Consider the following 288,358-nt stretch of genomic DNA (forward strand, 5'->3'; position numbering starts at 1 on the left):
ATTTGTGTATATTGAAGCAAGTAAACTGTATTTGTTTATTACAGTTTCACACCTGCCATATAAAAAACGGGTCCAAACTCATCCTGGTCGTCTGTGACTTGTTGTGTGGAGGTGTTTATCTAACTAACTGGATAGCAGGAAAGGTTTCTACGAGGCCATTACATATACACTGTATATAATATACTATATACTGTGATATAATTCTCCTCCATAATTGGCTTTTTAAAATTATGTTCCTGCTCAAAAAATTACATTAGTGATTCAAGTAATCTACTTTTTAATTTATTTATTTATATTTGGTCATTACATTTCAATATTGTTCAGTGTTCTCACACTGATACACCTTACAAAATGGACTCATTTTTATACAATTTATTTTCACAGCTAAACTTAGCCTGGTCAAGAATAATTAATTACATAAGTCTTCAAGCATCAGGTTAGCCTTGAAGGGCCAAAGTAAAAGGTATGAGGGCTATACATATAAAGTATAGTAGTATAAAGTAGTTTAAAGCCCTGTGATGATTGCTTTATATCTAGTCTATCTATATCAATTAATACCCTGTATTTTCATTCAAATATAAAAATCTTTTATATTTCTAATATAAACAGTATTACGTAGGACTGATTTATTGTTTTCATATCAGAATCATGGTTCAAATGTGTACAGTTTTCAAAACACAAGAGCTGCAATTTTAATTCTAACCTAGGCTAAATTATGAAGAAAAGTTTTAGATGGGGACGTTCAGCTTTATTATAAATAAGTTAGGCATATTAGAGGCAACCAAACACTGAGTTGTGTACATACATCAACTAAATGACAATATGGTTCTAAATTAAAACCAGAGTGTTTTTTAAAAATACATAAAATAAAAAATAAATAAATAATAAAATAAAGACATGGAATTTTATTTCAGAAAATAATTGCAGCAAATCTACCCCCCCCCCCCAATTCAGATTCAGTCCATCTCATAATCAAAATGCTGAATTTTGTTTAGGTGATAAAAATAATTTTTTCAGCCATATAGCATTTTAAAAACGTTTTCAGAAATATATATTTGGACCCCAGACAGAATATCAGAACATCAGAGAAGGAGAATAGCTCACAAGAAATTAAAAACCTCATGACAGATGCTTAAGCTTTTTTTTTTTTTTTTTTTTTTTTTTGACATAATATTGTCAAGATTTATTTTTTATTATTATTTTTAAAAAGGTATTTGAACAATTTCCTTGAAGTAACTTTACCTGGGACTAGTCTACCCACTTCCGACACATATACAACAATAAAGCATGTTCTTTTTAAAAATAATTTTTTTTGCTTTGATTGTTTTATTTTTAAAATAAGGTCATACATATATTACATGTGTAATCTGGCATGCTTTATTCTCAAGTGCTTTACGTCCATCTGTGAAAAATAATTTACTGTACACCAAGTCACAGTAAGTATAGATGTGAAGTCTTTGAAATTCCGTATTTAAGTAGATATTTTTGGTCTTGATTATAAAACCAGTCTGGGATTTTGCACAAGGCCAGGCTTTCAGAGTGTAACTGTGTGTATAAATAGAGACAAAAGAGGTTTCTCAGTTATTTGAGACGTTGACACCACACTGAAAGTGATAAAATACCCATAAAAAAGATTACCTTTTTAACAGGGCAAAGAGGTTTAATATTACATCAGCATGGATGGTGGGGACGGTGATCATCATTGGAAAATAAAAAAGGTTTCCCCTCAGCATAAAGTACAGACCATAGTTTTGTGATAATATTTATATACTCCCATAGCTTTATGTACTCCTATAGTTACTGACAACACTGGTACTTTCCCACTGCTCTTCTTCTTTAATGACTAACATTCCATAAAGATGTGAGACCCAAGTAACACCTCCCAAGTAATTCATCATCAGAGTCTACTAGTAAAGACTCTATGACACTGAAATAGACACTAAAATATACATAAAAAAAAAAGACATTCAAGTAATCCCATATTTTAAAAGATTAGAAAAAAGAAAAATTGAATAAGTATATTTGATAAGTTATGCTTCTTTTCTTAAAAAAAAAAAAGAAAGAGTAAGGAATATTGAGAAATAATGCCATTTCCTAACATCATTGAGGGGTGAAAATATCCAGAGAGGTAACAAAATCTCATGCACGGTAAAGCTTTAAAATCACAAATAATACAAAAGAAAAACCACACAGCAGATCAATAATATATAAATCACCCTCACAGCAGGTTCAGCAAGTTTCCATCATGGCCATTTTCATGCAAATTCATTTTTTTTCTCTCTTGGTTTTTCATGAGAAAGGACACGGCCACTGTTATAAGTGCAGGGCTAAGATATCAAAATGATCACTAAAAAGCTACTGTGTAATGTCTACTGCTTACATTCCTCTCACAATCCAAGAAAGCGCACATGTAGCTTTTGCCTCTTAGGTACCCTCTTGTGTTCACACATTCAAAACCTCAACAATACACAGGAGAGGGCTGCCAAATTAAACTAAAGAAAGTTCCTGAAGTCGTGTGGAGACAGTCAAATCATCATCATCATCCATCACTTCTATAAACAGATCACATATGCCATCACTTAGCTTGTAGGTGCCTTAGACAACCATTCATCTATTAACATTAATGTAATGTAGAAATAAGGAAATAAATGCACAAATGTCATCCATTCATATTGCATTGAATATGGCTCAGATTATTCTATTTTTGTTTCACAAGATAAATAATTGGACTATCACACCACTGTTACCGCACACAAAAACAATAAAAAAGAACAGATGCTCATATTACAGATATACTGTATGTACACTGATAATAGTTTTGACCAATTCAGAATTTCCTCACTGAGTTCTTTCAGATGTCTTCACATCAGCTCCTGATATGGGAAAAGGTGGACACCCATTCTCTCAACTGGCCCAAACAAAAAACTAAAACTTCTAGATTGACAGGCACATAATGTCAGCTCCCGGAGTGGAAAGAAAAGAGTTTCAGTTGTAGATGTTAATTACACAACATTAAGATAACAAAGTTCACTCTTGCTGTGTGTTGGACCAACCAGATAAACTTCCTCAGGAAAGGGATGCATTGAAGTGAGGTTTCCAAAAAGTCAAAAGGAGCTGTATTCCAAGTGTATTTCGCCTCAGTAGCAGTGTTGCACGGCTGGTGATACGAATGCCAGAAAGAAAAAAAAAATTTGAAAAAAGGCAAATCTCATGTCTCAGAGGATAGCCTTTGCCAACTCATCTTAGTTGTAATATGTATAATCATGTAATACTGCCAGACACTACAGTTAAATATTGTGGATCACTACATTTGGTTGAAAGCAAACAGTAGTATTTCTCTTGTGTTTTGAAAATGTATTTGAATAGTGGGTTGATTTAGGCAACAGGATAACATTCTCTACTCCTGTTTCTTTAAGTGTCTTTGTCAAACATCTGATAAGATTCCACCTTCATGTCCACTGTTTTGGAAAAAGCCATTGTCCAAAATTCTGTTTATATCACACCTTACTTCACCCAATAAAGCGTGTGCTACACCAGTAAACAGGCCATGTGAGTGCAGAAGTCTTTTAAAAGAAATTACAATCAGTCTTTCAATAAATAAATCAATAAATAAAACCAATAAATAAATCCAAAAACCAAAATCTGCTAAAACATTCTAAACCCACAGTGATTCCAAGGAAGTAAGACTGAGTTTTTCCTTTTCAGTGTGGTTCTTCTCCAGAAAGGAGGCCAATACCTGTATGAAGCTTCTTTTGGTCACTTCTATGACCTTCTCAGTTTTCCATCGCTTTTCCTGTGTTTCTCTGTCTCTGTGTCTCTCTCTCTCTCTCTGAATCTGAGCAAGTGAACTCTGACACTTCCATGAGTGGTGAAAGCAGTTGTATACAGGGGACCAATCTCTTCACACTCTTCCCTCACACGGCTGTCTCCAGGTCCTCACGGCCGACGGTCTGTTCTGTTGGCTGGCTTTCTAGATAAGAGACCAGTTCAGCATCACCAGCTTCCTGAGCACAGACCTTGGGAGTTTTGCCCTAAAAAAGGTAAAACACAAATTTGAAATGTATGGCCAGTGTATGTTCTTCATTTATGAAGATCAGGCAAACAAAAAAAGAGTCAAACTACATTCTTTTCCGTTTTAAAGCAAGTTATAAAAAACAATAATAGTTTTGGGTGCTCTACCAGGTTTTTCTTATCAGATGCTCTACTTTGATTTTCCTCTTAAGCTGGTAGTATCTTAAATCCCATCAGATGTAATAAAACTTGGAAGATGGCATTCTTTGGGATTGTGTGTGATTGATAACTATTGGGCAATACTGACAATGACTACTGCTTGGGGAAAATACTTGAGTACAATGTTTTCAGTGAAGGAATATATGATTGAATGAAGCATGGTGTCCTTTAGTGCTGTACTGAATAGCAGTTTTAGGAATACAACCAAGCCTTCAATATTTTAAATATATCTGAACATTAAAGGGAACTCTGAAAATATCCATAAAAACACTGAATAATATCATCTGGCTTATATACTTAAATACTTTTGAAAATAAAAGCAATCACTAAGGAATAATGAATGAAATAAACATTTATGTTAGTTGGTATGGACAACTGTCTTCGCTTAGTTCAGCAGTTTCAGTTTTACTTGCTGACTCACTGCCGATATGCTTCAGTGACAAAGAGTCACAAGTTGAGAGGATTTACCAGGAAGTTCACTTTGTCAGGGGAAGCCCCTGCCTCCACTAGGAGTCGACACACATCATGATGTCGCTGTAGGCAAGCTTTATGCAGAGCAGTGTCCCCGCTAAAAGAAATAAATAACATTATGTTATGTCACTTTTAGTAAGATGTAAAAAAATGTGGTATCTGTGGAATAGTGATCTTGTGAGAGAGGGAAGAAATGTATTTAAAACAGAGCTGGCGCTAATCCAATAGCAGTATCAGTACTTGACGCCAATTCCTCAGAACTATGTACTTTCCAGAACCTGTTGCTTATTTGACTGAGCCAAGGTAAAGTACATTAAAATGCAATTTCTTTGTCTTTCAGGGACACATACTTAGTCTTTTGAGAATATTAACCATAATACTGTACTGTATTGTACTGTATTTTCTCTCACGTCTCACGTCTGATAACAAGTACGTTTAATTAAGGAAATAATTATCTAATGTAGATCAATCATACCACAACACAATGTAAATACATACAAAATAAAGATATTTTTTACCCCAATTAATACAATAACAAAATAGAATAGCGTACAAAATACTAAACATGCCTAACAAGATTCAGCATCAGTATAAGAATAAAAAACAAGCCTCATCTAACTCACATATACACACACAGAGTTAGCCTGAAATTCTCCAAAAGATCAAAAGCACCACTTGCACACAATTAGGAGTGCTGTTCAGTGTTTTGCATCCAAACTAAATTTGTATTCTTTTTATTACAAAAACATAAAGCAAAACCTCTATTGGAACTTACGTTTCCTTCTCAGTTAGATCCAGGATCAGTTTTGAAGCTAAACAGAAAAACAGGAAGGCCAAAATGAAAGCAGAACATGAGGGCCAAGCACGTACACACAGCAAAAGATATAATTATTTTTATGTGGGTTAGGAGTGTTTTGAATCTGCTATATTTCTTCCTCCTGGTAACATGATTTGGATTATGGTTTGGCAATAAAGTGCACAGGGCAACACTAATGGCTTTCACACCCAGCACCCAGCACAAAATATTACATTTCATTTAGGATCCACCTCTTCAGTGTGGCTCTCACCATGCTGCAGGATGAAGCTCACTACCTCTGTGTGGCCATTCTGAGAGGCCAGGTGCAAAGCAGAGTGACCTCCCGAGTCCCTGACCAACAAACTGAGCCCACTAACGCAGGAGCCGGACAACTGGCAAAAAGAAAGAACCAAATGAAAAAGAGGTTGATATAGTCAACAATTTGTTGTTTTGAGTTTCTTGTTGATAATGTTATTGGAACACACTCAAATGAAAGGTACTAAAGATATGACAAATAGGTAAAGCTGTTATACACAGGGAAAAAAGCATGTGCTGAATTTAAACTATAATTTAAAATGTAACTGTACACAGTTTGGGTAATACCACGTAAATAATCTTAAAAGTCATATTGAAGAAATGCTTTCCTGAATGTGCATTGCATATACAGGTGTAAAATATTAATCTGGAATTTCTGATCATAGAAGGCATAAGTAAACTATTTTAGTTTCAGTTTCTATTTCAAAGAAGTCATACCGTTCTCAGATCACCTGAGCTGGCTGCAGTCAACAAACCTGCAAAACAAAACGAAGGAGCTTAGTCATCCCCTATTCATCATGAGTCAGAATAAACATACATCTTCTGAATCCTACCATTTCATTTGAAATTCAATTGCACTGTAAAAAATACCGGGTAAACATAGCTTTGCCAGACTGCCATTAGCTCTCACACAAAGTATCTCAAACAAAACCTTTAATGATACATCAGTGATGAGTAGCTAGTCATTCCCATGTCTCCAAAATACACACCATTGTTGTATACTGTCTTATATTAAACTTTGATTTTGTCACTCACAAATGTACCTAAATTATTTAACAAGAAACAGATGTATACACCTCAAATATGTCACTAAAACGTTTAGTTTAACCAAACTTTTAAATAGATTTAACTTTAATAGTCCAGGCAAATATCTGTCCCAAAAAAAAAGGTTTAGTTCACAAATCAAGTATTAGCAGTTAGTGTTCCATACATTAGCTTCCAGAAGTATCACACTGTACAGTTTCCCCAACATTTAATTCTAAATATATTAATGGATTATTTAAAACATGATTTTTATTGATTTTATTGTTTCAAATTAGCATAAATTTATTTTACTGCCACAGACAATTCCTGTCATTTGAGAGGGGTGTGGAAGGTGAAGCTGAAGCAGGCTAATACAGTAACTGAATTAACATTTATTGTCTGTAACCACTTACTCAGTTCAGGGTCACGGTGGGTCTGGAGCATACTTGCATACTTTACTACAATATGAAATATATTGTTCCTATGTATAATATCCACCAAATGGCATCTATAATGTTTAACTGTGGTAAAAAAAAAAAAAAAACTTGAAAGACTTTGCCTAATTCATATAATAGTGCTTCCCTGAATGCCATTTATTGGCTGTGCTGGGAGACACTTCCAAATCCAATGGGTTTGATATCCAAACACATTATAGATGGTCTGCAATGATCGCTGAGGCGATTAAAAGGCTCTGTGAGCTACTAAGGTAGTATTATACTATTATAGGGGCAGATGTGGTCGAATGGTTAGAAATGTGGGCTTGAGACTGAAAGGTAACTGGTTTGATCCCCACAGGCATCAAACCCTTAAAAATGCTCCCCAGGCCCATGATGGCTGTTCCGGGTGTAAGTTTAATGCCCCAGATCATTAGTCTGTGTGTGTGTGTTCACTGCCAAAGGTGCTTTAAATTAAGAGGTCAAGTACTGTTGTACAATGGGGGCGCAGCAGGTAGGGACCTGGAGGTTGTGGGTTCGATTCCTGCTCTGGGTGACTGTGAGTTGGTGTGTTCTCCCCGTGTCCGCGTGGGTTTCCTCCGGGTGCTCCGGTTTCCTCCCACAATCCAAAAACACACGTTGGTAGGTGGATTGGCGACTCAAAAAGTGTCCGTAGGTGTGAGTGAATGTGTGTGTGTCTGTGTTGCCCTGTGAAGGACTGGCATCCCCTCCAGGGTGTATTCCCGCCTTGTGCCCAATTCCAAGTAAGCGGTTACAGATAATGAATGAATGTTGTACAAAGACTGAAAAGCACAATGTCACATAATACTTTTTATTTTGCTCAGTCTGTGACTCCTGACACACTGCGAGATTCTACGGGTGAAATCATAAGGAATGACTAAATGTGCAGTTACAGCAAAACAGCTTTCTTACAGTTCTCTCCTCTTGCATGTGTAAGTTTTCTACTGTGACTAATATCTCTCCACATAGATGATCAAGAAATATTGCACCTAAACTTTACCTTGTTCCTCCGTTGTCAAGGGAACCCTACAAAAAAAGACACAGACACATTTTATTTCTACTTTAGAGCAGACATAATAACTTAACAATACCTTCACAATAACTTTGTCTTACAACAATCTTTGAGCAATATTTGTATCCTGCATCATGCAGCACACTCTGTGAAAATGAACAGACAAACCTCACCTCTAATGAATAAACACAGATATATTAAGATGGGCTCATTGCTTGACAGGGGTTTAACTGCACACAAAAATTTAATAATCTACCTCTGCTGTAGCCAAACCTGACATACATATTTTGATATGTAGTGCATGGCTTACATTCCAGGAAAAAAGAAAAAAAGCCACATTCTCTTTGAAGCTGAACAACTCTGTTGTTAAGGACCTAAAGAACTGATGAAAACTATTAGAGTAATTCTCACCCAGAGCTCTGTTCTACTACCACATCAGGCATTTCTGGGACTCTGCCCTGATTCACCGCTGGCAACTCATGATCCAGGATGAATACTTCTTCCTGACAAATCTCTGTCACAAAGTGCAGATGCTCCTTTAAAAACACAAACACATACCATATGCTATTATTCAAAAGAAAGCAACCACTATGGGTAAAAAAATACCAAACTAATTCAATGCGAGTTTACTCATGTGCAGTCTCAACTTTTCAAATAAGTATGTACATTGGTCTAAAATGATGAACAGAACTGCAGATGTGTACATTAAACATGAAATTAGAACATGAGTTTCTTGTTTTTTTAGTAATAGAAATCAAATCACAGCAGAATCTTAAATGGTTGAATACAACATCAAAACTACAATGTAAACCAATATCCGTTTGTTTGTTTTTTAATATGGAAAATGAAGTACACATTTGTACTGAGCAAACTGCATGTATTTATTTTTTCAGGGAACACACACTTCACTTACCTGAGCCTTGTCAATACGGTAAAAGCGGTCTGCTGACGTGGCTGTGAAGAAAAGCAGCAAAATTTTGCTCTAATAACTATCTTAATTCTGAACCATGCATTACATGCAATGCATTAGAATGAACAAATATAACTCACAGTCAAGGAAGCTCCAGTTAGGAGACAGCCTGTGTGCAGAGGCAGGTCGGGGCAGAACTCGGCTCTCGTCCTGATAAAGAGGTTAAGAGCTCTCTTAATTACAAAATGAAAAAAATAAGAATGCAGGGGAATTGCAGGAGTCACAGAAAAATAAAGCGATGCTTTAGATCAGCCATTTGGCAGAAAAACTGAAAAAAAAAACACTTTTTGCTTGGCCATGTGTTTTCAAACAGTGTCTGGGACTGTTTTGGCCTGGGAGATCCCTTCGTAGTCGTATTTTTTTGATGAACACAGCTTGCTTTGCCTGTTAACTCCAATCAAGGTGAAGAAACATCTCAAACATGATTAAGAGAAATGTAAGGTCCACAGATCTAAATTTCAAGTGCCACAGTGAAGGGTCTGAATACTTACTGTATGTCCATGAGAAACATTATTTTCCTTTTTATAAAAAATGTGTAAAAAGTTTTTAATTTCTGTTTTCACATTCTTATTATGAGTTACTGAGTGCAAAGGTAAAGGGGTCTGAAGTATTTCTGAATGAATTGTACTTACATATATAAGATAAGATAAGCATATAATTACACAGACAGAACAATCTAAAACCCTTCACTTATAAAATGTGGTGTAATATTTCTAGTAAAAGCAGTAGACATAGAGAACTGCTTACATTTAACCTTTTCTGCTGTCACAATATAAAACACCACAATTTAATAATAATAATTTAATATATGTTCAATGGGAGAACAAAAAACTACATACCATATTTGGCACAGTAAGTGTTTGGTATAGTCAGTCATGTGTTTTACATATTACAGCAGTGGGAAATTCCAGCACATTTACCTGATAGTGCACTCTATGCCCAGCAGAGGGAGCCTGATGCAGGTCCTATAACAATAGTGGAGAAACCACACCAGTTAATGCATAAACATAAGCAAAACAATTGACCTTTAGTTATTTTTGCTGATTGCCAAGATGAAAAACAGATTTGATTTTCAGCTGAACACCATTAAAGTGTTTCAGCATGTGTACACCATTAATCACATTTCTTCTGTTTTTCTATGTGTGCAGATAGAGAAGAAGCCTGGGAAACAATACATCTAAAATACATTTGAAAGTACAATTTGACAATTTGGAGCCCTATGTAAATATCCACAGGACACATGCTACTTTTCCTTGTTGTGTTTAATGGCAAGTGGCTAAGCAAATGCAGAGCTGCACTTACAGTCATGTAAAAAGGTTAGGACACATGATAATCTTTGTCTTTTTAAACATATTTAAAAATATAAACAGTGGAGCTTCATTTGAACAGTACTGAGAGATGGAGCTTATATAACTAAAGAAATAACACTGAAGAAAGTATTTATAAACATAAGTTGTAAAATCTAATGAACAAAAATGTACATTTCTTGTGAGGAAAAAGTTAGGACACCCTGTTACCTAATAGCTGGTATTTCCCCCTTTGGCTGAAATAACCTCAATTAGATGTTTCCTGTAACCATCTACCAGTCTCTGACATCAACCGGGAGGTGGTTTTTCCCATTCCTCCATGCAGAATTCTTTCAGTTGTGTGATATTTGAGGGGTTTCTTGAATGCACAGATCACCCCACAGCATCTCAGTAGGATTAAGATCCGGGCTCTGATTTGGCCGTTCCAGAACTCTCCATTTCTTACTTTTGAGCCATTCCTTGTGAATGTACTGGAATGTTTTGGCTCATGGCCATGTTGCATGGTCAGCTTCAGTTTTTGGAAAGATAGTTTTTCCAAACACATTTTCCTCAAGCACCCTCTGATACAGTGAAGAATTCATAGTAGATTCTACGATGGAGAGCTTGCTAGGCCCTGCTGCAGCAAAGCAGCCCCACACCATGACATTTTAACATCCATGCCCAGACTCATATACATCTATAACCTTCGTTCTAAAGGCTGCAGAAATCTCTTTAGATCTCAGCATGGTGATACCACTCACTTCAGCAACCAAGGGCAAATCAAACTAATGTCTAATCATTTGCAGCTGATGCATCTGATTCTCTATATAGACATTTTAAACAGTAATAACTGTAGGGATGTCCAAACTTTTTCCTCACAAGAAATGTACAATTTTGTTCATTAAATTTTACAACTTGTGTTTTTAAGTAATTTCTTCAGTTTTATTTGTTTAGTTATTTAAGCTCTATCTCTCAGTACTGTTCAAATGAAGCTCATATGTCCATATGTTTAAAAATGTTCATAAAGACAAGGGTTTTCATGGGGTGTCCTAACTTTTTCACATTACTGTATGTGTTTTCTCTATGAAGAAATTGACTCTCTTCAAGTGACTCACTCATGCCATTTACTGAACTAAAAGCAAGTACCTGTTGTAGGTACCACACCTCATGACATTCCTTAACTTAGCCCAAGTATACTTGCTGATAACATTCCTGCCCTGTCTTGTCCTGTTGTGTGTCCATTGTCTCTATTTTTACATTAATTCTCACACTTGTCTCTGGTTCTTATTTTTGTTTTGGTTCTACTTTTTCCCACATCATTGTTTTTAATATGTTTCAAAATGCATCATGCATCAATGCCATGGCTGACCATTCCGGTCTTGAAACAAGAAAGAGTTCCAAATACAGCTTCAAACAGGTGAATTCAGACAGCCAGTGTTTCATAAGTCATAAACCTATGAAACAAATCCTATCAACTTTGCCAGGTGGACCATTCCATGTCAGCTCAAATAGCATGTGAGGAGGGGATGGAGACAGAGCCAGGGACAACTATGGAGAAGAGATTAGTCTCAAAATACTTTACAAATGTGTAAATGTTAATCCACAAATTAAACACAAGTCACAAATATGTTTCACTGTTCACAAATGGATACATCCCAATCTGTGTCTCACAGTCTGCAATTTGTACAAATACAGTTACATTCATAAATACATGTTTTGTTTTTCATAAATATATCATAATTTTATGCGAAAAAAAAAACATTTGTTTAATTTACATTGCAAATATTTGCAAAGTCGAAGTCTCAAATTTAGAATGTATTTGTAAATTGTAGGATCTGCATTTGTGAATCAAGTCAATCCCGTGTTTTTTGTGACGTGCATTTTTCATTTCCTCTCACGGGTTTTTGGAATTCCTTTCACATTTCACCCGATCCAAATACAAATACAGCCTGATCCATAAATGTGGCGAACAAACGTAACCTCAAACGTAAATCTTATAACTTGCAAACAAAAGATCCAGCTCTGACGTTTGTGCTCTGTGACGTTTGTGCGTGAGCTCTAAGTTCTGCGCGTGCTCTCTGAGTTTTGTGCGCCAGCTGCACGAGTTCTGTACGTGAGTTCTCAGAGTTTTGCGCGCCTGATCCCTGAGTTTTGCAAGCGGTTTTGGCATATCGCAAGGGCGGGTCTTCTCAGGGTTTTGTTCCCATTGGCTAATAAGTTTTTGAGTGACATCTTAGTGCTCTGGACGGTGTTCACGACTCTGAGTGCTGTAAGCGTGTGTATTACGGCTTTGGGACTCCGCATGTGCCAAACCTCACGCATATAAACACTTACATTGCCGAATAGCTCTAATATTATGCATTTGTAAAGTATTTTGAGACTAATCTCTCTCCATAGACAACTTGCAAATTTATAAATATGTGTGTATAAAATGAAGGTGTAAAAAAGTGTTTTTCCCCTAGTATATAATTGTTAAACATGTATTTTGATGAACAGAGATTAATTTTTAGGGTTTTAAGCAATGACCAAAGGGGAACATCAGTAATGCCTATTTCCTTATTAAGTTTTCATTTAGAATGACACTTTTTTAAAGGGTCTCCGGTTAAAAGAAATCTGTTTTGTTAGATATAACCTATAATGGGGATGTTTTGCTAGTTTAATGTCAGTGTAAAAACAAACAGCTTAACTGCACCCAAAATCAAAATGAAATCATTCTATTTCCTGTCATGTAGTTAATTAGCCACATTTCTTTTTTTCGTACAAAACTATGAAGCTAATGTAACTAAAATATAATTGAAGTTTATCTCCACAAACTATAGCTAAAAACCATAGTAGCAGCCAAATGAAGCCTAAATTGTGTGCCAGGAGACTGGAGGCATATCTTTGCTGGTGGTGAGTTTGACTTAAAATAAAAGGAGCTTTAGAGTGCCTGAGAGGATGCTCTGCCCCAGTATTCAGCAGCAGTTCTGTACTGATGGCAGAGCAGCTGGTCTGGTGGAGGAAAAACACTCAGGGGGCGCCTCACCTCCTGCAGTCTGTCAATGTAGAGTCGACATGTTTCTAGGTCACAGTCTCCTCTTACCACCACGATGCCAACAGGGGTGGCTACAAATGCACACACAAACACATAATTAATATCTGGCATTGGGTAACTTCATACACTGAAGCACTGTCATTGTTATATTCATCCTTGAAGGTAATACTTTGTCACACTAGGCATTAGAATTGTATAAAAATTGAACATGCGATTCCCTCTATTCATTCATTCATTGTCTGTAACCACTTATCCAGTTTAGGGTTGTGGTGGGTCCGTAGCCAACCCGGAATCAGTGGGCGCTAGGCAGGAACACACCCTGGAGGGGGGTGCCAGTTCCCTGTATATTTATTGTAATTTTCTTAGAACACAAGGAAGGGCATGCAATGTAACTGATACAAAGCACCACTCTTGAGAATCATCATCATCATCATCTTCATAATCTTTTCAGATTTGTCCATATTTAGGCGTACTGTGGAATTAGAATGAATATAGAAGCCCAGTCACTGTCCCTGCTGAGCTTTCCAACATTCTTAGGGACTTCAGCAAAAAGTCCTAGCTTCTGCCTAAAAGGCATGTTTGTTAATTTAGGAGATATTCTCATTCACCACCCTTGTTGAGTACAGCCTTGACAATGTCCCTCCTTCCCCTAATATGCCATCAGTGTTTTCCAAAACCTTGAAGATGTACAAATGTCATTTTTCATGACTTCACCAAACTTATCCCACAATTTTGCTCCTTCAACTGTGAAAGCTGCAATATTTTTCATCTACCAGCACAAAAAACAAAATATTCATTTCCTATGTGATGTTCTGTCACAGCTAAGCCAACTTATGGGAGGGGAAAGAAGCTGGTTAATATGAGTGGTAATTCCTTGCAGTCTAGCATGCATTAGGACACATTATTGTTCACACAACAGATGGGAAGTGGCCTGATGTGTCCCACACCAGCTTCAAAAGGGATCACAACATAGCTCTATGACACATGCTACTCCGTTCATAAATGTACTGACTGTTGACCGTGTATGATTCAATCACACGCATGCAAATGCTAGGTCGAAAAAGGGTTTCTATTTCTCATCTTAATCTCTAGTTCGATTGGATTAGTTTAACCTGGTGTGGCACTGCAATCGGAATTATTTCTGATGACATCTATCACTGAAATCCAAAACAAATGACATCACAGTGTTAAAAAATAAATCTGAAGCAAAATACCATTGCTGTCTTTAAATTACCAAAAGGTGAATCAACATCATATTAAGGTAACAACACACCCTGGTAAAGGACAAGGATGCTACTATTTTATCTGATGACTAGAAACAAAGGCTAACTTCAAAAATGAAGTTCAAATTTTCTCTAGTCAGGCAGAGCCAATTCTATCCTGTTGTGTGGCATTTAGATTTCTTTGAAGTAAGATCCCACTTGAAATACACAAAGAGGTTCTTTCTGGCAAGTTGTTTGTTTGTTTGTCTTTCCCTTTTGGTCTTAACAGTTTTATAATGATCTAATATTCCCGCTTCCCACACATTCTTCACTGCTGTCCACAGATTGTTGACTTATCAGTCCATTTTTAATTTATTGAAAGTGCTTGGATTTTTTTAAAGTTCCACACATTCTGAAATTTAAATCTGGCGATTGTACAGCCGTGAAACCAGATGAAAGTCCTTCTTCTCAACTAACTTCCGTACTGCACAGGCAGAATGGAATTTATCATGTAATATTCAGTCATTCAAGTTTCAGATATTTGGATAAAGGTAGATTTAAAAATCTCTTTGTGTAAACAGTGTCACTCATTTAAATATTGGACTGCATTCATTTGACCAATTTTATGTTTACGCAATAATACACAAGAGGCAGAACTTTGCACGTATTATTGCGATTATACCACAGATTGTTATCGCCATTTATTATAAGGTTTTAAGATAACCCAGTAAACAAGGAACGTCCCTGGACGTTCAAAATAGGTCTAAAAGTAGTCTGTCCGTCAAGGACATATTTTAAACGTCAATGGACGTCCAAATTCCATCTTAATAAGTCAGTTAAGTGGTGACTAATCGATAACGTCACAACGCGTTTTATACAAGTAATTTATTTCGGGACCAATTAATAACGTTAATGGACGTCCAAAATACGTCTAATAGTCGTCTTTTCAATGTCTGTGTTTGGACGTCTTTTCAACTTTCATTTTCAACCTTAAGAGAACGTTGATTAGACGGCAGTCATTACGTTATTTCAACATTGAATCAACGGCTAATTGTTTACTGGGAAAGAAGTCCGTGCAAAATGATTTTTTTTTAATCGACCTTCAGCGAGGTAAAATAGTTCCATTCCGTCACACATTCTTTTTTGCTCTTTTCAACGAACTTTAACTTGTGTGATGTTAAACCCATCCAGGATTTCTGAACTTTGGTTCTCTCCAGGAGCCAGTTCATGTTCATACCAGATTTGTTGTTAAACAAGGCTGCATTATTCAGAGCTGCCCTCTGTCCAAATCAGGATAGAAGCAGAGATAAATGCTTCAATCAGTAAAATGTCATGTTTAACAATTGTTCACAGAGGATTTAGATCATAGTGATATATAAAATATGCTGAACGATTCCAAGTTCTCTCTGATTAAGTTAAAAATGAGTGTTTTTGAGTAACGTTCCAAAGCCGTGCTGCTGAGCTGGTGAGCGAGAGCAGTGGAAAAAAAAGACGTGTCTTGACTCGAGTTAAACAATCACTGAAACCACATAGACACAGCCAATTACTTTTTATTTATGTCCGATTTTTCTGACGGTCCACTGCGCCACAACCCTTTACTCTGTTCAAAATTATGAGTGCGAAAGGAAAATGAACCAGATGACCGTTGGGTAAAAAAGTTCAGGCACAGCTCTGTTTTGTAAGCACTGGGATTGTTGCTAGGTTACATGTATTTTGCAGAGTGATACCTGAAGAGCTTCGGTCAGAGTGCCATTATTATGTAATACTGGAACTCCTGGAAGGTCTCTCAGCCAATCACATTGCAGAGACAGAACTAACTTTGGTATAATTAATGGTTGACACCAGGGCTTCTTAAACTTGGGTTTTATTAAAGAGGACTGCTGCCCTCTTGGGGTCTCACTGCAAATTGCCCGCCAGGAGCAGTGGCAGATGGAAGTGTCATTTGATGTCATGAGTCACATCATGATTTATCCTGAGCAAAACCAACAACCATTCATCGTTCCTCATTACACTTACTATTTACACAAGCTTCTATATCATTAAGAGTTTGGAATCAAAGCAAAAATACACTGTGTGCACACTGTTAGTTTCCATTGCCACGTGCACTCTGTATTTTTTTTTCTTAACACAGAAGGGTTTGTGTATTCCTTCATGATGTACAAGTTGCATTTTAGAAATTAATGCACATTACAGGAAGATTATTCAGCAGTAGACATTTTCTACATTGTTTGATATTTGCTGTTAATATTTATTCACTGCTGATTCTCTCATGAACATGTGACTCCTTTGGACAGACCTACCATATACCTGCTTCCTCATAATTATCTTCTCTTTTTCTGCTCTGTCAGAATGGGTCATATGTGAATGACATTTTTTAATATATTGTTGGTAATTTCCTTCTCCTGTAAAGTTAATATTTTGGGAGATACATGTTTTTAACTGGACAGCAATGATATCTTGAATCATCAAAACTGGAAATACTGGAATGTCTTCATTTCCACAGTAAAAATCTGTGTTTTATAGTTTAGAGGGTCATTTTAACTCTATTGCCAAATTTTGCAAATAAGTATAAATTTAAATTGTATATTAAGCAATCCTTTAAAAATAACACACACAAAAACAGCAAATATAAGTCAGTTGTATTTGAATGCTGATGTTATGACTCACAGACATCCCGAAGGCGCTCTTTGTCGAACTGCAGACTCTCATATTCCTGTAGACATATGCGGTTGACCCGCAGTCGCAGCCGCTCAGGTACCGCATGCGGGCTGCAGAGAAAAGAGACACACACAGGGGTACATATTTCAGCACACAGACAACTCCCTGCTGAATAGATGCTTCATCATAGATGAAGGCAGTGACAGATCACCCATTTGCTTCATGGTTTCTCCATTTTCTTTATTCACATGGAGGGCACTTTTATTAGACGACACAGTTTGGTCACAGGGTAACAAGTCAGCCAGCAGCTATGAGAAAATGTGGTAAAATGTTTTCCCATCTTAACTTTGAAAGAACTGAAAATATACTTTTCCAATGTCTCATAGAACCAGACAGGATAACTCTGGTGCTAAAAAAAGGGTATGATCACTCTAATTTGGGCTTTTTACATCAGCACTTAAAAATAGCACAAGCAAAATGAACAAGAACTGTTTTTGCTTGAGGTAATATCTATTTTACAAAACATAATCTGTTCTTTGCACACAAGAAATAGAGCTATATGCTAATTTGGGTTTTTTGAGGCCTTTCGGTAATGCTGCTTTAATGACAGACTTGATGACTGCATCAATACTGCTACTTTGATTACCAAGATGCATTGGTTTGGCACCCATATTTAGCCCAATATTCCTTAAAGTTGTCCTCAAACATTTCTTCACTATTACATCACTTCTTGCCCATAGAGCGCACTTCCTCGTACACAGACTCCTCTGTAGTAACATAATAAATAAAAAATGCCCACTGTGTGAACAGAAAGAAAAGCTGAAAAGAACCACACATTCTCCAAGCAAGAGAAGATTGAAGACTGTGAAGACTGTTCAGCTCTAAAACTGGTTTAAAAGGTACAATAAGTAGAATGTGTCATTTTTTCAATGCTGTATTTTAGACAGAAATGAATGTCTGTGAACAATACATGTGTATGTAGCAGAGAGACAGCAATGTAAAAAAATGACTACTTAGTGTACCTTTACATAAAATAACCCTTAGATAGTCTAAAGTTTGCTGTGATGTACTTGAATGCAAATAAGTAATAAATCATTATTTTCATCATCGTTTACTTTAATCAATTTCAGGCTGCAGTGTAAGTAATAAATCATAAGATAAACATAATGTATTTGCATAAATTATTACATAATGAATTTAATTTTCATTCAGTAATCTGTTTTACCACTTGACTGTCTCCAACTTTAAAATAAGTTTTTTTTTGTTCTGAAAACTGACTGGACAATAAGGAACAAACTGTAATGAACCATCTGGACAGAATTCTCTGCTTATTTCACTGAGCTATGACTCAGAAGTAATGAACACTGAGTTACACTATATTTTTGTGATGTTTAGCCATAACTGTGACTTCTAAGGGTTACTGCACATAAGGGGAGGAAAAGGGTTATGAAAAATGATGCTGAAGTTTTCCAAGGGTGTTTAATGTTGGTAATGTCAGATGTTCATGTGAGACTCTGTGTGATATGAACCCGCATCCATCAGGAGTAAAGTAAAAAAACCTGGGCCAAGCCATGTTTAATTGTGAACTGATGAACCACCAAAACACTGGCCACTACAACACGCTGGACATGGGAGTGGAGTACACAAGCATACACATATAAATACAAACAGAGAAACAGAACATGTGTGCCAAACGCACAGACACACGGACCCTCCTTCCACACTCACACACACACACATGCACACACACAAACACACACACTCGCCCGGCATGGCAGAGGAGTGTGAGGTGGGTGTGCAGGAGCGTGTGGCAAGAGTGAGAGAGATATACTTACACAGAGAAGGAGTCTGGGGGAGCAGAGAGGCGGCGCAAATCTGCTGCGCACACTTTCTGAATGCTGAATGCCAGCACAGGCAACACAGGAGCACAGGCAAGCCAGAGGGAAAGAGAGAAAGATAGAGAGAGAGAGAGAGAGAGAGAGAGAGAGAGAGAGAGAGAGAGTGAGAGAGAGAGGCAGAGGGCAGATGAGAGACAAACATGGATAAGGGATTTAGTTGTTAGCATGGAGAAGGTGGAAAATTATTTAAAGGAATAGTTTGGCAAAAATTAACTTTTTTTTTTTTCCTTTTCACCCAGGTGGAAACAAGCAGTCAAAACATATTTGGTACCTGAAGTTAATTTCTTTCATTTTGCACTGGAGCCATGAAGCTAATGTAGCTAAGAAATTAGAGCCTTATATTTGTTTACTTGCCCATAGCTAACAATGCATTTAAACTTATTGCTTGCTATGACACCATTATGGACAATATTTAAGTTCAGTTCAGCTTCTACATGCCCTATATGCTAACGGTTAAAGCCTAAGCTTAATACTTGTTAGCTACATTATCCTTCTAGCTTCAGTGCAAAGCTAATGAAACTTTAGGCCTCAAACACATCCTGACTATTATAATTTTGAGAAATTAGTTTTGTTTTGTTTTTTTTTATTTTTGCCAATCTGCCCCTTTAACAAAAGAAAAAGAAAATGCAAGAGGCACTGCTGAGCACAACACACAGGAATGAAGAGGGGTGCATTGATTAGTGCTATTTAGAGGGCTCTTTAGACGGGAAACAGTGATGCGAGGTGGGACTGGGAGCTTAAACAGAGAAAGACTTACAGCAGGCAGAATCAGACAAGTTAGTTACACAACCTTACAGCCACACTTTCAAAATTCGGTGTATTTCTGTATGTGTGTATTATTTTTTCACTTCAAACTAGAGCTATGTCTAATTTGTGGAACAATATATGTATGTGTATTTTATATGAAAAGCAGCTTAGGCTTATTATTCGGCTAACTACCCAAGCATCTAACCTGTAACTCACAAATGCACATTTTGCAGCTGGAAAGTTATTCACAAAATTGTCAACTGTTTATGCAATTTCCAGCCAAAAGAGACCTACAGGCCAATTATCAATCAAAACTTCAGGCTTCAGACTTACATTTTGTGAGTGTGTGTGTGTATGTGTGTGTGTGTGTGTGTGTGTGTGTCTGTGTGTCTCACTCATTGAGCAATGGAACGGAGGTGCGTCTCTTGCTTTTCTGCACCATATTGGCCTGATTGCGGAGAGAGATGCGGAGTGTGCATGGTGCCAAACGGCAAGGCTCTCCATCAACCTGCACAGGAATGGTTTTGTAGGTTGTGAGGGTCACTTCCCTGCACTGGTGCAGCCGCTCACCATGGCCTCCAACCTGTAGTGCCGCCTGGCAGCAAGAAGCAGAAGAAATGATGTGACCAGGACAGATACAAATAATATGAGCACAGGCAAATTTCATTGACCATAATGAAAGAAGCTAATTTCATAATTGTCATATCTCTATGACCAAACACACTTCTGGCACAACTGTGTAAATCTGGGCATAACAGATTAACAATGTAAAAGAAATGCTTCATTTGCAGCTACAAAACATAAAATTATAACACAGCAATCCTGTGCAAAAGTGCATGTGGATAGTTTTACATGTACACCCATGTAAACATATGCTGCACCTACTCCATGTCCAGGATAAAGTCAAATTATACAGTGCTTTCATTTAATACATTGATAACACCCAAAAAATAAAACCATAAACACAACCAGCGCAGTAAACACACCTAATAGACCACAATAATACACTGTTCAAATGTATCACTTTAGAAAAACGTCAAGTCAAATGTTGTTTAAACAAATCTAAATTTTGTTTATGTCACATTTCACAGTCCTTATAATTTTAACACTATAAATTTTGGTCAGCAGGATGAGTAGTGCACTCACTCCTCAACCTCAGATTCCACCTATGAACACAGCCACTGGCTTTGAATACCTTTTTTGGCTCACTACCATAATATCTGCATGAATAAAAGTTTGGTTCCTGTAAATGGAATGTAAATTAACCCTAGTAGGTGCCACTTGATTTTCTTGCACTGAATTTTATTCATAAACTCTGCTGCAATCTCAGTTATATTCCAAGTAATATGAATGTTTATTGAACCAGACAATGAATGTTTCAAACTAGTGGTTGTTTTTATGTAACTTTGATGAATATGGGCCAGTTTCTTGTTAAATGTTCAAAGAAACTTAGCTACTTAGCTGTAAAAGAAAAAAATACTGACAATAAATAAATCATAATTTATTTGGCAAAAACTGAATAAAAGCTAACAAATACCCTACCTTTGGAATAACTTATCTTCACTTAACTTTGTTACAGTGCCAGTATTTTCAAAATATAAGTTGGATTTAGCAAAACCTGCTCCTAAACATGAAGCTGATTATTACATTGTGTATGCAAAGTATTAACAAACAGTCATTTTATGTAAAAACTAAACAGGGTTTGTAAGTATTATGTATTATTACACTAACATAAAGCATTACATGTATCTATAGTGAAGTTGCGTACCAGTGAAGCCATTGTGAATCCGATGACCTCAATGTATCCGTCATCATGCCTCTGAGGTTCAAAGTCTCTGTGGTCACCTGTGTTGCCCCAAGGCATGGTCCCTGCACAGTACCTGAGAAAGAGGAGTAATGTGCGTGTGAGAAAGTGTGACAAGACAACAAGTCACAGTGATGACCATAAAATTGTCAAGGGACATCAATTTGTGATTTCTTTCTAAATTGGTTAATTTAAAATTAACTACATATACATATACAAATAACAATTGTAGATTATAGATATATGTCCTGTACCCTTCGTACAACCATAGAATCTGCTCATAAGCTGTCTCATGCAAATGCCCTCAGTCACCAGTCAACAGATAATACAATAATCAAAGTGAAAATGTAGTTTCCAGAAATGTATTATATAATTGGAATAAAATTAAAAAGACTCAAAAAAATAACGTTTTACAACATTTACTTTATTCTCAGGCCCACCAGGAAGGCAATCAACAAAAAAGAGATTACTAGTGCCTCTCCACTTGTCTACTGTCAGATGATCAAAATAAAGAAATTGACAGCAGAAATAATAGAAGAAGAGCTAAATAAGCCAAAACCAAGACTCAAAGCAAATAAGTTACCTGACCCTGGTTTCTTATCTCACTGGTATAAGATTTTCTGATCTAAATTACTGCCAAACATACAGAGGATACTACGTCTTTTATTACAGATGAAGGAAAAGAAAAACAAAGCGTGGGCCATATAGGCTGATTTTACTACTAAACATAGACAGTAATTTATATGCAACTGGAAGACGAACTGAAAAGTTCTTCCTCAGCTAATACACAGCAATCAGACAGGATTTAGCAAACCCATGATAACATAAGAAACAAAGTCTTATTCAACATAATTTGTAGGCATTCATAGTATGCAGAAAATATGATATTACTGAGCTGGAACTTGTAAGTTCTGGGTATTACAATCATTGTATTACAAATTTGTAGTTAATACTATAGTCCAATAGCATGGATAACTATAAATGAGTATTTGTCAGGCACTATTATATTGGAATGTGGTACTAGACCATGCACAGTGGAAAAGACAAACAGAAATCATTAAAGGTGTCTTCATGCATCGGGAGCAACACATATGTACTGAATACTGCTCTATTTGAATGACTCAGGCAATTCAGTTCCTAAACTAATTGAGCTATTTATTATTATTTAAGGTTCAAAAAAACTGAAATATTAACTTTTAACCATACAAGTCAAAAACCCATTAGATAGATTCAGTTAGTGAGATGTATAAAATGCATAGTTTAGAATGATAAAATGGTGTGCTTATGCAGATTTTACACCTAATGAGGTCAAAGGTTTAAAACAAAGATCACTAAAGAAGTGATAACATTCATTTTGTTACCAGAAAAAGGACAACTCAAAGATATTCAATTCTTGAGGGAAATGTTTACATTGTATAATCAAATTTTATATACACCTTCAAACATATCACTGTTTTAATCACACAAAATTAAAAGAATAATCACTACATATTAGTGACACAAAAACACTCAAACAATCCCCCTTATAGGCTGAAATAACTTTCCAATATTATGAAATACAATTAGGAGAATACATTCTGGTGAATTAGACAAATATATCTATGTGGATTTGAGTTCAGGTTAATAAGAAATCAACTACCAGGCCCTGGCTTCATACTGACTCTCCAACAGGAGAATATTGGATAGATTGAATAAATAAAAAATATATTATATAATGGAAAAATTACGTTTCTACTAAGGCTTCAAATGAACAAATTTGTCATGTCCTGATCAAAATGGGTTGCTTTCTTACAGACTTACAACCCGATTTCTTTCTAGTCTAATGATTAACCATCAGCTCTTGGTCTATCTCAATATAATTGTAACACTAAGTCAAAAATATCTAAACCTTGGTCCTCAACATATCAATATTCCACCAACAAACTGCAGTCAAACCCTCCCAGGTACTTTTTCTTTTTTCACCTGATACTGAGCGATTTGGAAAAGGTTCACCCTTCGTTGTATGCCTACCATTGCTTGTTTATAATTTTTGACATGTACTTCATAAATTACTAAGTGAAGAGGAATGTGAAAGGGTTTGGTTGAGGGCTACTTTTTCTGTTATTATTAACATTGTTATTATTATTATTATTATTATTATTACTAATATTAAAATTGTTAAATTCTCTGTATATTTATTTTCCATTTGTCTCTTTAAATAAAGAACAAAATGTGTGCTGTAAACTGCTGTCCACTTATGATAAGATCACTTCAGACAGATGATAATACAGAGTGTGAACAGGGCTGGTGACAGGCACAAAGACCCAGCAGTAACATTACATCTATTGAGAATTTATGTCATTCATGACAATTTTACACATTGTCAATGTCTCCAAACTGTTAAGATTATAGGAAAAAACTTTCTAAATTAAATACAGTTCCATGTTTTGATTATTTTCATCAGTCCATTCATCAAAAATATTGACCAGTGAGAGCTACTCTCAAAACACTTTGGTTGCAATGATGGCTTGGGTTATTTTTTCAATAGCCATCTAAACAACTGCTCACCTCCCTGAACCAACAGAGATCACACTGCAGCCTCTACATATGACAGTCTAACAGACCAATCCAATTTTCCCCCCATACTGAAATCAGCTAAAAGAGGCGGTACTATACAGAAACACACTTGACACTGCATAGACTATGATATTCACAGGCAGGACAAACTCTCTTGACACCTAGAATAGGGGATTTTCCTCCCTTCCCTTTTGGTGGTTTATTGATCGTCCTAATGAATAAACTGTCCACGATACTGACCCAATGTAAAGGACCACTGGCATTTTCAAAGTATGATAGGAAAAAAAATAAAGCTAAATAGAGATACTATAAAATAATGAAAACAAACAGAGAGATACTATAAAAGAGAAGGTTAACATATTGTTAAAGTTCTAAATTATATCAGTGTAAAGAGAAACTAAATAATTTGCACCACTTCCAATATAATGTTAAACACACCTTGGAATATTTAAGAAGACTATGCACTGGAACTTCAGTTCCTGGATCTTGGCAGTGAGATCTGTCCCATCACACTTCACAGTCCCACCAGAAGGATGCAGAAAGAAGAAGAGAACCAGGACAAAAAAGCAGAGAAAGAGTCTACATTTTTGAGGAGCATTCTTGCAGGGGAAATGTCACACTTGGGTAAGATTAGCAGTGTATTTGGAGGCACTGATGGTGCCCTTCATTACTGCAAGTGCTAATGGAATGGACAGGGCACGTCAAAAATCAGCGCCCTTGCCCACTCAGACCAGTAGCTCCGGGCGGGCCTGGACCACTCACCACCACTTTGACGTGCTTGGACAGGTCCCTGGAGCTCCTCTGCAGGAAGTCGGAGAAGGCAGCCTGAGGGGACAGCAAAACAGACACACACACATACACAGTCATTTTCTTTCTCTACTTGTCTCTAACAAACTCTCCCTTTCTATAGAGTTTCTCAGGCTGTCACTCAAGACTGCAGTTCTACTCACCCCTGCATAGAACATCTTGTTGCGGAAGCGGCTGTTGAATTTCTCGGGGTTAGCCTCTGCACAGTAACAGAAATGCAGACAGAAACTGAGCTGCAGTAGAATACACCTTAGACAGAGCCACTTAATATTGTTCCAAATTCTGACCAAATTTAGGCTTCACAATGGCTGTTGTAGTTAAGCACCATACATTTATCTATTTTGAATATAAGTAAGGCTTAATTCATGTTGGAAGAAGTCAGATAAATGTCAGATTGGGAGCACCTCCCAGACTGAATTCAGATCAGACCCCCACACTTAGATAAATAAATAAATTGATGCAACAATCCTGCGAACATCTGACAGAGGCTGCAATCTGTGACAAGTTCAACTTCCACCTGCATATTTAACAACAGGGCAGAAATATTGAGTCCAAAGAGAATCAAACCTTAATCAAAAAAGCAGCTAATAAAATCTTTTCCCTAGCCCTTGCTGTTGAAGGCTGCTCCAGATTGATCTGAAAGTTATCGACAGGCCAGAAGAACTGTTGCACAAGCTAAAGCTTAAACATGAATGAAATTTGGAGAGGTCATGGAAAAAGACTTCTGGACATGCTCAAAGATGTTCTGGCAAACTATTCCACAGCTCAAGGGGAGGAGCTGGGGTCTTGTTCATGTTTTTTTAAGCAAACAGGAGAAGGAAAGTATTGACCTCTTCTGGGGATATAGATGACTGGTGGAAGAGGCACTGTGCTTTCGATCAGGAACCTCTTCCTGAAGGTTCTAGCTGTTTTGAGCCCATCACAGAGACATAAGTCACTGAGGTGATCAAAAATCTTCGTAGTGGCAAGGCTGCCGTGGTTGGTGAGTTGCGGGCAGAGACATGGAAGCGATGGAGAGGGTGTATCACTCACCTCTTAGGTGTTTCATGGGAAACAAGCTTAAAGCCTAGAAACTGGTGACCTGTGTCAGTGATCCCCAATTGTAGAAAAGGAGACCACAGGGTGTGTACCAATTATGGAAAAATTATGCTCCTCAACCTCCAAGGAAATTCCTAGAAAGCCTGGGTGCTGAAGAGGAGATTTGATCCTGTAGCTGAACCTCAGATTCAGAAGGAGCAAAATGGGTTGTTGCCTAAGGAGCAACATACCAACTTCCACGCACAGCTGCTGACTCCACCTTTACTCATGACCTAATCGTTCACAAATAAAGCCTTGCCTATAAGCTTCCATAACTAAAATGTCAATTGCAATGTACCACTATAATATTAAATAAATTACATCTTACAACTGACCTCTGGATTCATGGAACTCGAGTGTGACATGTGCATCAAAGCCAAGGCTGAAGTAGTTATTGAACACATTCAGAGGAAGCTGTAAGAAGAAGGGTAAAACACCTGTATTTCAATAATGAGCTTAACATTTCCACTTAGGTTTAATCTATATGGTTTTAAGATTTTATGACCCCTGAATAACTGTCCTCACCTTTTGTGTGCCCTCTTCGGGCTCTGCAGGTGACCACTCCACTTGCAGATTCCAACGGTCCAGCTGGACCACTGTCCCGTCCTCTACATGGCACAAGATCTTAGACACTGGCTCATCTGTATAACCCTGGGAGAGAAAGGTAGAAAAAAAGCAGGAGAGAAGGTATGTATTGAGTGGAATCCCTCTTTAAAGCCTTAATAGTCATTACATGCAATTACATTGACCCACAAGGGCTTATTTCTCAAGGGATAAAAAAGAGCTCTTGAATGAATGAATTGAGATGATTACAGCATCTATTCTAATATACAACAAGGGATAGACTGAAAACAAGTTGCAGCCATTACTTTGCCAATAACAGCATTTAACTCATTAATTCTTTCATTGTCTGTAACCGCTTGTCCAGTTCAGGGTCGCGGTGTGTCAGGAGCCTACTCAGAATCACAGGGCGCAAGACAGGAACACACCCTGGAGGGGGGCTAACAACGTTTCAACTGTAGCGTAAAGGATTCAGTGAGATCGAAAGAGAGATTGAGGGAGGAAGAAGGATGGAGTGTGAGACTCCGGATCTGCAAGGTCATAGCTAGTTCCCCGAAGTAAGCTGCAGTGAAAGCGTGTGTTGAGAATAAAATAACCATGGATGTTATTTTTATTTTATTTACCCACTTACTTAGCATTCAACCCAAAAACCAAGTCTTACAAATAATGCTACCCTCTTCAAATCCCATAAATCACACTAAACCATAAGCTGAGTGGTATTTGTTTTCATATATAACCAACATGCAAACTAGTAAACAAACCAATCCTGTCCCAGCAGCTGCTCCTCATGTCTCTGCGTCCCATTTACAATATTCAGAAAGAAACAAATGTTCTTTTATTCATCACACCCCCCTGAACAACATCAGAATGCAATTTCCACACGGATTTAACGCAGCATTCATTAGCGAACATAATCATCGTTAATAACAACACCCCCTCCCCCCAGCTCGTGCTGCAAGACTTAGCACCCCTCCCCCACCTTCCCTTTACCTCCTCTATCTACTTCTTCTTCCCTCTCTCAACCCCAGTCTGCTTTTTAAATAATCTGCCACTACGGAGGTTTGGGAAAATCTACGTGGAATATTTTTATCTCCACACAAAATAAAAGGCTTGCTAATAAGCATTAGCAACACATTGTCATTATATTCTAGCTCAGAGTCTCAGTGTGCAAGAAACAGGTGCAGACGTCTGTGCTCAGGAGGTAAAAATCTGTATGCAGTGATGTAGATAAATAGTACCATATGAGTGCCTCTGTGATTTGATATACAAATTATATTACAGCAGTGTTAATAATAATATACTGCATATCATGGAAGGAAATGTAGTATGTTGTTTTTGAAATAGAGAATAAAAGGAAGCACATTGTCCATGTTTCACCTACCCAAACTCTACAGTCTGTATAAGGAAACTAAATAAGCTGCAAATATAATGAATACGCTGAATTTGGTTAATGTGATGTCACAAAATATACATAGTGTGTTAATGTGTTTATTACTAGAAGCCAAACATGTTAAAAATGTAAAAATATATAACAATGACATGCAAACATTATATGTAAATGTAAAATTGGAAACTCCAGGCTAAATTGTGTGCATATTAAATAATGGAGTAGTTTGCAATCAATACCATTGTACTAAACTGTGTGATGTCTGTATGTCTCCCCTTTTAAAAATAATTAATAGCAAGAAAGAGAATTATTAATGTCTTGTACTTCCTATGATGTGAGGGTAGAATAAAGATGACTCACTCCACCCCAGTTTAGTGTCCTGGCGAGGTCATTTCCTGTGCCAAGAGGAAGCACTGCCACAGGAGGCTGTGGGTTCATCTGAAGTTCATCCAGAGCAGAAAGGATCCAGCCCACCTAGAGAAAGAAACACAAACACATGCTGAGCTGCATGGTACACAGTGGTAACATCAAACTTCAGCAATGGAAGCATCACTTTTTTTTAAGGCACTGCTCCAAAATTTAACAAAAGCCTTCTTCAACAGCATACCCCAACATATCTAAAAATATCCCAAAGTTTAAAATATAGCTCAACATGTCCCAACATCTTAGACACTTGGCATTACCTTGCATTCTGGGTGATCTAATGACAAGGGACTGCCAAAACATAACGCCATGTACCCACTAACTATTTTTAGATACTGGTTTCTGTCACAACAAAATATTCAGTCAAGACCACATCAGAACACTTCATGGCTTACACTACAAATATGCTGTTGCCCAATACATCCCTGAAGGTGGGTTTAAGTAAAAGGATTGTAATGCATTTCCAAGATGTATTTTACCCAGTTCCAACCTCTACTGGCCACTTATGATTCAGTCACTTAGGACATATATTAACGCCATGTGTGAAAAAGGGTCTCCATGTAACCTACATATCCCAGCATATGTCTGCATGTCTCTAGACCTTCACAAATGGCCATATCCCTGTGTATCAGTACATACCAGCATATTTAAAAATATACTAAATTGCCTCCACACATATAAACATATACCAGTTTAACACATATTAGCATATGCAACGTATCTCAAAAATGATCAACATAATCCAATGTATGTCATCATAAATACAAATATGTCATTATATTTCAAAATATCAGAACGTATCTTACCGCACATATTTTAACTTATCTCAAAATAGCTCAACGTAAATGAAACCATTTAAACAAATTACCATCACAATTTTAAATTCCGTGCTTGCTATTCGTTACATATCACAAGATGGGGAGGTGTATTCCAGACATTTAAACGGCAAAATGCAGAGACACACAGCTGTATTTTGACTTACCGTCCCATCACCTCCACAGGCAAGGATCCGAAGATTTGGCACTTTCCTGTACAACTCCAACCTGGTAGGGAAGAGGAGGAGCAAAATAAGATCTTGATGCTTGCATACCAACTAATCATCTATGAAAGCCTGTTTTGAGTTTATAGAAGCATTACACACTCACCCAGTCACTCACACACTCAAGCGTGGGCCATTTTACATAGCCAATCAACCTACAGACATGTTTTTTTATTCTTGGAGGAAGTCAGAGTGCTTGGAGGAATCCCACGCAGACATGGAGAGAAAACACCAAAAAACCTCACAGACTTTCATTATACAAATTTAAAAAAGTAAGCTTCCTTTAACATTTGTAAATTAAAACTGTTTCAAGTCTAGCAAAGGTTGTTTCAGTCTAGCAAATATTCTGCAAATCTAAACCACCCTTGAGCCAAAGGTATTTTATTATTGGCTGCTGACCAAAAAAAATCATTACACAATACGCTGAAGCTAAATACAACCAAAGGTATATTAAACAGATGGTTTATTTAAACAAAATCTTTATGTGTCAAATCATTATTTTCTATATTAAAGAATTATTCAAGTTATAACAGAGAAGTGTAGAGAGAAATGCAGAGAAATGGACAGGTCTGAACTTCTTTACAGTGGTGGTGATGGGAAGCAGAGGTTGCAATATCTACATTCATCTATTGTTCGTTCATTCCTTCATATATGCATTCAAATAAATAAACAAATAAATTAATGAATGAAAGTTGAATGTTAATTAATGAATTAGTGTGAATTAGTTAATTAATTAATGAATGTCCAAAATGACAGGAAATCCTTTGTTATTATTCATTAGTTATAATTGTGATATTTGGTTTAATTATAAAATGTTTTCTTTCAAATGTTGACTTACAAAACTGTGCAGTTACTATTACAGAATAAATGGATTTTAAAATATTGTATAAGGGTGGCACGGTGGCGCAGCAGGTAGTTTCGCAGTCACACAGCTCCAGGGTCCTGGGGTTGAGGATTCGAGCCCCACTCTGGGTGACTGAGTTTGGTTTGTTTACCCCATGTCCCCTCCAGGATGTATTCCTGCCTTGCGCACAATGATTTTGGGTACCTATTATCCACAACATTAAAACCACTGACAAGTAAATAACATTGATTATCTCATTACAAAGGTCATTATCAAAAGTTAGGATATATCAGGCAGTGTGTTTGAAGTCAGGTCTGGAAGTTGATGTGTTCAAAGCAGGAACAATATCCATGCATGAAGATATGCGTGAATTTGACAAGGTTTGACAAATTGTGATGGCTTGATAAATGGGTAAACACATTTCCAAATCAGTTTTGGTCTTGTGGGGTGTTCACAGCATGCGTTCGTTAGTACCTGCCAAAAGAGGATATTATTCATCCTCTTTTTCCCAGACATGTCCTCTTTTCAGGACCAAAACAATGTGTCCATGGATTTATAAATGGCCAAAAAGAGATTCAGGATAGTTCTCTGCAGTCGCCATTCTTTGTGTGTGTTTTAACTTTGAAAGCCATTGAACTGGCAACAGTGGAGGTGAAGGCTAGTCCATCTCATCCAATTTCACAGAAGAGCTACTGTAGCACCAACTGCTGAAAATGTTAATGCCATAAAGAATACATAATGCCTCAGTCTGTTGTATATGGAGCTACGTAACTACATAACTAAAGAAGAGGCTCTGATACCAACATCCAATACCTTGTGCTTAGTACACGTTGCGGCGCTAATGAACAGACTGCTCAAAATGTCTGTGATCTGGAAATATTTAACAATCAATCTGTGATGTCAACCCAAGTAAAGCGGACTGCAGGGAGAACCCGAGAGAAGTGAGTATACCAGTCTTGACTGTCCCCGAACAAGGTGGATTTTTTACTTAAAGTGTATTATTATTAAAGTGTATCTTACCAGGAAATATTTTCCCGTTTGCGAGAGCACTATTCGTTGCTTGACTTGTTTTTTTCCTCAAACAAAATTATATTCTCCGCTCGCTAATTTAGAATTGGATCTGACACCATAGATCAGGCTGCTGCTCTTAAATCAACACTGCCAATACATAAACAATCCCAACTGTGGAAGTTCCCAGCCATTATCGTATAATGGAAACAGTCTTCACAACACTGTACATATCAAGAGCTTGTTGCATCTAATGTCACTAATTTGTAGATAGATACTTTACTGATCCCAGAGGGACATTCTTATTATTGGGGGTGTAATGGGGGAAAAGTTAAATAAAATAGGGCCAGTTCCAGAAATGAACAATAAAGATTTTAATTAAAACAAAAATGTTTTCATTAATAACTACATTATTACACAATGCTCCTGATTGCTTAATGGCATCCCTACACTTAACAATCAACAATCCTTTATAATGCTTTGGCAAATAGATTCTGGTTCCTATCAGCACCACTGTGAACAATTCTGAATGGACAGTTTCAATAGAACCGACCACTATATTATTTAACTGTGCAGAATTTCAGTTGAATTCCATTTTAATTCAAAGCATACCCACTGTGAAAGGGCAAGGTATAAAGTGTATATTTGATATATTTGATAACAGATTATTCTGGAAGACTCTAGGCTTCTTCTTTACACAGAAGCCAGAGGATGATCAGTGTGTTGCTCTCTGCTACTGCATAAAGCCCATTGTGTGTATGTGTGTGTGTGTGTGTGTGTGTGTGTGTGTGTTTGTAGGCAGAGGGACTTTAATCACAGTTCTGTCAGACACAGCTCAGCGGTAACCCTGCAACCACCCAGCTGCGTTCTGCCCTTCTTGACTCCTCGCTTTTTATCACTTTCTCTCTTTTATCCTCAATTTCCCTTACTCTGTCTCTCTCCATTTTCTTATAATGTTGCACTACCTCTCTCTTCTCACTCCTTCCTTTGCTCCCTCTCTCTATGGCTCTTTTGTCTTTTTCTCTGTCAAAACTTAGATCTATCCTCATTTCCTTGTCTATTATTCTCATTCTACTTACTTTAATTCTGTACTTCTCTCTTACTACTAGCTTCTTTCTCAATCTATTTCACTTACCTTTTTCTCTTCTTCCTCCATTGTTTCCCTCCCTCTCATTCTTTTCCCTTACTTTGCTGTGTTTTTCTGTTCTACTCCTCTTGCTCTTTCTATATCTCTTTCCATCTCATGTTGTTTCTCTACTTCTCTCTATTCTTTGATCTTTTTGATCACTCCTATTTCTTGTTCTTTCTCTGCCTTTCTTTCACTCCTTTGATCTCTCTCACTCTCCTACACTTATCCTCTATATCTATCACTCTCTCTCACACACACTCTCTCTGTCTCTCCCACCCTTAATCTTCCACCCTCTCTTTATATCTTCCCACTCTATTTCTGCTTTCTCTGGACTACTTCACTCTCTCTCATTCCCTTGCTCTCTCGCTCTTTCTCTCTCCTTAAGCTCCACTGTCAGCTCTGAACAAACAGCACAGTCCATGTGAGCAGCTCAAACAGCTCAATTAAGCCTTAGAGAAGAGCAGGAGACTGGAGCGATCTGAGAGCAGACAACAAAGCACAGAAGCTTCTGGAAGACTGAACTAAGCTGCATAGTTACAGTTGCTACCTAATTAATGTCTTAACAACAGAGGAATGGTGAGTTAAAGGAACAAATAAGCAAGACACTGATTTAAACAGTGAAACAGAGAAAAGTGTTTGTGTGTGTGTGTGTGTGTGTTTGTGAGAGAGAGAGAGAGAGAGAGAGAGAGAGAGAATTTCTCTTTTTATTTATTGTTATGTATGTTTATGTTGCTTGTATTCAATGCTGTGGTATTGGAAAATGGAAGAAGCATAAGATATAAAACAAAAGAAAGTGATAGAGAAGGATGTGGGAGAGAGATTGTCTAATGAATGAGACAAGATTGAGTGAGACAGCTAGAGATAGAATGAATGAAGCAAGCATGATCAATAAGACAGGGTATGAAGAAAAAGAGAACAAGGAACACAGAGAACAGAGTAAGAAAACTGAAACCGAGAATTGAGAGTAAGCGTAAGAAAGAAAGAAAGACTGAGAAAAGGACCAAAACATAAACCAAGACATAAGCAACTGATAGAAAGAAAGACAGACACAGAGAGAGAGAGAGAGAGAGAGAGAGAGAGAGAGAGAGAGAGAGAGAGAGAGAGTGTGAGAGATTATTGAGAGACTTACGCTTCCCTTGGCCCTCCCTGGGAGAGATCAAACACCTGCCGTGGATTCAAAATCCACATGAACATCTGCAGCAGCTTGGTCCCCTGAATGGATATGGGGGAAAGGGGAGAGAGAGAGAGAGAGAGAGAGAGAGAGAGAGTTTAAGATCAAGAGACAATAAAAGAAATAGGAAACCCCCATCAGCTCGCTCTCCTCCGCTCTCATTAATGTATGGAGGGTAAATGTCTGTACTCTGTACCCACCTGATTTCCCCCACTCTTAGGGTTCACAAACACCAGTACAGGCTTCATTAAAGGTGAAGGGAGGGGCTTCAGCATAAACGGACGCCATTTTAACTCCTGCAGAAGAATACACATTACGTACAAACACACATTAAGATACACACACACGCACACTCACACAGATACACACACAGCTGCTGTAAGCCGTTTCAACACATGTCAGAGAGTAGGAGTTAGGGGAAGGGATCCATAAAGAAAAGGCAACTGTATTTCACAAGAACCAATCACATCAACCTGTGCCAACTGACATGTCTCAAGCAGAGTATTTCTGTAGCTGCACTTAGTGCAAGTAGTGTGTTTTCACTAAAAAGCACAATAATATGTAGTGTACTGTTAATACCAGGACCATTTGGTGTTGAATGTGGGCAAGGATGTGTAGGGAGGGTCTGATATTCTAGAAAATGTTAAGCCAACACAAAGTTTACTTGTATTTCAGTCATCTCTGACTTGCATTTGCCATCTACATCTAACAAATTGGTCACACAAGTGGCCACTAACAGAAAGCAGATTCATAAATTGGAAAAACTCCCCCATGCTAATCACAGTGAGATAATCAGCTGCATAAACTCAATAATGTTTAGGTTTTTAGACATGTCTGAACATAACACATTTTGTGAAACTGTTTTGTGTGGCTATAAACTTTGCTACAGAAAAGAGATTATCAGAAACAGTATTAGAACAGGTGGTTTAAATAGTCCTAAAACCACAAGTAAAAATTGGTGCTGGCTAAGCCTTAACATTAGATAGAAGCAATAGTGAGTATATCTAGCTAGAACTAGCAAATATTTGGACTCATTAGCAACCTGTTAACAAGACGGTAGCTATCAGTCTTTAAGTTGTTTCTGATCTGGAAATACCTATTAACCACTACAGTTACTAAATTTGTTATTTCATTGCAAAAGTAACCATTAACAGAACATTCCTTTATACATTTTCAGGCACTAGAAAGTGACGTATGCAGTGGATAATGGTTAGTGTGCAGTTCTTGAATTGAGGAAATAAAGAATTTGTAGTCGTTGTACAAGAGACACAGTGGCTACTCACGTCTGTGCCCTTTTTGCTGGTTCTCCGTTTGAATGATGTCCGTTTTTTCCTTCGAGTGGAGTTTTTAAATGAACTCTGAGAGACAGGAGAGAGACAGATGGCAGCTAGACTTCAGCTAAACCTAAAACCAACATTATTGACAGGGGACTTAACACATATGACCTCTGCTTCAGTACTGTTTAGCAGCTAAATAAAGAAACCACATAAAAAGATATATTAGTTGAACTTGCTCTTTTGTACCAGGATTTACAGGATTTCCTTTGTATAATTTCCCAAACAATTTAAGATAAACTACACATGGGTCTGCTACAATGAATCAGTCTTTACCGATCATGCATCAAGAATAGAAACCTTTTCCTTATGTCTGAGTCACTACTGCTACCATGTGATTTATTTTTTATTTTTTTGCCAGGTTGAGAGACACTTCCCTTCATATAACCCCTGAATTGAAAGTGACAGTGGCATGTCACTCATCAAAACACTGCTCCACCCCCTCAAACATCTTCCGTTTATAGCTCCGGATGTGAAAGACCAGAAGAGTTAAAACTTGGATGTGGAAATGAGGGTGTGACTCAGTTTTTGATCAATTCTATTGTCTTGAATGGAACAGATATATATTCATGTAAAAAGTGGGGGCAATGAGCAACAAGCCTTTTTTTTAACAGGAAAGCAAGAATGGTAAAGACTGTGGTACAGATAAACTCTGATGATTTGGCTAAATCAAACAGCAGCACACTGAGGCCAGTGGAGCAGATAACAGCCAGCAAGGCCATGCAGCCCATCTCTAAACACAGATCAAAGTCACTTCTCATTAGAGTCCCCTACATGACATATAACACACGCACACACACATAGACATCAAGAAATCTTCTGAACATCCCAAACAATACTAGTCTGGATATATTTTACACAATGCACAATTTATGATACTCAAAGTATAGCATAAGGATAAGCTGAGAAAAAATGAAGCAGGGGAAATGCTATTTAATGGCTATGCACTTCCATTATATGTTTGTGCCAGTGTAAACCTACAATCTAAGCCACCAAACACAACTTGGCTAATGGACTATATTTGGGGAATAAGGAAAAAGGTGTAAATTTGATTTGTCGCCAAACTATTCCCTAGGCTCAGAATACAATTAAAGGGAGTGGCTTTTACACACAGCCTAAAGGCTAAGAAACAACATTAGTATAGGGGTTGACAAAACAACAGAAATACCATTTGAATTACTCACACTCATTTGCCATTACATCTGAAACAGCTACCTTACAGCAGTAAATGTAATTCACTTTTTTTCCATTCTGATCGACTTTTTACTTTTACTCCACTACATTTCAAAATCAAAAATCTTACTTTTACTCCACTACATTATGAAAATCTGCCGTTACTTTTTGGTTTATATGTGAATAAAACGTAACGTGTCTGAATAAATCCCTCCCCCAAGCTCTGCGGTACCGTTGCTAGGAGACGAACAAACACAGTCGTGCTAAAACAAGTGAAAATATTTCTTCGCTTAAAACCAAAAAACCAAGGGCAGACTTTGTTTTTATCAAGTGTTGATCGAATTTGAGACTGCAAGTATTCACTTTCAGTTCATAGAACTGTTATGAATTAATAAAATGTTTTGTACTGTTTAGTATTTGGCTGCATTTGAGTCATTAGTAACTACTATTCATTCATATACATTGTTTACGGATCTGTAGATGTCACAAATCACTCAGAGGGGGTGAGAGTCAGTTGGAGGTTTATTGAACACAATATGCGAAGTGAGGTCAAAACCAGAAGAAATATTCCAAAACCCAAAAATCAGTATAGAGAGATAAACAAGTCCAAAAGACAAAAACGAGTATCAGACAAGAAGTCAGGAAAACAAAACCGCAGCCTGTCACTTGTGCATTTGTTATGCACAAGTGTCCTATGCCATTGTGAAAGTTTATACTTGTGTGTTGGCGTCTGCGTCACTCTACAATTACACCACCAAATCACCAGGGCTGAATTTCAAACATCTTCTTCAACCCTGTGGTACGCACTGTAGTGGTGTGGTGGTATTAGTTTTACAAATCTTAAAAGTACACCATTTAGGGAGTGTAGTGTAGAGGAGTTAATATTTCTGGACTTCTTGATTTAAGCAAGTTGAACCACATTCATCAATTTGAGCAACTTGAACCACAGTCATTGTGGTCTGCATAGACTTGAGTTACATTTCTGGAGAGGTGCACATCAGGCCTCACTGCCTACAGCATAGGTTCAACACAGAAGCATAAACTTTATTGTATTTAATCTTTGGCCATTTCTGCTGTGTTATGTGTCAGACTAATTAATGATATTCTATTAAAAGAACCAAGAATGGGGAACCAAGAATGACACCTATAATGTGTTAAATACACGAGTCTTGTTACAAAAATTATAATAGGCCATTAGTGCCATAATACGTCATGGTACTTTTACTTTCAGAATTTAAGTACATTTGAAGGTAAATACTTTTGTACTTTTACTCAAATAGAGATCTACAACGAGGCCTTTTACTTTTACTAGAGTAATATTTTACCTTGAGTATCTGTACTTTTACTCAAGTACATGATTTGTGTACTTTGTCCACCACTGCCTTACAGGTACACTATGGAAGTTTAACTTTAGTGGCTTTAGCTTAAACCATATCATAGCATCAAATCATATGATTAATAATAACACATTTGACTAATCCACAGGGAGAGAAAAAAATTATTTAAAAACATTTGTCCCTATTTTGATGCCAAATGTGCTAAGTTCCTGCCACACAATATGTCAGCCTCCTCTGTCCCATTCAAAAGTGGAAATGGACCACCTCTGACAAGATATTATTTTGATAGTTGAACTCTATCAGAAAATTAGAGACACTACAAAATTAGGACTGTGTTTGTGTGTGCAAGTGTGTATGTGTGACACTGAAATGCAAGTATCGGCACAGCAGTGTTTTCACAAGTATCACAACTGGTGCTTCCATTCTATAAAAAACTCTTTATACTTCAAAACCTTACATGTTCAAACACACACACAACATAGTAGGCTGACTGACCCATAGTCTGTTCTGTACCTGTGGTTTTCTGACTTTGATGATCCACGAGGGGGGCACGATGACCCCTGCGTGGGCACCCAGCGAACACGGCTCCTCGATCTGATGCAGCATGAAGCATGTCACCTTGTTGTGGAACTGAAAGCAAGATGGACAAAGCAATGTCAGCAGCCCTTCTACACACAAGCCTCTGAGTAACACTCCAGAAGTGACACTATGCTGAAATAACACTCACAGCCTGCTTGCACCAGGAGCAGCTAATGGCAATGATCTCCTTACTGTGGAAGAACTTCTGCTGGAAACTCTGAAAGTGGAAGAGAAAAACAGGGAAATAAACTTTCATCATGATGCAATCTGGAATTCAGTATTGAAAGAGCTGGCAGTGTTAATGGGGATCTTAGAATTGACCGATCTGGTAATCTTGACCATGTTGATGCTGTTTATTAACTGGTGTCTGGGGTATTGCATTTGTTGAGTCTATGATGTTTATAATGTCAAAGGTCTCGATAGAAGTGATGCTGTTGAACATCAGTTAAATATGTTAGCATTAGCATAGTTAAGGTATTAAAGTCGACATTCATGATTTTAATCAAAAAACACTTTTTTATATAAAATTCAGAAGATGGTTCCTGAAGACTTGCTAGAGCACAGCAGTTTCCCACAATAGTAGACATTGCCTTTAAATGTGTTGATGTTACGAGTGCTGATGATATTGAATGTGTTAGAGACGTTGACAGTGATAGCCATGATGTTAAAGGGTGCTGACAGAATCAATGCTAACATGGTAGTGGAGGGGATCAGTGAAACTGATGAAGCTGATGGTGAGAACTTTAGTTTTGAAGATGCTGATAATGATTGATTTGTTCACATCAAAGCTGTTGCTTGTGAAGTTGGATGTTGTTGGTGTTGAAATAGTGGAGAAGCAATGTTAATGTTGCATTCATTAGTAGAGAGAGTTCAAGAGTGTTAGTGGAACTGAAGTTGTTGATGGTGTTGGCAACGTTTATGGTTTTAAACAAACTTTTGATTGTTGTTGGGTATGCTGATGCACAACAAAGGTTGTGGTTGAGATTTATGTTGCTGAGACTGTGGATAGTGCTGGTGAGATCATGGTTGACTGTACTGAGGCAGATATGATGTTTGTGGTGATGTTTTGGTGTCTTGTGAGTCCCTGATGTTGATGATAAGTTGATGATATAACCTACCTTGCCACACTGACGGCACTTTCCCTCTTGCCGCCGTCGGTGGACCCAGTGATGTCTTAACACATTCTGTAGGACAAACACACAGAGACAGTGGGTCATGTCATGTCATGACAGTCTTCTTAGAGAAGCCCTCATTGTGTCAAAATAAAATACAACATATAACTGAAGTATATCACAAAGTATATGTGCTGTTTGAACAGGAAGCACTGCACATACATCTCGAAGACATCGGGAGCTGCCCTCTCTAAAGGTTGGTTTACAACGGAAGTTGATCTGCACACAAGAGAAAGGCAGACAAGAAGGAGAAAGGAGGAAGGTGAAATAGAGAGTGTAGAGAACAAATAAAGGTTACTAAATATTTATTTATCCAATAGTTATTAATATGGACATATTTTAATTGGGAAAAACTTAAATATAAGTATCTTCTTTTATCATTAAATAGGCTCGGCATCATCATACGTCTCATAGCTTGGAAAGTTCTTCAGGGCCCCAAAAGTGGGTCTTCTATGTCTATGCTACCCTTTCTTTGAAGTTTGATCCCTGTAGAGGCTGTGCTAATTTTTTATATCAGCAAATTATACAAAATTTAACATATAACACTTCATCAGTATTCACCTTGTCCAGCTGCTCGATGCAGGCGGTGTGGACGACAATCTTACACGCTGCACATTTCCTCCTGGGAGCTGACTTCTTAAGAGAACCAAATCACACATCACATTCGAGAGAGGAAAAAACACACATACTTTACTTACATTAGTGCATTATCCATTTGTCTCAACCACTGCTTGCTTCCCTGTATTTGTACCTTCACCCACAATGTCTATTGTACTACAAAAAGCCTCTTTTCCCCACCTGCCGCTTGCTCTAAAAAGCTTGTTACTTCCTAGGCTAAAGATTTGCCAACTTGCCTGGAGTGGTAATAAAAGACTTCTTTAACACATCAGAGTGGCGTACTCAGCTCCAACAAAAGCCTGCCAGAGAATGAGCCAGCATTAAGTCCCCTTTTCACCTGCCTGCCTTTATGCCTTTATCCTCTTCAGACTAATAGCAATCTCCGGCTTTCAGTACAAGCTGCCTGCATATTACCTCATGAAAGGCAATGTCATTGCCCAGGCACAGTAATGACACCTCTGCGTAACTCCTGCTCATCTCTAGTCTTGAAACACAGGGCCCAAAGATGTGTCCTAACTAAAGGCTGTAATCGCTGCTATTTAATCGACTAAGAATGTAACAATGCTAGAATAAAGTAAATATTAACTGCAATAATATACAGCATCTAAAGGTAAAGTGTTTAGTATAGTCTTTTTATTTTTTTTTAATGCCTATTTAAATTTTGATCCAGTCACATCTGTGTATTCGACATCTAAATTGTAACAAAATAATGAAATCTAATTGTGACACTGATATATAATCATGCACTGAATCTCCCGGAGATTTTAGAGATTTATATTCCTGCTTTTCTTCACTACTGGACATGATTTCTGTTTTAGAATCTGCCTTTTGTAAACATTTAATTTATTACAGAGCATGATGGACATGCTGAACACTACAGCAATTCTCTCATATTGCAAATTATAGGTTATCTGTGCAGGCTCACGGTTTTGCTGTTCACTGCCAAGTAGGAAAACAATCTTGCATGAACAGTGATACACCAATAGGGTGTAGTATTCATCTGAATCTTTGCATATGTTTGGTTTACTCACTGCAAACTTCACCATGCATGTCTCTTCGCCCAGATAACACAGGTCTCCAGAACAGTTGGTCTCCAGCCACAGGTGGTCCCCATTCACTGCATTCTCCTGTAGAAAGCAAACATTTTCAGCCGTTTACACATACTCAGCCAGTTGTACGATATAAAATAGACATTCAAATATAAAACATATACCCGAGTAATGTAAAAGTTATATAACATAAAAAGGTAACCTAAGAGGCAATATCACACCACCCAATTATCATAATTTGTGGGTTTTGGCTGAAAAGTGTGTAGATTTTACCATATATTCACAAAACAAATACACAATCTCTCAAAGAAAAATGCATACTCCTTCACATACTCTCAACAACACACCAGATCGATCTGTTCAGTGAGATCAGCAGCAATAACATGCAGATGCTCATGATGTCCCCAGAGTTGAATTAACACCTACAGTGCTGATTTAGCATCTAGAGGGTTCATTTACAACACTCTGCAAAAGTGCTCAGCACATTTTCTCATATGAGGGCTTTTCATGTATAATGACAGGTAGAATATGAATACTATGAAACAGAAAAGCACAAAACTACCTAGTATTGAACTCTTTAAAAAATGTGAGTAGAGACTATTGTCTACTTTAACCCAACTATTTAAAGTAAGATGTATTTTTGACCAAATTAGCCTGTTTTCTTGAAACTGTGTAAACAGTTTCTTTCCAGCAGCTTGGTGAGGTGCCACCTAGGGTGCTTTCTAACAGGCTTTTGGATTTTTACCAAATATTTCTCTAAATTTAGCCATGGCCAATTACCACCATCTAGCTAACAAGTTCCCACATATGCTGAGCACCCAATAACTGCTGAAAAACTTGTCTGAGAAAAATATCAAACTAATTATGGCCATAAATCATACATAAGGAACAGCCTAACTTTACAATAGTTCTATATTTCAACAAAGCGACACATAATATTTGCAAACATACAAGAACACAGTAGTAGTTAGTTTGCAAATAAAAACAGAATGTTATAATTGGTGTATTCACTTTGACCTGTATTATAAATAAACTTCATATTTACTAATATTACCAACTTTATTGGTAAATAGTAACTTATTTTCTATTAAATCCAAATATAACATGCCCCCAAAGAAGGACAAAGGGTGATTTTAGACTAGAAACATTGTGAAATCCTCCACAAACATCTTAAATAGGTGATGTTACCAGGCCTGTGCCTAAAAGCAGCATCAAGGAAAGGCCCAGTCCAAAGATATGCCAATGAATAATGTAGTTTAAATGCAGTGAGTGTTTGCATGGATTTAAAGTGTTCAACACTTCCACACAGTATATATAATGCAGCTTTTTTGTAATTAAAGAGATTTTAATCATCACTGCGTTCTGGTTTACTAGCATTTCACGTAAATGCTTCAAAACATTTTGGGGTTTGCACAAATAAACATAGCATATTTTTTTGTTTTTAAATTCACATACATACTGAAGCGTTTAAGTTAGGACTGGCCCTGGACATATTTGGAGTGTTTTTGAGAGAAAGGGCATCAGTGACGTTCAGGAAATGCCCCACTGGGCCCCACCCCTCTCCACATGCCCCACCTGCATTAATGAGCCAATCCGCTGCTGTGCCAGCAGTCTTTAGGAGATGAGCCAACAGATTTGTGCTCATCCTCTAAACATATGCAAAAGCAAACACAAACATACCAACACTGCCATAAGAAAACCTTGTAATACCATTTGAAAACACCAGCTGGCCTTAACTGTGTCTGAACATTTCTTGATAAATGGACTAATGGAAAATTTGAAATGCTTGCTTGTTGAGCTGTTTTTTAAAATAACATTAACCCTTCATGGTTTGATGCAAAAACATGTTCCCTATTAATCACATAATTCCTCAAGTCATATTTAAAATATGTAAAAATGCACTCCAAATAATGAAAATACATTTGTGTTTTTTTGTCACAAACAAACAAGCATTTGAAAATGATGATATGTCACACACATTTTAATATATTAGTGATACTCTCTGAGCACATTATTATTCTAAGACTAATAGCACACACTCACTTTGATAAAATCACTGTGCTTCCAACAATAACGCATCTTTTATACTAAGAAAAATTGCAGAAGCTCATATTGTGCCCATGTGTTTCCCCCTAGACAACATGGGCATGCAGATTCTGTAACTCCTCTGGGGCCACATTTAAATGAGTTTACGGGGCTGTTACCAAAATTTCAGACTGCTCATTTTGATTGTTATCAGGGGTTATTTCAAGAATTCTAATCAGCTTTGTTCCCAATTTCTCTGTACACATATTAAGAATCTGTACAAATACATAATGGTTGGCAAGGCATGACAAGACCAGTACTGCTTTGATAGATAAAGGTTCATCTCTTGGCTCAAGCAAGCAGCAAGAGCACCAGTGAGAGTCATTGGGCAAGACTCCTAATACCACATTTGCTTACATCAGTAACATGTTTAGAGTTTTGGTTTGAAGAGTTGAACATTTTTCCTTCTTCTATAAATGAACACATATACAAGTTATCTTATTACAGCAATTATAAAGCACTTCCATTACTTTGGTATATTATATAATGGATATAATATTAAAAACGTATATATCTTACATAGGCAGTCATTCATTTTATTAAGCCACTTTTATAAAGGAAGACACATTTTAAATCACCCAAATTAAAAAAATGTAATCCCAGAATATATGTAAGCAAAATGTATTGATAAACGCTTTGCAACATGAGTTTTTCTACTTCTACTGTTGTGTAAGCAACTGTAAGCAAGCTGGGAAATTTGATGTAGAGGTAATCCATTTTATATTTACTGGAATGATGTATCTGAATGAAGTAAATTCACTCTGTCAGTGGTTGTTAGTGTGTAGATGAGTGTACTGAGTACTGTAAGAATTGTGTTAGTGAGGGCAAGCTCTTCGCTGAATCAGTGTGCTAGTACTGAGTGTGTGGGATGTGGAGGTGTAAAAAAAGTGAAGTGGAGTGTGCTTGTACATGTGTGTGGGTGTGTCTGTGTGTTTGTGACTCACAGTCCAGTCGACGGTGGCATGCAGCTCTTTGCCCGGTCCGTTGGTCAGGGCGGGTGAGGTGGGCTGGACTGGGGCCAGGTGCTGCAGGCCTGAGCGGGAGATGGCTTTCCTACAAGCACACACACACACACACACACAAACACACACACACACACACACACACACACACACACACACACATGCAAAGAACTTTCAGTACAGAAACTTTTATTAGACAATCTTCTGGAAATCCTCTAAATCAATCATCCCTGTTCTGCTTTACACCTGGCAAATGAATGAAGAAATATCAAGTACCAATAATTCAAATATTAGACCACAGCAACAGACCTCAGATCTTTATATGATATGCATATATTAACTCCATGTAGTGCTGGCACTGGGTAATTAAAATCAGAGATGTTGAAGACTTAGTTAAAATATATAAAGGCTCTGTGGCAAAATGTATAATGAATAAGAAGATATTAAGAGGTTAAAGAGATTACTTGTGTAGCCATTCATTCACTATCTATAACCGCTTATCCAATTCAGGTTTGCGGTGGGTCCAGAGCCTACTTGGAATCATTAGGCGCAAGGTGAGAATACACCCTGGAGGGGGCGCCAGTCCTTCACAGGGCAACACACACACTCACACACTCACACCTACGGACACTTTTAAGTCGCCAATCCACCTACCAATGTGTGTTTTTGGACCGTGGGAGGAAACCAGAGCACCCAGAGGAAACCCACGCGGACACAGGGAGAACACTTGTGTAATCATGAGAAACACAATCCAAACACAAAAAGAAAATTATGTTTTTACACGAGACTAGTGTTGCCATTTTTGACCGTAGAAATGGACCACATTTCCATTTCCATACAAAGCCTCAGAATAAGCCCCCGAATATTGTGGATAAGTGGATAAAGAAGAGCATAAACCTTTTCAAACCAGCACACATGCACGCGCAAGGAGCTCCTTCAGCTTCTGCCAAAAACAAACTGATCCACACCAATCTGTTGACCAGTCTGCTTGGCCAGGAAACTCCCATCATTCCCTGCGTGTGAGAGAGACTCTGCCTCATATGGTATTGAACAGCAGACACGAGCAGCACTGTTTCTGCTCTAGGTCAGTGTGTGTGTGTTTGTGTGTGTGTGTGTGTGTGTGTGTGTGCATGTTTCGCAGTCGGTGCCTGTATGAGTCAGCATCGTGTGTTCTCTCCAGCTTTCTCTTCACAAAGCTGGCTGCCATCCCACAGCTCCATCACTGTACAGTCTCTTCTATAAATCTACTACAAACTTTAAAGACATGTAGAAGTAAGGTTAAGTGCACACAAATATCCTCTATTACCCCAAATGTCATCAGTCAAAACATGTCTGATGCCCAAAGACAGGTTCTTTCACTGGAACTACAAGGCTATTATTATAGACTTGTTTTGTTTTGTATAGTGTAGTGGGTAAATCTACTGCCTTCCTCCGAGCAGGAGTCCCAGATTAAGCAGAAACACCATGCTGCACCAATATACAATGATGCAATGAGCAATATTCCTTAATTGACCTAACCCTGAAACATAATTGATAAGAGGGTTTAAGTCCTGCCTGAAAAAGCAAATATTTTTACAGACGATGTACCTCATGAATGTATGGAAATACACTCTTTTATAAATTCCCACTCAAGTTACTAAGCTTATAAATCTTTGTATCAAAAACGCAAATCTAACTCATCACAGCAGTTTAGTATTGGATTTAGCTCCATCACTACAGAGAACACGTGCTTCACAACTCTGCTTTGTTCTTCTTGCTGACACTTGACACTGAGACAGGTGACACTTAGGCTCACGTGCAGGTGTTCCAGAACATCCCAATTTATTTCAAGTTTAACTGGAGTTTATATAAGTTGAGAGCTCACAACTGAGCATCTGTGAGGGCACATAAAATAGCCCATTCTGGTTTCTACAAACCTTTGGACACGTAGTGTATATTGCCTGATCATTTCACAAAAAGAGCTTTCTTCCAGTGGAAATGTACACATGGAATTGATTCAGGGTGGTCATTTCAGACAGTCACCCGATAAGCCACTCTTTCAGACCGGTCCAGTGCTAATTGTATGAGCCTCTTGATGCTATGTCGTCAGCGCTGCTGCAGCAGGAGCCTAAACTGACCCCTCGCTTTGCATGGTGGAACAATGGCAGGAGCGGCAGTGAGAGAGGGCAGAAAGACAGGGAGACGTATCCTGGACACATGACACCCATCTGAAAACTTCAACACTCAGTTAAAATTATCCCTCACAAAGGAACAGAGGAGGGTCTGGTTACAGGCCTGTCAGTAAACTGAGACACACACACACATGCACCTTCAGCCTCTGAGCTAAAAATAGCCATACAAGGGCTGACAGACATGCTGGAAAAATGCCATGATGACAGCAAAGAGTTATTATCAGAGCCTACACACACAGATACACACACACATAAAGTGGACTAGCACTATGACCAAAATTCTTTTGACACAGGACACCAATCATATCATATCAACATTTAAGCTGAGCAAAACTGCTAACGTGTGAGCAGAAACTGACCAAAATATGATTTTTATCTGTGTTGAAATTCTAGGACATTAATATCAGGATCCAGGTTATATGACCTTGTTCACACTATAGTGCAAATCACATATGTATTTTAAATCGGATTATCAGACTGAGTGTACAAATTTCATACACGTTTCAGCTGACAGAATCCAGTCTGTATACTAGTTGCTTTTGCTTGTGTAGCCACAATGGGTGTCAAGGTAATGAGGCAGGTGGGGGGGAGCAAGCACATAATAAAAAGATAGCTCTCTGTGTATTAGGCTAAGATTGATTTAAGGGCAATTTCCATTCATGGTTCTAAACTAATTAGGCACAGACACAACGACAGAAACGGAAGTAGGTGATGGGCCATTTCTGGCACTTTAGTAATTGTGAGCAATACAGGAAAACAGTATTACAGGATTACAGTAAGTTGACGGATTTGAACCCCTGAGTAGAGCAATAACCAGTGTACGGTGGTTAAAAAACACCATGAAATACATTTTCCCAGGTCAGTCTTATCACGCTTTCAAACAAATGATCCTCAAATCTGTTGGGTAAAAGACATATTTAATGTGGCTTTTTACAGTTCAGACTACAGAAAAATTTGTTATTCAAATCATATACTGTGAAAAATATGATTTGTGAAAGATTCCTGTGACTGTGTCTGAATTCCTTGTGAGTTGCCTTATTAGCCACTGCTTAAATAGGCAGCTGTCTCAGGAGTCAGCATTCCAACCCATATCCAGTCTCATAAGAGAGACTATTGAGAAAATCTGATTAGACAGCAATGACGTCACTGGCCATTCCCCTCATTGTACACAACTTGACTTTACTTCCCTCCGCTCTCAATCACATCAGCAGGCAAAAACACCACAGAATTTACCCTCCTCACCTCTCACAATCACTTTAGAGTTTACACTCCACAGCTCTCACAATTGCATCAGAGTTTACACACCTTAGCTTTCACAATTACCTGTGAGTTTACAATCCCCACCAACCCACAATCACCTCAGTTTACACTCCTCCGCTCGAGCAATGACCTTAGAGTTTGCTCTCCTCACCTCTCACAATCACCTCAGAGTTCATTTCAATTAACTTTTTTTTTATTGCTATTTAGTCATATTCACTCTGGAGGGACTTGTGTACAGGAGTTTCAATATGCTGCAGTCAGAGGTTGACCATAAAAAGATGAGTGGTACAGAGCTTCTCTGTTTAAAACTGTTCACTAAAAACAGTGAAAAAAAAAGAAAAAAAAAACAGTGAATATCTTCAATCTGAGTAATCGTCCTGGCAATTTTAAAATTAAATCCAAGTGTGGAGTCCCATAGCATTGAGATGTGTAAAAAGCTTTTACTGCAGATGTTTACAAACATCAGGTCATTAAGTTTGTTTGCATTCGCACTGTGGTCAAATATTTCAGTTATACTACAAATCCCATTTCAGAAAACAGAAAAGTTGGGATATGCAAAAATTCTCTGACAAATGCATAAAGAAAACGCTTCCATGTTTTGATGGATTTTGATGTAACTTGATTGTATTTTGTATTAGAAACACACTTCAAATGTTTACCACAGTATTACATCACCCTTCCTTTGAAATATATTGTTAAGTCATTTGAGAATGGAAGATACTAATCGTTAAAATTTGGCAAGTGGAATATTAGTTGATTCTAGCTTGATACAAGGTCTTAGCTGCTCAGACGTCTATGGTCGGTGTTGCCTGATTCTCCTCTTCAAGATGTGCCATAGAAGACACATAGGGCATCAACTTGATGGCAGCATATGTCTTTCTAAAACTCAATGTTTGTCACCACATCAATGGTAATGCAAATCACCCATGCTGTGGTCGGTGTTGCACACCTCCTCCCCCATACCATGAGAGATGCTGGCCTTTGTACCTGTCACTGATAACAGTCGGAATGGTCCCTTTCATCAACAGCATTTTTCATAATAACAAGTTGAAACATGGACTTCTCTGACCATCTCTCTGAGATGAGCCTGGGTCCAGAGAACTCCCAGAAGACGTTCCGCTTCCAATTTATGTATGGCTTTTTCTTTGCAAAACAGAGTTTCAAGCTGCATTTCTCAATGCAGTGGCAGACTCTGCTAAATGACAACAGTTTTTGAAGTACTCTGAATCCTATGTGGCTATATTTATCATGGTAGCATAACGGTTCATTATGCAGTGCCATCTGAGGGTTTGGAGGTCACTGTCATTCAACATTCGTGTCCAGCCTTACCCTATAAGGACGGGTATTTCTCCAGATTTCCTGAATCATTTCACAGTGTAATGTACCACAGATGATAAAAGACTTATAGAACAAAATGTTCTGTTTGAACAGTTTGACAATTTTCTCATGAGCAATGACCTATTTTTGTTTGCAAAAGCTAAGCCTTCTGTGAATTTAAAACTTTTTATATTCACTTGCTTATAGTGTGACATAATTTTCAATAAAATCTTTATTCTTATTTTGCCCCTATCCCAAGTTTTTGGAGTGTGTTACACGTATCAAAATAAAAATGTGTTTTTATTTACAAAACACAAACAAGTCGATCATTGAAAACTTGTCCCAAATTTAAAAAAATGGGGTTTTTCATACCACATATATCATAATATAAATGACTCATCAAACTAAAATAAACAGTTGCCTCTTACGTTTGATGTAGCACTTCATACTAAAATAGGCCATTTTTTTGTTTCATTGTTCTCTTGTTTTTTGTGGAAAATCAATTTCTTTATTTTATTTGCAGATTTGCTAACAATTAATTTAGTCTACACAGGTTTCCGAGTCTTAAAAACTGGTCAATATGGCTATAATGAAGCAGGAAGTAAAAATTGATGGCAAATAATGAAAACATTTTTATGACAATGTAACACATCTCTACAAGCTATGGGTCTGGTAATGAGCAGATGTCAAATCAAAAACATTTAAACTAATGAACAAAAATGCAAAACAAAACATACCCACACACACACACATTTTTCATGTGTTGAAAGGATTAGATTACACTACACTGATTACAAGTTGTGAGATATATGCTGACATGGGGTGGGTTAATGTATGTGTATGTGTGAGTGTTTTGGAGGGATGGAGAAACCCAACAGGCATGAGATTCTGAAAAGGCAAAACATTTTTCTAGGACTGCAAGATGTTGACAGTGGTGGATAATGATATTACATCGCCTGAGGACATGTCCTTCACCAGGTTCTCTTAAGAACTTCGAATAAGTTCACTATTGTCAGATTTATATGCTCAACATAGGGGTCCAGAGCAAGTGTAATGATGGTATTTCACATGTTGCATGTGTAATTACACGTTCATTAAAGAAGTGCCCAAATCCATGTATATATATATATATATATTTTTTTTTTTTTTTTTGTTATAGTTTACTGCTGAGATACTTCAGAAAAATTATATCTATTAATTTATATCATACATTGAGAAAATATGGAATTTTGCTGTATCACCCATCTTTATTTCAAAATTAGGGCCACCAAGTTTTCTTGCCATTTCCCAGTTACAGTCCTATTCAGTGAGCTGCAGAACACTTCACCACAAATAACAATCAACCAAGTGCAAGGCAAAAGGGCAAATAGAGCAATTTTAGATGAGAGATATGCCACATGTCTAGCAGGTAATGGAGAGAATGAGAGAGAGTGTGAGAGAGAGAGAGAGAGAGAGAGAGAGAGAGAGAGAGAGAGAGAGAAACAGAGGGAGGGATGGAGAGAAAAAGAGTGTGAAAGAGAGAGCAATCAGCGAAAGCTCTTTTAACAAAATTAGTTCCAGTAACATCAGCACTGACAGCGCTTTGGTTTCCCAGATGGATATTACAATGAAAATGTGTCTGTGCTACATTTATCCACAGCCAACCCGAGTTCAGCAAGCTGAAGCCTTAGCAAGATTTGTGTGTATGTGTCAGAGATATATATATATATATGGAGAGAGGATAGAGAAAAGAAGAGGAACGCAAATGAACACATAAAAATGTGTTCAATTTAGACATGATTGTTCTCATCCGTTGCACCTTCCCCCTCCGCCTCCCACTATACCTTGCAGTAATGTCACCCCTCCTACATTACCATGGCAACGGCATCTACACACAGTTCCAGTGGTGTATTTAAGGCCATCTTTCTTTAAGCATGGTAATCTGTCTTTGTCTTGGGCAATTAGGGCACGTTCTTCTGCGTGGGCTAAGAAATTGTCCCATTCTTTAAGTCGAGTGCAAGCACACGTACCAGGATATGATCTTATCCCCTCTTACTTACACTGCAGTCCTCTTTTGCTACAAAAAAGAGCTTATTAACATCACTACACTATGAAAAACAATGGAGCTACAAGAATTTTTCTGATAAATAATGAAATTTGCAGGAGAGTATCCATAAATACAGCTAGTAATGCACCAGAACTCAATCATTCATTGACTGTAGCCACTTATCCAGTTCACGATCGCAGTGGGTACGGAGCGTACACAGAATAATTGGGCACAAGGCAGGAACACACCCAGGAGGGGGCAGCAGTCCTTCACAGGGCGATACACACACACCTATGGTCACCAATCCATCTACCAACATGTGTTTTTGGACTGTGGGAGGAAACTGGAGCTCCCAGAAGAAACCCACGCGGACACAGGGAGAACACACCAAACTTCTCACAGACAGTCACCTGGAGCGGGACTCAAACCCACAACCTCCAGGTCCCTGGAGCTGTGTGACAGCGACATTACCTGCTGCTGCACCACTGTGCTGCCCTTTGCACAAGAACTGCAATAATATAATTACATTATAATTTAACATACTTTACAGCACTATAAAATGTGGGTGTGTGTGATGTCTTTGTGTTGTGTGTTCATTCATGTGTCTCAAGATTCTATTTTAAGACTCACAGGCTGACACTTGTGCTTTTGCTGTGCTGCATTTCAATTATATATTTTTTACAACTACACAAGAAAGCTAAAGTGGCATCAAATCTAAAGTGCAAAAGTACAGAACCAACATGTAAACATTAAAAATTCCGATTATGTATTTTTATTTGGTTGTAGGGTCAATCTATGACTGCGATAAATAAATCAAACTATGTACAGTAGCCTGTAGCCAGTGTGACCCACCTGTAGGCCAGAAGTCTGTTGTACCAGGTGTCTTTGTGCCTCCTTCCTCTCCCTCGCTCACGAGATTGCTTTCGTCCTGAAGGTCCGTCAATGGCCATTTTCCCATTCTTGCTTCCTATTGTACATGCTATCACTCCATTTTTTAACACAGCAGCATTTCCGCTCTCTTCACCTTCTCCATGAATAGACGGAACAGCCATGACATGGAGCAAAGAGCAAAACCAATATAAGAACCCTTCCTCAGCAACACTAAAGAGCTTTACATTGTTGTTCTAGAGAGAAGCAAGCGTCTGTGCATGTTTAACACACACACACATACATACACTCACACACACACACATACACACACACACACACACACACACAAACCAGTCAGAGTTCATTGGTCAGACTGGCAGTGAGACCTGATGCCGGATACCTGAGAGTGTGAGGGCGAGGACAAGTGTCAGATAGGTCTTGTCACCTGAGCTCCAGGAGAATCTCTCGGCACCATCAACACTTCATCACTTGCTGAAAAGCGAACTGCAGGGTCAGCCCCAGTCTAACAGTGAGTCTATTTTAAGATGCTTTAAGCAACCCATTTGACCTTCTGCAAGATAATCTGAGGGAGCTCATTACAAAAAGACATCTTATACAGACAGTTATCAGTCAATGAATCAAAAGACTCTCTGTCCCAAACTAGACTCAAATTCCAGTGTTCACAGTTTGGCGTGGAGTCATGAAAACGCCAGTGAATGAGTCCTTTTTTTGCAGAACAGCCACAAATATGTTCAATACAATCAGAAGACTAGAAAAGTAAAATATGAATTTACTACTTCATTGTGAGAGCATAAGATGGCTACATTACACGTTTTTACTTTACACCCTGTCAAGAAGAACTCAGTGGAATAAGACCTTAAAGGAACACTAGGTAAGAGTTTGTATTTTTGTCCCTGTGCTCCCCCTGTAGTTGCAGAGTGTAATTCACTTTTACTACTGTTCTGAAATTAAGGGGGAGTGGGAGGGAGGAGGTAGTTTCCTACCCTACTCCAAAGCTTACACACTTCAGAGGCTCTATTCTCCCTCCCTATTACATGTTAAGTGGAACAGCACAAAGATTTTGAAGCTGTAATTTTAAGGTAAAAACACTCAATCACTCAATGTCTTTAACTGCTTTTCCAGTTCAGGAGCCTACCCGGAATTATTAGGTGCAAGGCAGGAACACACCCTGGAGGGGGTGTCAGTCATTCATAGGGCGACACACACTCACGCCTACGGACACTTTTGAGTAGCCAATACACCCACCAACATGTGTTTTTGGATTGGACCGTGGGAGGAAACCCACGTGGACCCTTGGAGAACACACCAAACTCCACACAGCCAGTCACCCGGAACAGGACTTGAACCCACAACCTCCAGGTCCCTGGAGTCCCTGTGTGACTGCGACACTACCTGCTGCACCACCATGCCGCCAAGGCAAATTTGCCAGTATTAAATCAACAATTTTACTATTACATGAACACTGTGAGTAATAAAATTTAACACCCTTTAACACCCTCTGTGTTAATTTAACACTGTTGAATTTGCCGTGTACCTACAGTTTCTTTAAACAAAGTAGTTGAATCCCAGAAAAGATTCAGAAATGCCTCTGTTAGGTTTAAAAGTAATGAAAAAAGTTTGTTGTGTTCTCAAAGTGTCTGCATGGATTTCCTCCAGGTGCTCGGGTTTCTACTCATGATACAAAAACATACGTTGGTAGTTGGATTGTCAACTGTCCATAGATGTTAGTGTGTGTGTGTGTGTTTGTGTGTGTGTGTGTGTGTGTGTGTGTGTGTGTGTGTGTGTGTCACCCTGTGAAGGACTGGCGCCCCCTCCAGGGTGTGTTCCTGCCTCACGCCCAATGATTCCAGGTGGGCTCCGGACCAAACATGACCCTGAACTGGATAAGCGGTTATAGACAACAAATGAATTAATGAAGTTCCATACTGTTGAAAGATTTCTTAAGTTTATATAAACAAATCCACTCACTCCTGCACTAAAAAGATACTGCAACACATCAAAATTACTTTGGTTTTCAAATGTATGAAAAGTCTGAATAATTGCATTATCTTTTTTTTTTGTTTTTAGATTTGTATACACTTGCCTCAACCCATAGATCAGTTCACATTCTGTTCCTATGTTTCTTCATAAACATAATTGTGAAAAAGAACTTTGATCTGCTTAAATTACTTGCTTTAGCTACAAAGGAATTATGTAATAATTGTGACAGAGTTAATGAAGGCAACAAGGGCTTTCACCATTACATGCAATTCCAATGTACATTTTTCCAGTAACGATATATCACTGTGAAAGGGCATCTGAAACCAAGACTAGACTTAGAGTATCCAGTTGTGGAATAACTTGTTGGGGTATAATGAGGTAACTTGCAGTCAAATATAGTTGACAAATACTTACATAGCAGCAATGGGGGCTTCAAATCACCTTATCAATGTCAGGCTCAGTAGATGTATATGTATGACACAAACATTGCTTAACAAAGAGCATGACCTGACTGGCATTCGCAAGAAACATTTCACGCTGGCAGCGGCCTTTATGAAATAATCGCTACTGACAAAGCCAGAGGGAATTTTCCCTGTACACAGCTTGTTTCTTGTGATGTCACCACAGCAGTACACTCAGAAAATAAGGGCTTAACAAGGCCTCTGTCGGCATTGTCATCCTGAAGTAGCTCTTCTATCTGCCAAGGACTTGAGTTTTTCTGCTTTTGCTGCGCATCTCCTTCTTTAGAGTGCCTCTAATGTGGGTCAGTGTTCACAGTTACATGGTTTGCCTGGAGCGGCCCGATCAGCAGCTGCTTCAGGACACTCTCATCTCTGTCCTGTGCAACACATGCACTGATCAGCCTTAAGATTAGGACCACCTCCTGGTTTCTACACTCACCGTCCATTCTTTCAGCTCTGGCGCCACACCAATCTCAACAATAGAGGCCGCAAAAACACCATGTGCAAAATTATTAACAGTTTGCCTGTGTACAGTGAGAACATGTGGGATACAAAGTAAAAGTAGCTAATGAACAGGAGTCAACTCCCGAACAAACTGATTCTTTAAGCATCTGTAAATAGGGATCAACTCTTGGTAAATTATTCAGAGTCAAATCTAAGAGTCGACTCAGTCCTTGTTTTCTAATTCCTTCTTGCAGTTAACATAATTTCCCCATGTATATCACATATTTCTATCATCTGAACCCACTCTAAACAGTGGATTATGACCGTATCCCGACTCTGTTTTGTCTATGGCTCTTTATCCTGGGGAAAATAACAGCTCTATGAACCGTGAAGGCTTCTCCCAGCAGGCGGGCCATATACAGTGTATGAGGTAGGAAAGCATTTACTGAGAGAAACAGCCCTGACCCCACCCCCAAACTGTCAAGATCCCTCCCATTTCAAAACACAACCACAGAAAATCCTTTCGAGTGCAGAAAAAGCCTGAAGGACAAGAGTTGGTGTTAGGAAAACTTTAAAATCGAGATGGTAACAACCATTTGAGAAGTGCGCATGCAATTCCTCTCTCTGTGCTCGCGAGTTTCACATTCGTGTTAGCAAAAGGGCTGCACCCAGGGGAAATGTTAAAACTTACAGGTTTATATTTGCAACCTGTATTTTTTGCTCCCTCTACTTTTGGCATTGATGTGGCACCATACTCAGCTCCACTGGCCATACAGAAACACTTTGTAGTTCCACAATTACACACTGTAGTCCATCTGTTTGTCTACACACTATCTTACCCCCTTTTCACCCTGTTCTTCAGTGGTCAGGACCCACCCTGGACCGACACAGAGCCGTGATTATTTGGATGGTGAATCATTCTCACTGCTAGTGTTACTGACATGTTGGTAAAATACTGCTGTGTATTGAGCCAGTATGAGTCAGACAAATCAGTTTTGCTGTAATTCTAAACACTAAATCCTGTCCACACACTGTCTACTCTATCAGACAGACCCAACTTGTTGGTCCCCTTTGTAGATGTAAAGTCAGAGATAGTAGCTCAACTGTTGCTGCACAGTTTGTGCTGGCCGTCTTCTAGACCTTTATCATTGGACACTGGACGCTGCCCCATGAGGTGCTCTTGGCTGGATGTTTTTGGTTGGTAATTGGTGAACTACAAAGTGCTATTGTGTGGCCAGTAAAGCTGAGAGAATGGACAGTGCATGTAGAAACAAAGTGGCGATCATAATGTCATAAATGATTGGTATAGATACAAACTATAAAAAATATTGTGGCACACCATTGTGTGGTTACAGTTCTTTCCCTAGGACAGACCAAATATGTGGATCACCTTGGGGTCCCTGCAGATTGAGTTGGGAAGGACTGTCCTAGCCCCAATAGTGCCGATGTCCTAAAAAACCTCACACTTTTTTAGGCTACAGGCACTTCTTCATATCTTTCTCACACTCTTCACCCTTTCAGCACATGACAATTCTTTAGAGGCAGAACTTTAAATGTTTGTACTGGAGGCAAGAAGAAAGAGAGAGATATGCTACAGGTAATGAGTATAACAGCAGCAGCAAGGCAGCATCACACACAATCCCGTGAGACGCCATACACAGAGGAGCCAGGGGCATATTTGTGATTAGCATTAATTCAATCAGTGCTCTTTTATCTAATGCTGGTAGCCTAAATTTATACACAGTGCTACAAAAGAACCAAGCAGGAGTGTAACACTCTATAAATGGGTCTATCAGGAAAGGTCTACAATGCATTCTATCATTATTTTAGCTACAATAAAGCAAAAAAGCCTGACGTAAACAAGTGTAGTCCACAAAGAAGCACTTTTTGAGCTGGTTTTCCTGCTCAACTAGTCCAAATTATAATTTCGTTTAGCTGGCTACTTAGAAATTGTAGTAGACACTGGCCATCCAGGACTGTAACTGATGACAGACCAGATCTTCCAGCTGGGTATATGTATCCTAGCATATACACCGAAAAGTTCCCTAATGTGAAATTAAGGCATAATTGTTTGAAATCTGTCAGGTTCTAATTATTTTTTGTAGTTAACACAACGTGTTATGAATATCATAGAAACGATCGAGCACATTGAGCATTAGCACATTCAAATTCCATACAGAGACCTTTCCTACTGCTATAAGAACACTGATCTACCTCTGGCAATTGAATCTAAACCTTCATCCCGTTTTCGTTATTTTAATTATGTCAATATTTACTGGTTATGTCATGTAAGAACAGTGTCTTGAGAGTTGTGGTTCAGGCTATACTTAATGTATTGCAGAGTCAAGATTACACTACTTTTTTGCTGGTGATTTCTCACTGGAAAACCTACAAAATTGAGGACTTCAAGCTGTGGCAAAAAAGAAAAAACTGTCCCCAAGAGACTTAAAATCACAGAATGTCCTGGAAAAAGTGGTAGAAGTAAAAGAGTGGTTCCCCCTCCGCCCCGCTGAGAAAGAAAGAGCAAGCAGCAGGAAGATCAGCGCTGATGTGGAGTGCATTACTGAAATCACTCTCCCACACACAGGCTGTCTGAGAGAGAGAGAGAGATCTGCAGCTGACATCAGCACTGTCACAGCTGGCACAGTCACCTTTCTAAAAGCATGGTGGATCTACTGGCATTTACCTACTCTCTCTCTCTCTCTCTCTCTCTCTCTCTCTTTCTGAGCAGCGTCACTCTGTAAACTTTACTCTGTCACTGTTGGAGTGCAGTAATAAGAGCTCAGAGTGAGCTGCTGCACCTCACAGAATTATATGAATCTGAGTTGAACTTCTGTTATTCAGAGGAGAAATGGCAGAAATATAATTGTTTTGCAGCATTATAGGCAGTTTCTATAGTTACATGTAGATATTTAGTAGAGATTGCTGGTCAAATTTATGTACATTTAACACCAACTGCACCAGTCACACTGAGATCAAATCCTACCTTTGAATGAATACCATAATATACATAAAAATGCATTTCTCATACAGTACTCAATGCTCAATGTTCACTGGGACTCCAGATTACCAGACTCCTGGTAATATTCCAGATATGGCATAAATCATAAATAAAGTTATATTTATTTATAACTGTATGCAGTGTGTGTGTGTGTGTGTGTATGCCTGTATGTTTTTCTGTCTGTCAGTGTTTGTCCATGTCAGTGACAGTGTTCCTACAGGTCAGGGATATGTGTGTGTGCCTGTTCAGATTTGTGTGTGTACAGGATGGAGACATATTTCTTTCTCTCTCTTTTACCCCTGACTTCTCCCACTGGAGTCTCACACTCCCACTCACAATTGCAGGAAAACACACACATGCACATAGACACACACAACCTACACTTGCACACACTCACTCACTCACATATTTATACACCACCGCTCCTGTGACCAGGTCATGGAAGAAGAATGGAGAAACTGAGTGTGTGTTTATGTATATGTGTAAGTGTATGATGTATAGTAGGGGAACATGAGGACAAAGCAGTCATTCAAATGACCCTCCACTTCTATTCGAGAACTAGCAAATCTCAATCTCTCCTCTATTCCTTCTTCATCTCCACAACTCCTGACAGCATGGGGGCGGTGATGAGAACAGCCGCATAAACAACTAAAACACTGCCACACACATGCATGTAATTATTTACTGGCATTTATCCCCAATATTCAGCATACTATTAAAGCCAACTCCTTAATTCTACACTAATGGTCCATGCAAACAACTCCACTCACATACTTACTTTTAGCCTCTTTTGATCCTGTCCTTAAATGGTCATGACCCAAACAGAGCAGATATTATTTGGCAGTGCTGCAGTGACACTGAGTGGTGGTGGTGGTGGTGTTAGTGTGTATTGCACTGGTATGAGTGGATCAGACATAGCAGTGCTGCTGGAGCTTTAAAAATTATGCAACTTCTCTGGCCATTGTATATGACACGTCCAACTTGTAGAGTCAAATAACACACTCACCACAGTGCAACAGAGGGCACTTATATGGTAAATGGAAATTAACACAGACAAAAAGGACATGGCCTATCTGTGTATGTCATATATTATACTAGGTGGATATTGCTATCTTTAACATGATCTGTTTAAATTTAGAACAAAAATCAACAGTTAAATACAGATGTGTTTTTACAAAGAATCCTGCTTCACATTTAAAGCAGCCAAGGTGCCACACACGTATAAATGTGTTCTTTTCCCAGGTCAAATAGTATTACATATATTACATATGACATTTATACAGTATATGACCCTACGTTCTGACAGGGTATGAAAACAAAGTAATGCTGTGTGTGTGTGTGTGTGTGTGTGTGTGTGTGTGCGCGCGCATGTGTGTGTTTGTGAACAGAGTAAATCAAAGCCACTCACAATCAATCAATCAATCTCTCTCTCTCTCTCACACACACACACACACACACACACACACACACACAAACACACACACACACACACGCACATACAATCCAATTTACAACACTTATAGCTCTCTGCATTCAAGATAGCATCTGCAGTAAAGTGGTAGACCACTGCATGAGCAACTAAATGGCAATCACATCTTTCCTGTTTGTCATTATTTGTGCTGAATGATGTTTGCTGCGTGTGCCTGCACTACACAGTGATGGAGAGTGATATTGTAGAAACAAGGAGGTAACTTCTAAAGTCAGGGAGGGCAGTAATAATGTGACATATTTATGGGTTTTCTGAAATCAGGGTTATTATTACAGGGTCTTTTTTGTTTTTAAGTGTATATGTTGTATGCTATTGCGCAGAGTCTGGACAGAAAAGACAACTGAATCCTGTCCAGCATTGTGTTTGTGTGTGTGTGTGTGTGTGTGTGTGTGTGAGTGTGTGTGTGTGAGTGAGTGCTCCCATCCTGCTGGTATGGTATTCAGACAGGAAGTCTGGGCCTGTCCCCTCAGTCTTCCAAAACACCACATTCACTTATTTATATCCATCAGACCGCACCTCACAATGCCATACATTCATTCTCATTCTCCCTGCTCTTTTCTCTCTCTCTATTTGCCATTTATCAATTTCCTCTATAAATCTTCCATTATCTGTCTGTATCTGCCTCTATCTTCTCAATTCTTTCTCTACAGTGTACACACACACAGAGACACATACACAGGGTAGCAGGAGAAAGATAGTGAGGGTTATATATCCTGTACTCTATTATTTCTCTCTAATCAATGCTCTTCCTCCTGCATAGCCTATCTTTCTGTAATTCCCTATCTCTTCAATTCCTTATTTTCCTCAATTCTCTCTCTCCCTTAAATTTCACTTTCCCTCTTCCTGCCCCCAAGTCTGTCCTCCTACTCTCGCTATCTCAATAATTCTCTCTCTTTCTCCACTCAATTATCTCTTTATCTCTCCCTCCTCTTCTTTTTATCTCTCCCCTCACCCCAGCACCCTCTCTCTCTCTCTCTCTCTCTCTCTCTCTCTCTCTCTCTCTCTCACTTCATGAGTGTGAGAGTGGGTGTGTTTGCATGTCCTTCCCCTACGGCTCTGTGACAGCCTGTTCATGAACACTCTCTTTTTTTGGTCTTTATCTCCATCTCTCCCTCTGTTTCTCCCTCTCTTTCTCACTCTTCCTTTTCCCTGTCCATTTCCTCTCTTCTGAGAGACTGCTAATCTCTTTTTCTTGTCACGTCACTGCAGCGCTCAACATATCCAACACGTCCTTCGTAACAGACAAAAAGCTTCTGAATCGAGCAACCTATTACAAGTGCACACATTTCAACATCACAGGGCAGTACATACAGATATTAGCATGTATATATTTTGTAATTACATGGTTAAGTACATTCTGACATATTTCATTAGATTTACATTTACTTTCAGTTTATATTTTTCTTACAGCCTACTCTCTCTCTCTTTCTTTTTAATGTCAATTTAGTACATGCCATGGTGAATCTGGGAGGTGCTTCTTGGTGCTTCTTGCTTCTTTAATCTCCCGGATTGAATTTTAGCCCAATGTCCCAAATTATTTGATCACAGCTGCAGAATAACCCTTCTAATAAGGACATCACAATCTCCATTTTGACAGAAATTCAGCCCAGAACGACCCATATCCAGACAAATCCTGATACCAGTGAGCTAAAGATATGTAGGGTCTTCTCAACAGCTGCTCTGCACTGAACCATGGAAGTCAGCTGAAATATTATCTCCGTAAAAGTGTATATTTCATACAAGAAAATATGTATGTTCAGTATATTTTGAGAAAAACAAAGACACAAAGAGAGGGAGATGGCCAAAAACAATGTGACAGTGAGTTTGTTGTTAAAATGTAACTACCTTTGTACCCTTTTAGGCCAGTTATAAAAAAACGAAGAAAAAAAAAATACTCAAACTCATTAAGTACATCTCCCTCACACACGCAGGCAGAGGCATGGAGGCATGAGTAAAGATTTGATGGTGGGTGTTGTGTGGAGGTTAATGATTAAAAAGGTGACAGGCTGAGAGAATTCTCTTTATCTCCATTTCTCTCAGGAGCGTCTCACGTCCGTGGCCTCTCACCCTCCGCCTCCTTTACTCTTTTTCCACTGCTTTCTCTCTCCTTTTATTGGGCCAAATTTAACTCAACCTTCTTTTTTATTTCACTTTGATTGCATAAGAAACAGCATTCGTTTCTTTCCTGAGCTACTGAAAGCAAGAACGACTTTGGGAATGCCTTCCCTTTCTATCAACAACAATACTTATATTTTCATTATTTTTGGGGGGGATTTCTTTTCAATTTTTTTCCTCAATCTAGTGAGTGAACTGTACAATCACGAAGCAGTTCTAGCACATGCTTCCCCTGAGAAATGTGAAGCCAGCTGTTAAACTGTCACTATCAGCTGGACACAACGTCACTGGATGGCTTGGCACGCTTGAGAGGGCGGGCCAAACTCTGGTTCGATTTCACCCTTGGTGCGGTTTGTTTGGACAGATGTGAAAGAAGTAATCACACTTGGATGTGAACCAAAAACAACCATACCAAGACCCTCAAAAGGAGGTGGTCTAGTTTCTGGTGAGAATGTGATCCAACCTCAATCTGACCCCAATATAAAGTGCATGTAGCAGAGATCAGAGGCTGTGACCCACAAGGTTTTACATTTCTGTTCTTTTACAAAACAGAAAATAACATTGTCTCTCCCTATAACCTGCTAATACCTGTTAATTCTTTTTCATGGTGAATTCACCACAGCTTTTCTTTTTAACTTAACACAAAATATTTGCACTATAAAAAACACTCAGTTAGATTTGACCAATAGGCCTCAAGATGATCCTCATGTGGTCTGCAGTGACGTAGTGTGCCTGGCTTTTTCCCTGTGTGAAAACAAACCAAACCAAGGGCAAAACCCTCTTAAGATTATGAACTAATCAACTGATTCAGAGCAAATGAACTACATGTGTGAGAATGCCCTGAGATTCCTGGCCTGACTATTTAAAATTTTCGTGCACATTTCCCTCACAGTATGACTGTTTGATATTGCATGAGTAGAGCAATATCCTCATCTCCGTTCAGGCTTTTCAACGTTTGGAGTTCTCTCTGTTTTTTTAAAAACTTTAGACCTTTACGCTGCCATGTGCAGGGAGGGAGAGAGAGACAGAGAGAGAGAGAGAAAGCCTTGAATACTGGACAGAGACACTTTGTATTTTTTACCCATTTACTGACACCAGGGCTTTGTAAACCATTAGACAGGTTTCAAGCAAGCATGCAAACAGACTGGAGAGCTAGCAAAAGATGAGGAAACATCCTCAGAGAGTTTTTTGATTAAAATCATGGATATTGCCTCTCTCTCTCTCTCTCTCTCTCTCTCTCTATCTATCTATCTATCTATCTATCTATCTCTCTCTCTTTCTTTCTCTCTCGCTCTCTCCTTTTCTAGGAATAAATGCAGCTGTATCTTAATTTCTAAGTGGGTCTGATACTGTTGCTTGTCCTTCAATGAAAGGACATCACTTTATACCCATTCCCCCACTGTCCTACATTCCTCTCCTCTAGTGGGCTGGAGCTGTGGGCGTTTTTGGCTCTGAAAAATGGCTGCTCCAATTGCTCTGAGGCCTCCCTCCATTTCTCCATCACTCCATTTCCCGACCTTTAGTACTCTGCTGCTGCATCTCTGCATGTGTAAGAACACCAGCTTTCACTGAAGTCACCCTGCTTTATCCAATAATTAATCAAATTGATGGCTTGACAAATTAGCAATAGACCAGCCAAGTCATGTCTGGTGTCCACATTTGCTTATGTAGTTCTGGACTGGACCTACTTTGAGCTCATGTGGCTAAAAATTAATTGAAGGTTATGTTTAGCAATTAGCCCTGTGAATACTACATGAATACTGTCTGAGAGTGCAGCCTAGCTGCAGTGCTGCTGTTTCCAATGTTAATTCCAAATGTGTTGTTTCATGCAGTCTGTGGAGGACAAAACAGCTGCGCTTTGTTTCCTTGTGTTCTGAAGGAGAGGTACAGTCCCCCGCAGTCCTTGTGTCCTTCCCGTGACTGGTTATGACCTCACGCGCAAACACACACACACACAAACACACACACACACACACATATATATATATATATATATATATATATATATATATATATACATACACACACACACACACACGCGCACATGGCAACAAAAAATAACAATTAAAGGAAGTCAGCAGTCCTCTCACAGGTCATTCCCTCAGAGCTTAGTCACAACACAACACTAACACAGCAGACAAATACAAACACACACACACGCACACACACACACACACACGCACACACACACACACACACACACACACACACATATAGTATATTGAGTAGGATGTTACATTTGCATAAGAAAGAGGATATTCAAGAAAAAAAAAACACAGGAGATGTTAAAAGTGGAGTTCAAAAATCATTAAATTATACGGAGAAAACAGGTCTCCTAACCAACCATGAAAGGCATATGCCACACTTCAAACGTCCACATCTGACAAGAAAACAATAATTTCATTTCATTTTTGTAAAATAAAAGAACATTCTAGCTCCACTCTGATCTGATAAAAAACATCATAAATATTATTGTTCATTCTTTTATTGTGAGAATACTATTCAGGGCTAAAGGTCATAAAAGATGTGGCCCAGTCAAGCAGCATTTACTGAGAAAAGTGTAAAGACATAAACATGAAAAAAACATAAGAAGAAGAGTACCTGATACCAGACATGAGAGAAGGATTTACAGACTGAGCCTATTGAATGTGAAGAAGGATTTCTTGGACGATGAATAAACAAATTTAATAGATAGATGATGGGTATTTTCTAACTTTGGTACAAATGTCTTTGGTATAATAATGTGCTCCTAGACACAAAGAGATACACACACCCCCACACACATATATATGAACATCAGCTATGCCTTTAATCCATACTGCAAGAGGATATATGTTAATCTATGTGTTCATAGATCTGATTGAATGTGTGTGTAGGACAGTGTGTTAGTATCTTGTTAATCCTGTGTGTGACAGTACCCTGTGGTGTGTGTGTGTGTGCGTGTGTTCTCTGCGATGCCGCTGCCTGTCAGCGAGTGCAACGTCGAGCGAGTGGGAGAGTGTGGGAACGGAGTGTATAATTACATCTATCTGTGACGGCCTGTGCTTTTGTGCCACTGAGTGTGTGTGTGTGTGTGTGTGTGGGAGAGAGAGAGAGAGAGAGAGAGAGAGAGAGAGAAAGATTAGGAGCATCTTTCGCAGTGTAGGAGGCCCACGCCAGCCTCATCTCCCTCTCTCTCATTCTCTCTCTCTCTCCTCTCCCTTTCTCTCGCCTTCTTTCTTGCTTTTCTCTCTCTCTGCCTCTCTCCTGTTCTCTGACCTCGTCCACGCATATCCCATTTATTTTATTTTTTATAGTTTTCTTTTGGGTTTCAAAAGAATCTTTTTCCACACCAATAACTTTCTGAAAATCTCTCCAAATCAAATTTTTCTGAAAATCTCTCCAAATCAAGAATATTAAAAACATGAATGTCATCGCTTTAGTGGGTTATAAGCATAATGGTTGCTGTCATACATCTCAAGCAACATATTGTGAACATGTGTAACACTGGAGACTGGAGAAAAACAGAAGCATTAACCATGCAGATATAAAGTCTGATAAGATTTCAGAAAATAAAAGCTTTAGAAAAGTGAAAGAAGGCTCTAAATGATATGGGGTTGTTTACATGGGGTTGTGCCACTGACCCTGAAAAGATCAACACGATTCTGATCAGGCAAGGAAACAGGATTCTGAACTTTTAATTCCATTTGAACTGTAAAGTTAGGATTTTCTTTACTAATTTGACATTGGCTTTGATATTTACTATTATTGGGGTACAGCATAATTCAGTGGTATATACAAATTGTCATCTGTATTTCACTGTATAAACCTAAAGAAAGTTACAAAAATTTCCACCCTAGAGGGGGTTTCAGAAAACTCTGTAATGAGATACAAAATATGCTGTTTCCACTCATGGAGTAAAAAATAATTAAATACATATATAAATATATATCTGGATACATGTTGATGGGGCCTGTGTCTTTCCTTCTCTGCATGGTACTAACACCTCCATAATTAACCTCAGCTTTGGGTGGTGTGTGTGTGTGTGTGTGTGTGTGTGTGTGTGTGTGTTTGCTCGTGTGTGTAGGAGGCATCGGAAGCACGCATCTCTCCCATATCTGACCTCTCCATCTGCTCAAAATAGCCCCGTCATCATGACGAGAGTGGACTATGATCTGCACTGAATAGTCCTTTCTGATGCTGACCTGCACACCTACACAAGCAGGAGACACATGCTCTGATCAGACAAACTGCTCACAGTGCGCAACACTAAATACAGCCAAGCTCCGTGACTGAGTAGTATGACTAAATATGGTCCAGGAATTGTCTTACTTCTTTTTTTGCTTTTTTTTTGCTTTTGCTGTTGTTCTTCTGATGAACATTTTCCTCATTAATAGGGGAGGGCAAAGTTCAATCACCATTTACTCCAGTGGGTTTAATGCCTAATATTGCATGAAATAAAAATATAGACAGGCCTGTCCATTATTATACTACTATCAGCGGGAAATTGTAAGCGGAATTTTTTCAGAGCACATGGAAGAGGGCAACTGTATGATCCGATGCAGCACCATCTCATACCTTTGGAGTGTCATTTCTACAAAACATATCATTTAAGTACCTCACAAATGTCTATGAGCCTGAATGCAGTCAAATACTCAAATTCTCAAATAAACGTTTCAACATCTAGAGTAAAAGAGAAAGGCAGAAATTCACAGAGACAGTGATTTGATTCATTTTGCTTACAGTCCAGTGTGCTTCAGCAAAGTCCTCTCTGGCCAGGTGAACCATCAGGACAAAACTTTTTGAACAATGAGACTTTAGAATCCTAAAGCGTACACTGTTAGAAAAAAATACCACCACAGTGACAACAACAACTACTACTACTACTACTACTACTTTTTCTTCTTCTTCTTCTTCTTCTTCTTCGTCTTCTCCTTCTTCTTATTCTTCTTTTTCGGCTGCTCCCTCCCTTCAGTGATCAACTGTGAACTGCACCATCGATCTGGCACACTTTTTATGCCAGATGCCCTTCCTGATGTAACCCTCCCTATTTATCCGGGCTTTGGGATGCACCCCTTTTTTTCCGAGCACACAATGCATTCCAGTGGCTAGGTACACATTCACACCTATGAAAAATCTTCCGAGTCACCAATCCACCGATCAACGTGTTTTTGGACCGTGGGAGGAAACCCACACGGACACAGGGAGAACACACCAAACTCCTCACAGACAGTCACCCAGAGCGGGGCTCGAACCCACAACCTCCAGGTCCCTGGAGCTGTGTGACAGCGACACTTCCTGCTGCACCACTAGAACTGAGCAATTAATTGAAAATTAACCAAAATCAACATGCAGTACTTCTAATCAAAATAATCTTGTCTATAACGATTATACTGATGAATATTAGCCTGCTATGTCCCCACTGTGTGTTCATGTACGGTCCCTTTTAAAACCACGCTACCAAGCTGTAGTGATTTGATTCTACGCCTAACTGCCACATAGAAGCAACCTAACACAAAGGCCGACCAAACGACTCGAGTAGCTCGTGCTAAAGAAAAACACAGCGTCTGTGGTTTGGATGTGTTTTGCTTTGACTTTAATTTAGACGACACTAAACAAAAAGAAGTCAAATGTAAACAGTGAGAAAAAACGGTTTCAGCGACCAAAGCACAATCACACACCAAATATAAACAGTGCTCAGAAAACAAGAGAGGAACAAGCTCCCAAGAACATTAGAAAAAATATCCCAGCTTTAATACTGTAGCAGATTTACAGTACAAGCCTCGTCACTGAACTATGAGGGTAAAATATACAAAGGCAAAATAATGGTTTATTAATCATAATCGTGGTACAAACGTACAAATCGTGATATTGATTTGTGCTCATATCGCCCAGCACTATGTACCATGGTGTTAACCTCAAGGGTACATATTCACACTTTTAATTAGGAAACATTATTGTGCCTTATTCAATTATAATGGTAGATTTTAAAATTTTGTTGACTTCATATGGCCCATTTCATCTCCAGGACTCCAGATAACAGTAAACAAACATGTAAAATCAAAAGATTGTTATTGTGCAGATGTGTTAAGGTTCCCAGCAGTGCTGCATGGCTACTGGAGTGAACAGGAATATTAAACACAGAAATAGAGGTACAAATATATACCCCCATGCAGGGAGGTGAAATATGTGTAGAGACATATTTCTGTGAACAACACTGGAAGGAAATTTTAATAATAATAATTTGTTGTACAATATTTACATCATAAAAGAAGTGAGATTAAAAAATAATAATAATAATTAATTAACGTTTTACATCACCAACAAAGGCGTCTATGGCAGTCTATGCCCATGAGAGTTCTACAGGTCTGATGACAAAAGGAAATGCACCCTACTCACAAACTGGGACTTGCTTGTTAGCCCAGTGTCTCTAGTTTCAATGGTGGAAAACTATGTCACTTTTACTCAAAGAACTGAGAAGCTGTGCTGCCCTAAAGATAACAGGAAATTTCATCCATGGGGACGAGCAGTCTGATTATTTGACTTATTATTCTGTTCCTAATCTTAAGGCTTATTTATCATTAACCACAAATAATTATTCAGTAACTACTATGAAACTGATATGTAAGTAAAGTGGAATTCAGGTTTGGGCCTACATGTGGGCCTCAGTAGAAAAGGGGGAATATCCAGCATATTTTAAAACACTTCTCCATAGATAACTAGTATGAGTAATGTGTAGCTATCTTTCAAAATGTTTTGATTTGCAAGGTGCTATTCTAAAAGAAATCAGCCAGAACCATTGACAGTGGTGAAAGAAACCAGGCATCCATGGTGTTTCATGATACTCATGACACATTGTGCAATAGTTTGCCAGATTTCTGGGATATTTTAGGATCATTTATTTTGAGACCAAAGTAATCATTGAAATAATCTCTTGAAATCTTTTATCACAATGTTTTTATGACTGAAAATAACAACAAAGACAATCTACACATATTTAAGCCAAATGATCTTAACTTTATATTTAGATTTTTCACTGTTTTCCCACTAACAGTATTTGGATAGTAAATAAAATGACTATATCTGTGCTGTTAATGTTGACACACCTCACCACCACTATAAAGCAATCAAGCCATTATAAATCCTGAATTATACAAAGCATTATGAAGTCTGAATTGTGCATACATTGGGAAATATTTGTGGAACCTTTTAACAGGGGGACATCTACGATGTTAGGGAAATGCTGTTCTCTGGTTTGTTTACGTTCAGAAGCTATACATGGAGGTGGTATGTCTGAGGTAAGAAATTATTGTTTTTTCATATGTGGCTGACATTTAACTTGTCTGTAAGTTTATATTAACTGTTTGAATTACCACAGAAACTCATTTGTAACTCAAAATCTTTAGTTTTGTAGCACTTTCAGTAATGCTGTCTCACAATTGGGGGACATACCACATTAAGAAATACGAAAGAGCAAAAATAAATCCATATTATCCACCATTGCTTTTCAACATTTGGAGTTCTCTTCCTTGAGGAGAGAGAGAGAGAGAGAGAGAGAGAGAGAGAGAGAGAGAGAGAGAGAGAGAGAGAGAGAGAGAAGCCCAGCATACCAGAATCAGACAGCTTGTTTTTTATCCATTTACTGACACCGGGGATTCAAAAAAAACATCAGAGCAGTTTCAAGCATGCAAACAGAATGGAGAGCTAGCAAATGATGAAGAAGTTTATAAAAATGGTATATGATTAAAACTGTGAATGTTACCTTTAATTCTAATAAAGACAAATTAAAATATGAGCTAATGTCAAGTACACCTGGGATTTACAGCAGCACAAGACATGTTCTTCTTGCCATGGTAAAGTGGAATGTAAGTGTGGATCTTAACAGGGATCACACATACTGTAGTCCACATTTCAAAATGGAGAAACTCCCTTCAGTCTATGCTCAGAGACAGAGAAGCTGGTGATGGTGTTCAGTTGAATGTTTTGTGTGTTTAAACAGCTCTCTGAATGGACTGATAATGTGGATCAGGACCTGAGCTCAGGAGCCTCCATTAGCGAAGCTGCTGCAGGTCTCTGAGCTCTGTGCTCTGCCCACGCCGTGACACCCTCCTCACTCAGCTTTTCCACCTCAGCTCCTGCCTGCCTAATTGAATTAATCATTTGCTAAATGAGGCTGCCATAACCCTGTGCTATCACCGGAGAAGCCCATGAATGCGCGCACACACACACACACAGACACACACAGAGACACACACAATCACATGCTTGCATGACCTCTCAGACCACAGCTGGAGAACAAGAGGGACATGCTATAATTAGTGATGAGAGAGAGAGAGAGAGAGAGAGAGAGAGAGAGAGAGAGAGAGACATGAAGGGGGAATGACAGTGAGATGATGTGTGTGGATGGAAACACACACAGAAGCAAGATGTGTTTGTAGTCAGGCTGCTTCCGGCCATCATAAACACTCATCACTATTTTAATTCACAGCAGGTACAGGAAAAATAACTCTTAGGATTAATAACTAAATAACAAGCCTCATTAAACTGAATAATAAGCATACTTAATCCTTAAAATTCACAGACAATAGAAGAAGCTTGTTCTTGCAATATGGTAAAAGAATTGATCAGTAGGTCATAGCAAAAAGCGACCAGAAATATTTATAATTTACCGTGAATGTGATTTTAATGTCACCTTTCGTACAAAAATCGATTTACCTCAGATTCAAACCTTTCTGCATTAATCTTACTTTCTATCATTTTGGCAGGAAAATACATTTTATAATAATGTAATAATTGCCTAATATTTCATTTACAAAGACAGATTAATGACAATCCCTCCATGTTTTACAGTACTTTAGGCAGAACCAAAAACCTTCTGGCTGAGTCGGACGACTGTACCTCTAGGGGCCCCTATAAGAGCCACTGCACAAGACGAACTTAAACACAAAGGTGATTTTAAACACAAAACAGCATCTTAACTAACACTGATATGTTAAATGCTTAACTAAACACACTTCTCCTAAAGAAAAACTAATAAAACTAAGAAAAATCAGAAATAAGATATCAATAAGAGAACAGAAATCAAAATGTCAAAGGCATCTGAGTAGTCCTGTCCATAGCGTTATAATGTTTATGCTACATACTGTTAAATTCCCTTCTGTATCTTTGTATTATTTTGTATATTTTCCCCTTTCTTTTTTGCCACTAGACTGCACTATTATCTCAGTCAGAAGGCTGTGGTGTCTCATCAGGGCCATATATGATGTACATAATGAAGCGGCTATTTTACTACAAAAAACTGTTACAATAATGCAAAATTTAAGACTGGTGTCGCCCTGTAAAATGAACACTGCTTTGGCTCTCCACTGCACTAAATCATTTACCATTGTGATTCAAAAGATAGCTTGGAGGTTATTAAAAATTTCTCCAAGAGCTTTTAATTGGATCTTTGAAAGTGGACATTAGCAAAGACATTTTTACAAGATGCCTTCAGAATTAATGTGTTATATAAATGTAAAGAGAGTGCAGAGAATTTTAAAGTTGGATTAATAAGCAGTGAGGCTTGAAGCTACAGTTCCCTTTTAGCAGGTAGGATTACACCAGGCCCTACTGCTCCTCCAGCAATCAGTTAAATTACGGCCCACTCTGGGCTAATGCTCGGCCTCAGCATTCAAATCATGAATAAAACTCAGACCCTCTGTCACGTCATCTACTAAAGATAGCATCCCATTAATCCAAACACATTGCGTATTCAAGAGGGCTTGTGTGTGTTGCGTTTGTGTCTGAGTGTGTCTCTGTGTGGACAGCAGGTCCAGGTACTGTCAGTTCATGAATAGTCAAACCTTGTGTGTTTATGTGAGTTTAAGAAAGTGTTTGTACTAGGCTTATGCTGAGAACTGAGAAATGTTCTCAGAACAGTTCACAAAAATGCATATGTTCGGAAAAAAAAAATAATGAAAACAGCAACAAAATAATAATTAAACAAATGCTATATCTGCATGCAGAACCAATCATGTTCAACCAGTGAAGCTCAACAGCTGTTTGTACAACAATCTCGCATATTTTATGTGAAAACACTCTGGTATTAGCGTGGGAATATTTGTGTCTCTCCCAATTTGAACACACTTGCCATTTCTATCCACCTTTATCTCTCACTTTACCTTTTCATCTCCTGCCAATTTTTCCACTGTTTTCACAGTATGTATCTATTTCTCTCTCTCTCTCTCTCTCTCTCTCTCTCTCTCTCTCTCTCTCTCTCTCTCACACACACACACATGCACACACACACACGCACACAAACACACACACAACCACACTACATCTCGCTTTCTCTCTCTCTGCCTCCGACATTCCCTTATTCTTTCCCTCTCAGGGACAGTAAAAGAAATAACAGGGGTTTTGCACGCACTGGTTTAGTCAATTTGCAGTACGATTAGCAGCAGAAGCTACTCTCATCTCTCCTCTGACCTCAAGGCAACACAGTCAGGTCACTTAAGCCCTCCTGTTTGTTACAGCCAAAGAAACAGGCTTTACTTTGAACACTGTTGGCTTTCTTTTATATAACAAAGAAAAAGAAAAAGCAAAAACCTGATCTCATGTTTCACCCCTTAATATTGAAGAATGTGTGTGGGGATCCATACAATTCCCCACATTCATAATGTGTTTTATTTATTCATTCATTCATTATCTGTAACCGCTTATCCAGTTCAGGGTCGCGGTGGGTACAGAGCCTACCTGGAATCATTGGGAGTAAGGCGGGAATACACCCTGGAGGGGGCGCCAGTCCTTCACAGGGCAACACACACACACACACACACACACAGTCACTTACACACTCATACCTACGGACACTTTTGAGTCGCCAATCCACCTACCAACGTGAGTTTTTGGACTGTGGGAGGAAACCGGAGCACCCAGAGGAAACCCACACGGACACAGAGAGAACACACCACACTCCTCACAGACAGTCACCCGGACCAGGAATTGAACCCACAACCTCCAGGCCCCTGGAGCTGTGTGACTGCGACACTACCTGCTGCACCACCGTGCCACCCCATGTGGGTACCAAATATTTTATAGTGACTTTTTTAACTGAATATAAAATATAAATAGTATCAGACATTCACACATTGATTCACTCATTTGGTGTAAGGGCTTTATCCAATTTAGAGTCGCAGAGCCTACCCGGAATCATTAGACACAAGGCAGGAACATCAGTCCATCACAGGGCACCACAAAATCACACATTCAGATATAGGGACACACTTTGAATAGCACTCCACCTACCAGCATGTATTTTTGGACTGTGGGAAGAAACCAAAGCTTCCAGAAGAAACCCACTAAGACACAGAGAGAACGCACCAAACTCCTCACAGATCATAGGTGGGGTTTGAAATCACAAATCCCTAAACCCTGAAGCTGTGTGACAACAACATTTCTTGCAGGGCCATCATGCAGACATTTTGGAAGCACAATTATACGTTTTTGAAATGCTACAACAGATTAACCAGAGCTATTCATATACCAGAGCTATTCAAAAAGGGTTACTTCCTGTTTGTTTTTATTTTCATTCTCCGGCATGATTTTATTGTTTACAATATATAGTCAAATTGGTTTATTTTATTTTTAAAACAACAAATATTCAAAATGGACCCATGGATGACAAGAAAAAGCCTTCCAAAGCAAGATGATGTGTTCTGGTCATACAGTATGTGGAGAAAAGAGGAAAGGCTATCATTTTTTTGTGCTGCTTTTAATTTAATTTTATTTCATTTCATTTTGTAAGCCAGTTATTAATAGATCAAATATTTTCTGGACAAATGGGATGATTGGACCTGATGGTTGGAACTGATACTCAATATGCATTTTGATACATTTCTGAGTACATTCATTTAACAATCCAAAATCATGTGAGTGAACCAATTCTAAACATTCTAATTGTAATGGTTTAAAAAGCAAAGAAGCAGAACAAATGGAGTCCAAGCACTGATTTTAGCCTGCAACAGCATGTCTCAACCAATAAAACAACACGATAAACATGCTCTTTCAACTTTGCCTGGCTGATGAAACAGGACAGTAAAAGCCGGATGGAGCCATCTTGGTTGCTTTATCAGCAGCAGCAACAGAGCTTTTCCAAAGGTTCCATGTGACCCAAAACTGCAGGCTAGATGAGCTTTACAGGCAGATAGAGAATGATCTCAGTGCAGACAGAGGGAGTGAATGAGGGAGAAAGAGATTGATATACTGAAAGAGATTGAGAGAGTGAGAGGTGAAGATGGAGTCACTTGCACCTCCAGCAGGGTTGCTGTCTGCAGGTGCTCCTCTGCCAGAGCACCAGGTGCAGGATTGTGTCTTTGCAATGGAGCCAGAGGGGGATTTGCCTAGGCAAACAGAGAGAGAGATCAAGAGAGAGAGAGAGAGAGAGAGAGAGAGAGAGAGAGAGAGAGAGAGAGAGAGAGAGAGATGTAGAAGGAGACAGCAAGATGGGGACATTCAGAGTGAAAAACAAAGATATAATAATAAAGAAAGAGAGACAGGACAGCAGAACAGAGACAGAAACAAGGAGGATGCTTATAAAGAGCAGCACATGGGGGGATGACATACTGAAATATAGGGGGATTACATTACTGAGATTTAGAAAAAGCTGGATACAGTGAGGAAGACATGTCAGCGAGACTGGAACATCCTGAATCTACAGAACAGCTCTACCCCCACTATTCCCAGTGACTTTCCACCAGAAACTGCCCTCTCTAGCAGCTGTTCCTCACTGACTCTACCCCCAGTGCCTATTCCCTCAGTGGCTGTTTCTTTACTGTCTGTGCGTCATACAGTCTGTTCCCCCTGTAGTAGTTTCTTCAATTTCTCCTACTTGCTTATTCCTCATTTACGGTTCCCCTGAGTGTCTGTTCTCCATTCGGTGGCAGTTCACCCACCAAATGTCCCTGCAGCAGCTGTTCCCAAGTGGTTGCCCCATTCTCCTCTGAGTGATGCAGTTCCAGTTGCTGTGCGGCGGACGTGAGTGCTGGTAAAACCTCTTAAACTTATAAGCCTAATAAGGAAAGGCCCAACAAGCCTTGTGTATTAATGCGTCTCATCAGAGTGCGCAACAAAGCCATGGCTCTGACGCGAAAGGGAAGATGCAGTGTGAGCCGTACAGCTTTATCAACCCTGAGATTTACCACTCTCCAAACAAGACCATCTTCGAGAGAGATTATGGCCATTTATGTAAAAGCCTTTGTGTGCAGCATCAGGAGGCACTGTGCTGACTTTTCCTTCCTTCAGTGTGCAACAAATGAACACAGCTCCATACCACAACATCAAAAGAAACGCCTCGTTCATCTGCCTCGCACAAACATCCACACGCATCAAAATTCTAAAGCTGGGGCGTCCAGTTTTAGGCAAGAGGTTCAGCACACAAAACCTAACAACTAGGTTAATACATAGGCATCCAAATTAATATTTGTGTCTGTTTATGTAATTAAGTAATTAATTAAGTCATGTATTATCTGATATGATCATAAAATTAGTTTTAACTCCAGGTACAGAACGGCAGGGAATGTAAGCAAAAAAAGCAGATGATACTTTATATTATGATAAATGTGTTAGTCAGTATACAGAAATGAGATCTGGGTCCTGTGATGTTGTAAAAGCTATGGTCTCAAATGAAAAATATCAAAAGAGAAATAATCCACATTGGGAGAAGATCGGAAGAGTAAAGACAGGATTATGAGCTATAGCTACATGACTCTTCTCACTCTGTTCTGGCCCTGAGTAAATCTTGGTGCAAAATCAGTGACTAAGGAGTGCCAATGGGTATAAATGTATAAGGAATGTTAGGGACAGGAAGAGAAAAAAGTAAGTAAGGCTAGAGTTGTGTTCAAAATGGACCCCCTACTCACTATTCCATACATTACACATTATATAGTGCACTATTATAGGGAACTGAGTTCAGAAGAGTAGTGAATGATTTTGGACACTACCTCACACAGGTTTGCATATTACTGTGCAACGGCAGATTTTGTTGCATATACACCATAACCACTGAGGTAAACTCTACATGAGAAGAGCTGAGAAGAGCTTGCACATAATGTTTCACAAAATACCTAAATATATTGCATTAAAAATATCTTTCTGAAAGCTTACATAATTTGTTAACTAATTATTGAGTCATTAACTTAATTAATGACTAAAAATAAGTGTGACTGAGCAGGGAAATCACCAAACTGTATGGGCAAACATTCCTCATACATAACCTAATGCTACATAAAGCCTATGAATCCAACCAGCAAACCGAAGGTGTTCACAGAGAAGAATACATGAGAGTGAAGATGTTGCATTTACAAGGTTTTGGGTGGAATTATTTGAGCTAAGTGTATGCATGCGTGGAACTAGCACGTGATCAACACCTCCTCGTTATCTCACTTACTGCACACACACATGCACACACACAAAAAATGTAGTTAAAGTCAGTTATTCACAGTAACTTGCTGCCAATACTAAAATAAAAGCCCCCAGAGCCTCAGGCAACAAATATTCACAAACTACGACTGACAAACAAATTGAAGTGACACACTTCCCCTCTTCTGGAGTAGCCTCAGACTGGGCAGCGCGCCCACAGGAAGGCGCTGCACACACTTCTCACAAAGCACATGGGTCACAGTGGCCAAGCAGCAGAAAGCCTGTGCCAAACAGGACCCGCATTGGCTCTGCTTTTGTAAATGACAAAATGCACTGGGGGCCTCATTAAACCTGAACTGATCAGAGACAACACTTGTAAGTAATGAACTGGTAAAGCCGCTCTCTTGAGCTGTCGGGCAAAATCACCTCGCTGCCTTCCACACGCCAACGTCATTACACAAGCTTCTGGATCAAAGGCAAGGAGACAATGGAGGGCTATTAATGTCTCTATTCCAAAAACACATCACGCAATAACAAATGATGAAACACATTACACATATGGCAGCTTAGAAAAGAATTCTATTCAGCATTACATAGAACAAATGAGAAATTCTCTTAGCAAAAATTCTATTTCTAATTCTATTCATACAAGTATAGACTTGTTTAATGTTTTAGACTGCCGCTTTAACTTTGCACTAATGTAGCAAGTACTAGAAGATAACGTGTAACGATTAGCATTGCGCAAACTCACATTTGATTTGGTTAAATCACTTCTAGTTATTAGTAATCTTAAACTGTAGGTTGACTAATATTATGCGGTGCATATGATAGTTCGATTTTTTTAGATCAAGGTGTAAAGACTCGTAACGTTTCTTATTTTTGTAACAACATAATGTTCTACTTACATTATAGAATATCATCTTGTTTTCATACTAAATAATACTCTGTTACATACAGTAGTTACTGAATAATGCTTGAACTGTTTGTCGGTTTCTTTAGATAACAGTATGTCATACATTGAGCTCTAGTCTATTTGAGACTTACAAACTCAACACAACGTGAGGCTAGTGAAGTGAGATCTTAAGAATTCTATAAAAACTAGTAATTATTAATTTATATATTTAAATGAAATTGAAACACAAATCTGTGATTTGTTAATTTTCTTGAATCTTAATTTATTGACAACAGATTTCCAAAAGCTGAACAGCTTGTTTATATATTCATTCATTTATTCATTCATTGTCTGTAACCGCTTATCCATTTCAGGGCCGCGGTGTGTTATGAGTTGGTCAGTGAAAAAACTGGAAATCTATTATTCACACATTTGTTAGTTCAATAAATTTTCAAAAGGATTAACAAATCACAAATTACTGGGCTTTTTGCTACAAGCTATCCAGTCCCTGTACAAACAGAGCAGGAGTCTGGTTCGTATGGCTGGCAGTAAGTCCGACTGCCCGTTGTCACCGGTTCTGTTCATAATTTTTATGGACAGAATTTCTCGGCGTAGCCAAGTGGCGGAGAGTGTCCGGTTAGGTGGTCTCAGGATTCCATGTCTGCTTTTTGCGGATGATGTGGTCTTGTTGGCTTCATCGAGCCGGGACCTCCAGCTCTTGCTGGGCCAGTTTGCAGAGTGTGAAGCGGTAGGGATGAGGATCAGCACCTCCAAATCCGAGTCCATGGTACTCAGTCGGAAAAGGGTTGCGTGCTCTCTCCAGGTTGGAAGTGAGATCCTGCCTCAAGTGGAGGAGTTTAAATACCTCGGGGTCTTGTTCACGAGTGAGGGAAAGATGGAGCATGAGATTGACAGGCAGATTGGTGCAGCGTCAGCAGTAATGCGGGCTCTGTACCGGTCCGTTGTGGTGAAGAGAGAGCTGAGCAGAAAAGCAAAGCTCTCGATTTACCATTCAATCTACGTCCCAACCCTCACCTATGGTCACGAGCTTTGGGTAGTGACCGAAAGAACGAGATCGCGGGTACAAGCGGCTGAAATGAGTTTTCTCCACAGGGTGTCTGGACTCTCCCTAGGAGACAAGATTAGGAGCTTGGACATCCGGGAGAGACTCGGAGTGGTGCCGCTGCTCCTCCACGTCGAGAGGAGCCAGTTGAGGTGGTTCGGGCATCTGGTTCAGATGCCTCCTGGACGCCTTCCTGGAGAGGTGTTCCGGGCATGTCCAACGGGGAGGGGGCCCCGGGGCAGACCAAGAACACGCTGGAGAGACTACATGTCTCGACTGGCCTGGGAACGCCTCGGTATACCCCCGGAGAGCTGGAGGCGGTGGCTGGGGAGAGGGAGGTCTGGGTTTCTTTGCTCCGACTGCTTACCCGGACCCGGATAAGCGGTGGATAATGGAAGGATGGATGGAAATTCTTGATTTTATTATAAAACAAATATATTAAAGTGCTTAGTAGGTTTAGAGTTTGCTCAGCCATTGCATACAAGCCTCCAGTACTTGATAACTACACTGCAGCAAACTTTGGCAATGAACATTTCACATTCAGTTACTTTTAGAATGTTTCAGGATATACTTAAATGTCTTTTAAAAATGAATGCACAATTAATGCACTCATCTTTCCAGTGCACCACTTCCCTTGATAGTGTGATCAAAAGTGAACAGTGAGTGTGTAAATTTCTTAGCATCATTTATTCATGGTGCGAAATCAGTAGTTGTGGTGTCTGTTGGGGTTTAGCCGAGAAAGCAACAAGTGCTCAGCCTGCGAGTAGGCTAGCTTCACAGCAAGTCTTTTCCCTAGTGTAAACACGGCACAAATAAACACAGTGAATACTCTGTGCATGTCTAACTTCTCATCACCTTGGCAGGCGAAGAGAGAGAAAACTTGCCAGCGATGTAAAAACCCACTATCAAGACTGCGGTCAGCTTCTTAATAATGTATGAGGCCTTTTCATGCCACAACGTCTCCTTGTTTGCTCTGGGTTTCTGGGTCTGTGCATGGTACACATCCTCCTTCGTCAACTAAAAACACATCTGTCCACAAGGGCCTCTTTATACTCAAACCACAATTCTGAGAATTATAAGAACTGAAGTTAAGCACGCTCTTTGAAGACTGTCGGGAAAGAGGAACATTTCTCTGTCTTTTGGGGAAGTTCAAAGCCTCCTCTGCTCCACTTTAGTACTCTGTTACTAAAAGGAAAGATACATTGTTATTTTAAATGTAGCATGTATAAAGCCAGTATAAAACCTGTTTGATTTGTTTGTTTTTGCTATAGTTCAGTTCCATGGGTCATCGGGCATATTATCTGAATTGAAAATTGGGAATGGCTTTAATCATTTGCTGCAGTTTTGAACATGCAGAAATACTGCATGAGCTGATCTGGTCAAAAACAAGGGCTAGAAGGACAAGGGGAGGGGTGATGACTGCTCATGTCTTTTAACAGTTATTAAACAGAGGTGGGTGGGTCTCTGAGAAAGGCATGTCTAAAAATAGAAAAAAGGACATCTGGTCTTTGGAAGAGGCGTCTTGGATTTTAATGCACACAATTCATCATACATAGTATAACTTATATCCCAGGCCAAAAAAACTCCTTTATGAACATGTTCTACCTACCACGTTATCCCCTGCACAATCTAGCTTAATAGATTTTAATATTGCCAACAATGTAATTTTTTTCTGTTTATTCTACGGAGAGTGTCCTTGAGTTTGAGAAAGATGACATTCAATCACTCATTCATTCATTGTCTGTAACCGCTTATCAAGTTCAGGGTCACGGTGGGTCCGGAGCCTACCCTGAATCATTGGGCGCAAGGCAGATACACACTGTGCAGGGGAGCCAGTCCTCACACCTATGGACATTTTTGAGTAGCAAGTCCACCTACCAACATGTGCTTTTGGACCCAAAGGAAACCCACGCATGCACGGAAAGAACACACCAAACTCCTCACAGACAGTCATACGGAGCAGAACTTGAACCCCTAACCCCAGATCCCACTATTTATTATTATTAGAAAATTTGTAATTGAATTTAATAATAGTTAGCTAATATTGTACAGTGCTGCTCAGTAGTGTAGAATTTAAAACTCAACATGATGAGGGGTGTTCAATGAATTCTCTGTATCAATATAATCTGTGAATCCTGCATTTAATTTTATAGTGGTTCTGGGAAGTGACACTTTCTCATCATCAACATCAGCTCATTTCAATTATTTTGCAAGTAGACTTAATGTATTTTTTCAGGGAACTGAAAAGCTAATTGCTAGAGCTACCAAATGTACTGGAGCTCAATGTGAGTGCATATAATAATAAAAATATAATACATTTCATATGTGTCTTACTTCATACCTATCCCGACTCGAGGACTTGAAAGCCCTTTGTATGTTGTGACTCTGAATGGAGTTTTTGCTGAGGTTCGGTAAAGCTTGTTCAAGCGTTGCTGTTTTAAAACACATTTGTGGGCAGATATGTCCAAAGGAACTTTGTATATCATATTATATATCAATGTATATATTTTACTTTTTTAACTCATTCATTCATCTTCTGTAAGCACTTTGCCATTTTCAGATCAGGACTGGAGCTTACCTGGACTTTAATGGATGCAAGGCAGAACCGCACCTTGTGGTACCTATCCATACTAGGGCACCACACACTCACCCAGACACTCACACACTCAGAACTCTGAACACTTTGCACAACCTATCCACCTATCACCATGTGTTTTTGGATTGTCTGAAGAAACCTGAGCACCGGGAGGAAAGACATGTGGACACAAACAAATATGATTCGATTCGATTTGATTTGATTTACTGAAATATATGCAGAAACCTATACCAAGAGAACGTGAATGTATCTTCAGTACTTGATTCTCTGTTTTTCCCCAAAGGGAGTTCTCTAGTGTGTGCCTGAATCATACCACAGCCTCACACCTCAAAACCACTTTTAGTATTCCACTCTTGTTGTAGACAGCTTTTACTGGCTGGATGCAGTCAGACAGGCTCGATTAAACGTGCCAAAGCTCCTCTTCGCACTTACTTTCCATGGGCGACCTAGTTCATTCTGATGAGAAGGCCTAGTACGCATAGTCACAGATTGTAATAGCGTTTAATCCTGAAGGACTGCAAGTGGTTGAGTCTCATCACGAATATTACACTGCATACGGACAAAACTAATAGTCACTCAGACTGAATTTGAGGATTAGCCAGGCGGTGCACAGAGAAAAGCGATGCACTGAAACTCGATTCAGATTTGTACAGCGTTTACAGATTAATAAAATAGATTACATCAACGCAAATTCTGGCTAAAAGAAATAAGCTGAAATACGAAAAACTATAAGGATGTAATATATGAAAATGAGGTACACATTCTGAACCAAGCGAATGTAAACACCTTGCTTTTTTCAGTTTACCTCCTCTGAGGCTAATGTATTCACATCAAGTAAGTGCACAAGCTTACTGGGTAACACCTGCAAGCGTGGGAGAGAGTAGCAAATGGGCACGTGTCCGTGTAGGTGGATATAGACTTGTCAATATGGTCTAAGCTCTGCAATCCTTCCAAAACACTGGAATCACTAAATCCCATCATTTACATCAACATGAATATGCACCATTTGGTCTGTGTGGTACCCTATCTACAACTGAGAAAAACAATAATACACAACTGCACAAACATATTTAAACATGTTTTTTTAAATAATGTTATGTTGACACTGTGCACTAATTGACAAATTGAAAATCTTCGCACTGTGCTGGAACGACTTTAATGAGTCCACATCAGGCATAGGGCTAAATAATTAGATGTTATTATATCAAATTCACAAATTGAAGGACTGCCAGTTTCAAAACTGTAGTGTTGGTTATAAATTACTACATTATTCAACATTGACTTAACAAATGGACACATTAAAACTTGTAATGCTGAAAGCCCTGGAGTGTATTGACTGAAGGAAATGGCATTAATTTGCAATTTCAATAGTTGTCAGAAATATTTAAATTATTCTCCCAAAATGTTCAGCCCTAGTAGAAGCAAACTGCTTGAGAATGTATTCTTAAAATGTCTGATTAAAACCTATCGTTGCAGTCCAAATAAAACATGTATCTCCATGTTTTTTGATATTTAGTTTACTAAATTACTTGAACACAGCAGCAATCCAAAATTTCATGATGAATGGACCAACAGAAATGCTCTAAAATGACTTGCAACCGGTAGGGTCACTGTCACACAGCTCCAGGGTCCTGGGGTTGTGGGTTTGAGCCCTGCTCAGGGTCACTGCCTGTGAGAAGTTTGGTGTGTTCTCCTGTGTCCACATGGGTTTCCTCCAGGTGCTCCAATTTCCTCTCACAATCCAAAAACACATGTTGATAGGTGGACTGAATATTAACTGAATTTGTAGTCTTACAGAAAATAAATACTTATAATCAGCATTTGCATCGGCCACAGTTCCCATATTACTGCATCCCTGTTGTGGACAATGTATTGCACTGTACATATTTTTGTTTATTAAAATTAAACTACACAGTAACAGCATATTCACCCAACATAAGATATACACTCAACCACAATAACCACTAAGGTTCATTCCAAAGTGCCCATCTGTATAAATTCACTGCTGTCTCCTAATGTCAGACCGGCTCTACAACAATTAAACCCATACAAGCTGCGCAGCTACAGAAGTGGGCTGACGTTCAAAAGAAAATCCTCACACAGACAGGATGAAATCAATATCGAGGCTAACTCATACACCCCCACCACTCATCACTCCCCCACATCAAACACATACACATCATCTTTGTGTAAATTACAAACACATTCACAATACAACAACAAAAATGCTACAATCACACTCACGGACACTCACGCATTCCCAACTGTCTACAAAGCCCAAACTGTATATTTCCTGTTGTGTTAAAGTCCCACAGGCTACATTTTCTATATGCACATGCCTGTGTTTACAATCATCCAGGTCAGGTAAAAACGTAGAAATCTAAATCCTACCCAGAAGAATAATTATTGCTTAAATGTCGCTATAAAATTCTCAAAAAAAGATATAGAACAGATGACAGAGAAATTAAGATGAGTATTTTTATCCTGGCACAATCTGAACACAATGTGGGACTTGTATTATGTGTCTTGAGATACTAAAACTCTAGAGGAGGCAACTTGAGATTACTGGGCTCTTTTCTCAGGATAAAATTCTGAGCAGCAGGAGACTTAAGCTTAAGCATCCTTTGTTTTTTGTTTTTTTGTTTTTTATCCCCATCTCATTCCATGTTGTGTTAAAGAAACTAGAGATTTTTCTTTCCAATATGTTGACATGCAAAGCAGCATTCAGGTCACCTATAACAACATAGAGATCCACACAGTAGTCTGTATTATGGGTTTTTGTTCTCCCCTCACCAATGTATTTCCATTTTAGCTGTAATCTGCTTGTCATCTGCAAACACATATAGGAGGTTCCCTATGAACGTCTCATCATGCGCACCCTGCATATACTGGACTGAGCAAAGCAATGACAATAAATTTGAATCTATCATCATGCAGCCTGAATTCTGTCTTATTTTCATGGCTCACACACAGTAAGCTATGGTCGTGCCTTGCAACACAAATACCCTGTAATCCAAATTTGAATTAGTCTGCTCCATTTTCTTTGCTTTATACAATAAAAATAATTGCGTAGGATTTACTTTATTCATAGACTTTGCTTTGACATCTATTAAATACATATATCAACCCAGCAGTGTTGCTTTTAGCAGAAACTGCATTCATGAAATATATCAAATCAAATGAATAAAGACATTTAAATAAGGAAAATTCAAAACAGCACTTTTCTCAGTGCACACAACAAAGACTGGTGTTCTTATTAAAACCACTGGCAGGCTTTCTAGCCACGGTGATCTTCTGGGATTTACATGCTTGATTCTGTAGTCTGCACTGTGCTCCATTTTTGTAGAACAAAACAGACAGGCTTCACTTGTGTTATGTTTGACCCTGTAATCTGATTTTGAATCAGTCTGCTCCATTTAGATCTGTTTTCTCTGACATGGTAGTCCCCAAAGTTTGACATGCTTTAGTTTGTGAATTGTCCATTTTTGCAAATGTCTCTGATCCACTCACCAAATCCCGGTGGTCATTTAAAAACACAGACATGCTTCCTCACCACAGTGATCCCCTGAGCTTTTTTTTTGTGGAACAAAGCCTGCTCATCTCAACTATAAGGCTCTGGGCATCTACTAACACTGACAGGCGTCCCTGGTGCCATCATGACCCTGTAATCTGAATTTGAATCAAACTGCTCCATTTTTAATGACCATCAAAGCCTGGAATCATGTAAAGCTCCTCTGATGCTTTTTTTTGTGGAACAAAACCTGCTCATCTTGCCAGTAAAACCCTGGCACGTTCACATTTTTTGTGGATGTCTCAAAACATTAAAGCCTAATGGTCATTTCAAAACCAAATGAAAATGCTTTCCTAGCCCTTGTGGCCCCGAGCTTTATGACTCCACTGCAGAACAAAGCCTGCTCATGACGCCTAAAAGATACTGGTCATTTCCCAACACAAATCCCGAGAAGAGGCTTCCCCTGGTGCCTTGCTTGGCGCTGTGGTCTGAATGAGAATACGCGTGTTTTTCTGTCCCCCTCACCTGTACGAGGTCTGTTTTCTGAAGGCCATGGTTCGGAGCTTGTCCTCCAGCTGCTCGTCTCCGTGCTCCGCTGTTGCGGCGTTGATCTCGGCCCTCTCTCCGCCCGCAGCTCCGCGGCTCCAGCGCGGTGGGCTGCTGTCCTCCCGCTGGCCGGTCAGGGGCTCCATACTCCAAGTGTGGCGGCGGCGGACCCCCGTGCTGTTCCCCGGGTCCGGAGAGGCGTCTACACCGCGGTGAGAGCCGCTCACACACACCGACCCTCAGCTCCAGCAATGCGGCCGGAGACTGGAAGCGGCGTCGCGGCGAAAACAGCAGCGAGAGCCCGCATGACTAACACAGAGACCGTCCTCCTGATCTCTCGTCGGTTCTCAGTGGTGCAGCAGCAGCATCTCTCTCTCTCTCTCTCTCTCTCTCTCTCTCTCTCTGTATGTGTGGTGTGTGTGTGTGCGTGTAGAAAAAAGTAGGGCATAGAGTGCAGGACTGAACACATTTATTTACACAAACGTATTCTCTCACACAAATTCACACACATTTCTAAAGCGTCGTGCAGTTGAAGGGGAATTCTAAAGAAACCTTCTCCACAGTTTTATTTGATATTAATGATAATGATGGAACCGTGTCTGATACATGTACCTAACGGTTATTATCCAACTTTAGAGAATTCTCAAATTACCCCCACAATTAAATTTCGGAGGTGTAATCAAAGTCGTTCGGAGTGGTTCGATGTGAAACGGAACTATCCACATATACTACACTGATCTAACGCAAAAAAAGTGCTATTTTATACATTATACCAAGCCCATGTCTGCATTTAAAACAATGACAGATAAATCCAAATATTCACAGTTAACGTTTAAATAAAATCCTACATCCCCACTCCACCATCATTTTTAAAAAGCAGTATAAATACCATAACACAGAGCAGATACATGCCAGATTTGTGGTATCAATTAATAATGAAATTCAACACAATATCTCATAATTTAACAAAACTATCAGACAATACATGGGGCTACTGCAAACTGAACAAATACTTTTTGGATAAAATTTCCTTACACTTCTGGAAACAGCAACTAAAAAAATACTACATGTTGTGAATTTCTGAAGCGTGGAAATACTAATGGAAATACATTAAAGGCTTAAATTACACAGCACTGACCTAAATATGTTGCTTATACAGATCAAATCTCTCAGAAAACCAAGTTTAAAAGTTAGCCGGCTCTAGCACTTGTGTAACTTATGTGCCTGTTAGCAAGGACATAGAGGATGAAAGGATTTTATGACTCTGAGGCCTATAAAATACAGAAATAAAGAAAAATAAATCGTTAATAAATTAGAATGTATTAAACAAATTCTGGTCAACGGTTTTCCTTGGTTCACTAGCTAGCAAAAATAACTTAGCATCTAAATAACCTTCCAGTGTTTTGTCTTACTGATAAAATCAACTCATATGTTTTTGTTTTTCTTAGATATAGCCTCCTTATCTGCAGAGTTCTGTACCTCAGCATACAGCCATTTTAGTTACTGGATATTTCATGTAAATTTTAATATAAAATATAATACTTCTTAACATTTGAGGTCCATAGAAGGGCAGAAGTACAGTTGGCCTGTTTCGTGTACTTTCTGGATGAGTAAGTTGGCCCTGTTCCCCCTTCCCTTCTCATGCACAATTACGTTACCAGCTATAGGCATCGACTGGCTGAAATAACATTTCTTGACCCAGTTTACTAAAGCCATCTTCAGACTGTTTTAACTGGAAGGTGTTCTGACTCTACAATTTAGTAATCGTCCTTGTGCTAATATGTTTTGTGGTACTCATGCCCTCAGCTGATTGTGTTCTCCTCCAGGCGTGTTGATCGGTCCAGTGTCACTGAGTTGGCAGCAGTTTAAAAAAGAAGGGGTAGTTGACGTCATGTCTCAGAGAATCATGCATGCTCTCACCTTCTCAGTTTGGTTGGATGGTGTGATGTGTCTTATCCAATGGATAGTGACAACAAATTGGGGGAGATTTTTAATTAACTTTTTTAAGATATATTAATAATAATTTCTTAATTAGGTGTGTGATATATTAAATTATATATTCAATTTTACCCTGTACTCAGATGTGCTCAGTAAATATGCAGACGACATAAAACAGTCCTGCAAGAACTGAATAATACTGTTTTGTGAAAAATACTTATATATACAACATATGAACTATGAAAGGACATAAGTTGTTGTACTATAGGCCTTAATCAACATCAAACACTTCAGTACTACTTTAGCATACTTTAGAACTGCACATCACTTTAGAAAACATAATGGTTTATAATAAACAATGGGTTCTGTAATGTAGAATTATAATTTAATAATGCTACACTGTACTACAGTAAACCTTGTATGCTAGCAAATGTATAGTAGTGTCTATAATGTTAGCATATAACAACTGCAATATCATTGTAAGCCTTCAATTTTACTTCTCTTATTAAAAAAACTATATAACTTAATCTATTAATTATGGAATATACAGCATCTCTAATAGGATTAAATTAATAAAATGTCAATTTTGGCTCTGTGAGTAGACCTAGAATGTTCCCTGAGCTGTAATGAAGTTAGAAATTTCTGTCAAGCAACAAAATGGTTCCTCCTGAGACATTTCTCCTAATACAATTTGGCTAATTTAATTTAAAATAAGCAGAAAATATTCAGTGGTCTTAGAACATCTTTGGTATATTTGCCCCTTTACCATCATCAGCACCCTACAGCTGTTGCTGGCCAAATGATCTAGGAGAGGTGACTGATACTTGACAGATAAGGAAATGCATGTTGAATCATTATTGACTGCTTGTAGAAATTATGTATAATGCTAGTAAATGACAGTGAATACACATTAGCCAAATGGTAGTCAATTTTCACCTCAGTGCTTGCTTTCTCTTTTTAGACTTATATATTATATATCACTGAGAAGTGAGCTTGTGTGCCTGCCCCTTTTTATGTTAGAGCAGAAGGAGAGACAGGAGAAACAGAGATAAGTTGACACGGATTTAATAAAATGTAACCTTGCTTTATGACTTCAGTGAATAGCTTTGGCCAAAAGCAACACTAGTGGCTGGAATTGAATTGTGAGTCACTCCAGCCCTAGCAGTAATATCATTAAGAGGTGCTTGAGACATACTGCAGGCGACAGCTCACAAGAGCGAGAAAATCAACACATCATTCGTAATTTATGACACAGCAAATATGGAAAAATGTGCTCATGCAGGCTGCCTTGTTTTCAACACAGTCCTGCCTACTGCTATCAGACACATCACAGAGGACATGTCTACAATATGCCCTTTTGGCAAGAGACTAGAAATGTCACAAGCATGATAATAATAATAATATTAATAATAATAATAATAATAATAATAATAATAATAATAAACAGAATCAATGCTTTGAGAATACAGTGCATCTGAGGACAACTCGTTGGATGCTAGTATGGTCAGTGTAGATTGTGCTGGACTCTCGTTGTCACAGCCATTAATATATAAAGCAATGGAGAAAGCATGGCCTGTCACAAAACATCCTTTACCCACAACAGTGCAGACAGAGCTTGGATGGTGGCCAACTCAGGACAAAAAGGGGCCATCTGTCCATTAAAGACACAAACCAGACAAAAAATGGTAGCATTATTCAGGGTTATTATGGACAGCTTGTTCCAGCCTTGAATATGATTCTTTCATCATAGTCCAGTTGTCATAATTATTTTGATATGTCTGACTTCAATTAATGTTTTATCAATACCAACCGATAAATTCACTGTAACATACTACTGTGTTTTTACAGTAACATTACAATATTATATGGTTGTTCACTTATGGTGCATTATCATGTTTGTTATGAGTTTATGTCCACTGCATACCATTTGCTGTATAATTTACAGTATGCTACTTAAAAAATAAGTCACAGAATCCCTGAATTTACCAAATGCAATGTTATGTTAATGCTATGTAATTATAGTGAAATTACTAACACACTGCAAATATACAATACTTTACTGTAAACAGGGCTAAATTTACTTTTTTTTAATAAATCCAGGTGTTTTTTGTTTGTTTGTTTGCTTGTTTTTTTACAGTACATTGAAGTGAGTGATGCTGTAGAAATTTTCTTTAACATATAATATAGATTGGATGTAATAACAATTTATGGTTATTTGTAAAGTCATTCTGAAAATCTGAAACAGGAAGTACAGTGAATATACAAATACTTAATACAAAATGCACTTACAAACATAAACTACACCTTTTAGTTCTGCTAAAATATTCCTTTGTAGGGGAGCAATAAACTTTTCATATAGGTGACATTTTTCTCTACAGAAATGAAAATAATATAATTCATTCATTCATTATCTGTAACCACTTATCCAGTTCAGGGTCACGGTGGGTCCAGAGCCTACCTGGAATCATTGGGCGCAAGGCGGGAACACACCCTGGAGGGGGCGCCAGTCCTTCACAGACACACACACTCACACATTCACTCACACCTACGGACACTTTTGAGTCACCAGTCCACCTACCAACGTGTGTTTTTGGACTGTGGGAGGAAACCGGAGCACCTGGAGGAAACCCTTGCGGACACGAGGAGAACACACCAACTCCTCACAGACAGTCACCCGGAGCGGGCCTCGAACCCACAACCTCCAGGTCCCTGGAGCTGTGTGACTGCGACACTACCTGCTGTGGCACCGTAATATATTTCAAAATGATTCATTTTAAACAATAAAGCACTTATTGGTCAGAAAGTATTTACAAAAAAATTTAAAAATCTGTTCTCCTAATGTTTCCTCTGGGAGCTCCAGTTTCCTCCTATGGTGCAAAAACACACGTTGGAAGGTGGATTGGTGGCTCAAAAGTGTCCATAAGTGTGAGTGTGTGTTGCCCTGTGAAGGATTGGCACCCCTCCAGGGTGTGTTTCTGCCTTGCCCAAGTGATTCTGGGTAGGCTCCATACCCTGAACTGATTTTTTTACAGTGTACTGTTTCAATTTCTTGAAAAAAGCCTGCAAGTTTTTTGTTGTCATGTAAGGCAGCAGACTTTTTTTTTCACTGGTATACACACAATAGAGAAAAAAACATAAAACAAAAGGAGCATTTTAATGAAAATGAGGAGAAAAAGTTTATAAGGAAAGATATAATTATAGAAAATATAAATATTACACACTTTTCCTTCAAAAAAATATTTTTAATAACCTGCCCCACTGGTGTTCTATACAAAAACAACTGTACACCAAATACATAAAAACACTGTGTCTATTCCAGTCTGTATGATCTTATCACAATATCAGCATCAGTCACTGTTCCATTCAGGAAATTCATTGGCCTGCCTCACAGGGCGGTGCTCAATAACACCCCCACCCCACCCCCACCCTCTCTGCTCTTTAAAGGCCAACAGCTTCCTGAACTTCACTTCCACACTCAATTCAGTAGAGTACGTCAACTAGTTTCCCACTCACAGCACTAACAACACATCGTTAAAAATCAGACACATGATACTACACTATTGCTTATCACACAGAATAGCAGAGTTTAACAATACAGCCTTAATAGCAAATGCATTTGGGCCATGCAGCTGTGTTCTGAGAGAGTGTGTGCGTAGGTGGGGCATGAGATGGAAATTGGAGGTCAGTGATGATTAAATAATTCCAATGCTTTTATAGCCTCGATAATGACTGGCCCTCTCAATGACTGATAATGAATCTCAAGTGCCCACGCTCAAGTGGCATGGGCTCCCAACTGCAGTCTGTTATAGATACCAATATAGCTCTGCAATCAATGTAAGGGAAAAGAGATTAGCAAATATGAAGATTAATGAAGATCATAAGTGGAGAACAATAACATAGGATGAGGTTGGAGTGTGTTTGTGTGTGCATGAGATTGTGTATGTGTCTGTAGCAATCACTAAAATGTTTTAATATCATTATTTATTTTCTATAAATAATTGCCTTTTCGACATGTCTAACTAACGTGTACACAATACACATCTAAAACTGCAGCCGCTCTGATAAAGGCTTTCTGCCAAAGCACCAGTTCTTCTTTTGCCTTTACAATGACTCAATGAATTATTTAATCACAAGCAAACAACAGAGCTTTCCTATCCTCGGCTCAGGGAAAGTCATTTCTGAAGGTGAGAATCATATCTTGCATAAACAGCAGCACTCGTAAAATACATACAGTTGAAACCAGAAGTTTACATACACTATATAAAAAGACACATATGCATGTTTTTCTCACTATCTGACATGAAATCAGAATAATCATTCATTCATTATCTTTAACCGTTTATCCAGTTCAGGGTCGCGGTGGGTCCAGAGCCTACCTGGAATCATTGGGCTCAAGGCTGGAATACACCCTGGAGGGGGTGCCAGTCCTTCACAGGGCAACACACACACACCTACGGACACTTTTGAGTCGCCAATCCACCTACCGACATGTGTTTTTGGACTGTGGGAGGAAACTGAAGCACCCAGAGGAAACCCACGCGGATACGGGGAGAACACACAAACTCCTCACAGACAGTCACCTGGAGCGGGAATCGAACCCACAACCTCCAGGTCCCTGGAGCTCTGTGACTGCGACACTACATGCTGCACCACCGTGCCACCCTCAGAATAATCAGGATTACCAAAATTATTTAGATTTGCCAAATGCCAGAATAATGAGAGAGAGAGAATTTTTAAGGCATTTGTATTACTTTCTGCAAAGTCAGATATTTACATACAATTCATTAGTATGTTCATTGGTACCATTGCCCTTAAGCTGTATGACTTGGATATCCTTCCACAAGCTTTTCACAATAGTTGGTAGGAATTTCAGCCCATTCCTCCTGATAGAACTGGTGTAACTGAGCCATGTTTGTAGGCTGCCTTGCTCGCACCTGCCTTTTCAGCTTTGCCCATAGATTTTCAATAGGAATGAGATTGGGGCCACTCCAAAACATTGACTTTGTTATCCTTAAGCCACTTTGTAACCAGTTTGGCAGTATGCTTCGGGTCATTGTCTGTTTGGAAGACCCATTTGCGCCCAAGCTTTAATTTCCTGTATGATGTCTTGAGATGTTGCTGTATTGCCATATAATGTTCTTTCCTCATGATGCCATCTACTTTGTGAAGTGCACCAGTCCCTCCAGCAGCAAAACAGGACAGGACATTCCCATCTTGTTTGCACTTGCATATAATTGTTTGTCCAGATGAACAAGGGACCTTCAGGCATCTGGAAATTGCACCCAAGGATGAACCAGACTTGGGCAAGTCTACAATTCTCTTCCTGATACCTTGGCTGATTTCTATAGACTTTTCCATGATATACAAAGAAGAAGTGTATTTCAGATATGCCTTAAGATACATACACAGGTAAGTGTCTAATTAACTCAGATGTTGCCAATAAACCAGAAGCGTCCAAAGACATGACATCATCATATGGGCTGTCACAAATTGTTTAACGGCATTATAATCTTAGTGTGTGTAAACTTTTGACTTTAAGTAATAAAAATGCCTTAAAAGATGTAACCATATATATATATATATATCACGAACAGTAGTGCACTTACATATTATCACTGTCCAATTAAAAAATTTGTTTGTCTATATTTGTCGATTTTTAGTTACAACATTTGCAACATTTGAACACAAGCTGTTGAACACAAGTTATTATTTTGGGAGATACACACACACACACACACACACACACACACACACATATCGATTGATGATGATATGGGTTTTTAAGTCCACCCCAGATGCATGAGAGGAGAAGGGTGAGCTAAAGTTTTTCTCTAGGAGGATGTGGGGGTCCACAGGTCCCAACAGGAACCAGAGACATTTTCTTCCTCCACCTCCTAGAGAGACGGCAGCTGCTGAACACACACTGGGGGGTGAAGAGGAATGCAAATTGAACGAGTTAAGCTAAAGAGTGTAAGGCTTATACATTGATCAGTGATAACATTATGACCGTTTTCTTGTTTTTACACTCACTATCCATTCTCCCAGCTCCATTGTAATCCATCTGTTGCTCTGCATATTTTCTTTGCCTCCTTTCGTTTTGATCTTCAATCATCAGGACCACTTCCGTGCAGGTATAATCTGGGTGGTGGATCATTCTCAATGTTGCTGTGACACTGACGTGGTGGTGCTGTATTAATGTGTGTTGTGGTGAAATGAGTGGATCAGACACAGCAGTTCTGCTGGAATTGTATTGGAATTGTATGAAATCCATCAGTGTCACTGATGGACTGATAATTGTGCATTATTAAAAATATCCAGGCTGATCCATTATACATGTCAATTTTAATTTTGCCATCAGTAGTGTATGGCTGGGTGTTTAACATATTGCGCAGCATGACCAATGTGCAATTATATGGTATTAAGATCACAATGAAGGATTATGTTGATATTACACAGTTTGAAAGAGCATTAGCAGATACAGTTGTTATATGACAATATCACTAAAACCTAGAATATCACTATGACTTATGTCCCAATATCATTAAGCCCTGAATTTCACATTGAATGTGCATTTGCACTAGCTTTATTGTGCAAGGGTTTTAGTGGATTACGTCTCCCCCTATGGATAGACAGTGAATTGCATATGGCCATATAGGCCTTACTGATTTCTTGCAACACTACATGTCCAAAAATATACAGACATTTGCTCTGTTTTCCTCTTAAACACAGGGTATTAATAGGCAGTCTACCCCTTCTGCTATAATAACATCTACTTTTCTAAACTCTACATGTTGTACTATTTCTTTGAGGGTTTAATGGTGATTGGTAACAACATAGTTACAGAAGTCAATTACTGATTTATGTTTGAAGGTCTAAATCTTAACTGAATAGAGCTCATATTGAATTGAGGTCCATCCCTCAAGAAAATGCAGTTCTGCTGCTCCACAGCCCAATGACGTGAGGTTTTTATATGTTGAGCATAGGTTAGCTTAGATGAGCAGGTGCTCAAGCGCATACCATTCTGTTGGCAGGGTTTTTCGATGGCCTACAATTAAAAATCTGTGTCCCCTGAATACTAATTCTAATTATAATGAGTCAGCAAAATTAGAGAGACTATGAGTGATTCCTGCACAATATGAGAGCAAAATGCTCAAAGACTATTCCGACAAAGACACTCTTCGCTATCTTTCTCTGATATTCTGAGTTTGACTCATGTATGCTGGGTCCTGAGACCTGATGCAAGTCATAGGCAACAGAAGCAAGAATATTCCCCACAGTAGAAATGATATTCTATTGTCTATTTCAACAAAATATTTTCCAAAATTTAATGAATATGTTTCTGAGTGAATAATTTAATGCAAAAGTGTAGCATAGTGTCACAGTTGTTGCACCAGAGCCACACACCTCCAAAGTCCTTGGGTTTGTAGTGTGATAAAGCTCACCCCTACACCATCGCAAAGTGAAATGGTGGGAGGTGTTCTCTATGGGTAGAGTCGGGCGAGAGGCCTGAGATGTTATAAGGTCGACTTGAAATGACACCGAGAGGTTCGATTTTTGGTTCCCTTCCACCTTTATTTACACACCAGACTTTAAATTACTATTTACAATATATATACACGCGCGCTCCTTGTGAACAAAAAAATTAACAAAAGAAAATTCTCTATAAGCAGAGACAAAAAGGATAAAGACAACTAAATCAATTGAGTCTTATTATGCCCTTAGGTTATGCTCCTCTCGCTACGGTCTAGCAGAGTCCCTCTCTTTTACCCTTGTGTGGTATATATATAGGTAGCCCCGCCCCTTAGAATATACCATTCCCTTAAGAGGTATAAGTTAAAGTATCTTGGACACAAGTTTCATACACAATAAAAATTAACAATGAACTAACAACTGTACCAAGATTCAGTTACAGCCATGGCATGTTTAACGTTCATTCATAATATCAATATTTATTAGATAATATATTTTCCCTCTTCTAGATGCTAGTTCCCCCTTCCCTCTGTGGAGAATGGATTCAACCAGGTAAGTAAAACTCAGCATCAAGAGATAGTACTCTTTTCCCTCTCACATGACCCGTATGCAGGTGAGTAAGTACAGGTAAGTATACATAATGGTTTCTCTTGGTGATGTGTCACAGGTACTGTACATCATCACACACCCCCCTCCTTAAGCTCAACGCCTTCCCAGCGGCGGGACAGGTAGTCAGCTGTTACATTATGGGTACCTTTTCTATACCTTATAGTAAAACGATAGGGCTGTAATGACAAGTACCATCGTGTGATTCTAGCATTAGAGTCTTTCATTCTTTGGATCCACTGCAAAGCTTTGTGATCTGTCTCTAGAACAAAGTCATGTCCAAGCAAGTAATACTTTAAAGAGTCAAGCGCCCATTTGATAGCGAGAGCCTCCTTCTCGATGGTAGAGTAGTTAGACTCACGTGGAAACAGTTTCCTGCTAATATACAGGATAGGTTTTCTCTCATCGTCCTCCCCCTGTAATAAGACAGCACCCAACCCTGTACCTGATGCATCAGTCTGCACAATAAAAGGTTTCGAAAAATCAGGGCTGGCTAAAACTGGTTCCTGGCATAATGCATTTTTGAGGTCTTTAAAAGCATACTCACAGGTCTCTGTCCATTTAACCCTTTGAGGCATGTCCTTCTTGGTTAAATCCGTCAGTGCTGCTGCTTTAGTTGAAAAATTAGGGATGAACCTGCGGTACCATCCCACAAGACCTAAAAATGAACGTACCCTCCTCTTTGTATTAGGTTGGGGTGTTGCCCTCACGGCCTCAACTTTGTCCACTTGAGGTCTTATTTGACCCCCGCCCAGGATGTAACCTAGATATGAGACCTCCTCGCGAGCGAGATGACATTTGCTGGGGTTTGCTGTCAGACCTGCATCTGCGATCTTCCTCAGGACAATGCCTAGATGTTGTAGATGTTCTTCCCATGATGAACTGTAGATCACCACATCATCTATATAAGCTGCCGCGAAGTCCTCCGTACCTCTGAGAACGTCGTTCATTAACCTCTGGAAGGTTGCAGCCGCACCGTGTAATCCGAATGGCATTGTACGGAAATGGTATAGTCCTGATGGTGTTCTAAATGCAGTCAGCTCTTTAGCGGACTGGCTGAGTGGAACTTGCCAGTATCCCTTGCATAAATCCACCGTGGACAGAACTTTAGCCTTCCCTAGCCTCTCTATTAGGTCATCTGCTCTTGGCATGGGATATGGGTCAAAAGCAGACACAGCGTTTAGCTTTGAAAAGTCAATGCAAAACCGTAAGCCTCCATCTTTCTTGGGAACCAAGACGACAGGGCTGCACCATTCGCTCTTTGACGGTTCTATTACTCCCATTTTGATCATAGCCTCAACTTCTTTTTTCAACTCAGGGACAAGTCGTGCTGGAACTCTGCAGTTGAACTGCCTAATCGGTTCATCTTTGATGAGTCTGACGTTATGCTGGGTCACGTCTGTTAATCCTGGTTCATCTGAGAAAAGCTTAGGTGGGACCACGTGCAGTAGTTCTTGTTGTTGCTGTGATGTTAAGTGGGGCACCTTTGGAAGAACGAAACCTTCGTTTCTTGTGGGGAAATACTGTTCGGCCACCTCGTCTTCATCATGAACGGCCCTTATCCATAGCTGCTCCGAACTCTTATTCTCAGGCTCCTTCCAGGGTCTCAACATGTTAATGTGGAAGCTCTGAAATTTCTTCCGTCTGTCAGGCAGGTGGAGTTCATATGTAGTTTCTCCGACTTGTCTTTGCACTTTATATGGCCCCTGCCATTTGGCTAAAAGCCCAGTGTCACTGGTGGGTAGTAGAATAAGTACTTTCTGCCCGATTTGCAGAACTCTCTTCCTTGCCACTTTATCATACCAGTGTTTTTGCTGTACTTGAGCTTTCTCCATGTTTTCATGGACAGTACTTGTCAATTGACTCAACTTGTCTCTGATCTTCAAGACATACGTTAAAATGTTCAGTTTCTGTTCACTCTTCTCACCTTCCCAAGCTTCTTTCAGGACATCCATCGGACCTCTCACCTGTCTTCCATAAAGGAGTTCAAACGGGGAAAAGCCGGTGGAAGCTTGAGGTACTTCACGATATGCGAACAGCACATAGGGTAACCACATGTCCCAGTCTGTACCGTTGTTGTTCGTCACCTTCTGTAAAGCTTGTTTCAGAGTCTTATTGAAACGTTCTGTTAGCCCATCAGTCTGAGGGTGATATGGTGTGGTGTGAATACTTTTAATGCCTAATAGATCGTACACTTGCTTTATCTGTTTTGAAGTGAAGTTAGTGCCCCTGTCTGTCAATATCTCTTTCGGGATCCCTACTCTTGAAATAAGTTGTATCAGAGCATTGACAATTTGACGAGTTTTAATGTTTTTGAGGGCAAAAGCCTCTGGATATTTTGTCGCATAGTCACATATTACTAAAATGTAACGGTTTCCGTTTTTTGTTCTAGGTAACGGCCCTACTACGTCCATTGCTATGCGAGAGAATGGTATGTCTATTATAGGCATGCTCACCATAGGCACCTTGTCTGACTTTTTTAGAGTTGCAGTGAGTTGACATTCCGGGCAATTATTGCAGTATTTAATCACATCTGCATACTGACCTGGCCAGTAAAATCTGTATGCTATGCGGCTGAATGTTTTAGCTTGCCCGAAGTGGCCTGCCCAGGGATCTGAATGTCCCATTTTAAGCACTTTCTCCCTAAGGCTTACCGGGAGTACTAGTTGCTCACCTTTATCAGTGATTCTATATAGCTTGTTATCTTTAATCGCTAAGTGGCAACCTTTATCAGTGTTGTCACTATATTGTCTGCTTTTTTCAAATAGTGGTTTTAAAGTTTCATCTAAATTTTGGAGTTGTTCAAAGTTAAAGGGTAAACTAATGTTATCTGTATCTGGCAGTTCTATTTTCTCCAGACATTTGGTTCCCATAACTTTAGCTTTCCTTACATCTCTCCTTGTCTTTTTTTTAGTTTCTGCAGCATATGGCAATTCCTTAAAAAGTTCTGTGGTATCTTTGGCTAAATTTTTTTTGCTTTGCCTGGTCACTACCATAGCCTCTGCCGTTTTTACATTTTTATAGTTCAATAAATCAATCAAAATAGGGATGTCTCTGCCTAGTATGATGGGATATGGAGAGTTTTGTACCACTCCTACGCGTACCAGGTAGGATTGCCCTTTAATTGATATATTAATCTCAGTTGTAGGATAAATCTGCTCATCACCATGTATGCATTTGACCTTTAACGTACATGTAAGGCTATATTGAGAGTTTTCAAGACATGCTTGTGTGACTAAAGTTTGGCTTGCCCCAGTATCTAATAAAGCCCTAAACTGTTTGCCATTCAATTTAACTGTTACTGTGGTTTCATCATTACATTCCTGTGTACTAAAAGGATTTTCTTTTCTAGGGGTGTAGCACAGTTGGTTAGAGCTAGTGGGAGGATATTGACATTCAGAGCTTTTGTGTCCTATTTGGTTACAGCTAAAACATCTTATTTTTGGTTTTTCAGCTGAGCTTTTAATGGACTTATGCCACTGCATTTTAAAGGCTGGCTTTGAACGTTCAACACCACTACCATAGTCACGTCTCTCAAGCTTACTGGTCTGTTTGGTGAAGGTTGACTTTCGGAGCTGGAACTCTCCCTCGGCTTGTCGTGCCGCGATGAAAGCTTCTGCCATTTCAACCGCTTGCTCCGCAGAAGTCGGGCTGCGTTCCAATATCCAGCTCTTCAATTCTGGATTGATTACGCTCAGGAACTGTTCCAGAACGATGGTTTGTCCAATGTCCTCTTTTGTCTTGTCTTTTGGACGTATCCATCTCTCATAAAGTCCCGTGAGCCGCGTGAATAGTTCCCTCGGCGTCTCGTTGTTTAATACGTGCCCTTTACGGAAACGCTGTCTGTAAGTCTCAGGGTTAATCTCAAACTTTCTGAGAATAGCCTCTTTTACTGCTTCAAAGTCATTTATTTTTTCAACGCTCATGGCGACGTAGGCTGCTCTTGCCTTTCCTTCCAGCAAGGGGACCAGATGAAAAGCCCAGTCCGTTTTCGGCCATCTAGCCGCTAGCGCTAACCGCTCAAACATTATGAAGTAATGTTCGATGTCATCATCATCTTTAAGTTGCGGGAGTCTCGGCCACGCTACCTGTGTTGTCCTTAATTGTTCTCCCATCGCGTCGTATGCACTTACTGCCGGAGTCGCGGGTCTGTATATTGTGTGCGATGCTGTTGTGGAATGCTCCGTTTCCCTGTGTTGTTGTACTCCACTTTGGCCCCTCCGTACTTCTTCCTGTAGAAGGCCGAACTGGTGTTGTAGGGAACGCCACCTCTGCTCTTGCTTCGTCGCTTCTCTCCGCAGTTCTTCATCTCTCTGCTGTTGAGAGCTGAAAAAGCTTTCGAGCATCTGCTGTAAGTTAGTGATCTCCGATGTATTCCCTTTGACGGTGGTTGACTCGCATTCCTCTTCTTCGCTCCGTGTCTGGGTGACTGGTGGTTTCTTGGAAGCCATCTTCTCCTAGTGGTAATTGTTGGAGTTACACAACGCTCCTCTGCTTTTCGGCGTCGTACCTCTCTCTCGTTTCTTGTCGTAGACTATAGGTGGTTGCTGTCATCAGGTTCGTAGTCACTGCCACCATTTGTGATAAAGCTCACCCCTACACCATCGCAAAGTGAAATGGTGGGAGGTGTTCTCTATGGGTAGAGTCGGGCGAGAGGCCCGAGATGTTATAAGGTCGACTTGAAATGACACCGAGAGGTTCGATTTTTGGTTCCCTTCCACCTTTATTTACACACCAGACTTTAAATTACTATTTACAATATATATACACGCGCGCTCCTTGTGAACAAAAAAATTAACAAAAGAAAATTCTCTATAAGCAGAGACAAAAAGGATAAAGACAACTAAATCAATTGAGTCTTATTATGCCCTTAGGTTATGCTCCTCTCGCTACGGTCTAGCAGAGTCCCTCTCTTTTACCCTTGTGTGGTATATATATAGGTAGCCCCGCCCCTTAGAATATACCATTCCCTTAAGAGGTATAAGTTAAAGTATCTTGGACACAAGTTTCATACACAATAAAAATTAACAATGAACTAACAACTGTACCAAGATTCAGTTACAGCCATGGCATGTTTAACGTTCATTCATAATATCAATATTTATTAGATAATATATTTTCCCTCTTCTAGATGCTAGTTCCCCCTTCCCTCTGTGGAGAATGGATTCAACCAGGTAAGTAAAACTCAGCATCAAGAGATAGTACTCTTTTCCCTCTCACATGACCCGTATGCAGGTGAGTAAGTACAGGTAAGTATACATAATGGTTTCTCTTGGTGATGTGTCACAGGTACTGTACATCATCACAGTAGCTTCAGTCCCCACATCCAGTCACTGTATGTGTGTTGTCCCTGTGTCTGTGTGGGTTTCCTCCGGGTATTCCAGTTTCATCCCTTAGTCCAGAAACACGTTGTTAGGTGAATTAGCTCTGTGAAACTGTCCATAGATGTGATTGACTTATTCCTGCTTTCCACCCAATGATTCTGTGTTGGCTCCAGATCCAGAACAGGATTACAGAAGTCGAATGAATGAATTATTAGATAATAGCTGGGGGCTCCAAGACTCAACCTAGCACGTGTGGAAGTCTGGACTAATGGACCTGCATCCCCACAGCAATGTTTCAACCTCTAGTCTAAAGCTGTTTCAGTAGAGTAAACGCTGTTTTGGTGTTGTGTGTGGTATATGTCATTAATTGAATAGATTATCTGTATTGTACCATTTAAAAAAATCAGTTTATTCTAAAATACTACTCATAACTTTAAAGTGAAGGGAAGGAGCTAAACGTCTGTATGTTTAATAGTCAAAGACATGTAAATGCATTGGTCTTCGGACCACTTCTGCCACAATTTTTGCATTTTTTACTAATTTATACACTGTCTAAGACTGGTATTGTTCTCTCCTTTTTATATATTTATATATATGCTATTATTCATGCCATGGGTCTTTTAAAACATTTAAATTTAAATTCACCACAAACATAAACTGTCCTCAATATCCATCGATTCTTGCTTATCTCAAATAACAGAAGGACTTTAGTGATGCAGGTTTGATTTTAATTTGAAATCATTCAGAGATGCTTCTTGATGCCAGAGAGCACAAAATATTTAGGTGACTTTTTTGTTTTTGGGATCAGCTTTGGGCTTAGCAAAGCCCACCCGATCCTGACCTCTGTCATAAACACTGTAAAACTGAGTGAGGAAAATGTCCCCCAGAATCCACAGTGGCCCAGTGGGAGAGGAGATATCTACTGCCTGGAAACCACTCAAACAGATCACTTTGCCACCTACTAACTCCTAAAGAGAGAGAAAGAAAAAGAGCAGCACAGACCATCATTTTGACAACATTCCCTGCGTTAAATAAAGACATCAGAGTGCATTGATATGAAACACATAAAAAATTGAAAATAGTGGGCAGTTGCTTCCCAAGAAATGTAATGCATGAATTATTGTAAGTTAATTCTGAAGTCTACAAATGTTATTGACTTAATAAGAAGATTTAATTGAATATTCTTAGAGACTAGTAAAGTATTTAAAGATTTTACATTTACATTTACAATATAGATTTTGTTTTCATGCTTATACTTACTTTCTTGACATAGGCTTCGGAAGGAAGGGAATACTCGACGCCATTAAGTACAAAAGATACCACTGGCAAACTGCTGATCCTAGAACAGTCTACCAGAAACTGTAACCCAGAAGAGTGCTCATATGATTAATATTCATTCATATGATTTTAATGTAATATACAATCTTGATTGTTCGCCCATTCCACCCTGAGATAGCTAATGCTCATATTCATTCATTATCTGTAACCGCTGATTCAGTTCAGGGTCGCAGTGGGTCCAGAGACTACCTGGAATCATTGGGCACAAGGCGGGAATACACCCTGGAGGGGGCGACACACACTCACACATTTACTCACACACTCACACCTATGGACACTTTTGAGTTGCCAATCCACCTACCAACATGTGTTTTTGGACTGTGGGAGGAAACTGGAGCACCCAGAGGAAACCCACGCAGACACAGAGAGAACATGCCACACTCCTCACAGACAGTCACCCGGAGCAGGACTCGAACCCTGTGTGACTGTGACACTACCTGCTGTGCCACCGTGCTGCTAATACTCATATATAATACTTACATATTTCATATTGCATTACATATCCCTTTCAGAACAACTGACATAAATAAATATAAAGGCTTATGTCAACAAGCACCAGCTGTCATAAAACCTGCTTTAATCAATTGAACAGTAGAATGTGTCATGACAAATGATGCTTGTTGGAATAAGCTTAATAAATATTAATGGGGGATTATGTCAGTAGTCTTGAAAGTCTTATGTACGTGTCATGTAGCCATATAAATTTGCAGTGTAGTGTTATCTCCCTATTCTTAGATACAATATATGAGCAAATTTAATTACTTGCATCCCATTTTCAGTGTAGGATGTTATTGTAAACATAATTTATGTAAATATCATAATGCTTGAATAAAAGCAGTTTTACAAGTCCAGTAACTCTGATTGGCAGATGGGCTTTTAGTTTTTTTAAGCTCAGGCTGGTCTCACCTCTCCAATGGGAGTAGGTGTAGCTCCAATCAGCTGCTGAAGGATCATGATGTCCACAGTTGGCCCAGTGATCAGAGATGTTCCAGTGTCAACAATTGCTTGGCAACTGTATACATCATCCTGACAGAAGGAATCGGTCCCCTGAACCCTCACTCTGAAAAAGAATGAGATAATGTTAATAATGTTAAAGTTATAGTATACTGTAGATGCAAGCTGATTCTGTTTACTATTATATCATGTATATCATATATATATATCATATATATTGTATATATTTCAAATATATATAATGTTTCATATATATATATATATATATATATATATATATATATATATATATATATGATCAGTGGTCTATAGAATGATAAATGATTTCAACTGACAACCCAACAAAATGGTTTATAAGTAAAAGGTATGTATCTAGTACCAAACAAGGCAATATATGTTTTCCAGCATAAATTTTAAAGTTGTGTTGTGGTATACAATTATGCCAATATTGATCAAATATCCACTAAATACTCCAGAATCATCAGTCACAATTATCACAGTCTGTGTTTGCAAAAGAAAGGATACTGGGAAAAAGCTTTAATGATTCTGTAATTTCTTATGTTCTTAGGGAACCTGTTAGTACCTTTTGTATTATTCAGGGTAATGTTGTTTAATGTCCATTGTGAGGCTGAGTGTCACCTCTGTGGTCAGCGTCCACATAGTGCTTGTTAGTGCTACAAATATGGTTACATCATTAAAGAGCCAGTGAAATAGAAATTCTGCTGTCTGCATCAACAGCTTATGTGGGAATGTCACAATACTGTCACAGTACTAATATAAATAATGTAAGGGAGCCAACCCAGTCAACTCACACATCTATTTTAATCTGCCAGTAGCTTTTTACAGTGACTGGGACCCAGTTAATGGGAGGATCAAAGAGATCTTCATCCACACCGCCCAGCAGCAGCTCTCCTTCAATACCTGGACCTCTGAGAAACAACAGCAGTCATGATCAGAAATGGCAAAACATGTAACTTCAGAATTTGTCCACCAGTTTTTATTTTAAGTGCCTGTTATATCAACAGGTTTCTGCTCTTTTGCCTGGAAAAGAAATAAATGAGTGGTTGCAGAGTAGTGTGGTCTATTACCACTTTACAGTGAATTGCATCACTACCCATGCAGTCATGATCTGACTGCACTGTGCTCCAGTCAATTCTCCTCATGTCTGCATTTCTTTTCCTGACAAGCTTTGAATGAATTCATACAGGCTTGCCTTTAATCACTTTTTATCGTATGTTAAGAGATTCAAAATCTTATCAAAAAGAAGTGAGTCATCCTTGTATTCACTTCCTCAATATGCCACAGAATAAATCATATTCTCACTGGAACCCCAGGAAGTGTGATATTTAGCCCCCCATTCTTAAGCATTTAAAATAAGTTACATAAATAGATAATGGACTCCTGAGTTCAATAAATCGTTTTACAATTCAGTTTTTAATAAATTGTGAGATGTATTTAATCTGGACCGCAACCCTGAAATGGAGAAGCGGAGAAGAAAATGATGATGATGATGAATTAATCTGGGCGGCACAGTGGCGCAGCAGGTAGTGTCGCAGTCACACAGCTCCAGGGACCTGGAGGTTGTGGGTTCGATTCCTGCTCCGGGTGACTGTCTATGAGGTGTTCTCCTCGTGTCGGCGTGGGTTTCCTCCGGGTACTATGGTTTCCTCTCACAGTCCAAAAACACATGTTGGTAGGTGGACTGGCAACTCAAAAGTGTCCATAGGTGTGAATGTGTCTGTGTTGCCCTGTGAAGGACCCACCGCGACCCTGAACTGGATCGGTTACAGATAATGAATTAATTAATGTATTTAATAATAAAATACAAAATCATTCTCACTTGCTGAGGTAGAAAGAGAACATCGGCTTCTCCAATTTGTCCTGGCTTATCATGTTGTCAAATACAGGTACTCCCATCTCATCTGCCAGAACAGGGTAACTTAACCCCAAAACTCCATCAAACTTGGTCTTGACGAACGACATCCCTGGCTCATACACAGATTCACCAAAGACCTGATTATCTACAGACACAGAGCCCACCTGCACAACACAGCAGTACACACAACACACACTCAGTACAGGTACACAACAGGGTTGAGGCTGAAACATTAATTTAGGTACAGTGTTCACAGTATTTTTCTCTATGGGCAATTGAATGGGTTCCAGACTGTTATCATTATACTTCAGAGCATATACACAAGAACAAGTTTTTTAATTCTTCCAGAGACCCTCTATTAGCTTATATTAATTCCACTTTACAACTGTGAAATCGTCATGCTGCTAGCTGCTTTAAAACAGAAGTCTAATTTTCATTATTGTTCATGTCTACTTCCCTTTTTTTAAAGGGTGGCCACAGATTATAGACATAAATAGGACTCTACCACAATAGGCTTAATAATATTAATTCCTGTTTCATAACAAAGTGAGTATACCCAAGGTAAAACAGCATAGTGACAAGAAATAAATTCTCTAGAGCAGTGTTTGCTAAGTCACCTTTGATAGAAATGTGTGTTTTGCATGCTCCAAAATGACCTGATGCAAAATTTCAGCTTAATTATTATTTCTTCTTGGGGTAAAGAAGTGGTATTAAGCTCTTTATGTATCTGTTTCTTATCAGACTCAGACAAATGTTGCAAACCAGTCTAAATCACTTTGTTTAAAGTTATGCAGCGAAGTATAAAAGTTGGTGGAACACCCCACTATAGAACGGCTGAAGAGTCTAAAAAAATGTCATGAGGAACCATTGAGCCAATGATCAGCTTGCTCCGTATGGAAGCAGGTAAAACACTAAAGAGTGCAAGGCAGTGGAGCTGCCATGAACAGACTTGTGAAACATTGCTTTGTTGGACAGTTTCTGAGTCATTACCCTCAGCAGGTCTTTGGCCATAATGCCCATCAGGTGTCCAGAGCCGTAATGGATGCCAAAGACTCGTCCATCATGAAGGTAGGTGCTGGACTCGAAAGCCTTGAACTTATGATGTGAACCTGTGTCATGAAAGGAACACTGTGACCCGTCGAACCAGAAGATTCAGACACAAACATGAGCCGAGAGACCTAAACTAAACAATGAGCTGTACACGGTTGCATGACTTACTGTAATTGCCTTTACATTTTAAATGAGAGTTTAAAACAACTTTAAATGACTCATTTAAGAATTTAAAAATAAATACTTTTAAAATGCTACTAACCACAGGATTATAACTACAGGCATAGGCCAGTTATTAACACACTTAACGCATATGAATGATTAACAACTCCTGAAAACTAATGCACAGAGAAGCTGTGAAACAGTGGGAATGAATAAATGTCAGATGAGTGAAAAATGTTAATGGCCTTAGCTTGGATAGTGAGTGTGTCCATTACCGCATGCAGCACTGACGCAGTAGTAGGAGGGCACCCAAAGGTCAGCTGAACCCGTGTCAAACACCACTGTAAAGTTCTGCTCAGGAGTTCCCAAACTGATCAGACCAAAGTACTGTGCCTTTACAAAACACAGCACATATACTTACTTATTATAATCAAAAATTCAAACAGGCTTGATTGTATCATTTTACTGAAAGCAGCATGAATAAATAATGGAAGTAGTAATAATTATAATGTTGGAATAGACTTCCACACATTCGCTTAGGTAAGAACACTGTCCTTATACCAGGGTCCTTGAGCAAAACACCATAGTCTTCATATATATCCTGCTTTACAAACCATTTTCTAAAAAGTTGGATTTTTGTGTAAAATGAAATTTAAAAAAAGAATCTGTGATTTGTTAATTCTGTTGAACTTTTATTTAACTAAATGATTAAATGATTTCCAATGTTTTCACTGACCAACTTGATTTTATTTTGTAAATATAAACAAATATTTCATTTGAACACTACAACACTCTCCAAAGAAAAAACCTAGAAAGGGCAGCACAGCAGCACAACAGGTCTTTGGCGTTGTGGGTTTGAGCCTTGCTTCAGGTCACTGTCTGTGAGGAGTTTGGTGTGTTTTCCCTCTATCTGGGTGGGTTTCCTCTGGGTGCTCCAGTTTCTGTCCACAGTCCAAAAACACACATCGATAAGTAGATTGACTACTCAAGGATTGTCTATATGTGTAGGTGCTGTTCTGGGAAGGACAGAGTGCATTCCTGCCTTTAGTCCAGTGATTCCACGTAGAATCTAAACCCACCATTACCCTGAACTGGATAAGTTCAGGATGTAATTAATTGAAATATTATTAGTGGAATTTTGGCTCATTCTCTTTAGATACAAGACTTCAGGTTCTCAACAGTCCATGGTCCATGTTGTCTGATATTTTTCTTCAAGATGCAACATAAGAAACAGATCTGGACTGCAGGCCAGTCAAGCAGACATGTTGCATTAAGGAATGTCTTGTAGAAATAACCTTCACAGAAAAAGACATCATTTTGGACCATTTGAGAAGAGCTTATGCCCCGATAATTCTGCTCCATAGAAGAAGGTCTTTCTCTTAGCATTATACACTTTAAGATTTTATTTCTTGATGTGGTGTTGAACTCCAGGAGTACTCCCTGGCCCATTGTGGCTACATTTATTACAGTAGCATGAAGATTTCTCATGCAGTGCTGTCTGAGTGCTGCTGGAAAGCCAAGTTTTCACAGCCCATTGTAGGTGTACGGCAAGACTTGTGAGATGTGTTCACAAGTAGCATTGTAAATGTCATGGCATGCTTCTCTTTTCATTAGGGTTTGGTTGTCTGTAAAATGAGAGATCTGAATTTTTGCTGAATTCATTTGTAAAGACAAAAAAAAAAAAACATTGAAATGAGACTGCAACTTATTTTGGCACCTATTAAAAAGCTAAATGTGACTCCTTGTTTGTACATCCAAAGGATTGAGTTCAGAAACATTCATTCATTAATTGTCTGTAACCACTTATCCAGTTCAGCGTTGCGGTGAGTCCGCAGCCTACCCGGGATCATTGGGCGCAAGGCAGGGACACATCCTGGAGGGGGCGACAGTCCTTCACAGGGCGACACACACTCACTCATTCACTCAAAAACTTAAGACACTTTTCAGTTGCCAATCCACTTACCACCATGTGTTTTTGGACTGTGGGAGGAAACTGGAGCTCCCGGTGGAAACCCATGCAGACACGGGGAGAACACACCAAACTCCTCACAGACAGTCACCCGGAGCGGGACTCAAACCCCAAAACCCCACACCCCTGGAGCTGTGTGACAGCAACACTACCTGTTGCCCCACCGTGCCACCCAGTTCAGAAACAGAAAGGGGGGAAATTAATTTTGAATGGGAGTTGAAGGTGCAGAGGTTTTTGTAGATTGTGTTAAGTAGAATTTCAAAGTGGTGCCACTTACATCCATGAAATTGTAGAGTTTCTCTGCAGTTTTTCCTGGTTTGAGGGAAACTAATGAGGAAGGGTAACACTGGGCAAAACGCCGGGAGAACATATCCACGTGGTGATTCTTTAAAAAGTCCTCCAACTCATTATTGGCTCTTAAATGGCTCCTCAGAGAAGGCTTCTTAGTCAGAGGGACCCTTGAGTTCAAAGAGTAGTCATACAAAGTGCTTGACAATACTAAAAAAACTAAAATACACTATATGGCTGAAAGTTTGTGTACATTTGCTCAACCGATATTTCTTCATAACAAAAGTCCACCACTCGATGCAGTCACACTGCTACAAAGTCTAACGCTGAGGGTTCACACCAGCAACTGTATATTCAGACACCCACACAAGCCTAAGAAAGCACTATAAAATCCTGAACTCTATTAAACTTGGCTTTTTACATTTTCTTACCTTATCAGGCCTCGAACAAAGCACTGAATACCCAGCAGCAGTAATATCCACTTCATTCTGTCTAGTGGACAGTTAGTCTGTCATACAAAAGAAGTGAGTGACCCAATGGGTCATTTATTAAGGTCATGGTCACTCTGCTGAGCCAATCATGACCAGGGTGAGTGTTGGTGTGGGTCAGGTCATGGAAAAAGGTGAAGGGTCCAAAGTCTCTATTCTTTGTACCTGAAGCATATGAATTCTGATGTTCCCACACGGGCTGAAGTTTATACCTTAATGCCAAGAACGTATAAACTCACTATAATTGCATATACAGATAAATACAAGGGCAAGAAAAACTATGTGAACCTTTTGGAATTTCATGGTTTTCTGCATACATTTGTCATAATATGTGATCTGATTCTCATCCAAGTCAAGTGTATTGACAAATATAATGTGCCTTAAAAAAATAACAAAATAAACAATTCTGATAATTCAGGTCTTCATTGAGAACAACCATAAAGACATCATAGTGCTAGTGGATAAAATATGTGAACCCTTGTGTTAATGACCTCATAAATGCTTATTGGAGTCAGATGTTAGCATACCTGGAGTTTTGTTATGAAAATGAGTTTGGAGGTGTGGACTAGAGCTGCTGATAATAACCACTCAAACCTTTTGAGTTTGCTCTCCACAAGGAGGACATGCGTATGTGAGCCATGCCTCACCAAAAGAGCTTTCAGAGGATCTATGAAAACTATCAAAAATGGTTAATTTACAAAAAGCTGAAAAGGGTTACAAAGTGATTTCAAATAATGTAGAAATACACCAGTCTACAGCAAGGCAAACAATCCACAATTGAAGACAATTGACAATTGGACCATGGCTACTCTGCTAAGAAGTGGGTGCCCAGTCAGAATGACCCCAAGAGCACAACAGAGACTCATCAATGATGTAAAGAAACAACCCAGAGTGAAAGCCAAAGATTTGAAGGCATCATTGGTACAGACTAACATCTGTGTTCATGGGTCTACAGTCCCTAAAACCTTGAACAAGCAAGGTGTGTATGGCAGGACACAATGAAGGAAGACACTGCTTACACACTAATTCATGTGGCTGAAGTGTGTCCTCCTGCTTGATGAAAGCATTTATGCTATGGACTGGCCCTGTTCCCCAGACCTGAATCCAATCAAGCACATCTGGGACATCATGTCTCGTTCCATCCCATCCACCAATGTCACGTTGCACCACAGACATCCCTCAGGAGAACATCCGCCTCCTCATCAGGAGAATGCCTGTTGTAGGGAGGTCATACAGCACATAGAGGCCACACACACACAACTGAGGAGTTTCCACTGAAGTTGGATCAGCCTGTAATTTGATTTTCCCCTTTTATTTTGAGTATGATTCTAAATCCAGACCTCCATGGGATAATTTTGATTTACATTGATCATTTTTATGTTATTTTGATCTCAACGCATGAATAAAGATTTTCAACTGGAAAATTTCATTCATTGAGGTCTAGGATGTATTATTTTAGTGTTCCCTTTATTTTTTGAGCAGTGTATTTGGAAAGAACACACAGTGCTACATCTGGTAGGCACAGCACATTTCTATGAAAATACCCCAACCATAAAATATGGAGAAGGGAACATCATGATTTGGGCCTGTTTTGCTGCATCAGCGCCTGGCCAGCTTACAGTCATTGAGTGGATGATGAACTCCCAAGTGTATCTAAAAAATTCTACAAGATAATGTGTGTTTGTACATCATCTAAAACTCTGTAGAAGTTGGATGATGAAACAGGACAATTACCCAAAACACGGAAGCAAGTTCACAACAGAACGACTAAAGAAAAACTAAATCCACCTTTTGGAGTGGCCAAGTCAAAGCCCAGATCTCAACCCTATAGAGATGCTATGGATTGACTTGGAGAGCCGAACACAAGGCGTCCATGGAATATGACAGACCTAAAAGAGTTGTGTCAGGAAGAATGGGCTAAAATTCCTCCTGGATGTGCAGGTCTGAACCACAGCTATAAATTCAGTGGGTTCACTTAATTTTTTCTACTACCACTTTAAATGCGGAAAGAGTGTGTTCAAAAAAGACCTGCAAGATCATATTTTTACTTCGGGTTATTATTCTAGGCACATAATATTTGTCAATACCCTTGACTTGGATGAAGATAATTTGAAGATAATTTAGACTTGGATAAAGTTTATGCAGCAAACCATAAAAATACAAAAGGTTTAATACCCTTTTTTTTTTTTTTTTTTATACGTGTGTCTTTGTGTGCGCGCACACACACGCACACACACACACACACAGTGGATGGAGACAGACTTATTGCAGGCTGTTGCAGAATAATACAGACTTTGTTTTTGGTTCAATATGTATCTTATAAATGCCTTCTGAACAGAAAAGTTAAAAACGATTTAACTACAGTTTACATATGCATATAAAAACTAAGAAAAATATAGGTCTATATAACGTGTGCGAGTATGTTTCTCTACTATGAAGTTTCTCATAAAACCTCTCTGAAATAATGATTTCACTAGGCAGATAAAAACTTCAAAAAGATTAAAGAAATAAGGGGAAAAGGCATATTGAGTTCTAAAGTTTTATTACTGAGTAAACAAAAACTCCACAGTCATTTTGTTTGAATAAGGGCATGACAACACAGACAACCTCTGCAGCACTAACACTGTAATAGCAGTGACTGAAAGAAGGAGGATAATAAATACACAAGATATTCCCCACAATTTCTCTTGCTGTTCTCCTTCAGACTTTGCCTTAACATGGGTGGTGGTCTGGTACTCGTTTCCTAGGGGGGAAAAAAAGAAACAAATGGACAACAAGAAATGAGTCATCATAACACATGGTCTCACACAGTGATCAGCATTTTTCCCCTCACACCAAACTCTCATACTTTCCCCATCCGGTTCAGGAGCTAAAACTCACACAGAAGTTAAATGTATAGCTACTATATGGTAATCTAGAAGGCCCTCTACTGGTGGTGCGACTAAAGGTAAGCAAGCATCCAATCTCACCTGGGTGCTGCCTTGATTATGTCATCCACACGGAGGATCATTTCTGCAGCTTCAGCAGCGCTCAGCAGGACCTGCCTCTTCACCTGGAAACTTTCTGTGATGCCCAACTCCGCCATGTCTCCAACTGTTCCCTGTGACATGTCTGAAACAGTTTGAGGAACAAGGATTAGAGCCAATCACAAAACTTGCAAGTAAAAGAATGGTTTCATAAATTCTTAAAGGTAGAATTATTTATTTATTTAAAGAATTAAAGAACCGGCCATTTTGATTGATTCATCTATTTGAAAAAAAAAAAAAAAAAAAACCAAAAAGGCATTAGGAGTCTGTAAGTGCGTGTGCTCCCAGAGGTGAACTCACCCAAGCCGAAAGTGGATTTGTTCTCTTGGTGAGCTGCTCTCAGCTGGGCCACGAGGTCTGCGCTGTCATAACCAGCATTATCTGCAATAATGGTTGGCAACTAAAAAAAAAAAGAAAACAAAAAATAGCATTAAAAAAAATGTTTGTTAGGCTAACCTCAACTAATTAATGTGTATTCATCAGAAACTTAAACTTGATTAAGTTGGCACTATCCAAAAAAAGAAGTGGAAGCAAGAGGCACAAATGTTTCAGAGATGGATTCCCTGTGATGCTAAAATGAGCACAATTAGCCTGCAGATAACCGTAGTAAACATACACCAGGTTATCCTGTAAAATTATTCAACAATAATTATAAAAAATAATCAGCTTCCAAATTATTTTATCAAGGCTCTAAGAAACGTATGCATATAACAGATTAGCACACGATATAAACATCACTTACCATTCTCAGAGCTTTGGCAAAGGACTCCATAGCTACAGCTTCTTTGCCTGGAGTTCTGTTAGCCAAGTCTGTAACAGCTTTAGCCATCAACATCTCTGAACAACCTGGAGGAGACAAAAAAGACATTGCCTTATTAAATCCCTGAAAACTTGAAGTAAAAACGGAAAAAAAAAAAGAAAGTGAGTGTGTGTGAGAATGCTCACCACCACCGTAGACAGTACGAGTTTCTTTAACAGTCTGAGCCAACACACACAGAGCATCATGGAGAGAACGCTCAGCCTCATCCAAAATCTGCTGAGTTGCTCCACGGAGAACAACAGTGCAAGCCTCACCTGGACGCAAGCAAAAAATAATCTTTTGAGACCGAGTCAATATTAAAGCTTTTAGCCTCAAACACTGAGGGCACTCATGCTTTCACAATTCATTAATACAATACATAATTTCTATGGATCTTACTAAAGAATATATTACTAAGTCATTACTCAAATTAGTATAAGGCTATGTCAAAAGAGATGCTTCCTACTGAATTATACTAATAGCATTCTATATATTTATTGTATAGTAATACATCCCAGAACTAATCTAGATATGTCTTATTCATGTTCTAGACATTCTTCAATCAGCATCAGCAAGTAGGCAGAGCTGTTTCAACACTCACCCATGGCCACTCCAGAGAAATGAATAAGAGTGTCCTCTCCAATCATGACTTCCTCAATGAGTTTACAGTGGCCTAGCTTCACAAGCTCAGGGTGGTCAAAAGTAGATGCAATCTCTCCCCCTGTGCAATGATGTAATGTTACAATGTTACTATTTAAAAACAACCAATAAAAGCTATTATTGCAACAGACACACATTAAAAACATACCGGTGACCAGCGCCAGTCTCTCTACTCCAACAAAGTCTGCATGCTCAATGGCCATAACACCAGCAGCAGCAAAGAGCTGCTCGGGGTAGTTATAGATCAGCTGTCTAATGAAGGAAGAAACACAGTAAAATTTAATAACCTCCCAGTAACCAGAATCTTTATAAACAAACAAACAAACAACCACACATCACAAGACATCAAAAGAAATACCTATTTTAGATTTTCCCTACTGTCAGGGACAAGCCTCTTGGAGTAATTTTTACCCTTGGAATGCATTTGAATGCACCATTTCTACCCTTCATTGGAATGCACATTGCAATGAAACTTTCACATGCCCATAGGCAGCATTTATTGTATTAATGTACAGGTAACTAATTGTACAGGTTTTTCCCCTCTTTACACAATTTAAGTGGCCATGAGCACCCTTCCTGTACTTAAAATCCAAATGTAAACACTGAGTACTGATTTAAGATTAAACTTGTACCTGTTGATGAAGCAGTTAATGCCGTGCTTCAGAATACGCTCTACTTTCTCTTTCATTTTTTCTTTCTCTGCAAGTTCAATCTCAGCAACTTTTGCTGTGGAGTCCACACGCACCCTGGAGCCAAAGATCTACACAAGAAGTGACACACATTACCAAACAATGACTTTGTCCTCAATCGTTGGATGTTTTTCCTAAATAAATGCTTATAGCAGTGGAAAAATTCAAGATATACCTTGATCTTATCCGTGTCCATGCCAGTGTTAGCAATGAGGATGTTTGCATTTTCAAGTCTCTTAGGTTGGTTGACACCAATTTTCTTGTCAAGCAGGAATCCTTTGAGAACAAAATAAAAAAATTAATAAAAATAAGACTTATCTTTAAAGACCAGATCACCACAAAACTCTACATAAAGAATTGCACTATAAACGGCATAATTAAAACACAATTAAGACGAACGCCTAATTTATTTTCCCGTAGAAGCAAAGAGAACATTAATATGAATATGTCAGATAATAAACCAAATAAAAGTCTGTCAATTTTCAGACCTTCATCCAGGTAAGAGTCTGTAAGGCTTCCTCCGAGCTTCTTGATGACATGTATGGCCTCCAGGTTGCCAGATCCTTTCAGTCTGAGTACGGCCTCCACAGCCAGTTTGGAAAAGTGGTCTTTATGATGAGTGAGCAGCTTTGATGACAGAGTGGTGCGGGCAATGTTCAACAAATCCTCCTGAAACTTCACCTGATCGTTACTGTAAACATAAACAGGACAAGTGTGAATGCACATGGTTTTTAAAAGCTGTGTTCACTCGTATGGATGGAATGGTGTAAAATCCCCTACAGGGTAAATATGAAAGGGTTCTGGGGCATAATTAGCTTTGCTTCTAAAGTTATGGCAGTTTCAGTGTCTGACAACAAGCCTCATGATATAACCCAGTATGTCTCTGCAATGACAGCAGTTATATTAAAAGTAGCAGTAACAGTTTAGAAATGACATATCTACAGAAATGTACAGTTCAATGAGGAGAGATATTATATTACAGACCTTCTACAAAACTATACCAGCTCAAATGTTATGACAACCAATAGAAAAAACATGGGGGGAAATGTATATATGTTAACAAGCCATTTTTTTAAATGCTGACATTTACCCATGATCAACTGCTGCCCCCTTCAGAGCCTCACGAGCAGCCTGGGTTGCTTTTCTCCAACCTGCGATAATGATCTGGGGATGGATTTTCTTGGCAATCAGCAACTCTGCTTCCTAGTGCACAAAAAAATAAATTTTAAGGCATTTTAGCCAATATGTTTTTATCCAAATATGACTTTGCAGTGCACTCTTTGCTGACTTCGGCCTTCAGTTACATAAACTCACACACAGATAGAAAACTACTGTCAGCAGATTGGGACGCTCTCAAGCAATTTTAGGTGATGGTTTGTTACGTCACTGAGCAACATTTAAACAGTGTATTTATGAAGCCATTTAACACAAGAAATTAAGACCACGCTGCCTCACCCTGAGCAGCTCAGCTGCCAGCACAGTCACAGAAGTTGTTCCATCTCCAACCTCATCATCCTGGACCTTGGACATATCTGCATAAATACAGAGAAATTCTCAGATTACCAGTGCAAGTTTCTGAAGGTGGCTTGTCATGTACGTTGTACTGAATCAGTCTAGATTAAATTTAATATTACATCACACTCACCAACCAAGACTTTGGCAGCAGGGTTGTCGACACCAATGGCTTTCAGGATTGTTGCTCCATCATTGGTCACTGTAACAGAGCATTCACGCCCACCACCCAAGAGAATTTTGTCCTGCATAGAACATAAGAAACACAAGACTTAAACACACAAGATCATCTTAAAAACATATAACAAATACCTGGGTATTTAAACAGAAATTTGCCCATACCATTCCTTTTGGTCCAAGTGTGCTTTTCACCAGATCACCAATAGCAATGGCACCAATAAAGGAAGACTAAATGAAAAGAAACACATGACACAAACTGCTTAAACGCACATGAATGACTTGAGCTTACCTACCACTGTAATGTTAATATATCATAGAATATTTAAAGCAGAACAAGGAGGGTTTGCTATGGTTGGAACACTCACCAATCGAGCAGTTTCTGCTTTCTCTTCATCAGCTCCATGTTTGAAGATGTTCACTGGGGCCATTGATATGGAGGCCTGCCAAATCACAAGAGAAAGGGCATAACATTAAATCATAAGCACCTACTACAATACACCATTCATTACAACTCCATATAACAGTCAGAGAAAAAGAAAACAAAAAGCAAAATCTTCATTAAAGTTCACATTTCTTAATTACAAAAGACACTAGAGCAATAATGCTTTTGCAATGTTTTATATCCTCTATTATAATCTCTAAATTTTCACCTGTTTTCTGCAGTGTTGCTACAAATATTTTACAATAAAGCAGATGACCATAAGATGCTTGGACACTTTCAATCTTAAGTAAATTTGGTTATTTATTCAGTGTACTTTCTACAATACTTATCAAACTGATAGGCTCTCTGTGTCAGAGAAAAACACCTGCAGCACAGATTAAAGCTGGTGGTAATGTATTTGTGTAAAGAAATCCTGTTTTTTTTTCCTGAAAATGGTGTCGGTGAGTTTGTGTTCAATAATGAAATCAAATTCAGAAGTGTACAAAAACCATGTTTGGAAGTAAAAATGCTTAAATCTGCACAGAAACGTCCGAGGTAATCTTAAAAACACCAGCTGCCTGTTGAAAATAATTTGTCAAAATAAATTATAATCTTGGTGTTGTCTTAATAAAATATCTGAATCACAATTTGTTTGTTGATGTTTAAATGTTAAAATACTTTTGTGGATGCTAAACACACACACATACACATGTATGTGTGTGTGCATATATATATATATATATATATATATAAAATGGCCATATAAATAAAATGTATTATTATTATAGTATACCGTATAATATTAAGTAGACTCCGTATAGGGCTTTTGTAGAAGTCAGTGAAGTGGGGACTATGAGTTATTCTCTTTAAAAAAAGATGCACATATAAGCATATGTTATTTAAAAATTAGGAGTATGGTCTACAGAGACAGGTTTTAGGTATAAAGCTTCATGTGCAGTATTCTCTTTTTAATACTGGAGTATATTTCAGACTGAGTAAAAGTGTTGGTGGCTGGTTTAAGGAAACGGCTCCTCCCTTTTCTCTCAGAAAGCACTAGAAAGTCCGTTAGGCGCGTTAGCTCACATGCATAAATCATAGAGATGCTATTTAAATCAACACGAGTACTACGTCTCTGCCCATTTAACCACAAATTAAATATATGCTTTAATAACTTGAAATCAATACTACTGTCGAATTTGTACTAAAAAATATGGATATTCATCACGAGCGGCTGACACATGGACTGAATCTCAAATCTCACCCAATCCACTCCCTACATAGTGCACTCCGAGTTACCAAATTTAATTTTCTACACCGAAGCAGTTCACTCCATATTCGGGAGGGAATGTAATACACTTGAGTTCCAAACGGCTCTTTACTAGACATAGTATGCTGTGCTTTTGTCCAAATGTCATTGTTTTCTGATCTGAAAAGTGTACTACGAAGTGTGTAGGGCGTGATTTGGGATTCGGCCGTGGTGTTAACCGTGGCTCGCTAACAGCCGCATATCAAACAAAGGACACTGGCCGAAAACGTCAACCGAATTTAGCTGTTATTAATTTATTCACAGAGAGAATTAGGGCACTTCACATCAACCCACCGACGAGCAATTGTAATGTACACAAATGTTCACATGTTTAAGGTTAGCACGTTTACTAAAGCAAAGCCGGGGCAGTCCATGAAACTGGAGGCTGCTTCTTGTACGACTTTTCCAATCTCACATAAATAGTGCAACAGTTTCATTCTGAAACCTTAACATGCTAAGACCTTTCAAGTCTTTAAAGTTCATTAGATATAACACAGCCAGTCCAAGCCATGAGGCTGAAATTTGAATGGCCTGTTCCACCTTAAAAGTTGCAGCGTGAACCTAGCTTGGGCACTATTTAAGGTAGAACGGGTAAATCGCAGCTCGGTAGCCGGCCCAACATGTGCACTCCGAAACTGAATGACTGAAGGCTGATAACGGCCTTTTGATTTCAAACTATAAGCTCATGGCCTTAGTAGCATGTTTCAATCACCTCAAATATGTCGTTTGTTTTACTCCGGACTAATTTCACAGTGAAAATAAAATTATTTTACTGAAAAAACTCACCATGGCTGCTCGGGGTTTGAGTTAAAGCCGCACACAGGAACCTCGCAACGAGCGGTGACACAGGGAATATGGGCGGGAGCCGTCGGCAAACCTTTCAAATTAAAAGCTCCACAGCGTTTGATTTACGTTTCAGAAATTGAACATTTCACTCATATTTAATTTTACAGTATATATATATACAAATTTCAGCTTTACTCTAGATACATTGTGTGCCCAATTTCACCTGGCTTTTCAATGGTCAGGACTGTCAAAGTACCACCATTGAGCAGGTGTTATTTGGGACGGGGATCATTCTCTGCACTGCAGCCTCAGCATGACACCTCTTGACACAGTTGTGTAGCTGGAGTTTTTGAAACCCTCAGTGTCACTGTTGGATTGAGAATAGTCCACCAACCAAAAATATCGAGCCAACAGAGTTCTGTCCAGTGGTCACTGATGAATTATTATAAACTGTACAGCAACAGATGAGCTACTGTCACTGATTTTACCAACAAGGTGAACCAACAAGTTTTTTTTGTGTGTGTGAGACACAGAACACTGTATAAAAACTCCTGCAGCACTGCTGTGTCTTGTCAATTTGTACGAGTGCAACCCATGCACATATTAGCACCCCATCCAACAGCCAAATTGTGGTCCTGAACATTGAAGAACAAAGTGAAAGGGGACAGAAAAAGTATGTAGAGTCACATATGGAGTACTATAAAGTCAGTGGAGATGTGTGAATGGACCGCAGTGGAAGCATGCAAGTTAGCAGGGTTTGTTCCTTGGGTATATGATTGGTACTGACTGCTTATTTCAGGGTTGTGTTTCCATTATTTACATAAAATAGATGTATTCGTCAACCTTAAAAATCGTTTAGTAAACTTTGACAATATTTAGCCATGACATAATGGATGGTTTAATTTCCAGTGTGGCATGTTGCAAGGAAATGCAATTTTTAACCATTGTCTACTTTCCAGAGAAGACTTACATTCAAAAACAGGTGTGAAAAATACTTCTGTTCCTGTTACCATACTAATTACGGGTATTATAAATATTTCTGGGACAAATTATAAACAAATTTAAAGTATCAAAATATTGCTGATAGAGTAAACTATGCTCTGCCGATGTTTTGTGTGAGGTACTGGAGTACAGTCTCTTGAGTGTAGGTGAGCAGGTGAAGGGTGGGGCTCTGTCTGCAGGAGGGGGCCGGACAAGAACTGACTCAGATAAAGAGTGAGAACGCTGGAGTGGAAGATGGGTGGAGTGAAAGCAAGGAAGAGAAAACAGAGACTGAGAGCGTGAGTCTGTCTGGAAGAACAGGTACGTGGAGGAGGATATGAATAGGATAAGCAGAAATGTATTTAAAATAATCAGCAATGACTTGTGCTTGTTGCGCTCACTGGATCGCCATGGGAGATGGAAAGAGAGGACGCTTGAGAATGTGCTGAGGCAATGAGAATCTACAAGTGGATTTCTTTGTTGCTGCATACACCTGTGTGAAACAGACTAGAAGGGGGCCTTTACAAAGTTACAAAGGCACTATTTTGGAAGGACGTCACTAAAGAAGGCCTCAAACACTATTACAATATAAACACACTACATGAAGCTGGAAGAAGATCATTTGTAATGCTGAATTCCTCCCAAAAGCTGCTCTAAAGTTACACTGACCAAACTGACCATGCAGCCATCTGGACTAGAACAGGACGACAGCTTTGATTTCTTGTTCAAAATCATCCTGATTGGAGACACAAATGTAGGAAAAACCTGTGTGGTTCATAGCTTTAAGACAGGAATCTTCTCAGAGAGACAACAGAACACCATTGGGGTGGACTTCACTGTGCGAACTCTCAACATAGAGGGCAAAAAAGTAAAGGTAAGTCGAATTTTCATTTACAAGCTCTGTGCTAAAATGTGGTCCATGTGAATCTTGTGTCATGAGTTTAGGAAGTGAACGTCAAATTAAAATTGTCTTCCAATAATCTTTAAAAAAAATGTAATGACTTTTTGATGACCTGGCACTACTCATCTGATTGCGGGTGACATCACCATGCACCAGTGGTTAGGGACAAATAATGTTATGCTGTAATACCCCCAAAACCCACCACCACCCCCTCACTCCCAAAAGCTAGCTTCAGTAGATGCCTCTTCATAAAACAGGGTTTCACTCTGTAGGAAAATACATTCATACTGACTTGTAGGGAATATGCCATTTTTTTTCTTGCTTCCAGAGCAGAAGCAACTGCCATTTTCTTACATTATGTTTTTTGAAGAACAGCAGGAAGTGTTTAAAACTGTCTGTGTCAAATCCCCTTATGGAACTAATATAAAGCTCTGGAATATTTTTTTCTAAGGGACAGTTTCTTCCTGAAGCAACTAGCTGAGCATCGTTAGATCCTTATCAGTATTTAGGTGTATATTTGCCACACACTCAGGTCTTTGAAACTTTGCTGAAAAAAACTAGTCAGACCGGCAGAGGCCCTGGGGGACAGGCTCTACAGGTTTACTTTAACACAGGTCCTGCATTGTTGTCCAATACTCTCCTTAAGCCGCTTTAACTGACCATTTTTCAGGTGGGTACTTTCAAAACACAGCAAGTCAAACAGTGTTTCACAGTCCTTTGAATTGGTAAAGGCCCCTTGTGTGGGTAATGGGCAGTGAAATTGTTGGGATAAGTAATGGATGACTTGGACCACATCCTTGACTGTGCTGTTGAAGAGCCAGTTAAACCTCAGAGACAGTAAGATTGGAATGTGTGGTATCCTCAGTCTAATACCACGTGTGTCATTGTTGGATTGTGACAGAAAACTGTATAAAAGTTCATGCTATTTCTGTACAAGGCTGGTGAATTTATTTTGAGCTGAATATAAATTTCTGACATGTTACTGATGGAAATGTACATTTGTTTCCTGAATAATACACCTGAGAAATAACACTTAAAACATTGAGGGAAGCAATAATCCATGAAAATATTACCAAAATAAAGAGAACTCAGTTTATGACATAAGATACTCCTCAAATCTTTGGCCATATATGGTAAATGGCATTATGGAACACTTAAGGTATTTGCCTTTAAAAGACTTTTATTGTATCTTAAATCATTATTATTGTGCCCTGCGAAGGACTCCAGGGTGTGTTCCTGCCATGTGCCTTGCGCCCAGTGATTCGGAGTAGGCTCTGAACCCACCGCAACCCTAAATTCGATAAGCACTTAAAGAAAATGAATGAATGAACAAATAATTATTACTGTAGAAATAAGTTGAAACTTGAATCCCACTGGGGTCTTGCCTATTACCGGATGTCCCATAATACCTGGGAAATCTCCCATTAATACAAGGGAAACTGCTCCCATTGCTAAACACATCCAGCTCCAAACACTGCCTCTACATACTGCTGTAATGTCTGATTTTCCAGATTATTTCAAGTGACAGATATCTACCTTTATGGCAAATGGAGGAACGTCTTTAGCACACACTCAGTCTCCTATAAAAATATATGTATTATAGCAAAGTCATATATAAGTCATAAAGTTATACTGTTTTATACGTGTTATGTGTTTAAAATACGGATGGAATGGTTCATAATAGTGAGGGCCTCTGTCACAGCTCCCAGGTCTGTGGTTCTGGAATCAACTTCCACTTCAGGCCAACCTTATTTTCCCCAGTGTCTGCATGGGTTTCCACCCATGATTCAAAAACACAAGTAGGTGGACTGCCTGTAGGAAACAGGTCAACAGGTGAAAGTGTGAATGACTGGGTGAGCGTGTGATGCACTGTGAAGGACTGGCATCATGCCCAGGTTGTATTCTTGCCTTGTGCCCAATGATTCTGGATACTGGGGACCTGCCATATCCCTGACCAGGATAAAGGGGTTACAGAAGGTGAAATATCGAATATGACAAAAAAAAAGACAAAAAACAAAACAAAAACCTGGGTTCTAACATCTCCAAAGTTGAACAGTGGAAGTAGAGATTTAAGATAATTGCACAGCATCATAGCAATGTCCATGTACCCAAAAGCCATCACACATTTCCTTGAACAACCACACCAGTTACTGTACATTTTGGTCACTGCAAAGCACCACCAAGAAAGAATCTGAAAATGAAAATAAGTGGAATAATTTCATTAATAAATTCGTGATGTATAAATTGTCCAAAAAAGCTTCTCTGGCATTTGCATTGCTAATGTTTAGATAAAGAATGCTAACTCTTAAGATCTCAGGATTGAAGCACAGATTAAAGCTGGAGAGGAGTGTGCAGGCTGCAGGTGTGTTAGGTTGCCATGGCACTGCATCATCTCTAATGAGCAGAGATGTTAGGAGTCTCAGTGAATCTCAGTGGGATCCAGCACTGAGGCAGTGTCTTCACAAAGAGTAACAATGTTCAAAGTAAATACAATTCACAGTCTAAATGACTCTTTTCATACACAGATTTTTCTTTTTTAAAATATATATATTTATTTTAAACATCATTAATTATTTCCATAGTTTCCCCAAACAATTACTAATGTAAAATATGCTAATGTATGCATATGCTAATATTAGCCTTTTCCCCCCTAGTTTTTTCAGTGTTATGTGACATTAGGAAAACTAACTAGTGGATGAAAACTGTCAAGGAATAAAACTGTCAAGAGACTGTGAAGAAGTAAAGAATATTATAAATCTTGTGTTTCCCTATAAATATTTCACATGACTTTGTTTTTTTTTTTAGCAGCAGAACTATTCAGAATATTTTTTCTGTGTACACACAGTCTTTGTGAAAGACCAACCTATATGTCCTGTCACAGATGCAGGTGTGGGACACTGCGGGTCAGGAGCGTTTCCGCACCATCACTCAGAGTTACTATCGCAGTGCCCATGGAGCCATGATCGCCTACGATATCACACGAAAGACCACATTTGATTCCATTCCACACTGGATCAACGAAGTGGAGCAGTATGGAGCTGCCAATGTTCTGCTAGCCCTGATAGGTAAACAACAAGCACAGCTCAGCCTCACTCTTTCAACATCTGCTTCTGCTGTCGGACCCAATCATTTACTGTTTGCACAGCAGACAGAGGTTCAATTTCCAATTACACATTCTTTTTGAAAAGCACTCTAGGTCAGGTTTTGCACAGTTGTTAGCCCTAGTGTCTGTGTATATTTACTTAACTCTTTTTGCTTTTACTTCAAAAGTGATTATCTTTTGTCTGCACCTATTGGTTTCTGACTTGGGGCGGCATGGTGGCGCAGCAGGTAGTGTTGCAATCACACAGCTCCAAGGACCTGGAGGCTGTGGGTTCAAGTCCCACTCTGGGTGACTGTCTGTGAGAAGTTTGGTGTGTTCTCCCTGTGTCAGTGTGGGTTTCCTCCCACTGTCCAAAAACATACAATGGTATGTGGATTGGCAAATCAAAAAATGTCCATAGGTGTGAGTATATGTGTCACCTTGTGAAGGACTGATGCACACTCTGTGTGTTCCTGCCGTGCACACAATGTTTCCGCGTAGGCTCCGGACCCACCACAACCCTGAATTGAACAAGCGGTTACAAACAATGAATGGACGGACTCTGACTTTTTCAAAGTATTATTCTACTTACACTGGCCAGATAGCAGTTGGTGCAGTGAGGTGGCTTATTGTTAAAAATGTTCGAGGAATGAACTGTGGAACATTTATTTGATTAATACATTAGTTTGTAGGAGTCTTGGTTTTCAGTTACTTGTGTAGTATACAAACTCATTTTTAGGAGATATATATTATGTGGTAGTGTTTCTTGATAAAACTAACTAACAGCTTTACTTTAAACATTTTATTTTGCAGGTAACAAGTGTGATCTGGGATCTGAGAGACAGGTTGAGTTCACTGAAGCGTGCTCAATTGCAAAGGAGAGAGGCATTTTAGTGGCTCTAGAAACCTCTGCGAAGGAGAACCAGAATGTAGAAAAGGCTTTTATGATGATGGCCCAAGAGCTAATGGTGCAAAATGGACTGGCTGTGAAAGATGATGCATGGGTCAATTCACCTGGAATCTTACTGCGCTCCAACTCTAGGCCCATTACTTGCCCAACATCTACACCTGAAAAAAAGGGGTGCGATTGCTAACACATGGGAAAACTTTTAAAATCAGAGATTACAAGTGTTTGGAAATTGGAGTGTATCCTCTAACTTTAAAAGCTGCATTCTTTTAATATCAAAGATTCATGGACTGGTTGGTCTGATAGCATTAAATCAAAACAGACAAAATGAAATCATAACTGATTTAAACCAGGGTGTGATCTTTACAAACGGCCGCTAAAGAACATTACTAAACCGCAGGGGTGTATCAAGCTTCTGGGATGGGGAAGTAAAATCCCTCCTGAAATTATCATAGCCACATTACAATTACAGTTGTGGTGCAACTGTAACATTATAACTTCCGTAATTTCTATATTTTATGTACATCTAGGCCCACAGTATGGAAATACTGTGGTTTCTGCAGACATATTGAAATTACACGAGGATAGTTAATATTCCTTCTCTCCCCATAATAGCATTACCCATGAATATCAACCTATGCTGCCCTGCGTGGAGTCCCTACTTTTTATTGTTTGTGCCAGGCGATCAAAACTGCTGCATGGTTTTATTTCACACTTTAATTTACACATAGCAAGCCTGTGGTAAAAATGATCAACTCAACTTAATTGGGTTTGATTGAAAATGAAGTCTATCTTTCCTTGCCTTCTCCTTTTTTTGTGCATCCTAATATTGATTGACAAAAAGAGAACAACTTTTTCAAAATACAGTCCCAGGGCCATCACTAGAGATTAATAATTAGGGGGGCTAAGTTTAACCAAGGGGGTCTGGGGTAATTGCCTCATAGCAGCAAATTTCTTTGATGAGGCACTGACTAAGCAAAGCCTCAAGTAACTGTGATTATCCTTCTACAGGTAGAAAAACAAAACTGAGTTTTGAACAACTATCTGTAAAATATACAGTCATAACATCAGGAAAGAACATATACATTAAATCAGTCTACCCTATATACTGCACTGTTTAATGCATGAACATTTTAATTGGCTCTTTCAGTAGGTTTACTTTACCTTCATCAATAATCAGGTTTCCTCTGATAGCACAATGCTATTTGAACTAGTGCATCAGTGGCTTTTCAATTTGTTTATTTAAAGATGGTTTTTTTTATTCTTTATATTTTAAATGACACTCACTGTCAGCTTCTCGTGTGCATAGGGTTGCCAACTTATGAAATCAAAATAAGGAATGCAGAGGTCCAGAATTCACTTGTAAATCCTTTTCGACTGTAGTCAATCAGATATAACATTTTTGTTTTCAGACATTCATTAAGCCAACTGCCATCAGGACTGTCAGTAGCCTTTTTGAACAATGGCAAAGCAGAATCTGTCCATGTATTTTGCAAATACTGTATTACCAGTTTAAAATAACTGTATTATTTTTAAATTGTTCATTAATTACAGAAAGATCTGAAGTGAAAGAATCTTATTGGTCTAACAGCCTAAAAAAAACAGGCTAATCTCCTTTACATTATCAGATGTCCACTGAAAATATCATACAATGCATTGTTTTGTGTTACGAAAAATTAATGTTAATCAATATGAAAATATCTAATGTGATTTTAATGTATAAATAATTACTTTGACTATAAATATTATCTGTGATTTGTTGAGGGAGAATGAAATGTAGTTTCTCCATTATTTCTATCTAAAATCAGAGCTGTAGTTCTCAGTGTTTCAGCGTTGACCCGCCGCTTACAGGAGGGACTGTGACGCCATTGGCTGCTGAACTGAATGGTGGACAGATAACTCTGGCTGCTGATTGGATAAATAAAGGCCGCGACCTATGACCTATGTTCTCTGTTTAGGAGCCGTGGAGAATCTGCCCCACGCTACGGCTAGGAGAGAGCTACGTGTTTCTGTCTATCGCCATAACATTGTGACCCCTTAAAACGGGGCTTTTATATATACACATTATATGTATATAATACATATTTATATTAGTCTATCTAGAAAATACTGACGTTGTGACTTTGAATTTTGCTTCATTAATTTAGCGTGATGCAGTGTCTGATATCACTTCATTTTACCTCTTGAGTGTCTTCCAAAATCCTGCAGGACAGGAGGACGTTCCTGTACTTTTCTCGCTCACATACCTCGTTTGCTCGATTTGAAATTTGTAGCTCTCGTTCCCTTGTCCCTGACGCTGATATATTTGCTGTGATTGGCTGAAAAGTCGTGTGCGTGCGTGCGGCCCTAGGTTTGCCGACCTCTGCGAAGCATATTTTAGTACCGTTTTAATCTGACAAACGTACGTGGGGGTAGGGGGAATAACCATATTCCCCCGTTTGCTACGCCCCTGCTAAACAGGTCAACTTGCTTGCAGGAGAACATCACTGTTGGCTGGTATGGTGCTGAATGAATGGGAAAGACAAAGCCACCATACACCTAGAGAGATACTCCTGGCCACGGATTGCTTTGACATCAAATGCCCATGCTAAGATGGTTGGGAGTTTGTGCTTTTGAGACATTTTAAAGTCTTCAATTGTGTTTGAATAGACACAAAAAGTGTTATCAATCCTGACATACACATCCAGTTTACTGTGACAAACAGCAAAATTAAAGTATCTTTAAGCAATGGCCTATGTTGTTTTTAATGTCCTCATTTACAGGATCTCAAATCAAACTATAACTTACTTAAACTATAACTTATTCTAATTTAGACTAATGAATAAATCTACCCCACACATTCTCAAAAAAGCCATAGATACAATGTGTAAAAACTGAAAAATATTTTATCAAAAAAAACTTGCTTTGCCTGCACTTCACTCACTACCTACCACCACCACATTCTGAATGTTATTAAATTAGTTTGGGTAAACACTAATATAGTTTTCCTTCATTTATTACTGCTAATACCTTGTTAAAAATAGCAATTAAACTACATTAAAAATTAGGGCTGGACAATTATTCAATATATAATCGCCATATAAAATATTTCAATAACAATATGATTTATAAACACATTTTCAATATTTTAAATATACATTATTTACAAAATCTATCACTGACTATTTATTACAGGGCACTGTCATCAGTTCAGCACACTCGGTTTTAGTGGTTTGTATTTGCAGACACATTGCTTAAGATGACATGAAAAAAATGTCACATGGATAAATCTCATTAATGAAACCATTAATATACAATCATTCATTCACTGCACAGCATTTTTCAGGTGGTCCACTCTGACAGGGTAATTTAAAAAAATTTAATTAAAAACCTCAGCACAAAAATAAATAAGTTATAATGCAAATGAAACCAAACATTTATTTAAGGTATATGCTGTGTTGGCTTGAGGTCACATTTCCGTCACAGTGTAACAAAGTACAACAAAAATAATTTGCTTTACAGCATACATTATTTACTTTAACTGAATGTTGTATTAGAGAAAAATATCTGAACAGTCCATCAAGGGAAAATAATTTTTTAACTCTGTATAAAAATATTCACATATTTTCAGATATATCTGGTTAAATTATGCAGGGCAGGGAACTCTGCTCTGAGCCCAGAAACTATAGACTTAGACAATATTCAGCTTTTTCATTGTGCGCCAACGGTCTTTGATATTGACTGCTGTACGGCCTTTGAAAGGGTATAAAGTCTTGATTTTCTCCCATCTGCCTTCTCCATATAAAGCCACTCCTTTCCTCACCCACTCTGATTCTTCCTCTGTCCACTTCTGCAACAGAAAGACCGCCAAAAGTTTTAACAAGTCTCAAAGCAAACAAAGCAGCCATAAACTTGTTATATATTAGCTACTAAACCTGCACTAGCAAATTATACTGAAGTATGTCCCTCAAACTCAGGACATTTATGAGGTTTAAAGAAAGCTTTAAGCCAGCAGTGATAGCAATGTCTAACTGAGATATATCTGTTCTGAGTGTTTATTCAAAATGTCTTACCTTTCTTTTGCCGTGGCTTTCAAGGCTCGATGAGCCTTTTCCTTAAAAAATAAATAAAAAATTTGCCACATGAAACTGACAGGTCTAGTGTAATATGTCTGCATTATATTATCATATATAGTAAAAGAAAGCATATATAGCAGTATAAAATTTTGTGTTGTCAGGATTCTCATATCAAAACATGATGTACTCCAAGTACATTTAATATCTGTAATATCAAAAAGGCACCCCCCAACTGAGTTTATTATATCCCCCATTACTGATTAACTGTATTAAGTCACAGCTGTGTTTAATATTAATAGCTTCTTGCCCCACCACAATTTAAAGTCTGGTCATCAGAAAATGATAAACACTGAATCAAGGAAGATGTGATAAAAATAAAATAAGAAAGTCAAAACACCTCTAGATGTGGAGGCACTAAATAGCGATTCTTCATCACTCCACTCCTCCTGAACTCCAGACATATTCATCCACCTGTTCCATTAAAGACAAAAGTGTACAGTAGTCCCTTTTCATTACCACATGCATTTATATGTGAGGACAACTTACTAGAGTTAAACTTACTAGAATTAAAATACTCTTCCAAAGCTATAATTTTTACTTACTACCACTATTTTTATGATAAATAAATGGCATTACACTGTGGGCTGGCATTACTATAAAATTATAAATTAGTGGTTATAATTCCAGGGCAAATAAATACCTTTTGAAGGTGGACTGATGTCGTTTATCTGTGTGTGGAGAGTTCATCACACTTCCCTCGTCACTTCTGTGCCTGGAGAACACATCCAGTTAACAAATACAGAGTAACTAAATTGACCAAAAAATGTTATTGATATTAAAATATGTGACATTTAAGGGTGGGAGAAAACAGACGCAGAGCAATAATTAGCAAAGATGCCCCCATTGAACATTTTACATTCAGTGTTATATTAACAGATTAGATATTTCATAATCCATAAAATAATGCAGTTTCTTTCTGGGGAAACAATATTTGTCAGTGAATCAAGAGCCTTTTTTCTGACAAATAAAAAATGATGTAAGTTTCAAATAACATTCTATTTCCCTGCTCGTGTAAACTGCTCTAGATGAATTAATTTGTTAAAAATGTAGAATAAAGACATTTCTTAATATTTTACAATTCTTTCGCATTTCAGTGCGTGAAAAGAAAATTTTAAATTTTCTTAGAACTTAAAAAAACTTTTCTTGCCATGTCACAGCACAGTATACTTATATCACAAATTTGTAAATACCTCAATAAATGAGTGTCAAGGCTCAAGTGTTACAGTAGTTTATATTGAGAACTACACTGATTTCTATCCCTACGGCAACTGTGCCCCCAGTGATTTCTAAACATACCAAAAAAAAAGCAGCTCATAAATCTGTGGAATACCTCACCTTTTTGTTTTCTGTTTTTGGGGTTTATCAGGCGTGCAATCAGAGGAAGAAGGTTTGGGAGATGCCCCTCTGCTGGGTGTGGAACAGTGCTCTGGTTCAGTGGGTTGCTCGGGGGACGCAGGCTCTGGTTCACAAGGAATACTCTTTCTGGGGGAAAATACACCCAGCTTCTATTATTTTCAGAACTGAACTTATCACAGTACAAACTCATTTACATGTGTTCACCACATCAGCATGGAAGTTATGTAAGTTTCAATGCAAGGCACTCAATCAAGAAAGCTCAGTTATATCTGTTTGATAGCAGAGTATAATACAGAAATGTATACAATATATACAGCCCATTAAAGGGATAGTAGAGGGTGATATTATGAATGACTCTGTTCTTCAGAGCTTGTGCACAGATATTTGGGTATGTGGAGTGCAAACCAACACACAATCTTTGAAATAAGACAGTCAGGTGTTTTGTGGGCTTTCTAGGCCAGAAAACATGGGTTTCGACATGTGATTAAAATTTAGATCCTCTTATTACATCAAATGCACACTCATTTCCACGTGTTGCTTGAAAACCATCTTTGCAAAGGGCACACCAATTTTTTCCTTGTAAATCCCAGACCCATTAGCATTATAGTGAAGTGAAGAGTTAAGCACTGGAATTGCTCTTTTACTGACTGTACAGACCAGCACCAATTTCTACATTGTTTCCCAGCCTCAGAAAACTGACTTCTTAATATTTAACATACACAAAAAGAAAAAGATTTGAATAATATCTTTAAAATATAAACACTAATCACAATCCTTGCTACACTGACAGCCAGTAGTCATGGAGTTGAGATAAAAAAAGAATTATGACTGATTTTGTACATATATTCAAAAGGCCTAAAAATTAAATTAAATTTAAAAGGTAGGACAGGAGCCCTTGAATTGAACACAGTTTAATTCAGTATTTTTAGAGCATTTCTTTTCATTCAAGGGTCACAAAATGTTCATTACATGAAGAAAACAATGTTGATATGACTGGAGCAATATGCCAAAACACATCTCTTCACTGGAATAGAGAACAAAGTTAGATTACCTGTTGGCAGCTGGCCTGCGGGTTCTCCTGACTGGCGTGGAGTTTGTAGGCAGTGAGCTGAGTGGATTATCTTCACTACATCCTGCTTTCACTGGACTGATATTCTGTGAACAATCTGTGGTTTCCATTTCGCTGGGCTGACTATCATCCTCCATCACTAACTGTGCTACTGTGACAGCGGATACAGCTGCTCCTGGGCTATTCTCATTATTTTCATGAGATGAATTTGGCACATGTGGATTTGTGCTTTCTGAAGCAGCTGAATTAAAATCACTGCTTTGGTATGAAGCTACAACAGAGGCACTACTTGATGTTTGTGCAACGATACCTGTTAATGCATCTAAGCTTACTGCACATACTTGTTCCTGTTCCACTGCCTGTTGTGTGATTTGGTTTTGTCGTAATGGATCTTCACTGAGAATCACAGTGCTAGACTGTCTACTAGAGGTCAGCTCAGCTCTATTGGACTCTGCCTCCAAGGTCCTTTCATTAACCTCTATGCCATTCAACTCGTCCTCGTTGAAACAGTGTTCTCTCGGCGTTTCAGAAAGTGTAAGGTTAAAATCTTGTGCGACAAGGTGCATTTCATCATTCTGTTCTGCCTCCTCCTCCACTTCTTGCTTCAGCTGAGAGAAGGAAGCTGAAACTGAAAAAATCTTGGCAAGTTCTTGATAAACGATCTTCAACTTGCTCAGACACATGCAAACTGATGAACTGCAAAGGACGAGAAAGGGCAAAATATCAATAATGGTATATTTATATATAAATATAAAAACCATGTTGTTCAAGGGTCAGGACCCCCTGATTTGGGTGGTTCTCAGTGCTGCGGTGATACCAACATTATGGCACTGTATTTGTGTGTGTGTGCGTTTCTTATATCAGACACAACAGTGCTGTACCAGACTTTAAAGTCCTCAGTGTCACTGCATGAGAATAGTCCACCAACCAAACATTTCCAGCCGACAGTGACCTGTGACTACAGATAAAGGACTAGAGGACGGCCAACACAAAGTATAGCTAGGAGTGCCTCATGGACAGTGAGTGTTTAAAAACCCAGGCAACTGGTGTGTCTGATCCACTACTACCATAGCATCATACACTAATACATCACCACCACATCAGAGTCACCTAAGCGTTGAGAACAACGCACCACCCATATCTTACCTACTCTACAGTGGTCCTGTGGTGGTTCTGATAATTGAAGAACAGGGTGAAATATATAAATAGAAATCTTTAAACCTTCCCCCCTTATTTGTTTTAAATCCAGATTGGTTAAAATCAAGAGGTCTAATCAGAGTTTCTGTGGGGCAAATCTCATGATATAAATAAAAAAAATGTGAACAGAGTCCAATACCTGGGACCATTTCTGGCTGGTGTGTTTAGTTCAGATTTCAGTGGAGAATGATGTTCTCTAAACGTCTGGTCATTTGTCTGTTGTGTGTTCTGCACGGTTCTGCTCTGAAAGGACGGCTGCACACGCTCTGTCTGAACTGCTCCAGAAACTCCAATGTTCAAAAACTTTAAATAAAAATTGAGAGAATTTTTACAACGATAAAACCCAATTCATTGAAAAGTAATAGTAAAAGTCTGGTGTGTGACGTCATATTGCAATGCCTATGAACTTCACATGACTGGCTTTATAGGTAGGCAAATACTTTTTAAAAGAGGTTGCACATATTTTTAATCATTTCACAGATATGTTCATGTTAGGAAAGATAGGCCTATAATGTACATTGCAATTTTCAATAAAACTATTTTGCTCTTGACTGAGGAGAATAATTGTGGTAATAGATCCTGATCATTTTTAATCCAGTGGTTCCCAGCATGGGGGGCTATTACAAGAGGGTACAGTAAGGCAAGTTAATAAATATACAATGGAGAAAAAGGTGTGTGCATGTGTCAGAGTTACAGAGAGCTTGAAAACATTCCTACCTCCTAGGGGCACTGCAGAAAAACTTGTCTTTTATTTTAGAATGCAAAAGTAAAATACACATTCTCTATTAGATAACAACTTATCATCATTCAAATCCTAAATAAATAAATAAATAAATAAAATGAAATGAAATGAAATGCTGACCTTGTCTAGAGAAGGCTCTGGAAGGGTGTAGAGTTTATCAATGAAGTCCAGCATGTCCTGTTTAAATTCACTGTATGATGATGATGTAATCACAGAATGTCTGTTGCATTTCTTTTTAATCAGATCCTCAAACAGCTTTTTCTACAGAGAAAGACCAAGGTGAAACTTCAGATTAGACCATTAACTGGAAAGATGCAAGTTCACATTTAAACGAACCAACAATATAAAAAATCATCATGTAGGGCACTGCATATAAGTCTACCTGTAGTATTTATTACCAAACTGTCTTTTATAGTAATTTACCTTTCCTGCTGAATCCTTTCCTTTGGGAAAGTGCTTGTGCAGCATGTCCGCAGCTTTTTCAAATTGTTCATTCTTAATGCAGACAATAACAAGCTGTAATAAATACAACCAGTGTTAAATACAATCTGAAATAGCACGCCCTAATACCAAAAAGAAACCCTTAAATATCATAGTCATAAGATGGCTGAAAATCGTTTTTAGATTAAACATTAACCAATAAATGAACTTCTATAGTTAATGGATTCAAACTGATTGTTGAATATATCATTTCAACACTAAATAAATAGCAGTTCCAATTTGAATAGAATGAATTACATTTTACATTTAAGGCATTTAGCAAACGCTCTTTTCCAAAGTGACTTACAAAAGGGTTAAAGCACTGACAAAAAAAATCATTGAACTTTGCCTTACTTAAAGAAAACATGCAAGATTAAGTTTTATCAATGTTCACAGAGACAACATTAGAAACACTGCATATTCCAGTCTATTAATCAAAGTTTTGTTTTGTTGGTCATGCAGCAGAAGTTTTTAACAAGGCTTATATTCAAGATATGTTTAAAAAGACACAATTTCTTGGGGCTACTATACATAATTCAGATAATGCTAAGTTCCAAATTGGATGTATAAAAATATTTACAGTTTTTTCACAGCTCAGCAACCAAAATTCTGAATTGGATTGTAAGCTTCATATTTGACAGGTCAGTTATAGGATTGGGTTTAAAAAGAGCATCTCTGAAAGCTTTTCAGAATATAAAAGACACAGAGGGGTTCACAAATCTGTGAAAAACTGCATGGGCAAATAATAAAACAATAAGAATCCAGAGGGACAAAACCAATACTGGCTGGCTGTGAACACTGGGCCCTCACCATTTCCCTGATTGAGATGTGCACTCGCTCCAAGTCTTTCTGGGGAACAACCATTTCTGCACAGATGTCTTCAAAGATCTTCAAGGCAGACTCTAGCGGTATTAGGCCATTCTGAAATGAAACACCTACAAAACGAGTAGAATCACAGTACAAGAATGAATACAATGAATTAAATAAACAAAAAAATATCAGCTTAAAACCAAACTTGTTTGCTTGGCTCACCAGGTATGTTTCCATCATTTATTCGTGACAGAAACTGCATGAAACGCAGTTTGATCATCATTTCATCACAGTCTCCACAGATGGGTCTGACCACCAAAGCTGTATTAAAGTAAAGAGTAGGTCAAAGTTTCGTAACATACACAGTGAAACGAAATGATATGTTTGTACAAGTACAACTGCTGTGTTTAGCTGCAATACAATGTAAAATAAATTATCCAATCACCACACACATACATACGAAACATGTGATTGGGTGGGGGAGGTTGTAAAACTATGCATAAGCCTGTATGCCAGTTTCCAGCATATAGAAATGAATTGGAGGACCACTCTGCACCTCATTAACGTAAATGAATGTAAGTTTCAAATCAGCCTATACAAGTTCATTTAGACCTTAGAACCACAAATGCTTTGAATAAATATAATTAACTCACATTTAAATATAGGTAACTGTATTTGGTGCAGCATATTTAACTATCACTTACTTTAAAACAGAAAAATTATTACACACAAGTCCCATTTGAAAAAAATGTATATAAAATGTTGATATTTGAGCTGCAAACCTGTGCCATATTTACTTTGATTTCAAAAATACCCAAAAGCGTGACATATTTTGCAGAAATTCATTGGACTGCAGTAGATTGCTCTGTGTGGAAAATGTCAACCCAAGACCAACCTTTGACATGTACCTACCTAATTTTAAATCATAAGTAACAATTATCTTACTTCTACATACAAAAACCAACCTGGCCTGTCAAAAGTTTTATAACCATTATATAAATTTAAAAAGGTAAATAAAGCAAGTTGGTATCTGTAACTCCAGTGTATTCATGAAGAACCCTACTCAGATACAGTGTGAAATATATCATGCACGTTTACAAATGGAACTTGGAGACATAAAAAAGGTGGTCACAAAAAAGTAGAAATGCAGAGGGTCCCGAGGTTCAGCATCTACCAGTAGAACCACTTATATTTTGAAGGTACATTTGTAGTTTTAAATAAAATGTTTAAGCTCCAAATGCTCCAATGCAACAAAATAATATTTAGCATTATAACACTGGGTATTGATGGACCGAACTGATTACAAAGATAATGCTAATTGTTTATTTGTTGAAGAGTAGGTAAATATTAAACACTCGGTATAAACATAAAACGGGAAGTTGAACACTAAAATAAACATGGTCCCTTATTGGAGTATTCAGTTCCACCTTAAATTTTATTACAATCAGGCAGAAGTTATACGTGTTTAACTACTGCACCATTTAAGGTGGAACTAAAATTTCCAATGCGCTGGGGAAGGAGACAACTCGAGCTTGGTATCTAGTGTTAACTTTGTATTCGGTGTGATGATCAGGTTCTTATACCTTCGATAAGGTTCCTGAACTGTGTAAAACTGCTGTAATCTCCATTTCGAAACGCGTCGACAGCTCTGAAAACATAGAAGTCAAAAACCCATCTGTTTATCGTCTCTTCATAGCTGCGCCTTGTTGTAGCGACCGCCATGTTTGCCCCACTCTTTCGCAGTGATGTCCAATTCATGAAGGAATCATTTTTGGAACCGATTCATTTTCAACGAGTCCGTTGAATCGGTTAAAAATCCGAGTGAATCAAACTTTTAGCAATACGTACTTTATAGATTAAATTACTTTAGTAGAATTTAGCTAATGTAATTGCAAATGTTAACCAATATTATAATAGCATGAAATAACAGTTTTGAAATGACCATTGCGAAGTAGCAATATTCTCCATGTTTGTACCGATCTACTAAGACTCTGAAGTCATCAGTCTTATCTGCAAAGGGACGGTGTGGCTGCAAGTTTTTTATTCCAATAAAGCAGATTACTACCTGCCCAACATCGGCCCTTTACGGATTCATTCATTGTCTATAACTGCATATCCAGTTCAGGGATGCGGTGGATACAGAGCCTACTAAGAATCACTGGGCACAAGGCAGGAACATAACCTGGAGGGGGTGACAGTCCTTCACAGGGCTACACACACTCACACCTATGGAAATTTTTTTGAGTGGCCAATCCACCTACCAACATGTGATTTTGGACTGTGTGAGGAAACTGGAGCACTCAGAAGAAACCCACATGGAAACGGGGAGAAAGTTCGAGTGGGACTTGAACCCACAACCTCAGGATCCCGGAACTTGTGTGACAGTGACACTACCTGCTGCACCATAGTGCCGGCCTCCTTTACAGATTATACTCTAAGCAATTAATATGCATACAAATTTTTAGACAACTACAAGCAGGCAATACATATTGTTCAAATTCTCTGTAATAAATCTGACTCACTATATATTAAAAGTCCCAAAATGCACTGCAAACTAGTTTACAGAAGAAATATGTTACCGAGAGTTATGTGTAGCTGGAAGATAACTGATTTGTTTATGTGACAAAAATCCAGCATGCTTTTATAACTGCAGTGTTCAAGTCTTGTTGGTCCTTCTATGTATGTTCCCTGGTGTCAGATGAGTATGTTGTAAACAGTGAACCATTATAAACACAACTGGAAACTGACCAGCCAAGCCTCAATATAATGATTCTTGAATGTGTCCAACTCAATATGACAGACTAAATTAAACTGCTCTTTAATTACCTGTTTTCCATGTTTGACTAAGAATGAATCATAACTCATAAGAGCTGGACCCAGCACAATTTATAGAAATTAAGGAATTAAGTAAATTATGATGTTCATAGTGTGTATTATGATTAAACGCCATAATAATACAGTGTACCTCGTTGAATTCACATATTTCCTGTTCACACCTCATATTAACAATGAGTAACCTGATCACAAGAAACTGACAAACTGCAATGTGTTTTGTATCTAGCATATTATTTGCATCGTGAATGGCCATTTGTGATGAGATTTCTTATATAAGTTTCACTCAAATGTCCACTTTAATTTACTATATCACTCCTTGAATGCATTTGTTTTCAGGCTGAAATGTCTTGAAAATCTTTGCTCAGGTTCCAGTATGGGCTATTTAAAATTTTTTCAATTGTGTATTTTTTCATGTGGGGCAATAACACAATTGATATCGACTGTATTTTGATACTGTAAAGGTTGCATCAAGATACATTTCATATTACAAATGTGATGTAGCCTGAAGGTGGCTTTACTGATAAGATAAAGATGCATATCTGAGGCTCATTCCACCCTGTTCACACTTAGTGCTGACCACTTAGTATCTGATCACACCGGACATATATTAAAGTCCTTTTTATTAGTTGTTAACCTTCCTGCTGATATTGTGAAAATATGTGCTGAAGTACATGACTAGATACAGATTTGAGTTCACAAAAGAAATGTATTTTTTAAAATAAACAAATCAGTTAAATCGGGCTTCTGATTCTCTAAACGGACAGTTCAAAAGAATCGGATGTGGAAAAGAATCAGACTTTTCATCTCAACTATGGTTGTTAAAAGGCGGGAAATTCCAAGTACATTCTACGTCCAGGAGTTGAGGGCGGGGTTACACTGCGCTACATTCACAACGCAGCTCCGCCAGAACCTCATATAATTAAGCAAAACTGGGGGGAGTTAAAAATGATGATTATTTTTAAATGTAAGTTATTCGGTGGTTTTAGAAGATTGCTAAGCCCAGTTTATTCATCTATATTTTACTTTTCTTTAGACCCAAGGAGTCAACACAGTCAACACTGAACAAAAAAAAAAAACATTCAACACTCAGTCAACACATATGAGAAGCGGGAGACAAACGCCGACAGCATACTCTCAAGAAGGGTCAAAACTAATATAATTACTATTATTATATACATTTTTAAGAGCTTGCATTTTTGGTGCCCCCCGAAGTGCGTGATCTGCGTGGGCACTGCTCTTAAGTTGGGAGTCTCAACCAGGACTGACCGCCCACATGGAGGACTGCATTTGCCAAGGGTTCACCCAGGATACAGTGCCAATCCATATCTGGGCATACACACAGTCATTCATGAACACACCATCACTGACAACATAGCAAATTCAAACCTCCATGTTTTTGAATTGTTGCACTGTGAAGGACTGGCGCCCCCTCCAGGGTGTATTCCCGCCTTGCGCCCAATGATTCCAGGTAGGAATCCCACAGCGTGGATCCAGGTGGACCCACAGCGACCCTGAACTGGATAAGCGTTTACATTCGGGGAAACACAGTAAAAAGGGTTTTTTTACTTTTAAAATATCAATATATAAAAAAAGAGCCTTCTTTAGATTCTTACTGTACATGACAAATACATTTGGCCACAATTTTGGGTCTTACAGTGAATGACCAATTTATATATAATCACTGCTGTTTAAGGCCCTATTAAAGCACTATTTAATGCAATGTCCATTGGACATGACTCGTACTAAGGACGTAATTTGAAAAAAAATGCCCTGCTTTTGCACATGAAGATCCGTTTTAATGCAAACGCGTTTAAATTGAAACAGTTGAGACTTTCTTTTGAAAAAAAGGCAATAAAAAAGGTTAAACTGTGTAGTCCTGTGAATATAAAACCAACTTTACCGCGGTATATAAATACTATTTCGTTCAGCCTGTTCTTGACTTTGACACAATTATGGACTCCTGTTTCCGCGTATGATTTTCATTTGTTGCTGTGTTGATGTTTCATTTGTTGCTGTGCACAACACATGCTGCTTTGAGACTTCTCTCCTGACATGCTGACGTTGTCCGTGGTCCACCCCATGTTGGTCCACCCAACATTTTGCAAAGGATAAACGCCCAATAATCTCTGAATACGTTATTTTTCCTACCCGTTTTCTGTATAGCCCCGCCCTGCTGTTTGGAGCCCTGTTTTACAGGTTTTTCCTAATATCGTGCGCCGTGCTGCGCTCTGATTGGGTAATAGTTCACACGTCTGGCGGTATTAGCCAATCCAAGCGTAGAAAGGCGGAGTCACCGGAAAACGGGTGTGGAGAAAATAATGCCACGCTCCAAGCTCTTCATCACAAGAGTTGTTTGATTCTAGAAATGTTGGAGTCGACTCAGATTCTGATTCAAAAGACGGAAGTCGTTTTTGATTCTAAGGATTGTATATACATTTTTGTTGGTACCAGCAGCTGACGTGTCATGGCTTTAGTACTTTATTTTAGATTTTTAATAATTCAAAAATAGAACTGCACACAGTCAGTTACGTTACTGAGTACTTAAGAATGTTTGAGCTGCTACTTTTGGAATTTTAAAGTACTCGTTATAAGTACTTTAAATTGTAACTTAGAGATAATAAAGTTATAATACTGACATGTATTGGCTATATTGTATGTGCTGTATTAGAACGTCACTGTGTGCAGAATCAATTCTGAAGATTTGGAGTCGACCCTAAATTACCACAAGCCTTTAAACGAGAATCGGTTCTTTTGGAAAGTTTTTTTTTTCACAGCTCTACATACATCTCACAACATCCAGTGTTGTGTTCTTAAGCCACGCACACACATTGCTGAGGAGCCACGAACAGACAATGGCAGCGAAAAACAGAAATAAAAACTCCAACTCAAACGAAAAAACGCCCGCAAACCAACAAGATGACGTGGCGAAGAAAAGTAAAGTTGTTAAAACGGACAGTGCCTCGGTTCCGAGTTCTGGGTCCAGCTCTGGAAAACTGAGCAAGCTGATATCTGGACTGTGTTATTTGGTTTTAATCTCCGGGGCTGGATTTGCATCGTTTTATTTGCAGCAAATTTTAACTGAGGTGAACCAGATAAGCGTGCGGAATAAAGAATCAGTGCAGAAGAACTCAGAGATGGTCCACAATGTTGAACAGGCTCTTCAACAGGTAAACCCCTTCAGCTTCAGGCCTGGTAAACTGGTAGGATGATAAACAAAACTAAAGAGTTTCTTGTTTTTCTGAGTGAATTTTAAGTTAATTCTCAGCAGTGACCAATAGTTTAAATATTTTATTTCACTTCACATCTTTATAATTGTTTGTTATTTTTATTTCTTCAGCTTAACATACTGCAAAAAAGTTGCCTCAAGTTTTACACATACTACATTATATATTTTTTAATTAATTATAAATGCCAGTATGTTCACTTTAGTAAATAAACCTTACATGAAGATTAATTTCTTTCAATGGATGTGTGCTTTGCACTTGGGGAAACTAGGAATACATGAAATGTATGGATTTTTTTAATGGGTTTTTAAACTTTTGCACACAACTGTGTTTCTGTTGAGCTGCATATATTGGACATGATGAAGAAATTGAAAAAATGGACCGTTTTAAACCGAGGAAATACATCAGGAGGTCCCCCTCCCCCTCCCCTATTAATTCAACGATGAGCTGGCAGAAAAGACCACTTATTCAGGCCTATACACTGTCAAGACAAGAACTACAAGTATATATTTGCAATATTATGATATTTTACTCTCTTGTGAGCATGTTTGGGCTCTGTAACAATCATGTTTTAATACAGTTGAGACAATTAGACCATCATTAATCCAGTTTAACTGGTTTGATGGTATTTTGCACAAGTCCCATTTTAAATGTGGCACTACTAGTACATCATGTGTTAACAAGAAGTATTTCTGTAATTCATAAAATTACTTTGCACTGTAGTTATTCAGAGATGCATTGATTCAGGTTTGGGGGAAACTTCAGACCAGTTTACACTGGATTAGCTGTAAGAATCTCTCCACCCACTTCTGTGTGCTCCTCAGTGCCACCTCAACATTGTGATTTTCTGTGGTTGTTCTGATTTGTGTCAACTAATTTATTGATATTATAAATAGGTGGTTTGATGGTGGTTCAGAAAAACATGAATTGAAAAATTGCTGTGTGATATCTCTTTAACCTTGTTCAGTGTCTTTGTTCCAGTGTGTATGAATGAAACACATACACAATAGCATGCAATATATAGAAAGGAATATCATTTTTCACAGTCCTGAGAAATAAATGCTCTTCTACTCTTCAGGCACCAACTAAACCCATTAGTTTCTACATTTGTATAATAAATATGCTGAATCCTAAATCATAAGACTGAAGATGTAGAACCTCGGGTTCCCTAAAAAAACCTTTAGGATGGGCTTTTAAATAAAACACTTATAAATGAGATGTTCAAATGTGAAGAACATTTTTTAAAATGATCTCCACACAACATGCAGTTTACCAATGAAATGTTTCTTGTAGAATTAGTAGTATAGTGTATTTTAAGGTTATCATGATAACATGTGCTAAAATGTGTTGCTTGGAGCATACTGTGAATATCCTAAGACCAAAATTAAATTATCTATCCCCTCTTGTTAAATCTTAGAAAGATAATCCATAGGAAGAACAGTTTATTTATAAGAATTTAGATAAACCATATGAATTATACATGTATTAAATGCTATGCAACTCCTTGTTTTCTAGGTGAGCTCTATGAAGTCTTCTCTGGATGGTTTAGAGGCTTCTGTGGCCCGAACTCAGGCTGAGGTGGAGATCACTAACCGGGCTGTAAGGAAGAGTGAAACTGAGACCAGACGTGTTGAGGAAGTAGTCCAAAAACTCCAGAATGAAATCCTCCGTGATCTCTCTGAAGGAATCCAGGAGGTGAAGGAGGCACGGGAGAATGATTTCTCCTCCCTGGAGCGCACCCTGGAGGATCGATTGGCTGAACTCAGCCGCTCCATTGCTGACAGTGTGGCAGAGTTCGCTGGGGCCCAGGGTGAAGCCCAAACACAACTCAGTGAGCTCAAAGCCAGGCTTGAGGAACACAACGACCCAGATCTCCTCAAACATGAGCTCACATCCATTACCACCACTGTAGCTGAGCTGCATACTGCCAGTGAGGTTGCTGATGGAAACATGGGAGTCCTCAGGGAGCAGATTGCATCAGTAGGGGCAGAGCTACAGACTAGGAACAAGGAAGTGGCTTCCTTGTCAGAAGAGATAGAAGCAGTGAGGTCTCTAGTGCAAAGCACTGCTGGAATGTTGAGACAAGAAGTGTCCACATCTCAGGTCAGTGTGCAGGCCATGGCTGACCGACTCCAAAGCCTGCAGGATGGGCAGGATCAGGTCAAGGAGGGCCTCCAGAGCCTGGAGCAGGAGCTGAGATTAGAGCTATTAAAAGTTCAGAAGAAAGGTGATGATCTGGAGGTCCGGCTGAAATCTGCAGAAGATAGCACAGAAACACTGGCAACATCAGCCTTAGAGCAGGCAAACAGACTCGAAGCACTTCTCGCCAAATACAACTCTCTTGAGAGCTCTCAAGCTGCCCAGAGCAATGTGGTCAAAAAGGAAAGTCAGGCACTGAAAGAAGAGCTGGAGGCGTTGAAGAGCACTCTGGGGGATCTACAGATCAGTGTTGATTCTTTAGAAGGTACCAATAACATGTTAGAAGCAGTGGAGCAGAAGCTGGATAATCTTGGAGATGGACAGGCTTCAGAAACAGATTTACAATTTGAGGAATCGGAGAGCCATAGGGAGGAGGAATCTGAGAACTCTGTAGCGAATGAAGAGTCAGTGAATGAGGAGGTTGTTGAGGAAACAGAAAAAGAAGAATCAGTGAATGAGGAGGTTGTTGAGGAGGAAACAGCAAATGAAGAGGCACTTGAGACAGTAATGGAGGAGGAGATAACAGTTGAGGAAGAGGAGGAAGAGGGGCATTGAGCAAAAATCTTCAGTGTCCTCCATTAGAACAAACAGGGATAAGATAAGCTGTCAGGAAAAGGAGACTGTGAATCAGAAAAATACATTTTTGGCACTGTAGTTTCTTCTCCCTGAACTTTGGTTATGATGCTGATACAGGTTGTCTTCCAAACCCAAGTGAAATTTTTTGAATGTGTCATCATTGTTTATTTTCCAATAAAATATTTAAAATATAAATAAATTGCTAAGATTTATTATGCTATTTATGTACTCTAATCTGCATATAAAGTAGGATGAATACTTGTATATAATTACATATCCTAGTTCCAGAAAATTTAGGACATTTTGTAAATTGCAATACAATCTAGAATCTCTTTTGTTTATAAAAAAAAATCATGTGAGAACTGAGAATACCAATTGTTGAATTTTGCATTTTTGCCCATTTTGGCTTGATACAAGACTTCAGCTTGTATCAAAAGTCTGCGGTTTCCTGATTGTCCTCTTCGTGGTGTGCCATAAGAGGCAGGTCTGGACTGCAGACAGGTCAGTTGAGCATATACATGCTGTTTCAATGAAGTCACATTGTTTTAGCAGGAACAAGATGAGGCTTGGCACCGTCTTGCTGAAATAACCATGTACTGCCCATGAAAAGATGTCATCTTGACAGCAGTATATGTCTCTTTGCCTACTATCAATGGAAAATTCAAATATATCTTGAACGTTATATATAATTTTCACTTTTTTTCAGTTACAAAAAAGCTTAAAAGTAACACAACACAAATTTAGATTTTTACTCCATTTTACAAAATGTACAAACTTTTTTAGAAATTGTATTTCTAATACTGCAGTAGTCTTGCACTGCTAGACTATCTGGGAAGATTCTGGTACCTTTTGACACTTAATATGGCCAAGAACTGCTTACTATAGCAGCAAAAGAAATTTGACTGAAACCCAAAAGGACCAATCACAAGTCTGCTATTTTGGCATGATATGTGGAGGCAGTCTTTAATGTTTGACCAGTAGCAGAACCAATATAAATACATGGAAGTGCATATACGCAGATGTGCAGACAGCCAATCAGAATGGAACTGGCAGAATCGTGACAGTGAAGCCAGATTCATGCTCTGAAGGCATCAGACACTCTGTCAACTTGTGGGTGGGCAGAGACTTAATACCGCAGATACTAGGGAGTATAACTATTAAAAAAATAAAAAAAACTATCGCAGAATAATCCAGTAATTCTATTGTGATTATATACTCCCCAAAGCAGTGGGTTTTGGTGCACTGGTGAACCTTTATTTTAATTCGAGAGCTGGATGGAAACCTATTCCTGTCTTACACTGCCTGAGTACATTTTGCAACCATGAGGAAGATGTGAAGAACATGATAAACCGACCAAACACTGGTGAACTATTATTATTCCCCTTTAAGCAATCATAGAACAATGTGTGGTATTTGCAGGTCCAAGTCTTTCATAAGCAGTGCTGAGAGACAGCTAGAATGTTAAGTAATTTCTTATTGGATAACACCTTCCCATACATGGTGGTGGCTTGTAATGATTGGCTGCTGAGGGGCCATTAGCTTGCAAGGCCCCAGATTCTTCCATTTCCTCTGACTCAGAGCGCAGCTAGAAGCAAATGAAAGTCACAGTTTGGAAGAAGTGTAAACAATTTGACCTTTTATTGAAAATGTCCAGTGAAAACCCTGCAGTATGTTTAGACATACCAATGTCTTGTCTCAGTTATTTAAAATTGCGATTGAGAAACACACCAAAAACAAAGTTTAGACAAATAAACAGATTTGAAATAATTAATCCGAGATCTGTGCAGACACCTAATTAAAGGTGAAAACATTGATATGCAATTTTCCTTGTTCTGATATGCAACATGTCTGTCATATTACATTTTAATATTGCTTTTTCCCAACCTATCCTTTACAATTAAAAACGAGTTTTTAAATCGGCTGTTATTTATGTTGCAAGTGTATTAAAAACACTATGATTCACAGTAGTTAAACAGTTATGAATGTAAGGAACCAAAATGTGGACCTACAGAAAAACTTTAAAGTTTAAAAGGTTTAGATAAAAACCTAAATATATCTAAATTAAATAAGGAAATATTAAAGTAAAACCTCCTCTTCAGTGTGAGTCAGTCCGTCTCATTCAGTGTTGTGTCATTTTGATTTAGCATGTCACTAGAAGCTGATTTCAGTGCCAGCTCCTCCTGAGCTTGTTTAAGGTCCCCCCGGGCAGTCACGAGACTGGCTAAACTCTCCTTCAACTGTGCTATGTCTTCTTCCCTTTTCATTACATCTTCAGCCAGGTGTCCAATCCTGAGGGTCAAGTCAGCCAACTGAGGCTCTAACATGGCAAAGTCACGTTTTATGGTGAATACTTTGGGCCTGAGGTCATTCGCAAAAGTTACTGTTCGGACCAATTTGGCCCGGCTGCTTTCCAGAGCGAGAATGCGTTCAGAGAGTTTCTTGTCAGAAGCAGAAAACTCTGGTATCTGTCTGCGGATTTGCTCCAAGTTTTGACTGTTTTTCTCTGTGGAGCTTTTTAGACTGGCCATACGATCAATGCTCGCGGCCAGAACTTCTCCGACACGTTTGACCATATGCTTCTCAGCTTGAGCCACTTTCTCTTCCAGTTGGCTCATCTGGGTCAGTAGAGCTTCCACTTCGCCCTCCAGACCTCCCATTCGTCTCACGTCTGTTCGCACAGAGGACACTTTGGCTGTCATATCACTGGAAATAGCAGTGGTTCTCTTCTCAATCTGCTCCACAGTCTCCCAAAGAGTGGCCAGCTTCTCCTGCATCTTCTGCCGTTGCTTAGTAAGGCCAGAGGACCAATCTCTCAACTGGGACACCTCTTGCTCCAGTTGGGTCAAATGGGACAGAGGTGAACTGACCTCTGGACTCTCCAGCAGCACCTGAACATCCTCACACTACAGCAGGAGAAAAGACACACAGAGAGTCAGCGACTTCCAAAAAGGTTCCTGCGGATTCCAGAAGCATTTTGGAGGTTCTTCTCTCACATTATGTACAAGAGAGCGTTAAACAGCAAAACGCAGGGCACACTGACACAGCATTCCCCATAAAAAAGCAGTGTTGGGCGGATGTGGTGGTGTATATTTGTTTTGAGTGATTCATATGGTTGTAGAAATGCACTCTTTCACATTGTTGTTGAATATTGTCCTCCATTCATTTTGTTCTACAGTAATCTCCATTAAAATTGTTCCAGATTAACCTTCTTTATCACAGCAACTACTTCATTTAGCCTATCAGTTCTTATTCTGAAACACTAACTCCACATTAGAATATGATTTAGAATATATGCTTTGATCTTAAAATTAATGTAATGTGGTGTATTAGCGAATGGACAATATTCAACTATGTAATTCAACAATTTTCAAGCCCCTTTTACCATGCACCAGGAAAGTCTATAAACTGGCTCTTCCTTGTCCACTAAACGTGTCCGCAAATAAACAGCTGTGCATTTCTGTCTATAGCTGTCAGCAAAATTACCAGCAGTACAACATTTTTACTATTCTGATATTAAATCACATTGTTGTAAGTAGTAAAAGTGTAAAGAAAATCTTTAGACTAATAGAGAACGGTATAAAGCATGCAAAAACAAACAGGAATTAACTAAAACAATGTGCAGAAAAATTTCAAATGTCTGACTGATAAAAATGTGACCTACACTGAAGATGACTAATAATATGATACTGCTTTTACACTCGTATAGCTTTAGGATCAATGGTCTCACAATAAAATGTTACAATTTTGAACATTTAATTTTTATTAAAAAAAAAAAAGATATGGGGAATATTTTAAATTATACAATGTTTTTCTACATATCCAAAATGTATTCAAGGTACCTCATTATGTAAGCATAAAATGGGTGCAAATCTCACACTATAACTGAAATAATCTCTCAAAGCCATACTGCCATACACAAGTCCTAGTGTAGATAATATTTATTGATTTTCTTGTAAGATGGTACAAGTGAATTAAAAAAGCATGTATACAAAATGTAACATTAAATTCACACACAAAGTACTGTAGTCTATTTACACCTGAAAACCATATGGCAGTGACAGTGCACTTTTATGTTACATTCATATTTGACAGCAAACAAAATGAGAAAATTCAATAATCATTAGTAAAATATAAAGATATAGGTAACAGGGTCGGTAGGACATGCCATGTCCAGTGTGTGTTCCTGTCTAGGCTCCAGCCATACTGCGACCCGGAACAGGAGTAAGCAATTGATATGAATAAATTATATTTTTTAAAAATGTGTAGGGAATGCAAGGGTTTTGCTCCCGGCCACCCCCAAAAAAACAGCATTCAAGGAACACATATAGTATAATTTACAGTATAGTCTTAAAAATCAAGACGGAGATGGAAGGAGGGGGTTAGTTTCCTTCTATCCTCCAAAAGTTGCATAGCACAGTTTCTGCAGTGCTGAGCTCAGAGGAGCAATAATAAAAGCTCTGCCTTCCTTTCGTACAGATCAATAAACCATCACAATCAAAATATACTACCTAGTGTTTCTTTAAAGACCACTTTCATGAATTGTTTATCTTTTGTAAGATACACTGCTGGAAGAAGGACTTTACGTATATAGGGACTACAAATTATATATGAAAGTAAACCAAATTAAATATGTTTTGTGCCCCTTCCAGGGTGTGTTCCTGCCTTGCGCCCAATGATTCCAGGTAGGCTCCGGACCCACCACGACCCTGAACTGGACAGTTACAGATAACGAATGAATGAATGAAATATGTTTTGCCCTTGGTTCAAGATGGCAGCCATATTCCAGACATAGCCTAAAAGATAAGTACTTGCTTGGGTACTTGGATAAAAAGGGTGTCCTGTGACTTTTGACTCTGTATGTATGTATATATGTATGTATGTTATTAATACATATATATAGCAATTTGTAGCTTTATATTTACAGATTAAGTCCATTTGTTGCTCTGTACACTTTATATTTCCCCTTTCTCCTTGTTCTTCAATGATCAGGACCCCCACAATACCACAAGAGAGCAGGCATGATTTGGGTGGGGGATCATTCTCAGTGTTGCAGTGACACAGACTAGAGGACAACCAACTCAATCTGTGCGGCAACAAGACCTACTGTTTCTGATTTTACATCTACAAAGTGGACCAACAAGTTAACTGACTGAACACAGTGTTTGGGCGGCACGGTGGCGCAGCAGGTAGTGTCACAGTCACACAGTTCCAGGGACCTGGAGGTTGTGGGTTCGATTCCCGCTCCGGGTGACTGTCTGTGAGGAGTTGGTGTGTTCTCCCCGTGTCCGTGTGGGTTTCCTCCGGGTGCTCCGGTTTCCTCCCACAGTCCAAAAACACACGTTGCAGGTGGATTGGCGACTCAAAAAAGTGTCCGTAGGGTGAGTGTGTGTGTGTGTCTGTGTTGCCCTGTGAAGGACTGGCGTCCCCTCCAGGGTGTATTCCCGCCTTGCGCCCGATGATTCCAGGTAGGCTCTGGACCCCCTAAAATTGGATAAGCGGTTACAGATAATGGATGGAACACAGTGTTTAAAGACTTGAGCTGCATTGCTGTGTCTGATCCACTAGTACCAACTCAAAACATACTAACACCATCACCACCATGTCAGTGTCACTGCAGCACTGAGAATTATCCCTAATTCATACCTGCTATGTGGTGGTCCTGGATGGACTATAGGACTAAGTTCTCCTGTACGGTCAGTGGAACAGACAGTGAGTGTAGGTGGTCATAACATCATGATTGAGCGTTGTCAGTGAAAATAGAATCTACTCTGAGGTTGGAAGATTGCAAGTTGAACTCCAATAATGTTGGATGTCTATGACAGCTTAACTGGACATATACTGATCCACCAAATGTAAACTGTTAAACATAAGAATATGCTTATAAATCACACTTCAGAAAACAAAATATTAAAAATGTTTTCAAGTATTTTGATAGTACATTTTTGCCATATTGCCCAACCATGTATAATATGCTCTTTCAATACTGGTAGGGTCTTACTTAAAATTTCAGTAGCTTTAATCGTAAGGCAAAAAATCAGAGGAAGTCTTTTATTTTGTTCAGGGGATCTTCTTCAGGTCCTTTACTCTGACCATCACTGTGATCTAGTACTGTCTCTAGGAAAACATTCTTCTCCAATTCCTTCAAAGCATTACTTAATTGTTCTAAATTTTCAAAGCCTAGATTTGCCAAGTCATTCTTCTCAATGTCTTTCCCTTCTTCCAGTAGAGGTTCATTTCTTCTGGAATCCAGATTCTGTTCTATTTGCAGGTGCTCAAGCTCTTTCATGGCTTCCAGCATGACCCCAAGCTCATTGCTTACCTTCATCACACTGTTATCTACCTGTAGGTTATCAAGAGCCTGTCTCAGCTCCAGAATTTCAGCCAGGGCTTTGAGCATACTGTCCTCTGTGCCTAGCACCTGCAAAGTCAGCTCTTCTAGCCTCCTCTCTGTATTGCTCAGGTCTGCTCCTAACCTCAGGATGGACCTCACTGCATCCTCCACAATGGGCAGCTGGGATTCACACTCTTTAGCTCTGGGCTCTGTCTCTTCTAGCTTCTCTTGGAGCTCCATGTCATTTTTTGACAGCACTTTCAACTGCTCCTGAACCCTGGTCACTTGTCCAGTGTTCCAGTCCAGGTGGCTCCGGACCCTCTGAGCATCTTCCTCCTCTGTGCGCTCCAGCAGTCGGGCGTTTCTCTTTGTACTGTCCTCCAGCTCCTCCAGACGCTCCTTTAGAACACGCAAGCGGCTCTCTGCATCATTCACCTGCTCTGTCACATGTCCATGGATCGAGCGGGATTCAGTCCTCAGAGTGGCCAGTTCATCAGTTATTGCCTCCAGCCCAGCCTGCCATGCCTCTGTCACGTTCAGGAACTGCTCGTTCACCTTCTGAAGGCGATGAGAAGATACATCCTGGTCTTCCTGCATCGCTACAATGACAGCATTGAGAGATGCAATATCACGCTCCAGCCTGGTTACTGAGGTGACTGAGGAAAGCGCTTCCTTCATATTGTCTTCAGACGCCTCCAGCTGCACCCATAACAGAAGAGAGGGTGTTTTCGCTGTGGTTCTGCTGTGTCTGCCACATTTACATTCACACAGTACATGACAAACCTACAACCAAACTGCTGTGTTTACCAGTCTGACTAAAAACCCTAGGAGCCTAGGTTTGAATAAAAGTGTAATTTCACCAATTCCTCATATTTTTCACTTGTTGAGATGTCATTCAGAGTGGTTTTATATGAAATGTTGCATGGCAGATACACTACAGAAGTGTTCACCAAATGTAATCTTTAAATCAGCTTTGCAAACATAAAATATGCCATGTTCTACAAATTTCTGTGGTGTGTCAAAATTAAAGCTGCTTTTCACAAGGCGTGACACACCATTTCAGAAAAACAAACCAAAAACAACCTTGTGCCAGTTAGACAATGAATATTTATCTTCCCACACACAGGCTTTGTGAGTAAATTAAGTAAGATAAATATTTTGGATGTCTGTTTTCTGTTACCACTACTGACTCTGCAAGTTTCTCAAACCACTCTAAAAAACGTCATAACACAATTTAATTTCAACTTCTTTAAGTTTAGATAAGTTTAGGTTTAGATGTAATCTGCATCTCAGAAAAAGCAAACTGTTCTGACAGAGTCATTTAAAACATCCTTTCTCTCCCCTAGGTTTTCAGAAGAACAACATTTTTATGCTTCAGGAACCATGCACCCTGAAATAAAATTGGACACACATCATATACACAGGGTGTTCACACCTCATCTAGGCTTTTAAGGTTTTCAGAACAAGGCAGTGGTTTAGTGCTGGAGGCAAACTCTGGCCAACACCCTTTTCAAATGATTGAAAAGTGCCTGCTGCCAATTCTCTGTTACGTTTAAAAATGCAATTTTAAGGCTAGCTTTATTCAAGAACACCTACTGTATTTTTTAAAACTGATGCTGGACCAAGACTTGGAAAAGCATTTGCTGTATTATAGTGCTCCAAGAACAGTGGTGGAAATATCAGAGCCGTTTTCAGTCTTATGTGACATAAGGTTCAGGTAAGTGTATTATTATTATTATTATTAAGACAGTCCACAGCAACAAGCACAACTCTGGGAGGTGTTCACTGTCTGATTGCTAGAGTCAAAGTATGTTGGGATTGGGGGGTGTTTTGTTTGAAATGTTCAATGTAGGAAAATGTAGTATACATTAAAACATTGTTTATGTATCTTATAGTTATAAAATATATTTATAACTATATATTTATATGCAGAACTGAAATTACCATTTTATTAACATAAACATTAATGACAGTGAGATTTCTATAGTTTTCACATTAAAATTCCCACACTATGAGTGGTTACCATGAGCCATTAATGTGAATTAGGAACCTGAATGTATCAAAAATTATAGAAATAATTTTTTGTATAACACACATTGATGATCCATTCAAACATACACCCTGATTAACTGTGAAATCATGTCATTGAGACAACCATAGTTGGGAGCCTACACAGAACAATTGTGGCTCCATGAAGACTGGGTTGGGAAACACTGCAATAAATTCTGCATGCTTGCTCACTTCAGTGTGTCAGATCACATTTGTAACCTCTGGATAACTCTACCGAACATAACATCACACTTCCATACCAACCTTTTTGGAAACTGCACCCAACTTTTCTTTTAATGCCATTAGGTCAGCTGCCTGTTCATGCAGATCTCTGTATTTCTCCTCCACTGTGATAAATTTTGCATTCTGCTGAAGAACAACCCTGGAATACAAACAACAGGATCTTCAGATCAAGCCTTAGGCTTAGAGGTGGGTACAGATTACATTTACTCAGGTCCATGAACTTGCCTATGTTGGCACTGCATTGCAAAGTGTAATTATGATGGATTGTACTTGTACTCTTACTTGAATATATATTCCTGTGAAAATATATCTAGGTTTCGCTGGTTATTTAAAGAAGATTACAAAATGAATTTGTCTGTTGATATTCATTGGTTTCCTGCATGACAATTTTTATACCTTGTATATTTTAATATGAAATTATATATGATAAAATTTTATATCCAATATTGCTATAAATGGATAACTATTTTAAAAAGAAAGACATATGCAACAAACTAAAATATAGGCTATGACCATATTTACATCTGTATTAATTATGCGAATGTTTGCAAATATATTACAAACAACAAACATACACACACTTAAAAGTTTCACTAACTGACATTTCATTTTCTAGATAGTACAAACTAACTGTAAAATATGAAGAACGTGATTAACAATAGTTATATTATTGGCATCAGCACAAGTCTATTCTGGAAACCTGTTTGTAAAGCTGCACTCCTGTAGTGTCTGTCAGACTGTAGATAGAGGCTCTCTTTATTGTAGTTCTGCTTGGCCGATGCTTTGAGTAATTCACTGGTTGGGATTTGGGACCTCTGGTGACCAAGACGGTGAATTAAAATAGCATAGGCAAACACTGTGGTGAAACTGCCTACAGTTATTAAGGAGATTTTTGGGGGTCTGTTCAAATTGTTTGCTAGCTAGCTTGCTTTTACTTTACCTAGTACTTCGAACATAAATATAAACATAAATTTAGACCACAGAGTATTGTATTTTTAAGTCAGGAAACTAAAATTTAAATAGACTCACCATGAGAGCACAAAGCAGGCACCGAGAGACAGAATGCTGACCACCGTCTTCAGGTCCAGAAACGAACAAAATGAGGCTTTTACATCAGTTTGGTTATTTTGTTCTCCATCTTTCTTTCCTCCGTTTCTACAACTCTGTCCTGTAGTGCTGTTTGTTTCTCCGTCGTGTGCAGCGAGCGTTTTGCCTTTTCTGTGCTTTAGCGTTACTTCACTGCTCGGCATCTTGCGTTGCCGTTAACGGTAACCCGCTGAAGTTGTTTTGATTTAAAATCTTGTAAGTTTTTAATACTTTCGCTCCTCGAAAGACCCGTTTTCCGTTAGAAAAGCGCACTCTGAGACCTGTACTTCAAATGACGACGGATTATCTGTATTTCGAGTCTTGTTTTAGTGTTCATAGTCAATCCAACCTAGTCCTAAAGCTGCTTTCCATTTAAACGCTCCGAGAATGTTCACATTTCTTTGAGAAACGCCACGTAGCTAGCAGCACCCTCTCTCACGGACCTACTTAAAGAGCCCTATCGCCTGGAAAACTGCATTGCACACACAAAAATAGTGTTGTAAAATGTTACAAATTAAAAGCACAGTATGTATCTAAGTCTATAAACCACTATTTTCTCACAAGAGTACTTTAGTACTTCAGCTTTACCCTTCTGAATAATTGTAATTTTTTAAAAAATACATCGTTTAACCACAACATGTCCACCTCCTTGTTTCTACACTCACTGTCCATTCTCCCAGCTACACTGAACACACAGAGACACTTTGTAATTTTTACAATTCAATCTGTAATCCTACTCTGCATACTTTGTTTGCTCCATTTCACCGTTTTTAATGGTCAGGACCACCACAGAGCAAGTATGATTTTGATGGTGGAGTTTTTAACCTAGTGTTACTGCAGGACTGAGTACAGTCCACCAGTCAATTCATTTTCAATCAACAGAAGCCTGTGTCCACTGATGAGGGACTAGAGGACAACCAACACAAACTGTACAGCAAACATTCTCTTGACTTCACATCTACAATGTGTCTAGGGTGTACCATGTTTAAAACTCCATCATCTGTCTGATCTACTCATAACTGTACCACATGCGAACACACCACCACCACATCAGTGTCACTGCAGTGCTGAGAATGATTGACCCTGTGGGATTCCTTGAAGAACTGGGTGAAAGGTGGCAAACAAAGTATGCAGAGCAACTGATGTACTTCAATTTCTAATTGTTGTGAGAATGGACAATGAGTGTAGAAACGAGGTGGTGTTATGTTTGATTGGTATATAGAAAATGGATTAAACAATTAAAGGTATTTAAAAAAAAAAATATCTGTTTTTACAGATGAATTCTGGATATTTTGTTTTTATTTCATGCTCATGCTTTCAGTCTAATGTTTTTGTTTTTTTTTATCTCATTTTACAATTACAATACTTACAATTCTGTTCATTATTCTAGACACATCTATTTCCACCAAGAAAAAAATGTAATGAAAAGACAGACTTTTCACCAAAATTGTTTATTTTATTTGTTTTCTAAGCATGAAATTATAAATGACCCTTAAACTATGTTTTTTTACATTTATCATCATCACCATCTGTTTCATTCTGAACACGTGTAGTGCAAGTGTTACCTTTAATCTTAATTTGGTTTGTTTCAGATTTGAAGGGCTATGAAATACAAAGAATAAGGTGTGAAACTGACAAAATTAGGATTTCTATATAATTTCAGTCTTTCTTCTTAGAAGAAATAACTGATCTGGTTCTCACACAGCCTTTGTTGTATTCAAGTTCTCACAATATTCTTAGCAAAAAATATACACAATGTGGCATTTATAATTGGCAGTTATAATTGTTTGGAATAATAATTGTCATTTGTACTTAGTTAACAATAGTTCTGTAGTGCATAATATATAGTTAAGCATAAGCTGCCCTAGCAAATCAATCACTAATGCCATCTATATTTACAAAGAGTGAAAAGGAAAGAAAAATTGTCCTTGGGTATCAAGGATTCTGACAAATAAGGCATAGTTCACATGGAGATTTGAACTTAGTCCAAGCAAAAATATTCCCACTAACAACCCAACAACACCCAATACATGTTTGGCCAAAGGCCAAATATTCTTTGTTAATGCTTATTAACTTTGGTGTAATAAACCTTTGTAAACACCACCATCTTCTGCCACCAAAAGGAAGGTGCAATTTTCAGTTCTAATTCCTCACCTAATTCAGCAATACATGATTTTTAAAGTGACTTTTTTAAACTTACACATCCAAAATATATTCTGGGATATCCAAGACTCTCCCCAAAAACATAAAGTACACATTATACAACACATAAACCATATATCTTCTTTAAAGTGTAATTTATCACATAGTTGTCTGTAACATAATTTTAAATGCATCTAATATAAAAATCCTTTGTGCTTTAGGATTTTACTGCAGCATTTTTTCCAAATGTAAAGTGACAGGAAATCTCATTGTAGAATCTGGCTATTCAGTGATCAGGATACAGCTTCATGTAAGAGCACTTATTAAACGAAACCTATTTAATCTCAAAGATCACTTTTCATCAAATTACTCCAAAAATAGTGTGTGATTGAATATAATCCACATATAATGGGCTGAGAAAGACAAACAATTCATACAATATTTACAAAAAGCAACTTATATGTGTGTGTCCATGTGTCCTTAACCAAATAACCAAAAGTGCCCACAATTTTATAAGGAAAAAAAGCTTTCAAGTTTAAATGACATAGCAAAGCCTGCCCTTCAGTTAACTTCCCAACAGAGCTGGGGTTTAGCCTTTAATTGGCCATCCAAATTACTGTTCCATAAAGCTACATATATGCATCGTATTTGATTGTAATGCAATTGTGACCTATATGTATGGACATACAGTATCCCTTCATTATGCCGAGAGGCCACGTATCCTGTACCATATAAATGCTCATGTGCTGTAGCGATCCTGCAAAAAAAGGCACAAACACAAATTGTTCTTAGTAAGTGCTAAAATAATATATAGAAAATCATCATAGATGTCTCCAAAAAAACTTAAGGATATCTTATCAAATAATGTTCAAGTGACTGTTAATCTGACAAATGGTCAGACAAATTGGACAAATGGTGTGGTCTATGGTAGACAACAGGCAATGTGTAATGTCAGGAGAGCACTAGCTACTAGTTTGATGTGAACTGACCTGTATAGATGAAACCACACCACTGGCCATGACGGACAGTTTTCCAGCCACAGAGCGCACACCCATCTTAAGCTGACTCATATCCGGAGCACTGGGCAGCACGTTGGTCAGACTGTATGAAGTGTCTGAAAGATGAAAGAGGAAGGCCCACTGAGTCGGGATGAATTAGCTTAAATGTTAAATGTGACATCACTTTTCCCTTCCCATCAAAAGTAGCTCATAAGTCAGGTTTGGTGTCTTAAAGTTCCTTTTTTTTCCATTTTGTCCAGGAACTATGAGTCTAATGTATATTTCCATAGCATACTGCAAGCTCTCAGCCACCTAGTTTGCATCAAACAAAGCGCATGCATAAAATGTCATCAAAGTTTGAAATAATCTCGGACAGATATGCCGTGTGATGTATTCATATTTATAAAAATAGCAATGCATTGTACTGTGTGTACAATATATACTTTATTATATTTAGTATGTCTGCAACTACATAAGCAAGTAAGTCTGAGATTTCTCAAGAGACTGAAGTTGATAGAAGCTGATGATGATTTTGGGACGCTAACCTCAAGACTAGAACACTCCTTCCAGACAAAAAGGAAATCATTAAACCTTAAACAATAAACATGTCTGGGCTGAACAACTATATTTCGGCTAATGGAAAAATTGTGTCACTTTAAGTAAATACACAACCAATGCATGAAAACCATCTGGAGAAAACAAAAGGAATGCACTGCACTGTTTTATACCAGAAAATACAGTCTATTCAGAATACAGAATCTATTCAGTCTAATTAGTGTATTTCACATTTCCTTACATTCAGAATAAAAAGGTGAAAGAGTAAAACTTGTGAGCTGAGGAGTATCTGCTAAATGTGTTCAGTTAAAATGATTAGAACTTAGCGCTTACTTTTCTGCTTCTTCTGCTCATCGAACAGGTCTGCTGAGCTGATGGCTGAACTGTCAGAGAAACGTTCCAGACGGGTCCTTGCTTCATACTGCCCAAAACATAGGGGTATTTTTTTTCTCCATTACTCTACATAATCTATTATAGCAAAATTTGAGTGCCTCATTGTCCATTACTTCAAATTAGAGGAAGAATTTATTTTTAAAATAATTCCACACAAAAATACACAAATTAAGACAAGTCTGTATTTAAGTATTTTCTACATTTGAAATATTCAGAAAAGTAAAGCCTGCATAATTTAGAAAATATGTTTGCAGATTTTGAAGGCAGTCAGGTTTTTACAGAGTGAGGTACCTCAGAGTTGTCCTGTTTACCAAAGAACATATCAGAGGAGATGGCTTTTGCACTTCCAAACTTCTTCTGCGCATCATCAGAAACCTGTATAGGCCCTGGATCTGCTTTCCTCCGTGATGTGCTCCTGAAAATAATTAAACCCATTATTGATTTAGTGCCTGAAAAAAATGTTTAAATACAACAACCACATACAGTTCTACATTTGCCTGTATGCAGCATTTAAGTAAACATACTTTTTGTACATTTACTTATTGAAAATGTGCAAATATTTGTAATTGTACAACGTTCTGCATTTAACCCATCTGTGGAAGTGAACACACACACACTAGGGGCTGTGAACACACACCCAGAGCAGCAGGCAGCCATCCCCGGCACCCAGTGAGCAGTTGTGGGTTCAGTGCTTTGCTCAAGGGCACCTCAGCCATGGATTAAAGGAGGAGGTCAGTGCTGTCCCTTCACTCCTGCCACACCCAATTTTCCTGTCAGTCGTGGGAATCGAACCAATGACCTTTCAGTCCTCAGCCCTCATAGTTTCAATGCATGCATAAGTAAAATAATTTTTAATATGGGTTTTAACTTGCCACACTGAGGAAGTAACTAACCTCTCTTCATATGAAGACACTTTGGAGCTCAAGTAGAAGTCAGGCTCTGGTTTCTTCTGTTCTTTTTTCTTGACATCTCCCCACTGGGAGAAGAACTGGTCTGAAGAGCGGGAGGTGTCATCTGTAAACCTGGAGGAGCTCCTACATGGGCAGGGGACCAAAATATTAAGTTAATTAATGTTTAAAACAATTATAAGAATTTCAGAGGAAGTTTTAAAATTAACTTTAATATTTCCTTAACTAGCCACAGATGTCCTACCACTTAACCATCATACACACAAGTGAAGGCACACGTGATCTTTAATAAGTATTGTTTTTTTTAAGTCTATTTCCTGTTCTGTCCTAATTATATAATGTTGCCCCAGGGATCCCCTTTTGGAGCCGGTGTCCGGTTTCTCTTTATCAGCATTTTTCCTTGCCACAATGGCATTTTGTTTCCTCATATTGGATTTCTTTGTTGATTTGGCTGTGCCATGATGAATATTTGTTCAGGCCTTGGAGATGACTCTGTAGGTCAGTGTTTGTTTTCAGGAAATGTCCTGCTGAAGGCTGTTACGAAGACATGTGGCTGTGTGGGGTAGACCCCTGCTGCGCTGATGTAACAACAAGCGATCTGAGTGATGTGCTAGTTACTTCTTCTAAGTATGGCCTACACATGTTCTATGCAGTGTAATATCACACACAGGCCTTCGTTCACCCATTTATCCGAAAACATTACAACACTTGTTGGGCTCTTCTTGAAGCTCTTGGAGCAGCCAGTTTGAAACACTTCACAGTCATCAAAGTTGAACAAGAAGTTAAACACTTCTAATGTAGCCATATTCATACATGTCCAATGATTTATTTTTTTTAATTTTTATTTAGTGAGAACATTTTGATGTGTACAGTGGCACGGTGGTGCAGCAGGTAGGTGTCGCAGTCACACAGCTCCAGGGACCTGGAGGTTGTGGGGGTCAAGTCCCGGTCCGGGTGACTGTCTGTGAGGAGTGTGGTGTGTTCTCCCTGTGTCTGCGTGGGTTTCCTCCGGGTGCTCCGGTTTCCTCCCATGGTCCAAAAAAACACAGGTAGGTGGATTGATGACTCAAAAGTGTCCATAGGTGTGAATGTGTGAGTGAATGTTTGAGTGTATGTGTTGCCCTATGAAGGACTGGCCCCCTCCAGGGTGTGTTCCTGCCTTGCGCCCAATGATTCCGGGTAGGCTCTGGACCCACCGCGACCCTCAACTGAATATGCGGTTACAGATAATGAATTTTGATGTGTGTTACAGACTCATAGAGGTATAGCAGAATTTATTTGAAATTAAAAATAAGCAGTCATAAATTATATATGATTTACATACGATTTGCATTAAACTATAATAATTTGGGAGCAGGTAAAGTGAATTGGGATAGTCTGTAACTGTTATGGTATTCTAGCAGTCAGCTCCTGTTATGGTTTCATTTTGCTTTTGTGCAGCTGTGAGGTCAATTTTTTTTTGCTGTAGCTATGAGGTGCCTACTTATTTTTTTAAAATGCGCAGTCATTCTTTATAAACCGTTGTTAAATTCAGTTCTTTGAAGTTTTTAAGTCTTAAGTCTAACAGTGCTACATAAACCTACTAACTTTGATTTTGATTTCTGAATTTGGTGCTTCGTTTACAAACGTGAAAACGACATTTCATGTATGAGCTATGAGTAAAGCAGATCTCACTTGATGGAGAAAAATCCATCTTCCTCCTCATCCTCACTGTATTTTCTCGGGCGAGAAGAGGAGGAGTGAGCTATAGTGGGTGTCTCCTGTTCAATGGTCTGCATGTCTGCCATAACAGAGTGAGAAACTCCACTGAAAAAGAAAGACACACAGAGATTAACCAGGCTGATTTAAAGCTTTAAATATATTTAATTGTTTTTGGACAGCCTATCTGTAGAAAATAAAACTAATGAGATGTATCTGATATGCAGAAGTCTGTTTTTCAGTAATGCACAAAAAATGTGCTTGCAACAGTGATGATGTAAGGAATAAAGTTTACCTTCATTGGAGCCAAATCAATACAATATATGTGTAAAAAACTTTAACAGCAAACTTTCAGACCTTCTGCCAGTCAGGCCCATCCCCAGTCTCTCAGCCTGCTCCTTCTTCTTCCCTTCCATGCCCTTTAGCTTGACATCATCCCTCTTTCTCTGTAGCTCCAGATCCTGATAGGCCAGTCTCAAAGAGGCCACACTGATACAAACATACCACAGAGACACAAAAATAGTGCACGGTCTGAAAACATATATAGCTTATTAACAGCACTACATAATTTAAAATGTTTTTCTTGGTGTCCTTGCCAATATTCTACTGGTGTGCAGCCACTGATGGTGGGCAAAGCAACAATGCTTCTGCAAAACAATAGGAAACTGTATTTTATAGTGGCTTTGAATAAGATAAGAGATAAGATAAAACTTTAGTGATCCCTGAAGGGACATATGTGTATGTATATATTAATATACAATAGATATATGTAAGCAAGTTTTACAAACTGTATTCAGAGTGTATTCAAATGTGTAGTTAGATTATAAAGATGATAAACAAATCTAACTGAAATGTGAGTATGAATGCCATCACCGGTAAACAATATGAGAAAGCAAGTGAGGACACTCACACTGGTTCTTCTGGCTCTGCATTCTTCTCTGCTGCTGTGTCCTCTCGCAATTTATCCACAGCCTGAGCTCTCTTCTCCTGCACTGTGAAGCTCTGACTGCTCACTTTCTGAGCTCCCAGCCCTCCTTTCTTAGAGCCCAGCTAGCCCACAGAAATAAAGGAATATTTAAAGCCATTTTCCCAAGTTATATCACTTACACACAGGTCAGTCAACTGGCTTTGGAACCATTACATGCATCTCTGAATGAATGCAACATGTAGGAGTAAGCATGCAAATATTACTTGTATGTGCATGTAAAGTAAAAAATGTCAGCACTCACTGTTTTTTTAGCTGCTGTCGGCTTCTTTTTAATTAGCGATTGCTCTGCACAAAACATAAAATACAGCATGGTCATTGCACAGAGAGTTCTGATTCTTAAATATGAGCCACATTCAAACTCATGGCAAAACAATTTATGGTTAAGCTACTACTTTTCCTGGCAGACAGGTGAATTGTAATTAGTATTAATAATTTATGGATAATAATAATAATACTGAACTGCTTTAAAGTATTTGTTCAATAAGCAACATAATAACAACACTGCATTTCAGTTTAGCAGTTAATTGTACCTGGAACAGCTTTTGGAGAAACACTGAGGAGCTCAACAGAAGGGCTCTCTTGATTATCTGTAGATGACAATTAAGAGTCAGAGATACATGAATAAATACACACTAGAGATCACATGTCTTAATACTACGGAGATCTGACCATACCATTATTATTGTTGTCTTGTACAGCGCTCTCCCGATGTGAATTCAGCATTTGGTCTTGTGAGCTTAAATGATCCTGGTTACACAGAAAAAAAACAACCCACAAAGCACATTTTAGTGTAGTTATTGATCATCCATCCAGTCTTGCAAAAAAGGTTTAGGCCCCTGAGAAAACTGCTATGCAAAGATTTATTTAAGTGTTGATAATAATATACTGACGTTAAAATAAATATAAATAAACACATAAAGAGGAGAAATATGATGCATGTGTGCAATAATGTTTAATAAAGGACAATAATGGAAGGATAAACAAACCTGTGTGTGCTGGCTGAAAAAGTCTTCATGCTTGTCTACAGGAGATGCTGGGGACAGAGGAGCCTGGCTGTCTAGCCATAACTACAGATACGAGGGCAAAGAAAGAAAGAAAGAGAGATGTTTATTATCAAGGTTCTTGGTTACTTTATTATTAGAGTGTGTGTGTTGATGGGGTTGTCACCTCTGTGCCATGCTGCCTGGTGGCTTGAGTGGCGAGAATCTTTATCTTCTCTCTATAAAGCTGTGCTGCCCGACTGTTGTATTTGGCATTTGCTGCACTGGCAGTGACACCATGTTGGTTAAAAAATGCAGTCTGTATTGAGAAGAGGGAGAGCTTGTTACAAGACTATAACCATGCTTGTTTCAATGTTTATCCGGTGTGTGTATGTACTAATTACAACACTGAAGCAATGACATACTATTCAATCTCTCTTTACTACCATCAGTCAAACCAAAGAGAGGAATAGAACAAGTCTGTTGATGTATATCAACATTTAGAGTCTGTGACAAATTTTAGGTATCAATAAAATATCATGAAATACCATATGAAAAAAAATCAACTGAAAAACAAAACTCTACAATAGGAAAAAAACACTTAAAGATAGTGAACACACTTTTAAAGAGATCAAGTTCAAACAAAGAAGCTGTTGATGTGTCCAGATCGCAACATAAATTATTGTTTGGGGATTTTTGGAATTGTGAGAAGCAGAAGAGACAACACAATTCTAAGCATGAACTTTGGAGGTGTTTATAAATATCATGGGGAAAAAAAATATAAATCCTTTATAAAATAAAGGATTACAGAAGAAAAACACTCACTGCATTGGTGTTACCGCCGACTTGCATACAACGCAGCTGATACCAGGACCAGTTGGAGTCCAGTTCTGTAGACCTGCTCCAAAATCACTCATTAATAATGGTCAATAATTAACATTATACTGTTGCAATGTTGTGACAGCAGTATATTCTCAGACAGAAATCATCACTAATGACAGTCTTATCTAAACTACACTTTAATCTCCCAGACAATGGGATATACTGTAGCTCACCTGATAAAGGACAGGTGCACTCCCAGAGAGCGGTGGGTTCCAGAGCAGTCGATACACAAAAACACCCCATATGTGATGCTCGCCCAGCTTGGGTTCTTCGCAGAGCAGTCAAAACAGGCCTGAAAAACGCAAATGGAGTAAAAGGGGTCACTTTCATTGTATGATGTTTTTTGTTTTATGTGCTTAAATTAAAATACAGTGAAGGAATGCAGAAAAAGAATCATACCATCTCAGATAGACAATTCATATGTTTAATGAATAAGGAAATTTACAAAAAAAAAATTTAGATTTTTTCCTGGGTGTAATATAGATAGCTATTAATAATAATACTAAATATACTCTCAACCATATTTTAAGTGCAATTACTGAGAATACTTATTTAAATGCACTGGAACAAATTAATAAGGGAACAACTTAATAATGCATTGGATGGATGAAATATTACTTTGTAAAGGCTTAATAAGGCAAGGTAACAACTAGCATAGCATTTAATATCTTGTTCCCACGCCTTAAGTCAATCATACGCATTAAATATATCGTTCCAAGTCATTCAGTGTTTATTTATACTGAAAAGATGTCACCAACAAGTTTATAGAACCAAACAACATCTCTCGTTTTTAAAATGTGTTGTTTGTCCATTTCACATCGGGAATGAAGCGTCCAGACAAAGAACAGAGTGAAAAGGGGCTGCCATATGTTCAAAATGAAGAGGAGAAAACCAGCAGCAGCTCCAAAAAACCTGCGACGTGTCACCTCTCCATCTACTTCCCTCCATCAAAACACATCTCCGCTTCAATACATCCTCCACTAACACTCACCTTGTTCGTAGGAATGGAGCGTAAACGCTTGAAGATGGCAGAAATGTCCTGTTTTGTGGGCTCCGTCATGTTTTCCACCTGTTGAAAAACTGTTGACTGTGAGAAATTACTGACTCCACTTCACTTCCCTGTTCAGCGTCAACACTGAAGAAAAAACAGGAGGGAGTTCACTGGTGCATGCTGGGAAATGTATGCAATTTCGGAACTACATTTTAAAGCGTCAATATCATGTAAAACCAAACCCCACTCTTTCCAAGATGCCCGGCTGCTGACACCCCTTCAAAATAAATTAAGGTGTGTGAAAGATTTAATGGGACTTAATAAGGTGCGAGAATGAGATATTTCAACAATTAATAAGTCCTTAAAAAGTCATGAAAATAGCATCTTTTACTAATAAATATTTATTTATAAAATATTAAAGTCACTAAAATTACTTAATTAGAAGTAACTTTTAATAATAATTTCCCTAATCTCCTAAAATACGTTAGATAAAATTTATTTAGAAGCTCAAAAAACACAATTCCTCAATTGATCTATTTCCATAGTTCACCCTAAATTCCCTCTATTTATTACCCTAGATATATTATAAATCATTCTCTCCCTTTTGGAATCTGGATTAAGGCTATATTCTGGGACTGCTTATTTAAACACAGAGAACTACTGTAAAAAAAATAATAATTATATATTTTTAGTTTTAAGTTTCTAATATCTTACAGGCTCCACACATTATTTAGTGCACGTCAGCAGTATTATCATGCAAATATGTACTGTTATTGTGTCTCTCGCTTCTTTTTTTGGTAAATTTTCTGTAACAAACCCTAATTTAAACTCTAAACATTAAATCAGTACAATATTCTCCAGGAACTTGCAATTGTGTGTTTGAGCCTGGCTTCGTGTCACTATCTGTGTTCACCCTGTGTCTAGGTAGGTTTACTCTGGGTGCTCAAGTTTGCTCCCACAGTCTGAAAAGACAAGGTGGATTGGCAGTGCAAAACTGTCCATAGGTGTGAGTATATAGCACCTTGTCCACGGTATGTTCCTGCCTTGCGCAGTAGTAATTCTGGGTAGGCTAAGGACACACAATTAATGAATGTACAGCAATATTTGTACAAATAAACATTATTTTGGAAATGCGCAACATAAAACCATGAGAAAGTAAGAAACTGTTTAAATTTCATGATTAAAGGGCCAAGAGAAAGAACCGTTACATTAACTACCAATACCTAGGACATGACCCTTAAAGGCATACAACAACCACACAGATATTCTCAGTTTAAATCATTTAATTCCAACTGCAGAGTGACAAGTTAAACAGAGTGCACTGTGTGAGCACGTTTGCGTTTAATGTAACAAAATCCAACAGTTGTGCCAATGTTTATCTCTGGTGGATTCAAAATTTGATCTTGTCCCCACGGAGATGGCATTAACAGGTTAACTCTCTCCTCAGTGAATGTGAACATGCTGTGACAAGACTGTGTGCTTATATCTCAATATGACCATCTGCAAGAAAGAAATTAAAATTCATATATACAAATGTAACAAATTAACAAGTTCAGGACATTCATATGCCACATAAATGCTCAATGAATATACATTCTGAATCACAGCATTTGTTCATGGGCAAAAGTTAAAGCACTTTCATAAATTAACAGTCTGGATTTTAAAACTAGATCATTCATCATCATCATCCCCCAATTAAAATGTTTAATTTGTTCATCAGTTCAGATGTACATGTGGAAAAGCTGGCATATGTCGTCTTCTTTCACTAACCCCACCTGGGCAATGAAACACTGCCTTTGAGAGGACACGTTTTGGCTGACATTTTTAAACAAAAGTATTAGAATTTTCTCCCATGTGCTTGCTGTGAATAGTCCAGTGCAGGCTAGAGTGTGAGAAACCTTTCCCCAAAAACACATTCACATTCAAAACAAACCATTTGAAATGGAAAACCTGCTTCAAACAAGATGCTCAAAGGAAAAGTTACCAAACTTGACCAGTGTTCAGTAACTAAAATATATATATATATATATACTCTTAAATGTAAAGTTTCTAAGAAAAAACAGAAAAAAAAACACTTTCAGTTCCCTATGAAACTTTTGAATAAACTTGAAACTGTAAGGTTCTTTACAGAAACCAAAAGTTGTTCTTCCTAAAAGAACATTTATGTGGCCTCTATTTTTAAGAGTGCAGGTGAATGTGCCACCATTAAAAACGCCCCAAACTAAATATTCAGTACAACTAATCCCTGATAACTTACTCCAGCATTAGCCTTCAGCCTGCAACTAACCTTGCTTAGGTCTAGTTAATTTCAGGGTGAAGGGAGACCATGTAAAAATGGTCACAGACCTTCCCACACTCAGTAAAAATAAAATATTAAAAGTTTAAATTTGATTGTTTGGAAAATAAAACATCACATTTTATGGCAGAAAAAGAAACTCTTAATTGCTTAATTTCCATGTATACAATAATCTGTTGACAACAAAAAAGATTTCTGAATTAGTGTGTCATTCTGTAGGCAGTGCCTTGCCCTTATTAGGAACACTACATCTTAGCTTTTTTTTTTTTTTTGAAAAAAGAAAAATGCTGTATACATGCTCACTGAATTTACATCATGTTAAAGCCAGGTGACTATTACATATTAATGTTATAACAACAGGATTACAACACCAGCTAGTATAGGTTACTGCCAAACTAACATATATACTACTACAACTATTACCACCATTACTTCTACAACAACTAGATTGTGTGGTAATTTGTGATGTCAACTTGGCAAACAGCAGGCTGTATGAAGCCTTATTACAGGCTGTTGAAAAATCCAATGACTTTGTTGATAAAGAACCTCAGCTTTCACCCAGTGTTCCTAATATGGGCATGATTCTGACCTCAGATCTCTGCTACTGTAATATTATGGCTACAGAATTTGCATTTTCAGGCATCAAATTGATTCCCAGTATGTTGCTACTTACAGGACTAGAAATAGAGGCCTAGAACTACAGTAAGGACTAGATTAATCTAATTGTATCTTCTTAGTTTTTAATATTTCATTATGGGCACATTATATTTACAGCTTAAACACAAAAATCCATGGAAACGGCAGATTTGCTTAAAAAAAAAAAAACACATGTTGGATCTCTCTGGATTGAGTGATATAATGGCATCAAAGAAAGAGTTGATAAGGCACAGAAATAATATATTTTTTTTCTCCAACATACGTTGGAAATAGATACAGTGGATTCAGGTCCCCTAAAATTGCTCTGGTTCACTTTCAGAACTTGTATCTAGTTAATTGTTGTCAATCTAATAACAAAAGCCATTTCCCCCCCCAGAGTTTGGCACTCACATTGTAATCAGCCCTTTAAAAGGAGATTGAGTGATTGTTCAGTGATGTGTAAATCTGATTAAAACTCTTTTGCTGTTGGCATCTACAACTTGATGCAGCTGTGAATGTAATGAATAGATACCAGATGGTATATTCTCTTGTGCAGAGAAGTGTGTTGGGTTCAGACGGTGTTATGGTAGCAACTCTTACTCTTGGCAACAGGGCGATGTCTACAAGAAAACAGTGAAAATGCAGTTTATTCTCTACATTGCAGCAGTTTGTCCTGTCTCTATCACAATGAGTGAGAATGTAAGCAGTTTCTTTGCATCTGAAACCACCCCTCCCCTCAGTTCTTCCCCCATTCTACTCTCTCTTTCTCTTCCTCTCCTCCTAATCTCTCAGGTCACTGAATGTCCTCCACATAATTGGCTGGGTATAGTCCCACATGGCCATCTTTCAGTCGCCCTTTGCACCATCCTTGTTCATCCTCCTCTCCAATTTTAGTAAATTCATCACCTGTTGGAGAGAGTGAGAGAAAAATAAATGTCCTAAAGAGTCCTCAAATACAGTTTTCTGCAGGACTAATTTATCACTGACACAACCTTGTCATCTAAGGGAAAAGTCTTTTTATAGGGCACAATATATTTTGTTCATCATCACGTTATGAAAGGTGTTTCCAGCCATAATGCTAACTTCATTCATGTTTCATTCACAAAACGTAACTTTTACATGACAGAATGAAAAGGATAAAATATTATACTGCAAAATAGAAGATATAACATACTAATATATGAGTGAATTAATTGACACTTAAATGAGACCTCTTGTTATTATAATAATGAAATTACACTAAAGGACTTATTTGATCAAACTTTGCTGCTTGATGAATATATGTTACAGATGCCAATGTCTCATATGCACATACGTGCAGACCAGTGCTCTAGCATGAAAACCTCCCCATCTATGTTCAGTCGGTTACTGTTTCACCTGCTTTAAAGCTCAGCTCATCCTGCTCTTGACCCTCGTAATCATACAGAGCTTTGACAGGTACAGAGATCACCGGTGAAGAGGGCTCATCATCAAAGGGATTGCCATTTCCGTTAGTGTCTGCTCCAAAAGGATTCCCAGTCTCCTCATCTGACGAATCCTGCGTCTTATCCACACTGCTGGCACTGAGAGAAAATAAAGAAAGGGGTCAATATATGCGTGTCGTAGAATATGACTGACAACTGTCAATCATGGATAAACCAGGTACGGCTGGGCATCCAACATGCCAGGTGAAATGAGCAGGAAGAGAGCAAGATTTAGATGCAACAAACAAAGTAATATAACCCCACTGAAAAGTCAAAACATACAGTCAACCCCAAGCAAAAGCTCAAAGACATGCCAGAGTGCTTCCAAACAGAGGTGTTCTCCACTCGCTTCATGAATGGGGAAAAAAAAAAAAAATCACTAGTTTACCAAATGGACATATACTGTCTTCTCATGGGAGAAGGCCAGATTGGCAGCAGCCAGCTGAACAGGCAAAGATAAACAGTTTAGAACAGGCACAGATCTTCAAGATGATCAAGGTTAACCCTTAGAAATCACAGTTATTACTAGCACCAAAAAAAGCATAGTGTGACTGTGTATAATACAAGATATTTTCTTATCACTAGAATCTGATCACACTAGCATCAGCCTTTGCATCTTGATGTGTAACTGTTTCACACTGAAGCCAATCCAAAATTTTTAATAAAAATCTAAAATCCACTTGTCTGTACACAATGTAATCATGATATAAGCTAATAGTAATTTTCAACATCACGTAGTTAGAATTACAAGCTGTAAAATTTCTAAGGGTTAAAGCCAAAGAGATGACTGCAGGCTGTGAAAACACCAGAGGGCAGTACTAACACAAACTCTATAAATTGTACACGGAAGCAAGAAAGAAAGAAAAAAAAAGAAAAAAAAGACAACAACAGATAACATAAACCATGACGCTGTAGTCAATCGCATGTCGTACAATTGTCTAACATAAAAAACATCACTTTCTCTAATCCATGTGCATTTTACTTCCGTGTAAGCAAACACAGTACTGTGCAAATGTCAGAGAACATCTTGCATTTAATTTCCGGTCAAAACAGCCATGAGAGATATTTCTGATGTAATCAGATGTAAAACCATCCACTTGAATAAAGAAGAGTAAAACCCAAGAAAATAACAGAAGAACCAGGTGTTTCCATAATGTTACAATCAGATAAACAGTCCTAAGAGCTTTCATTATCTGAGAAAGAAGTAGAAGTGGAAGTTCCACTCTTGCTTCATATATGAAAATATCCACAGATGTTTCTGTCTATAACATGTGATAAGACAACTCTGTGTTTAAGATATGTGCTGTGGATTTAAAAGGGTGATCTACAAAAGTAGTAAGAATACATTAAAGAGAAAAGGACAAAGAAAAATTAATAAAAAATAAAAAATAAAACAACTTGCATATCCAACAAGCTGCTGTTGTTTTCAGAAAAAAACCAGCAGTATAACTGAATCTGTTTGGAATTATACAAATCCAATTAATCAGAAAATGTAATCAACTTTTGAATTTAAACTGGGAGGTGTGTAAAAATATCTTTCTCTGAAAAAATGACAGTAAATGGAAAAATATGGAAGCTGTAATATATGTAAACTGTGGACACACAATCCTAAATAAAATATATTTGAGAGTATTCTGTGTAATGAATTGTTTTCTGCAATTTTCCTTAAAGATAAACCACTAAGTTGCACTAAATGGCTATGTTGACTTGAAATCAAACAAATGAAAATTGTGCGTTGTATTTAAATGAATCTAACAGGAACATTGCACAGTTCAATGTACTACCAGCATGCTCCGAAGTACAAAAATAACAACAGGGGTGTGAAAAAGGCATGGTGTGTATAGGTGCTGATATAGTATTTGCAATATGCAACCATGCAGAGAAAAAAAAAACAGGCACCTGAAAGAACAACAAAAGGATAGAAAAGGAAAGTAAAAATAACACAGGGAACAAAGAGACACAAGAAACCGAAACAGGGCAAGAGACAGGCAGAAGGAGGCATTGCAGTAGAACAGCAGGTGCTTTCTGTTCACCAACGTTTTAGAAATAACTTCTTCTTTTTTTGGATTGAACGGGCTGTTGTTGGTCTGCTTCACTGGTGTTTCGTAATCTTCTTCATCATCATCATCGTCAAATGGGTTTAAGCCTGCTGGTTCTGTGTTACTGGGCACAGTCAGACTAACAACATGGAGAGAGGCAATACTGTGATATACATAACTACAGAACATATCGTGCACGTTTTGTAACAAAGCAATTCAGTTCATACAGTAAACAATGAATGATACAAACATCAGAACAAAGCAGGCATTATCAGATCATTGCGAAATAACAGAAACAAATGAAATAAACAGTAAAATGCATAACACCAGAAAACAGGCAGCAGCACAGAGTCTTTTTTGCAGTAAAGACATTATAAAACAGCATAGTTCTGGTTGGCTGTACATGACTGATTAAGGTTTTTTCAAAGCTGTGGTAAGATATTTTATATATGTATGACCAAATACATTACACAAATTCTGTGTTAATATATTAAATACAATGTTTTAAAAGCAAGGATTTTATTTTTATATTTTTAAACATAAAAGCAACCACAAACTAGACTACATACTTGACAGAATAATTATTTATTACACATATTATTATTATTGATAACATTTATCATTATTATTCTAATTATTACTATATCAAATTAATAACGAATGTAACTTTTCATTGAACACTGCTATATTTGACCCTAAGTGTGGTTCTCATCAGACATACTGCTGTTAAATGACTTAATAGTCACAAATTTACAGCTAAATATGAAGTAAAACATCCCATTTAAGACTGAATGGTACCAACAATTACAAGGTATTTAATTTATTTGTTCCTGTGACACTATTAATATTATGCAGAAGTCAGCTGAGGCAAGAGAGAAGTAAGACAGTCAAGTGTAAGACAATTCTGATAGTGTCAGGAGTACACAACGCACTGAAACATTTACAATTCTTTAAATCTCTGCTACTCTCAAAGCTGGAATCCATGTTTTGCTGAGGTTAGAGAGGAGGTTATATATTGCTCAGCTGGTTAAATAAACGTTAAGCACTTCAGGAATGCTTCAGATTCTTACAGGTTACTCCCTCTGCAGCCAAAAGGGCCCCAGGGGAAAAAAAGCTAATCTACGAAGTTAAACATCCAGTGATCACAGTGTATAAAGTTCTGAAATAGATATTTTATACCAGTTAGGCTAACAGAGTGTTTGTCTGTAAAAAGCATTGACATACCCACTGCTGCTGGGTCAAGCAGGTGGGGCTTTCCCCAGGCATGTCTTTAAACAGACAGGGGACTCTGGTATTTTAGGAAGGAAGTGTCTGCAGATACTTTGACTGCATTACTATACAAAGTTAAAGGCACAGTAGGCTATATTGGGATACTGAGGGTGAGTTTCTGACATTCACCCATATCACATGGACAACTTTGCCCATACTTTTGTACATCTGATCATCTCTGGGTAAGGGGAGAAGTGCAGGCCATGAGCGATATCGGTGGTCAGATTGCCCAATTATTATTATATTTCACTTATTACAAGATTTAACATTTTCTTTCATTTCTATAACCTTTTGCATATGGAAATCCTCAACAAATTTATTTAGGATTTAACAAGAGTTATTTTTAATTTAATGTATAGCAAGAAATATACACAAGAGTGGTGAACAAAACCACTTATCTAAATTGTTTAATGTTTAATAAAATACTTTGTTTATAAGGTTAGAACACAAGATGTTTATAATAGTGCTGTCAACATTCACACATTAATGCATGTGGTTTAATGGAAACTACCCCCACACACCCACACAGCTGCTGTGAGGAGTTCAGCACATTATTTTTTTTCTCGTGCCTGGCTTTATCAACACACTTACTTCTTATAAGGTGTGTTTTCCCAGACAGGGATTAGGCCTATTCTGGGACTACACAGCATTTTGTATTGTGATTTTTCTATTGAAGGGAGGATATATTCAAGAACTCACCTTTATCCCTGTTTTGGAAACCACTCCAATAAATTGCTGAAGCTGGAATATGGACATGTTTTATTGTCTGAGCTGTGAGCTGTAATATTCTCAATTAAAGTTTGTGTATGATGTTATCTCTCTCCCTGAGAAATTTCCACAGCAAATTAAGATATTCTAATATCTCTATTAAAAAAATACTCTGTAATGTTATAATATTGTGAAAAGGATGGTTTTCTCTAACCAGTTCATTATGAATATATCCCTATACATTTGTTTTATTTCCGTCCCAAAAAAAAAAGAAAAAGAAAATACCAGCAGTTTAACTTGCAAATAATCATGATTAATCACAGAATATCCTTGTGATTAACTTGATTGACTTGAATTAATTGAATGACACCACTATCAATATGTAGAATGTGGATATTTTATGATATATTTGCCTTATTGTTTTGACCTAAAACATTTTGTTTATTTATTAAATTAAAGGCAGGCAGGTACATGCAGGGTGTTAAAAAGAACAGTAGTAAATTCTAAATTCTATCTTTATCATTGGGCAAAAAATTTGTAGACAAATGCGGGATCACTTGTTAATCTGAATAGTGAATTAAACAGCTGTATTTGTGCAGATATTGTTTTAACTCTGTTCCAATCACCAGTACAGCAAGGGAATTCAAACTGGAAAATTTCTATAATACTCCATTTTGCATGAAAACTGTATGGCCTTTATATATGTTTATATATAAATGGTAAACTACAGATAAAATTTGAAAAAGGTTGCAATTTATCAATTCAATTTAAAATTTGTTTATTTAATACAAATACACATAAAAACTGCATATTGATGGTTTGTATTGGGGATTACCTGTTGTTGTTGTTGGTCTTTGGTGGTCGTTCTCCTGTTTGGTTGATGCCCGTCAACGTTACCTCATCGTTTGGCTTCTTTGTTCCTCTCCGGCTCAGTGTTCGATTTAGGTCTACAGACCAGTCCTAGAAACACACAAACGCATGAATGCACAAAGCTATGCCAACTCTAATAAACCATGAATCAGCTGAGCCCTAGTGAACTAATTTGGGTCTACCGGCTTATGTGGGATGAGTTGTAACATGCCCCTATTACTGATGCATGTGCCTGCTGAGTACATATGAGTTAGCAAACCTCTGTTTATGAAACAAAACTTTCACAAGTGCACTGCGTCATATTCCTCTGCGGTAGAAACAAATGTGTTTCCATCAACATGGCACACACAGACACAAACACATTCACAACAATTCAAACCAGCCCACCCCACAAACCAATTAAACAGCTCAGAGAAGAGCTCTTCACTGCTTAGATGCAAACAGAATGCTTACAAGTTGCCGCCAACCCAAACACTTCAAGGAAAGGTTCACTGAATATGTACCAATTTTTTCCATCTATTTACAATGGTTTCTTGTGTTTTATAAATTGATACAATTTGTCCATGTTTCAATAACACCTGGCTACATAAATGTGTCTTATTAGATAAGTATGATAAAAATCTTACATTGTACGGAATAATCTTTTGGAATTTTTTAACATGATGCTAGGCATAATCACTACACAAATTTTGCATAGTGTAGTTATGAATATAATAACAAAGACATTATGATGTTTACAACAAAAAAAGTATCTGTTTTCTGAAGATTTTGCTTTGTTGTCCCTGCCTTTACTAGCGAAGGAGCTCTGTGTGAAATACTGCCAATTTTACTTTTCAGATGACTGAATGGCGATATGGAAGGTGGGCAGCACTACAAGTGAGTGGAGCAAGTGTGCTTGTTTACTTTGGCAGATCTCAAGGGAAAGGGAGGGGTAGTAGAAGGCAGGGGGTGAAATTACTTACCCTTAAAAAAACATACTTTTAAATAAAGTGTTGAAGAATCATAATTTCTAGAAACACAGTGAAAACTTTTAAACAAAGAAGGTTGTCCCCTTTTATTTTTAGATGTGAAGCACTTTGTGAAACTGACCTGTAACTCCCTCATTCACTCGATCATGTACATTCAACAATATGCCCAACAAGGAATGCCATTCAGTGCTTCCCACCAGTGACACTGTTTAACAAGTCAGTGCTGTAAGCAACACTACACTATACAGACATATTGCTCATAGTTTCTCTTTGTTATTCAGGAGAAACAGATATTCAGTTTAAGATACTGATGGTGTGATGAAGGTTTTAAAAGGTGTCATCACTGTTTTCTTGTTTCTTAATTTGTTAGTTTTTGCTTTCTATTTAGCACAAAATCTTGATGAAATAGATATCAAAAACACACAAAGGCACACACACCACAGCACACCAAACGAGAGTCAGGATAAGAGTTTTATAGGATTCAGAAACCGTTCAGAAACAGCAGTAATGGTAGTCAAGAAAAACTCACTACAATGTTCCATCTCTTATGGAAACATGGCTGTGATAAATCCACATTCTGGATTGAAATAGAGAAGAAAAAGGATTGAGTTAGTCAGCAAAGGACATGACTCAGGAAACCATGACCAGGATTTCATAAGTCGGATCACTAACTATTAGCAAGAAGCTTAATTTGCATAAAAACCCCCAGGAAATAAAACTTCCCTTCAAAGAAGTGTGCTTTAAAGTAAGAAGATGTTGCCATTAGTGAAATGCTGTGCTGTAAAGCTACAGTGGAAAGCTAATTATGAAAGTTTTCAAACTTCTTTTGGAGTGGTGAGAAAAAAATTCAATTAGCATGGAGAGGTAGTGTATCAATGTGATTAAGTTCAGAGATATGTGGTCATTCTGTAGTATTTCTAAGAGCGTTGAAGTAGAAACAGCTTACATGGAAACACTTCCTTGGCAACTGCAGAAAAAACAAACAAACAAACAAAAAAACCACAAACTACTGCTGTCCTAAAGTTTACAAATACTAATAAAATTCAATAATGAAATAATTTCACAAATATATCACAGTATTACTGTAGGGAGGCACTGATCATAAACCAATTCTGATTAATGGCCATCTGACTATTCTGAGTATCATCTAAGTGATTTCTATTCTCCTTGGCCACATAAAACACAAAAACACACAATGTGTGGCTGAATAAAAAAAATGACATGCACAAACATATTTCCAGTTCTCTCTATTACTAGTGGTTTTGGACAAAACTGTACATATTGTTTTCATTATTACCAGCCTATTAACCATGACTCAAAGAAGTTAAACTGAAAGTAGGAGGCAACTACATATTTAGTACAATGACACATAATTGTATGACATCTGTGTAGCATTCAAACATAGTGAGAGTGCGCCTACCTGACACACATTTTTTGCAAAACAGTTCAACAATGTTTAGACAATAATCTGTAGATTCCGATCACACATCCCTGGCACATATATATGCATGGATAGACGTAATGAACCCATGCACGGTCTAGAAGCTATTGATTTCTTTTTTTCTTACAAACCAGAGCTTGTTATACCGCAAATGTTAAACCGACAGAAAAAAAAAGCCACAGTCCATTACAGTGCACCTACTCTATTTAATTTTCATCCAGTAAATATCATATACAGCAAAGTTATTAAATTTATAAGTGATGTCAATAAGCTAAACATGAATATTGCTATTTGACAACTATAATAATAGATCAGCAATGACAATATAATGTCTAGTAAGTTAAACCTAATGAACTCTTCTTTGTTCCTCAATGTGAGAAAATGAGCATGTGAGAAGTGAGATTGAAGGGAGGGTAAAGGGACAGTGTGAGAGACTGGTAGACAGGGTGAGATTGTGTACATAGTAAAAAAGATGCAGATCTCAGCATTCTGTTCATGACCTGACAGACTGGTTCTGTCTTGATGCAACTCCACTGATAAAGAAGGATAACGTAACTCTGAACAATAAATTCTTGTCACAAGTGGCTACAACATACCTTCATTTACTACTAAAAAAAATCACCTTCCTCACTCCTTAGTGTCCTTATTTCTCACTTGTTTATATGGTATATTAAGTGGTCCAATCAAAAAATGTTTTGTCAGGTGGAACCATCACTAGGAAAGCATACCGTGTGTGTTTAAATGCATGTGTGCATATGTACCTCAAACATAGGCCAGTTCATAGACATGGCTGGGCCATGATTGGAGCTGAACCATTTCAGATCCTCCTCTGCATCGGCTACCTGGATTGTGTCTTCCAAATTCTGATAAACAGACTGGAACCTGAGTAGGAAAGACAACCTTCACTACAGCATACAGTGTTTGATGTGATTGTGTGTGTGTGTGTGTGTGTGTGTGTGTGTGTATAAGAGACTGATCATTGATACAGTGGGGGCCTGGGAGTGAGTTACATGGCAGTTCCATTAGGTATTTTGCATCTAAAAAGTGATTTCCATTTTAGGCTAACTTAAATACATAAAAAAAAGAGGTGACAAGGCTGTTTTGGATGTTGAAACCCTTCAGTGTTTTTCATTGTTAAAGGCTGAAAAAATTGACTGCAATAGTGGTTTACACAGCTGAAAATATTTATCCTGCTAAACTGTTAAATGCATCCTTTCCCAAACTGGTGACTTGTTTGCAAAAATGTTCTTACTTGTGGTTGGTGGAGAGGTCAAGGTGTTGCTTAACTTCCAGCAGGAGCTCTTTAAAGAAATTCAGTCTTTTGTGCTCAGACTGTTGACATTGTTCAAAGACCTGCTCCATGTTTTCCATATACTGAGGAGTCAGCCTATCCAGCTCTTCCAGAGACTTCTCATACCGCTCCTTAGTCTAAATCCCGACCACAGATACACAATAACATCAGGTAAACAATTAATCATTAATTAAACATAGATATAACAATCACCATGCAATAATTACACTGAATCATTAACAGACTTATATATGCACACCTTCTGCATATCCTGCTGACATTTCTCCACTTTGTCCTGCAACTTTTTCTGGGCTTCAGGGTTGGTGTTGCTCTCTAGCTTGCTGTTGTTTTCTCTGCTGGTGGCCAACTTTTCTTCCTTGCAGGCTGCATGATAGGCTTTCTTCATCAAATCCACCTGAAGAAACAGGACTGTTTATGTGGTGTTTATTGCATAAGTAGCACAGTGAAGCATTGTATTACACCATGCTTCTACACTGAAAGACTGCCAACTATGACTAACAAGTTGTGCATGCATAAAAACAGCTAAATAACCAGTTGCTTTAAGTAGGGTTGACAATAAAAAATTGCTTATCTTAAAAAGGTAAACAGCTAGGTGTCTGATAAAATAAACCTATACAATTATTTATGAATTTTAAGAATGCATGGATTTGTAGCTTCTTAAATCTATATGAGAATTTTTGTTTTGATTAAGCTAATACTCTTCGTCTCAATGGATGCACCACATTTAAGCATTGTACAACATACTGAGGTTCTCTAAATCTAATGGAAAGTCAATGAGGTATTGCAAAACATAGATTGTTGACACAGTTGTGTGACTGCCTTTTTGTTTCGCTGACCTTGCAGTCGGTCACAAGGAGATACGGATAATGCAAACAGACAGACATATTCAAGGAGAAAAGATTTTTAATCCTAGGAATATAAGGCTCAAGTTGTTTTTCCTTTTACTTAATTAGCAAATAAACCTTTCCCTGGGAGAGATACAACAGTAATCAATCAGACAGATATAAAATTAAATATAAAATATTAATTAGATTTTTTAGACATTTAAAATAAATGTTTCTTAGATTCTACTAAGATGATCTTTCTAGAAGGCACAGAGGTAGTGATGCAGGACATTTTTAGACACTGTAAATAATATACTGAAGAAAAAGGATTTTCAGTGTAGAGCTCAATAAGATCAAATGGTTGTGCTGTATCTATACCTCTTTCAGTTTCTTGGCCCAGGGCTTCTGTGCCTTACGAAAACCATCTTCTGCCTCCTTAGTTTCTTTGAAGCCTCCAATCATCTGCTTGTGGTAAGCATCTTTCTGCCAGTTTTTCACTTTCTCAAAGTCTTCAGCCATCAGAGCTGCCTTTATATCCAAGTGGAGCTCGCTCACCTTCTCCGCCTCTGTCATCAGAGCACACCACGCTCGTTCCACTGTCCCATACTGAGGTCCTGCAACACATCACACAAATCAGTTATGTCAGTTTTATGTCCCATATAAGATAGAAAGCATCACAATGGTAGAAACCACAGAGGCAAATCTGAGGGAAGGGCTCGATGAATAAGGCATGCATGTTGCTCAATGCTTACCTTTTGGTTAGAAGATTCAATTACTTGTTAGCTACATTAGCCAAATACCTCCAGTGCTAAATTAGATTTAATCCTTACTTATGGATTTAAGATGGGACAGCCCCTAAACCAAAAGGGGCTGTAAAATGAAGACAAAGAGCAAGCCTCTAAAATTGTTTCCTACCAAAAACCTAGTTGTCCACCCTACAACTCAATTCAATAGTGCAGTACTAGAACAATGCTGCCAAAACAGAGGTCACTGACACAAAGTTGCAGAACAAAACAACATATGACTAAGTAGTCTGGAGGAGAGTGTCCATAAAAAAATAAGCAACCAACACAATGGCTGTCAGAATAATGGAAGCACGTCTGGGTATGTGTTCCACCCAATCCCCAGTATATCAGTCTGGATAGGTTTTATCCAATAACAACAAAGAACAGACCTTATCGATATTGTGTGTTTTTCCAACTATTGATAACCAGTTCTCAAGGATAACTGTTTATTGATACAGTACCCTTACCTTTCTCAATCAGCTGTCTCCAGCGCTTGGACCATTCAGTAAGCTGTTGTGCATATGCCTTTTCAATCCGGGCTCGCTCATGGATGCAGTTCATCAAATCATTACACAGCCTGTGCCCATCATCCACTCGTTTTACAGTCCTTTTGTAGTTCCCAACCTAAGCCAGCCAAGGAAACCAAAATACAAATATCAGTCCAACTGCAAATATACTGTGTGTGTGTGTGTGTGTGTGTGTGTGTTTGTATGTATAAATATTACCTCCCAAAAGCTGTCACTGGAAACATCAGTCAAAGAGTCGTTGTAGGTGTCAGACATGGCTGTTTTCCTTAGAAACCCAGTGTCCGTAGAGGCTGAAAAAAAAGAACCATGATCTAACTGTTACTTATGAATTTTCCTTTTCTTTCAGACTGTTCTGACTGTGGAATGAACTACAAAACAATAACATGCTCATCCATCTACAGACTTGTTTCCTGACACTAGTGACATTAGTTTGTCTTCACTTTATTTCACGAGATCCTGGAGCAAATGTCAAGGTAAAGAATAGCCAGCTTGAGGCATTTCAAAGTAAGTCACTGAGCGCCAACAACTTACCCATCTAGGTAATATTTCTCTAAAGTCACCTCCTACGGTAGGAATGGGTACTTAAAAAATAACCACAATTGTTTGTATGTTTTCAAAACAATGACTGAATTCCACAATATGGTGTATATATTTATTATTTCATTTATTTAATTAAGATTTTACATTCTTACTTTACAGAATGCACTTTAACACTTTTTTTTATTAAATACACACTTGACATTTATCTTCTCACATTTTATTAGCTGTATTTTTATATTATACCAGAGTAATCACAGTTCCTACAGCAATTGGCAAACATTAAATAATACATTTAAAACATTTTATTACATAGCAATTGACTGTGTTAAAACCTTTATACACATGAGGGCAGGAGGAACTCTGGTCATTACATTTGACTGGAGAGTGCAAAGATAACACAACCAAATGAACATCTAGTCAAACTCAACCTCTCGTTCCACTCGGTAAAGAACATTCTTTCCAGGGGAAGTGATGAAAATTCCTGCCATTCTTACAGTAACACTGACCCCCTGGCCTTTCAAAGCTGATTTATCCAACACAGTTCCTCTAGTCTTAAACACTTGCCGACATCACACACACACACACACACACAAGTAAGCCTAGCACTCAGTCTCAAAGACCTTATCAGAGAAACAGCAGGGAAACTCAAATTTTCCATGATTTTAACACGTTTCATAAAGTCAGGTAGGAGAGGAGAAGCTAATGGAAACTAAGAGGAAGAAGGAAAGCTTTTTACACAATCAGAATTCTACAAGCCTGTCACACAGTTGGCTCAGTGTGTTGGCTGGCTTAGTAACAATCACCACAGCATGACTCAGGGACCATATATAGTTTGTACACACACACACCTACACACACACACTTCACACAAAGGGAAAAAAACTGTAAGATGTCAGAGTCATTCACAACTACAGAGAAAAAAAATACACTGGTTTCTGGTCTTTACGCCCATATTTATAAGCGAACCAGAAGCGTGTTGTAAAGATACAGAGTAAACAATGTCCTCACATTCATAAAAATCATTCCATAACTGTTATAACTGAAGCTACATTACTGTACAGCAGAAAAATATACAAATTGTAACACCCAAATCAAAGAGCAGAATGTATTCTGTTAAATGCAGATGCTCTAACTCATGCTGTGGTTATACTTTAACAACTAACATTTTGTAACTCTGAGCACTCCTTCACTGGGCAGCACTTCCGTTGGTGTTGGACAAGTGCTGCAGTGGAAGACTGCCAACAGAGACATCTCTGTCCCTTATTCTCCTCCAGTTCCATTTAAACACCATTTCCTCTATCCTCAGATGCTCTCTATCATCCAAATCAGTCCTTCCCCTTCTCTTGTGCCACCATATACTTCACTCCCATTTTCACATACACATACAATAAGACCAATTCTGTACTATGCATCCGGTTATCAGTCGTGAGGATTAATGCCAAAATAATAATACCAGCTCTGAAAAATGGCACTTATGTCTATCACACTGAATAAAATGGAATGCCTTTACTAGATTCATTTTAATATTTGAATTAGGAATAAAATAGCACTGTTAAAACATACATACATGAGCCAAGTGTTCTCTCAGAAAAAAGATTGGCAATGTTAGTATGTTTGTTTATGTATGTGCATGTCCTGTCTACTTTGGCTGTCTCAGCAATGCTATCTTGAGTCAGCAGCTTCTCTTTGTACCTTGTGTAGCTACACAAGCACACACACACACACACTTAACAACATTACTGCTTTCACATAGCCAGAGGTGGAAAAAAATAAGCCTTATTATCAAAGATATATTAATTAATTTGAAAGCAGCTGCTTTAGCCCATAAGACCCTGTGGTGTCATGTGGCACACACCCTTTATAAATTCCCTACACAGCTTTATCCTTCACTTAAAACCATGGTGACATTTACTGAACATCCTAGATGTAGTCACATGACAGTTTGTGAGCATGTGACCATATTTACAGAATGACGGTGTGATTGGTGAGGACAGACCAGAGAAATGCTCATTTTAAAAACATATTTTAGTAGCCTCTCCTGTCACATACGGCCCAGTCTGATTTCATTTCAAGAACAAAATGTTGAAATACAAGATACAAAATGGGTGTTGTGGTGTTTATGTTATAGCGTGCTTTTAACCTAAAAATGCAAACAGAATACAGCAAGAAATGTGAAAAAAGTGAATTTTTCATGGTGAATTAAGACCTGGCTCTTATGGGTTAAATGTGTATTGCTTTAAAATGTGGCAATACCTTCTAAATATAAAAGTGACACTACAATAAACATATTTACTCAATCTATCAGGTTACTTCTCTGTTAGTCTATATTCATAAGTAAAGTACCATTCAAAAATAAAAGTGACAAGACAAATTCAAGTCAAATCTTACTGGTCTGAGCTCTTTAATTTGTTTTGCACATGCAAATAGTGTGAGAAAATAAAAAATATTTAGATGTATTTTTAATAGATGTACTTTTTAAAAGAATCTAAACCAAATTCAGTGGTTCGGAGGATCTGAATGCAGTACAATCCTGTTAAAACCACAGCGCTACAAAAATAGCACACAAGCACTTTAAAGGATATAATGTTAGCTGTCACCAAACTTTAGATGTTCTGTTTAAATGTGATACTTAAAAACAGCTCCTAGTAATTTTTCAACAGAACAGTATCAGCCATATTCAAGGGTTCAGATCACTGTGATGAAAACAAATGTAACACTGTGCCATTTCTACAAAGAACAGGCCTCAGGAAAATCCACCGGCGACAGAGGCGTTTGACTAGCTGCAGGATATTTTGACTGACATAACTGGGTAATTTAAAATAATGTAATAATAATAATAATGATGATCACAAATAACAACACAAGAATTTGGAGCACTCAACTGTTAAATTACAGCTTAAAGGTTCTGGGGCTTTGATAAGAACTGAATTCTTGAAGACTAATGATTAAAACAAATGCTGTTTGTTTTAAATCTCCAGCCCTACTCATGCTCTGATTGGGTTAATCAGGAGTGATAGGAACATTCCACATTCTTTAGATATGGATTACATATTAGAGTCCCTGTAGATAAATTACAGCCTCTCTCCCCTGGGCTTTTCCTCATGAGGTGCTACACATTGCCTGTATTTCCACACACCTCATCAGAAGGCAGAAGGTGCCCTTTGAGTACCTACTACTGTCAGTTGATTACAGTCTAACAATTATAAATAAAAGTTGTGGTGGATATTAAATTTGATCAAAATACCAGGATAATTTAAGATGTAATAAATCACAATGAATATTTTAATGTCAAATCCTCAATTATATTCTTGTGTTTTTAACTAGTCTTGGCCAAGAAACAATTACATTAACAGACAAATAATGAACAATTCATGTGTTTGTAGAGTTCTACAGGGGGCACTTGCTGGTGCTAATATTTCTAGCTTTAAGTCATTATGAATCATGACTATTCTAGTATTGAAATCCATTGCATGGTGCATATAGCAGCATAAATATGACCCACCCAAAAAAAATAGAAACAAATATCTGCAGTTTTTTTTTTTGCAGGTCTAAGGGACCACCCCTAGTATTCATTAATTCATTCATTCATTATCTGTAACCGCTTATCCAATTCAGGGTCGCAGTGGGTCCAGAGCCTACCTGAAATCATTGGGTGCAAGGCCTTCACAGGGCAACATAAACACTCACACATTCACTCACACCTACGGACACTTTTGAGTTGCCAATCCACCTACCAATGTGCGTTTTTGGATTGTGGGAGGAAACCCGGAGCACCCGGAGGAAACCCATGCAGACATGGGGAAAATACACAACCTCCTGGAGCGAGAATCAAACCCACAACCTCCTGCTGCCCACCACCCCTAATATCTAAATTTGATTTGATCAGTCATTATGAGTTTATGCCTGTAAGCATAAGTGTAAATGGTGGCTCAAAATCTACGGTGTTTAAACTTCACTCAGAGATATTTGCTGTATGCTGTGACTCCTTTTTCTAAGCAAAGAAATATCAGATGATGAACGATGAAACATGGAGATGGTGGAACAGTAATAGGTGATTGCTTCATAGTTAGATGTTCTGACCACAAAACCACCTCAAAAAATTACCTATTACATAAAACTTTGATTTACCTCTTAGGTGGAGCATCAAGACCTCCAACTAATTATAGGCTGTGCACAACAGGAAACCTGAAAGTATCTAGATTGGCTAAAAAGTTTGGAGCCAACCTAAATCTAAAGCTTTAACCTATTTTGTTCTACATTTATTTTATATATAAGATGGCAGCAACCATTAAAAATCCTAAGAGCCCTATGTCAAAATAATAACATACTGTTACTGTGGTAAACCTCACAGCTATTTCTTAAAGGTTTAAAGGTAACATGTACGATTGTGGGGAATTAAAGTTCTAAGCTCTGTGCTTTTTAAGGTAGAGCAATGTGTTTGAGGGGAAAAGCTGTTAATAACAGCTGTTTTTTTATGTGGATTAAAGTTTAACTTGCCTGCAAGTTTTCATTTACTGTGTGAATTGCCACAGAAACTCATTTGTAACTGGAGTGTTTTAATTTTGTAGCACTTTCTGTAAAGCAGTTAGCTGTCTCCCGTGTTTGGAGACATTTCAACATTAAATGATCCAGAAATTTAAAAAATAAGTCAATATTACCCACCTATGAAGCAGAAATAAAACAATACTGTTTATTTTTCAACTAATTTACAGACACTGGGGCTTCATAAACACATTAAACTGGTACGCAAACATACCAGAGAGTTAGCAAATTGTGAGGAAACATTTTTTATTACAATTGCGTACTACGCCATTGGCCGGTATTTTGAATCAAAGTCTGTGCCTTCAAGGAAAATCAAATGACGGAATACAGCAGCTATGTTGCAGAGTGACAAATTTCTGCTTGATGATGAATGACAATGGAGGTGGCAATACGTTTTATTGCATAATAATCCTTGCAAACAGTACTGTGGCAACTGCAGTTTCAAGTGAAACATTCTAGTCACAATAAATGGTAAATATACATATCCTTGTTTTACTCCACCAAACACATACACACTTAAAATCTGTCAGTACTGTCAGTAAGGAATAGGTCCACTTAAAGCAAAAGGATTAAATGGGTAAAATTTCAAAGTATCAACATTTCAGTGGCCCGAGTACAGTTCCCAGCAGCACAGTTTTGTCATATAATTTATTTTCAGATATTGTCATAGAATGGAGCTGATGGTTACATCATTTTCTCCCTGCTGTCTGAACTTAAACACAAGAAGGTTACATGCTGATTTCAATAGACATAGCTTTGATATAAATTTGCAATTTAACCACATAAGAATAGATCAGTCTGTTTTAAATCAGCAGTTAAAGGCCATCACTTCCTCTGGCATAGCACAGTATCTGACAATCTCTTACCTAACAAAATAATAATTATTATTATTATTATTATTGTTTATTTATATATATTTTTAAAGCTTAGCAGCAAAACACAACAAGAATCTCTCAAGGGGTGACCTTTAACTTTCGACTCATTCCTATGGAAATGCGTTACCTCTGCAACCAAAGTTCACAAACTCTCCAGGACCTTCCATCAGTCCCTCAAGCAATTCTGTCCCAAGCCCCAGTGAGTGACTCTACTCTGTGCAGCTGTGCAGAGGGCCTTACTCCAATAACATTCATGGGAACACTTTGGGACATTTCTGTACACCATGTATTCTTTGCTTGTTCTGCAAACATTCCCTTGGATTTTAATCAACACTTCAAATGTCCAAGACCAAAGTTAACAGAGTCTGATGAAGAATGACATGGCCTGTCAAATGTAGCAATGGTCATTAAAAAATATGATAATAGGATAATCCTCAGAGGTCCCTGCTGGGTTATTTTTACAATGTTCCTCAGCAAAGTGTTTCAGAAAACATGCAATCAAGAAAAAGTACACTGCGCCAACAGGACAGTGAACCTTATGGACATTCTAAATCTTCACATTAATCAGACATCATGACATTTGGCAAATTCCACCAAAGTCTATTAATGCAGATAGTTCTGTCCAAATATTCACACTGGATCATGCATATGAAAGCAGTATGGCAGCTGTTTTTTTTTTTTTTTAATGAGGTTTATGAATGGCGGTGGTGGCTTTGTTTTTTTTATTTTAAAAAAAAGAAGAACACACACAAGTAATCTGCCACTCCACACCCAAACCACAGGTTCTGCACTTTCTGTGGGCAACATCTGAAATGCAGTAGGGGTAGAGACATCAAGCACAAGGAAATGAGGATTCTTGATTGGGATATGCGTAATAATGTGAGAACTCTCAGGTCTTCCAAACATACGCTCCCACCAACCCAAACTAAATCCAAAGGGGTCCTTTGCAGCTTATGTCCCAAAACTGTGGAATAATCTCCCTACTGACATCAGGCTTTCTACATAAGCTGTCTTATAGGGATAAGCCTTATAAAAATATGATAACTAACATCATCAGATTTTATGAGATTTTATTTCTTGGTCTGCAAAGTCAATGGAACTGGAAATGAAAATGCATTTTCGTGCAGTACAACAGATGAACAAAGGCTCAGGGAATGCCTTTTAGCTAGCTAGACACTGTGCATATATATACTTTCCTCCTCATAATGCCCACCCTGCTTTTTTACTAAGTTTGAGCAGATGATGGAATAATCTAATGTTTACAGACTGTCCCACCCTTAATGGGATCCCTGCTCTACTGAATGCTTATGACGACAGGGCTGGTCAAATCTTTGACACCCTTATGCCCCATTAGCATGCGAGTGAGACAGAGTGCATAAGGAGGAAAAAATAATACACAGTCCACATACAATGAATAAAGGAAAAAATTACACACAGTCAATGTGGACTTTTCCAGCATACTCCCTCTGGCTCCCAGAAGCACCAAAGGCTGCTGCTTTCATGACCAACAAAAGCAGGAACCACTGTGGAACAAGGTGCTTTCACTTCTGCTAATGCTATCCTCCAACTCACATGTACAAACACACACACATTGCTGCCCATAATTAGCACTTATCACTGTGACCCCTACAAGTATATAAATATATTAATGAAAGTTATTCAAATGTTGAGGATAATACTCAAGGTCACCCTGTACTGCACACTCCTGCATTACTGTAAATTACCATTTTAAAAATCAGAAACATGACCTTTGAGTAAATGTTCAAGCTTTCTAATAAGTCTTACTGAATTTAAGATTTCGATTGCACTTGTAGCTATTGCAGTCTTGTGAACTTAACTATTGTACTCCTGTCTAGTTAAAGCTGTTTAAAAGGAACAATCCTTATCTCTAACACAGAGAGAGGCTTAAGTCAACACTAAGTGCCTATTTGATCAGACACACAATGTAGCCTACATTCATAAGTATCCAGACAGCCTTTTTTATTAGGGAGTTCAGCAATTTTAAATGTTCAGCGACATTGTACAATGCCCTACCAAGAAAAGGGGGCACATTGCTGCAACTACACAAGCCACATGCCATATGTTGGCTAAAAGGGTATACATTCACCCAGCTCTGACTATGAAACGATGGAACTGCAGTCTTAGGAGTGATGGAGCTCCATCATCCGCCATCTAAACCTGACCTCAGTAATGGCCATTTAATTAAATTCAATCAAATCCTGGCAGAAATATTCCAACATCCCTTTGTGAAACAATGTTCCAACACTTCAAATGACCTAACGAAAAGAATTACAGATTCTGTCCAATGAACAGAACACATTTAATGAATATTTGCTGTTTATTTGCTGAGAAACTCTGAAAGAAAACCAAAAGAAGAAAAAAAAAGTGGTTTGTTGACAGTATATAGAGCATGCCAGATATATATATATACACACACACACACACAGCTGACATTCTCTATGTACTGTATAGAGCTGTATATATATAAAATAAAACTAAGACATGAAACCAGAAGGGCTTCGTAAACAGCAGCCTGTAGCGCTAAGTTAATTTTACAGCTCGCTGCCCCGCCCTGTTAGAGCCAGCAAATACCTCCAAATGTCACCAAATTCACTGACTGACAAAACTGGACGACAGATATAACCAGAACAAGCAATATATTCCCACACAGTCTGTTTAACCTTATCATTAGTTAAAAAACCGGTCAAATCGTCCAATGTGCTACAAAAAGAAGTTCGTTCACGTTAGACCTGTTCAAAGTTAAAAACTACGTGTATAAGAGACCACCTAACTCCAGATGTACTGAGTAAGTTATTCCTGCTCCTCATGAGTCACAGCTGTAATTAACCGTTACAGAGCCGTTAATAACGTGTTTCTCACCCTCGACGTCTGCAGTTACGGTCAAACTGTCATTCGTTAACTCTGCGTTCATTAGCCATCGCTACTTATATTTACAGACAGGGCACATTTTAACAACTTTTTTGTGTATTCATGTGTCATGCGAACAAATAAAACATCCAAACCATTAACACACTTGGCAAGCCGGAAAAATCAGCTAAACCACCAACGTTGCTTGTTTCTCGACTTTTCTATTCCACCTTAAATAACGCGGGAGTTACATTCAGCCCAATGTAATCGCTTCCCCGTTTAAGGTGGACCGGAAAATTCGAACATGAAGCTGGGTAGCAAGAAGCCAACTTCAGTGGCAGAAAAGTTTTAATGACGAAGTTAAGTGTTAAGAAACGCGAATTAAAAGCAGAACTGTAGATATATACTGTACCTTAATGTCAGCAAATCCAAATTTAGACAACGTGTCGTACGGAAATAAGACGCCTTGTTAAACTGCTTCTTATTTTCTCTCCCCCTCAGTTTCTCATTACTACTCTCTCCATGTCCCGTTGAGAAGCATCAGTGCGGTATGTTTCAAACCGCTCCCAACTCCCTACCTAGTGCACAACGTAGGGCTCACGATATTGACTCCGGCACCAATAATATATGTATAATGTATATAATAGAAGAGCCACCGAACATTCAAACACATTCGTTACAAGAAAGTTTGCCTATCATTTAGATCTACAAGTCAACATTTCCTCTCACACATTGTGCACTATATAGGGAGTATGAAGTCATTTGATTGACGGCCCTCCTTTTCGTGCTCTCAGGAGGCGCGGCTCTCTGATCTCATATCCCCAACAAACTACAAGTGTTTCCCCAAATTTCACACACTACAGCTTCTCTGAGGAAGAGGAACTACTAAAAATCTCAAGTATTTCCCTTTATTTCACTCATAAATTACAAATTACATCCAGCACCTGTTAAAATACAGCAGTCAAAGTGTAATGGGGTGGGTAACGCATTGAAGAAATAAAGACTGAGGTCCACGTTCAACAAATTCATACATTACAATAATATGTAGATTTCTTTAATAACTACACATGTAAGTGTACTCTTATTCCTATTTAAAGTAAAATCTCTCTCTCTCTGTGTATATATTGTGTGTGTGTGTGTATATATATATATATATAATTTATTTTTTTCTTGGCAATAAATTGTATACCACTGCAACACCTGTTAATTTCCCCTTTAAATGATGCCACATTTGTAAGGAACATGCATTTGTGGGATGAGCAGTACAGCTGAGTATGTGGGTTGCGTCCGTGAAAAATTTGCAGAATCCTCACTACCAATACCAAACAGCTTATTTTGTGTGATGGTGTGGGGCGGCATCTCCCTCACTGGAAAAATGAAGCATGTCATCATTGGAGGTAATTTCAATGCAGAGAGATATCGAGATGAAATTCTGCAACCAGTGGCAATCTCCTATCTCCACAATCTGGGACCAAACTCTATCCTCCGAGATGACAACACTCGCCCCACAGAGCAGGGTTTATCAGAGACTACCACCAGAATTTGGGAGTGGAGAGGATGGAATGGCCTGCCAGCAGCCCTGACCTCAATCCCATTGAACACTTGTGGGATCAGCTTGCGTGTGCTGTTCGTGCCAGAGTAACCAACACAACCATATTGGCTGACTTGCTACAAATGCTGGTTGAAGAATGGGATGCCATCCCACAGCAGTGAGTCAATGGCAGAATAATCAGTTTGGCAGAGAAGATTTGGCAAATTTTTCATGGGCGCAACCCACATACTCAGTTCGACTGCTCATCCCACAAATGCATGTTCCTTACCAACGTGGCACTATTTGAAAGGGAGATTAACAGGCTTTCCAACGGTATAAGATTTTTGCCAAAAAGCATTGTTACAACAAAGAAATAATCTACCAAACCAAATTTCAACATTTTGTTCTTGAAATGGGATCAGATTGGGTTGTATGTGACAGGACAGGCTACTAAAATATGTCAATTGTTAAAAAGCTTGGAACACACCTTTTAGAAACCAAAATACACTTTTTTTATTATTTTATTTTAGCATTTCTCTGGTCTCTATGTCCACAACAATCACACCATCATTCTGTAAATATGGTCACACGTTCATAACCTCACAAACTGTCATGTGACTGCATCCAGAACGTTCAGTAAATGTCACTTAGGGACATCATGGTTTAAAGTAAAGGATAAAGCTGTGCAGGGAACTTTCCAGACCTTATAAAAAATTTGTGACACATATTTAATCACGGGTCTTATGGGCTAATCTAGAAGCTTTAAATGCCTTTATGTGTAAGAAAATATCACTAGCTACTCAGAAAACATTCTTTGCAAATAGTCTCATAGGTTGATATTAGTTTCATCAGTGCTCTGAAACTTTATTTCATGCTTTTAAGGAAGTTCTTCTGAAAATAAAAATGTTTATACTGAGGGTGGAAAAAACAGTTAAATGCAGGTGTGTGTAGAAGAGAAGTAGATAATGTTCAAAATAGCAGGGTTAAATAAACTGTCTGTTATTCTCTCTTAGTCTTAATAAGTCTGGCCTGTATGTGTAGTATCATATTACAGTCTAAACATAGTGTGCTGTAGTTGTACCATGGTAGTCTGGTCCCATGTGGTTTAATATTGTTACCATCCCAAATTTTTTTTAGTTTTAAGTTTGTAAATAATTGTGATATGTCTTATTTGAATGAAACTGAGTACAGACATAGAACTGAGACAATTACTTTAGACAGTTTATTCTAAAGGGAATCAATTTCAGGTTTGCACAGTCCATTTTTAGAAGAATTTTTTGGAGCCTAGCTAGCTGCTCATGGATTTGGTCAGTGTGCCACTGTCATTGTGTCCCCACGCTTTTTACATTGGTGCACTGTGTAGCACAAATGGGCAGACCATTTAACAGCAATACATTATATACTGAATTAAGTAATTTTTCCATAAATATCTAGACATAATTTTAAATATATTGCTTTAACAATAAATAAGTGACATAAAAAGTCATATTTCATACAAAATACAAAAAGAAAAACGGAGCACTTGGCATTCAATTGGTTGCATTATAAAGGGTGAGGACTAAAGGTGTTTATTTCTTCACCAGTAGGAACAGATCAGTAGTGTTGGTGTTAAAAATAGGTTAACAGAATCATGCACAATTTTAAGTTTTCCAGTTTTCTCAGACAAAATAACAGCATTGTGCAAAGGTCAGAGACCACTTCAATTAATTTAGAATCAAAACAGATACTAAATAAATATTATTTACTTTCAGTTTCAGGATAAAATGCACAAGAGAAGTCATACAAAAAGTCACAATTAACTAAAGATAGCTTCAGATGAATTGGCCTCCCCTTTTGCAACTTCCAACATTCTAAAACTGCTGCAAGATGTAGCAGTGACTTTATATTCCATCTTCAAAACAAACTAAAATTCACACAGGCAACAACTCATACATGCATCACTTGCCCTCTAAAGTGCATCTAAAATGGCTTAAAGAGATATTCCAGAACACTATGTAATTGGTGAATTTTGATGCAGAGAAGTCTAAACTTCGTAAGAATTAAAAAATCTTTGTAGATCTCTTGAAGAGAATAAAAGGAAAAAGTATAGACACGTTAATTTCCAAAACGTGATGATTATATTTAGTTGTTAAGGTATGCAATTTCTGCATTTTATCCTGATGCCGAAAAATTATTCACTTTTACTTACTGGCCATTTTGACTGTTAATAAATGACTTTTGCGCTGTACTGTACGTCATGCAAAAGAGTGCATTGGGGATTTTTCTTATTATTCTCTGTACATTAGGGAATATGCCCATGTTCCCATGGTCCTTTTTTTACACAATGTGAAAAAGGCTGTAGAGGTGTGTGGTCTGGGATCATGACCTCATTTCCAGGTGGCTGGGATGGGGCGCACGCTGCTTGACCTTGTACTCTTTGACCCCAAAGACTGACCAGAGCGGCTCCGGAGGTCAGCATTTTCACTTAGTGCCTGTTCCTCATCATAACTGAAAGAGACAGACAGAGAAGAGTGAGGTGCAAGCACAGATACTATGCACATGTAGCACTAACCCACTTACCCACTGACTGATCATATCTGTCCTAGTTATAGCATTTACATTTTTTTTTCTGGCATGTGGTTTATATTTTTCATTATGCCTAAGATATTCTTGACTCTGTCAGAGTATATTAGGCACATTGTTGATCGTAGATACTTAAAAAATAACTCTGACATGTGGCTTGGTTGGGGAACCATAATGGTAACTAATAACACACCCACAGGCTGCAGGTTTAAATCCGCCCTCAAACATAATTTTCACAGCTATGTGGTCTCTTCTTAGGTCCAGCGTCAGTATCTGTGTGTTTAACATGTTAAACTCTAATGACAGTGTTTCCCTGACATTACAAGCCACAGATCAAATATGAAGCAGTCTGTATGCAAGTATATAATGCATGATATTTTATAAATGAAAGGAGAATATATTAAAAGTGATGGTTTGTATTTAAAATCAAATTTATACAACCAATATATGGGGTTCCATGTAAGCATAGCTTACATAGATCATAATTTATTAAAAAAAATTTATTTTATTTTATTTTATTTTCAGTCAAACCTAGATGTCTCCAAATGTGAGATACAGATAAGTTACTTTAAAGAATATTAAAATAAGACACCAGGCTACACCAACTGTGGAAGATGCATTAGACCACCAATGGAGATCAGATAAACAGGAAATATTTTACCTTAAGAGAGATAGAAAATTAACTAACTATTAATTAAGTTATTGCTTTAATCGTGACTAATTAGAAAAGGAAACCACCCTCTAAAACAAACATGTTAGGGTTTTGTATATATGCATTATGGAAAAATATGTACAAAATTCATACTTGATGATACTGTTTTAAGCAATTCCAATACACATTTTCAATGATAGTATTCCTAAAACACCCTAAACCTTATTAAAGGAAGAGCTCATCACTCACAGCACTTGATAGTTCCCCAGAGCTTCTTTGGGTGGGGTTCGGTTCCATCTGCAATCTGGAATTTCACCATTAGGAGCAACAATATTAAGGGTGTCATTGATAAGGTTGTACTTCAAAATGCGGTCATTAGCAGTACTGGAGGTGAGTGAAGGTGAGGCATTCACCTGAAACGAAGAAACAAACAAAATATTTGGAATAGATCAATCAAACACTACTATAACTTGTATTGACAACTCTTGCTTCTTTTTCAAAATTTTCCAAAATTAATTTTTCAAGATTTTGAATTGTGTAAAAGTAACTGGCACATGAATGAACCTGATTTAAAATATGGGTTATTTGGCTCCAAGTAAAACCTTGCTGTAAGTAGTAGGTCATAAAGTTTCATGACATCTAGAGTAGCCAACTGACTTAATCCTACACATACATTTATGAAGGCTTTGTTTTTTTTTTTTGTTTTTTTTTTTTTAAAGTGTCAGTCCAAAATCAAAATTGTCTAGTGTGAAACTGAAAAAACCATCCTAACAAACAAATGGTTGTTGCATTAAAGGAGACGTTTACGACTGTAGGCAAAAAACACTTTTTATAAAATTCAGACAACGTTTCCTCACCATTTGCTAGCTCTCCAGTCGGTTTGCATGCTGGAAAGTGGTCTAATGTGTTTACAAAGCCCTGGTGTCAGTAAACGAGAAAAACAAAACTAAGTGACTCATTCAGATATGCTAGGCTTCTTCTCCCTAGGCTGCTTCTTGTCTCATGGCAGAAAAATAGCAAATAGCCCTCCAAATGTTGAAAACAATGAAAAGAGATGAGGATATTGCATCGTTACTTTTCCATAGGTGGGTAATATTGCCTTATTTTTGCTGTTTTTGATTATTTAAGTAGGAACCCACTCTAAATTAGCAGAGACCACTAACTGCAAAATGCTACAAAATGAGACAACTTGAATTACAAATAACTCTCTTGTCTCTTAAAAACTTAGAGACAACTTAAACTTCAGCCACATACAACAGTCATTTTCTCCTGAAACATACCGTTCCCCCTTAAAAGATGTGGAGCTTCTGAACGTAAACAAACCAGAGAGAAATGCATTTCCCTACAATCGCAGACATTCCCTTTAGCTATATGATTTCAGATGCTTATGTAGGTGTCATGTAGCTTTATGAATGATGACATACAGTGAAATGTTACCAAAAATGTCTTAGGAGTAAGCATGTTTTTACATGTACCGACCCAATACTTACTTCAATAAGCCATGGCTTCAGTTTGTCATCAATGATGATGTCATAGCCATAGCACTCGAAGCAATGTTTGTCATTGTTCATAACAGGCTGTGGAAGGAATGTGGGAGAAAGACAAGGAAGGAAGCTGAATGTTAGTTAGTGCCCTGTGGTTACTACTTTCAAAAACATTTCAAATTAACAAAGTATTCATATCCTTTCCCTCCATAAAGGGGTTTAACAAAACAAGGAATAAATGGAAATTATCTAGAATATGATTTTATTAAACAGAAACAGTGAGACGTGTTTTTGTACAGGCTGTCTGCTTTAATATGAGGGACCTCCAAACTACAAGATTGATTAGCTCATAGTAATCAGGGGTGTCTGTTATGTTACCTGATTTGGAGGGCAAACCTTCTGTGGTTATGCTGGTGTATCTTTGCAATTTGTTTGTTAACATTCTGTTTCACAGAAGAAAAGTTTTGTTTTTCATAACAAAATCTTTAGATTATCTACTGCAGTAGTGGGCAAACCAGGGCCCGCAGGCCATGTACAGCCCCCGTTAGACTGTTTTATTTGGCCCTCTGAGTATTTACAAAATTGTCCTAAGACTGCATTAATTTCACATTTTTCCTGAAATATCCCACAGATAATCATTTGTTACATTTGCCATTAAGTACTACTATTATTCTGGAGTCACAGATCACGCCAGTGATGCTTGACTGGTTTAAGATGTCACAAACTGTTAAATTTTGTTAAAAGTGCTGCTTTAAATGCTGTACTGGTTTTTATTTATACTGAGACACACCAAGCAGAAACAAAGATAAAATTTTAAATATACATTACGAAATCAAATTCATGCACAAATGTTCACACAATTAAATGATTTAATTAAATTAAGTAAAACCCCACCTCTTGGCCTGCCTGTGAATTTCTAAATCCCAGAGTGGCCATTGAGCTGAAAAGTTTGTCCATCCCTGACCTACTGCTAGAAATCCCCAGGTTAAAGCACTACTCAAATATGTGAAAAACTCTGATCTGATCAGTGTTTTCAGCATTTTTTCAGCTTCTCTAGCACTGAAATCTAATGAGCTTAAGTTAAGAGATAACAGTAACAGACTCCAGGTACAAATACCACTACAGACCTTTGGCTACTTCTTGTGTTCTTAAAATAATGAAATAGTAATATAAATAAATCAACATCTAAGAAGACAATGACCCAGGTACAACAGGAACATTCATTCATTCATTCAGTTGTTCAGGGTCGTGGTGGGTCCAGAGCCTACCTGGAATCATTGGGCGCAAGGCAGGAATAAACCCTGGAGGGGGCGCCTGTCCTTCACAAGGTGACACACACTCACACATTCACTCAAACCTATAGACACTTTTTGAGTCACCAATCCACCTACCAACTTGTGTTTTTGGACTGTGGGAGGAAAATAGAGCACCTGGAGGAAACCCATGTGGACATGGGGAGAACACACAAAACTCCTCACAGTCACCTGGAGCAGGAATCAAATCCACAACCTCCAGGTCCCTGGAGCTGTATGACTGCGACACTAACCTGCTGCGCCACTGTGCCACCCATATCAAAATTAAATTTCACAAAATGTAATTTTTCTTGGTCTTCCTCTTCATTATGCGAGTGGATTATCTTCAGGTTCACTTACAGCCACAGCCTTAAGCGAATGTACCACAATCCAGTGGATCTGGTCAAAGAGATGGTTGGTAACCTCCTTTCCTCTGGTGCTTTCGAGATAAAGGCGCAGGTTACTGACTGTCCATTTGCCACCATGAACGTGGTTATAATCATCCTGGAGAACAAACATTGGTCTTACAGTTAAGCAGACACACAAAGATAAACAGGCACAGTACTCAGCAAAGGTATTTGAGAAGTCAGAGGAAATTTTAAGTAAACATTTTATCTGGGAAGTGAAATTTGTTACATTTGCCATCAATTTTCACAAACCCAATATGATCATTAAATTCCAAAGCTCTCTTTGAAGAAGCCCAGTATTTGTAATTAACATGCTATACCCATTATTTCTAACCATACATTAAGCCAGAAATTCATTCAATCATTATCTGTAACCGCTGATTCAGGGTCGTGGTGGGTCCAGAGCCTACCTGGAATCATTGGGTGCAAGGTGGGAATACACCCTGGAGGGTGCACCAGTCCTTCACAGGGCAACACACACACACACACACACACACACACACACACACACACACACACACACACACACACACACACACACTCACACCTAAGGACACATTTGAGTCACCAATAAACCAACAACGTGTGTTTTTGGACTGTGGGAGAAAACTGGAGCGCCTGGAGGAAACCCACAGGGACACAGAGAGAACACACCAAACTCTTCACAGACAGTCACCCAGAGTGGGACTCAAACCCACAACCTCCAGGTCCCTGGAGCTGTGTGACAGCGACACTACCTGCTGCGCCACTGTACCGCCCCAAACAGAAATTAATTATTTAAAAAAACATCAGAGGGCCCTACACACTTGCACAAACACACCCATGGACACTTTTGACCAGTAGTAAAAAGCCAATCCAACTACAAACATAAGTTTTTGGACTGAACACACAAAAGATAAAAGATGTAATATTTTAAACAATCTTCTTGGCTGCACAAGATTTTTTTTTAAACACCCACACATATTGCACTATGATACTTACCCCATGTTTCTGGATTGCAACATTTGTAAGGTGTACAAACATGTTGTCCAGTTCACTAGTGCTGGGAGTGTATTTAACAGTGCAAAATCGACAAAACCCAAGTTTATACCTGAAAGAGCAATAAATAAAACTCTCTTATGTTGTGTGCTGATTATAAGCTATAAATACATATACTGACTATGGACATATGTATGAGTTCTGGGCAGCACTTACATGTAGCATTTCAGAGGTCTGTAGGTGGTAACCAGAACATAGAGACGCAAATCAAACTTTTTTCCTCCAATCAACAATGGATTGTCGATATACAGAGAGATCACATAAGCTTCCTTCCCACTGTTAGCAGCCACAAACCTAAATGATGCAACATAGGACATTATTATATTTGATTTCAGACAAACCCAACACTTTAAATTGAAAATGATCAAATTAATGTGGTCAATTTGTGGTTATGTAAATTACATAAAGTAATTCTACAGACCTGCATATATAAAGTGGAGTACACATTAAACAGGGTATCCACTGGTATTACATACAGTATATATGGATACTGTACATTGGAAAATTTGTTTATGCACAAGTAAACACATGGAAAATATGAATTTATGGTAAACATAAATATGCACATACTCTGTTGTTCACAAACTACATTATACTTCCTGTAGCAGAGCTTACGTTGATGTGCGGCTGTCTCTGGACCATTTCTTGATCTGTGAAAGTTTGTTGATAAGGAAGATGCCTTTGCCCTGAGCCTTTCCACATGGCTTCATGATCCATGTGCTGGATGGACTCTTACGGAATTCTTCAACAAACAGGTTGTAGTCAGCTGGCAGCATGAATGTCACCGGCACAAAATCTGCACAGCAGGTGGAAATGGAAAATGGACAGATGAGGATGAAAAAGAATGGATAGGAGAATATATGTGGTTGCAGAAGTACACTATCTGAGAACAAACAATCAGAAATAAAGCTAAATGCATAATGTTCTTACATCCAGTTTGTTGCTTATGTAGAGTTAAAATATATAGACAGTTTTATTTATATAATTGATTTAAACTTTCTTTATTATAAATGCAGTTATTCTGTGTTACATACTGGTGATATCCATGATATAAAAGTAATATAATGTAATTTATTACAGAAATACATTGTATAATCAGCCATATGATAAGTAAATATATTAACGAAAAATGTTTTTGTAGAAAAAAAAAAAAGATAATGGAGAAATTGAGCATATTACTAATCAGCAAAAAATTGAAGACTAAAAGTTAGATTACCCAGGTAAACATATTTTCCATTTTCATCTTTCTCTGCTAGTGGACTTCCCTCCTTCTCTAAATCCTTTCTGTACCGTTTGATGTTCTTGATCATCAGATCCTTCCTTGTCAGCTCATAGTGGTTTGGGAAATGGTTAACCATCTGGTCATCAGACAAACGGTAGCCTGTGTCCACACTGAACACATTCCGTATTGTCTGGATACTCATCCTGGAAAACGAGTCAGAAAATAACTAATCATACAAAGCAGCTAAAATATGAGGGATGTTTAATAATTTCTGTGTATAGGTACGAAGTATTCTTCTTCTTCCTCTTCCTCATCTACCTGTGGCTGCTCCCACCAGGGGTCGCCACAGTGAATCAACCGATCCACATTATCAGATGGCCTTCCTGATTAAACCTTACATATAATGCGATGCATTCCAGTGCCAAGGTACACACGCTCACACCTAAGGTCAATTTTCCAAATTGCCAATCCACCTAACAAATGTGTGTTTTTGGGCCATGGGAGGAAACCGCAGCGCCCAGAGGATAACCATGCGGACACAGGGAGAACACACCAAACTCCTCACAGACAGCCAACTGGAACCCACAACCCCAGGTACCTGGAGCTATGTAATAGCGTCACTATCTGTTATGCCACCAAATAGAACAATAAAATGCATTATTTTTTTATTTTTCCTGTTTATTCAGGTCTATAAATTTTTTTAGATCCATCAATTGGCTTTTTATTAATTCATTCACTGTCTGTAAGTGTTTAACAGGTTCAGGGTCGCAGTGGGTCCGGAGCCTACCTGGAATAATTGGGCACAAATCGGGAACACACCCTGGAGCGGGCACTAGTACCACACAGGGCAACACACACTCACTCACACCTATGGACACTTTTGAGTCGCAAATCCACCTACCACCGTGTGGTTTTTGGACCATGGGAGGAAACTGGAGCACCTGGAGAAAACCCACGCAGACATACAAGAACACACCAAAATCCTTACAGACAGTCACCTGGAACGGGGCTCGAGTGTGTCAGTGACACTATCTGAAGCGCCACAGTTCCGCTTATTTGTTTTTCAGTTTCCTGAAAACAATACATTCCACCTTTACTCAAAAAATGACTATTTATCAAATTTGTCACTGTTATCTGAAATTGTCTTTCCACTCAGAACCTTCTTCAAATTTGGAACATGTAAAAATCACTTGGGTGCCAAGCCTTGGCTGTAGGGTGGATGATTATATGTCGGGAAACTACAACTTGTAAGTGCTGTTAAATGAACCGTACAAAAAAATGACTTGCCAGTAAAAGTTCCAGTCCTCTGTGTCTGTCACTTGTATCCATCCTCTCTTCTCAAAATTGTTGAGGAGAACAGATTTCTCAATGTCAGTCACCCACTTCACCTTAGCAGCCATGACGCCTCTCGGCATGAGCAAAGCTGCTCCTCATGTCAAAGCATGAAAAAACATTGAGTAACTTCTGATTCAAGATTGAGTATCAGACCCTGTTGATCAAAAATACATTTTTTTCACAGAAGAATAGTGCAACATTCATCAAATAACCCCATAAAAACACATCTCTGTTAACCAATCTTATATATTGAGAAGTAATTATACACATTTGCATTTATTAAGCATGCTCAGATCTATGAATATGGAATTCATCCCCACCTCAGCTTGATGGGATTATATCTTTAGATTTGTGATGTAAGAAACCCTGGCTGTCTAGATTCCTTTGTTTGAGACTGTTTTTTTGGAACACAGCAGTTTCAAAGAGGTAATGCTCAGCTTTGGTGCCATCCATCCATCCATTATCTATAACCGCTTATCCAATTTAGGGTCGTGGGGGGTCCAGAGCCTACCTGGAATCATCGGGTGCAAGGCGGGAATACACCCTGGAGGGGGCGCCAGTCCTTCACAGGGCAACACAGACACACACACATTCACTCACACACTCACACCTACGGACACTTTCGAGTCGCCAATCCACCTGCAACGTGTGTTTTTGGACTGTGGGAGGAAACCGGAGCACCCGGAGGAAACCCACGCGGACACGGGGAGAACACACCAACTCCTCACAGACAGCTTTGGTGCCTCTAGTATTTAAAGAGCACCACATGTTAGGACATGTTAACATGATGAAATCTGATTATCACTGGAGAGGGTCTTTAAAGTATATAACCCATATCCTTCAGTGCGGCACAAATCTGAATCAAGCTTTTAAAATGTCTTGTACAATACACAGTTTAACACAATTCAAATTTTTACAATGTGATAGAGTAGATATGTCAATATAAATGCCCAATAATTATTTATAATAATTATAATAATAATTTAGAAGAATATTATAAAGAAATACGTACAGAGAATTAGTTTACGCCCCTAGACGCTGGTAGTAAAATGGATCATTGCAGTTAATTGTGCACGTTAGTGCTAAATATCTCAGAATAAACACTAGTAATAAAATTATATTCGTGTCTATGAGCAAAACTCACCAATGTACATGTGGAATCGCTTACTCTTTAACAAAGAGAGATATCAACATATATTTTTCTGAAACCGAAAATACTCACTGAAGTGAAAAGGAATATTTATACTAAATCTCTATCCATCAACCAGTCCCCTCAGCAGGAGTTAAGGTGGAGCCGGTGTTGTCCGCCGCTAGTCACTTACCGTTCAAGGCCGGAGAGACAGACTAGGAGCAGAGTTTCGGGGCTGGCTTATAGTGTGCAGAGAGCTGGACTAAAATGTCTTCAGTTTTAATGCGTTCATCTTTTCTCTGTGAGGCGTTTTTTTTTTTTTGCTCTCGGTGTCTAATCTTCAGTTTCTGCCTTTTAAAAGTGATCTGTATCTTTCACGCTGCTGGATGCTTTGGGAAGAAATCCATAGCAACAGAACTTGTATCAAAATAAAGGTCCCCTACTTACATTCAATACATGGCCAAATGTTTACAGATTTCTCTGAACTAAAAGATATTAATGAGCAAGGCTTGTTTGCTGCAGTAACAGCCTCTACTTTTTGCAAAAGCTTTAGTTCCGATGTTGGAACATTTATGTGAAGACTTGTTGGCATTTAGACACAGAAATATTAGTGAGGTGAGTTACTGGGTCCACCGCATACACATATCAACCATTAAATTGTGACCACCTCGTTTCTACACTCACTCTTCATTCCATGAGCATGCAGTAGCACTTAGTATTTTTATAATTACAGACTATAATTCATTTGTTACTCTGTATACTTTATTTTCACCCTGTTCTTCAATGATAAGGACCCCACAGGACAGGTAAGATTTGGGTTGTAGATCATTCTGTGTTGCAGTGACACTGATGTGGTGATGCTGTGTTAGTGTGTGTTGTGCTGGTATGAGTGGATCAGGCACCAAGTTTTTTTTAAAAACTGTGTCCGCTCACTGTCCAGACACACCTACTTTGTTGGTCTACCTTGTAAAGAGACAGTAGTTTATCTGTTGCTGCAGTTTGTGTTGGTCATCATCTAGTCCATCAGTGCATACATGACACTGTCCACAGTACACTGTTGGTCAGATATTTTTGGTGGTTGGACTATTCTCAGACCAGCAGTGACATTGATGGCTTTAAAAACTCCAGCAGCACTGCTGTCTGATCCACTCTTACCAGCACAACACACCACCACTTCATCAATGTCACTGCAGCACTGAATACAATCTACAACCAAAATCTACAACCTACCCTGTTGTGGTTCTAACTTAAAATTGTCCACTATGTTTTCTGACACTACTACAAAATGCCAGAACCCCAAAACAATACAGTGAAGAGGGCAGTTTCACACATTGACTGTCACAGGGTCTGTAGAAAAGACGTGACAAAAAGATGCTGAACTGCACAGATTACACAATTACAAGAAAATAGGTAAATGGAAATTAATTATCCTAGGTCTTGGTGTCTGAACATCTCCCAAATTAGCATCTTACATTACCTGACTAACCAAGTCATCTGAGAGTGTTGTCAGAAGAAAACCCCAGCTGTTGAGGACCAACAAAATGCATTTCTTAGACATGAGTGACTACTCACAGATAAAAATAACTTCAGGTTTCTGCACTGAAAAGATAAGGGCTTGATAAGTGCTTTGTTACACCCTGCTGCTTGTGTTATGAGTACACTGAAAGTGTACACAAGTACATGCTCCTTAGAGCATGTCCTTATGTACAGTTATTGGGTTCCAGACAGTGTATTATGTTTACCTGTGAAGAATGGAAAAAATACACAGAAGAGTAATTATATACTAAACACAAATTCTCATTCAACACTAACAGTTTGTAAATTACTCTTTCTACATTGGAAAGCTCAACATGTTTGGTGGAGCCCCTAATAAAATTTGCATTATGATTTGAAAGGATGAACATATATAGTACTTTTCACTCAAAATGCTTTAAGCCGTTTGGGACATCAAGGAGTCAACACCACCAATGTACTATATCTACATGGATGATGTGAGTGCAGCCAATCTGTGCCAGTAGACTCACCACAAGTCAGTTATTTGGTAGAGAGGAGAGCCAATTTACGTGAAGATGGAGCTGATTAGGCCAGAAATGGCCACAGTTGCACATGTAGCAGGACATCAGGATAACACCCCTACACATTTTGAGGAAATGCTCAGGGATCTTCTATGATCTCAGACTTTGGGATCCTTCAGACATGCAACGCCCTCTGTTGGCCCCACCATAACCATTTACAGGAACCACCATCTGTTTATATTCAGTGGATTTGAATGTTCTGATATTTATGTTCTATGGCTAATTTCAGTCTCTCACTAATGTCAAACAATTGAAAGAATATATATTCTGTACCAAACAGCACATGAGTTTATTTTGTTTCAATGTTGTTAAGAAAATGTTGAAAAAGATCATATATGAACGTCATATGCAAAAACAAAAGTGTAATAAATAATAAGCAAAAAAATAATCACTGACATCTGTGATATTTTCATGGATGATTAACAGGCATCTTCATAGGTACATCTACAAGAACCTGTGAAGGGTTATTTTTTTAGTAAAACACACTGTGATTTCTGATGCACTTTTAGGAGATTGGTACGATTAAAGGCCTTTCCACAGTCACATTTGAATGGCTTCTCTTTTGTATGTACAAATAAATGCCTTTTCAAGTGAGTATTGCACACAAAGGCTTTGGCACAAACGCTGCACACATATGGACGTTCTCCTGTATGTATCCTCATGTGTGCTGTAAGATAGCATGTCTGCGTAAAAGTCTTAGAGCAAAGGGTACACTGAAATGGCCGCTCTCCATTGTGATAACGTAAATGCTTCCTCACTTCCCCACTGGTCAGAAAGGTTTTGTCACATTTTGGGCAACTGTACGGCCTTTCTCCAGTGTGAGTGCGATGGTGTCTGTTCAGTGCTGACGCTTGAGAAAACATCTTCCCGCAGAACTCACAGGGAATGTTTGCTGACTTTGAATGCTTCAGGAAATGACCACGGAGGGCATGCTGTGATTTAAAGCACTTCTTGCACTCAGAACATGTATACGGTCTGTCATTACTATGAGAAATGTAATGTCTCTGTAGCTGCACGTTAGTGCTGAAACTCTTTCCACACTCCTCACAAAGGAAAGGCCTATTTCCTGAATGAATTTTCTCATGTACGTTCAGAGCACTGCGGTGTTTGAATCTCTTTAAGCAATGAGGGCATTGGTAAACATGCTCGTCGTTATGTGTCCTTATATGCACAATCATGGAGCCCAAGTCTTTGTCAGTTTTATCACAGTGTGAACACTGATATGGACCATCAACCTCATGGATTTCAGAGTAGTGCTGCCTGAGAGAGTCAATCCCCTTAAAAGACTCAAGGCACATAGTGCAAGAATAACTACAATCTCTTTTGTGTACCAGCTTATGTTCAGATAGCTCACTGGAGTTTTGGAAGCATTTCCCACACAAAGAACACTGAAGTGGGTCTTCTCCCCAGTGAGTTTGCACATGTTTCCTGACCTCAAACAATGTCCTGAACAAGACACCACATTTCACACACTTGAAACGTTGCGCTTTGTTTTCACAAGTTATCATGTGCTTTTCAAGGGATGGTAGATCTTTGCATTTCTTCTCACATCTATCACAGGAGAAAACTGTCTCAGACGGTGAGGATTTTAAATATTCTGTTTTATCCTTCTGCCATTCTGAAGCTTCTTCCTTCAGATTACTTCTATAGGAGGTATTTCTGAGAGAAGGATCCAGAGGAATACCAGTGGCATTGACGGTTCTGCAATTAGATGCTACTTTGGAAGATTCACTAAGCTCTCTGGAATGAAGCTGCCCTGCAACCTCTGACTTTTTTTGTCCTTCACAAACATCCTCGTGTTTCTTCAGATTGTAAGAATACTTGAAGCTGTTGCCACATTGAGTACACTTATGAGGATGAATAGTTAATGTAGTTCTTAGGTGCCTTTTTGTGTCTGAGCCAACTAAAACTGAACCTGAGCTGTGTGTAGCTTTGGGTGAATCAGTATTTGGCCTCACCGAAACTTTAACTATCTGTGGTTTCTGTACTTTGGAATCAGAATCTGTAACCAGGACTGAACTTGAATTACCTGTAGCTTCTAAATTCTCATTTTCAGGGTGTGGTAGACGTTGAGAATGACTTTCTTCTGAATCAAGCATCACTTCCGCACTGTCTTCTAGCAAGGTTTGCTCGTTGCACTTCTTTTGTTCAGGCTTGCATAAATGAGACTCTGGGCACACATGCTGCTGTGTCCTCGTGTTTTCTGAAAACTTGTATGATATTCCACAAGGGCATGTGTGGTGACATGCCTTTGAGTGGGTCTCCATGTGATTTTCTAGGCAGCTGACATCAGATTGGCTTTTTCCACACACATGGCAGATTACAGTATTGTGCTTATTTGGAGATTTCTGCTCAAGAGGAGATGAGAGAAGCATGTTTTTATGACATGTGGTGGTAGCGTCACTAGCACTTTCTTCATCCATCATGCTCTGTTCCAATACCACATACCCTTGTTTTGCACATGCATGCTGCTGATGTCTTCTCAAATCAAAGGAATACCTGAAGTTTTTACCACAAGACAGGCACGCGAATGGACGTGCCACTGTGTGCGATGTCTGATGCCTTCTCATATCTGAGCTTCGAGTGAAAGTCTTCCTACAAATGGGACATGTTTTACACACAGGCACTCCTCTGTATAACCTCATTTTTGCAAGAGGCTCTTGGCTTTTTGAATGATGAGGTGTACTGAAGTTTGTTGTCTTTTCTTCTTCTGCCTCACAAAGTTGTTTGTATTCTTTTGGGTGATCGACAATGAAGTGGTGCTGCAGCTGGATCTCCTTACTGTCCTGGAATTGGCACAAAGTGCAAGCATACAATACAAGGGATCCCTTCGTCTCAGTATCTAAGGCAAACAAAACAATTGCTTCTGTTAGGTTGTTACAATCAAGTGACTGTGTACTTTATTCTGTGATTTTTTTAATACTGTAGTAGCAGGGAAATACACACTACAGGCTCAGGCTATTTCTAAGAAATATACAAACACTGATTTTCAAAGAATTTAAAGAAGAAACTACTATACTTACATGTGGTCTTTAACTTTTGAAGGACATTGGAAACAACATTTTGGATTTCTGAAGGCCTGAATGAAACAATACTCATTAATTACCATAGACTTGTCATGGAACAATGAAAATAGACTATGAAAATGTAAATTTAGTGGCTTACTTGTCTGTAAATGCACAGGCATCTGGCACATCTTGTTTCACTTCTACGCATGGCTCTGTATTTTGAGTGTCCTTCCTTGCCTGACCTAGACCCATTTTAGGTGGTAATGGATGAGGAAAGGTTTTGTTATTTGTGTCAAACCTGTCCAGCTTCACACAAGGTTGTTTAACTAAGCAGGAATTAACCAAATCAGATAACTCTTTTGGTTCCTCCTGTATAATGTCCAAGATGGTGTTTACATCTGCAGAATCCAAGCTGTAAGTCGTTTCATTGCTAGTGTGTTTCTCTGTCATTTTCCTGTCATCAAAAGATTCAGTCTCCACTGAACAAGTCATTCTATCATTTTCCTGACAATCAAGGTTCTCTTCTCTGCTGTTAATAACATTGACTTCACTTTTGCTGGTATCTTGCTTTTCAGAACATGCATCTAGTACAAAGTCAACAGCTCTTAACTCTACAGATTCTAATTCCTCATAAACTTCAGTGGCATTCTCAGTGTCTACCTGATCAAGACTTTGTAGCTCATACACTTTGTTCTCATCAGCATCAAAACAATCTATAACAGCTACATTTTCCTCACATATACTTGACCTGCTCCCCATGTCATTTTCAATGTATTGCGCGATAACTACTGATTCAACCTGGACCTCTTGGCAATATGAGGGAGGGTAGTCTAGACCTGACTCTGACTGGTTATCAGTGTGTGCCTGTTCTTCAGTGACTATTTGGACTAATTGAGGACTAGCAAGGCAGGAAAGTATGCAGTCATCAGGTGTGGTGGACCATGATTTTGGTTTTTCTGCAGGAATAAAAATAAACTGAGTTAGATAAAAATCAATGATGTCAACCTTTTAGCCTTGAAATGTTGGTTAATTTTAAACTCGTTCAGGGTTATGTCAATTTAACCTTTCATGTCTTCACTGGCAGGTGTTTGGTATTTGAACAAATGTCTCAGCTGTTGGGGTTGTGAAATTGACTGAATACATTCCTCCATGACTGTAGGTGCTGTGCGGAGCAGGCAGACAGTCTTGAAAAAAATCCAAACACATAATCACATAATTATAGCCACAATCATTCATTTTCAAATAAATAACAGAAATGATTACTTCTAAATATGCAAATGTTTAAGAAATGTAATAAAAAATAAAACTTCATGCCTTGTCTTGTGTTCATACCTCTTCTATAGTAAGTTGTGGAAGAGCATTTTCTAGTTGAGACAGAAAAAGCCACATCAATTTCTTCAATGCAATATTGAAATTTGCTCCATACTGTGAGGGAAAGATTTCCTTTGGAGAGGAATATGAATGTTTAAAATACAACGGTTTCTTCTAAACAAGGAAAAATATATCAGTCATAAATGTTAAATTGCACTGAGGAACTGACCTTAAAAAAGATGTGTCTCTCGGTTGGGTCCTTCATTAAACTCTGCACCAGAGCCACAAAGTTTGTTCCAGATTCTTCTATGCGTGCATCTCTTGACTACAGTAAAATACAAACCATAAATCTGGTGTTATGGCTCAGAAAATACGAATGTAGTCAACAAAACAGTACTTTTGTTACACTTCATCACTGCTGCCTCTTCAACTGTAGTCATTTTACAGTTTAAGTTTTACTCTTCGGTAATTACAAGTTTGTTAGTGTTTCAACCATTAAATAGTTTGGTGTGCCATACACACAGGTAGGTGGATTGGCTAAACAAGTGTCCATAGGTGTAAGTGAATGTGTAGTTTTTTTTGTATTTTGGTGTTGTGTTTTTTTTGGGTTTTTTTTTTGATAGTTTAAACCAAACAAACCGCCCTGAGGTTGGAATTCAGGAGATTTGACCTTGAGAATGATTTCAGGATATTAAAAGCACATGCACGTTCTGGACATGTGATATTTATTAATTTGTATGTATGACCACCAATTTTCCTGCTACTTTTCTGCAACCAGTAAATTTGCATGTGATAAACATCTTAAAAACAATTTACATGGTTATCTGCAAACAAACTAGCTTGGTATTTTCAAAAGCATTACTAATGTATACACTTGTTGTACACATTATAATATGAAAATAAGGAGCGCTACAGTTTTTTTAATTTCTAGTAGATGTGTTATTGGTGGATTGCAAAAGGCAGTGTTCTTTCACACAGCTCCAGGGTCCTGAGGTTGTAGGTTAGAGCCTCTGGTCGCTGCCTGTGAGGAGACTTGTATGTTCACCCTGTGTCTAAGTAGGTTCCTTCCAGGTACTCTGATTTCGTCAAAATGAACTGGCGCCCTGTCCAGGTTGTATTCCTGTCTTGAGTCCAGTGATTCTGGGTAGGCTCCAGACACAACACAACCATGAACTGAATAAGTGGTTACAGACAATGAATAAATGTGTTATTGGTCTTCTGACCTCCAATTCCTTGTGAAGATCAAGGAGGTTTTGGATCCGCTGCAAATGAGCCTGAACTACGTTGGGATCAGTGGTTTTCTCCATGCGGCACAGTTCTATAACAAGCTGAAATCAGAAATGATTATTCAATAATATCCTTTATTTGCGATGAGGCAGACAAATAATAATAACAATAATAATAATAATAATAATAAACACTATCAAGACACTGTCAAAAATATCATTAACTCAGCTGACAACTGTAACACGTCCAACAGAGGTAACATTAGTCTCTCTGGAGAACTATGCTCACCCTTGCCCTGAGACCCATGGTCAGCTGGGTCTTCTCCCTGGAGCTAAGCAAATGTGGCAAACTGTCTGTCACACACGACACAAACTCCTCCAGTATGCCATAGTTTGAGATGTCTTCTTGCTGTATCAGGTGCCATACTGTGGCTGAGAGGAGCCGCACAGGAGGAACTAGGCAGCGCAAAAACAGTTCACCACCTGCAATAACGCAGAATGGAACAATGTTGAAACAACAGAAAAATCATGACTAGATCAAAAAGATGACAATATGCAAGTGCATGGCTTTTTGTGAATACAGTCAGTGTCAGGCTGTTCACTTATTCAGGATTCTTAGTTTGTTCTGGACACTGTCCATGAATAAGTATAAGTTTAATTTGTGTGAGGTTAAGAAAACATGTTTGTTTCCTTTACCATCGTACATACTGTCAAGAATGTTCACCAGCACAAAAGTATCATTATTTTCACCTGTCCTGCTTTTATAGTATTCAGGTTTCACATCTATTAACCTGGACACTGAGTCACTTGTCAATGCTTTTACCAGTATCTGTTATAATTAGACAAATGTTATCCTCTACATCTACACAACCACTAGTAAATTAAGCAGTGTTACTTGTTATAATAACATTCTTCTTCATATTGAACCTAAGACTTTGTCCTCACTATCTTCTTTAATAATTAGGACTTTCAGATCAAACTAACATTGTCATCCACATTTTTAAAGTCTGGAGATACACGAAACATTTTGAAAGCTTATTTCAATGAGTAGAGTTTATATATGCACCTCTGCTATGTACAGAACTTTCAAGGATCCACCTTTTTCTTAAATTAATTTAAATTCCCAACTTGAACGAGACCCGTCACACAGTAAACAAAAGACTTTTACCGTTTTCTGAGGCTTGCATTGTGTGTCTTCTGCTAAATTACCCTAATCACAGCTTTAAAACTCTTCGACAAACAATGTAACACAACTAGTTTTCATTCTAACTGAGTGTGTTGCGCTTTAGGTTTAAAGTAGCCTGTATTCGTGTTTTCGTTAATGAGTCGACTCTCACTTGAACCTCGCGAATCGACTCGTATTGGAGCCATTCCATCCAAATGGCACGTTTTGAGATCGTTTATTTAAACATGTTAAAGCAAGTAAACAACAAATGTGCAGATTTGTGTTCTGTATAGAGACTATTACTATCTTGGAAAAATGTTATGGAAATGTAACAAATGTTGATGATCCAACCATGGATGACCATGCAAAACAAGCACCAGACTAACATTTCCCAGTTAATCCATATTTGTTGGTGTTGTTTTATCAGGGAACAGTGTGCTGTTTTTTTTTTTTTTTTTTTTAAATATAATTCATTAATTGTCTCTAACTTATCCAGTTCATGGTTGCATTGAGTCAGGAGCCTATGCAGAATCAAAGGCCTAAAGAGCACTCTGGACAGGGTGTCAGTTCATCACAAGGGCATCCCTCACACATTTTTCACACGAGAAGTGCATTTCGTGAAGGGGAAAAAATCCAATTGTTACAAAGGTTGTTTGGCAGTTACTACATTTTTGCTATATTTTAGTCTTTGTTGGAATTTTGTTAAATGTTATTTTAGATGATGGACCCTAGTTAGCCAAGAATTTGCTGATGTATCTCTGGAGGTTGCTATGGTACCGGTTGTTTATGGTATCTCATGTGGTTACTATGGTGTTTCATGTGTATTTAATATTATTATTTTATAACTAATTTCAAAAGGCTTCTTTCCATGTCCAGACTTACAGTGCATCTCTATAAGAGTTACTACTATACACAACCTGTAAGTCTGATGAACTATCCATGCACAACTTCACGTTCTGACATTACAATGCAAACTGTGGGACAGTTTAGCAAACAATAATTCTACAAAATAAGATAAATCCTTATAAAACGGATATCAGATAACATTGATCCTTTATTAGACAGTAAACAATCAGGTGGTATTGCCATATTTTGTTGACTGAAAAAATAAGTGATTAATGAAGAACTGAAGTGAGCAGTATAAACCGACTCTTTTAGTGAACTGACTCAGTGATTCGATCCATTGAATGGAGCCGGAACGCGTCACTGATGCCGCTCCCTCGTCTCCCTCCGGTTGGCGCGCTTTTCTCTCGCAGCGCCGCGCGCACTGACGTCTACCGGTCTGGGAGAAAACGGACTAAATAAACTTCAATAAACAAGTAAAGTAGAGGGAGGGAGCACGTTTGTAGATGTTATTCAGTCTTTATTACATCAGCAGCTTTGAGTTTTGGACATTAACGGAATACATCTGAAAATAAACAAATACATGATTTCACGGTTTGACGGGTTTTTTTTGTTGCAGAGTTGCGCATGCGCACGTGTGTTCCCGGCCTTCAGCAAACAGCCAAGCAACGGCGGTAAAACAAGATAAATTTATCGGAAATTCGAAGACAAATCTCCAAAAACACGATGAGTATGAGCTGTTAACTGCTTTAATCAACAGTTTATAAATGCAGAGGATCGTGTTTGGTTGTTGAAGTCTTGTGTAAAGACGATTCTAAGTCGGTAGCGTTAGTTGGTTTAAGACTTGAGCAGGATAATGTTGCACACATAATTCCCTGTGTCTGGATTAAAGAGACGGACCCTAAGTGTGTTTTATGACTGGATTTGTGTTAGTTGTCCTGTATTAGTCTCGTGGATCATGTACCCTGCAGCTGTAAACACAGAGAGTGAAACGAGAGTAACTGCAGTGATCGCAACGTTTGGAAGTTATTGAGGCCGGATCTCAAATGGCGCCGTATTCCCTAAATAGGGCACTGCGTAGGTCACGAAATTGTAACTTCTGCACCCAAATGTTGTTATAAATGTTAGATAGAGTTACGTAGGGATTATAATTTAATGTAAATAGCCTTCTGTTTCTCAAATATTGCATTGATTGAATGTTGAAATTTTAAATAATTTTATGACCCACATAGTGCCCTACATAGTGTGTACGGAGCCGTTTGAAATTCTGCCTAAATTTAGAGTACTAGGTCAGATTATTTTATTGTTGCTAACAGGAGATTTATCAACGCGTCCATGCAACTAAACTGAAGTAAGGGGATATTTATAGACTTTTTAAATCGCTATTGTATCGCCATCGCAGTTTTCAAGAGTGCAATTCTCAAATTGCCAGAGCTGCATCTTTCATTAGAGCTTACAACAGTTTAATATAACAACACACATTATGTAAACTGCCTCTAGATGAATTAGACCAGAAACAATCAGACACAGGTGGGCTATGTCTCCAAACTCACGTACAGCAAGACCTGGCCATTAATTTGTAATACAGTAGTCATGATTTAAAGCACAATTCAAGTATATTGGTCAGAAACATGGCATATTTCCCCAAAATCCTTCATCCATTCATTGTATTTATTTCATCTTCTTTTTACAGGTTCTGCTCCTCCAATTTCTTCTCTGCGCCTCTTGATTCCCCCTCTGCGCCTTATGTCTGCCTTCATGTGGCAGATTGCACAGCGCCAGAATCTGGAGCATTATGGAAAACTGGAAGAGTTTGTGACTGTGGTGACTAAGCTGGTCCCAGAAGTACTGACCAGCAGACAGAAGGCTACACTCATAATGGGACTGAGAGCAAAGGTGAGTGAAGAAATTGGTTAAAAAATGAATATGCTGAAAGCATGTCACTGTATAACAATATACAAAGTAGTCCTGTGATCTTTGGAATTGAAATATTGTTCAAGGAAATATCCTTCATTAAAGCATACACTAATGCTGTGTTCTGGGTTTGATGATTATTTTTTCAGATGATTCTAGAGATGTGCCGAGATGAAGTGCCTGCAGATATTCAGACAGTGAAGAAGCACATAGACAGAATACAATCGTCTCATTCATCCAAGGTTTGTTCTTAAACATTTGCTATTATTCCCCTCCTCCGCCATCCTATGCAACAACTCTTGTCTTGTTTTTAAAGGATACTGACAATATTACATGAGTAACAAAGCCTGAGGAATAAGCATTAGTTTGGGAAACAAGTCCAATTCCAGTGCCACCATTTTTTCTTACTTATAGTTAAATTCTTATCATAGTAGTGTTTTGAAAGCTGCCATGTTTTGTCATGTTTTTCTTTTTATATAATATAAAAAAATCACCTAAATAACGGTTTGTAAAAGAACGCAGTTTTTCACTTCTTGTCCTCATTGGACATAACATGTATCTGTCTGTGGTATATTTGTCCATATTTTCCTGTCTTGGTTTCAGGTTATTTAGGGATTCTTATGGGATAGAATTGTGAAAACTCATTATTAAGAATGTGAAACTGTGTGCCTCTCCAGGGCAGTGATTCAGAGGCGGAGAGCTTACAGACAAACTTACTGCAGCTTGTGCTTAGTCTTATAGAGGACCCTGCCAAAAAGGAGCACTTCTTTCAGGTCAGTATATGTCAGAGGGCATCACACATGTTGAATGTGGTAACATAGCTCTTACGTGGTTGTATTACACCAATTTGAAAATGACCCTGTTCATGTAAAATTTCCAGGAGGTTTTCCCAATTGAGTACGGACCTGAATTTGACAAAGCATTGCAAGTCCTGGTTGGTCATTTTCTGTCCAGACTAGAACAGCTGCTCCCAGTACCAAACTTCAAACAGGTATGGTGAAGCACAATGTTTTTTCTTAAGATTCTTGTTTAATTTCTGTATATAACACATTAACTATTCAATACTTCAAATGAATGAAATATATTTTATTTCCCAGACTTCGTCATTTCTCGGTGCCTTTCAGTGGGAACTGAATGAGTGTGTGGAGTCTGTTTGTAGAACAGATCGTTTGCTACCCTTGATACAAAGTGAAATTTGTGGAACTTTGGAGGATAATGGTATGATTTAAAAATTTTGAGACATTGAGGCTGCATTATTATTGATAGAATGGGAATTGTGAATCATTAATTTAACTATATCAACAGTATAGTTGTACAGAAAGAACAGTATGTTTTTACCATCTTTATTCCTAGCAAAACTTGAAAAGCTATCCTCTTAATATCCCTTTAAGGGATAGAAACATCAATTATATGGACCAAAATAAATGTTAGAAGTAATTACCGTATAAAGTGTAGCTTTAAAGAAAACGAACATTTAAAAATGTATTATGGTTAAGTATAAACTATATGCATAACTGTGCAAAGGTATATTGTTCAAAGGAACTTGACTGACACACAATTTGACTGTGCTGAAATTATTTTTTCCTTTTTTTGTGTTTCTTATATAAGTTCTCCCATCAGTAGTGGAAGACAGGATCATCTCCTCATTGTCACTCCCACCTCTGATGGACACAATTCTGTCCAGCCACGATAACGATCAACAACACTTGCAGGCTTTCCTAAACTCAGGGAGCCCCTCACACACCCCTCAGTATGTGGAGCAGGAGTGTGAAGTGTATGATGTTGACCATGAAGAATTTGCAGAAGGTCTTGATGAAACGGTATCAGAAGAACATCCAGATGCTATTCCGTCTCCAAGAGCCAACGATGGGGCAATAGAAGAAGATGCACGGGGACAGAATTTTGAAATTGAGATATCAGAAGCTATAAAGCATTTGGAAAAAGAGAGCGAAATGCCAACTCAGGTGACCGTAACATTGCCAAGCACTGAAATATCAGATGTTACCACAGATCTAAAGAGAACAGAGGAAACAGAGAGTGGAGTTTCTGAAAACCCCACAGAAGAAGTTGCTACTGAAGTTGAACAGCATAAAGTACAGATCACCAGAGTTCCTCTTACAAAGATCACTCTGCCACTGGAGCTTTCACGCTCAGCTAAGGATGCCCAAAACAGTGAGTATATGTGTTCGATTGTTTCATCTGTTGCAAATGAAACGGAAGGCGGAAATGTTGTTTAGTGTTGAGTTATACAAACATTTGAGTTCAGGTAGTGCAGTGGTATATTGTTACTAATGTTTATATTCAAATAGCTGACTTAATTAATTCATTTATTTTCTCCTTCACTTTGTCTTTACAGATGAAGCCTCTGAAGCACCTGTCCCTCTCGAGGACCCTGGAAGTCCTTCTGCTCCTCTCTCACCTTTTAAAAGTTCTTACCTCTTCAGCAGGAGGCTTCATAAATGTTCAGAGTGTAGCAAGCGTTTTGCATATCGCTCAGACCTTCTTAAGCACCAGCAGATTCACAGCAGCAGAGCTTCAACCAAGTGCTATGAATGTGGCCAAGTATTCAGAGATGTGAAGCAGCTAACTCTCCATCGACAGAGAAGCTGCAAGGTCAGGACGTACAAGTGCATCAAGTGCGGCGCAGGCTTTAAGTCTCTGTCCAGCTGGTATACACACCAACGGGCCCACAAGGTGGTCTGCACACACAAATGCCCTGAATGTGGCAAAGTGTTCCGCAGTCTCACAGCTTTGGTCACACATAGACGAGAACATATGTCTACATCTGTAAATGGAGGTTACCCCTGTGACAAATGTGATTTGACATTTGGGTCGTACCGGGCCAGAGTGATGCATCAAAAGAAACATGAAGTTAAAACTGAGCCGCTACCACGGAAAGAACGGGAACCGGGCAAGTGCCGCTTCTGCGAGGAGACCTTTATACTCATTAGCGACCTGCGAGTTCACTTGAAATCACACCCTGAGTATAGACCACATCAATGTGACCAGTGCGGCAAGTGCTTTGCTTTGCGCAGTAGTTTGTTGGCGCATCTTTCAAATCACACCGGAGAAAAGCCACTTCTTTGTACCCAGTGTGGAAAGCGCTTTTTCAACAAAATTCAGCTCAAATCGCACATGAGGTGCCATTCGGGTGAAAGGCCACACATGTGCCCTCACTGTGGCAAGTGCTTCTCCCTGCTAGGCAACTTGAACATACATGTGAGAATACATACAGGAGAAAAGCCGTATATTTGCCACCAATGTGGAAAAGGCTTCATATCCGCCGGAGACTTGCAGGTCCATCAACGCAGTCACACTGGTGAGAAACCCTATTGCTGCAGCATCTGCGACAAAAGATTTGTTGTTTCAAGCCATCTTACTGCACACAAGCGAGTCCACACGGGCGAACGGCCCTACATCTGTACCCAGTGTGGGAAAACATTCGTACGGAGATACGACTGGAACAAACACATGTACACACACTCTGGCGTAAAACCCTACCCCTGTGCCATCTGCCAAAAGAGCTACACACGCCGCACACACTTGAACAGGCACATGCAGAGCCATGCTGGTCATTAATAATCATTAATGGCTCATTCAGTGACTGGTATTCGTGTGATTTGTAGTAGAAGCTGGTCTCATGAGAAGTACTTGAAGTAAGGACATTCCAGCGCAAGCTTTTAAAAGCACATTATTCCCTTTGTTTTCTTGACCAAATACAGATGCAGAAAATCTAATCAGGCCTTATTAACATATCCATTTTTTCAGGTAGTTATAATTTGTTGTAAAATATCTACACAAGACAGTCTCCCATACATTTTTAATTTATTTTTCAATAATAATTCAGAAGGGTTATAATTTGAGATGGAATTGCTTTTCTGTCTTCATGAATCTCAGCATTTTTGATCATTAATTTTCTTGATGCTTATTAGAGTTTTGGACATTTTCCTTATACAAATTAAGTGTGTAAGGGTCCAAAGTGTCCAGTTTAGATTTTTGGTTCAGAATAATAGAGCTGGAAAAACTAGAATAATGACTCTTAATTAAGCCTAAATACAACTTATGGAATTTGGGAAAAGAGCTCTCCCCCCTCCCCCAGAACACACAAAGAGGCATGTACACACACATTCTAGAATGACAGCTAATGATGGATAAACAGACAGTTGGCAGCCACATGCAAAAAGCTGGTCAAAAAACTGAGCATGCAATGAGAGAGGAGGCTCCTCCCTGTTCCTCTGATCATCCCAATTACAGTTTACTGATGGAATAACCCATATTGGTCATTTTAGGACTGGATTTCTCACTGACGGTTCTGTGATGAAAAGAGACTACATCCTGGGGTGTTCTTTTTTTTTTTTTTTTTTTTTTTTCTTCTCTCTTTTAAAAGTGTATACAAGGTAATTGTGGCTGACTTGTGTAGCCTAGACATTGAGCACACAATTATGGTGAGATATGTGTACACAACTTTCTGTGGATGAGGATTATAATTTAACCCTTTCTTGAGTTACAAAGTTTAGAAATGGAGTGGGATATATAATTTTTTTTCTCTCTCTTTCCTGCGCTGGCTTACTCTGCGATGCGTCTGATTTTCATGATTTGGTTGGCTAGACTGGGTCTTACAACTTGTAATATGTAGAGCATGTCTGAGTGCATTCCTGAGATAAGAAATCATCATGCAAATGGCAGACATCGGGTTCATGAGGTTAACTAATAAATTCTAGCTGTACAGATTGAGTGGTTTTTTTTTTTTTTTTTTTTTTTTTTTTTTTAATAATTATTGCTCAGAGCAAGTAGGGTTCCATTACAGATTTAAATTATATTTTCTTGAGTTCAGGAACATATATAATATATCCAATATTTTTTCATGATATGAAAAGTAGATAAGGTTAGTGTAATCCAAAGAAGGCGTAGGAGGCATGGGATGGTCCAGTGAATGAATTGCTTTGGCGGCTAATTTAGTTACCATGCCCTGATGTAATCCCATTAAAACTAATCTACTTCAGAATTTAAAAAAATGTGAATTATATATTTACAAAAATGAGTTAAATTAATTTGAAACACCCATCCTTTGTACAAAGACAAATTTGCATTTGTTTTTCTTATTAAATAATTGGTGTCCAACGTTCATTGTTTTAATATGAATATTTTGTTACTATTGTATATTGTTTTATACTATTAATATGTATTAGTTTGGTGTAAACTGAATGTGTCGTCTTTGATTTTGCTTGTGTTTTGTAATTAACGATTGTGTGCTATTATTGTATTGGCTCTTGAAGGTTGACCCTTAAACCTGTATAAAGTATAGTCAAGCCTCTGATCCATACACGTTTCTGCAGCTCAGGTAGATGGTGGTAAAATATACAGCACCTATCACTATCCACATTTTTTCATACATTTGCAATTAAACACCTTTAAACAAAGTTGAGGTATGTGTTGATGGTTCTGTTGTTCATTTAACATTTTATATGCCACTTTGTTCAACGTGCAATGAAAAAATATTTTGGCATTGATAGATAATATACTTTAAATCCCACATTAAATAATGAGGAAAAATAAAACTCCAGTGCTACATGTTCTCACTGGCCTAAGTAACCTTTAAACATTTCTCGTTTACAAAATTTGACTCAAATTTCTCATGCTTCTATAAAGTAAAAGCATTTTAAAAAGCATTACATAGTTTTACCTTAATGTAATAATCAACCTAATGGGGTTTTGCTAAACATCTTAAAATACTTGACTGGGACCTGGTTGACGAGACAAAACATGAATGAGTCAGTGGTGAGTTCTCTTAAAGAAAAAAATCTAATAACAATTATGAGGCTGGAGGGTATTTGAAAGGATATAAGTTTTACGCAGATGTTCTAGAATAAGCATCCCATAATTCCTTAAGGGTAGCTTGTTTGTTACTCTAGACTCTGCTCAGTATGTGCTGTCTTAAATACAGGTGCATCTCAACAAATTAGAATATCATCAAAAAGTTAATTTATTTCAGTAATTCAATTCAAAAAGTGAAACTCATAGATGCAAAGAAAATTCAAATATTATATAAGACCAATTTAAAAAATGATTTTTAATACAGAAAGGTTGGCCTACTGAAAAGCATGCATCTATGTGGTGTAGCATGGAGGCAATCAGCCTGTGGCACTGCTGAGATGTTGTGGAAGCCCAAGTTGCTTTGATAGCAACCTTAAACTTGTCTGCATTGTTGGGTCTGGTGTCTTCTTCCTCTAGTTTCTCTATGGGGTTTAGGTCAGGTGAGTTTGCTGGCCAGTCAAGCACACTGATACTGTGGTTATTGAACCAGGTATTGGTTCTTTTGGCAGTGTGGACAGGTGCCAAGTCCTACTGGAAAATGGAATCTACATCTCCATAAAGCTTGTCAGCACAGGGATGCATGAAGTAGTCTAAAATTTCCTGGTAGATGGCTACACTGACTTCGCACTTGATATAACACAGTGGACCAACACCAGCAGATGACATGGCTCCCCAAATCATCACTGATTGTGGAAACACTCTTCCTCCAGACTCTGGGACCTTGGTTTCCAAAAGAAATGCAAAATTTACTGTCATCTGAAAACAAGACTTTGGACACTGAGCAACAGTCCACTCCTTGTGAATCTCCCCCAAAATTTTGAATGGCAATTCTTTCAAGGCTGCGGTTGTCTCTGTTGATTGTGCACCCTTTTCTACCACACTTTTTCCTTCCACTCAACTTTCCATTAATATGCTTGGATACAGCAGGAGGGTGTCAATTACTGCCTTCTGGTCATCTGTCGAGTCTGCAGTCTTTCACATGATCGTGTAGCCTACTGAACCAGATTGAGGGACCAGTTTATAGGCTTAGGAAATCTTGGCAGTGTTTTCTTGATCATTCAAATTTGATGATATTCTAATGGCAGCATGGTAGTGCAGTCACACAACTCCAGGGACCTAGAGGTTGTGGGTTCAGGTCCCACTCCGGGTGACTGTCTGTGAGGAGTTTGGTGTGTTCTCCCCGTGTCCACATAGGTTTCTTCCGGGTGCTCCGGTTTCCTCCCACAGTCCAAAAACACACGTTGGTAGGTGGATTGGTGACTCAAAAGTGTCAGTGAGTGTGAGTGAATGTGTGTGTGTTGCCCTGTGAAGGCCTGGTGCCCCCTCCAGGGTGTATTTCTACCTTGTGCCCAATGATTCCAGGTAGGCTCTGGACCCACCACGACCCTGAACTGGATCAGCGGTTACAGATAATGAATGAATGATATTCTAAATTACTGAGATGCACCTGGATATGTAATTAGTCCCTGCATTTATCTGTTCGAACCTGTCCTTCCCACAAGTGGATATGATTATTTTCTTAGGTTCCTGATATAAGAATCCCTGTCTGTCTTAAATCGACCAACCTGAAAGTCACAGAACCAGAAATGCCTCAGGGATAGTGCAGTACTGCAGTAATAAATCAATGGCCTACAACATCACAGTGGCCTACATTGTCTGAACTTAAATGGGAACTGACATAAAAAGGCGTATGCATTTAGAATTATATTAGTTTTAGTGGTATAAATTTAATATAAATATGCTAAATGTGATATAGGGCGGCACGGTGGCGCTGCAGGTAGTGTCGCAGTCACACAGCTCCAGGGGCCTGGAGGTTGTGGGTTCGATTCCCACTCTGGGTGACTGTCTGTGAGGAGTTTGGTGTGTTGTCCACGTGGGTTTCCTCTGGGTGCTCCGGTTTCCTCCCACAGTCCAAAACCACTTGTCTAATGAATGAATTAATGTGATATAAATAAGTGAAGTTACCAATTGTAGTTTTTCAGCTGTTCATGAGCACCCCCTCGCGGCGGCTACTGGGCGGCGCAGAGCTCCAGTCCTGTAGAGGGCGGCAGAGCGCTGTTAGTGTGGTTAGAAACAGTGAAAATACAAGTTGAAGGCGAAGTGATGGTGGTGTATTTCTCTAACTGCGATTAAAGTTTTCAGTCATACACTTTAAAGAGGCGACATGGGTAAGAATCTCAATATTTAACACCTAAATAAGCTTGTATGCTGCCGTTTGCTTTTCGTGAATGAAAGCTAATAGAAGCCGGTGCAGTTTGGTGTAGTGATTCACTGGCTGTGGCGAATCGACCTGTATTAGTCTGAGGCTGAAGTTAGCTCCTCGTTCACAAACTTCTTATTTAACAACTGCCATTGCACCGTAAATATAGTTAAAATGATTTCTTCATATGTTGTGCAGCATTTACAGTATAAAAAATCTCTGCATTCAGTAGTACAGCGCTTAGCGTTTAAAGCATCTTTGCCCGATATATTGTAGCTAAATAGCTTAAGGCTACTGCGCCTGTGAACCGTTAAAGTTCTAAATAAATTCCGCTTTAAAAAGTTATGATCTTAAACAATTTACTTTTAATATTGCACACTTTAATGTTCCACTTTAAATAGGTTAGAGTTGTGATAGTGCAGATACACTTTAAATCAATTCTATCTTAAATAGCACACAATTACAACTATAACAAATTTCCCATTAATTAAAGAACACACACAGATCCACCTTTCAGCAGATGAAAAGTTCACCTGTGAATCTACACACATCCATTGAGTTTTAGCTGATTTGTAATACTGGGAATGGCAAATAGATGGTAGTAGTAATTAAAAAAGTATTCCCCCCCTCCTAAGAACATGCTTTTATCTATCAGCAGTTAATGGATTAAAAAAATGTAAAGTGTATGGCTTCTGAATGGTTTATAATCATTTTATACAATAACATTTTGTGAGGGAGCTTTAAACACTTCAGATGTCTGGTTTCTACCACCACCATTTTCAGTTTCTCTACAATGGATCTTTTACATCAGAAGGCTTCAAATCACCATTTCCATCCCTTTAAATGATTGTTTAATTATATTTCGCAGGTTCTCCTCTGCCTTTATCTTCGCTGCGTCTTCTGGTGCCTCCTATGCGTCTCATGTCTGCTTACATGTGGCAAGTTGTACAGCAACAGAAGTTGGAGCATTTTAATGAACTGGAAGAGTACGTCATTCTCATAACCAAGATTTTTCCACAGATTCTGAGTGACAGACAAAAGAATGCTTTAGTTATGGGTCTGAGAGCAAAGGTAAGACTCAAACCTTATCCGTTTTTGTTAAAAATTGCAACTGCAAAACTGCTGTTTGGATTTCCAAACTATTTAATGTGAAAATGTAGTCTATTACCATGAAAACATAATCTACATGATTAACCAGACATGTCATTTGTCAAGTGCTGACCACTATTCTTGTTGTTACAGGTGATTCTGGAAATGTGTAAAGGTGAGGTGCCAATTGACCAAGAGACTGTGAAGGAACGTCTTCAAACAATTGAGTCCAAGGTGAAGTCCATTAAATGAAGCATCACTGTATTTCAGACAGACATGCAGTCCATTTTACTATTGATATTTTTCATTGATTAAAAAGAAAATAGTATACCTGGTATTTTCAGTAACATTCATTGCCATCTGTACATGCATCTGATATGCATAGTTTTAAAAGAATACTGTCGTTTTTTTCACTCTAAAATTCCAGCTTCAGAGTCATTGTGATGCTTCACTGACCTGTTAAAAACAGACTAGAGCCTCTGTCTTGCTTCTCTGGGCTCAACACTGCAGAAACAGCCCTATGTAATTTCTGGAGGAGAGTAGTAAATCACATCCCCCACCCTCCACCACGCCATTGACTGCAGCACAGTGCTTTAAAAATCATTTTCGTTAGGGAAGCCCCTGGAGCAGAAAACCCAAATTTTACCTAGTGTTCCTTTAAAGTGCTGAGCCTGGAGTACCAACAACAGAGGCTCTGTTCTCCCTATTACAGACCAATGAAGCATCACATTTTGAAGCTGAAATTTTAATATAAAAACATACATAGAGTTCCTTTAATGTAATGTTTATATCAAGAGAAGATAATCAGGGGTTGGTACTTTTTTCTTCAGGACACTTTTTCAGAGGTGGGAAATGTACAGTGCAGATTGTTAAAGCTACTGCTGACCCTACTGGAGGACCCAAATATGAAGGAGCATTTCTTTCAGGTAAGAATATGCTGATAAATATTAGGTTAATCTGGTAGGCATTTCAGCATTATTATATGTTAATAATATATGTATAAGTGTACATTAATACTCTTAGTGAAAATATTTTAACTCATTGTCTACAGGGAACTAAAATTAAATATTTTTCTACTCTTTTTTTTTTTTTTGAGAAGTGGAAATAACTGCAAATATAATATGACTTCTGCCTATTTCCTATCATTCTTCACTGTTTTGTATTTCACTTTGTGGACGTTTCCTACAGGAGGTGTTCCCAGTTGAATACGGACCTGAATTTGACAAAGCACTGCAAGTCCTGGTTGGTCATTTTCTCTCCAGACTTGAACAGCTGCTGCCAGTACCAAACTTCAAACAGGTAGCTTATTACATCTTGGCTTTTTCTGGCTCTTATTACTTTTAGTTTGGACTGTTATTTAGAAATGTAAGGTTGAATATTTATTCCATTAACACATTATTACTGTGTTAACATTGACAGCAGTTAAAATATATAACTTTAATTGCAAATAAAATTGTATATTTTAGGTTGCCATGTGGTTAAGTACTACAGAAACTGACTGGGAAAGTTTGGTACAGTCTAATTGGAATCCCAGATTCTTGCTGCCTTTGCTTCGAAATGACTATCAGGGAACTTTGGAGACAAATGGTAAGTGACTATAAATACCATGGAGATACTGTTGTGTACCTGTAATCGATGTAGTAGAAAGAGTTGTCATTTTTTAATTAAATGTTTTCTCTGTTAAATTATTTTTTTTTTTGTTGTTGTTGTTAACAGGACTCCCTTCTGTGGTGGAGGACAGAATCATCTCCACATTGTCTCTCTCTCTCTTGGCTGATGTTGCCGTGCCCAGTGAGAGTTATACAGACATCCAGTCAGAACCTTCCCTCTGCTTGGAGAGCTCATCCCAGGATGTAGACCAAGACATAAGCCAGCAGAATAAGACTGACGGTCCAGAACTTGAAATCTTCTTTTTAAATCAAGTAGATGACTACCTTGAAATTGGGAATATGGAAGAGGAATCATCAAGTTGTCACATACAAGAAGAAGCAGTTTTAACTGAAAGTGCAATTGTTTGTGAAATCCTAGAGACAGTGAAAATGTCTCAAAGTCAAAGTGTGGATAAAGCTTCAACTGAGATTGTTGAGCATGAGATTCAACCATCAGCTGAGGTTGAGGCTGATATTGGAGCATCAGCTGAGGTTGTTGAGGCTGATATTAGAGTGTCAGCTGAGGTTGTTGGGCATGAGATTCAACCATCAGCTGATGTTGTTGAGTCTGATATTGGAGCGTCAGCTGAGGTTGTTGAGGCTAATATAGGAGCATCAAGTGAAGTTGATCAGCATGAGATTGATGCATCAGCTGAGGCTGTTGAGCCTGACATTGAAGGAACAAGTGAGGTTGTTGAGTCTGAGATTGAAGCATTCACTGATGCTGACCGACCTGATCCGAGTTCAGTGCTCTCTGGTAAATATCTGATTAGCTCAGAGGAAGGAGACGTTGAAACTCCAAACAAAGCACCTTCAATCAACACCGGGAAGCAGCTTAAGGTGGTTGTTCCAAGACGTCTGGTATCAATAGTTAAACAAGTCAGCTTGCCCACAGTTTCACTCTCGCGCTGTTTAACCAGTGATTCTGGTTTTGTAAAGTGAGTATACATACACAAACATATGCAATTAGCTATTTTATTAATGCATGAAATGATTACAAAAAATGTACAGTTAAAATAACAGAATTTATATTTCTTGACAGAGTGGATTCTGATGTTTTAAAGACATCTTTATCTTCTTCATCCACTTCCTCCCCCTCCTTGGGTAAGGATTAATTACTAGTAAAAATATAATTGTTGCAATGATGATCAGGAACACTTTTCAGCAACCTAGAGGTGCTTACACTAGTTGAGAACACAAAGCACTCTGACAGAAAAAAAGTGAAGGTATAAGTTAAAGTTACAGTAAACAATGTGCATATTGAGATAATCATATAATTTGACCATTAATGTCCATATGTTTGCACAAATATATATTTGTATATAAATGTTTATTATTTATAAGTGCCTGAATTCATGTTTCTATGTTTCTCTTCCTCCTGTTTTCTAGATAATCCAAACAAAACTCGACCAACGAGAACGAAACGGAGTACACAGCATAAATGTTCAGAGTGTGGGATGTCTTTCAGGTCTCCGGTAGAACTGAGAGCACACGTCCGAAAACACACCGAAAAAGGTCCATACAAATGTAAGACGTGCAAACTGAATTTTAAGACGTACGTTCAGGCATCAATTCACCAACGGAATCACCACAGCAAGGAAACATACTCTTGTGCTCACTGTGACAAGAGCTTTAAGTCTATGAAGGCATGGTTACTACACCGCAGAGAGCACAAAGTTAAGACAGTACACCGGTGTACAGACTGTGGGCAAGAATACACATCCTTGCAGTCTCTGGTGAACCATTCCAAGGTCCATAACCACTTGGTGAGCGAGCGCCTTCCAGACGCCTTTAAGTGCATTGCGTGTGGCCAAACATTCAATCAGAAAATCGACTTTGTGAGCCACATGAAAACCCACAAGGACCGTGACCGAGCTGACCAGGACAAAAAGAAGAAGCTTGCGCCTGGAGAGTGCCGGTTCTGTGGCCAGATCTTCTCCATATTTGAGCTGCGTAACCACTTGAAAACACATTCCGAATTCAGACCTCACCAGTGTGACCACTGTGGCAAGTGTTTTGCCACTCTGCAAAGCCTCCTGGCACACATATCTAATCATACTGGGGAAAAACCTCACAGTTGCTCAAACTGTGGCAAAAAGTTTTTCACCAGGTCTCACCTAAAGTCCCACATGAGATCTCATTCCAAAGAGCGCCCTTACTGCTGTTCATATTGTGGGAAGTGCTTCTACTCTTTGGGAAACCTCACCATCCACACGAGGTTGCACACTGGAGAGAAGCCGTATGTTTGCCTGGAGTGTGGCAAGGCTTTCAGTTCTTCGGGATGCTTGCAGGTGCACCAGCGATGCCACACTGGAGAGAAGCCCTATCCTTGCACCGTATGCGGACGGAGCTTCATGGTGTCGAGTCACCGCACAATACACATGAGATCACACACGGGCCACCGGCCCTTTGCCTGTGAAATCTGCGGAAAGACTTTTGTGAGGAAACGTTGCTTAAATGAACATGTGTACTGTCACAGTGACGTGAAACCCTTTGGTTGTTCCGTCTGCTCAAAAAGCTTCTCACGCCGTGGCCACTTGAAGAGACACATGCAGTCCCACACTGATGATCAAATCAATGAAAATATTTAACCCCAGTTTGAACATTTTCATGACTGTTAAAAAAAATCCCTTAAATAATAAGGATGATTCTTGATTTTTGATTTTAATTGAAGATTTTTAATGTTTTGTAAATACTTACAGAGTTGGGTTAATTGTGGCATTGAACCTGGAGCTTTATAAGTAGTATTTGAATGATAATAAATTGCTAAATCCTGTTTTCATTTGTGTTCGCCTCTTAAATATAATTGTTTTATGAAACTAAGCACCTGGTTCGGAGAGGGATTATTTTCCAGCAGCAATGCATTTGCCTTGTGACAGGGAATTAATGTTTTTTTTTTTCTTTTTTTTTTTAGTTTTATATTTAAGAACTGTGATTTTTAAAGGCTGGTTGAAAACTGGGTAAACAGGAAATAAAAAATTTACCTTGACTGTGGGTTAAAAATTCCTGTACATAGACAATATTACTTTTTGTTTTGATAATCTTACTATGCAATGAATATATTCATTATTTGTAACCGCTTATCCAGTTCAGGGTCGCGGTGGGTCCAGAGCCTACCTGGAATCATTGGGCGCAAGGCGGGAATACCCCCTGGAGGGGGCGCCAGTCCTTCACAGGGCCAATAAATATATTGTTAAATATATAGTGTTAAAACTAATTAGAATGTTTATGTCCCTTGTCATATTGAGATTGAATGTTTATAGCAAATGTTTTTTTTTATTTCCCTGGTTTGGGTTTTGATTTAAAGGGTTGTATTTTGCTAAAAACTTGTCCATTTGGTCTCCCTCTGCCACTTTCACTGACTGGAACATACAAGAGTCTTGGCTAGATGTATGTGGGAAGGGGTTATGTATAAATTGTAATTAGCTGCCACTAAATTAAGATTATTTAATTAAGTTGAAGTGCCAGTTGAAGTACATTTATAATGCCTGAGATTTTTTTTGTGCCCCTTTTTTTAGCAAAATTTTTTAACCAATGAAATTAATGTTTTAGGGTTTATTAAGGGTCCACACCATTAAAGGAGAACACTACATTTTAGAGTCTTTTGCCCACCTCACAGCCAGATTAATATTCTTTCATGAAAAATCTGTTGTAAACAAAGTTCTCCACTATTTGTCCACAAATGAATAAATAAACCTGCCTTTAGTACTACAAAGAAATAATTTGTAAGAATGCTGGGCAAAAGTACAGTAACATTTCTGCATATATATATACATTTTCATATACATAACACAAATACAGTAAATTTATTTTCTATATTAATGAGCTGCACAAAAATCTTTCATTGCTGCATAAATGTCAATTCATGTTTTGATTATATAGAAATAAAGTGGCATTCTTTTTTATGTAAAAGAATATACAGCACTTTTTGTATTTTTGTAAAGAAATAGATTTTGTAGATTTTATGAAGAAATATTACGAGATTCCGTACTTTTGTTTTCTATTTTTATGATTACAATGTGCTGAACGTGTGACGTCACTTCCAGGACACTTTTTTTTCCCCCCTCCTGGTTTTAGCAGCTGAAGGCAACACGGAGAAGAAGCAAAGGTAAACAGTGTTTATATTTGTAGAATATCTCAGAAGGGCACACGTTTATTAGATACAGTAACTACGGAGACTCGGTGTGAGAGTGTGGGGTCAGGGCAGACAGTGGCAGCTGCGGAAGACAGCGTTAATGCTGCGTCTGTAGAGCAGCTGTTAGCGAGTCTTCAGCTCTGTTCAGTGCGGTGCAGTTTTGTAACGAGCGGTAACTGTGATTTAATATTGCCCATTTTGTTACAGCATCATAGCAGCTGTTTATTCACTCAGGGCAAGCTAATTATTCCAACTGTCCGTTTTATCTTACAGCTTGCATTTGTGGTAGAATGATCAGTTTGAATAAGGAGACAAGACTGCTGACGTCTTGTATTTATTATCTTGAGGCGGTAACACTAAGTAGTCTTTACCTCGAGGCTTTACCAGTGTCTCGGAGCTGAAATCATCAAATACACGGTCGGTGATTCTGAGGGAAAAAAATGTATTTACAGTACGACTGCTGTTACAGAGCGTTTAAGAACAAGTTCGTGTTCGTTTATACACGTTATTTGTGTTTTAAGTAGATAACCCATACGTTATAAAGCATTAATAAGCTCATTTAACGCAATAATAAAAACAGCAGCAGTGATTACTTTGGGCTGTCCTGTCTGAAATGTACGCGAAGAAGCTAAAAGTGTTAATAATGTTGAGTGAGGGAGAACATATAGATATAATTTAGGTTAATTACCTTAAATATCTGAGCTTTACAAATCCCTCCAGTAAAGGAAAATAATAAATCTAAGCATGCTTACATGTCTCTGTGGTGTTGTTTAATAAGATAGAAGATGTAGCATGGGCGAAATAAGCAGTCAGCACCATAGCTGGTCGTTTCAACTTTGAAGCTAGTGTTTCAGACAGTCTGACATGGTAGAATTCAAACAGCCAGGGTTTGTTACCTCACAAACTTAAGGAACCAATAACTACAGTGGGAGTTGGGGCTCTCAAGACATAGGTGAGTGGTGAAAGAGAGAGGCAGGGATCCACACGCACTGAATAACTGGAAAGTTAAAGAGATGTGCTATACCATGCCACTTTTAAAGCCTTAGGGGGATTTCTTGGAAATAATTTCAAAATATGTCACTCTGACCAGCAGAGATGAGTTGTCAAGTAATATTTATCAGTACTTTGAGCTCCTTATTAAGATGGTTATGACCTAAATAACACTTCATAATGGTGAATGTATTATAAAGGCATCGAATTGTACTGAAACTTGAATTAATACAGAGATTGAACTCCTGCCTCTTGAGAAATTGCAAATTTCACATTAAAATACTCAGGCATTCATTATACAGAAGCGATGTAGGAATATTTAAAGTATTCCACATACACATAGGAACTAAACCAATGTACACGCCAAGAAAGACCCCAAAGCCAAATGGGACAGGGGCACCACTGTATGGTCTTTATTTTAGATTAAAAAAAAAAACCCACACACACTCACATGATCTGGCAGTAAACTGTACCCTGTAGATGAGCTTGGTGAACTGTGTTTGTGTTTGTAGCCCCAGATGATTCGCTAGTGATCCCTCTCCCTTTCCTGAAGACTTCAGTCCCCTTATCCTTCTCCTACTCCACATCTGAGACCCCCGTGATGTGGCCCCCTGGCTGCGCCTTCCTTTCGCAGTACACACACCATCACCTGGTTGCTTTCCTCCTCACTTTCTTTAGGTAGGCAAAATGCACGCACCCACACACACACACACACACACACACACACCAATGATACTGCATGCTGTTGCTGTTGGGAATAAAAAGTCTTATTTACAGAATGAAAACTTTTCAGGAATAAATCAAAACTGAAATCAATAGAACAGGGTTTTCTCAAAGAAATGTTAAATATTGCAAGGCTGGTGGAAAAGCTACCAGGGACCAGGTCCCAAATAGTGAGTAGAGTCAAGTAGAGTATGTACCTTGCGGTGTGTTAATAGCAGTTTGAAATGAGGAAATAGCTGAATTCACATGTATTCACCTTCACCCTCCATTTACGTAGCACTCTTTGATTGGTGGAGAGATTTATCAATGACTAAACTGGTGAGAAAATTGGGTTTAAAAAAAGCTAATAATAAAATATGATTTAAAAAAAGAATATAAACATATATAATTTTATGCCTGCAGTAACGTTCATTATGTACCAATGGGTGAAAATGGGAGATATCACATTCTCTAGGCAGGTTAAATCTAACAGGGATCAAACTTGATAGCTTTTACATATAAACTCCAGAGCAAACCATCTCTTGAGTTTGATTTCATATTCTCTTACTGTTGCCTCCTCGTTAAATATTAAGCTTTCATAATCTACGTCAACAACTGCCGTAATGCTGATCAGGTGCTGGAAATGGTGCTGATCCGATTTAGGTATTTTCCTTGCCGTATGTGGCCTCTCTGTATTTTCTTCATTTTGCCATTGCCTTTAGAGAAAATTAAGTCTTCTTCCCAACTAGTTAAATTAAATTTAACCCCTTAAATATTAATGTAATATTTTTACAATTTCTTCGAGGTTATTGAGATGCTGCAGTGAAATCAAACCCAAATGTATGTATTTATGAGAATGCGAAAGCGTAAGAACACATAGAGGTCCATTTAGTTATATGTATGTTGATATGGAAAAAAATCAATGTTCCATTTGTACATACAGAGGGTACTGTGGGAGGGGGGGCAGGGGATTAAGACAAATCTGGACCAAGTTAGACAAACTAATTATTTGTAAACATACAGTCAGCAGTTCATCATGAAGGTTATAGTTTGTTCTCTGTTATAAATTAAACACCTTGTATTTTTTTTACTTCGCTGGTGTAATAAGTTATTTATATGTATATACAAAACACAAAAGCACAAAAGAGACATTTGTAATATTCCCCTGTCCTATTTTGTGCTTCCTCACGGGACACCGGTGCCCTCACAGTTATGTCTTGCTGCACGCCTCCCGTAAGACTTTCAGCAATGTAAAAGTGAGCATCTCTGCACAGTGGACTCCTTCAGTGCAGAACTCCAGCTCTCCCGCCTTCTCGCCTGGGGAGGTAAGCGCACACAGTCTCTCTTTGTCTACAGTGCATGGAGCCACAGTGAACTACTGAGCAACTAAAGCCAACTAATTTTCTGTGTTTTTAGAACCTAAACTCTTAGCAGCTAAAGCCAAACAACATTTTCCATTTTATTGAACCTTTTATAACTATAAGAAACCTCTTTTCTTATATGCATGTGTTTAGATTACTACACAATTAAATTGTAGAAATGAAATGATTGTTCAATACTGTTAAAATACAGGTGCATCTCAATCAATTAGAATATCCTCAAATAGTTAAGTTAATTCAAAAAGTGAAATTCATATATAGATTCATTACAAACAGTACAAGCGTTTATTTCTTTTAATGTTGATGATTATGGCTTACAGCCAATGAAAACCCAATAGTCATTATCTCAGAAAATTAGAATAATCAACACAAAACACCTGCAAAGGTTTCCTATGCCTTTAAACTGGTCCCTCAGTCTGGTTCAGTAGGCTACACAATCATGGGGAAGACTGCTGACTTTACAAATGTCCAGAAGGCAATAATTGACATCCTTCGGCTGTATACAAGCATATTAATGGAAAGTTGATTGGAAGGAAAAAGTTACAAACATTTAAACTGATTGTATTTACATTCACTAAGTGCATTTTCAAATTTGTTTAAATGTCAATAAAAAAATGGCAGTAAAAGGAGAAAACATTTTGTTAAAATAAGGATATATACCACTGTAACTGTCATAAAATGTACATAATACAATACTTCTGTTGTGTTTACAAATAAATGTGGTGTGATTGAGGTTGTAGAATCTGTATTTTTTGGGCATATTCGTCTCCTATCGACACAATGTGTTTTGGGAGCTTTTACAGTTAAAGAATTGTATACGACTGTATGATACAGGGTAGTTCTTCTTGTGTTCACTGTGGTAGACGTGGGAGGAAAATAAGCTGTTTTCAGAGAGTGGAGAGGCCACGCTGTTCTTGGGAGTGCTAGACACCATCTTTCTCTTCTCTTATGCTGTGGTGAGTGATGCAGGAAGAGGAACGCTTTAACTTACAGCCACAAAATGTATACAGAACTGTCACAAGTAAATGTAATAGATAATTTAACAGACATTTTATTTAAGAGCTTATGTCCTGTAATAGCTACTTGGATGTAAACATGAAACACAATAGTGCTGCTAGCACACTGAGGTCTGTTGATCAGGACTCAGCCAACAGTCACATTGCCTTCTGCCAGTTATAAACAAACATGACTTATGACTCTCTGAAGGCACGTACTACTCTCATGCACGCACACACACACACACACACACACACACACACACAAACACATTTAAACTTGAAACATTATGTATTATCTATATGAAAGGATAAAATGAGTTCCATCAGAAAGTATTTAATACTTTTAATAACTCAGAAACATTATTTTAATGCATGAATTCAGCTGAATTTACCTGAACCTAGATGAGCAATTGGTCAGCAGTCTGCACTCCTGTATGATTCTAAGATTTTCTTCTGTCTTGCTCTTGTTTACACAGTTTGTAGGTTCTTTAACAGACGAGGCTTGTAATTGGAACTCTAGATTCCAGTTTGCTGTTGCTTTTTTCAGTGTGCTACTGGCTGATTTATTCATAGGTCTCTCACAAGCACTAGCTTTAAAAACATTTAAAGTTGCATTTAAATGAGAGGGTCACACATTCTATTAATGCAACCTGAACTGCTGCAGATGGTTACAGACCCACATACTCATGCCACATTTAATCTTGCGCTTGATCAGTGAACCTGTATAATGGTTAAAAGTTGTACTCTGTTCTGTTCAGCTACCAAGTAGTTATTTTTTTGTCAAACATTAACACTGTCTTCCGCAGGGCTTGTACATTAGTGGGGTGATAGGTGATCGTATGAACCTCCGTTACGTTCTCTCCACTGGGCTTTGTGGCTCAGCTATTGTGGTATGTTAGTATGTTGTTAAAACGCAAATACACAAACTTCAGTACAGTACTTAATTATACAAAGATACAGATTTACATCACATATGTAAAATTATTTACCTAATCTCTTTCCGGCTGCACATCTGTAGGAGTTTTTGTTTGGGACTCTGACGGAGTGGCTACACTTCTATAATGTGTATTTCTACTGCTCCCTCTGGGTGTTGAATGGCCTGCTGCAGTCAGCAGTCTGGCCTTGTGTGGTAGCCGTCATGGGGAACTGGTTTGGCAAATCTGGGTAAGAGTCAGTGAAGTTTCCTACTGTGTTGTGTTATCACAAATAAAACAAAAATTGGGTTAAGTTTTTTTTGTGAATATCTATGGTTTTTTATTATGAATTATAGTTGTATTAGTATTCAGAATGTTTGAAGTTTTTTTTTCCTCTCTTGGGTGTCTGTTTAATAATTCAATAACTTTGTACAATGTCTACTTCATACAGTCTAAAAAACGTCAAACTTCAGATGTAGGTTTTTGTACCTTCGGGATGTGGTTGCATATTACTGCTGTGCCAGCAATGTTACAAAGTTACATTAATTTATATGTTATTATTATCATGAGAACTGTATCATAGGTCTCTGCAATGCTTCTAGAAAATTTTTAAAGGATTTTTTTATTTGTAGCAATATTTTTTTTCTCCTGCTTCTTCTTAAATTATAGATTTTTTTTTTTCAAATATTGACTTTTAATAAACCACTCCTTTATTTTTGGCCTTTTTAAATGTGGCCCTACTGCTTTGCTGTTTATGTTGTAAAATATGGATTCATATAATATTTATAATGAAAATATTTAGCTGCCATCCCCTCACTACCAAATACCTCCTCGCATAAAGCAAGTTTATGAATGAATAAGCCTCATTTATTTATCTTGTTTAGCTAAGAGAAAGATTGCACTTGTGTTTGGAACTGTTTGTATAACTTTTATTGTTATGCTGTATTTTAGCCGCGGTTTTGTCTTTGGCCTGTGGAGTGCTTGTGCATCAGTGGGGAATATTCTAGGAGCATTCCTGGCCTCCAGTGTCCTAAAGTATGGCTATGAGGTGAGTGTCCAGTTGAAAATACTTCTAGACACTAAGCAGTCCATCTACTGGATGTCTGTCTTCATATGGTGGCCTTGTTTAATTTATTTGTAGCCCTGGTTAGTTTAGTAGTGTACAAAAAGGCAATGTGAATATGTCCTCTGTATATTTTATACTATCCACAAAGCAGTTTTTTCACAGGAGAACATTTGTGACATTTTTATACATGAAATAGTTGCCTATAGGTTTCTGTGACCATGTGCATGTTTATTACAGTATGCTTTCCTGGTCACATCAGTGGTGCAGTTTGCAGGTGGCGTTGTTGTGTTTTTCGGCCTGCTCACGTCTCCAAAGGAAGTGGGTAAGTAACAGGAAAATGTTGCAACCTCTTACTCAAGACTGATTCATTTCATGTTTCTGTCATTGATGTGTGGCTAATAAAAAAATCTAAATACTTACTCTTACTCTGTTGTTGATTGTAACTATTTCAGTATTACTACCTAATGTTAAATAAAGTCTTGTGGCTCAGTGTTTGATAGAAAACTCATATTCCATGCAAAACTACATTATGCAAAGCCCACAATTCAAGTATAAAAAGAATGCATCGGAAGCTGGCTTTTTCTGTTTGTTGTAGTAGGTGTGTTATTATTACTGATCAGCAATGTAGAGTGCAAACTGATCCTGCATCTATGATCTCTTCTTGCTCTCAGGTCTGTGTGATGGCTCTGCAACAGGTCTGACATCAGTGGAAAGGGATACGGACAGTCATCAGCCGCTCATGAGCGACGATGAAGATGTTAATGAAGAAGTGGTGTGCGATGGGGGATATTATTCCATACAACAGCGGGACGAGGAACCTGTGTCCCAAGACAAAGCCATTGGCTTCTTCCAGGCTTTCTGCCTGCCCGGAGTCCTTCCTGTGAGTATGCATTAATGGAGATTTGTAAGTCATGTATAGTATGTACTTCAGTACACAAAAAACCTCCACTGAGAGTTTTTGCTGTTCGTCTGTTGTATGTTTGTAGACTCAGCTGTGATACATTTTCTCAATCTCTACTCTACCAGTACTCTCTTGCCTATGCTTGCCTGAAGCTGGTGAACTACTCCTTCTTCTTTTGGCTGCCATTTTATCTGAGCAACAATTTTGGCTGGAAGGAGGCTCAGGCAGACCGACTGTCTGTATGGTACGATGTAGGAGGGATAGTTGGTGAGTGGAATTTTGGATATTTCGTTTGCTGCTATCTATCAATCTGTCTTTCTGTATATCTGTCTATCGGTCTGCCTATCTATCACTCTCTACATGTCTTTCTTTCTTTCTCTGTTTCAGGAGGAACTGTGCAGGGCTTAATCTCTGATTTCCTGGGTAAAAGAGCTCCTGTGCTCGCTGTTAGTTTGTTGCTAGCTATGGCATCTTTAGTGGGATACAGCCGTAAGTAAAAGCTGCACATTACACCAGCACAGTGTTAACAAGCTGCATGTTCATATACCCCTTGGTACATTACTGTGCTTTCACATTATATCTATTTTTACCCTCAGACTCTCCAAATGATCAGGTGATCAATGGAGTGCTTTTAGCAACTACAGGTAAGAAGCAACTGTTTAATTTATATTAATTAAACATGCTCTTTAGTTATTGAGTATATTAAGAAACCTGATTTATTCCAGGTGTTATGCATGTCTTGGAAAAGGATATTATTTTAGCTACACTCTAAAACTGATGCATTAATTTTCATACATACATACTGTGTGTTTTATATATATATATATATATATATAAAACATTTTCACGTTTTTGTAATAAAATAACACATTGATGTGTCTAATTATGTGCTGTTTTAAACGTCTGTTTTAAGAATGTAGCAGTGTACTTTCACTGTCCTTTTCAACTTTCCAGTTAGTATTGAGATATTATACATACCTCTGTCCAGCCTCACAAATCTCTGACAATAGGGAGTTTTTGCAGAAAAAAACAAACATTAGATGTGGCTTTCCAGTGTATTTTGGGCTATAAATAGTATATTTTAAGAATTGAATCTTAAATTTTTTTCTCTTCAGTCAGTTTTTAAGCATGTTTTGCCTTCTCCTCAGGGTTTCTCATTGGTGGCCCATCAAACATGATAAGCTCTGCAATCTCTGCAGACTTGGGCAGACAAGAAGCTCTGCAGGGTAGTCAAGAGGCCTTGGCCACTGTGACAGGGATAGTGGATGGAACTGGCAGCATTGGAGCTGCTGGAGGACAGGTAGGATGAAAAAATTACCTTACCTCTAATGTAGCTCTGTGCATTCTCTTGTTGGTAAATTTTGGATAGTTGTTAGCTTAAACGTATTTATACTTGAAAATTAATACCATAAAATGCACAGCAGTTTTGTCAGAGGCTGAAGAAACCGGCGACTGTCTTTAGTGACAGGACATGAAGCTGCCTTACACACTTTTTTACTAGTAGTAGTTTTGCATAGCAGTAAAGCAGACCCCAAATGAGCAACTGTAGAGAATGTTGTACCATGAATGGAGGTGACATCCAACTTTTCTGACCAGTGGAGATATAGGAGGGGATATATTCTGATGCTCACTTAAGATAATCATTTATTAAAATTTAATCTGTCATTGTTTTTTTCATTTTAGTACCTCGTGTCACTCATTGAGAATAAATTAGGATGGATGTGGGTGTTCTATTTCTTCATACTCATGGTAAGACTTTCCTTAAGTTCCTTGACCAATCCTTTAACATTGGTGCCTTAACATCATAGGGAACCTTAAACCATATGTGGATAATTAGGATAGGTCATTGTCCATTTTATCTGTTTCACCTACAATATAACTGTTTTTTAATTAAGCATTTACAGATTGTAGTCTCTCTGTAGCTCTGCATAATACAAATTTCTGGACACTGGACTATTCTCAGTTCAGTAGTGACACTGAGGGGTTTAAAAACTCCTGCAGCACTGCTGTGTCTCGTCCAGTCATACCAACACAACACCTTGTAGCACCTAATTAATCTGTTCCCCTTGTAGATATAAAGTCAGTGACTGTAGCTCGTCTATTGCTGCATGGTTTGTGTTGGTCATCCTCTAGTGCTTCATTATTGGTCACTGGACACTGCTCATAGGATGCTGTTGACTGAATATTATTGGTTGGTGGAATATTCTTTTGGGAGCTATTAAAGCTTTGTTTCTTGTCCACAGACGGGGTTCAGCATTGTATTCATCATTCCTCTTATTGTTGGAGAAGTACGCTCTATATTCCGAGACAGACAAGCGAGGACCCGACAGCTCTGAAAATGTCTTCATTTTTAGACAGGGCTTATATGAAGGAGGTGGACAATGTCTCAATCCAGACACTAAGTTTTAATCAGTTCTCTAGCGGCTTTTTAACATTTCCAGTGATGGGATTGGCTTAAGTAGTTAGTGCTTGATCCTGGGGATGAATTCATTTATGTTTTATAATGACAGTGATTGTACATGTTATCAGTGATTTTACAAATTGGCATAGACAATCAGCCTAAACACTCTGCTAATGGCATTTATTTTCACACATTTAACTAAAACAACACTTAGCACCACAACCCTACTTTAATTCAGGTTTAGATTAATGAATGTTAGATTTGGTGTGGGTTTGAAGCAACACTGAAAGAGCTGACTACACGACCTTGTAGAAGAAGGAAGATTCAACATATATTAATGGCACTAAACCCTTCAATTGATGGCTAACTTCTTAACTAATGGTGCTGTCACATAGATCATTTTGTCCTGTGGTCCGTAGCACTAACTTTAAACAGTACAGCTGGTTTTCAATCAACAGCCAGTAGAATGGGTGAAATGTTTTTTGATTTGGCTGGAAACCTCTCACCTTGAGAGGCTTCTTTACTCACAGACACAGTTCCACAGTCTGAGAGCCTTTAGAAAATATGCTTCAGTGCCTTTATTTTAGGCTCACGATTTATTCTGCAGAGCGTTCAGTGTTTTTACTTTTAAGGTTATGGATTTCAAATAAAGCGAGAGGAATCATGCGGTAGTTTCTCTACAATTCCATTCAACTGTTCTTAGCTGCTTTATCTGTTTTTTTTTTTTTTTGTTTTTAATTCAGACAGCATCTACAAATACTTAAGAGTAGATACTGGTTATTTTTTTAATGTTGAACTATGCTTTTAAAGTTTGATATTTATAATTTTTAAATTACGATTTGGTTTGATTTTACTAGTGGCTGTGAAGGGTCCTGCCCTCACAGTCAGGGAGGTGGGAGAAAGGAAACAAATCACTCTGTCATTCCACAGCTTTTGGATCTTTTGATGAGTCAGATTTAGGAACTGAAATCTTTTGTGGTGCTTTTGGGGACTGTACAAAAAGGGATTGTAAATTTTAATAGTGTGAGTTTTTTTTTTATTTGATGCAACAACTAAAATATGTATTTAAAATTGTTTATATTGCCTTGACAAATAGAGAAGCATTGTTGAATCATAACAAAATATTGTTGTAGTTGTTATCCATGTCATAGTTATAAGTGTAGGAACAGATGCTCAGGGGCCCTGAGTATTTGTTCAGTATCATTTGTAGAAAAAGCTCACTCAATACAGAGACTTGCTCATTTTCTCCGGCTTAAAATTGAAGTACATATTTATTCTTAATTATTATATATTCATTTCTGTTCTTGTTTTCAAAAGAAAACTGTTGTAGATGATGAATGTCACAAAGCGTGCCCAAAATCTTCAGAAATTGCCTTGTTCCCAAACTGGACAGCCATGTTCTGAAATGTATAGCACTTAGATTTTGAAACGGTGCAAAATACAGCAATATAAGTATATATTGCATTTTTAACATGTATGTGTATTAGATGTGTGTGATAGTTTGTCAAATGTTACTTGTGATCTGCCGAACCACACCTCGTAAACACTCCTTGATTCTAAATTACGCTTTTAAATATGCTCGCTTGTTTACATCAGTATATCTTGACAAATGTACACAAAATGTCCTAGTACTGACTCTTCAGTTGGTAGAAACGGGTACAAACCATAGTGCACAGTATTTTTTTTGTTTGTTTTTTGCAATGCATGCCATTAAATTCATTCATAGTCTTTAATGAAATGTAAAGGAAAACACTATTACATGGTACTTGTTCAGTCTAATAATGGGAATGAGGTTGCGGTTTTATTTTGGTGATGGAAAATTTACTGGACCACTTAGGCATTATGTTGAAATCAAGCTCAGGTCCTTCCTTGGTGAATACTATGATGAAGCATCCGTAATTTTAATGTACTTGATTTTTAAGGAGAATGCTCTCTTGTTCTCTGTGGTAGTGTTTTTTTTTCCTCTCTCAAATGTGAATGTTTCACACATGCACTTTAGAAAGAACAGCTTCGATTTATTCAGTGTTTCATTTGCTGAAAAGTGATTTGTAAGTGATTTTTTTACTTATTAAAATGAATTTCTCTTACTTCACAAAATCATTGTCTACCATTTTGACTTGTCCAATGCATTCATTCATCATCTGTAACCACTTCATCCTTTTTAGGGTCGCTGTGGGTTCAGTGGCTACCCAGACACTTTGGGTGCAAGGCAGGAACACACCCTGCAGGTGGCGCTAGTCCATCACATACTCATGCCGTCAATCAAACACTGACCTGTGGGCAATTTTACCCAGCCATTCCGTTAACTGTGGGACAAAACTAAAAAACAATATGGGGTGCTGTCAAATGCAAATTTAAATATTTAAAATGTAGTTTGTTTTGATGTTTGGAAGACATCAACCAAGGATTGAGAACATGCAAAGAGCTTATCACTGATAGTTTCAAATTCTGATAGCTACTGCCCGCGCAGTCGTTGTATCGTCACGCACCCTTAGACACTGTGGAGGCATGTTCATGTCCGACCAGCAGAGGGCCTGTGCTTGGCCAGTGACGCATGTTTTATTTTTCTCCTCTTCATATGTAGGTCAGATCAGTCTTTCCATCTCTAACTAGGAAATCACAGCCCGAGCAACTTATTTTCATACAGTCTCTTTTATTACAATTGTTCATTTATGGCAGAATTATTTACAATGTTAGAAACAACAGTGCACCAAAAACTGTTAGAAACACGGTCATGGTCATTGATTTTTTTTTTTAAAAAAAGAAAAAAACATTCTGTACTATATATAATCCTGTATTATACAACAAAGCAGAATTAATTTACAGTTTTGTATTTAAAAAAGTGTACATGGCTACTTTTTTAAATCATGCAAATAAGGCATAACAATACTAAGGTGATTATATCTGGGGCAGGTGCTGCTGTGGAATAGGATTTTGGGCTCAGGCCTAGATATGTATTTGAGATCTGCCATGATTTTTTTAAAACCACTGTATACAGAGTTGGAGCCAGTTATTTCCCTTTTTTCTGTATCATTAGCATCTCATTGTAGAACCTCAGTCAGAATTATGAATTAAATCTGCTTTTTCATTGTCAGTAACTAAGTAAAACAGACTTTTTGTCATAAAATATATATTTTTGTGAATTTTGCTGAAATATGCTAAATCATAATTAGGAGATGCAATGACATCAGTGGCTATAATTAGCATATAAATGTTTTTAAAATGGGTATCCCACCTTTCAAAAATTCAGAATTAAAAAATAATAACAGTAAGTGGTAACAAATAATTAAAACTGTAAATAAAGTCAGCTGAGAGCGGTACGGCCCAAAGGAATTTCTTGTTTAGAACAGCTCACAGAGTAAAAGGTTTCTGCAAACATAATTACATGGAATAGCTGCAAATGAAACACAGATGCCTGAGACATTATTTTACAATAGTTTTGAATGTTTTTGGCCCAAAACATTTGAAATACATTCACAAGAGGGAGGATATGCAGAGGTTTTTAAGGCAAAATTGTAACTAAATAGAAAACAGAAATTTGCCATTGTACAATCAAGGTCTTTTCATAAAAAATACTCTGTAATGGTGTTTTTCAAAACTGAAAATGTCATTAGCATTTCACATTAATCCACTCCTTGTTTAATCCATGACCTTGTTTACATCTCTAAGCTCTAAGTATAATGAAAATTTCTGGAAAATGTGTAGAATTCTCTTTTAACACAGCTCTCCATTAGAATCTAATAGCAACAATAAAGTTCATAATAGTGCAAAGCTAGTACAAAATCAGTTAGTTATAATCAGGAACCAATTACTTTTAGGAACCCTGAACACAAAAATTATATAGCAATAAGTTAAAAAAAATGGAAACACATCAAAGCATACACACACAAAGAAAACACAGAAAAAAGAAGATTCTAATAGCAAACCATTACAAAAAAGTGAGGTGATGTGTGTGAACCTGCAGTGTACTTACTACTCGTTTTATATTCAAAATCTCAGACACTTTAAAGACAAGTGATACAACCTCAGGAGGATAGTCTGAACACACTCCATTTGTCTGACCAGAACATGCTGAATTCAGTCTGTTAAGTTTGGCTTAGCACTTTCTATTAACCCATTCATGTCACACCAGACATTTTGTCTATGGCTGGAAAATGAATCCTTTTTATGTTGAAATTTTCCAATTGCAAAAGCTACAATTTATTTTTAGCCTACATTATTAAAAACAATATCTCAAAAAGTTTTAAATGGGGACATTTTTAGTATATACACTTTGATGTGTATATGACAACAACCACAAAAACAATGACAGTCTGGCACTCCACATTTAAGGTTAAACTTAACCCAGATGTTGGTTATAAACCAGAATCACAATATTAGAATAATCCAAATGTACAAATTTTCTGAAAATAATTTTGCCCTAGTTGATAGATCAGTGTTAAATTTTTAAATCATTAAAATTTGTCTTTCTGAAATAGATCAAACACTGTGACCAGAAGACTAGAACTTGGTTGGACATTAATAGGTTAACAAGTACCCTTCCCACAATTCTGCATATTTCTGGGAAAGTAGACAGAGACATTCAAAAATTCCACAATGAAGCAATTCAAGTTCCACCCACTAATGTGTTGGGGGTGTTTTTGGTTTGCTTGTTTGTTTCTAGCAAATGTGACAAAATTGGAAAAGCTTTAGACTTTTGGAAACCAATGCCTTACATGTGCTTCAAGCAGCTTCATTACACTTTTGTCTAGATTTGAAATAAAATAAAAGTTTTCATCCAATACTTCACATCCAGTAATTCATTATGTCTTAACAGTCTGAATTTTAGAGTGAGAGCCAAATAAATGCCATGATATCAACAGCATGTTTACAAAAACATAGTTGGTTAACGTCCTGTAAATTTAGTCCAACCTGGATACAGTTGCTATGGTTCAGCACGGCTTGGTCAAACAAAATGACATAAAGAGCAGTTCAGGAAAAATAAATGAGTTTTTCAGTTTTCCATTTACCCCCAAATGTAGTTTATTAGGTAAGACAGGTTTGATGTCTGTGTTTATTTTTGTGTTTATTATCACAAAATGCTACCAAGCTGGAAGCATATAAGCTATACAAAATTAGACTCTGTATATTTTTGAACTGCTGCTAACACAACAGCTCAACACACTTGGAGGAGCATATTAAGGGTTTAGTGGTGTTATGTTAGCTAACATCCTTCAGGCTTCAAACATGTCTTGCGTAAACTGACTGGAGTGAAGGGAAAGCTATTTAAATGAGATAAAGTTATGTTCCAGGTATTTCTCTACTACCTCCACCTCCATAAGTGTTTGGCCTTGTCTGTAATACCCTAAAGCAGACTGCTACTGTTTCTGTGAGGTAGATGAACCTGATGGCTATTTGCTAGAAAATGTTAACAACGGAAAACATGTCTGAACTGGTGCAAGATGCACAAATTCTTCTTATATTTGCTACAAATGTGTTTTAATATTAAACGGGAGGAAATGAACACTGTTTAAAGTGAGTAGTGTGAGCTTTAGAAGCTGACAGCAGTCCAATCGTGTCTTTTTTTGATTTTGACTGTGTTTGAATTCTTTGGTTGATTGATTTAGCTGCCCTAAAAAAAATCCACTTACAATTTCGCATAACACACAGGCACCCAGCAAACAAATAGTACAGCAATGGAAGAAACAAACAAAAAGTATTGCAGAAGATTTGTCCCTGCTATATATGACTTATAGGTCTCGAATAAACAACTCTGTCGTTCTGCAAATTTACATCCACTCAATTTTTTTTTTTCGTGTGTGTGTTAAATGCTACATTCCCTTCATATAGAAAAGTGTCATGTTCAAAAGCAAAAATAAGCTGCGGATATAAAAATACGAGCTACATAATTTTTTAAAAATGCTACATAATTAAGACGGGAACAAATATTCTCAAAATGATAACGAAGGTAGCACAATTTTAAAGGCAATATAACTGTTATTAACATAAAAGGGGAACGTTTCTCTCTTCACAATGGCTATGTTCATCTCTTGGAGGGACTAAGAGTGAGGGACGGAAAATAAATTATATGACAGCTGATCAAATATCAGGTTCAGTTTCTCATTCTCCTGTCCTGTTGCAATCCTGAAGACAATGAAAAATGTAGTAAAATGATACCATCCAGTGAATGCACTGGGGATGATTAAGGGATATGCCTTACACATTTCACCCTATCTGATAAATGGCTGTAGGAAATGGTGGCCAATGACAGTAATATCCCCATATTTAGAAAAGCCACAAGAAAATAATTTACCTGAAAATGATTTTCTGTGATAATCAATCCACCACTGTTAAAAAACAAACAAAAAACTAACAAAATAACCTGAAATGGTCAAAAATGAATTGGAAAATGACACTTTTTCCTAGGTTTTGATACTGCTAATGTGCTGAACATCTGTATTTAGGTACAGGTTATGTTGGTTAAACACTTAGTGGAATGTGTACAACCTGGATTTATAATAGAACCACAGGGCTTTCCTGGGGCAAAGAACCCAGGGCTTCTGCTAAAACATCTATCAGTGAAAGACAGATGGAAAGGGAATGACATTTAATTTAATAAATTCTTTGGGAACAGCATTCAAAGTGTGGCCATGGCTCAGGAATACTAGAGTACCTTTAGTTCAGGAGTTTTCTTGCATGCTCTATAAGCAATATATGCTTTCCCATGGGAAGGAATAAATAATGAAACCCTCAAATTGTATATTTTTTGTAAATGCACATTAAGGCTCTAAATAATTCTCCAGCTTCTCTGCAGTGGGTCTGTAGGTCAGCTGTCTAAAACTAAATAACTAAAACTACAACGACTAACCTTTTAAATTCTAGGTAATGGAAATCAGTTTGTTTGAAACCCAACAGGGGTCAAAGGTTGACCTCTGCTTTTTGTCGTAAGGTGGAGAGAGATTTTAAACCCAGCTGAGACATTACGTATGGTGCGTGAGACCAGACCAAACCCGCCCATTAAAGACCAGGTGCAGAGGTCAGGGCATTTGGAACAAAGGTGAGACAAACAGTTTTTGAAATATGACCTGAAGCAAATGAGTGTGCTTTTTTTAAGTGCATTTTTGTACCTTCACAGTATTGCTTTCTGAACATAGTTAGTGGACTTTTAAGCTTACTTGAACTGAGTGATTTGTTACAACGTTATAAAGCCCATCCAGGGCTTCTGATAATCTGTTTGAAAAGCTACAATTGCAGATATTTGTATTTACAGTTATGTACACATTGATGAGTCGAGGTTCTTTAGCTGCTACTTCTTCTCAGACTCTTCTTACTGCCTTGACGATCCTTTAAGATGAAGGAACCTTTTCTTCTTTACTGTAAAGAAGTCTGAAAGAGAGAGGAGATATGTCTGAGCACACTGCAGATTGTTTTATCCTAGCAAGTGAAATCATCTTACTTCTAGTCAATTTCTAACAATTCTCACCATGAGATTGGTGTATGTATGTTTATAAGATTACACAGTATATTTCTAAAGGTTTTATCTTGTTTTAAGTGAAAATGTCTCATTCTATTCACAGAAAAGTTACCCGTTCCAAAACTGAATATGAGTAAAATGATCTAGAAATAAGTTAAATAAATGTTATACTCTTACAAAATTTACACAACAAAATTTAGACACAGTATATAACAAGATACAAGATATTTTCAAGTATTAACAATCAATTTTTTTAGTGAAAATATTTTTCACTGTCCAGTCTTTTGAGAAACCTGCATCTGTCCATATTTCATCCTCTGTTCATGTGAACCTGGCGTACAGCATTCTGCAGTGTATAATTACATGATGCAGGTGTGTGTGTGTGCACGTGTGTGTGTGTGTGTGTGTCTGTTAGTGTGCAGATAGAAAGTTATATAAAGGAACCCTCAGGGCTGGAATGAGAACCACAATTATAGAGTAGCAATGTGATATGAAATTTCATTCTGAAACGGACAGAATGAAAATGTGTTTAATGTTACAGTATCAGTGCGTAGTACAAAAAGGTTCATGAAGGTTCAATGCTTCGCACCAAAGACATGTGTATTTGTTATTTTTTTCTATTTTCCACTACTATGAAACAACTGGAAACATATTCAATTATAATGAAATGTACTTCATGAGGCTCTAAATCACTTCCTAAAAAACAGTAAATGAGTTGAAACGCATTCAACTTTCTGGTTTCTCTCTGAGACCTCAATGTATAGCCAACCACTCATCTGTCCCCTCTCTCTGACCTGTGATGGAGGCCTGTCTGTGTTTGAGCCCCAGTGATGATCTCCTTTCCAGCTTTGTTCCTCTGAACGTTCCTCTGGCCCTCAGCTCCAGGAACTCTTCTGTGGCTGTGGTCACAGAGGGTCCTCCGCTGTTGGCTGGTGCCTCTATTCTGCATCTGGGTGACCCTCCTCTCACAACACAGCTGCGGTAAAACGGCGGGACATCCTGCCAGCGGAGCTCCTCCCACTCCACTGGGCCAGCTGTTGGTCGCTCACTCTGGAAGTCGAAGTTCCAGCGATGTTTGGCCACCTCCATGCTCATGCACAGCAGCCTCTGGAAATCCTGCTGCAGTTGCTGGTGGTCCACTGGTCCAAAGAGATTCCGCCTGACCTCCAGCCCCCTGGGCTTCATGTCCTCCTCCCCAGTATCCAGATTTCCATGATCACGCTGAGACGAAGTGACAGCCATTTATCTGAGGGGAAAGAGAGTGGATAGAGGTCAGTAGTGAATTCAGTGTGCACACTACATTTCAAAACTTGGTATCATTTGTAGACACCATTTTAATCACCAAGTTTAATGGTGTATAATCATCATAAGCTGCTATTTTAAGTTGCGCTGATTGTAAAAACAGACATTCAGTTGCATACACACAGCTTGTATAACCTCCTTTATATGAATCAGGTCACTATGGAGTTTGCATACACAAGCATAAAGTCATCAGGGTTACTGCCAATATTTGGCTAAAGGGATATCAAGCCACCCAAACACTGCGTTGGGGAGAAGTGGGGGATAGTAGAGCTGTCTTCTCTGTAGTTTGCCTTATTATATCCTTCAAAACATATAATAAAAAACTCTCTGAGAGATCTCTGGAAAGTATCCCAGCTTCTTAGGAATATGTAAAGTACATAAATCCAGAAGCAATTCCTAATTAAATGAAATGTTAGTCTAAAATACTGCCCAAATCGAAACATCTGCCTAATGTCCATTTTTATTGACAGCGAATATCTACAGGTACATGGCCTGCCTTGTGTTTAGTGAACGGAAATGAACGCAAGTTAATGTGGCTTAATCAAAACCCAGTGGTTTACTGAGCCAACAGTCTACCGAGTGTTCTTGTCATAAACAGTGTTTATATTATTAAACACACGTGCCAAACCACAGAGAAATAAATGTAAATACACAAAGTGCTGTCACACCTGCTAAAAATCATAACACGGATCTGTTAATGCCAATACATGTGTCTGTCACATGTGTGTGTTTACAAATTACCGAGAAGGATTTCAAAGTGAAATGCTGTGTTTTATCCAGAGAGGTCCTTGTGTATGATAAACTTGTTTAAATACATTCTCTACATCACCGTCCAATTAAAAACATCTCTATTTTTGTCCAAAAAAAAACAGCTGTCCTTCACATCATGAGAAAATGTCATGATGAATGAACCAATAGAAATGCGCCAAAACAACTTGGAATAAATTTTTTTTTACTTTCACTTCCATTAAAAGTTAAGAATGTTTTTTTTCTCCTATAAAAGTTCCTTTTTTTTGGGAGATACATGTTTTTAATTGAACAGCTACAATATATTTGTCAACCAACCGAGCCTGCACTTACAATATTTGAATATCCAAATAAAATACAGAAATAATGAGCGAACTCTGATTCTAGTGCCCTTGTCTCTGAGTTCTGTAGCCCATTCATCCGAATCCCTGCTGTTTTTACAGGCCTCTTATCTTGAACAGAATTAGCTGCATAGACTCTGATTTGCCTCCCTCTAATGCATTTTTGCCCACCAGTCCAACTGTGAACTGCTTATCAGCAGAGATTTGGTAAGAGACCCTCTGTAAATGCTGATACAGGGCAGCACACTGCTCTTGCCTGGGGCGTGGTGTTAATACAGTCATACTAAACACAACACACATCTATTTGCTTAGTGTTTTGGGCATTTCAAAGACTTATGGCATGCATATTAAATTAGAATAAATTCAGTTACAGGCAGAACACAAGAAAATATAGAATAAAAAAAAAGTAATGTTTTTTCAGAAGAATGGACTTTCCACCCCATAGCCCATGTCTCAGCATGACTGGATGCGTTTGTGACTGTGAAGGTGATACACAGAAAACACAAATATTCTAACATGCCTTTTCTGAACCTCTTTAGCACCTATATAAATCAACATATTAAGCTGTAACCCAAACTTTTGCACCCTTGGTCAACCTTCTCTTAGTGAAACCGATTGATCATGTGCTCTACAGAGAACAAAAAGTCTGCACAGTTCAACAAACAGTGGCTAATTATCTGTTGAAATGGACCTAAACTAAAAATAGCATACATAATATAACCCATGCAAAACTTATGACACACAGATTTGTTTTGTTTTTGTTGTTGTTGGCTGATATCTGATTTACTGCCCTAGTAGGCAACTTGAGTGAAAGTAGGTCTGTGGGTCATTTTGCAGCTCACACACATCTGCAAGCTGTTGTGAAAGTAAAGACAAAAGGGCTCCAGTGAGAGTTGTTTTCGTGAAGCTATGGGCGTGGCCCACATGCCAATCACATTCACACAGCTACGGAGCACAGCCCCTTGTGCATACGCGCACACACACACACAGGGGACACCCTCTTTCGATCTGACAGAACATTCCGTTCAGTACAAAAATAAAAGTCTGAGCCTCAGAGAACAGCATGCACTGCCTTTCCGTTTAGAACAGACCAAACCCACTAAACACTCAAAAGAACAGTGACGTACACACCGTACATCTGATAAAGAAACACACTTCCAATTTTATTCCTTAAAAGATCAACTTCAGAGATTCTGTAAATCTCCAGGCAGTTATAGGGACATCCAGAAGAAAACAGTTAATAAAAACTGAACAGAGCACAGTGCTCAGAGTTATAGTAAAAGTGGATTATACAAACATTGTAGCTATTAATTCAACACAGTTAACATTTAAGGTAACTGTTCAACAGTGTAGTTGTCCTGAAAAATGTTCAAATGATAAGAGCCACACTATAAAAAGTATATTTATATTTTAACAACAACAACATCTTAATAACCAGGACACAAAGTGTCATTGATGCAACGCACAACAGCACTCCCTAGTGGAGCAGTGCCTAAACATGAGTGAGTGAGTATGTGACTGAGTCACAGAGCGATGTGTGTATGTATGTGATTAATTAAATGGGTTAGTATTTGACAAAAGTACGTATATTTGTATGTATGAGATATGAGTGTTTGAGTGAGTTACCATGTACCTAAGTGTCTGTGTATATACGTAAGTTAGTGAGTGAATTTGTGAGAGAGAGATATGAATGCAAGTGAGTTACAAGCCAGTTCCATAATGCAAAGTTCATGAAAAGTGTATTAAAATTAAATTCAGTTTAATTAAATTAAATAAAAATATGCCGGTGAATTCATGAATAATTCATGAACAAATCTAGATATAGATAGATAGATACTTTATTGATCCCCAGGGGAAATTCAAGGGGAAATTCAATTTAGACTGCAGGTGTTAATGTTATGAAAGTTTTCAGCCATTCAGGTCATTGTAGTCTCCCAAAGTAGTAAATCAGACACTGGAAAATATTAAAAGCATTGACTTCCTTTCACAGAAACGTATATAATTTCCATAAGAACAAAATTAGCCTACTTCCACTTAGTTATTACTCAGGTATTGCATCAAGTAAGACCAAACAAACTCTCTTATACCCTATTCATGTAGAAATCACATATACAATAGCCTGCATAACTACAACACTTCAACAGTCAAAATGCCCAGGGCATGTACACAATTCAACACAACACACATGCTTATTACTACAAACCAATACTGGTAGATCTTTCTTTGCAGATGCATTTTCCAGGTGAATACAATCTGCTTTGTTGCAGAAGGCTAACATGCAAATGAATAAAGCATTAAGAATTAAGCAGTATGAGCTCTCAGAAAGGCAGAAAGCCCAATACAGGCTTGTAGCTGTCATGAGGAGAGCTGAGCTGCACATGTGGTGTTTGTATGTTTGGATGCGAGCTTAGTGCAACTGCTGCCTCAAGAAACCATAGAAACACCTAGAAAACACTGGCTTACGTCTTCAACGTACCAGATTGTTCCTCACGATTTAACTACAGTACAATAACCGTATGTAAACCCAATTCCTTTGACAATAACTGAGCTGATGTCAATTCATCCAGGTGCGACCTCCTGACACATTTTTTAAATCTTCGATAGCAGTATCAGGCACAAGGTGAACACAGAAAGAGAAAAGCCTCCGCTTACCCGAATCAGAGCTCAGATTAGTAGAGTAGTTTCGGAGTTTAACAGTTGAAGTGTTGAGGTGTTTTGAGTCTGAGCCGTTGATGTGAACACTAGCGGCGCTGTGCTCTCTCTCTCTCTCTCTCTCTCTCTCTCACTCAGCTCTGCGCAGAAAAGTAGGTCAAATCTGCAAGAGAATGGCCTCCATTTCCCCTCTCTGTTTTCCTCTCTCTCTCTCTCCGTCTCTCTCAAATGTGACACACTTTCTCGTGTTGTGATCGGGTCACGTTTCTCATTGGCTCTCCGCCCAGCGGCCCCCGGTCACGTTGACGTGCAACGTGACTTGAAGAGACCGCGAAAATACCCGACAAAAACACTCTGAGAGAGAGAGAGAGAGAGAGAGAGAGAGAGTGCTACTTTCCATATATAAATTAGGTGGCAAACTGAATTTCTCGTCAGAGTTCTCTAAATCTGTAGGCGCGAAGTGAAGCGAGTGAAATATCTCTAGCATGATTAAAACGTGTGCTTGTGGGTTTTAAGTTTGATTTAGCAGTACAGAGTTGTTGGTTTTTTTTAAAATTAATAATTTGACTTGGTTATTCGTTTATTTTGAAGGAGGCTGCGCATGAGAACAAAATCTACTTTTTCAGAAAACCCAAACTGCTTGAAAATAATAAACTCACTCAACATAGGTACATAAAATTTCACACAAAATATATAGTCACACAGTCTCACATTCATATTCATACTCTCACAAACACACCCATATTCTCACTTACACATACAGGACAAGTCAAAAGTTTGGACACACCAATCATTAATTTTTTTCTTTTACATTACAGATTAACACTGAAGACACTTAATACCTTTCAGGATTGCTATGGCAACAGGGCAGGCATAGAAGCCCAGGCATTTCTGTCCCCCACAGCTTCCACCCACTCTTCCTTGGTGATTCTGAGGCATTCCCAGGCCAACTGGGAGCACCCAAGCAGCAAAGTTCATTCAATGTTTATGTCATCAGTTTCCGTGTAGAAAATAGTAAAGAAAAAACATTGAATGTGTCAAACCTTTAACTGGTAATTTACATATCCTAACTCACATGAACACACACTCACACATACATACACTCACATATACACCCATGCATGCTCACACACAACCACACACACACACAAACATACTCATACATACCCACTCTCATAAACTTACACACACACTTACTCACTCTACAAACACACTAACCTAAACATACTCTCACTCGTATTCTCACATAGGCCTATGCATACTGACATACACACATAAATATATACTCACACATACTCACGCATTTTGGGAATACTCCACAAGGGGTGCTATTGTTCTTTATATCAATATGTATTTTTTTTTATCCTTGTTTTGGTGAATCAACTTTCTGATGAGACAAAACAGTGAAAAAAATGACTGTTATGGGTTTGTTTTAGAAAAATCCAAGTTGTTTGTTAAGATTACCATTACTGTAAGTGAATATTGCATAGATCAAGCAGTTGTCCTGGGATAAATGAGAGTAAATTAGTATCATTTTATCATCAAGTAATGGCTAAACTTACTTACTGTCTGATATCAGTAATAATTTTATCTTATATTTTAATTTTACATCCCATAATCATAAAAATAACATAGCTAACATCTTTTACATTATCCTGTATCCTCCGTATATTATTATATGACTCAAGATATTCCATGTTAATAAGATATCATAAATTGTTGACTCTAATTAATGTTTAAAAATCTGTATTACTGCAATAACAAAATAGCTTTAATTGATATTAATTATTAACATTACTATTAATATTATATTAAGACTAATTTTTTGTGTTACAATTACAAATCATTTATATTTGTCAGTGTAATGTAGTACTTTTACCCTAAAGGATTTTTCATTTATGAGTCTCTCACAGGTATGTTTTAGCATTTGTGGGACACTTTATGTCCAGGACTATCCCGATACCCCTGGACATTAATGCATTCAGTATTTTAGGGCAGTGTTTCCTACCCATGAACATTGCTTGAGCCATTTAAAGGCTTTACCTGTTTTAACACACACACACACACACACACACACACACAAACTTTCTAAGGTTTTATAAAGGAGCAATTTAGTTGGGGATCAGGTGCTCTATAAGCAAGGAAAACACATATGCCTAAGACCAGGGCTGGGAAACACATGTCCTGACACAAGTATTTCTAAAAAAAACCCATAACTGGATGCTCTGGAGCAGCATACTTGAGATTTAGGTCACCAGGCTCAATGCCAGTTGTGGGTTGGAGGGTTATAAACACCCACTTCACACTGAGCATTGGACTGAGGACTGAGGAGTAACATTGACTTATTTTTGATATTTCAGATCAGTTAAGGTTGAAATGTCTCCAAATTCAGGAGATGACCTACTGCATTACCGAAAATGCTACAAAATTATACAATTCAAATTACAAATGAGATTCTGTGGTAATTCAAACAGTGAATATAAACTTACAGACAAGTTAAACTTCAGTTAAACATTTGTTGCTTTCCTTAAAAATACTGTTCCACCTTAAAAGGCACAGAACTTCTGAACCTAAGCTAACCAGAGCGAACAGAATCATAAATCATAAATGATCATCACAATCATAAACGTCCCCTTAGATTTCTTCATTTCAGAAGATATATTGGATGTGCAGGTACACTGCATATCTACAAATATTTAGAAATGTACTGTTGTATGTGTTAAAGAACTTGTTTTGTGACCATTGTTGGCATGAGGCCAGTATGTTTACTGACGTATTTAGAATACTTTATTAAAGTTTGTACAGGTGGTCAAATTATATTTTGTTATAAGTAAACACATCTACAAAGAATATACTGGGGACACAAAATGTCACTTGACCGCAAATGTCCATGTTTTTTCATGTGACTGGAATTCCAGCCTTCCAGCCTTGCCCTGCTTTCCAGTGTTGATAGTATCACAGTGTTATTGGAGTCTCAGTGGAGCTGATAGGACATTTGTTCTGGAGGACTGTGATTAGAGATAAGGGAGACCATTTAAGTATAACTGCACGTGTCCCTGATCCACATCCTGTAAATGGATCATGATACAACAGTGATTTCATTAGGACACAATGCAGCATATCAATATCTGTGCAGTGGAAGGAGCTACCTGTAATTAAAGCTATGAGCCCTTACCTAAGCCTTAAATTTATTAACATGCACACAAGCAATGTTTCTGCATGTTAAAATGGAAAAGCCACATTACTTACATAGCACTTTCTGTAAATCAGCTTCACCTGAATACTGAATAATGGAACTTTGCAAAATGCAATTAGAAATAAACAAATTAACAACAAAAACAGGTTATTAAAAATCACAGAAAATACTGACTGAAATTCTTGAAATAAAAGCAAGACATATAATATATGGGGAAAAATTTAAATCAAGTAAATGAACCAGAGAAAAACAAGGGTTCGTTCATTCATTCATTCATTATCTGTAACCGCTTGTCCAGTTCAAGGTCGCGGTGGGTCCAGAGCCATTGGACGCAAGGCAGGAATACACCCTGGAGGGGGCGGCAGTCCTTCACAAGGTAACACACACACTCACACATTCACTCACACACTCACACCTACGGACACTTTGGAGTCGCCAATCCACCTACCAATGTGTGTTTTTGGACTGTGGGAGGAAACTGGAGCACACAGAGGAAACCCACGCGGACACAGGGAGAACACAACAAACTCCTCACAGTCACCCGGAGCGGGACACGAATGGACACACTACCTGCTGCACCACAAAATAAGGATTTTTCAAAAAAATTAACTTTAAAAACATGTTTAAGTGTTGTTGTTCATATTTGGGCCGAAATCTCTTTTAGTTAGAGATTGTCTTATAGGACTTAAAAACAGTTTCATCTTCAGCAAATTAAATGCATAGAGATAACTGGCCAGTCTGTAATTGTCCAACCTTTCATTCTAAGTGTGCAGTATGAATCTGATGTGCAATATACTACATTTACATTTATGTATTTTGCATTTGTTCAGAACTTGAAAGAAGAAATATTTATGTACACTTCAGTCACCTTCAGAAGCAGCGATGCATGCCCAAGCCATGACACTACCTCCACCATGCTTCATAGTTGAAGTCGTGTTCGGGATCATTTCTATTCCCTGTCTTTCTCCACATTTTCCCTTTCACGTTACCTTTATAAACATGAATCATTCACATACTTCATCTCTCTCCATAAAACTATTTTTGCTCATTCATGCCAACTTTAGCCCAGTCCTTACTTTCTTGCCGTTGATGACAAATTTTATATCTGGCAGTAAAGCATTTGTATTTCTAACTCTCTAACATTCTTCCCATCATGAGATTCTGTGGTCTGTCATACAGACGGACAGTTGTTTTTCTGCTAAAGCTGAACTAAAACTCAGTGTTGCACCACAGCTTTAACTGAAGTCTTAAAAGTTGTTGTAGGTGGTATTGTGGTGCAGTGAGAACCACTTTCACACTCCACTGTAAGAGATTCACACGCCACACCACAACATGAGGGAGAAGATTTTGAGCTGCTGCAGGAAGTGTGTGTGTGTGTGTGTTAGTGTGTGAGAGAAAGAGAGTGGTGTTTTCTGTCTGTGAGGAAGGGGCGTGATGTGAGGAAGAAGAGGAAGAGTCAACCGTCCAAAGGCAGAATTATTTGCAACCACACACACATGCACACACACACACACACACACACACACACACACACACACACACACACACACACACACACACACATACTCACAAATCACGTGCTTTCCACACTGCATGTACATTTTCACCCAGTGTTTGTTTATTTGCAATACTGCATATGGTATCTCCAAGAAATGCTACGTTTATGCTTTTACAATTTAAATAAAACCTTCTTAACAACCCTCTATTTAGGGACCACAGATTGTATTATGAAAAATATCAGAACACAAAGATGAAAGCTCTATGCTTTGTTTATCTAATGGTGAAAGGTTGAGTGCTTTACCAGGTCTTGCATGGTTATTAGAAGTCACATTTCCTTAAATTCCTTAATTCATTACGTTAGTTAGTTAGTTGCATAAAGATTACACCCAGACTGCACTGCAGGTAGTGTCAATGCCACACAGCTCCAGGTTCCTGGGGTTCTGGGTTCAAACTTTGCTTTGGCTCACTGTCTGTGAGGCGTTAGATCCAAAAACACATGTTGATATGTGAACTGGTTTTCAAATTGTCTACAGATGTGAGCATGTGTAAGTGAGTGTGTGATGCCCTGCAAAGGACTGGTGCTCTGTCCAGGGTGTGTTGCTGCATTGTGCACAATAATTATGAGTAAGCTCCTGATCTGCTACAACACTGATCAGCGTGAATTGTTTACAAATGATGAATGAAGGTTACAATAGATACAGTACAGTTACATCCTGCATTAGCAAATTAAATCTGTGTGGCTGACTTGTTCACAAGCTGAGTAAAACATTAAAATTCAGGTTTTGTCTTGTCCATAGCTACTTCATCTTTTATTTACAAACACAAGTGTAGTATGACATCTAAACTCTGCATTTGCGGCAAAATTGAGACACAAGTGAAAAGTAAAAATAGAAAATGTAAAAAGGGATGTTTGAAATTTGTAATCACTATGTGGCACCCTGTAAAAATACTAATCGGCAGAGGGGTTCTGTTTTGATATTTGAGCACACCATTTAAGGAAGGAAAATACACAGCGGCGTGCTGTGATGTAGTGGTCACAGAGTTGTTCGGCCGTTAGCAACCTCACTCTTGTTTTTCCGGCTCCCACTGCATTCAGTCACTGTGACTGATGACTCAATTATACAACCGTTTGCACCAAACAGGCAGTCTGATTGGCTGAAAAGAGTTGCTTATGTTTTTATATCAAAAAACACTGTGGTTTTCACAATACCTAGCAAATACTAGGTACTTAGCAGCAATTGCATCCACACTTGCCTTATTTTAATGTACTGGAACTAATTTTCTAAGCAGAAGTTCATTCATTCATTCATTATCTGTAACCACTTATCCAGTTCAGGGTCACGGTAGGTCCAGAGCCAACCCGGAATCACTGGGTACAAGGCAGGAACACACCCTGGAGGGGGCACCAGTCCTTCGCAGGGTGACACAAACTCACACCTATGGACCCTTTTGAGTCGCCAATCCACCTACCAACATGTGTTTTTGGACTGTGGGAGGAAACCGGAGCACCCGGAGGGACATGGGGAGAACACACCAAACTCCTCACAGACAGTCACCCGGAGCGGGACTTGAACCCACAACCTCCAGGTCCCTGGAGCTGTGTGACTGCGACGCTACCTGCAGCGCTACTGTACCGCCCTTCTAAGCATAATAATAATATCTAAGATAAACATTGATTCATTCATTATCCGTAACCACTGAATCAGTTCAGGGTCGCGGTGGGTCCAAAGCCTGGAATCATTGGGCGCAAGGTGGGAACACACTCTGGAGGGGGCGCAAGTCCTTCACACACACACACTCACACACTTTTGAGTCGCCAATCCACCTACCAACTTGGTTTGAACTGTGGGAGGAAACCAGAGCACCCGGAGGAAACCCACAGAAGCACATTCTGCACAGAGCACATGTCCATAGCGGGGCACCACACACACACAGCTTGTGGACACCTTCACACACTCTGTTACACCTATGGACACGTTATGCACAGCCAATCTACCTACTAACATTTGTTTTTGGCCTACAGTAGGAAACGAAAGCGCCTAGAGGAAACCCACGCAGACAAGGGTAGAACACACAACACTCCTCACAGACCGCGACGTGAGGCGGGGTTTAAACACAACCCCAGAACCCTAGAGCCGTGTGACATGGACGCTACCAACAGCGCCACCTGATGCCCACATGCATACTCCTTCTATTAAATATAATTCATCATATTGTTTAATATGTTTATTGACTTTACTTGTATGTGTATTAGATTCTATCTGAATCTGTGTTAAATGTTGTGTTTACATTCTTTCTTTAGACTATAGCTTGGCCTGACCTTTTTAGAAAATGTCCAGCATAAGGGCAGTCCCTCAGGATTTCGGGGCCTGAAGGAGGAGGGCCTGCGGAAGGAGAAAAACAAATTTTTCCACTGGCAGAGGCACAGGTGGGGAGACTCAGAAGGGTCCGGTTACAGCGCAGCTGGGTATTGTCAGTGCAGTATAGAGAGTTAGAATTACAGTTAGAGCCCCAGCATAAATGAATTTAGTAGAAATTAACCTGAAGGAGTATGAGAAGTATGTGTGTGTTCGTGTAGGGGGAGGAAGGCATATTACTAAGTGTTTGTCTTGGAGGGAGGCTGGGGAAGAGGGGTTATTTTTCTCTTTCAGAATATTTGAGAAAGAGAGAGAGAGGTTTGGGGGGGTTGTTGAGGCTTTAGTCTGTAATCTGATCGTTTGTTTTTGTCGTTTATGCATGTGTCTTATTGTATTGGTATGAATATGAGCAAAAATCCGTTAACAAAAACACAAATAATACCCACTCTAATAAGTGAGTTTATAAGCCAGTGTGTTTATATGACAATGAGATTTGTCTTAAGCTTTGTCTTTTTAAACATCTCTGATCTGATTTCAGACTTCCCACACATTTTTGATTGTTCCAGTGCTGTGTCATATTTTTCAGTAATAGAGCCAAGCATCCTAACATCAAGTTGAGAGAAAACTTGAATTTCCAAAAAGTAACTTTACAAAACACTTTTTTAAACTTTCAATGTGAGTTAAATGAACAAGATTTTATTTAATGTAAATGTGGATCAAATCTATTTCAGTTGCTCATCATTACATTTTGACCTAAGCATAAGTGAATGTGTCACTGTTCATCTGGAATCCATCATTCAGTGGATGTTGTGTAATTATATTAAACACACAGTCATATATGAAAATTGTAGGCTTCCAGGAACATACTTTAAAAGCCATTACTTAAAAATTAGTATATTTGATCAGTAAAGTATTGAATAATAAAATAAATACAATAAGTACAGCAAGTAACTATATATATTTTATTACATAAATTAGGTAATAATATAATTTGTATGAATATATTATCAGTATTTATTATAAATACAATGTATTCTTGAGTGGCATGGTGGTGCAGCAGGTAGAGTTGCAGTCAAGTCCCACTCCGGGTGACTGTCCGTGAGGAGTTTGGTGTGTTCTCCCCATGTCCGCGTAGGTTTCCTCCGGGTGCTCCGGGAACCCAAAAAGTTTCCATAGATACTTTTTGGTGTGTCGCCATGTGAAGGACAGGCACTCCCTCTAGGGTGTGTTCCTGCCTTGTGCCCAGTGATTCCGTCTCTCTGAACTGGATAAGAGGTTACATGAATGAATGAGTGAATGAATGAATGAATGAAGTATTCTTACTCCCTAGTTAAATATACATATAGCAACTTTACAGGAGATGGAAAAACCTTCTTAAATTTTAATGTAATAAAATCAAAGTAAAACAATTTTATTCCAAGTAATTTTGGATAATTTCTATTGGTCTAATAATTATGAAGTTAATTGTGATGTAGTAAACTAAAAATTGACAAAAATGGAGATAAATGTAACATGGAACATATTCAGGCTTGAGGTGAATGTGGGCCCTAAACAGGGCACCAGGCCATCACAGGGCGTTACACACTCATACATTCACGCAGGCAATTTTTTACACAGTTATAACAGTTAGCTAGTTATCATGCAATTCATAATCCTAAAATTGTAAGTTATAAATGTGGATACCTATGATGGTTAGCAAAGTTTTAGTGGCATAGTCACTGCATTGTTATTACTGTTATCCTGTATCAATATTCCACTTTTTAACTAATATATTTTTAGTGGTCAGAGCTAATTATAAAGATCTGTTGACTTGTTAGAAAAGCAAAGTGTACCAGAAACCCAAACATTACACAGCGTGTAATAATAATAAAAGCACTGTGTCTGGTCAAGTGTTGTTGATGTAGCTCTACTGTGAGACTGTGGAGAGTGGGGGTACCCTATATATGATCAGGGGGGAGCTGTGGGGGTCTGTGGTTTCCACGGTGCCAGGGGCTTTGTCCTTGCTCTTCTATCCCTCCCTTCATCACATTTGTGATTCATCCTCAAAAAACAGTACCACATCAGGTTTCACTCCGTGGACTAACCTCCACATTTCCTAAGACCATATCATAGTAGCTGCATAAGAATTGTTGTTCAAAAAAAGACATCATGCACTACCATAGGGCTTTTAAAGGGAGTGACAATATAGTATGAAAAATATTTTTATTTTCATTGTATAACTGCCAATTACACAGCATCACTAAGCACCAGAAACAATCCAAAATAATGTAAAACAATATCTAGTTACATTGAATCAAATCACTTGCATTGAAAGATAAGTTTTTTTTTTTTTTTTTTATCTTTTTTTCTGTAAAGTTGTTTTTGGAGATATCAGAATATCAGAGTTTGCTTAGACAGTGATGATAACCAGAAAAATAAAAATGAATGATAATTTGAATGATCCATCCATTATCTGTAACCGCTTATCCAATTTTTTAGGGTCGCAGGGGGTCCAGAGCCTACCTGGAATCATTGGGTGCAAGGCAGGAATACACCCTGGAGGGGGCGCCAGTCCTTCACAGGGCAACACAGACACACACATTCACACCTACGGACACTTTCAAGTTGCCAATCCACCTGCAACGTGTGTTTTTGGACTGTGGGAGGAAACCGGAGCACCCGGAGGAAACCCACGCGGACACAGGGAGAACACACCAACTCCTCACAGACAGTCACCCGGAGCGGGAATCGAACCCACAACCTCCAGGCCTCTGGAGCTGTGTGACTGCGACTTTGAATGATGACATTTTTATTCATGTTTTGCTGTTCATATAAGAAACCAATTTGAATGCCATTAATGCCCTAATTATTTAAAGAAACACTAAGAAGTATTTTTACCCTATAATTACAGCTTCAAAATCACTGTTATGCTTCACTGACCTGTAACAGGGAGGATAGAGCTTCTGTCATTACTACTCTGTGCTCAGCACTACATAACAGCACTATGTAACATTTGGAGGAGGGTAGGAATATGGGGTTGTAACTGAAAAAAACATATTTCTTCTTCATAATTAGTTACATTTTATCAGCATTACAGATAACTCTGAAGATGTTAAGATTCATGGGTATTTATAATAGTAAATTAAAATCTCTATTTCTTATCACTGTAAAGGCAAGTCAGTATTTTTCATTTCATGAAATCTGTTTGCATAATGAAAAATTGAAAAATTGTTGAACATTTCTCTTTAAAATACCTTCTGCTGAACAGCTTAAAATAGTTTCCATTTGTAGTATTACTGAACAAAGCAAATGATTCCAAAGTTTTGAATGCTAGGGTTTATATGTTCATATTAAGGCTATCACTTCTAAGACTATGTCTTCTGGAGAACAATGTGCAGTAACATAAACTATCCTAAGTGATCTTGAGAATATTTTTTTATATATATCTACAGGCACATGAACTTCTGGTGTTAATGCAGCTTTCTCTTTTTGAATATATTTTTGGTTTCAGGACAGGAAGTTGAGGCCCTCTTTGAGTCTCAGTTCAGAGGTGCTTCAGTTTCAAAGCACAAGAGAGACGACAAGAGAGGAACTGAGTAATATGTATGTGGACAATAAAGTCCAGTATACTGTACACATAAATTACAGAATAGACCATATTAATACAAAGGAATTCAGCAACACAACACCTACAAACAAAATAAAGTGTACAGGAAATAGCAAAACTATGGAAAGGTGATATAATGGACAACAAACAGAAAACTAATACATATTAAAAGGACAACATATGGTAAAAATGCTTAGCCAAACAAAATGAAAAGGACAGAATTTATGTTTTTAATTCTGTGTGTGTGTGAGAGAGATAACATACAAAAGTCCCAGTAATTGTGTACGACTTTGCAAGCTCAACTAAATTTTGGCCAAAGAGGTGTGTTTAAATTGTTCATGTTTAGTTAATTTCATTATTCGTGACATAATAACCTGGAGAACTGATTTATACAACAGGAAAGTAACTTCAAAGTAAATGCCGTTTATTTTAGGACTGCCTGCATTTTCTGTCCACTGATTAGGTTTTCAAATGGCGGGAATATCTTGGTGTAGACGAAAAAAACAACACGTTCTAACTGGAGTGTTTTTCAAAGCTCTTTACAGCCCTCTGGTGGTGAGTTCTCTCCAATAATGGATTTATTTTGAGAGCTAAAAATTCTCTCAAAAGATTTAGCAAAGATTTTGCAGGGTCACTCTTTGCATGTAAAAGTATTAAAGTATTTACCTTCAAATGTACTTAAGTATCGAAAAAGTGATTTATTATGTTTCTAATATCCTATTATCATTTTTGTAACAATACTTATGCTTTATCATTGCATTGTCAATCTTGGTTCACTGGTCTTGTAATAGAATGTCATTAATTAGTCTGACACTGATGAACACAGCAGAAATGTCCAAAGATTCAATAGTGCTTACTCTCCTCTAAAATTGCAGTGTAATATACCCCTTAGGAGTGTTTTTCTGTAGTGTAATATGTAAAGTTCCATAGTGTGTTGTTTGGGACACAGCCTCACTATCCAAAGTTAATGTTCAAAAAAAAGTGGTGGTACCCTAACTTAACTGTACTTAACTTTACTTAAGTATTTCAACTTTTTACTCTCCACTGCATTTCAAAGTCAAATATCCTACTTTTTACTCCACTACATTATGAAAATCTGCCGTTTCTTATGGTTTGTGTGAGAACAAACCCGTAACATGTCTGGCTCCGTTGTGGCTCCGTTGCTAGGAGACGAAAGAATACAGTTGCCGCGAAAATATTTCTCCGCATAAAATCAATAATACCAAAGGCAGACTTTGTTTTTATCAAATGTTGTGCGAATTTGAAGCTGTATAATCACTTTTAGTTTTTAGAACCGTTATGAATTGACAGGTAGATTTTGACCGTTTAGTATTTGGCTGTATTTGAATAATCAGTAACTACTATTCATTCATATACACGGTTTACGGATCTGTCGATGTCACAAATCACTCACAGAGGGTGAAAGTCAGATGGAAGTTTATTAAACACAATACGTGAAGCGAGTTTAAAAGCAGAAGAATTATTCAAAAACTCATCAGTACAGAGAGATAAACAAGTTTAAAAGACAAAATCAAGTATCAGGCAAAAAAGTAAAACAAAACTTTAAGAAACAGGTGTCTCTGAAATGCAGAAAAAACTCAAACTAAACTCTGCAAATATGTAGACAAAACAGAAAAGAACGCTATGTAATATGGAGAATAGGGAGAACAGAGCCACTGTCGTTGCTTCTTTCAGCTCAGCACTGTAGAAACTGCACTATATACCTTTTGAAGTAGGATAGGAAACAACCCCTTTCCTTTTCCCTCCTTGCCGCTTTCAGAACAGTGTTGTAAAATTTAACTGCACTAGGGGGAGCCTCAGGAGCAGAATAAACCCCAAATCTTGCCTAGTGTTCCTAAACTATGGTTGTTGTTTTTTTTTTTTTTACCATAAGAGTTTATTTTAATAAGTGTCCTATGCCATCATTAAAGTTTATACTTGTGCGTTGGCGTCTGTGTCACTCTGCAATAACCACCGCCAACCACTAGGGCTGATTTTCAGTAGCTTTAGATAGGGAAAGTAATTTTACCTCATGCTATTGTAACTGTACATTTTAAAGTACGCCCCATTTCATCTCCCGAACTTATATTTTGTTTTGTATTTGATTTTATTCGTATATTTTACATACTTCTAATGAAAGATTACAAATGTTTGCACCTCTTTCTGGAGAAGAGAATATAACCTTTAGTGTCCACAAATGAACTTTAAAACCACAGGTGTACCTTTAAAATTTCATTTACATAATCTTTACCTTAATGACCAATAATGTACCTCTACCGTACCTTTTTTCTGAGAGTGTATGGTGGACCTGAAACACTGGACAGTGAGTGTAGAAACAAGGAGGGAGTGTTAATGTTATGGGTGATTTGTGTATATGTGAAATGATAATAGAAAAAAAATAAAGAAAATATATCAGAAGACAGCAGACCTAAATATTTATTAGTTGTCAGTTTGGAACTAAATACAAATTTTATGAAGTGCAAATATTAATCTTTGAAGGTAAGAACATAATAATAATAATAAAAAAACTAAAATACACTATATTCTTAATCCTAAGACTCATTAATCAGTATTGACATGGTAAACTGTACACAATTACAAAACACAAAATACATATTCGCGTTGGATTTTTTAAAATTTGGTGTTTTACTGGATATGCTTGTTAAACAAGATAACATTTAATGAGCACAAATCTCTCACAAATCATACACAAGAGTATGACAGTAAAATATAGTGTTATTAAATATAGTGTTATATGTTATTTGTTTTGTCTCTCTCTCTAAACAGCCACATTCCTGCAATTTGAAGGCAGTTTCCCTTCCAGTCTACAGTCCTACTCTTCTACTGGTGAGCTAAGCAATGAAGCAATGTTCCACTCAGTGAACAGGCAGTGTGTTTGTTCAGGCGTTTGTGACTGAATCCAAAAAAACCACACCTCTTCCATGAGCTACGTACTATTATTTCAGTCTAAGTTCAATCACATTCCATGACAAGTTGGGACAGAAATAAGTGGATTGCTATTATATGTGCACACACACACACACACACACACACACACACACACACACACACACACAGAGAGAGAGAGAGAGAGAGAGAGGGTTGTCTAGGATTTTGTAAAGTAGAAATACTAATAAAATTGAAAAATTACCAAAGAGTTTGTGTTTGTGAATCACACACAGGTTAGTATCACAATAAGGTGCCTGGATCACTTTTTAATGGTTGTATTTTAGTAAAATGCTGTGGAATTAGCAACTTCCATATATTGGCAGATTTTGGTCATTTGCTGTAAGGTAGCTCATGCTTTGATTCTCTCCTGCCTCGTTTGAATAGATGTGTGTGTACTGTGTGGTTACCCTGACCCCTTAACCCCTATATATTATTCAGATGTCCCACTCTGGCAGGGGCTTGGCAAGTGCAGGAGTTATGGCGTATACTGACCAAATTATGGTTCATTACTTTTTGAATTGGAACTTCAGTCACTGCAGCTTGGTGCTAGTTCATTTTCAGATGCAAAACTTTTTTTTTACGAAAAGTGCACTGTTAAAGTGTGATTGGATTAAGACACAGCCTTATACATTTTGATTGCATATGTTAAAAGCATGTTACTGAAACCTGGCAGCAGAAAACAACTGGATTATCCTTCTCTCAACATTCTCTCCTGCCCACTCTAGGACTTTTCTGGTGTTGCCCCCAAAGCTGGTGGTCTCTCATGAGATCAATAAAGCGTACGTCACATTGACATGTTGAATTCTGCTGAAGCTTTTTGCTCCAGGCTCCAGAGACTCATCCACTCCCAGCTTGTCACTCCCTCCACCGCTAACCAAACACACTGAGTTGCTCTTCCTGTCATACAGCTCTCTCTCTCTCTCTCTCTCTCTCTCTCTCTCTCTCTCTCTATCTCTCCCTATTTCTCTCTCTCTATCCCTTTCTTTGCTTGACCCCTGTATTCAATCTCTGATTGACTGTTTGTGTGAGTGTATGGAAGTGTAGAAGTGAAGCTACTGATGGCGAGTTATGGCTCCTACACTGTCGTTATTGTGCCTCTGCAGAACAGCCTTTACAGCCTGGATGCCCTGAGATTCTTCCACTGGGTGAGCCACCTTGTGTGTGTTTGTTTGAAAAAGAAGCAGTGGATATAATTTAAAAGTAAGACTTATTATGGACAAAATCACAGGTGGACAGAGTATCCTAAATCCATTCTGAATTATTACTCAGGTAAAATGATGATCCATGTAAAAGTTAAAGTACCCTACAAACCTTTGGGGTAGAAGTACAAGAGTAGCAGCTCAGAAAGTGCTGAAGTACAAATTCTATACCCAGTTGAACTTTGTATTCACCTGAAAAACAGATTTACCATCTCAGAATACTCAGGAAAGGCAAATCCATTTGTATTGTACTCAAGTAAATGTATCTATACTTACGTACACAGACAAACACTACCGGCCAGGTTCCCAGATCCGGATTAAACCTAAATTTAGACCAAGAAGAATTTCCAGTGCCACTACAATTTAGGCCAAGAGTAGGCTTAATGTATGCCTGTGAAGGTGGTATTTTATGTAGCTGTATAATAATTTACTTCAAATAACATGTTCTTATTTAGTACCTTATGTTCATATTTGTTTAAACACAACACCTCATTAATAATTTAATTAATTTCAATGTCCGGCAAGATTGCACAACATGTTTTTGAGGTTTTTAAGTAGAAAAAAACCCCCCACAAAACAAAACCCCAGAAACTTGCATCACAACTGCAGGTATATTTCTGTGAGACTTAAGGCTAGAAGATTAGCCTGCATTCCCTGAACAGCTTTATGAATGTAGTCCAGTTGGGATGAATATATAGTAATTTTTTATAGGCCTTCATATAAATCTCCTTATGGTAACACACAACAATGTTTATGAGAATATTTAGCATCTTTGAAGTATTCTTAAATTTATGTAGAGTTCAAGCTTGGCACGCAGTAATCCTTGATACAAATTTCAGTTGTATGACACTATGCAGACACTATGTCATTACAGTCTGTGTGCAGATAATAATTCAAAGTACTGGGGGTTTTCTTGAAAACGATAAGTAATAAAAACTTGCCCCTTGAAACATTAAATCTCAAGATACACTTGCATCTGTACCTGTAGCTGTGGAAGCCTCTTTCTGACAAACTCTGGTCATATGTCCTGAATTTTTGTTTTTATAAATAATGTTTCTCTGTCAGCTAAAGCGACTGAGGGCTCTGGAGCGTGAGAAAGACAGTCTATGGATGAGTCTGCAGGTACTAGATCAGACACGGCTCTGGTATGAACACCAGCTGGAGAATATCTCAATAAGGCAAGCCAGGATTGGGACAAGAGATCAGGAAGTAAAGGTTGGTTTACACTGGCGTGAGATACATTTTTTTTTCTCCAGTTTTCAGACTAGAAACTAAATTCTGATGTTTTTAAGTTTCTGTCCCCCCCCCCACCCCCAAGGAAAATGCAAAAACAAACCAAATGTGTATGTAGTTTTCAATTCTGATAACAGTTTACATCAGTTTACTCAATTGTGTTGTTACTATAACATGTGACATATGTATATTATGTGACCATTGAGCAAATGCAAGTACAGTCTGATCATAAAAATTGAATTTGGCCTGTGAAACTTGTAAGTGGACATTCTTAAAATAAGTTTTCAGTGAACCTGATTTGTGTTGATGTGTGCACAAAGCCTATGCCTCTTTGTTAAAAAGATGTCTCAACAAATTTGCACTGGAGCTTTCAAGCTAATGTGGCTAACTAACAATGGACGCTTTTAGCCAGCAGTGCAATGTTGTTGTCTGCATAAAATATTAAGACATTTGTCTAAAACAATAGTAAGTTGTTAGACTCCCTTATGTGGTTACTGACATGTCATAACTTAATATATGAAAATAAACTAGAGTATGTATCATAGCTAAAAAAGTCATAGCAATTTTAATTTTATTTGTAATTTTGGATATTTTTACAGGTAACATTGTATCTTATAGTGTGACAGCATTTTTCTTTATTTTGTTTATTGTAACATCTATAATAAGTTACACCTGGATTGCAGGAGTTGTGAGGTGAACACCTCTCTTGGATCACACCACTGTTTCTGTGGGTTGCTATGCAACTAAACTGCTGCTACATTGCTTATGTGTATCTGCATAATATCATTGTCTTGAGAGGATGCATCTCCTGACCTTTGTTCTGAATCTTTGTGAAAAGAGGTCAGTGAGAGATAACTCAGCGATTTAAAGTGTCACTTAACATTACTCTTAGTCGAGGTGAATTTCTCTTTCCACTGAATAGTCTTTTGTTCTGTTGTAACACATATGTACATGAAGCCTGCACAGTCTTGCCTGTTATGTGTCAGTTTGATTGTTGCTCACACATAAAACTTACATTACTCCTCAAAAATTCGAAACAAATTGTAATTTACTATTAAATAAATTATTTATTTATTAATAATTTAGTTATTTCAACAATTATTAGATTGTTGAAAGGACTTGACCCAAGAAAGTGATTCTTAAGTTGTTTTTTTGTTAGCCTGTGTATTGATAGGGTCTGTGGGTGGTATATAATTAGTGTATAGCACCACCTACTGGTAATGTAAAGCACCAATTACTGATTGTGTAAAAGGCTTTCAGATTTAGCTGACAAATGGTCCAGGAAAAAAAACAAAAAAACAAAAATAACCTTAATGTAGTAAGGAATTCTAAAGCTTCAAACACTACTTTGAGATATATTTCTTGATTAGTTTAGAATCAGTTAATAATTTTGCTATATATTCTTGATACACGTGCATATATCTGCAATTAAGTTTTAATAAGTGTAATAAGTAGTTTTGTAATAAAGATGAGTGTAACCCTGTGTGTGTGTGTATGTGTGTGTGTATAAGGGCTGGACATGTGCTGTACGTTGCCGGATGCAGCGCGTAAATGGCAGCTTGGGTAGTTTGCTGAGTAATGCTAGTGTGTGGAGTAATTTTGTTCCTGATGAAAGAGAGGGATCAGACTGGGAGCTTCGCTGGAACAACGCCACACTCACACAGGTGTGGACACACACACACACACACACACACACACACACACACACACCAAAAACTAACCCTACATGCAGACCTTTGAGAATTTAATGTACTGAATATTAATCTTATAACTATACAGGGCCCTTAAATTCGGACTACATTTCTAGCAAATTTTAGCCATCCTTAGGTATAACAGATATTACATCAACTATTTATTTGTTGCAGATTGTGGGTGTGCTAGTGCAGTTTATCACTAGGGTGACACCTTCAAGTCTAGTCTTCTACACCATTAGTTTTGGAATATAATTGTACTTGAGCTGCATGTTAGATTTTTAGAGCTGCATGAACTCTATTTGCCCTGTTATGGTTATTGCTTTTTGTGCCTTTTATGTCAAAGTCCATTGCATGCCCCAGGAAGGAGGACACTGGAGGCAGGAGCTATTCTGACTTCTGGCCTTTTATTAGCACAAAGCATCTCAAGTTCAATATACACTTAGCCTTTTGGCTAAACATCAGATGAAAGAGTTTCAGTCTCTCTTCCTCTTCCTCTCCCTCCTCAGCTCTCTCCAGGCCTTTATTCCCATCAGCACACCTTTGCCAGGTGTTTCCCCACTGAGCTCGCATAAATAGTTACTAAGGGCTGGAGCTGAGGAGAGTTGTTGCTGCTGCAACCCCACCTCGGATCATGTGGTTCAGGGCTTCACTTTCCTGGTTGAGGCTCTGACTCCTTCACTACCTTGTTGTCTTGACAGGGAGGTGGCGCACAGTCAGCAACAAGGCTTTAGCAAGCCCCCTTCATCCACACACCAGTGGCTTGGGCCACACCTTTAATATTATATTTATAAAATGTTCTAATAGGCCCCTTTCCCCTTTCATGTCTGATGACATGTTACACTGTTTATACCTTGATCGAGAAAAATGTACATAATGCAATACCCTTTCATCTAACAGTGTACCTCTCTCTGTTGTGTTTTTATATACAGGGGGTGAGTGAAAAGAGTCAACAGATATCACAGTTGGAGCTTCAGAAAGAGAGTCTTATTCAGGAGAACTATGGCATGTATTATGTCTGACTTACACTGCAAACTGCACATAATCATTTTTACTGTAAATGATGTAAATATGTTTGATAACCTGTAAATAAGATGGAATTATTGTATAAAATATTACTGTTTCAGAGCCTGTGTGGTTAGATTGTACACTTTGTGGTTAAAATATTTATAGATGTTCTTTCCAATAAGTGAAATCAGCTATTTTAAGGTGCACCTATTCTGAACACCGAGGTTCAGTTGTGCACACACAGCTTGTATAATCTCTTAAAAATGCATGGATCAGCTGCACATAAACCTGAGGTCACCATGCCCAAGACCAAGCATCAGCTAGAGGGATGTGTAGCCCCCTCTGCACTGAGATGTGGAGAACTGTGTTCTTTGGAGTGATGAATCTCCATTTTGGGGTTGGAGTTCAACTTTGAGTTGAAGTACAGTGAGCTGTACAGTGAATAATATATGTATCATTTCCCAGAAGAAGGACCAAAGAGACAAGGAACATGATCCAAAACATCAGAATACACTCCACTTAGGGTTGCAACTTTTCAGTTGACCACTAGAGCGCAGTAAATGATAACATGAAAAGTGGTGGTACATGTTGAGGGCAGGGTTGTGCATCAGGTAGAGTTACTGCCACACAGCTCCAGGGCCCTGGGGTTTTTCGTTCAGTCACTACTTTGAGGATTCTGACTGTGAGGGGTTTCTGTCAGCATGGGTTTGAAGATGCACAAGTGTCTGTAGGTGTGAGTGTATAAATGAGCAAGCCTTGAAATTACTACACTGCGCTTAGTGATTCCAATGAGCTCCTGACCCATCATGACCCTGAAGAAAAAAAAAGCAGTTGAATGAATGAAAGAATGAATGAAAGTCTTAGTTAACACACACACACACACACACACACACACACACACACACAAACAGACATACACAAATGATTCCATGGAGTTAATGCAGTGTATTCGAAGATGTAGAGATAGTAAAATTGTAGAGTAGTGTACAATGTTTCCAAAGACAGGGGATAGAGGCCCCATATCAGCAATAGAAGCAAAGTGCGTGTGAAGTTCTAAGAGGTCAAATTCAAAATAATAACATTGATTTTAAGGGCTTCTAAAGCTCAGAGACTGTAGATGAGTTCCTTCTCCTAGGGTTGTTGTCTGTGCAAGAACTCACTATGCAGACAGGTATGTCATTAATGGAGTGAATCACCTTGGAGTGAATCACCTTGCCATTGGAAATGACAGATCCTTAATTCTGATGATCTGAAGATATATACACCAGTCAGCCATAAGATTAAAACCATTCACAGCTGGTTGGCTTATATTATCTTATCACACTGGGTGGGATATTTTAGACAGCAAGTGAATTGTTACTTCTAGTAGATGATGTTGGAAGCAGCAAAAATGGGCAAATGTAATGATCTGAGTGAATTTGGCAAGAGTCGGTTTGTGATGTTCATAATGTTTTGTTCAGATCATCTCCGTTTTTGTTGGGAGTTCCCTGTATGCAGTGGTTATCCATTCATTATCTGTAACCGCTTATCCAATTTAGGGTCGCGGGGGGTCCAGAGCCTACCTGGAATCATTGGGTGCAAGGCGGGAATACACCCTGGAGGGGACGCCAGTCCTTCACAGGGCAACACAGACACACACACCTATGGACACTTTCGAGTCGCCTGCAACGTGTGTTTTTGGACTGTGGGAGGAAACCGGAGCACCCGGAGGAAACCCACACGGACACGGGGAGAACACACCAACTCCTCACAGACAGTCACCCGGAGCAGGAATCGAACCCAGGTCCCTGGAGCTGTGTGACTGCGACACTACCTGCTGCACCACCGTGCCGCCCTGCAGTGGTTAGGACCTACCAAAAGTGCTATAAAGAAGGACTATCAGGGAACCAGCCACAAGGCCATAAGGCTCATTGATATACAAGTGGACCAAAGGCTAGTTCAGCACAAATTGTGAGGCACTATTCAAACAGTTTTCTATCACAGCAATCATTAACCCTTTCAGACGTAATATATCATTTTTATGTGATATATACTGTAGTATGGATGAGAGCAGATATACAACACTCTAAATTTGCAGACACCTGCTTAGACAACATTACGTCTGAAATCAAGACCTTAGACGTATGTGTGGCTAATCCACAAAGTTTTATTACATGTCATGCTTTTCTGTGGAGGTTAAACAAGTTTCTTGTTCACAACTGAAAATCTGTGTCGCTAATGGGTGCATCTAAATATAGTGGAACTCGTGTAACATAGAGTGTCTATACATTTTGGACATATATAGGGCATTAAGGATCAAGGTGAAAGGGGCCAAGGGAGATGAATCTGAATTCATATGTTTGTGGAGCATCTGAGGAAGTTTGTTTTGTACAGCTGTGCAGTGAAAATGTGGACAGAACATTCCACATCGATATGAGCACTGAACATTAATGCATTACGGCAGGGAGTGAATTTGTGAGCCACAGAAAAGGAGGTTTACAAAGATTAATCAAAGCTTGGAGTATTCATTGAGATTAAGCCTCACGGCTTTGGGTAAGAAGCTCTTTGAGTGTCCTGTTGTTGTGGTGCTGGTTTTGATGGCCCTGAATTTGAATTCCATGAATTCCATCCATTACTTAATACTGCCACAAACTCATCATGCTGCAGAACCTGGAAGATTGAAGGTAGCACACACTTTGTTTGAGATATGTTAAGCTAGCTGATGTGTCTTTTCAAACTGCTGCTATAACATTGCCACTGGACAGCTCAGCATGCTTGGAGGAGAATGCTAACTGCCGAATTTGCTAACAGAAAGATGCATGACACTAATTTTTGGAGGGAGAATGAGGGCCATTCGACCTGCATACAGAAAATGAGTGAGCAAATTTGCTCAATTGGACACTCAGCATCTGATTGCTGGCATATCACTGGGGGCTAGACAGATGAACTACCAATGATAGGTTGTGATGATGTTTACTGTTGGTGATAAAGTTGAATGTTTAGCCCTCAGAGTCACTGCTGAACTGTGAATAGGCCACCGACCAAAAATATCTAACCAACAGCGTCCTGTGGGCTGCGTCTTGTTTCCACTGATGCAGGACTATAGGGGCAGTAAGTGGACACAGTGCTTTTAAACTCGAGCAGCCCTGCTGTGTCTGTTCCATTCATACATTTAACACATGCTAAAACAACAACGTTATGTATATATTACAGTATATATACAAAAAGCATTATTGTTATTATTATTATTTTGTCTCATTAATAGCAGGTCTATCAGAGGTGTCATATGTCACGTTAGTTAGAGCACAGAAAACATAGAAATGTGTACAGGACTTCTTCAGTTACTAGCAGTGGAGCTCTGGTTTGTTCTGGGCTTTTCCTCTGCTGCCCACTTCTCATTTGCATTTTTACTGATGAAGGGAGACCTGTTGCAACATGCTACAGTTGCTACTCTGGTGGTCCCTCATTGATCTCAGCACAGTTGATAAGAACTATCTTCACATCACATTACTCACACATACACACACACACACACACACACACACACACACACACACACACAATACACATACACAATATGAGTGTATAAAACAGACAAATTTGTTCCCACAATCTGATATATTTCTTGCATTTGAATTTATATGAACACACACACACACACACTCACACATATAGTTCTTGTATATAAATTTCAGGTATATCACAAACACACACACACACACACACACACACACACACACACACACACACACACACACACATTCAGACACAAACAGACAGACAGAACCACACACAAAACCCCTCTCTCAAAAACATAAACACACTTAGGCTAGTGATGGCCTGTGGCAGTGCCGTTCTTTCACAGGTTCACTGAGACTAAACATGACTTCACCCTGCAGCATGTGGCTACAAGCTGCAGAAACAAAGTCACATCTGATAATAAAAAAAGCTCATTTGAAACCACCAGCCAGGACACACCAATGTATAAACTGCTGTGACTTTTGTGAGAGTATATGTCATTACTGTCAGAACAAATCCTTGTATTTCCATTTTAGTTTTTCATTTTCTTGGCATAATCCAAACATGCCTATTGTTCTTTACACTGTGCAAAAATTAATGGACAGAACAACTGAAAGGTCTTTTCTGAAACAGAAATAAATCACCATAACTTACATTTGAAAAAATATATTTTACAATAAAAAACAATATAAGTAAAAGGTGTTAAATCGTTCACAGCATACACTGTAAAAATGAAAACTTACAATTTTATATAAGACTTTTTTTCGTGGCTTTTGTAATATTTCTATTTCTATTTTGTAATATTTTGGTATATTAAAAAAAAAAACCTCAAATATTTTAGTAGTCTAGCCAGGGTTAGGTAAAAAAACAGCTCAGTTTATCAGATAAACATCACTGCTGTGAGACCAAGGTAGCTTCCAGCTGCTTTAGTTTTTTTTCTGTTCTCCTGTATTATATATTTTAGCAGTGTCCATGCTGTATTTCATTACTCCAGTGGTTCTGAATGAAATGTTTGCCTAAGAACTGAGGGCACAAGTTTGAAAAAGTTGTGAGTCTAGCTTACAAAGCTCTGGGCAAAGTCGTGGATCTTTAACTCACTTTACTCAAGCAGTTATTGGCCTGCATGTTTCACAGATCATGTGATGTGTCACCTAGGTAATAAGTGAAGGATCTGAAAAAATTTTAATGAATGGCAGAAAATATACAGCGTAGATTACAGGGCAATTATATGGGAACAAACAGAAATACTGTATGGTCCAAACATTTAGCATCATTTTAGTTGCAGCCCCAAACAATATTCAACAAACTGGTACATTTTGAAAACTGGTTGTGTTTAGGTGATGTGATTAAAAAAACAGAATTATTGTGTGCCTACTTGTGTAGGTATTGCCATCATTGTCATGTGACAAATTGCAATGTAATTTCCGGCAGTGGGGTAGTTTATTGCTTTCCTACACAGTCCAGTCATTGCACTCCACTAAACCCACTACATTCTGGTCCAAAAAAATAAAAACCCACATCAAAACTAAACTAAAAAATACCTTTGTGATTATCCTTGGAATTGTGACAATTTGCTATTGTTATTTTTAATTTATTGTTAATTATTATTATTATTTTTAAATCATTTTAATTCATTCACTTTTACTTAAACCAACAGTATATGGGTGTGTGTTTGCAAATGGAACCTTGCTGTTAAATAAATCAAACATAATGGTAAAATTTACACAAGCTGTTACTCTACACTCATTCTCTTTAAAGCATATGGTTAGTTTACAATGCTTTATAAAGTTCAGTGCTGGGACACTGAATAACTTTTACTTTCTTTTCTATTATATGGATATTATATGGAATCCACTACTTTGCAATGTTTTTGAAATGGCAGTTAGAAACAAAAATCACTCTCCTCCACTGGTCTACAATCTCTGTCCCTTCCTTTGAAAGCTCCTTATGGAAGTGAAATAGTCCTAGTGACACTATACAAGACTTTACACACTTTTTTGAATCAATGACAAACATTTATATGCTTGATTCAGCCGTATGATTCACATTATATACTAAATGAAACATGGATGTGATGGAAGATTCTCTACAACCAAATCTCAGCGATGACTGTGTCTGCAGGATAGCGTATTTAAATTTGATCGTCTAAAAATTCATTATATATAAAAGTATAAAAAGATTGTGATGTCACAACCATTCGTACTTTCATAATGAAAATAATGAAAGTTTATTTTTCCAAAACTTCTTTTGGAACTTGGTTGCTGTCATTTCAAAACGTACCATAAGAAAACCAACCATTTTAATCCTGAGAGATTATAGGAATATAATCCTGAATATAAATTTAGAATATGATCATGTAAAAATGAATTATGACTGTTACAAACAATGTACGACCATCATCAATATTATAAGTGATAATAAAATACGAGAATGTATGTAGAATAAGGACCTCTTGACATGAATAGAAGCACAATCCACTCTGAGTTGAGGCATGTTGTGCAAGCTGCAGCACTTGGGCAATGAATTTCTTTGCACACATTGTTTATTAATTCACTGCTGACATTTGCATAAATGATTGTAACTCTTGTGATTGCAAATGGGAGACACAATTATGTCTTGTGATCTTATTTGCAAGGCACTAATTACACTTGATTTAATTTCACCGGGAATTAAAAACATTTTCATTTATTATTATTTTTCCATTTGTTCTAACATTTTTCCGCCCTCTGCTTTGACGTACCCACCATTTGATCTAATTGCTGTTTACTGTGTGATTGTATATCACCTACAGTTTCATGTGTATGAATGTATTAATATCTGTATTTTGAATATTACCCTCTGCAATGTGACTGAACTTGTTGCAGTAAAAAAACAAACAAAAAAAAACACACAAAAACTCGATTGTTGACATCTTTATGTGGCTGGAGTTGAAACCAGTTTCACCTTGCAGCTTGGCTTCACGTACCTGAGCAAAAGAAAGTGGAGTTATAGATGTGCTTGTGAGGAATTTAGAAGTTGATAAGCATCTTTGTGGGTACATGTTGGAGTCCTAATGGAAGGCTTTAATGTGCGTAACTCCCAGTGAACCATTAAGGCCAGGGTACCAGCAACTTTGGTTAATTACCGCTTCTTATTTGCGAGGATGCAGTAAACACCTTTTGTTGGACGCGTCATGCTTCTATGACAGTAAAAATCTCTCTTCCGTCTCTCTATGGTTCACTGGGCCTTTGCTCTGCTGGTGCACCCTCCTCTCCTCCCGCAATCCCCCAGTCTGCCTCAGTGTTTAGCGGATTGAGAGTTAGATCGGCAATAGGAAATGCAAACCACTTCCATGCAGGTCCACTAAAGCGTGAAGGATAAACAAGGTATGGGTTTAGGGATTGTTTTTTTTTCTTCTTCTTCTTTTTTTTTTTTTTTTTGATTAGGGGGTGTGCATTTTTGTGGCTTCTTTGGTTTCATTGAGCTTATCCCCCCACTTCCTCTGCCTTCTTAATAATAAGCTATTCCACCAGCTATTCCCCAGACCTTCTTTTGAAGAGCACTTACAGCAGAGCGGAGATGAGATGGTAAGTTTGATATTCGCTGATCAAAAAAATGTTACAGCCAAATCTTTCTTTTAATCAACATGTTGCACCTAGCAACACATATCCTTGAATTATGCCCCTATGTCTCAGTGATATCACAGACTAAAATATACCAAACTTTATTTTGTGTCAGGTCCTGTGCTGGCTGGCAAAAATTTGACTATAAAATTGTCACTTCTTAAAAATTAAGGTGCCAAGGGGATGGAAATTATGGTTCGCTTTTTAAATTATACACAGGATAAGATGTAAAATATTCTACGCCAGTCCATTAGAGCTTTACATAGGGCCCAGCCCACTCTCTTCCTACCAGCAACCACAAAATGTTTTTATCTCCTTGCTGAACATTTTCAAACAGAAAATGGATGGTTCCAGTTGTTTCAATTAGAAGTGCAAGTGTGATAAAGAACTTTTGTTTAAACAACCTAATAACCCTTAATATGTTGTAGGCATTGATGGATATGAGTTATGAATGATATGAGTGACCACCAATTTTCTTTTACAATTTCTTTTACATGTCATTCAGAGGGTTTGCATGTGAAATATAGAGAACCTTACCAGCTCAGTGGTATTCCTATTAGATTTGCTGTGAAATGAGCCTGAGGTGATGGTCTGAACTGTGCAAAAACCTCATTTCCAGAAAAGTTGGGTCATTGTGTAAAATGCAATAAAACATGAATCTGGGATTTGATAATCCTCTTAAAGTTTTAATCAAATGATAAAAACACGAAGAAAAGATTTTCGGTGTTTTCATTAAACAACTTGATTGTATTTTGTAAATAAAACCACATTTTGAATGCGATGTTTGCAATACACTTCAGAAAAGTTGGGACATGTTTACTATTTTGTTACATCACCAGCCTTTTCAGTTTCACTGTTTAATCATATGGGATTTAGGAATACTAAGAATCAACAACTAAATCATACCTGCTCTGTCATGACTATTAAAGAACAGGGTGAAAGGTTGCAAAAAGTATGCATAGCAACAAATTGATCATGGGGGTGGAATTAACAAGTTAAAATATAAGAAAACAATCCCAATTAGTGAAAAAAGTGACAGAGGTCCCTCTCAAAATACGTCTTATTTTCTCCAATTTATGAAAATACATGAAATCGTGAAGCCCCAATGAGACTGAGGGTGGCTTGGAAGACTTCCACAGAATACATCGTCCTGCCAGCAAAGACTTAAAGGCCTGTACTTCACCTTGTACTTGTGTCAGCTGAGGTGGCTGAGCAGAGAGGCCACCTTGCTGCTCAACATTTAATTTCAGTCCCAAAAACTCTCGACATAAACCCAAAATAACAAATCTAAAATCTAAATCCTGGTATAGTGGGGCAATAAAAAAACATGAGACAGATCACAGGGAGAGACTGAACATCTATCGCAGCAGTCATCTACAGCACAAGGGTAGAACCTATATAGCTGGGACCGGGATAAGTGTTTTCTGTGTGAAACCTTAAAACGGAATTAGCTGGAGCCTTGCACAGGGCACACACAAACGTACCAACAGATTTGTCCCTATATTTGAACTTTTGAACATATCTGCATAGTGTTATTTACACGCTTGAAGACGTATGATAATTGAATTAAGCAGTCAATGACAAGGCTGAACATTTCCACTCTGACGCTGCAGTTTTCCAAAGGCAGTCTCAAAGGGACGAGTTCAGACAACCAGGATATCTTGCCTCATCAACCTAAGGAACCAATTCCATCAACTGGTGAGTGGTGGATGGGTAAAGTGGAGATAGAAGTGGAAACTAATTTGTACAAATGTGTTTGTAGATATTAGTGCATTAAATTAAGGGGAAAGTTACATCTGCATTACTTTTAAGACATTATGCTTTTTATTTTTTTTAATACATCTTCTAAACATATACATTTAATGAATGGAGGTGACCCATTTTAAAGGGTTTCTTATTTAAGAATCACTAACAATGACTCTGACATAACCCTTGGAATGTTCCCAACTGAAGCACTTGTTATTGGCTGCCATTACTCTGTTTGAATGTGAGGAAATGGTAATGCATAGCTTCCTTCCTTTAAGATGGAGCTGCTGTATTTGTTGTGTTAGATCAGATTGAGTGTAGTGAGTCACATGGATAGATGGAGGACTGCCATTGCTTTCTAGCTCATGATGAATTCTGTTGGGCAAATCTGATTCCAAGAATGCATTCATATGTATTCAGCAGCATATCATACACTGAGATAATTTAATTTATTTTAACTGCTACTTCAAAGAACATGAGCAATAAAATGTAATAATAAACAGATGAAAAGGGAGAAGCCTGCTTTAGCAGTGCATTAATAAGGTGATGAGTGTGGAAGGGCGTGGTGGCTATTTGTGACTTTGAAGCACATAGAACACTAGGCACATTCCCATATTCAATGTAAGTCCAACAGTCTGTAGACACTCTTTGTAAGTATTCAACCTATTAGGAAACTAATTTTTAGTTGTACACACAGTTTGAATTATCTACATAGACAAGCACTGACTGATAATAAACTGGTTTGTTGTGGAGTGAGCCTGAAGTCACCTTACTCAATGCCAAATGTCAGACGCTGCAGTATGGTGCACCAACACTGTTCACTGATGGTGGTTAGAGTTTGAATTTTTGAAAAAGGACAGTGAATGAATAAACTTGAACATGAAAATCAAGTTAACATGGGGCATATATTACAGTTCTCATTATGAAGGGAATTGTAGCTTCCACTTTGGTGTAATATTTGTTATATTTCCTTGATTACATTGATATACTAATCATTTTCCCACACAAGTTTCAGTGTAGTCACTAGAAGAGTAATTCTAGTGTTAGAGATGAATATTGGCTAATATATTAGTGCTCTGATTTTCCTAATAAATGCTCATTGTCCATTGATTATTACATTTTAAAATATAACTGGAAGCACTGGTTATATCAATGTAACTTCTTGTCATTTAAAAGCTGTATTTGAACAGGAGGGCTACAGTGATGAAGCTCCCTGGAAGTACAGATAAAAATGAATGGTGAAAAAGCAAAAACAAGCAGCATTATTAATTTAAAATGACTAATAGAGATATAAAAAAGTCATGAAGATTAATTTAAAAATCTTAAAATAACCAGCTGTGAAGAGGATTAATGGTGTTTCAAAGCTTGGCCCATGTCAGTATAGTGGCTGCCTAACAAACTGACTTGCCACACTTACTCAGTACAGTGTACAAACCAGGGACCTCTACAATAAATATGACATGGAAGATTAATGCTGTGTCCTTCATATCTGAAGAAAGAACCAACATTTCAAAGGATTTCTCCAATTTTTCACCAACAACCCTTAAATAAAGGAACCTGAATGAAACCTCAGTGTTGCTAATAATTACACATGTCAGTAATTATTACCCGCCCTTTAATTGTGAGTAAATAGAGCCTTGGGTAAGAGCTCATTAAGGGAGTTCAGCAGCAGCAGAACAAACAAACCACAACCTTTTTCACCCTGATTGCTTTTTATTTTGCCTTTATTCTTCAGCCTTGGGTTTCTCAGTGAGACACTAAAGACCCTGTCTGGCTTTCTGATCATGGATTATGTGCACCTGAGCTCTGCTGAGTCTAAACCAATACACTTGGTTCTGTTTAATGACCTGAGACACAGAAAGTCAAGCTCAGGCTTTTATTATTGTTCTGTAATGGCCTTCATTTTCCATTCTACCATGTATTCTGTGCACTCCTGTGGGAATTAGTTTATAAAATAATGCCTTAGTTACTTAGCATTATTCACAAAACAGGTGTTATATCCATTTATTACACACAACTTGTCGATTTTGCTGTAGAAAGGATGTGTGTGATACAAAATGAAACTGGTTATATATAGTCTGTCTATTGCTAAAGTGAAATAGAAAGAGTTTCCCACGAAATCTAGCCTTCTGATGAGAAAGATATACTAAACTCACAAGGCACTTTATTAGACACCCCTAAATTGTGGGCCCCCTTAATGGTGTACAGCATTTTTATTTTACATCACACAGAAATTAGTGACTTCAAAACACAGGAACTGTGCTTTTTCCGGTACCGAACATTCAAATGTTATGGTTTTGGTACCTGTTAACCTTTGGTACCAGGACAAACTAGTGGTTCTTAGGAGATTCTTGGTAACACATGATAACAGAGCATGACTGTTCAGCCAATTTACCCTTTCCAGTTAAAGATAACATCACCAAACACTTCTTTAAGACCAGTATCTGCCCCAGAATGTAAACTGTTAAAAGCTATGCTGATGTATTTTGTATGTTTGTCCATCTGGGACAGTATAGCATAATGTTTTATGCTAGCAAACAACTGCATGAGCACATAATACAGGTATTTAATTAAATAGATGATTTACAGTGACACAGATGAATTATTAATTGGGGCTTATATAATTAATTAAATCATTGTCTTTAACCGCTGATTCAGTTCAGGGTCCAAATAACTGGGCACAAGGCAGGAACACACCCTTCGCAGGGCAACACACACACTTACGCATTCACTCACGCCTACAGACACTTTTGAGTCGCCAATCCACCTACCTACGTGTGTTTTTGGACTGTGAGAGGAAACCCATGCAGACGTGGGGAGAACACACCAAATTTCTCACTGACAGCCACCTGGAGTGGTACTGGAACCCACAAGCCCAGGATCCTGGAGCTGTGTGACTGCGACGCTACCTGCTGCGCCACCGAGCCACCCTGGATTTTATAAATGAATATATTAAATAGGTGCAAAACCTTTTATCGTATATTAAATTTTTTTTTTCTTTTATTATACCCTATATACAAAGTATTAAATGAACAAAAAAGCAGCAAATTGTTCTAAATATTTGTGTCACTTCTACACAAATATTTAATTTGAACCCTACCATTTCCTTTGAATATCAGGTTTTTTTTGGCCATCTCCCCACAATAAACATTATATTTTGGCCAAAAGTCCTATTATATAGGGGTTTCTAATAACATAGACAGTGAGTATAGTTTAAAAATGGGCAACAAAAATATTTTCAGAAATATCAAAAACCCATTCACAAACCTCTCCAGGATAACCTTTGATCTCCATCAAAGAAAGTCCAAATCATTCTGGACTGTATAAATTAGTATCACTTAGTATCATTGTCAATATTTACAATTTCTGTCTTTTCAGTAGCATGTATCTCCATGGTCACTCAGGCTGTGTTTTGACTCTCCATCACTGTTACACTCTGTGAGCTGAGTACTGACCACTGTTCCTCTCTCACTCACAGCTTTGAGCTCAGTCATGGCCTCTGGCAAACGCAGCTCCAGAAGGTTCTGCAGGTGTTTGATGTAGCTGATAGCTGCGCGTAGCGTCTCCACCTTGCTGAGTCTTTTATCCTCAAACTCTTGGGGCAGGTGTTCTCTGAGTCTGGCGTAACCCTCGTTCACACACCGCACCCTCTGCCTCTCACGCTCGTTGCGCTTGCGAATGAAGGCAGGCTCAAAGGAGTAGTCATAAACGGCCAGGTGTCCAGGGAACGGCAGGTAGGAGAAGTGTCCACTGTACCTGTGGCTGTACACTGGGTCTAGATAAGTTGGTTCAAAGTGGAGAGGTAGGTTCAAACCATCTCTGAATGGAGAGTGCTGGTGGTCAATCGATAGGCCAAAGGCTAAAGGTCGCGAGTAAGAGCCTTGGGAGTGGTCAGCAGCCATTTCCCTGAAAGACAGAGACACATGTAGCTTCTGAAATGAAGTGGTTGATTTCATTTTATCATGCAGTTTTTGTGACTGATTGTTTGTAAACATGCAATTAAATATTCATTACATAGTGTAAGTATGTAATTAATCATGTTTGCTTTTAGTTTACAGTCTGTACCAACAGATTTGAGTCTTCCAATATTCAGTTTTAAACATAATAAAGCATGTTGCATATATGCAATACAAAAATAAAATTATATTTATGTTCAAAATAGAACAAAACGAGTTATCTTTTATGTACGATAACACGTATTATTAATAAAAAAATTGGATACTCTTTTTACAATTCCTCCATAATTATTAATATCAAATTACAGTACACTTTTGTTATCGCAGGGAATAGTCATAAAGTAAAAAAAAACAAACAAACAAAAAAAAAAACTGTAGACACAGATAAAAATTATTTTTTCACTACATAAGTTACATATTATTTCCATAGTATTTACTGTGGATAACAGCCTTATGCACATAGCCTTAAGACTAAAACAAAGCTTTAAGAGTTTAATGGTTTCAGGTTATTTAATCTTTTTTAAAGACAAACAAATTGAATTAAAGTTGCACCCTTACTTGGCAGATCACTGTTACCCGAACCTGGCGTTTTCCTGCACTTGATGTAAATCATAGATAGCTCTTGATCCAGAGTGTACTCTTTGTAGTGTACAGCTTAAGTCAACAAGTTTTCCACTCTCCAGCAATTTCAACCTGACTGGAGGATATGTAGCAGTGGGTGTGATCTTGTAAAAAAAATAAAAAGAGACACGACTTTCAGCACCCCCCACTTTCTGGGTGCAGATGAAACGATAAGGTGTGATACCTGCAGCAGAGGGAGGAGATAAGTTCATCAGCTCTTCCTCCATTCTCCTATGGCTGAAGAGGTGCAGTAAATGGAGATCCTCACAGAAAACCAACCAACAAACAAAGAGGAAGTCAGATTCTTATTTAGATTACAATTAAATTTCAAAAAACATCTTAAGTGTGAAATTTAGTTTTTAACTAGTGAACAATTCCAGATTATAAACTCCATCTGGTGTTGTTTAGAATTTTCAGATGCACTCTTCTTTATATTTATATTGTATATAATTTTATTTATAGTTATTAAAACCTTTTCCAATTTGAAGCCAGTTGCCACTAATTTCTGAAATACCACCAACACATTACTGGAGCTCAAAACGCTTGGAGGAGAACACCAAATGCCCTGATCTGAGCATTGGCTAGCATGTTTCTGATAGATTACCCTAATCTAGAGGTAAAGCCATCTACAAACCCAGAGAGAGAAAGAGAGAGAGAGAAAGAGAAAGAGAGAGAGAGAAAGAGAAAGAGAGAGAGAGAGAGAGAGAGAGAGAGAGAGAGAGAGAGAGAGGGAGAGAGAGAGAGAAGCCAAATGGCACTGCTATAATAAACCCTTTGTACCTTTGGCATTTTCTATTTGGTTTTTCCCTGATTCCCAGGTTGTTCTAGATTTGTGATAAGGCACAGGGACACCGTAAATCTCATATTGCCATAATCTGGGCTAACTTCGAAAAGACATTTATTTAATTTTTGAGGCGGTTTCTTTGCATCCAGTAGGCCACCTGCAGGCTGAAGGATTATAATACAATCCAAGCGCATTAATCTTACAAGAACAATACTGCCCTCTTCTGGCAGGCAGTGAACATGGAGCTTTATAAGTATTACAACCACAGGTTACTGAAATAGTCTCTCAGTCCTGCACTTAGAGCCATCTGCATTGCCAAATCCCCAGTTGAAATAGACCACAATAAACTCAACAGCATACTACTATATTTAAAAAAAAGGTTCCAGGGTCAGAGTCAAACAAGTCCACTTTAAATCACTCATACTTAATATATACTATATTTACAAAAACTATTTCCATCCATCATCCATCATCCAACATGTGGATGTTGGATCCACGTGTTGCAACCAGGAAGGCTTTTGAATACATGTTACGAAGTATTAGTAAAATTCAGCCACACCGACATTAGTGAAGTTGGCTACTGATTTTGGATCAGTTACTACATCTCATTCCGGAGGGACATGAACAGATCTCTGCTCCACAGCCCACTGCTGGGGAAATGTTAGATCAGACATTGACAATTCTGTAACACTGATAATATATACAAATAATGGAGGACAGGTACTGAATGCAGCCACATTTGTTGGTAGCAGATCTCCTCACCTCTGGCAAGTGCTGTATGATTAAAAAAGACTTCCTCTGAGGGAGTGTTGAAGAAAAGAACCATTTTCTCTCTGTCCAGACTTTTGCTTGCTTAGCTCTCAAACGACCTCACTCTTGAACTCCCTCTACTCAGCACCAGCATTGCCAAAGAGATTTAAAGACTCAATAAGAGGACCTGCGATGTCCTTCCCTTTTATGTAGAGGATGAAAGCATAAATGTCCCATAGTCCTCTTATTGATCTACATTAGTGTCCTGGCCTCCACAAACCACAGGGATGCACTATTTAGCTCTTGCCCATGGCTTATGTCCCAGAAGCCAAGAACAGAGCACACTGTTTTTGTCGCCAATGACCTGGAGATCCTGCAGTTTTAGCTGAGCTATTAAATAGCAGACCATTGATACAACAAAAGGCCTCTAAATCAGCTGACAGTCACAGGTACCCACTGGTCTGCTGAACTAGCCCCCTAGACTCTGAGGTACTCTGAAACTGAGTTGGTATACCAATCTTGTTTGTTTATGGTGTTTTTCCACTGCATGGTAGCTAATCTACTCTGCTTTATCATTAGGCAAATTTGATACCTGGAACTTGGTACTTTTTTAGTACCTACTCACTCATGGTTCCAAGCAAGCCGAGTGCTGACTATCCAGAGAGGATTGTCAATCACAGTGAAATGCAGACATCCTGCCCAAAGTAGCAGTTTGAATATCACATTCAAGGCTCACCATGGCGGCTTGTAGAATTACACCATAGACTTTTGAAGAGGTGCACAGACATCCCAAGTTGCAAATCTAATTTCAGGGAGGTACGCCCAGACCTGGACCTCAGCCCCCCAACCCAAAAAAAGAAATAAATATTCATTCATTATCTGTAACAACTTATCCAGTTCAGGGTTGTGGTTGGTCAAGAGCCTACCTGGAATCATTAGGCGCAAGGCAGGAATAAACCCTGGAGGGGGCGCCCGTCCTTCACAGGGCAACACACACACACACACACACTCACACATTCACACCTATGGACACTTTTGAGTCGCCAATCCACCTACCAAGGACTGCGACACTACCTGCTGTACCACTGTGCCGCCCAATAAATAAATAAATAAATAAATAAATAAATGAATTAAATTCTTGCACACACCAAAGGATATGAGTGATAACATAAGTTTACTTTTTGATACAGGTTGTGCATATCAAATTTTTACTCTCAATCACTGCCTGTCCACACTAAAAACTGACTGGCTGACTGACAGACTCTTTGCATACAACAGGCCAAGCAAAACTCTCCCTGTTTTGCACGTGCTTTATGAATATGCACACGAGGGGAGTGCGTTACCACAAAGTAGGCTGCCACAACAAGTGCTGCCTTTCTCTCCCTCTCTTTCCCACATGCGATTGGGAAAAATATCTGTGTTGCCTAAGTGCAAATTTGTGTGCTCTCTTGGCCACTCATTCTAGATTCCAGGAGATTTTATCTGACTTGCGGGCATCTGGGAGCTGCATATAATATGTGGGAGACTTGGGATGTCTGGGTACAAATGATCTTCAGATTGGTGGCTGCCGGATGGTGCACATGGAACTTAAACTCTTCAGATCGTTCTGAACTGATGCACAGCTCACCGCTGCTGTGGTTCCCATTTTGGTGGGAGCTGTGGTCATGGAAAACCTACCAGGTACTAGGTCCCAAAGAGTGAAAAGTGCTGAGTAGAGTCGAGTATGGCAGGTACACTCTTAAAAGTAAAGGTTCTACAAAGGATTCTTTTGGTTTCATAAAAATCCATTTTTGTTTAAGAGATGTGTGAGTATGAAGAAATTTTTAAAAGTTTCAAAATCCATCACTCGATCTTAAGGTTCTTTACCTATTTAAACATTATTAGCAAAAATGGTTCTTTATGGAACCAAAAGTGGCTTCTCTATGGCATCACTCAAAGAAACTTTTATAGCACCTTCATTTTTAAGAGTGCACCATGCAGCGGAGACACGCACTGTTAGTTGGTAGAGCATTGGTTAATGTTGCCAGGCAAACTTGGTTTGTGCTAGCATATTTTGCTTGCATGTTTGGGTTCTGCAGGGTGCTAGGCATTCTTTAACAAGATAAGTCCTAGTTACGAATTTCAATTTTCTGTTTCTATGGAGCTACATGTGCATTATTTTGTGACACTGAATAGTTACAATCAGGAAAGAGCTTCTTACAATAGAAATATCCTTCTTCATAGAGCTGATGTCCCTTTATACTGAGTTAAATTCTAGAACTGTAGGATATCCCCCTTGTGGACACAGACATTTAGGCTACACAGTGCCAACCATGGGCTACAAAAGTATAAGTAGTTGAACTGCATTTTCTTGAGTGATGAAACTCCATCCAGTACATTTAGAGTGAGTTAGAGTGGTGTTTGTGATCCAGAACTAATCAGCCAAACTCACACATGTTTTCTCCATGGTTTCACCTTTCTGAGCTGCTGGGACTGAAACATTTCTCCTGGATATTGGTTCAGTCCATCTCTGGCTCCTCCTTGGCTCCACCTCTTGCCAATTTCACACACCTGCAGTGAATCTGGAGCTCATTAAGCCTCTGCTTTATAAACCCCTTGGTTTCAGCCATGCTTGGCAAAGTCTCTGCGCAACATGCTGGGATCTAAGCCGTTTGTAGTTTTTCTTTCATTTACTGTTGTATGCCCTTTGTTCTTTCTTCTGTTTTGAAGATGTATTCTTATAAATAATTGGTTCTGACCCCAGCCAGTCCTGACCATGTTTTTTTTTCCTAAACCCAAAATAAGTCAACTCTACACGTGTCCAGACCCTGCATTTGCTACACCTTTCATGGCTGAACGCAATCAGATTTTCACAGTAATGTTCCAGTATATCCAACAGCCTTTTAAAGGTGGTAGAATGGGTTACTGCAGTGAAGACATGATACTATTATTAATATCCTTATATAGTGTAAATGCAGACATTACTTAGATAAGTCACACTTTCTATTGAAGTACAAGCCAGCTGAGCAGGATTTCTGATAAAAGCTCCTGCTATCTGCGCAATGATAATGAGCCTGTCACAGGGGAACCACTGGTTTGCTTGTACAACCACAGATACAACCCCCAGACCCTGTTCAACTCAGAAACTCGAAAGGGACCCCCCTAGTAAGGGATATCTAAAACCAGGCGGTTTTGCTCTTAAGTGAATCGTGTCTGATTGGTGTAATGAACCAAGGCTCTAGCAACCGAGCAAACCTGGTTCACATAGTAACTACAGTGAGTTGAAAGCTGCTCAAGTGTGTGTTTGAGTTAAGGCCAAGTGTCTCTGTGCATTCAGGTTCCACAAGCTTCCTCGCTTAAGCGCAAGGTTACCCTGTTCCTCCAGGTTGTTTTCAGGTTCCACACAGCGCAAGGCACTCCCTTACTTGCGTCCCTCTCACAAGGTTGCCCTGTTCCCACTAGTGAGAGTTTGCCCTTGCCAGTAGTTCTCCCCTGCCAGGAGTTCCCCCAATTTTTATATTCCAAAGTTTCAGAGATCATCGGGGTCACCAGGATGACTGGATCTGTTGTAGCGAAAGCAGACTAGTGGGTCCCCAAAGACCGAACCTTTATAATCACACCTTTATATGTTTTCCTCTTTCCATCTTAATCAACAATCGAGGCCTGTTGAGCTTGCTCAGCATTTTCCTGCATACTGTCCAATCAGCTAGTCATACTGCAGTGGTAATGTGCATTAAACATAAAGTTTTTTGATGACAGCAAAAATATATGACCATAAATTGGGATATTTAGAAACTGGAAGTTCCCAGCAAGGCAGCATTTTATTTACATACTTAAACTGGTGCTAAAGTGATTCTTTGCATTTCCAACGTATAACCGATTGGCCCTGTGTTTTACAGTTCCATTCAATATCCACTGCAGAGGTGTCTAGGCCTTTCCATCTTTTCAATTCCCTCTCAGACCTAACGTCAGGGAAAATGAATCATCTCATCTCCGTTTTCATATTTCACCTTTTATTCCCAAGAGCTTTGACTTACGGCCATCAGCACGATGCACAACTGCATTGCTGGATGCCGGGCAGCAAAACACGCTGATAAACTGCTAAGCTCAAGCATCAGAGACTTAGACCTACATCAATACATGTGAAGTATATGGCTTTTCTATAAGGTCTCACCATCCATGACAGTTTGCTGACTGAACCTGCTGACCGAGTCTGATGGTTTAGCTGACAGATTTTGAAAGGATCGTTTGTAATATTTACGGACAGTCCAGTTCAATTGGCCCTCCTACAAAGCATAATCCGACCATGCGTTACAGCTGTTAATCTCAGGTTGAACTCTATGTCCATTTAAACCTCAGAAGAAAATCAACTTCAGAACAGTAAGCACTTCAATTTTGATAATTTTGTTTTGTTAATATATTGGTGCGAAATCAAAATGTCATGTTTCCACACTGAATTAACTAAGCACTGAAGCTACCATATGTTTGTAGGCACTCCTTATAGTGAGGGAATTAAGCTACTTTAAGGTGCACCTTTGTGTGGACACAGACTTCAGTTGTTGAAACACAGCTTATATAATCTCCATAACTTCATCAAGTATGAATGTAAATGGGATACTCTGTAGCATTGGACTATAGAGTAGTGTAAGAGCATTGTATGATTCAGCAAAATTGTTGGGCATTGACTGGAGTGTTGTTTGTAATCCAAAGCTAAGTATCCACCATTTTATTTTGCTCTCAATTAAGCTCTTTTGCTGATGAACACCATCAAATTTTCATAGACATATTCCCACATCTGGTATTAAGCTTCTCCAGAAGAGTAGAAGCTGTCGCTGCAAAAAGTGAGGCAAAATATGTATTAATAAATTAGGAGAAAAGCTGTCACTCTTGCGGTACCGTTTGTGCACACCTGTCACTGTGGTGGTACCCTCAAGGGTACATATTGTGTACCTTTAATTAGGTAATGTAATTGTCCCATATTCTATAATATTTTAAAATTGTGTTGGTTTCATGCGCCCCATTTCATCTCCAAGACTTATATTAAGTTCTTTAATTTTTACACAGTTCTATAATGAAAGATTACAAATATTCACCTCTCCTTCTGGTGAAGACAATGTAATGCACCATTGGGGAACACAACTGGACTTTAAAACCACTGTTGTACTATTTTAAGTGTACATTTACACTGTTTGTACTTTTAGTGACCAATAATGCACCTCTATCGTACCTTCCATATTAGAAAACAAATATGAAAAACATTGACAAATCTGTATTATTTTACAGAAAAAATAGGAACTGTGGTGCAGTCACACAGTTCTGGGGTTCCGTGCTTCTTGTTTCAATTAACCTTTCAAGGAAGTAAGAAGTCCAACTACCCCAAAAAACAACAACAAACAAAAAGTAGAAGAAACCGTACAAAAACTTTTATGAATTTAGATCCTTGTTACTTAGGGCACCCCAATTATGAAGTTGATCACTTTCTAATATTGGGAAGTGCTTTGTATCTAAGAGGAAAGGTGTGTGCCTCCCATGTTTCTGCCTTCATACAAGAATATGAATATGAATCCCTGCTAATACTTTGTACAGCTTTGTCTTGCATAATGATGCTTTGCAAAGGGAAGTCTTATTGCAAGCATGTTTGTTATCATTCCAGGTGAGTGAAGATATTTAATGATTAATTGGGTCCTAGCGAACTTTTTAATTTACATTTGTTTTATTTATAAATGTGTCAACTTATCAGCATAATTACTTTGCAATAGCCAGACTAATATATAACTGAGTAATTAGATAGACTCCTAAGTGTAGCAGTAATAGCCTTCGCTTTACTTTACAGGATTATGAGGATTATGGAGACAGCTTGCTGATCAACAGCAGGTAAACATGTTGTGAATTAATGAAGCTCAAACTTACTAAAGAACTGGAATGGCAGAAAGATGAGGAAAATGGGGACATAATGACAAGGACAGGGTCTAAAGAGGCTAAGCTGGTTTTTAAGCAAAAGCAGTGGCAAGTGTTTAAATGTACTGTAGTTCCATTTTGAATATAGATATTGAACTTGTTTTTTTATATATAGGATCTTCAATAGCATCTTTGTATTGAAAGCTAAAAAAGCATCTACATTTTTAGAATTATTTGGAGTTAGGTATCTGTATATTACTGCTGGAACAAAACATTAATTAATTTATTCATTCATTCATTGACCATTCTTTCACTTATCCAGTTCAGGGTGGTGGTGGGTCCAGAACCTATTGGACGCAAGGCAGAAACACACGCTGGAGGGGTCGCCAGTCATTCACATGGTGACACACACTAACACACATTCACTCACACCTATTGACACTTTTGAGTCCCCTATCCATCTACCAATGTGTGTTTTTTGAACCGTGGGAGGAAACCGGAGCACCCAGAGGAAACCCCACGCGGACACATGGAGAACACTGTGCCGCCCTGAAACAAAACATGTACATTCAAATAGGTTTAATTTGAATTCCCTTGAACTGTTTTATAATGCCCTTTACACTTCACATTTTATATTTAGTGACGAATAGACTAAAATGCTTCAAAATGATTTGGAAATAAATTTCTTGTTGTAGCAATTGACATTAAAAAAAAGGTCTTCCTTCTATTGAACTCCTTATTTATAAACATGAGATTTTGTTATGACAGTGATAACATCCTGTTTTGAGCTTGAATAATAGCATGCTGGTATGTGGATCGACTGTGAGAACATGCCCACTGATGTGAATGTGTGAGTCATGGGGTGAGTATGTGATGCCCTATGATGGACTGGTGCCCTGTTCAGGGTCTGATTCCTGCCTTGCACTGTCTATTCTCTACCAAAATATCTGATGTATGATGACAATTCTGGCATAGATTTGCTGCCATTCCATCATCCAGGTGAAGACATAATGCACATAGTATGGTAGTGGTTCTAGTGACTCCCTAGTGTTATAAAGAATGTGAAGCAATGTGAATGTTATTAGTAGGATAAGCTGCATAAAAGAATGTCTCTATTAATCACTGATATTTTAAAACCCCAAATATCAGACAGTATTATTAGTGAAATTATTAAAAAAAATGTTTTTTTTGAAAGAATATCCTTCTTCAATGAGCCTTGATAATGACACAATCTGTGACATGCTTTTGTACTCTGTGAATTTCAGGGCAAGAAAGAGTGGAATTCAGTGCATCTAAAGTACCTCTAGGTAATTAGATATGTGTATCAGTACCACACTATGTTCCAAGCTTTCAGAACGATAGAAATCTTCTCTTTCTTTAGCACTTTTAATTAGGTCCATGTGTGATAAGTTCCTTTTTAACCTGGCGAAACTCTGTCTGCGAGTCTGCAAATGAACACTCATTGATTCCCTAAAAGATGCCGCAGGACACACAAGTCTGCTGCACCTAGCTAAAGTGAACTTTGTCTCATTAGTAACTTTTCTTGTTAGAAATTTTATCTTATTACACAATTTCAGGATGAGTTTTACTGCAGATTTTGCAGAAAATATTGATAGGAGCTAAAAGAGGAGATCAGAAATTATCTATATTACAGCTCAGTGAATCATCAAAATAATTTTGAAGCTGTATATTTAAGCATTAATGTAAAATATTGTGTAGGGTTCCTTTAAATAATGTTTTTAAATTGTGTTTGTTTTTTATATTTTCCAATTTTTTACTGCTTTCACAGATTACACACAGCCACAGGAATGTGGATGAAGGGCTTCTTTTGGAATTGCTGCTACCACAATGCCACCGAACATCTCAATCCACTGGAGGAGAGTGCAAACTGCCCAGATTTGTCACATAAGCTGATAAAGCGACTAAGACGCCAACTGTGCTCTCATTCAGTGTAGCTTCACGGATCTAGATATTTATCCTGAGAACATTTTAACAGCTTGTTGTGAAGTATTTCACCTTGAGTGGGATATTCAGGGCACTTAACACCATGTGTCTCTGCTGGGAGTTAATGGGATTCACTTGGATCTCTCTCTCTCTAATTGTCATGTGCAGTTTGCAGGCATTAGGTCAATGTTTTCAGGGTTATTTATTAATATAATTTGTCTGTTTGGGAAGAAGCGATTGATGCTCTGATGCCCACACTCATTAATCTAACTATCAGCCTTCATTAAAGCGGACACCAACACAACCCCTCTCTCCTTCATCCCTAATTTAGCCAATTAT

At 38.3% G+C, this 288,358-nt stretch overlaps 17 protein-coding genes across 25 annotated transcripts; 6 read left to right on the forward strand and 11 right to left on the reverse strand.

Moving 5' to 3' along the window:
• Window positions 1–1,182: 1,182 nt before the first annotated feature.
• Window positions 1,183–84,393, reverse strand: dgki (diacylglycerol kinase, iota). 3 transcript variants are annotated; one of them, XM_066667975.1, is made up of 33 exons: window positions 84,052–84,393; window positions 43,916–44,024; window positions 40,869–40,964; window positions 39,781–39,852; window positions 39,382–39,438; window positions 39,166–39,231; window positions 38,196–38,264; window positions 37,982–38,098; window positions 34,908–34,982; window positions 33,825–33,920; window positions 33,583–33,665; window positions 29,416–29,476; window positions 28,371–28,484; window positions 26,588–26,713; window positions 26,398–26,476; window positions 25,129–25,184; window positions 24,941–25,003; window positions 24,617–24,690; window positions 21,587–21,698; window positions 20,214–20,413; window positions 19,009–19,071; window positions 17,183–17,283; window positions 13,305–13,384; window positions 9,914–9,958; window positions 9,074–9,143; window positions 8,937–8,977; window positions 8,435–8,559; window positions 8,012–8,037; window positions 6,251–6,288; window positions 5,769–5,889; window positions 5,477–5,513; window positions 4,699–4,798; window positions 1,183–4,031 (listed from the first exon to the last, which is right to left on the reverse strand). In XM_066667975.1, exons 1-33 carry the CDS (start codon window positions 84,216–84,218, stop codon window positions 3,915–3,917), a joined length of 2,856 nt encoding a protein of 951 aa, XP_066524072.1. In that variant the 5' UTR covers window positions 84,219–84,393; the 3' UTR covers window positions 1,183–3,914. The 3 variants fall into 3 exon arrangements, with proteins under 3 accessions (XP_066524072.1, XP_066524071.1, XP_066524073.1); XM_066667974.1 differs by having other exon boundaries at window positions 39,781–39,855; XM_066667976.1 differs by lacking the exon at window positions 19,009–19,071 and having other exon boundaries at window positions 39,781–39,855.
• A 15,796-nt stretch (window positions 84,394–100,189) lies between these two features.
• Window positions 100,190–107,534, reverse strand: nots (nothepsin). Its single transcript, XM_066668872.1, has 10 exons — window positions 107,479–107,534; window positions 107,037–107,217; window positions 105,066–105,183; window positions 104,569–104,687; window positions 103,543–103,742; window positions 102,726–102,743; window positions 102,515–102,631; window positions 101,655–101,808; window positions 100,671–100,769; window positions 100,190–100,378 (listed from the first exon to the last, which is right to left on the reverse strand). The coding sequence occupies exons 1-10, from the start codon at window positions 107,532–107,534 to the stop codon at window positions 100,190–100,192; spliced, it is 1,251 nt and encodes a 416-aa protein (XP_066524969.1).
• A 2,532-nt stretch (window positions 107,535–110,066) lies between these two features.
• cct2 (chaperonin containing TCP1, subunit 2 (beta)) lies at window positions 110,067–117,031 on the reverse strand. Its single transcript, XM_066668255.1, has 16 exons — window positions 116,915–117,031; window positions 114,767–114,841; window positions 114,564–114,629; window positions 114,355–114,466; window positions 114,165–114,241; window positions 113,800–113,912; window positions 113,198–113,400; window positions 112,885–112,985; window positions 112,653–112,780; window positions 112,169–112,272; window positions 111,962–112,081; window positions 111,507–111,635; window positions 111,304–111,407; window positions 110,862–110,961; window positions 110,505–110,646; window positions 110,067–110,278 (listed from the first exon to the last, which is right to left on the reverse strand). Exons 1-16 carry the CDS (start codon window positions 116,915–116,917, stop codon window positions 110,248–110,250), a joined length of 1,608 nt encoding a protein of 535 aa, XP_066524352.1. The 5' UTR covers window positions 116,918–117,031; the 3' UTR covers window positions 110,067–110,247.
• A 1,131-nt stretch (window positions 117,032–118,162) lies between these two features.
• On the forward strand, window positions 118,163–123,855 carry LOC136695450 (ras-related protein Rab-19-like). The gene is made up of 3 exons (XM_066669528.1): window positions 118,163–118,769; window positions 121,678–121,861; window positions 122,692–123,855. The coding sequence occupies exons 1-3, from the start codon at window positions 118,575–118,577 to the stop codon at window positions 122,970–122,972; spliced, it is 660 nt and encodes a 219-aa protein (XP_066525625.1). The 5' UTR covers window positions 118,163–118,574; the 3' UTR covers window positions 122,973–123,855.
• A 2,107-nt stretch (window positions 123,856–125,962) lies between these two features.
• terfa (telomeric repeat binding factor a) lies at window positions 125,963–134,283 on the reverse strand. Its single transcript, XM_066668244.1, has 12 exons — window positions 134,138–134,283; window positions 132,777–132,875; window positions 132,555–132,679; window positions 131,688–131,780; window positions 131,385–131,525; window positions 130,662–130,825; window positions 129,308–130,021; window positions 128,236–128,382; window positions 127,541–127,612; window positions 127,238–127,311; window positions 126,838–126,878; window positions 125,963–126,614 (listed from the first exon to the last, which is right to left on the reverse strand). The coding sequence occupies exons 1-12, from the start codon at window positions 134,274–134,276 to the stop codon at window positions 126,456–126,458; spliced, it is 1,968 nt and encodes a 655-aa protein (XP_066524341.1). The 5' UTR covers window positions 134,277–134,283; the 3' UTR covers window positions 125,963–126,455.
• A 3,870-nt stretch (window positions 134,284–138,153) lies between these two features.
• On the forward strand, window positions 138,154–141,556 carry ckap4 (cytoskeleton associated protein 4). Its single transcript, XM_066669327.1, has 2 exons — window positions 138,154–138,556; window positions 140,129–141,556. Exons 1-2 carry the CDS (start codon window positions 138,242–138,244, stop codon window positions 141,365–141,367), a joined length of 1,554 nt encoding a protein of 517 aa, XP_066525424.1. The 5' UTR covers window positions 138,154–138,241; the 3' UTR covers window positions 141,368–141,556.
• Window positions 141,557–142,912: 1,356 nt separating this feature from the next.
• Window positions 142,913–151,548, reverse strand: ikbip (IKBKB interacting protein). 2 transcript variants are annotated; one of them, XM_066668246.1, is made up of 3 exons: window positions 151,041–151,548; window positions 150,033–150,150; window positions 142,913–144,291 (listed from the first exon to the last, which is right to left on the reverse strand). In XM_066668246.1, exons 1-3 carry the CDS (start codon window positions 151,259–151,261, stop codon window positions 143,494–143,496), a joined length of 1,137 nt encoding a protein of 378 aa, XP_066524343.1. In that variant the 5' UTR covers window positions 151,262–151,548; the 3' UTR covers window positions 142,913–143,493. The 2 variants fall into 2 exon arrangements, with proteins under 2 accessions (XP_066524343.1, XP_066524342.1); XM_066668245.1 differs by lacking the exon at window positions 142,913–144,291 and adding an exon at window positions 145,255–148,418.
• Window positions 151,549–152,525: 977 nt separating this feature from the next.
• Window positions 152,526–161,797, reverse strand: arfgap3 (ADP-ribosylation factor GTPase activating protein 3). Its single transcript, XM_066668011.1, has 16 exons — window positions 161,633–161,797; window positions 160,815–160,933; window positions 160,585–160,657; window positions 159,947–160,078; window positions 159,766–159,846; window positions 159,454–159,526; window positions 159,310–159,366; window positions 159,021–159,064; window positions 158,702–158,841; window positions 158,149–158,280; window positions 157,768–157,899; window positions 156,079–156,219; window positions 155,477–155,600; window positions 155,126–155,213; window positions 154,229–154,353; window positions 152,526–153,996 (listed from the first exon to the last, which is right to left on the reverse strand). Exons 1-16 carry the CDS (start codon window positions 161,699–161,701, stop codon window positions 153,979–153,981), a joined length of 1,548 nt encoding a protein of 515 aa, XP_066524108.1. The 5' UTR covers window positions 161,702–161,797; the 3' UTR covers window positions 152,526–153,978.
• A 1,858-nt stretch (window positions 161,798–163,655) lies between these two features.
• Window positions 163,656–186,179, reverse strand: pacsin2 (protein kinase C and casein kinase substrate in neurons 2). 2 transcript variants are annotated; one of them, XM_066668233.1, is made up of 11 exons: window positions 186,008–186,179; window positions 176,969–177,060; window positions 176,711–176,867; window positions 175,837–176,072; window positions 174,873–175,028; window positions 174,575–174,750; window positions 174,084–174,204; window positions 170,879–171,003; window positions 168,065–168,205; window positions 165,942–166,126; window positions 163,656–165,470 (listed from the first exon to the last, which is right to left on the reverse strand). In XM_066668233.1, exons 2-11 carry the CDS (start codon window positions 177,023–177,025, stop codon window positions 165,358–165,360), a joined length of 1,467 nt encoding a protein of 488 aa, XP_066524330.1. In that variant the 5' UTR covers window positions 177,026–177,060; window positions 186,008–186,179; the 3' UTR covers window positions 163,656–165,357. The 2 variants fall into 2 exon arrangements, with proteins under 2 accessions (XP_066524330.1, XP_066524331.1); XM_066668234.1 differs by lacking the exon at window positions 168,065–168,205.
• Window positions 186,180–187,455: 1,276 nt separating this feature from the next.
• Window positions 187,456–198,628, reverse strand: ttll1 (tubulin tyrosine ligase-like family, member 1). Of its 2 annotated transcripts, none has more exons than XM_066668618.1 (10): window positions 198,441–198,628; window positions 197,071–197,272; window positions 195,778–195,986; window positions 195,177–195,357; window positions 194,718–194,855; window positions 194,505–194,613; window positions 193,477–193,620; window positions 191,831–191,917; window positions 190,590–190,753; window positions 187,456–189,613 (listed from the first exon to the last, which is right to left on the reverse strand). In XM_066668618.1, exons 2-10 carry the CDS (start codon window positions 197,196–197,198, stop codon window positions 189,493–189,495), a joined length of 1,281 nt encoding a protein of 426 aa, XP_066524715.1. In that variant the 5' UTR covers window positions 197,199–197,272; window positions 198,441–198,628; the 3' UTR covers window positions 187,456–189,492. The 2 variants fall into 2 exon arrangements, with proteins under 2 accessions (XP_066524715.1, XP_066524716.1); XM_066668619.1 differs by having other exon boundaries at window positions 198,341–198,446.
• A 1,635-nt stretch (window positions 198,629–200,263) lies between these two features.
• LOC136693736 (zinc finger protein 724-like) lies at window positions 200,264–207,174 on the reverse strand. Of its 2 annotated transcripts, XM_066666868.1 has the most exons (9): window positions 207,036–207,174; window positions 206,157–206,350; window positions 205,865–205,969; window positions 204,871–204,966; window positions 204,663–204,773; window positions 204,394–204,514; window positions 203,488–204,286; window positions 203,346–203,401; window positions 200,264–203,164 (listed from the first exon to the last, which is right to left on the reverse strand). In XM_066666868.1, exons 1-9 carry the CDS (start codon window positions 207,052–207,054, stop codon window positions 200,787–200,789), a joined length of 3,879 nt encoding a protein of 1,292 aa, XP_066522965.1. In that variant the 5' UTR covers window positions 207,055–207,174; the 3' UTR covers window positions 200,264–200,786. The 2 variants fall into 2 exon arrangements, with proteins under 2 accessions (XP_066522965.1, XP_066522966.1); XM_066666869.1 differs by lacking the exons at window positions 206,157–206,350; window positions 207,036–207,174 and having other exon boundaries at window positions 204,663–204,694; window positions 205,865–205,875.
• A 1,138-nt stretch (window positions 207,175–208,312) lies between these two features.
• On the forward strand, window positions 208,313–215,195 carry zgc:171422 (uncharacterized protein LOC100001353 homolog). Of its 2 annotated transcripts, XM_066670002.1 has the most exons (9): window positions 208,313–208,351; window positions 208,495–208,605; window positions 209,569–209,771; window positions 209,939–210,031; window positions 210,467–210,562; window positions 210,670–210,780; window positions 210,887–211,007; window positions 211,398–211,961; window positions 212,146–215,195. In XM_066670002.1, exons 2-9 carry the CDS (start codon window positions 208,602–208,604, stop codon window positions 213,366–213,368), a joined length of 2,415 nt encoding a protein of 804 aa, XP_066526099.1. In that variant the 5' UTR covers window positions 208,313–208,351; window positions 208,495–208,601; the 3' UTR covers window positions 213,369–215,195. The 2 variants fall into 2 exon arrangements, with proteins under 2 accessions (XP_066526099.1, XP_066526097.1); XM_066670000.1 differs by lacking the exon at window positions 208,313–208,351 and having other exon boundaries at window positions 208,394–208,605.
• Window positions 215,196–217,650: 2,455 nt separating this feature from the next.
• Window positions 217,651–223,399, forward strand: LOC136694730 (uncharacterized). Its single transcript, XM_066668509.1, has 9 exons — window positions 217,651–217,771; window positions 218,672–218,874; window positions 219,046–219,126; window positions 219,723–219,818; window positions 220,081–220,191; window positions 220,359–220,479; window positions 220,609–221,479; window positions 221,584–221,645; window positions 221,931–223,399. Exons 1-9 carry the CDS (start codon window positions 217,768–217,770, stop codon window positions 223,130–223,132), a joined length of 2,751 nt encoding a protein of 916 aa, XP_066524606.1. The 5' UTR covers window positions 217,651–217,767; the 3' UTR covers window positions 223,133–223,399.
• A 1,201-nt stretch (window positions 223,400–224,600) lies between these two features.
• On the forward strand, window positions 224,601–236,068 carry slc37a3 (solute carrier family 37 member 3). Of its 2 annotated transcripts, none has more exons than XM_066668087.1 (15): window positions 224,601–224,649; window positions 226,179–226,344; window positions 227,579–227,693; window positions 228,611–228,703; window positions 229,552–229,635; window positions 229,764–229,909; window positions 230,611–230,707; window positions 230,963–231,047; window positions 231,397–231,605; window positions 231,752–231,893; window positions 232,014–232,115; window positions 232,223–232,270; window positions 232,775–232,926; window positions 233,310–233,375; window positions 233,870–236,068. In XM_066668087.1, the coding sequence occupies exons 2-15, from the start codon at window positions 226,268–226,270 to the stop codon at window positions 233,960–233,962; spliced, it is 1,509 nt and encodes a 502-aa protein (XP_066524184.1). In that variant the 5' UTR covers window positions 224,601–224,649; window positions 226,179–226,267; the 3' UTR covers window positions 233,963–236,068. The 2 variants fall into 2 exon arrangements, with proteins under 2 accessions (XP_066524184.1, XP_066524185.1); XM_066668088.1 differs by lacking the exon at window positions 224,601–224,649 and adding an exon at window positions 224,730–224,848.
• Window positions 236,069–236,674: 606 nt separating this feature from the next.
• On the reverse strand, window positions 236,675–246,718 carry cdkn1d (cyclin-dependent kinase inhibitor 1D). The gene is made up of 3 exons (XM_066668961.1): window positions 246,523–246,718; window positions 242,275–242,726; window positions 236,675–241,392 (listed from the first exon to the last, which is right to left on the reverse strand). Exons 2-3 carry the CDS (start codon window positions 242,720–242,722, stop codon window positions 241,334–241,336), a joined length of 507 nt encoding a protein of 168 aa, XP_066525058.1. The 5' UTR covers window positions 242,723–242,726; window positions 246,523–246,718; the 3' UTR covers window positions 236,675–241,333.
• A 14,337-nt stretch (window positions 246,719–261,055) lies between these two features.
• sapcd1 (suppressor APC domain containing 1) lies at window positions 261,056–265,323 on the forward strand. Its single transcript, XM_066666910.1, has 4 exons — window positions 261,056–261,255; window positions 262,375–262,524; window positions 264,054–264,206; window positions 265,166–265,323. The coding sequence occupies exons 1-4, from the start codon at window positions 261,169–261,171 to the stop codon at window positions 265,253–265,255; spliced, it is 480 nt and encodes a 159-aa protein (XP_066523007.1). The 5' UTR covers window positions 261,056–261,168; the 3' UTR covers window positions 265,256–265,323.
• A 7,789-nt stretch (window positions 265,324–273,112) lies between these two features.
• LOC136695310 (achaete-scute homolog 5) lies at window positions 273,113–278,718 on the reverse strand. The gene is made up of 2 exons (XM_066669318.1): window positions 278,602–278,718; window positions 273,113–277,993 (listed from the first exon to the last, which is right to left on the reverse strand). Exon 2 carries the CDS (start codon window positions 277,987–277,989, stop codon window positions 277,462–277,464), a length of 528 nt encoding a protein of 175 aa, XP_066525415.1. The 5' UTR covers window positions 277,990–277,993; window positions 278,602–278,718; the 3' UTR covers window positions 273,113–277,461.
• Window positions 278,719–288,358: the final 9,640 nt, after the last annotated feature.

Source organism: Hoplias malabaricus, chromosome 4 (genome assembly GCF_029633855.1).
Source record: "Hoplias malabaricus isolate fHopMal1 chromosome 4, fHopMal1.hap1, whole genome shotgun sequence".
Classification (NCBI taxonomy): domain Eukaryota; kingdom Metazoa; phylum Chordata; class Actinopteri; order Characiformes; family Erythrinidae; genus Hoplias; species Hoplias malabaricus.

Excerpts from the sequence above, each read along its gene's own strand:
- dgki (XM_066667974.1), bottom strand. The coding sequence starts at position 84,218 with ATGGAGCCCCTGACCGGCCAGCGGGAGGACAGCAGCCCACCGCGCTGG. Across the intron at positions 38,265-39,165 it reads AGTGCCGTCAGTGTGGCAAG|AGTTTCCAGCAGAAGTTCTT; the intron begins GTAGGTTATATC and ends TTCCACTTTCAG. Across the intron at positions 25,004-25,128 it reads ACAAGATGTTCTATGCAGGG|GCTGCCTTCTCCGACTTCCT; the intron begins GTGAGTAGAACT and ends CTGTCCCCTCAG.
- nots (XM_066668872.1), bottom strand. The coding sequence starts at position 107,534 with ATGAAGTGGATATTACTGCTGCTGGGTATTCAGTGCTTTGTTCGAGGC. Across the intron at positions 107,218-107,478 it reads TTTGTTCGAGGCCTGATAAG|GGTCCCTCTGACTAAGAAGC; the intron begins GTAAGAAAATGT and ends TTTGAACTCAAG. Across the intron at positions 104,688-105,065 it reads CTGCGTCAGTGCTGCATGCG|GTTCACATCATAAGTTCAAG; the intron begins GTAATGGACACA and ends TTCATGACACAG.
- cct2 (XM_066668255.1), bottom strand. Across the intron at positions 112,781-112,884 it reads TGGACACGGATAAGATCAAG|ATCTTTGGCTCCAGGGTGCG; the intron begins GTATATCTTGAA and ends CTTCTTGTGTAG. Across the intron at positions 112,082-112,168 it reads GAGACTGGCGCTGGTCACCG|GGGGAGAGATTGCATCTACT; the intron begins GTATGTTTTTAA and ends ATCATTGCACAG.
- LOC136695450 (XM_066669528.1), top strand. The coding sequence starts at position 118,575 with ATGCAGCCATCTGGACTAGAACAGGACGACAGCTTTGATTTCTTGTTC. Across the intron at positions 118,770-121,677 it reads TAGAGGGCAAAAAAGTAAAG|ATGCAGGTGTGGGACACTGC; the intron begins GTAAGTCGAATT and ends GTCCTGTCACAG. Across the intron at positions 121,862-122,691 it reads TGTTCTGCTAGCCCTGATAG|GTAACAAGTGTGATCTGGGA; the intron begins GTAAACAACAAG and ends TTTATTTTGCAG.
- terfa (XM_066668244.1), bottom strand. The coding sequence starts at position 134,276 with ATGGCGGTCGCTACAACAAGGCGCAGCTATGAAGAGACGATAAACAGA. Across the intron at positions 132,680-132,776 it reads AAATGATGGAAACATACCTG|GTGTTTCATTTCAGAATGGC; the intron begins GTGAGCCAAGCA and ends CTCGTTTTGTAG. Across the intron at positions 128,383-129,307 it reads CGCAGGCCAGCTGCCAACAG|AAAGAGTATTCCTTGTGAAC; the intron begins GTAATCTAACTT and ends ATTTTCCCCCAG.
- ckap4 (XM_066669327.1), top strand. The coding sequence starts at position 138,242 with ATGGCAGCGAAAAACAGAAATAAAAACTCCAACTCAAACGAAAAAACG. Across the intron at positions 138,557-140,128 it reads TTGAACAGGCTCTTCAACAG|GTGAGCTCTATGAAGTCTTC; the intron begins GTAAACCCCTTC and ends CTTGTTTTCTAG.
- ikbip (XM_066668245.1), bottom strand. The coding sequence starts at position 151,261 with ATGCCGAGCAGTGAAGTAACGCTAAAGCACAGAAAAGGCAAAACGCTC. Across the intron at positions 150,151-151,040 it reads GCCTGCTTTGTGCTCTCATG|GGTTGTTCTTCAGCAGAATG; the intron begins GTGAGTCTATTT and ends TTTGTATTCCAG. Across the intron at positions 148,419-150,032 it reads TGGGTGCAGTTTCCAAAAAG|CTGGAGGCGTCTGAAGACAA; the intron begins GTTGGTATGGAA and ends TTATGGGTGCAG.
- arfgap3 (XM_066668011.1), bottom strand. The coding sequence starts at position 161,701 with ATGACGGAGCCCACAAAACAGGACATTTCTGCCATCTTCAAGCGTTTA. Across the intron at positions 158,842-159,020 it reads CGACAGCAGCTAAAAAAACA|CTGGGCTCTAAGAAAGGAGG; the intron begins GTGAGTGCTGAC and ends TCTGTGGGCTAG. Across the intron at positions 157,900-158,148 it reads ATGGGCCTGACTGGCAGAAG|TGGAGTTTCTCACTCTGTTA; the intron begins GTCTGAAAGTTT and ends TTTCTTTTTCAG.
- pacsin2 (XM_066668233.1), bottom strand. The coding sequence starts at position 177,025 with ATGTCTGACACCTACAACGACTCTTTGACTGATGTTTCCAGTGACAGC. Across the intron at positions 176,868-176,968 it reads CCAGTGACAGCTTTTGGGAG|GTTGGGAACTACAAAAGGAC; the intron begins GTAATATTTATA and ends TGGCTGGCTTAG. Across the intron at positions 168,206-170,878 it reads AAGACCAACAACAACAACAG|TCTGACTGTGCCCAGTAACA; the intron begins GTAATCCCCAAT and ends CCATGTTGTTAG.
- ttll1 (XM_066668618.1), bottom strand. The coding sequence starts at position 197,198 with ATGCCGAGAGGCGTCATGGCTGCTAAGGTGAAGTGGGTGACTGACATT. Across the intron at positions 195,987-197,070 it reads GAGGACTGGAACTTTTACTG|GATGAGTATCCAGACAATAC; the intron begins GCAAGTCATTTT and ends CTCGTTTTCCAG. Across the intron at positions 193,621-194,504 it reads TTGCAATCCAGAAACATGGG|GATGATTATAACCACGTTCA; the intron begins GTAAGTATCATA and ends TTTGTTCTCCAG.
- LOC136693736 (XM_066666868.1), bottom strand. Across the intron at positions 204,967-205,864 it reads ATCTTCACAAGGAATTGGAG|TCAAGAGATGCACGCATAGA; the intron begins GTCAGAAGACCA and ends ATTTTACTGTAG. Across the intron at positions 203,402-203,487 it reads GCCTGTGCATTTACAGACAA|GCCTTCAGAAATCCAAAATG; the intron begins GTAAGCCACTAA and ends TGTTTCATTCAG.
- zgc:171422 (XM_066670002.1), top strand. Across the intron at positions 210,032-210,466 it reads AATCGTCTCATTCATCCAAG|GGCAGTGATTCAGAGGCGGA; the intron begins GTTTGTTCTTAA and ends GTGCCTCTCCAG. Across the intron at positions 211,008-211,397 it reads TGGAACTTTGGAGGATAATG|TTCTCCCATCAGTAGTGGAA; the intron begins GTATGATTTAAA and ends TTCTTATATAAG.
- LOC136694730 (XM_066668509.1), top strand. Across the intron at positions 220,192-220,358 it reads CAGTACCAAACTTCAAACAG|GTTGCCATGTGGTTAAGTAC; the intron begins GTAGCTTATTAC and ends TGTATATTTTAG. Across the intron at positions 221,480-221,583 it reads AGTGATTCTGGTTTTGTAAA|AGTGGATTCTGATGTTTTAA; the intron begins GTGAGTATACAT and ends ATTTCTTGACAG.
- slc37a3 (XM_066668087.1), top strand. The coding sequence starts at position 226,268 with ATGTGGCCCCCTGGCTGCGCCTTCCTTTCGCAGTACACACACCATCAC. Across the intron at positions 227,694-228,610 it reads CCGCCTTCTCGCCTGGGGAG|ACGTGGGAGGAAAATAAGCT; the intron begins GTAAGCGCACAC and ends TCACTGTGGTAG. Across the intron at positions 228,704-229,551 it reads TTCTCTTCTCTTATGCTGTG|GGCTTGTACATTAGTGGGGT; the intron begins GTGAGTGATGCA and ends TGTCTTCCGCAG.
- cdkn1d (XM_066668961.1), bottom strand. The coding sequence starts at position 242,722 with ATGGCTGTCACTTCGTCTCAGCGTGATCATGGAAATCTGGATACTGGG. Across the intron at positions 241,393-242,274 it reads CAGACAGGCCTCCATCACAG|ACTTCTTTACAGTAAAGAAG; the intron begins GTCAGAGAGAGG and ends TCTCTCTTTCAG.
- sapcd1 (XM_066666910.1), top strand. The coding sequence starts at position 261,169 with ATGGCGAGTTATGGCTCCTACACTGTCGTTATTGTGCCTCTGCAGAAC. Across the intron at positions 261,256-262,374 it reads CCCTGAGATTCTTCCACTGG|CTAAAGCGACTGAGGGCTCT; the intron begins GTGAGCCACCTT and ends TTTCTCTGTCAG. Across the intron at positions 264,207-265,165 it reads ACAACGCCACACTCACACAG|GGGGTGAGTGAAAAGAGTCA; the intron begins GTGTGGACACAC and ends TTTTATATACAG.
- LOC136695310 (XM_066669318.1), bottom strand. The coding sequence starts at position 277,989 with ATGGCTGCTGACCACTCCCAAGGCTCTTACTCGCGACCTTTAGCCTTT.